We start from the raw sequence: 272,673 nt of genomic DNA, 5'->3' as shown, positions 1-272,673 counted from the left end.
CTGATATTGTGAATGGCTGAAAGCGAGGGGAAAATACAGCCATAATTTTTTCCGAGGGCATGCAGCTTTACTGTATGGTTTAATGATGATGGCATCCTCTTGGGTAAAATATTCCAGAGGTAAAATAGTCTCCCATTTGGATCTCTGGGCGGGGACTACTCAGGAGGACATTGTTATCAGGAGAACGAAAACTGACGTTCTATGGATCGGAGTGTGGAATGTCAAATCCCTTAATCGGGCAGGTAGGTTAGAAAATTTAAAAAGGGAAATGGATAGGTTAAAGTTAGATATAGTGGGAATTAGTAAAGTTCGGTGGCAGGAGGAACAAGACTTCTGGTCAGGTGACTACAGGGTTATAAACACAAAATCAAATAGTGGTAATGCAGGAGTAGGTTTAATAATGAATAGAAAAATAGGAATGTGGGTAAACAACTACAATCAGCATAGTGAAGGTATTATTGTGGCCAAGATAGATATGAAGCCCACGCCTACCACAGTGGTACAAGTTTATATGCCAACTAGCTCCGCAGATGACGAAGAAATTGATTAAATATATAATGAGATAAAAGAAATTATTCAGATAGTGAAGGGAGACGAAAATTTAATTATCATGGGTGACTGGAACTCGATAGTAGGAAAAGAAAGAGAAGGAAAAGTAGTAGGTGAATATGGAGTGGGATTAAGGAATGAAAGAGGAAGCCACCCGGTAGAATTTTGCACAGACCATAACTTAATCATAACTAACACTTGATTCAAGAATCGTAAATGGAAAGTTGTATACATGGAAGAAGCCTGGAGATACTAGAAGGTCTCAGATAGATTATATAATGGTAAGACAGAGATCCAGGAACCAGGTTTTAAACTGTAAGACATTTACAGGAGCAGATGTGGACTCTGACCACAATCTATTGGTTGTGAACTGTAGATTAAAACTGAATAAAATGCAAAAAGGTGGGAATTTAAGGAGATGTGACCTGAATTAACTGAAAGAACCAGAGGTTGTACAGAGCTTCATGGAGAGCATTATGGAACGAATGACAAGAATGGGGGATAGAAATACAGTAGAAGAAGAATGGGTAGTAGCTTTGAGAGATGAAATAGTGAAGGTAGCAGAGGATCGAGTAGGTAAAAAGACGAGGTCTAGTAGAAATCCTTAGGTTGCGAGGTGCCGGGGCTAGTAGTGTATTTAACACTAAATTCTACTAGAATCCACATGTGTAAATCATGCTCTAAGCCCCCCCTATTCTAACTCCGACTTTTGCTGTTGCACAAGGATAAAACAAATACGCGAACTGACTCTAATCAACCCTGCTAGTGGAGTAGAAGAGAGTTTGGCACCTGCAATAATTTAATTTGATAAATAAGTTAAATAAACAAAGGTTTCATTAGCATAGTGAGGAATGATAGGGTTGCTCTATTGATTAACAGAAAGAAAGTTCTGTCCAAAATAACAATATGATTTATTAAGATTAAACGCAGAATAGTAAAAGAGACACAGGAAATATAAAACATCAAATTGGCTAAAATTGGAGATTCATACAAACACAGTAAAGGTGAAGTTGTCCCTAACTTAGATCGTGAGGTTTAAGACGAAGTGGTATGTGGAGCCAATTCCTTTCCACTCAAATCTCAAGAGAGACACACAGCTAACCCAATAGTAATTGCTGCTACTCGAAACTGAACAAAGTTAGAAAAAAGGATGAACAGGCGCGCTCTGCTGAGCTCTGATTATCACCTAGGAAAATCCCTATCTGCCGGTGCTGCGGACGTACATTACCAACAGTCTTCTTATCTCCCAGAACACGATCTGGCGTACCGCAGGCGAGGGCTGATTGCTCCGACGTCCTCGACCGAAAGGCGACTGCCGACTACCCAGAGCACCCGCACAGGCCGAACACCGAACATTCCCGCCCCCACGACAGTGGCCGTGGTTACGTTCCAATCAGCAACTCGAAAACCGGCGGAAATTCCACTCCATTGCCGGAGCACTACCTTTCCACCAATGGAGATACTTGGCGCCAATTTCTGTGCTGATTTTGCAGAAAGTGCGGGAATTTTCCCGCCGCAACTGCGTGGGTACACAAGTCATTCCCACGCCTCGCTGGTAGCCCGCCAGAAAGTGTTTTCGCAAAGTTTCTCTGAAGTAACGGAACCTCTAGCCCAGCCGCTACTTCACACCCCAGCGGGCGTGTCTCTTGACAATGTCGGCGTCTGAAAAGCATTCACTCGACTGCCTCACACACGTCGGCTTAACTCTCTCCCGTTCCACAGAGCCCGCCTGTCACCGGCCCACCCGGGTGACGAGAGACGCTGCGTGGGAAGTACGCGTGTTAAGGAAAAGCAACCCTCCACCGCATGCAACTAGAGAGGAGAATCGTAAGATAGAAATATGAGAGGGGGCTCATGCCACCTCTCATTGCCCCTACGCCATTTTAGATTGTAATTGGTGAGCGGTTGGCTCACTTAGGAGCAAGGTAGTGAGTCAATCGCCCAAGAACAATCTTACAAAGTGACTCCACATACCGCACTCTATAAAAAAGATCATTGCAACTGAAAAATGCAACTCATAGAGGGAGGATTATTTATGATGTAGCCAACTTCACCTTCTTAATATGGAACACTAACACTCACATCACACATCCATACCCAGGGAGCCCCTTCCAAACACCGATTCACGCAGACATTCACGCTCTAAACATGGCCCGGGCATCTGAGCCAAATATGGAGCAGTTTATTCTTTACAATCAGAGTTGGAGTGCTCCGCAATTAAATGCCCAAGATGTTACAACAATTTTAATCATTAAACTAACCTGACCTCACTCACACATGATAATATTTAAGTTAACAATCTCTTTGTGAGTTTTCAGAATCTAGTTACAACCTCCGATTCATTCTGTCTCCCTGCAGCAAGAATAACCTTTACAAAATGTTCCCTGAACTGATGGTCCATTCACAATGACAGTGGTGGTATCTGCTTCAGTTTATGGGGACTTCAGGCACACTGTTAGCATACACACAACAATAAACACAAAATACAAAAAAAAACATGATGTGGAGAACAATACAGTAATCTGTAATAAGAATTACAGTGTAAAACACAAACGCATACAAGGTATAACATACATTACAGAAACAACATAAGAGAAAGAAATTTAAGAAAAACAAAAAAAACAAGGTTCATGGGGCATCAAATTGTGCGTGCACATTGCACAAAGTTCACGACTGTGCTGAGAATGAGGCACTAAATCACATTGTTAGAAATATCCGTGGCACTTCACTGATTCCACTGTACTGACATCACATAAGGCTAAACGTCGGTTGTAGTTGCTACGTTGTGGCAACAGCAATAGGGAGTTCTGGAGTGTCTGCAGTACGCTGTTGAGATTGTAGTCAGACCCACGCATATGATCACGGCCGTATGGTAGGAAGACACAGTGATAGGCTCTCCTCACGTCGATTAATTGTCTCTGAGGTCTACTCGTTGGGATACATCACTAGTCTAGGTCTCTTCTCTCGCTGGACAGAACTTTACGTTTCCCAATATTGCAGTTCGACGAGGGATGATGGCACGTGGAGTGACTCCACAAGTGTGTGAGGTCATCCATACAGGATCGAACTAGGAGCGACTATTGTTAAAAACTGCTCTCTAATAGAGAGGAGAAGTAAGACATGAGACCATACATTTGTTAGTGTGGCACGATACTGCTTTGTGTATGCAGATCGGCCAATGCTAGTGAGTTGTAAAAACCCAAACAGGTGAGTATAGAGCTCCCTTTCTGTCCTGAGGCACATGAGGCGCAGGTTCTGACACGATATGTGATGTTCTTCGTGTACTCACGACAACGTGGTCTGCCGCAGGGAATCCCTCCAAGCGGCTGCCGCGTCCGGAGAGCTAGCAGGCTGTCGCGTGTCAGGGTCAACGGCCAGCCCCACTTTCGCTTGTGGCGGGGCGAGGGTCCCGTGTAATCCCTCAGGTAGGCAGCCGGGTGACTGTCAGCGTGTAGGACGGGACGCTCGCCCTCTAGCAGGTAGCCGAAGACCTCTTGTTTTTGCGCTGGCTGGCCTCTGCATTGCCACGTTCCTCGTCATCTGTACAATTCTTACAAAAGTCTTATGCCTAACTTTTTCCCATGACCTTCTATGTTATAATAAATTTACATAATGAAACATTGATGGTCTGTCATTTCAGACACTCTTATTTTACTTTTATAGTTATTAATCTATGGCAATCATTATAACATCTAATCTAGACATGGAAATAATTTATTTTGATATATGTGTAGAGACCGATCTCAGTATGTACATGGTGTGTGATAACTGATGCTTTGTAATGGATGAACAACTAAATGTGCGGGCCCGCACTAATATTACTATTAATTATATAGATCGACAGTAGACATGCTTCAAGAATTAACTACCATATCCCAACGATCTACATTCTACGTCTTTTAATTAAATTATGTTGTTATGCAGGTCTAAGTTTTACTGTGCTATAAAGAACATGCAACTACGCTACTTTCGCTCGCCCGTCGTCCCTCCATCTCGGGTCTGTGGTTTGGTGACCTGAAAAATAGCAACTCAACAGGCGCGCGCCACACTTGTGGTAGAAAACCCCCACAATATTAATCTAGTTATTGTTAAATCCTACAGTTTAACTTATCCTAGTATCGTACTTTCCCTTTTATTTATTTATTTATTTATTTTATTTTATTTATTTATTTATTTATTTATTTTTTTTTTATTTACCTTATACAATACCCTTACATAGTTCCTGTTACGCTGAGGTGTCTTGCTGCTCGCCGCTATTGACGACAGTGATGTGCGCGCCGTACGACATGACCTCCGAGTTTTCATTACGCCTCACTGAAACTCCAGAGACTGGGTTAGCCATGGCTATACACGACAATAAATTTATAGTTGCAACTTCCTTCTCTATGTGAAGCGGTTTTCGCGATCAAAGTACACCTTTCCAGAAGCAATGTAATATGACCAAGCCAGGACTGGTTCCTGTTGAGGATTCAGACACCCAACACCCGCCAGCTACACAGTATGTCACGAATATCCAAGTACAATTCCTTGGTGATTCATCTGTGACAAAAACGAGCAGCACGCTAAATCCCCAACCAGCACATTAGCATGGTAGGCTTTTATGCCCTCATTTCTCTCGTCTAGGGCACCATTAGAGTCAAATGCTCACAGGTTCACCCCGACTTGCAAGACAACGATACCGGCGCAGCTCTGCAAAAACTATACTGCCCATATTCACCCTCGAAATCGCGCAATATACCACAATCGTGCAGTGCACTGACGCGTGCCTGCAAGCATTGGTATGAACGTCTCACGAACTGGTTGTGGCCGCTATGGAGCGTATCACGACCTCTCAGAACGCTTCTAAGAGCACGTTCTTGTATGCGCCCGTTTGTGCGACGTCTCGTCACTCATCCTTATCCCTTAACATGGACACCAGATAGGAAAGGACAAAAACATTGCTCATGAAAAGGTAGTGTCTCCTACTCCATCGACATTGGAGATCGCAAACATAAACAAAAAGAGGATAGCAGCAGTAAATTCTTATGCAAGACAACGCAGCGTGTTAATACTTTAGCAATCTTAATCTATTAATGTAACAATTATTGTTCCCCACAGAAAGGTTCATATATTTGCTTATTCTACTATGTACACCACTTAAACTACTATTATTCCACGAACTTCTTTGTGTGAGAGATGTGGTGGAATCCTATGGACTAGCGCCAATCCCTTGTTAGACTCCCCCTCCTCTGACGTGCATTAGGATTTGCAGGTCTAATTTCAATCTCCTGGTTCTCCTGTTGTCCTTGATTTCGCTCTCTCCAATTACGGTCGCTTTGCCGTACGTTATTTCTCCTGTCCCAGATTCCTTGTCTAGATTGACCCTGTTTCCTGACGTTCTGGTTTCCGTGTCTCTGGTTTCCATAACCTTGAGTAGCGTAACCTTGATTTCCGTAACCCTGGTTTCCTAACTGACGAGTGCGATTTTGCGATCTGTTGTCGTCTTCCCTTGCTGGCCCGTGGTATTTGTTATTTTGCGCCTTCTTCCTGTCCTTTGCGTCTTGTTTATCGAAGACTACTTCGAGTTCGCGCAATAGACTCTTGAATGCTTCTATGTCCGATCCACACTTCCCGACAAGTGTCTGTTGATACCTAATAGGCAATTTGGAAAAGCAAAATTTAATGATTTCTCCGTTGCTATATGGACTATCTAAAAACTGATTCTTCTTGAGTAAATCATCAAAAAATTTGGTTGCGTTCTTATGCCCGGACACTTCCAGTTCAGGACAAAATATTATTTCCTCTTTAATCCTGTCTTGCGTTTCCTTTGACCAGTAGGTCCGCAGGAATGCATCAACAAATTCCTGATAGGTCCGACACGTCGCTGCCACACCCCGCATCTTTTCCGCGGCTTGGCCCTCGATGTGTCCACACATGAATTCTAATTTTGCGTGGGTTGGCCATGATGACGGTAATGAATTAGTAAACTGCGTCACCCAGCTCTTCGGATGCATCGACCCTCCATTATCTCTGAACTTTTGGAATTTTAGTATCGACAGGAAGTGATTGTGATCAAAATCCTGTCCGATCCTCGCACTGGTGTTGTCACTCGTTTCCGATACTTGCACGTCTGCTGAGTGTCCTGATCTATCTTGCTGATAACTGTGATGTGCTACCTCTGTATCACAGTGGCGGTGACACTCAGAATTCACTCTCCTAAGTGGGCTACAATTATTGGAGCTATTACTAGGTGTTTCTGCGTGTGCATTGTTAGTTCCGCCCTCTGTCACTGGGCTAGAGCACGGCGGGCTTTTCCTCGGAGACACACTTCTGTGTACTCCATCATTGGTATCCGAACGCGCAGTGCTCGTGTGCCCGTTTCGCTCTAGTTTCGCTATCCGACTCTCTACTTCTTTCATTCGTTTCGTGATGTTGGTAACCGCAATATTACCTTGGGTTTTTAAGAACGCTAGGGATTTTGAGTGGGCTTGTGTCGCACGTCGCAAGCGACCTACAAGTTTAGAAGTTGCTTCCGCGACTTTCATTGCCCCTATTGCTGCCGTTTTGGCCAGGCCTGCTACTTTTTGTGCAGCTATTGACATTTGTTTTGCTTCTCCACATTCTTTCTTTATTGTTAGTAATTCCCCACGAATTTCCCCTATATGCGAAATTATAGTCTGAGTGTCCTTCTTACGCTGTTTCTCATCTTCTTCTTTCATGGATCGTAGGAAGCTCAGTATTGGGTTTACGTCATCTTTTTGATCCTCTTCAAACGTGGGAGATGTAACTCTGGACACCTGGGCGCTAGAGCTCTGACGTGGCCGAGCTAGCCCCTGTCTGCTCTCGTTCGTTTGATCATAAATTTCTGCTACCGTCTCGACCTGTGTGCCTGTCTCTGTTTCATCCTCTACTTCACTATCATAATCACGGCCGCAACGCTGCTCTGAGATCGCGTCCAAATCACCTTTCTCATCAATGACCCTGGCGTCCTGCCCTGCTAAAAATGTGCCCATCTCATCTCCGAACCTATTCCCGTCAGTAAACTGCCCCTTATCCATTATGCTATCCTCTTTTGTTTTAGCTTCGCCCGATAATAGTCGTGCCTTACTTCTCGTTATCATTCATAAAAACAAATTCATCTAAAATGCACAATAAAATTAATCTACTCCATATATTTTTTTTACACATAAACATAAAATTTCAACAACGCCGCTCCAACGCTGTAATTATACGCACGATTTGTTGTGGTACAGAAACCGCACACAAATTCGACAAAGTGTGAAGTGGTACGGACACCACATCAAAGAAACATATAAAACAATGAACAAACAAACAAATATATACGCTGAAAACAAAAACAGTAAACATGCGCCGCTACTTAAAAACTAAATGCGGAACTACCAGAAAAAACTTGCGTATTAATCAATAAAAATTAAGCAAAAAAAATTCTGAGTGTCCCTACTAATATTACTGCTTGCTTATCAGAAGATTCGCAGGAAAGATCCGAGGCTAAGGGTCGCCATATTATGCGAGGTGCCGGGGCTAGTAGTGTATTTAACACTAAATTCTACTAGAATCCACATGTGTAAATCATGCTCTAAGCCCCCCCTATTCTAACTCCGACTTTTGCTGTTGCACAAGGATAAAACAAATACGCGAACTGACTCTAATCAACCCTGCTAGTGGAGTAGAAGAGAGTTTGGCACCTGCAATAATTTAATTTGATAAATAAGTTAAATAAACAAAGGTTTCATTAGCATAGTGAGGAATGATAGGGTTGCTCTATTGATTAACAGAAAGAAAGTTCTGTCCAAAATAACAATATGATTTATTAAGATTAAACGCAGAATAGTAAAAGAGACACAGGAAATATAAAACATCAAATTGGCTAAAATTGGAGATTCATACAAACACAGTAAAGGTGAAGTTGTCCCTAACTTAGATCGTGAGGTTTAAGACGAAGTGGTATGTGGAGCCAATTCCTTTCCACTCAAATCTCAAGAGAGACACACAGCTAACCCAATAGTAATTGCTGCTACTCGAAACTGAACAAAGTTAGAAAAAAGGATGAACAGGCGCGCTCTGCTGAGCTCTGATTATCACCTAGGAAAATCCCTATCTGCCGGTGCTGCGGACGTACATTACCAACAGTCTTCTTATCTCCCAGAACACGATCTGGCGTACCGCAGGCGAGGGCTGATTGCTCCGACGTCCTCGACCGAAAGGCGACTGCCGACTACCCAGAGCACCCGCACAGGCCGAACACCGAACATTCCCGCCCCCACGACAGTGGCCGTGGTTACGTTCCAATCAGCAACTCGAAAACCGGCGGAAATTCCACTCCATTGCCGGAGCACTACCTTTCCACCAATGGAGATACTTGGCGCCAATTTCTGTGCTGATTTTGCAGAAAGTGCGGGAATTTTCCCGCCGCAACTGCGTGGGTACACAAGTCATTCCCACGCCTCGCTGGTAGCCCGCCAGAAAGTGTTTTCGCAAAGTTTCTCTGAAGTAACGGAACCTCTAGCCCAGCCGCTACTTCACACCCCAGCGGGCGTGTCTCTTGACAATGTCGGCGTCTGAAAAGCATTCACTCGACTGCCTCACACACGTCGGCTTAACTCTCTCCCGTTCCACAGAGCCCGCCTGTCACCGGCCCACCCGGGTGACGAGAGACGCTGCGTGGGAAGTACGCGTGTTAAGGAAAAGCAACCCTCCACCGCATGCAACTAGAGAGGAGAATCGTAAGATAGAAATATGAGAGGGGGCTCATGCCACCTCTCAAGGTAACGAAAGAAATATTGAATTTAATTGATGAAAGGAGAAAATATAAAAATGTAGTAAATGGAGCAGGCAAAAAGGAATACAAACGTTGCAAAAATGAGATCGACAGGAAGTGCAAAATGTCTAAGCAGGGATGGCTAGAGGACAAATGTAAGGATGTAAAGGCTTATCTCACGAGGGGTAAGATAGATACTGCCTACAGGAAAATTAAAGAGACTTTGGAGAAAAGAGAACCACTTGCATGAATATCAAGAGCTCAGATGGAAACCCAGTTCTAAGCAAAGAAGGGAAAGCAGAAAGGTGGAAGGAGTACATAAAGAGTCTATACAAGGGCGATGCTCTTGAGGACAATATTGTAGAAATGGAAGAGAATGTAGAGGAAGATGAAATAGGAGATACGATATTGCGTGAAGAGTTTGACAGAGCACTGAAAGATCTAAGTCGAAGCAAGGCCCCGGGAGTAGACAACATTCCATTAGAACTACTGACAGCCTTGGGAGAGTCAGGCCTAACAAAACTCTACCATCTAGTGGCCAAGATGTATGATACAGGCGAAATACCTTCAGACTTCAAGAAGAATATAATAATCCCAACCCCAAAGAAAGCAGGTGTTGACATATGTGAAAATTACCGAACTATCAGTTTAATAAGCCATGGCTGCAAAATACTAACATGAATTCTTTACAACCGAATGGAAAAACTGCTAGAAGCCGACATTGGGGAAGATCAGTTTGGATTCTGTAGAAATGTTGGAGCATGTGAGGCAATACTGACCCTAAAACTTATCTGAGAAAATAGATTAAGGAAAGGCAAACCTACGTCTCTAGAATTTGTAGACTTAGAGAAAGCATTTGACAACGTTGACTGGAATACTTTCTTTCGAATTCTGAAGGTGGCAGGGGTAAAATACAGGGAGCAAAAGGCTATTCACAATTTGTACGGAAACCAGATGGCAGTTATAAGAGTTGAGGGACATGAAAGGGAAGCAGTGGTTGGGAAGGGAGTGAGACAGGGCTGTAGCCTATCCCCAATGTTATTCAATCTGCATATTGAGCAAGCAGTAAAGGAAACAAAAGAAAAATTCGGAGTAGGAATTAAAATCCATGGAGGATAAATAAAAGCTTTGAGGTTCGCCGATGACATTGTAATTCTGTCAGGGACTGCAAAGGACCTAGAAGAGCAGCTGAACGGAATGGACAGTCTCTTGAAAGGAGGATGTAAGATGAACATCAACAGAAGCAAAACGAGGATAATGGAATGTAGCCGAATTAAATCGGGTGATGCTGAGGGAATTAGATTAGGAAATGAGAGGCTTAAAGTAGTAAATGAGTTTTGCTATTTGGGGAGCAAAATAACTAAAGATGGTCGAAGTAGAGAGGATATAAAATGTAGACTGTCAATGGCCAGGAAAGCGTTTCTGAAGAAGAGAAATTTGTTAACATCGAGTATAGATTTAAGTGTCAGCAAGTCGTTTCTAAAAGTATTTGTATGGAGTGTAGCCATGTATGGAAGTGAAACATGGACGGTAAATAGTTTGGACAAGAAGAGAATAGAAGCTTTCGAAATGTGGAGCTACAGAAGAATGCTGAAGATTAGATGGGTAGATCACATAACTAATGAGGAGGTACTGAGTAGGATTGGGGAGAAGAGGAGTTTGTGGCACAACTTGACCAGAAGATGGGATCAGTAAGTAGGACATGTTCTGAGGCATCAAGGGATCACCAATTTAGTATTGGGGGGCAGTGTGGAGGGTAAAAATCGTAGAGGGAGGCCAAGAGATGAATACACCAAACAGATTCAGAAGGATGTAGGTTGCAGTAGGTACTGGGAGATGAAGAAGCTTGCATAGGATAGAGTAGCATGGAGAGCTGCATCAAACCAGTCTCAGGACTGAAGACCACAACAACAAAAGGCTGTTAGACCCAATTAAAACCTGCTGTTTGCATACTTTTTACTGAAAGTATTAGGCATTCTGTATTAACTTTATTAACTGTATTAAAACATTAACATTGAGATATTGTTTTTATTTAATGAACCCTGAGCCTTATTCAAAGTAAGCTTAAATTAGCTGTTTCACTTATTAATCAAAATGTTATTACTGTGTGACAGCAATATTTTATGTTTCATTCTTTTAATGATAGTTTAGGATTTGTTTATATATAATTTTAGTCTTTTCAGAGCTATGTATTCACTGTAATAGTTCATAAGCATGATTATTACTGCAAATTAAATTAGCGTTTTACGAAAATACCATGCATGTTTATATTTTTTTTTCAATTTTAAAAGCCAAAGAATGTGTCAGGCTTGTCGAGTTTCCGAGAGTGTTGAGTTATCGAGAGTCCAGTTTTCAGGGTTCTAATGTTGATCATATGACTCTAAAATGCTTAAAAAAACTTTAGAACTCACTATTTTTCATCTAAAATTTAGAAAATTTCCCTGTGTAAGACCCCCAGTATAGGCCCCCCAATATTTTTGTAAGTCGGCACCCCTGCGTACGTCACATAGGCTTCATTTTATTTAGCGTCTGTTGTCTATCTCTGTAGCAAGCAGCAATATATTTTCAGGGTTCGCCATCATCTATAAGGGGAGATTGAATGTTCAGCATAACATGGCTTGTGGAGTATACAGGATGTTACAGAAAGGTATGGCCAAACTTTCAGGAAACATTCCTCACACACAAATAAAGAAAAAATGTTATGTGGACATGTGTCTGGAAACGCTTAATTTCCATGTTAGAGCTCATTTTAGTTTCGTCCACCTACGCTCAATGGAGCACGTTATGATTTCATACGGGATACTCTACCCGTGCTGCTAGAACATGTGCCTTTACAAGTACGACACAACATGTGGTTCATGTGCGATGGAGCTCCTGCACATTTCAGTCAAAGTGTTCGTACGCTTCTCAACAACAGATTCGGTGACTGATGGATTGGTAGAGGCGGACCAATTCCATGGCCTCCACGCTCTCCTGACCTCAACTCATTGGCTTTCATTTATGGTTGCATTTGAAAGTTCTTGTCTACGCAACCCTGGTACCAAATGTAGAGACTCTTCGTGCTCGTATTCTGGACGGCTGTGATACAATACGCCATTCTCCAGGGCTGCATTAGCACATCAGGGATTCCATGTGACGGACGGTGGATGCATGTATCCTCTCTAACAGAGGACATTTTGAACATTTCTTGTAACAAAGTGTTTGAAGTCACGCTGGTACGTTCTGTTGCTGTATGTTTCCGTTCCATGATTAATGTGATTTGAGGAGAAGTAATAAAATGAGCTCTAACATGGAAAGTAAGCGTTTCCGGACACATGTCCACATAACATATTTTCTTTCTTTGTGTGTGAGGAATGCTTCCTGAAAGTTTGGCCGTACCTTTTTGTAACACCTTGTAGATGTAAATGCATAAATGCATAGAATATCTTTCACAACTCGAACTAGCGTCAGGACATTATGTTTCGAAATAAGTACCAGAAATTAAAAGATTGTTCATCCCAAAGAAACGAATATTAGTTTCCCTTTTTCACCAAAACTTTGTAGCAATATTTCTCTTTAGTGAACGCTGCAATAAAACAGTCGCACTTCCCTACTATGTGCGCTATGCTCACCATACCAACAGCTCGCATTTCCAGGGATGACCAGCCTTCACTGCAATCGCCAAACCAGAAAAACAGCCATTTTCATGATTTTGTTCAGGCGACTTCCAGTTCCTTTTTCACTGTTAACTAAGACAAGGAAAAAATCAATGCATGTTTCGGCATGGCAAGTCTAAGCACTCGCTTGTGAGTGTCATGACCGTTAACGTTAGGGCTAGCGCATATGAGTGACTCTTGTCAACGCGTGAACCTTGTCAGCATGATTGTTTTATCACCCTGGCCGCTCTGTGGATGTATACGTAGATCTGCACATGTTATGACATGACAGTGGGGTGACACTTTTGTCCGACGACCGACGAACAAGCCTGTGACAGTGACAAAAGAGTTATGGCGTCAGTAAGCTCTCACTGCTGCACCCACACAGGTGACATAATTGTCACTCTGCATGCGTTCTCCGCTCATTTATTTTCCTACATGCAATCATGGCATCGACTTCTTCAAACAATGTGGCTGTGCATGAAGACAATATAGATAATTATATTCTTATAGAAGAATCGGAAAAAAGACCAGCACTTTCCAACAGAAATGTGAAGGATTATTCAGACATAAATTTGAAAATTAAAAGATGGGTAGAAATCAGTAGAATAATATTTTTAAGTGCTTGGGACAACTTGTGTTCATTCGTGAAGAAACACTTGTGAGGCTCGACAGAACTGCAGCTTACCATGCAGATATCAAAGGAATACAAACACACAGATTCACACGTAAGAAGCACATACATCTTTATGTGCAAAAGGGATCGACGCCTCATTTCTCGTTCCTTATGTCTACTGTGTTTTAGTCATTGTCGCCTGTTGCCACAAGTACTATCTTCATCTTTATATGATGGCCGCATGTGTAGATATCCGCGATTTTACTCCAAAAATAAGTTATAGTGAAGCCGTTAAAAATTCGTGTGTAAAGTGCAAAAGTGAATTCTTAAAGTATAGTGAACGTATTGCTAGTTTACAATGTGTAATCAGCAGTCTAAGGGTAGAAATCGACAGCCTGAAGTCCGAAAATATGGAGCTGAAATCGAAGCAAAACATGGTTCCATTGCTTCAAGACAGACAGAAGAACAAAAACTTTCGCCAGAACATAAATACATTGCCTCAAAAGGACGCTGATAAATCATTAAAATGGAACGTAGTACACAACAAGCGTCAAACATTCGGCGCTAACGCGTCGTCTACAGCAAATGTTTCGAGGTTCGAGAATGTAAACAATTTTGATGTACTTTGTTCTAGTAAGAGTCTCACAGAAAGTGAAAACAATCGTAAGAAGAGTGCACCGGTAAACTATCGGAAAAAAGTTAGGTTTGATCTTTCAAAGCCACAACGTTCAATTAATAGCAGTGAAAGTGGCAGTGGCGTGATCCAGTCTGCTGTGAGTGAAACATCAACAAATCGTCTTCACATAGTCATGGTAGAAGCATGACTGATGTATGGAAAAGCAGTTTTAATGGTGCCGATGTTTATGGAATCGTGAAACAAGGTGCTAAACGTCAAGGATTTGTAACGTGGTGTGATCCTGAAAAGTAAAAAATGAGTGTGTGATGTTAATAGGTGGCTCAAACAACGTTGCCTGCAACGAAGAGAATGATGTCACACAGTCGCTCAGGAAGAAAATACCGGCTCTTCATCATTCAAAGGTATTTTTTGTGAACATTCCAAAGAGATATGACTTAATCCCACAGTCCTGTGTAAATGAGGCTATCTCACAAACGAACTCTACCTTAGCAAAGTTGTGTAAGCATTTCAACAATACTTGTGTTGTAGATATAAGCAGTTCTGGACGAGAATTATTTACAAGACACGGTATGCACCTGAACAGACCAGGAAGAAAAGTATTACGCACCCTTTTAAAAACAAAAATATTGTAAGAAGTCCACAAATGTTCCCCAAAACTGGAACCAATCGCACTTAAATGGCTCCAGCCATCAAGTCAGACTCCGTTTCAAACTCAAATATTTCAGGAAATTGTTAGTAATGAACGTACTGCTTCTGTAGCTTCAGATAATTTTTTAGGCTGAAGTTTACATCTGCATCTAATTACAAAGTAATGACAATTTTTCACCAAAATGTGGGCGGACTTAGTAATAAAGTAAATGACATAACTGTTCTGTTAGAGGAACCACAAGGAATAAAAGATAGTGATGTATTATGTTTTAGTGAGCATCATGTGAAAGATATTGAAAGGTTGCAGCTAAGTGGTTATTGTCAGGCAGCGCATTACTCTAGAACCATCACGGGAAAAGGTGGAGTGGTCACTTATGTAAAGAACAACATATCTTACAATGCATTAGATTTAAAGAGCCATTGTATAGAGCAACAAATTGAAGTATGTGGCACTGAGATTACTGTAAATGACTTCACGGTACTAGTGTTAGCACTGTATAGATCTCCCTCAGGGAATTTTAATGTATTTCTTAAGCACTTAGATTCTTTTTTATTCTTACTGCACTCAAAGTCCAAGAACTTGACAATTACTGGTGACTTTAATGTTGATTTCCTAAGAAAGAGCAATAGTAAAGCTGATTTAGTACATTTAATGGAGTCTTATAATCTGATGGCAATAGTAGATTTCCCAACTAGGGTTACTGTTAACAGTAAAAGTCTGATAGATAATATATTTATAGATAAGTCTAAATGCAATGAGATCACTGTACATCCAATCCTTGGCCTTTCTGATCATGGTGGTCAATTGCTTAGTCTCTATTACATCAGTGTGTGCAACAGTCCGGATCATTCTTGGAAATCTTTTAGGATAATAAATGAAGAGGGCCTTAAAAAATTCAATGACAGCCTAAAAGAGATAGAGTGGAGTCCAGTTTATAGGGAAACAGATGTAAGCAAAAAGTACAATTCATTTTTAAATGAATTCATGTCTTTATTTGGGTCCATCTTTCCCAAAAAAAGTAGTTGGAAGTAGTCATATAGGCAATGCCAAGATGTCTTGGATCACTACAGGGATAATAACATCTTGTGGAACAAAGAGGATGTTATACAGTTCTCTCAGGACTTGTAATGATCCGAAGAAACGTCAACACTACAAACTTTACTGTAGCATTCCCAAGAAAGTTATAAATAAATCTAAAGGTATGTGCATAAAACCAGAAATTGAAAGCTCAGAAAATAAAATTAAAACTATATGGAATGTAATAATGAGGGGAACTGGGAGGAAAATAGGGAACTTGTCTCAGGTAGAGTTTAAAACAGGGGACCGTATCATAAAGAAACCTGAGTTGGTTGCAGAAATATTTAATAACCACTTTTTGAGAGCAGCAGAGAAGACAGACTGTAATGGTTCTATGGAAGAATCATTTTCCCTCCTACAGAAAGCTATTAGCACCAGAATCCTCCAGTTACTGTAAGCAAAGTCATAAGAGTAATTAAATCATTAAAAAATAAAGATTCTCCTGGTGTGGACAATATTTCTAGTAAAATAATGAACCACTGTTATAAATTTATTAGTCCCATCTTATACAACATGTACAATACATCCCTACAAGAGGGGATTGTCCCTGACAGACTAGAATTGGCTGTAGTGATTCCTCTCTTTAAAACAGGTGATAAAAACAACATTACAAACTATCGCCCAATATCCCTATTAACTACCTTCTTGAAAATTCTTTAAAGACTCGTGCATGAGGGTTGAAGAGCATCTCAACTTCCACAGTATCTTAAGCAAAAATCAGTTTGGTTTTCGTGCTGGTCTTTGTACTGAACAGGCAATATTCTCTTTCAGCAACCAAGTTTTGGAAACCATTAACAAAAAAATGTCCCCAGTGGATATTTTTTGTGATCTTACGAAAGCCTTGGACTGTGTAAACCTCAAAATTCAACTGAAAAAGGTGGAATACTGTAGTTTAGGTGGTACTGTTGGCTTGTGGCTACAATCATATCTAAAGGATCGGAAGCAGACTGTAATGCTAAATGGCTCTTCTGGAGAACCTGCCTCGTCTGAGTGGGGCATGATAACGTGTGGTGTGCCTCAAGGCTCCGTTTTGGGCCCACTGCTATTCCTCATCTTCATTAATGATCTTCCACTTTGTTCTGAGACAAACGGCAAATTTACCCTGTTCACTGATTATAGCACAATTCTAATTGACGATTTGATAGATCACAATCTCGAACAAACTACAAATACTGTTTTTAATGACATCTTAAGTTGGTTCTCCTCAAATAGTCTCTCACTCATTGCAAATACAACTCATTATATGAGGTTCCATACATCACAAAGTAATCTCGATGCAATTAACATAAAATGTAGAGATCAACCAATACTGAATGTTGAAGATAAAAAATTCCTGGGTGCTTATACACTCCTGGAAATTGAAATAAGAACACCGTGAATTCATTGTCCCAGGAAGGGGAAACTTTATTGACACATTCCTGGGGTCGGATACATTACATGATCACACTGACAGAACCACAGGCACGTAGACACAGGCAACAGAGCATGCACAATGTCGGCACTAGTACAGTGTATATCCACCTTTCGCAGCAATGCAGGCTGCTATTCTCCCATGAAGACGATCGTAGAGATGCTGGATGTAGTCCTGTGGAACGGCTTGCCATGCCATTTCCACCTGGCGCCTCAGTTGGACCAGCGTGCGTGCTGGACGTGCAGACCGCGTGAGACGACGCTTCATCCAGTCCCAAACATGCTCAATGGGGGACAGATCCGGAGATCTTGCTGGCCAGGGTAGTTGACTTACACCTTCTAGAGCACGTTGGGTGGCACGGGATACATGCGGATGTGCATTGTCCTGTTGGAACAGCAAGTTCCCTTGCCGGTCTAGGAATGGTAGAACGATGGGTTCGATGACGGTTTGGATGTACTGTGCACTATTCAATGTCCCCTCGACGATCACCAGTGGTGTACGGCCAGTGTAGGAGATCGCTCCCCACACCATGATGCTGGGTGTTGGCCCTGTGTGCCTCGGTCGTATGCAGTCCTGATTGTGGCGCTCACCTGCACGGCGCCAAACACGCATACGACCATCATTGGCACCAAGGCAGAAGCGACTCTCATCGCTGAAGACGACACGTCTCCATTCGTCCCTCCATTCACGCCTGTCGCGACACCACTGGAGGCGGGCTGCACGATGTTGGGGCGTGAGCGGAAGACGGCCTAACGGTGTGCGGGACCGTAGCCCAGCTTCATGGAGACGGTTGCGAATGGTCCTCGCCGATACCCCAGGAGCAACAGTGTCCCTAATTTGCTGGGAAGTGGCGGTGCGGTCCCCTACGGCACTGCGTAGGATCCTACGGTCTTGGCGTGCATCCGTGCATCGCTGCGGTCCGGTCCCAGGTCGACGGGCACGTGCACCTTCCGCCGACCACTGGCGACAACATCGATGTACTGTGGAGACCTCACGCCCCACGTGTTGAGCAATTCGGCGGTACGTCCATGCGGCCTGTCGCATGCCCACTATACGCCCTCGCTCAAAGTCCGTCAACTGCACATACGGTTCACATCCACGCTGTCGCGGCATGCTACCCGTGTTGGAGACTGCGATGGAGCTCCGTATGCCACGGCAAACTGGCTGACACTGACGGCGGCGGTGCACAAATGCTGCGCAGCTAGCGCCATTCGACGGCCAACACCGCGGTTCCTGGTGTGTCCGCTGTGCCGTGCGTGTGATCATTGCTTGTACAGCCCTCTCGCAGTGTCCGGAGCAAGTATGGTGGGTCTGACACACCAGTGTCAATGTGTTCTTTTTTCCATTTCCAGGAGTGTATATACAGCAAATGTAATTGGTCAGTTCACATTATTCATCTACGTAAAAAACTTAGCTCAGCAACATTTGAATTATGGGTAATTTCTTCAGTGGCTGAAGTTGACGCCATTAAGGCCCGTCCACACGTTACGATCTGTCTGCGCAAATGTCTGCACACATCACATCTGCGCAGACAGATCGTTGCGTGTGGACAGAAGATTTGCACCAACCTGAGGTGTGTGCAAACCTGGAAGTTGGAGTTGGAGGTTTGAGCGAAACCTCTCAAATCTGTGGGTTCAAACCACATCTGCGCAGACAAGTTGGAGCGTGTGGACAGGAGATCGCCGCAAATCTGGCGCGAAACAGCTGTTTGCTCAGTCTAGTGTTTGTATTTGTGCGCACAGGGCATTAAATTGGCTGATACTCGTCAGTGTTCTCGAGAGTTTGTAAGTGAATTCATTAAATTTGTAGAAACCACCCATGTTTGTGGAAGATTAAAAGTAAAGAATATAGTGACCGAGACAAAAAGATTGCAGCATACAATGCTCTAATTGAGTTATCCAAAGTTCAGAAATCTAGATCTGGTGTAGGAGTAGATCAAGTATACCAGCCAACGTTATGGTATTTTGATCTGCTTGGCTTTCTTAGTGATCAAGAAACACCAAGACCAAGCAGGAGTACAATTGAAGATGAAATTGGAGTGTCAATGTTACCGCCAGCCGTTCATGAGGAGAAATTGCCCTTCTCATACAAGTATTTTTCCTCATAATATGAAGGGTTACAAGCTTTAAGAGATAATTATAAGTTCCGACATCCATCCGCAAATAATTTCGCCAGTCGTTAGGTTCGTCCAGCAACTCTCTCAGTAAATTTACGTGAGAAAACTGCTTTCGCTTTAGCAGCCACTGTCTACACCATTTTGCCCGCTTTCTCTGTTTCCTGCGGTTGGTCGGAATGTTTTTTGCAACACAAGTTGCGAACACAGACCACAACAGAACTTCCTCCATTTCTATATTTCAAAATAACTGAATTAAATGTTTGACGTTTACGGGGAGCGTATTCGCTTGCCACTGATATTTCTTTTCTACACCGACAGATGGCGAGCGAGTAGTAGATTGGGGTATGTGTCGTGTGAACACACCACATTTGCAGCGATCTTTTGCATGTACAGACATCTGCACCGATGTCTGCGCAGACAGATCGTTGCGTGTGGACCGGGCTTTAAGGTTGCCTACTTTGGCTACTTCCACTCATTGATGTCATATGCTATCATATTCTGGGGGAACCAACCACTTGCAAAAAAAGTTTTCACCGTCCAAAAAAAGCAATCAGAATAATGTGTGGGGTCCATCAAAGACACTCTTGCAGCCACTTGTTTCGAAAGATAGGTATCATAACAACTGCCTCACAGTATATTTTTTACTTGCTGACCTTTGTGTGCAAAAATTATTCTATCTACCAAGACAACCGTAAATCCCATGGCTATAACACCTGAAACAAAAACAATGTCCATGTCGAAATGAAACGTCTCACTCTGGTAAAAAAAGTTTACTACTCCAGCATTAAGCTGTTCAATTCTCTCCCACTACATATCAAATGTGTTCACACAGAACTGCCAAAATTTAAACAAGTTTTCATAGATTACCTGACAGAGAAATCTTTTTACACCGTGGATGAATATCTGAAAGGAAATGTATACCATCACTAAACTTATTGTGTCTAGAACTAGTTCAGTTGATTTTATTGAGCATTATCACACTTTTTGTAACAACTGATTGGCTGTACCTGTATTTACTCTTGTAGGCCTAATATCTGTTTCACCTTTCTGCTCTTATTTATAACCTTTATTTGAAACTCCTATTTCTGTTAAATGGTTGTTATGTTATCTAGCTGACATTGTATCTATTACTGTATTTATAGAATGTCTTACTTAAACTATGTACAATTTGCCATTGAATTGCCCTTGTATTTATTGTAACTTTAAATTGAAACCTGTACAATTTGGCACGTTCCATTTCCTTGTGATTGACTCACTAACTGGATCTATGGAACATGAAATAAATAAATAATTTTAAGTGGGACAAGCAACTGCCAGATAGTGGGACAAATATGCTGTGTGTGTAAACCCAAACTCCTAAAAGCCAACACCTCTGTAATGTACTCACTGAAGGAAACATCAGTGAGTACATTGACAAAATCTGTATGCCTGAGTGCTGTAATATAACGAATTATGAGCAGATAGCTGATTTTCGTCTTTCCATCTTGCAGCACATTTCTCCTTCAATAGCATGCTAATCTGGCTTAACAACAGGTCAAGAGCATCTTTTGTTTTTAAACATCATTATCCTATAGTATTCGAAATTTGTTTATCATTCTTCACTTGATCCTTCTAATACAGTTTCTGTTGCTGTCTCTACTTAAAATGATATGTACTTTTCTTGTCTCATAATAGTTTTGCACGAAGTCTAGCGATCTGCACATTCTGACATTTCACCTGCTTTTCGAAGATATGAATAACTGCACTTCATCATAAAAGCAGGTCTCTGTTAACGATTCAGATAAACCTGGCACTGATACATGAAGAATTGTAGTGGCTGCTTATGTGCCACATGAGTGTTTTACAGCTTTAGATGAAGTGCCGAACCCTTGTGGCTGTTTCCTCTTCATCGTCAGTTGAGGTGGCTTATTAGGGATGCCAAACAGTGTGGGTACTGCATTCCACATGAGTTTATTACTGTCTGCATTCATGACCTGGTTTTGTTAGAAGTGTAGCGAACTAAACTTAACAAGGTCTTTTTTCGTAAGATCTTTTCGAATGCTATTCACTAGTCATTTTCTGTTCCTAAAACGAAAATTAATCATTAATACACTTGCAGTTTGCAAGCGAATCCTGACGATACACTGTAGTAACATGATGGTATATAGCTCTCATGGTCCTCAGGAAACCTAAAAAAAATGACAGATTTGGTCTCTTCTTCTTAGTGTTGCAGCAATTTGTTGTGCTACAGACGCTCCTGTTTGTAAAAAACCATTGTACAAACCAAAATAAACAACTACTATTCGCTGTCGCTTTCACGATCGCGCCGAACTCAGTAGATTTACTTATTGGCCGCTTGGGGCGCTGATGGCGCAGTAGGCAACAAAATCGAGGCGAAGTGTCGCGACTGTTTTGTTTGACTGTGATGATGCTAAGGCCCTCCACGCATGCAGCGACTCAAATGCAACCCGTTGCCGACGCCAGTTGGCAGCTGAACTATTTTCTATATTGTTAAACGGGGCTCCGCTGACGGCACGACTTGACTCACCGGTACATCGCTCGCAGCGCGTTGTCAACCAATTGTATGCAACTCGGTGCCTGCGTTGCAAGCGATCCAAGATGCGTCGTGTCCTCGACATCAGCTTTGTTTTAGGTGATTTTAAAGATGAACGAGCAATTTTTAAATAAATTTAAATTTGTGGTAAGGTCTTATGGTAGCAAACTGCTGAGGTCATCGGTCCCTAAGCTTATATTCCACCCTGTCTAAATTAAGCTAAGGACAACATACCCACCCATGTCCGAGAGAGGACTCGAACCTCCAATGGGGGAGCCACGCGGATCCTGACAAGACGTCTCGGACCCCGCGGCGCAAGTTTGAAACATTACTTATAGTCCAGGAAGTAGAAAAACATCCCATTTTATATAATTACAAGCTTCCAAGGTTGCTGCAGGAGAGACTTGACAGACAAGGCGTGGAATGAAGTTGGAAAAGGAGTTCATATGACAGGTATGTTGTGTTGTTGTGGTCTTCAGTCTTGAGACTGGTTTGATGCAGCTCTCCATGCTACTCTAACCTGTGCAAGCTTCTTCATCTCCCAGTTCCTACTGCAACCTACATCCTTCTGAATGTGTTTAGTGTATTCATCTCTTGGCCTCCCTCTACGATTTTTACCCTCCACACTGCCCTCCAATACTAAATTGGTGATCCCTTGATGCCTCAGAGTATGCCCCACCAACCGATCCCTTCTCCTAGTCAAGTTGTGCCACAAATTTCTCTTCTGTCGAATTCTATTCAATACCTCCTCATTAGTTATGTGATCTACCCACCTTACCTTCAGCATTCTTCTGTAGCACCACATTTCGAAAGCTTCTATTCTCTTCTTGTCCAAACTATTTATCGTCCATGTTTCACTTCCATAGATGGCTACACTCCATACAAATACTTTCAGAAACGACTTCCTGACACTTAAATCTATACTCGATGTTAACAAATTTCTCTTCTTCAGAAACGCTTTCCTGGCCATTGACAGTCTACATTTTATATCCTCTCTACTTCGACCATCTTTAGTTATTTTGCTCCCCAAATAGCAAAACTCATTTACTACTTTAAGCCTCTCATTTCCTAATCCAATTCCCGCAGCGTTACCCGATTTAATTCGGCTACATTCCATTATCCTCGTTTTGCTTTTGTTGATGTTCATCTTACGTCCTCATTTCAAGAGACTGTCCATTCCGTTCAGCTGCTCTTCCAGGTCCTTTGCAGTCCCTAACAGAATTACAATGTCATCGGCGAACCTCAAAGCTTTTATTTATCCTCCATGGATTTTAATTCCTACTCCGAATTTTTCTTTTGTTTCTTTTACTGCTTTCTCAATATGCAGATTGAATAACATTGGGGATAGGCTACAACCCTGTCTCACTCCCTTTCCAACCACTGCTTCCCTTTCATGTCCCTCGACTCTTATAACTGCAATCTGCTTTCTGTACAAATTGTAAATAGCCTTTCGCTCTCTGTATTTTACCCCTGCCACCTTCAGAATTCGAAAGAGAGTATTCCAATCAACATTGTCAAAAGCTTTCTCTAAGTCTACAAATGCTAGAAACGTTGGTTTTGCCTTTCCTTAATCTTTCTTCTAGGATAAGTCGTAGGGTCAGTATTGCCTCACGTGTTCCAACATTTCTACAGAATCCAAACTGATCTTCCCCGAGGTCGGCTTCTATCAGTCTTTCCATTACAAAATTGTTGAGGCTTTCGTGGCCACTTGTTGACAAACTGCCTATTGGCTTCTGTCTTGGGTTCTTCGGCCGACGTTCATCTAATGATTTTTCTCACGTTTCGCCAGCACGAGTGGCTGGCATTGTCAAAGCTTCACCCTCCATTGCCGGTGGTGAACTGGAGCCGAGCTCGTGGGCGCAGACTATATGTACCTGGCGCGCCAACGTCCGAGGGCTTCTCCGCGGTCATTTCCGGTGCGGTTCTCCTCTTGCTACCTGCGACGGTCGTTCGCTGCAGTACGGGAAGCCAGGATCCGTTGACCTTAAGGCTTTCCTCTTTCTTGTTCAAACTGTTCGCGTGTTTTTGTATTTCTACAGCTTCTCTGAACAAGCGCGTGTGATAGTGGTTCTCTACAGCCAGAACTTCCGTGTCGGCGAATTTTATTACGTGGTCAGTCTCATTCAGTGCGTGTTCTGCCACGGCCGATTTCTCCACCTGCCCCAACCTGCAATGTCGCTTATGCTCCTTGATCCTGGTGTTAATGGATCGTCCAGTCATCCCGACATAAACTTTTCCGCATGTGCATGGTATGCGGTATATTCCCGACATTGAAAGTGGGTCTCTTTTCTCCTTCGCCGATCTAAGACACTCTTTGATCTTCCTTGTCGGTTTGAAGATCGTCTTTACGCCATGTTTGCGCAATATACGGCCGATTCTGTCCGTCACTCTGGGAATGTATGGCAGAAAGGCCGTACCCGACATTTCTTTTTCTGGTTCCTTACTTCGCCGAGTGTTTGGCTCAGTTACACTTCTAATATAATTTGTGGAGTACCCATTGCTCCTCAGGACTGTTTCCAGGTGTTGCATTTCCCGTTTGAGGTGTTACGGCTCACATATTCGTCCTGCTCTCGTTGCGAGCGTACTAATCATGCCCCTTTTCTGGCTCGGGTGGTGGTTTGACAGTTTGTGCAGGTATCGGTCCGTGTGAGTCGGTTTTCGATACACGCTGTGTCCCAGGTTTTCGCCGTCCCTTGTGACCAGCACATCTAGAAATGGCAGTTTCTTGTCCTTTTCTACTTCCATGGTAAATGTTATGTTGGCATGGAGGCTGTTCAAGTGTCTTAGGAAGTCACCGAGCTGTTCTTCACCATGGCTCCACACCACGAAAGTATCATCGACGTACCTGTACCACACCTTAGGTTTGCAAGTGGCCGAGTCCAGTGCCTGTGCTTCGAATTGTTCCATGAAGAAGTTGGCCACCACTGGACTGAGAGGACTACCCATGGCGACGCCTTCCAGCTGTTCGTAGAAGTCGCCATTCCACGTGAAATAGCTCGTGGTGAGACATGCATGGAAGAGCTTTCTGATGTCTAGCGGGAAAATGGAACCGATGTGCTCCAGAGCGTCACTGAGTGGCACTTTCGTAAATAACGAAACAACATCAAAGCTGACCAGGATGTCGTTTGGTGCAAGTTTCAGTTTCTTCAGCTTCTCAATGAAATGTCCTGAGTCCTTAATGTATGTGTCGGTCTTCCCCACGTGTGGTTGGAGCAGAGAGGCCAAGTGTTTTGCCAGCTTATATGTCGGTGATCCAGGAGCGCTAACGATCCACTGAGACCGATCGTTAGCGCTCCTGGATCACCGACATATAAATAGAAATACAAAAACACGCGAACAGTTTGAACAAGAAAGAGGAAAGCCTTAAGGTCAACGGATCCTGGCTTCCCGTACTGCAGCGAACGACCGTCGCAGGTAGCAAGAGGAGAACCGCACCGGAAATGACCGCGGAGAAGCCCTCGGACGTTGGCGCGCCAGGTACATATAGTCTGCGCCCGCGAGCTCGGCTCCAGTTCACCACCGGCAATGGAGGGTGAAGCTTTGACAATGCCAGCCACTCGTGCTGGCGAAACGTCAGAAAAATCATTAGATGAACGTCGGCCGAAGAACCCGAGACAGAAGCCAATAGGCAGTTTGTCAGTCTTTCCATTCATCTGTAAAGAGTTCACATTAGTATTTTGCAGCTGTGACTTATTAAACTGATAGTTCGGTAATTTTCACATATGTCAACACCTGCTTTCTTTGGGGTTGGGATTATTATATTCTTCTTGAAGTCTGAGGGTATTTCGGCTGTCTCATACATCTTGCTCACCAGATGGTAGAGTTTTGTCAGGACTGGCTCTCCCAAGGTTGTCAGTAGTTCTAATGGAATGTTGTCTACTCCGGGGCCCTTGTTTCGACTCAGGTCTTTCAGTGCTCTGTCAAACTCTTCACGCAATATCATATCTCCCATTTCATCTTCATCTACATCCTCTTCCATTTCCATAATAATGTCCTCAAGTACATCGCCCTTGTATAGGCCCTCTATATACTCCTTCCACCTTTCTGCTTTCCCTTCTTTGCTTAGAACTGGGTTTCCATCTGAGCTCTTGATATTCATGCAAGTGGTTCTCTTTTCGCCAAATGTCTCTTTAATTTTCCTGTAGGCAGTATCTATCTTACCCCTTGTGAGATAAGCCTCTACATCCTTACATTTGTCCTCTAGCCATCCCTGCTTAGCCATTTTGCACTTCTTGTCGATATCATTTTTGAGACATTTGTATTCCTTTTTGCCTGCTTCATTTACTGCATTTTTATATTTTCTCCTTTCATCAATTAAATTCAATATTTCTTCTATTACCCAAGGGGTTCTACTAGCCCTCGTCTTTTTACCTATTTGATCCTCTGCTGCCTTCACTATTTCATCCCTCAAAGCTACCTATTGTTCTTCTACTGTATTTCTTTCCCCCATTCCTGTCAATTGTTCCCTTATGCTCTCCCTGAAACTCTGTACAATCTCTGGTTCTTTCAGTTTATCCAGGTCCCATCTCCTTAAACTCCCACCTTTTTGCAGTTTCTTCATTTTTAATCTACAGTTCATAACCAATAGATTGTGGTCAGAGTCCACATCTGCCCCTGTAAATGTCTTACAATTTAAAACCTGGTTCCTAAATCTCTGTCTTACCATTATATAATCTATCTGATACCTTTTAGTATCTCCAGGGTTCTTCCATGTATACAACCTTCTTTTATGATTCTTAAACCAAGTATTAGCTATGATTAAGTTATGCTCTGTGCAAAATTCTACCAGGCGGCTTCCTCTTTCATTTCTTAGCCCCAATCCATATTCACCTACTATGTTTCCTTCTCTCCCTTTTCCTTCTGTCGAATTCCAGTCACCTATGACTATTAAATTTTCGTCTCCCTTCACTACCTGAATAATTTCTTTTATCTCATCATACATTTCATCAATTTCTTCGTCATCTGCAGAGCTAGTTGGCATATAAACTTGTACTACTGTAGTAGGTGTGGGCTTCATGTCTATCTTGGCCACAATAATGCGTTCACTATGCTGTTTGTAGTAGCTTACCTGCATTCCTATTTTTTTATTCATTTTTAAACCTACTCCTGCATTACCCCTATTTGATTTTGTATTTATAACCCTGTATTCACCTGACCAGAAGTCTTGTTCCTCCTGCCACCGAACTTCACTAATTCCCACTATATCTAACTTTAACCTATCCATTTCCCTTTTTAAATTATCTAACCTACCTGCCCGATTAAGGGATCTGACATTCCACACTCCGATCCGTAGAACGCCAGTTTTCTTTCTCCTGATAACAATGTACGCAATGTTCAGGTATGTGATGTTCTGTATATCTATTGTTTAAAATTAAATTACCAATATATCAGTGGGAACACATGTACAAAAACTATATAAATCATACCTGGAGTATTCTTTGAGTGACAATGCTATTCTTTAAAATTGCATTGTTGCATGTCAACAATCCTGAAAACGGCGGGAAAGGACAGAGATGCCATAAATCAAGGATGTGTATTAAGTACAGTGTGGCTCAAATACAAATGGTTTAAAGAGCATAAAGCACTGTCACCACGTTCCGTGTGTATACATGTAATCACATCCAGGTTTTCAAAATGAAAGTAATCGACAACACTTTAAAATGTAGAATGTAGGTTTTAGTCATTCACAGAATTTAACTACAGTCAACATGGAATGAACATTCAAATACAGCAATTACATTTCCATGGAGGAGAGGCACATGGGGTTAAAAAGTAATTTGTTACATAATTTCTTAATGCAATTGTTGATGAAATAGCACAATTTGAAATGTTATGGTTTGCTTGAAATATTGCGGCATCATCAGTGGATTCATGATTTTCTTGCAAATGTGTAGGTGCATATTCTACACTTTCACATTTTCGTATTTAATTGTGGAGAATGCAAACAGCTTTGATAACATCATTCACTCTGACAGGATTCTTGCAACGTATTGGTCCATTTAAAAAGTGAAATTTTTCTGAAGCCATTCCAGATGCATATTCAATCGTTTTCCTTCCTCTGCTTAAGCGGTAGTTGGAAATTCTTTTCACATTACCGAGACACTTTTTAGAGAATGGTCTCATTAAGTAGCATGATAAGCGGAACACATCATCTGCTATAAAATAATGGGGAAATGGGTTATCATTCTCATACCTGTAAATGAAAAACCATGTATAAGTTTAGTTTATTAATTTATTTCGCGAATCTCTACATTTTATTACCTATTTGATCTTAAGAGAAACGCCTTTTTTTTTGTTTCAGAGCTCGAATGCAAAGAGAAATGGAGTAATTTAGGAACAGTTTTTGTTTGGAACCTCAAACCTCCTCCAAGTGGGGTCAAAGACAAAGAAGCTTCATTACTTGATGCAAGCAGTGCAGTTTGCATTACCGTTTGTGAAACCCTTAACATCTGCTGCCACTGGAAATTTACCATATACCCCCATGTCGAAGAAAATGTACTTATGCTGCAAACAGTGAGGAAACCTCTTCTCAAGATCTCACATGTTCACCACCACCCTCCTCGTCCACGCCAACAGCTCCGCCAGACACACCGTTGCCATCCTTATCAAACACTGCGACTAATGAGCTGAATGAGGACAGCCTCAAAGAGAACACTCTCAAAGTTGTCAAGCTGACAGGAATTTCCATGTGGCATCTGATTCTCGTCCGCAAATATGATGAAATTAACAGTTGTTTCATCGAGTTTATTAAAGCCAAGATGGCTAAACTGACTCACAGCAGTCCAAACCCCACAACCAGAGGAGAGAAGATACGAAACTTTCTTCTTAGCTTATTGTCTGAGTTGGACGAAAAGAATGAGCAACAAAAAATATTCAGCCGTAGAGTATTACAGCTAATCGACTAAATCATGAACCAGGCACCTACTCCATCACTATTTGTCCCTATAGCTGTTACGCGGTCATTGGATCCCAATCAATAAATGTCACTATTGAATCAGGCGGAGATACAGAGAACAATAACCAAGACAATAGCGCTGCCAGTTAGTTTTACGAATTAGTTTGCCAAGCGGCTGATCAACAATGATTGGAAGATTCTACTGACAATGTAGCTTGAAAGTTAGTTAAGAAAATGACAGTAGACTGTATGTACTTTCAATGAAATGTTATTATTTGTGTATAAAATAAATCAGAACTCTCTTACCTCAAAGTGGTTAATATCCGTTCTTCTGCACTGATACGTTCCCTCATTTGCATATTTCGCTGTGTTATGGCGGGAGAAATCAGTTGTACCAAATCACTGTATCAATGTTTACTCATTCTATAAAAACCAATGAGTGTCGAATCTGTTTGTTGTAGCTCCTTTGCTGCTACAAACAGCCTGCAGTTTATGTTTCTGTGAATGTATGGATGAACCCAGAATTTCCTTCTTTTTTTCATTCGTAAGTAATAATAATAGAGGACTACATCTCCTTGTGTGCTCGAATCTGTACTTGACATGTACTGTGTAATCAAAAGATGTTCAGGTACAACAAACAATACTCCTCCTCCACGCTCACAAATGGCAACAGCAGTTTCTCATTGCAGAGTTGCGCTGTGTGCGGAGCTGCGTTGCTAACCAGTCTACAACCAGACATCGCCGACCCATTTCTTTTCAGTCGCTGCATGTGCAGAAGGCCTAACTAGAATTTGCATTTGGTCTGAGATATTACATAGTGTGTTGCTCGTTAATCTTTGCAAACTGTTTGACAGCTGTCACATCGTAAGTTGTGACAACTGACCAGGAGTTTTGTGGTGCTGCTCGTTTATCACCTATACGAACTTGTCACAAATCCTTATTACTGTTGCTAATTAAGACAGCAGAACGCTTTGCAAAGTTTATCCTACGCCGGGCACAGCTAGATGTGTCTGGGGCGTACCTAATGCTCATTCGTGCAACATGGTAGCGGAACATAATACGACAACAGTAGCAGGAGAGAAAGACAGTAACATATTGTGTGGTTCAGACAATGCAGAATTCCATACAGGACATACATCGAAATCAATATTTGATGTTGTAAGATCTGGGTGAGTATATAAGCAAGTGTAATGATGTTTCGTGAATCCGAAAGTTGACAGAGTTATCTCTGCACCATGTTTCATTGCACATTCGGTAGTAATGTTCAGTATATACCGCCATGAAGAAGACTCTTGCGGAACAAGTCGAACTATACTTTTACAAAAAATAATAAAGTGGTAGTCTTTTTAACCGCCCGTAGATCATTAATAAAACCAGACAATTAGCACTCTAGACACGGATTCGGGAGAAAGACGGCTCAAATCCCCGTCCGGCCTTCTATATTCAGGTGATATCCCCAAATCGTTCCAGACAAATGCCAGAATGGTTCCGTTGGAAAGGGTACAGTCTATTTCCTTCCCCGTAATTTCGTATTCCGAGCAAACTTCTCCAATGACCGGGCTGTCGGCAGGACTTTAAACAGTTATACAATCTTCCTTCGGACATTGCTTATATTGAAAAAGGAAGTGGCTTAGAGAGTTCTGATCATTTTGCAATGTTGCGTACAGAGTTTGTTTTATTGTAAAAGAGGTCCACAATCTATAAAAAGTACTTGTAAAGTGTTAGATTGTATAATATCTTGCTTTCACATTTAAGTGCATTCTAAAATCAATGAGTCAAGAGACACATTACAAAAACTAGGATGGAAAGAAGATAAAAGTAGTTAGGAAAGAAATTAGGTTTGATTTATTGTGTATTATATTGTGATAGTGTTCAATAATCGTTGACATTTGGTCTCAAAGCACTGCATTTATTTCCTGTTTTGCTTGCATTTCCTTACTATTATGAATGCATTTATAATTGAAAGAAATAAATATGAAATTATTTATTTATTTTTTTCAGTGATGTCAGTGATATAGAGTCCTTAGTTGAGAAGCTGGGTCCAGAGGCACTGAGTACGCGAGATGAATGGGGATACACACCTGCTCACTGGGCTGCTCTGGATGGCAATGTTGAAGTCATGCGTTATCTTGTTGAGCGATCAGCTCCTGTAGATCTGTCATGCCTTGGGACACAAGGCCCCAGACCAATTCATTGGGCCTGCAGAAAGGGTCATGCTGCTGTCGTGCAAGTACTCCTGCAAGTGAGTAATATGTGCCCACCACTTTAAAGTCCAGCTGCAATTTCAGTTGATATCCTTCTCAGTGGAGATACGTAATACCAAATGAGTTGGTACAATGATGAAAACTCTTAAATAAGAGGAGCAATGTCTTAACACCTGTGTGGAAATTCTGTCATGTGGTTTCTGTACAAGTTGGAAATAGCCATTTGCTCTGTATATTTTCCCCCAGCTACCTTCAGAATTTCAAAGAATATGTTCCAGATAACACTGTCAAAAGCTTTCTTAGCCTGCGAATGTTATATATGTGGAATAGTTTTGTCATATCTAGCTCTCCCAAGAATATCAGTATTTCTGATGAAATGTCTTGTCCTCCAGGTTCTTGTCTCGACTTAGCACTTTTAGTGCTTTGTCAATTCTTCTTGCAGTATTATATCTCCCACCTCAACTTACCTACATCCTCCTAGCTTTCTACAATACTACCTTCAAGTTTGTTTCCCTTGTATAGACCCTCTACATACTTCCTCCCCCTTCCGGCTTTCCTTCCTTTGCTTAATACTGGTTTTCCATCTGAGCCCTTAATATTCATACAGTTGCTTCTCTTTTCTCCAAAGGCCTCTTTAATTTTCCTGTAGGTGGTATCCATCTTTCTTCTAGTGAAATATGCTTCTTAATACTTACATTTGTTCTATAGCTGTTTGTGCTTAGACATTTTACACTTCCTGTCACTCTAATTTTTTAGACATTTGTATTCCCTTTCATCTTCTTCATTTGTTGCATTTTTATATTTTTTTCTATCAATAAATTCAATACCGCCTATAGTATTCATGGACTTCTACTAGGGCTTGTCTTTGTGCCCATTTGATCCTCTGGTGCGTTCACTTTGTCATCTCTCAGAGCTATACGAGGTCTTACTAAAAAGTATCCGACCTTTCATTTTCCCATGCAAAAAAGAGACGATACCGTGGCGCCACTGTACGCAGTAAAGGAAGAGACTTTTATGCGCATGTGTGAATTTTGTCCCCGCCTTCCAATGCGTCAGTCACTGCCTGTCGGTCGCTGAGTGAAGTGCTACACAATGTGTTCGTCGGTTACAGATTCTCTCAAGATGACTGAACGTGTTGAGCAAAGACACTGCATCAAATTTTGTCAAAAGCTTGGTGATTTTGAAAGCGAAACAATTCGTAAGAGTCAGCTGGTATTTGGAGAACGATGGATGTAACACAAATTAAGGGGTGGTTCAACCGATTCAAAAATGGCGACATCAATGGAGAGTGACCAGCGTTCTGGCAGGCCCCAAACTGCCTGGAGTGCAGTTGTTGAGAAAGTGCAAAATTTGGTGATGGCAGATTGTCGTTTGATCGCGTGGGAGATTACCCAAGAGGTTAGAGTACATAAAGATTCTGTTCATGCAATTTTGCATGATGATTTGAACATGCATCAAGTGGCTGCGAAATTCATGCCCAACTTGTTGTCACTGGAACAAAAAGACATCCGTTATGACGTTGCACAGGACTTCTGGACACCACCAAGACTGATCCTGGGTTTCTGAACACTGTGATAACTGGAGATGAGTCATGGGTGTACAGGTATGACCCAGAAACAAAAAACGTGTAATCGCAACGGAAGCATCCCGAGTCTCCAAGGCCGAAGGAAGTGTGGCAGGTGTGAAGCAAAATCAAGGTGATGCTGACTGTCTTCTTTGATGTCCATGGAATTGTGTATCACGACGGCAAAAAACTGGCAACTGAATCACAATGCCCCCCACACATTCATCCCACTTGATCCAAAATTTCTTGGCCAGACATGGAATTACAGTCCCCTACTCTCCAGACATGGCTCCTTGTGAATTCTGGTTGTTTTCAGAATTGAAGGCGCCACTGAAAGGATCCTGTTTTGAGAACAGAGAAAAGATAATGTGGAACACGATGACGGAGCTGAAAATCGTTATACAAGGAGACTTCCAGAGGTTTTTTCAGGAGTGGAAGGATTGGTGGGCTAAGTGTGTGCCAGCACAATGGGCCTACTTAGAAGAGGATTAGGATCCCAACCCTGTCATGTATTAGAAATATTTTTTCTGGCCGAGGTCGGATACTTTTTAGACAGGCCTAGTACATTTGTCTTCTACTGTATTCCTTTCACTGTTTGTCAGTTGCTGCCTAATGCTACCTCCAAAACTCTAGACAGCCTCTGGTTCTTTCAACTCATACAGACCCCATCTTAATTTCTAACGTTTTGCAATTTCTTCAGTTTTTATCTACAGTTCGTTACCAGTAAACTGTGATCAGACTCCATATTTGCTTATATAATCAGTCTGAAACCTTGTCTCCATGTCTCTTCCATGTATGTACATCCTTCTTTTTATGATTCTTAAAGCAAGTGTTAGTGAGGAATTAATCCCCATCTGTGCAGAAGTCTGCCGGGTGGTTTATTCTTTCATTTCTTTCTCCCAGTTCATATCTTACTACTGTTTTTCCTTCTCTTCGAATGTCACCCAGGTTCCCTGGAACTGCAGCTACATGATGTTGGAGAGAAGGTAATGGAAGAGATTGTTAATAGTGTTTTTGAGATAATTATTAAGTAGTTCTATAAAAATGGACACTCCTTATGTATTGAGAAAACGTATTAGGCCTATATTCAGTTCTGTGCAACAAATAGTCATACCAACAACTGATGTAGCACGTGAACAGGAATCAGTAAATGGGATAGAATGCTCACAGTGTTTGGGTATAAATATTGATGAGGTACTGTTTATTACTGATCTACAGATGATACAAACATTGCAATAAATAGTAAATAAGTGTAGTCTTAGAAAGATCGGTTAATGAAATTTTCAGGGTCATTAATAAATGGTTCTTTGCCAGTTTCGTGTAACTAAACTATGAAAAAACACATTAACTGTAATTCAGAACTTGTAAGTTGTGTTCTGCCAGTATACACCTAAAGTATGATGACCAACAGGTAAAAGAAGTGGACATTGTTAAATTCTTGAGATTAGGCCTAGAGCTTGATAATATATTCAACTGCTGAAGCACCTAAACAGATCGTTATTTGCAATTCGAATGTTGTCAGATATAGGGGAAATAAAAATGAGAAAGCTGACATACTGTGCTTACCTTCATTACATAATTCATATGGGATTATTTCGTAGCGTAACTCAACAAGTATCCCAGGTACAAAAGTGTGTAATAAGAATTATTTGTGGTGTGAACTCGAACATCTCACAGAGGCCTGTTTAGGGAACTAGGGATACTGACTACTGCTTCCCAATATCTTTATTCCATAATGAAATTTGTCATTAAAATATATATCTCTTTTTCAAATCAACAGATCATGGAATCAATACTAAAATGTAGCTCTTTTTCAAACCAGCAGCTCATGGAATCAATATTAGAAATAAGAAAAATGAAACTTCCTGGCAGATTAAAACTGTGTGCCGAACCGAGACGCTAACTCGGGACCTTTGCCTTTTGCAGACAAGTGCCCTACCGACTGAGCTACCCAAGCACGACTCGTGCCCCGTCCTCACAGCTTTAATTCCGTCAGTACCTCGTCTCCTACCTTCCAAACTTCACAGAAGCTCTGCTGCGAACCTTGCAGATCTTCAAAGCGATTTACTTTTGTTCAAAAAGGTGTCCATTATTCAGGAACATACATTTTCAGTAGCTTGCCAGTGGCTTCATTCTATTTGGGATCTGTGGAAGGTGCACTAGCATATTTGTTTTTCATTGTAAATATTTATTGTGCATTCTTGTTCTTCTGTAATGTTCCACATCCTGGAGGATGTCCTCACTATGGATCAAATGGAACGAAAAGTACATCTAATGTAATCTAATCATCTTATCTAAATTGAGCAGTTCAAACAAATAGGTTCAACTACTTTTGTTCATTGTAGAATTGATAGCCTTGGAAACAAATCAGCCTTGTAATATATTTTACATATTTCCACCCAGTGATGTCGTATGGAATTAATTTTCTGGGATAGCTCATCATGTAGAAATAATGATCTTCGTTACCCATTATTAAAGCTGTCAGTGTTGCAGAAAGGAATTCAATATGTAACAACAAAAATTTGCTCAGTGACATAAAATGTCTGATAGGTAGCAAAGTGAGTTTTAAATATAACATAAAATCATCTCTTTGGGACAACTCTTTCCATTCCATATCCAGACTTTAAGAACTGGCTGCCTGTTAAAAACATTTAGCTTGTAAGTGTAGTTGCCTGAGTAGGACTGAAAGCTATGTTCATCAGTAAAGCTTACTTTTTAGACAGGCCTATGATCTATGAAACATATAATTAACTCCGTGAGAGGCCCACATTGCAGCCATTCAGAAGCACCGTGTCTCTGGAAGTCTTCACACAGTTTCTTGTTTTGGTGTTGCTATGTTACGTCAGTTCTGTTAGTTCTGTTGGTATTGAATTTTTTCACTTCTCATGCTCTTGTTCACTTTACTTAAACCAGCTTGTTAAAGTGGTTGCTTGGGTTTATGGTATGTATGTTCCAACTCATCTTTCCTCCTGGTGGATTTCATCCCTCAGTATTATAGAGACTGTTTTAGTTTGGAAGAATTTATATCTTCAGAACAACTTAGACTTTATGAAATTAGATTAGTCTTCAGTGCTTGTAATTTGTTTATTGTGTAACAAACAAAATCATCAAGTACTGGAACCCAACTTTTCAGAATGAGAGGGGGGAAAAAAACACATACACACAACTTTTCTAGTCAATGAAATGTTTATGGTGCGCAAGAAACTGCCAAGCAGGAGCAGGGTGATTCACTAACAGGCCCTTCCTTTTTCCCCCTTGATCAAGAGTTCAACTTCTGTTAGTTTCATTCTATGAGGTACTTTGCTTTGCTACATACTCGGAAAGAAATAATACATGTAGATGATTAACCATTTTAAAGGCTTTTAGTTTTTGCTATTGGTGTAATTTTTCAGGTTTCTGACATTGGTAACTGAATGTTTTTTGTTAAGTGAATTGTGGTCCAAAATTTTTCCTGTTTCAGGCGGGAGTTGCTGTTAATGCAGCAGACTTCAAAGGTCTCACTCCTCTGATGACGGCGTGTATGTTTGGTCGCTCAGCAACAGCAACTTATTTACTTGGGATGGGTGCACTGAATCACCTGACAGACATTAACGGTGACACTGCTTTGCATTGGGCAGCTTATAAAGGTATTCATTTATAATAAGATTCTCACAGACAGCTGTATTCTGCAATTAATTAAATGCTAAGACAAGTCCCACTGGTTTTCAGGTCATGCTGATCTCATACGTCTGTTGATGCACTCAGGTGTTGATCTACAAAAACCTGACAATTTTGGTTCAACTCCTCTTCATTTAGCTTGTTTATCAGGAAGTGTAACATGTGTGAAACTTCTCTGTGAAAAGGTATGTTAGATCCTTTCATTGCAAAGGTTACAGGATGTGTTCAGGTGTTTAATGGATAGACATTAAATGTTGTTTGGCAAGTCACTCATTTTATTTCATAGTAATGGTGGGGCAGATCACTAATCACATTAAAGACAAAAAATGTGAATCGCTGATCAAACTAAAATATAAAATAAAAAAATCAATATCCAGAGGTCAGGAAATGTGGAGGAGCAAGGGAATGGAAAGGGCCAAGGTAGGACAGGAGATAAATTTTAAATCCTGGATAATGGAAAGATGATAGGATTTGATGGAGGGGCAGTTGCCATTTGTGCACTTAAAGGGGCAGAGCATAGTTTTTACTATTCCTTTTACATTTGAGAAGCTATACATGCTCATTGGGTCCTACTAAATGATTTGATCTGGCAGTATTGGCTGTCTGTGTGTTATGGCAGGGATCATGATTGATTTGTATCAGCAGTCCTCTAAATTTTGTAAATTCTGGGTCTACTTCACCATTAACTGTATGATACTACAGTGGGTCATGGTGTTCCACATATAATGTAGAGCTGAGTTCAAACATCTCGATGACAGGGCTTGTACAATCCTTAATTTAAAAAAAACTCTGCATCTAGATGTGTATTGCATACTAATCCAGTGTGTTTCTGTTGTAGCTAAACAGTAATTCGCAAGAAACGCATGGGGCACCTGCTGTACCTAAGGTCTAGCAAACTTACCCGTGCAAAGGGATAGTGTCTGCCTGAGCTGCATAGGTCACTAGCCTTAAAAGTTAACAAAACAATTCTCAATTTGCAAATAAAAACAACTGGGATGGGTGTTCTACCAGGGGATAATAACACCCAAACTCAGACACATAGTCAACTTGATCAAGCTTCCAAGAGTGATGGTAACAAACTGTGTCTAATAATTCAGAAAGTATAAAAAGTTATAACATATAGAAAAGGATGTCTTGAAATTTAAATTCATGTGGGATAGATTTACTGTTTTCTATCTTCTGTGACAAATGTCACCAGAACTTATTTCCTGCATCTTTGGCTTGGAGGAGTGGCTGTCACTGGGTTGTTAAGATCTTTGTCTTCTCCTAAAATAGCAAGAGACTTTATGTAAGTAAACTATTTTGGTGTAATTCAAATGTGTGTATTATCAATTTATATACTAATATCCAGAGATTCCAACAAGATTTGAGTTTACAAGCTTTTCTTACTTGCTGGCTAAAACATCCCTTGCAGTGAACCTTCTATTACTATTGTTGAAATGTGAGAAATGTAGAGGATAAGTGGTGGACAGACAAGAGTTGAAAGTTGTAGGGGAATAGATTAAAACCCAAGGGGGTATTCAGATTTAACTGTACTGCAATTTCCTTAAATCATTCCATTTGAGTATCAGGACTGTTCCCTCTGTGTGGCTACAACTAGTACTTTCCATCAACATTGTCAGAACTGAACTAATATGCCAGTAGTATCTGGAACCCCCTTGAGGTGAGGGGTTGCTACATTGATACTGCACTTGTGTTAATAAGAAATGGGGTTTAGATCTCAGACCATTCTGGTGTGTGTGTGCGCGCGCGCACACACACACACACGCGCACACGCGCACACACACACACACGCGCACACGCGCGCACACACACACACGCGCGCACACACACACACACACACACACACACACACACACACACACACACACACACACACACACAGCTGTTGTTGAAGTGTCTACTTTATAAATTTCTCTTCAAATATTGATTCAAACAGTGTCCAGAATTTAAAGAACTTAGTATCTACATTGCCTTCCTTACACTCATCATCTCATGTTTGATTTACCAATTTTTTTTTTTTTTCTTTCCGATATTAGTGATCAGAAAAGTCAGTATCTCTTGTAAATACTTTACAGTTTCCGCTGAAAATATGTGGAAATACTTGGCCTAAGTTATTAATTTCATCTTCAATGCCTGTGTATTTATTCATGTCTCCACATACTGTTACATTAGTTTTGGGAACCAAGACTCGATTTAATTTGTTGAAAAGTGTTCAAGTTACCAGTAGGTGAGCAATACATGCACAGAATGATTAACGTTTTTTTAATGCATAACTTTGTTAGTTCAGTGGCTGTCATTTCAAAATGTTTATCTACACTCATTGTCATAAGATTTTCTTAAGCTTTAAAATCTGTGCCACTTCTGCATAATTATATGGTCCCTTACCATTTAGGGAAGTTCTGCAATAGCAACTTGAACATTAATATAATGATTGCACTATATCCTGTATTTGTGTCCACACCAGTGCTCTGAAATGAACACACTGTAATTAAACTTTAAGTTGGTGTACTTTATTTTTAATAAACTGCATACTTAATAAAGAATAGATAGTTCTGAGTAGATTTTTGTTCTGTGACTCTTATGTTTTCTCTGCACATTACTGGTTCCCTGAAATTATGAGAAATCAGCCATAACCAAATTTTATCTGCTGCTAATATTTCAGCTGTAAATTCTTCAACCATCTAAGGAATTCTGAACAGACTGATAGTAAAGTGCTCCTCATGAAATGTAATAAAGCATCTCAACTTCCACAGTATCTTAAGCAAAAATCAGTTTAGTTTTCGTGCTGGTCTTTGTACTGAACAGGCAATATTCTCTTTCAGCAACCAAGTTTTGGAAACCATTAACAAAAAAAAATGTCTCCAGTGGATATTTTTTGTGATCTTACAAAAGCCTTGGACTGTGTAAACCTCAAAATTCAACTGAAAAAGGTGGAATACTGTAGTTTAGGTGGTACTGTTGGCTTGTGGCTACAATCATATCTAAAGGATCGGAAGCAGACTGTAATGCTAAATGGCTCTTCTGGAGAACCTGCCTCATCTGAGTGGGGCATGATAACGTGTGGTGTGCCTCAAGGCTCCGTTTTGGGCCCACTGCTATTCCTCATCTTCATTAATGATCTTCCACTTTGATCTGAGACAAACAGCAAATTTACCCTGTTCGCTGATTATAGCACAATTCTAATTGACGATTTGATAGATCACAATCTCGAACAAACTACAAATACTGTTTTTAATGACATCTTAAGTTGGTTCTCCTCAAATAGTCTCTCACTCATTGCAAATAAAACTCATTATATGAGGTTCCATACATCACAAAGTAATCTCGATGCAATTAACATAAAATGTAGAGATCAACCAATACTGAATGTTGAAGATAAAAAATTCCTGGGTGCTTATATAGACAGCAAATGTAATTGGTCAGTTCACATTATTCATCTATGTAAAAAACTTAGCTCAGCAACATTTGCATTACGGGTAATTTCGTCAGTGGCTGAAGTTGACGCCATCGAGGTTGCCTACTTCCACTCATTGATGTCACATGCTATCATATTCTGGGGAACCAACCACTTGCAAAAAAAGTTTTCATCGTCCAAAAAAAAGCAATCAGAATAATGTGTGGGGTCCATCAAAGACATTCTTGCAGGCACTTGTTTCGAAAGATAGGTAGCCTAACAACTGCTTCACAGTATATTTTTTACTTGCTGACCTTTGTGTGCAAAAATTATTCTATCTACCAAGACAACCGTAAATCCCATGGCTATAACACCTGAAACAAAAACAATGTCCGTGTCGAAATGAAACATCTCACTCTGGTAAAAAAAGTTTACTACTCCAGCATTAAGCTGTTCAATTCTCTCCCACTACAAATCAAATGTGTTCACACAGAACTGCCAAAATTTAAACAAGTTCTCAAAGATTACCTGACAGAAATTTTTTTATACTGTGGATGGATATTTGAAAGAAAATGTATACCATCACTAAACTTATTGTGTCTAGAACTAGTTCAGTTGATTTTATTGAGCATTTGAGCATTATCACACTTTTTGTAACAACAGATTGGCTATACCTGTATTTATTCAGAATAGATAATTCTTTATTAAGTATGCATTTTATTAAAAATAAAGTACACCAACTTAAAGTTTAATTACAGTGTGTTCATTTCAGAGCACCGGTGTGGACACTGAAATACAGTATATAGTGCAATCCTTATATTAATGTTCAAGTAGGCCTAATATCTGATTTAACATTGTGCTCTTATTTATAACCTTTATTTGAAACTCCTTTTTCTGTTAAATGGTTGTTACGTTATCTAGCTGACATTGTGTCTGTTACTGTATTTATCAGGCAATCACCATTGACAGTTGCACTGAACATTTATACAAGACAAATAACAAATGAAACCATCAACACATTTTTAAAATTACCACGCATCTTTAAAATTACTGTTTAGATGAGAGCAAGTTACTTTAAAATTTAAACATTCATAAACCACGGCACTTATGGCCTATTACACATTTAGTGAATTACTCAAAAACTATGATCAACCTGAAGAACAATTTACTGAACTTTAATGAGAAAAGTAGTCTTTTTTTACTGCAGTGATTGGTATTATCAAAGTCATTCAGAGTACAGGGCAGCAACAAATCAGATACCATGGCACACAACCACGTTACCTAAATGGTAGGCACCCTACAATGTAGGATATAAAACATAAAATTTCATGTGACCAAGCAAACTCATGGGATTCAACAAACTACGCCCAGAAGTAGACAACAGCTCACTCAGCTGTTTCCAATACAGGCTCGGCATGGACCCCCAAATGGGAGCAGCAAGTCACGAATAGGCACGAAAAATCCCAGAACTAGTGGGTATGTACAACAGACTGACATATGCCTTAAGTAACTAGAAACACAATAATTCATTACAGCACTTCATCTGTAGAATTAATCAACCTATTAATGAATGTCAGCTAAGCAGTACAAATCTATTATTTTATGTGCGTAAGGCCAATTATACATTAAGCTGTGAGCGAACTAGATACATGGCCAGCTGGCACGCACAGGCAAAGGGGGCAGAAAATACACAACCCACGACCCTGCATCTGGTACCAAGACAAATGGCAGAAGTCCCAATAAAATGCAATCAAAATGCAAGAAACTAGCGTGCAGGTGCAAAACACAAAGCAACTTAAAGCAATCAGAATTAATTACAATATCCACATACTGTCATTGAAGGAATTCTTGTACTTTCATTAATAGAATCAGTTTCAAACTATTTAAACACACAATAACAAGTGGCCTCTCAGTAACTTGTAAGAGTCTATGAAACCACTCATTTAGAATTAGATATGTCTCTCACACACTGTTACTTCAGATAGAAACTTAACAGTAATGTTATTGCAATTCACGGCAAAATATACCCAGGGAAAATTTTATCCATGTAATCCATAACAATTGGCCAGCTTAACTTCGGCACGTGATATAAATACAATAACCAGGCGGCACTTGGACAAGAACCAGCCAAACTGTTTTCAATGATGGTTAAACACTGACACAGTAGCAATATACAAACAGAATGTATCAGCACTCCAGGCCCTAGTGATTCTTAATCATTACGTCACATACAGCTCTCACTAGGACATTGCGTACTAAGCAAGTTGAAATTAAACACATTCGAGGGCAGACTCAGTAGGAGGAGCAACGGCCGGCCAAGAAAATGAAGTCAACAGCACAGAACCCAGTAGTCTATTCCGGCCACAATTTACAGCACAAGCAAGGCCCTTATTCTCTTGCTTGTTCGACGAAGCCAGCTGCTGCAGATCCCGGTGCCAGGAGACATGTAGCGAGCGAAATACACCACTGGCTTCCCAGTAACGTGACTGCTTTCACGCCGGCAATATTTCCTACGGCACTGTCACCCGGGTAACATTTAGATGTGCTCTTCCTGCTGCCTCGCACGGCACCTGTACTGTCTGCCAGACTTGGCAAACAACATTACTGCAAGGCATCCGAAAGCAAAATCCTTGGTACTTGCTAAAGCTTACCGCTCGCTCCCGATTGGCCCGGCAGGTGGCCACCGTGGACACCACCAGAAAGATGACCCGTACCAGCAGTGGGAATATCGCTGATTGAGCCACATGGCTCACTTACAGTTGAATTCCAGCAATTTTATGGGTCAAATTTCTGTATTGTTTGTCATTATGATCACCTTTTTCTCTCTGGTAACTGGTGAGTACGCACTGGGGGGGGATTGTACTTTCTATCTTCTGTATACATGTGGAAGAAATACCTATAACAGGTTGAGACCCTTTAAGAGACAGGAGCCCGGTGTCATCATTCATCCTAAAAGGGTTCTATCCCAATTCTGTTGAGATGCGTGCCACACCTAGTTTAAACTATCTCTTAATAGGCCCCACTGGCAGAGAGTGTTTCCTTAACATTTTGGAGACTGGCCACTTAGAAGAATATTGAGCCTAGGAAATAAGCTGTTAATGCCATTTTTTAAAAGTAGTACTGGTACATATGTAATTGGTGTATCCTGGAGTAATTAATACATACTAAAAAAGGGCCAAGCTTCACGATCTATTTTTCATATTTACTTTAGTTCTTTGATAGCTTCCTTATTTTAAAATAAAGATGACAGAGGTATAATTCTCCTCCCAATAAAAAGTACAAGGTGAGTTGTTTAGTACTCTGTCTTGGTCTCCAAAGTGTTAAACATTCTGTGGCAAATTCACTACATTGGTGAAAATTCAGTACATTGGCATATGGTTCTCTCTATTATTCCTTGTGGGGGGGATAACATTACAGACTGTATTTTAAACACTTCAATATCTGTTGCATCAAATAATCTGAACCTAGACCCAAACTTACTCACAGCTGTTACAGCAAGCCTTGTCCCTTGTCATTTTTGTAAAGCTAGTGCCTCAAGCACAAAACGGCACCTGAAGGGAGAATGAAATAGAACTATGTCATTGCAAGAATGTTTTGCACGCAATTATTCCTGTTGCTTTGCTTAATCACACAAATATTGTAGAATTTATAGCTTATATACAATTTGTATACAGACATAAAAGTAATACTCATTAACAAAAAGTTTAATTCCTATTACTAAGCATTTTGCCATTAGTTAGTGAGATAATAGCAAACTCAGTATATGCAGCAAAATATCTTGAATGATGTGTGCAAGATAGGTCACAGTACAAAGTGACGTATTAGATACAAGACCTTCCTCTCCAGTTTGTAAAACTAAGTAATAAAAGCTGTTGTTACCCATATTGGGTAATTCAAATGAAGTGCATGTTGGTCATTTTGTGAAGCTTTGTGGTTCATTTGTGGCACCAATCTGAGAAGAAACAAATATATTCCACAGAAGGAAATTTGCAGTTGTATATGACTTGTTTTTAGTTTTAATATCAAATTAATATATTCGTAAAATAAGGGAAAGGAATGATGTACGGACAACAGAAACATGTAAGAGAAAACGGCATTCACACTAGCATTCGAGCACTAGCTCTTTGTCCAGCAGAAGTACAGACAACCACACAGGCACCCAAATGGCCACTCCTGTGGCCACAGCAAGATTCATTAACTAAATAATTAATGTATTCTGATTACTTGTTCACATAAGGCATTCCTGTAATTCATGTAACAGACAGCTGGCTACCAGCTAACAGGTCAATATTCATTTGTTTCAGAGCAAAATTGAACTAGACCCAAAAGACAAGAATGGAAAAACACCACTCCAGTTGGCAAAGAGCCACAGACATAATGATATTGTTCAGATTCTGTTAGCTGAACAGAAAAGAAGGGCCAATTGGATGCCACCAATTTCAGAGATATGGTAAGCAGTATACATTTTGTGCTTAAGATGTTGTAATATTTAAATCCTTTCCCATTAAGCTAGATACTGAGTTGGAGATTTTGCTGTTGCCACCTGACAATTAATATGCAACATCCTGATTGTTATTTCTGCACAGTAATAAAGTAGTTGACTTCTATTTGAATCCTCCATTTGTATCGTATGTTGCTCAGAGAAGCAATAAAATTTGCTGCAGCTAGACAGAATTTTTTTTATGACTTTCCATCCTTGATGCGTCCCAGAGATATGAGATTTGAGCACAATTCTGCATTTCACATTGGACGTCTTAGCTGGAGCAATTAATTTCCTTCTGAATAATAACAGCTGTGTTATATCTCCAGAGGTGTTGGTATGTTGCACAATCACACATTTTCAGTCAGAGGCTAGTAAGTGGTATTGTCATACATAGGTCCAAATTCATTATTGTAAGTTCGCATAAGAAGGAGAAAAGTAGATTTTGGTTTCATTCATTGACAAAAGTTATTCTTGATGGTGCTTATGATGTAGGAAAGTAGAACACAACACATGCTGATACCTTAAATGTCAGAGTAAGGATAATCCCCAATATCCACTTCTTTTTGCTGCCTTAGTTGTTATCTGACACACCAAAATTTGTGACGTAATGGTATTTTCCTTCTTTTTTTTTTGTGTACTAGGTTCAGTGGATGAGACTTCTAGCCAAACTCATTAAGTTCTTGTTGATGGTTCTTTGTTTTAAATTGCTGCTCTCCTATGGACATGGTCTAGTGAGGTCACTTTACACTTTATGTATGCCAACAAATACAAAGTTCTGTTCCAGTAAAGCTAATTAACCAGATGCCTACTAATTATTTAAATAATTGGTGATTGATAGATGGTAGCTGCAAGATACTTAAATTGTTGCAGCTATGTGGTACTGCACCGGCCTATTTAGTAACAGGCACATACATCAACACAGCTGCAGCTGTAAGAAGTGTTTGTACTGATGGGATAAAGGCTAATGAAGTGTGATTTCGTTAACTCTCACTCTTACTGCACTTTTGTGTAAAGGTATCTGAGGGAGATGTACATGAATCAAATACTCATGTGTTCATCTTCATTTACGTGTGGTTTGCTCAGAAAGTGGAGAATGTTACAAAGACTAGACAAATTGCCCAAGTCAGTCATCACTGGTTTCAAAAAGAAAAGGGCAAACGTAAAATACTAGGAAACTAAATTACAAATCATACAAACAATATCATCTAAAAACAAAAATAATCAATTATTCATTGAGTGAGTAGATTTTTTTATCTGTCCATTTATATTGTTGTTGTTGTTGTTGTTGTTATCTTCAGTCCAGTAACTGGTTTGATGCAACTGTCCATGCTACTCTATCCTGTGCAAGCTTCTTCATTTCCAGGTAACTACTGCACCCTACATCCTTCTGAATCTGCTTAGTGTATTCATCTGTTGATCTCCCTCTACAATTTTTACCCTCCACACTGCCCTCCAATACTAAATTAGTGATCCCTTTATGCCTCAGAACATGTCCCCTTCTTCTAGACAAGTTGTGCCACAAACTCCTCTTCTCCTCAATTCTATTCAGTACCTCCTCATTAGTTACATGATATACCCATCTAATTTTCAACTCTTCTGTAGCACCACATTTTGAAAGCTTCTATTCTCTTCTTGTCTGAACTATTTATCGTCCATGTTTCACAACCATAGATGCCTACACTGCATATGAATACTTTGAGAAAAGACTATATAAACAATAGCCAAGTGGTGGCAGGAGGAGACACACAAAAAATGGTTTTACTTATGCAAGCCTTTGGAGCCAGTGGCTCCTTCATCCAGCAGAAGGGTTGAAAGGGAAGGAAGAGGGCTTGAAGGGAAAGGAATCAGAGAGGTTAAAAAAAGGGGTAGAGTTCGGAAAAGTCACCCAAAAACCCAGGTCAGGTGAGACTTATTGGAGGGGATGAGTCTTTCCTTCTCCTCATGTCCGGTAAGTATCCCCTGACCTGGGGTTCTTGGCGACTTTTACAAACACTACCCCTTTTCCTAAACCTCTCCATTTTTTTCCTTCATCCCTCTTCCTTCCCCTTCAACCCTTCTGCTAGAAGAAAGAGCCACTGGCTCTGAAAGCTTGCATAAATAAAATGTTTTCTTTATTTGTGTTCTCATGCTGTCACTTGGTGAGTAGATTTTTTTGTTTATCCAATTACATGATATTATCAAAAATTATTACTTTTATTGTTAAATCAAACAAACATCTATACAAAACTATACACTCTTGAATCCATTATGCAGTAACTCAACTGAAGAGGCTAAGAGAGGTGCTCGCAATGGGAACAATTGGTGTCCTTATTGATGGTAACTCTTAAATCAAAAACATTCACAGTGTAAAACTGATTGTGAGAGAAAGCCTTTTCAAAGTGAAAACTACTTTTTCCTGCTCATTCTGACTTTAGTGTGTGCTTGTGACTGCATCTCCAGGTGGGTGTCATCTATCTTGCTTCTAATGTATGTCTGTCTACGGTACCTGCACCAGTAGTTATATAATTTTTCAATTGATTGTGCTTTAATAAGGCTTCCATTCTTTTTTGTTGTAAATAGTTTTAACCTTACATTTGTGATTTGGGTTCCCAACTTTATTTTACAAAAATAGATAGTTCTGACAAAATGTAAATAGTTTAGGACTGAAGGTAACAACTCACAATATACTCTTACATTCACCTCAGCGATGTGGCAGCCTATTTTGAAGGTAAGAAATGATTGCAAAAAACCATTAGTTGGACCTCCAACTGCAAAACAGTACTACTGAGTAAATATAAACTTACGGGCAATGGTTATGGACTTATTGAGATGACTACACATTCCCAGCAGGCAGGCAAATAAAAGGTAAACCGGTGTGTATCATGGTTAAGTTTCAATGTTGTTTTCATCTGAATAGAAATACTTCCTGACTTGTCAGATGAAGACCACCATACTGACAAGGAGAACCCAACCCAACCCTCCTTAGGTTGCTTTCCTACACAGTTGAAACTTCGCAGGATGAAAGGAAGGTTAAAATATAGGCACCTATTCTGGCATAGGAGTTGACAGTAGTTTCGAAGAAAATGGTAAGTTTCAATGCCACTTCATCATGCTGCGGTCAAACCGGGCAAGTCAGTAGGACAGTGGCTAAGAGCACAGCTTTGAATTTTTTCCCCCATTTTCAAATACAATCTTACGTCTTTTTTTTCTTTTGTTGTCACGGATGTATGTGACCTCAATATTTTTTGAGACAGATATGTAATTGAATTAGTGACAAAATAAATAAGCATTTCAAATCTTATGGATTATTTTATACTTACAAATTTTACTTAACCTTATGTATTAACAGTAATGGAAAATAAGACATATCAATTCCAGTATTTGAACTTTTCAGCGAGTTTTACTTTTATGCTTCCAGAGAACCAGTGCATTCCACAGGGTGATATCTTGTCATAAAATGTTCAAAGCATAACAGTTGAGAGCACCATGAGCAAAATGCAAGGCATATATACCACAGAATTTTTAGTGTGAATATCATAAAGAAAAGCAACATCATTAATGTTGCTGAATCCCTCATGATCTGGCAATTTCACAGAAAACCTAACATATTGAAGCATTTTCTCAAAAGCTGGAGCCTGAAATTGGATCAAGAAACGTATTTTAATGCAAGTGGCTCAAGGCATGCATTTTAATCACATAACTGGACGCTGTGCTCTTAGATTGGCACCTAAGCCAAAATAGTGTCCCTTTTATTTTCACTCTGTGAAGTTTTGACAGTGTTGGAGAGTCACATATGATTGGCTTCCACTATGAGACTGTATAGGCTATCAAAGGAGAACAGCAAGCCCTTTGGTTTATTCTTGGATTGACTTACTTATCACCTTGGTAGAAAAGCAAGGGAAAAGAAGGGTATAATTATTTTCATGAGATATCTCTGACAGTTGCTGGGAAATAACCGAATTTAGATGCATGCTGAGCAACTGACTTAACTCAAGGAAAACGCTTGTTTGTATCATAATCACTCACATTTGATTCTCGTGATGTCCTAGTTATAGTCAATTGTAGCCTTTACACAGAAGGGACAAAAGTCATGGGATAGTGATATACACATATACAGATGGTGGTAGTACTGTGTACACGAGATATAAAAGGGTTGTGCATTGGCGGAGCTCTCATTTGTACTCAGGTGATTTGTACATGAGTACGGAATGGGGAAGGAGGTTGTTGCATATGGCTTACGACAACAGTGTACAGGTCGAGCGGTCAGGATTTGTAAGTGGGCATCTAGGGCTGCCATTAAATGACACAGCAGAATATTAATTATCTCAAAATATCTAAACTTTTCACATAATACCAATAGGCATGCATCTGGGTCATCCTTCTCACACAGAATATTAACTTTACTTACAGCCACTTAATATTTATACTCTCTATAACACTTTCAGTAAACTGTCACACAAAACCTATGCAATAAATGACTTAAAAATCGAATGAAAGTTAGGTTTAATTATGGCAGACAGGAAGAAGAGGGCTGGGTGGCTTATCGCAAGGAGACAGCTGTGCCAGTCCACGTGTTTGCACCATGCGGTCTCTGCTTATGGTAAGCATTCACAGCTATTTAAATGACCACAAAAAAATTGTCTCAACTGGAAACTCACTACCTTGGTAAAATGAATCACAGTTAAGGGTTTTGCTGTGACCTCTGGGGTGACACCATAAAAAAGACCATTCACCATCACTGATCATCTTCCCTCATACATTTAGCAACATAATTAGCATTCATTGTATCCTCTTCATCTTCCACAACAAAACATTATCTGTACAGCAGAAATAACATCATTTAAAACAACTGACACAAGAACTGTTTCCTGAACAAAATTATCTTCAATCACGCGAACAACAGGACCTCTTGTCTGCCCACGAATAACCTCAATAAATCAACCTATCTTGATATCAACATAACTTTGCTGCCCTCTGGGGGATAACAGCCAAAAGTCATCATATCCTCACTTAACAACTTACAGGGTACAACAGATTAATTCTCTTTCATCATTATAACTTATTACGATACATCACTCAATACATCATAGATCCTTGCATTCAGTTAACCAGTTAAGCAACTACCACAAAAAACAGAAAGCATGGACAGAAAAAGAATAAAAGGTTGGGAAAGAGAATGTAGAGAAATGAGTAAGAAGAAAACGAGAAGGCAGAAAAAGTTCATTTCTTTCGTTCTGTAATCAGACATGTCAAACAGCGTACTATCAGTTTCAGCAACACAAGCGCTAATCATGTAATTACGACTGTGTATGCACGTGAGGCTTCAAGTCACCTATTACCAATATTAAACTATAGACAATACCAGGATCGTCAGGATGCATCACTTGTTGTTTTTATTACAAGATCTAGACGCTGACTTCACATCTCTGCCAGGTTTTGCAATTTAAAAAAAAAAAAAACACTTATCAAGCTCAAGCTAAAAGATTTAGTGCGCCAACAATTTTAGAAACCTTGCAGACACGGTATGGAGAGACAGGGGGCTATAGAGCTCTTAAAGCACTCAAGTCTGTGGAGCAAGGAGTAGGAACCTACTTTCTTCATAGGGTGCAGAAATGATGCTTCACGCTGCACATCACTGGAGATTAATCGAAAACTGTCAAAAATATACGTTAAAGAACCTTAACTATCCAATCAACAAACATGTGAAGTGCTTATCTAGCAACAAATACACATTTAACATACGTCATAGTAATTCGACTTTAAATTTTTTTAAGTTTAAATCGTCCAACTTAGAGGTAGTGGGCAGCGACCAAAAACCTGGGCTAGATGCGACCGTCAAATGGGACCGGAGTGCATGCAAGTAAGCACATGCGCTGTGAGGCATGGCTCACTGTACTCAGCATGCACATGTTGGTGTGGTGCGCTGCGACAGGCAGGCAGTAGACTTTGCCCTGAGTGCTGTTATGTGCGGACGTGGCGTCTGGCGCAGCATAGTAGCTGACATGCTGGCAACACCCAGGCTCAGCTCATAGTGAAATAACAGCGGCAAGTTCTGACCAACCACACAACATTGAACATGAAATAAAACTAAAGGGTCAGCTGATGGACCAAACGGTAGAAACAAATCCCACTTCTGACACCAATGTACATGAGCAGGGAAGGAGGAGAGGTTGTTACATATGGCTTATGACAACAGTGTACAGGAAGCCGAGCAGTCAGGACTTGTAAGTGGGCATGGATGGCCCTGTTAAATGAGACAACAGAAAATCAGGTAAAATAAAGAGAGTATATTTCAGTGTACGGTATACAAGGGGTGCACCTAGGGTCTGAAGTTACCAGGTTTAGGCCAGTCTAGGAGGTCCAACAAGTAACTGAAATAGGTCAACAGAAGGGAGGGTGGTTCATGTTAATTGATGTTGCTGGCCAATCTTGCAATGCATAGCCAGAGGCTTTGCCTCCCACGAAATACGTTTGTTCCGCTCGACTTCTGGATTACAAGAGAGAGAAGCAACTGTGTTCTGCACTGAAGAGTGACCTGTATCAAACACACGCTATTAGCTAAAATCCATGGTGTGAATTTGTTAGCAGTTTCAGCAGAGGGCTTAAGTAATATCTTGTCAGCAGCTTTACTTTAACTGGACAGAACTGCCTTGTGTCACATAGGCTCAGCTGAAGTTGCTCTGGGAGAAAGTTTGTAGAGCTCTGACTGGGGCCTTTGAAATAAAAATTTTTAAACCAATTCCCTAAAATATTCCTTGAGTGGCTGCCACCATGTACAGATCCATGTTTAAAGGTTTCTGATGTGATTATGGCTGCATGGCAGGAGTTAACAGACTTTGAAGCAGAATGGTAGTTGGAGGTATACACATGGGACATTCCATTTCAGAAATCATTAGGGAATTCAATATTCCAAGATCCCCAGTGTGCTGAGAATATGAAATTACCTCTCACCACAGATAATTCAGTTGCTGACACCCTTCACTTAACGACCTAGAGAAGCGGCATTTGCGTAGAGTTGTCAGTGCCAACAGACATGTAACACTGCATGAAATAGCTGCAGAGATCAATGTGTGACTTACGATGAATGTATTTATTAGGGCAGTGTGGCGAATTTGGTGTTAATGGTTTGTGGCAGCAGACAACCAACATGAGTGCCTTTGCTATAACAGCATGACATTGCCTACAGCGCCTCTCCTTGGCTTGCGACCATAATGGTCCTAGATGACTGGAAAGCCATGGCCTTATCTGATGAGTCCCGATTTCAGCAAGTAAAAGCTGATGGTAGGGTTTGAGTGTGACGCTGACCCCATGAAGGCATGGACCCAGGTTGTGTCAAGTTACTGTGCACGCTGGTGGTGGCTCCATCATGGTGTGGGCTGGATCCTTTGATCCAACTGAACTGGTAGTTGACTGGAAATGGTTACATTTGGCAATCTGGAGGTCATTTTCAGCCATTCATGGATGGAATTTTTATGAATGACAATGCATAATGTCACCAAGCCACACTGGTTCAGGATTCATTTGAAGATCATTCTGGACAATTCAGATGAATGATTAGGCCACCCAGATCACGCAGCATGAATCTGTCGAAAATTTATGGGACATAATCAAGAGATCAGTTCACATACAAAATCCTGTATTGGTAACACTTTTGCAATTGTGGATGGCTATAGATGCAGCAAGGGTCAACATTTCAGCAGGGGGGGCTTCCAATGAGTTGTTGAGTCTATGCCACATCGAGTTGCTGCATTTCACCTGACAAAAGGAGGCCCAACACAATTTTAGGAGCTATCCCACAAGTTTTGTCACCTCAGTGTATGGGAAAGCAAGCCTCAGTGGGAAGAGAGCAGACAACAGTGTTGGTATCTTCATTATCCATAACAGTATTAGACATTTCCAGTCAAACTACACAAATAAAATAAAGTTGCTGGTACAGTGCACTTTATGGGGTAATACTAATTTATCGATTTCATTCATTGTTGAGCTCCATGGGTATGGATTATATCATTTAGGAATATGTCATCCATCCACTTTTTTATATATTTTTATTGCTGCCAGTAAGTGTTTTTGAGCTTTCACCGATCTTTAATTGGCGTTATACCTGTTTAATCTCCAGTTAGTACATTGTTAAAAACATTGACTGCAGTTTGGATGCAGCAGCTGACTTTCTATTCTGCTTGTTGTCACTCAAGATTTCACATTTATATTAATGCCACAAACACTTTTTCTTTGCATGTAGTATGAAACATTCTCCTGTCAGGATTATATGTGCGAAAAATTGGAGCAACAAGTGGAACAGGAGAAGGCCAGCATCAGAATTCAAATTGCAGTCGATGTTTTTTAAAGTACCAACATATGTATTACTCCAGGTGAAGACGGGCAAAAGCACGACATGTGTATTGACCTATATCAAAATAAATTAAGTGGCTGGGTACTGTATTTATTAAAGTAATATTGTGTTTCCATTACCTGAAACCACATACAGCTCTAAAAGTAAAGCTCTCAGTTACCTTGTCACACACTTTTTCCAACCATTACTCACTAACATAGGTATCATTGTAAAGAATGTCGGTGTCAGTACTAGACGACTGAGGGTTTGAATTGAGACATGATACTATCAATACATCAGTATCTTCTGAACTTTAAAGTGTGAGGCAGAACAGTTTCTCAAAGGAAACGCTCCATATAGGTGTCCAGCGAAGAGAAGTGGACATCATAAAGTCTGATGGCTGTATTGAAATATGAAGAAAGCCCCTAGGAATGGATGGATCATATTACCAGCATGATTCATTACATTACTCACATGTCTTTGCCAAAACCTTCATGCTCTTACAGAAGACACCTTGCAGCCTAATCACAGAAAAAATCCCCCCACCCCCCAAACCACAACCATCACTACCTCCTGCTCCTGCCAGGTCAGGAACCTGGGCAGGACACACCATGGCTGATGAGAACTAAGGATCACTGTAACACTGAATTATTAAGGTAGTCTTGTTCGGAGGAAGAATCCAAATTCATCCACATGATGAAGTGGGAATAAGGGTAAAGTCGATTATATAGCGGAGTGTGCTTCACAAAATTTGGTGTAAAGTTTGATGAATATGATTTTCATGCTTTTAACATAAAGGGGGTGCACTTTCTAGACTGGACAATTTTTGTCATACAAGTAAAATTTCCTGTTGAAAAATTCAATCATTCTTTCAAAATCTGGTAAATCATGTTATGTATTACAAGTAACATGAAGAAAACTGTTTTCGGGTGCAATTTGTAAAGTAGACTTTGAATCAGCTTATAAAATATCATTAAATTGAAAAGATGCAGTTGTAAGCAGGTATATAAAACAGCATTTATTTGCACAGGAACTCTGCAATGGATAGGGTATAAACAGACTGTCTTTATCTTGTATCAATATGGTGCATGATCTACAATTTATTAATACATATCCTCCTACTATTTGGAAGTCACGTTTGTTCCCATTTATTGCAGGGCTCTTCTGTTTGGAGGAGCAGGGAATTCTAAAGGCCCTTTGCTACTTTTCATGGGATCTGTTCTTCTGTGGGGTTATCCTATGTATCTACTGCGGGTAAATACTTCCTCCTGCTACTTTTTGCTTCTGCACTGCATGAACTTAGTTTTCACAGTAAGAGCTACTATACTATATGAAGCAGGAAGAGAAGAAATTTTGTGTATAAGTCCAATTGCACATGTTTGCCACACACACACGCTATATGCATGTTGCATTCTCAGTACTATTATTTATGAAAAGGTTACTGGGCAGCCTAATAGAAATACTCATAAAGCAACATACTAGTTCTAGATTGTGTTATATGATCCAGAATGTACGAGATGTAGAGATGTTTTTAAAACAGAATGCAAGAAACACTACATAATATCTTCAAGTATGTGGAACAATTCTGTATTTGTATACTTGTACGGTAGCAGCCTGTATTACCAAAATTTAATTCACGCATAAAACATGACAATACAAACTATACATTGGCACACAGCATAAATGCTTAACCTAGTGCGGGAAACTTTGTGGATGGCATGCACAGTCCAGGTAGTAGGGCAGCTTATGTTATCGGCAAACATTTCTAATCACATGTTCAACTTTCCATATCTGTGGATGGAATATATGACTAGCTCCTAATTGCACAGTAATGCCAGTACATTCCATTGCTGCCATGCATCTTGAGAAGGTCTGCCACGTTAACTTCTCCATGCTGTTATATTTTGAGTCTGATATGGATTTTTTTGTAGTTACATTAAACAATTGAGGCTAAAGTGTGATCGAATCCAACATATGTAGAAATTCAAATTGGTTTGTGTGACATCTTCTGGTAACACATGTTTAACAATAATGGAAATTCGTGGTTGGAACAATACGTAAAATGAGGGAAAGGCAAAGTTTTCATTTCTTTTACAGTACACAGTGTGGTAAGTATACTTCGTAGTTATGTAAATTTTCTTACAGAACTGTAGTATCTGCTGCTAGTCAGCAGTTCTGAGCATCTTTTCCATGATTCTTCCATTTCCTAAAACTCGCCAGGCCTTTTTCTTTCCTTCCCTTAACCCTCGTGCCAGGATGATGAGCCATTGGCTCCAAAAGCTCATGCATTTCCAGATCTTGTGTGTGTTTTCACCTGCCTTATTTCAGTGCATTATTGGCATGACTGGTTTAGATTAATGACTACTTGTAATCAGGTTTCCAAGAAGTGTTCTAACTGGATCATTCCATGTCAAGTCACCTGGACCATGACACTCATTATCTAGTTGTGAACTGAGATTTTGTGTACTGCTTTTTTATCTATCATGAACTTTTGCCAATTTTTATTGATTTATTTACATTCTGTTGGTAGCAATTGCTGGAAGTGTGATGCAATGTTCTCTGCCTCGTGATGACTGGGTGTGTGTGTGTTGTCCTTAGGTTAGTTAGGTTTAAGTAGTTCTAAGTTCTAAGGGACTGATGACCATAGCAGTTAAGTCCCATAGTGCTCAGAGCCATTTTGTGATGCAATGTGCTACTTCAAAGCAAACTAAGAATTTGAAAATTGGCTGCAGCTTTTAAACAAAAAATGGTATGCTGACAGTTTTTTCCCTGAATATCCTTTCAGGCATGTCATTTCTGAAAACATGTTATAATTGTCCAATTAAATTTTTATAAATTAATGTTTTCTAATTTTATTGTTAAATTAGAAAAAATATTTTGGACAATTGCCGCCGCCCCCCCCCCCCTCTCTCTCTCTCTCTCTCTCTCTCTCTCTCTCTCTCTCTCTCTCTCTCTCTCTCTCTGGAAAAAAACTGAAAAGTTAGAAAGTGATCTACAAATAATAATGTTTCATCACACATAAAACCTGTTTTGAGAAACGAATGGCACTATAGGGCAACTTGGACATTACATGAGATATGAACACTTTCTTACCTCTGCCATAACCAAATTAACTCAATGTAAAAATACATAGCATTTTGTTAAAAACTAATATTGTCAAGACTGCACAAAATGCTGGTGCCACAATCTGCATTAAAGTTGATTTGGAACGACACGTGATGAGACACTTTGATGCTTAGGTTTTTTTTTTTATCTCCCCCCCCCCCCCCCTCCCCCATGAGAACCACTTTTCTTCCACCAACTTTGAGGACTCATTGCTCAGGGAATAAGTATGGCCTATTGCTGTGGAGATATCAACTTCACACAGGATATGAGAGAAAGAAACATCATAAACGTGATTATTAGGCCAATAGAATGACGGGGATAGTCCTTGAGAATGCATGAACCTTACTGTAACATCTCCTTCTTAATTCACCTTCTCAACAATTCTCAAATACCAAGAACAGTCATATGCACATGCAAAATAGCAGTTGGACTGCACACTATGTTCTGGCATTAGTGGTGGAAGTGCATCTGAGAAATCCTGTACGATACTAAAATCCGTGTCACAGCTCAGCCTTTTTGCTTCAATCATGGTTGGTGATATTTGTACAATGTGATGCATAGATCGTGTTCCAGGAATTGTTTTTGCACTTGTGAAGTGCTGAGAAAGATAATGTCTGACTTGTACCATTTCATCTTTTGAAACAAAGAGAACTGAAATGCCTTGCAGGTTCTCACGACAAAATTCAAATACCTGTGAAGCTGTAAGTATTTGATCTCTATAAACTCTTTGTAAACTTGGTTTTGTGACAAGTCTTTTAACAGTACCACCAGTACCATCACGGTGAGATTTGCCACGGCTGGTAGCAAAAAAGGACCAGCTGCACTTTATGTTCATGGTAGCAGATATTTCTGAAATTCTTACAAGTTTTATATTGTGCAGCACAACTATCAGTGAAATATTCAACATACGCAAGATGGATGTCTCGAAATTCACACTTTAAAAAAATTCAGTAGAGTCTTCAGAGTCTGGTACACAAAGGCAACCTCATGTTTTACATCATCACAAACAATACAAATACTTTTTGCATGCCACTGTTTGTGCTTTTTGTAATATATATCGACAGTGTGAAAAGTGCAGCTGCCATTGTTCCAATGGTACCCCTGCACTTCATCTTGAACAACAAAATTGAGATTTTTCACTTAAATCCGTTAAAATTAACACTGATCCTTCATCAAGCATTTCCTCCTTCATTTTCAGATAATCAGATTGTGACTGAGAAAGTGTGTGGAGTGAGTTTTTCAATTTTCTTAATAAGTGTCACAGAATTCTGGTAGAGAAGTGATTTGAACACTTAAAGTCATTCTATCAGTTGATTCCCATTGACTGTACTGAGCCATCTCATCAGGTTCATAGTCTTGTATTTCATTTTCTAAGTGGGTTTGAAGCAATGAACTGGTGGGGAATTTTTCACGAAGATGAAGCATACAGGCTCAGTTATTTATATCACATGTTGTTATTTTAATTATATCTACACACACACACACACACACACACACGTGGTCGAAGAGAAGCAAATTTTGAGAATCCTACTTTGTCTTCAGGATACTTTCTTTATAGAGAGAGAATACAGTTCGGTTGAATTACTTAAGATGCTTTCGTTCATTAGGTATTTTTGCTGGTTCTCACTTTGTTTCTTTCCCAGGTATTATTCTTGTGTTATCATCATCCAAATAAAAACTCTCTACTTTTTGCACTGTATCATGTGGCAATGTCTTTCCTCTTTTCCGCTCAGCCATCAATAAAACACCCTTTTCCATTAAAAGAGCTCTTGCTTGTCATACCAAATATTCAGAAACCTGATTATTGGAACTGACTTTCTGTCGAGACTAAGTTAGCGGCACAAGAGCAAGTAACAGAACTTTTTCATGATTATTTGCATATTTAATTTTCTGTTTGATTTTGTCCATGAGGTCATCATGTTTTGCCTTTTCTTCCAGTTCTGTTAAATCATTGTCAGGGATAGTGCTTGCATCAGCAGCCAGCTCAACTTGACATGTATGTGAAATCTTAGTTTTCAGAGCCCCAGCTGCTGCATACCGACTATGCCGAGAAACTGAATGTAGCTTTGCAGGAGATCCTCCTAAGGTAGTTAAACTAGTATTGATAACAGATTTTTCAGGAATCTGCACCTTCACGTTACTGTCATTTATATAGTCTGGTGGTGATCATCACTTGCTTGTTTTTCATTAATAAGTTTGATACAGGTTGGGCACATTTCCTCCCCAGGAATAACACCAAAGCCTCTCAATTTGAAGGTTTTTGCCTTTTCTAAACTAATTTCACGTAATCCAGATGAAACAGATCCTTTACGGCGCTTGAAGGGATCACAGCAAATTTTCTTATGTAGAGAGAATCTGTGCAGGTACCTGTATTTGTGTTTAACACACACACATGAAACATGTAAATCATGGTATGGATGACTGTTGCTTCACCATAATAAAAGTTCTTGTTCTTCACTTGTCAGTTCATTCACACAAGTCGGGGCATTATCACATATATCTTGCACATACTGTCCAAGAAAACTCTGCACACTGCCTATTTGTACTTTGCATACTGCTTCAGTCATAAAACCAATATTTGTCGTAAATAACTCAAAAGATGATTGGTGTAACATAAAAAGTAATTAAATAATGAAAAATCTATCTATTCCATTGTCTAATTACAAAAGCATTTCACATTATTATTGTAACATTAGGGGACTTACTTTTGTTTTGTAATTAATAGTTAAAAACTGTGACAGTTGAATTTTTAACCAATAATTGACCCTGAGTGCAACTCAGAACTGCATGCTCAGTGAACACGACTCGAAACAAAGGAACTGGATGATTCAATACATGTAATGGCAATAAAAACAGTGTTCTCAGATATGATTTGTTCCTAGGTGAAATCCAGTATAGCCAACTCGAGCAATTTAGCAGTGACGTGGTAGCCATGAATTAGCAACTTCAATATTTCTTCTACAATAATGTTTTTTTCACACTTCCTAGTATTTCTACGAACTGATTACTTCTGTGTGACATAATGGAATATTTATAATAATATTGTAAATATTTTTAAGGTATCTATGAGGGGGCAATACCTTTAAAAAATTATAATATCCATACATGGATTTTGTTTAAAAGAAATTATTTACAATTTTTTCTGCAATGTAGATGATGGATATTCACTACAAGAAGCATGACTATAAAAATATAAACTTTGCTCTTTAATTAAAAAGGAAAAATAAAGCTTCCATCGCAAAAACTGTAGGAATTATTGCATTTTTAAATTATAAAGGAGCTCGTCTGTGAAAGCTTGAATTCCTGAATCTATACAACTTCTTTGTATCGTAAGTGAAAAAGTAATTGACATGCAACATTTACATTTTGGAAATGTGAATATATCTAGGTAAACTTCCACTACCCAAAATTTCTGGATGATTTGGCGTGGAAAGACCCAACTGCATTAATATTGCAGTGGTCATAAAAAACATTTGAGTTTCCTCTCCTGTAGCAATTTCATCATCTCTGGGCAGTACTTATTAATAAAGCAAACTAAGCATTAGACCAGGGCTTCACAACATACATGCTCGCGGAGCAAGCTGTGAGCAGCAAGGCGCGAGCAGGGAGCAGCGCGAGCATGCTACCCCCACTACCAGACCAGAGCGGAGAGTGGGGAGAGTCACGTGGGGTACACAAAAGCTGCCGCCAGTCAATGTAAATCCGCGGCCACCTGCAGGGATATCACTCACGAATTATTACTGCGACAAATGAAACAAATAAAGGAGAATGTACACGTGCCACATAATTTTATTAGCTTAGTGTATGCCTCTACCATCTGTAGACACTGAAACTAAAGAATTCCACAACAATCCTATATTTTCAACACTTTCTTCAACACTACTTAAAATATCACCTCCGGTTGTAGTGTTCTTCATGGCTACTACATCGAGGAGCTCCTCCCTCACCTGAAGATCTCTGTTAACACCTCTAATAAATATGGCAAGCTGCACTGTTCCAGTGATATCAACACTTTCGTCCAGAGCTAGAGAATACGCCATAAAATCTTAACAGATATTTGCAAGCTGGCTCTGGACGTCGTCTGCCGTGTCCTGTATGCGACGCATAATGGTCATGTTAGATAATGGCACAATCCGAAACTGTTCAACTTGAGATGGACACAAATGTTTCGCTGCAACTACCAAACATTCTTTTATTAAATCGCCATCAGTTAAGGGGCGCAGGGATTTTGCTAAAAGCAAAGCAATTTTGTAACCCACTCTGAGAGCTGCCTCAGTTGATTTTTCTTCGTCGTCCAGATCTTCTTCGGATAGCTTCCTTTTAAGTTTAATAACTTCCTGTGCACGATCTGGTCAATCACATTTTCCACGTCCGTAGTCTTTCGCGTGGTACGACATATAATGTCGCTGCAAATTAAATTTCGTAAAAGAATTCAGCATTTTGTGACATACTAAACATTTTGCAACACCATCTTTTTCAGTAAACAGATACCATTCCTCCCAATGGGGGTTGAACTGCGAAAGCATGGTTGGGGTTACACAACGGCGACTTCACATGATTCTTAACCAGCGAAGTGACTGTTAAGAGCTGATCGCAGTACTTTAAACATTACACAGTCGGCGCGAATTCAATAGGCACGCTGCGGCCCTATTCAAACGTGCACGCGCATTTCCCCTCCCTCCCCACTCCGCGACCTTGCAGCTGCTCGCGAGCACGTCCCTGAGCAGACGCGAGTACTCGCGCTCAAAACCGGCCAGTTGTTAAGCCCTGCATTAGACTCTGACTGTGTATACCAATTTATATGTCTGAAAACTGAGTCAGTATCCCATCATGATGAATGCACGTAAGATTTTACGGGAAGTTGATAACATTATGAAAGTATGTAGTGCAATCACAATGCTAATTTGTGTATCGCAGTAATAATTGATGATGATGCTTGTCTTAGTTTAGTGGTATGCTGACTCTGCTCTTTTAAATAATGTAGGTTGGTTTTGTTTCCATACTCCCCATCTTGGCCTGGTTAATTTGTTATACAATATTATTCAGCAGGCACAACTTAGTTTGCTTTAATTTTTTTCATGTTTATTGCTCTTAGATGGGGCTGTTGCAGTGGTAATTTTTTGCCCCTCCATGAATCAGGCACCTTCTTATATTTGTGTGTCTCAACAGTACGGGTAGTCAACACCATATGTCCAACCACGTCAGGAAGGTATCGGCAGAGAGGACCACATTAATATATGATTCTGAGGGAGGGGGCAGCAGCCTTTCAAGTAAATGCAGGGGCAACAGTCTGGATAATGGGCTCTTCTGACCTTGCGACATTAGGCAACATGGTTTTGCTATGTTGGTACTGTGAATGGCTGAAAGTAGGTGCACCCTTTATTTTCCAGAGAAAATGCAGCTCTGCTGCAGCTTCAGTGTAATGGTGGGGGAATTCTCTTGGGTAAAATATTCCAGAGGGAGAAATTCCCCATTCAGATCCTCAGGCTGCAGCTTTCAGGAGGATCTTATCATAAGCATCAACAAATATCTGTACTGGTCTAAGCATGAAATGGTAGATCTCTTAGTTGGGTAGGTAGGCTAGAGAATTTGAAGATAGATACAGATAGATTGAAGTTATAGTGGGAACTAGTGAAGTGCGGTGACAGGATGAACAGAATTTCTAGTCAGGTGTGTAAAGGTTTACTGACAATCAAATAAGGGTGACATTGGAAAAAGTGGATGAAGAATATTAAAGTACTGTGCTGTACATGTTAGCCCTGTAATTAGCCATATTTGTAATTTTTTCTTAGGAATGGTCAGTTTCCTGAACGATTAAAGTTCTCAGTAGTAAAGCAGCTTTATAAAAAGGGAGAAAGGGATAATGTAGATAATTTTAGACCTATTTCTATGCCATCAGTGTTTGCTAAAGTTATTGAAAAGGCTGTGTATGTAAGGATAATTGAACATTTTATATCACACAATTTGCTATCAAATGTAGTTCGGCTGTAGAAGTCGTTTAACAACTGAGAAGGCTGTATTCTCCTTTCTCTGTGAGGTAATGGATGGGTTAAACAAAAGGTTTCGGCACTAGGCATATTTTTGATTTAACTAAGGCATCTGATTGTGTTGATCACAAAATATTGCTCCAGAAGTTGGACCATTACGGAATGTGGGGAGTTGCTCACGATTGGTTCACCTCTTACTTTAGCAACAGACAGCAAAAGGTCATTATTCACAGTGTTGAGAGTGGCTGTGATGTGGGGTACAGTCAAGTGGAGGGTGCCCCAGGAATCAGTGTTGGGGCCACTCCTGTTCCTTATTATATAAATGATGTGCCCTCTAGTATTACGAGTAACTCTAAAATATTTCTATTTGCTGATGACACTAGCTTGGTAGTAAAGGATGTTGCAATGCAACATTGGCTCTGTTTCAAATAGTGCAGTTCATGACCTAAGTTCATGGCTTGTAGAAAATAAACTAACACTAAATCACAGTAAGACTCAGTTATTACAGTTTCTAACACACAATTCAACAAAACCTGACATTTTAATTTCACAGGATGGGCATATGATTAGTGAAACTGAACAGTTCAAAGATTTAATGCTACCATTTTTACTATTCAAACAGTATCTGAATTGGGCGATCATTCGACACGAAAACTAGTCTACAAGGCATGTTTTTTAAGTAAGTACCGTTTTGAAATTAAAACAAGACATGCTAACATATCTCAATAATGCTATTTTTACATGAAAGCCTGTACCTTAATCTACTTTTCTACATAATTTCCGTCAATATTGAGTCACTTGTCATGATGTTGTGCCAGTTTTTGAATACCCTCCTCATAGAAGTCTGCCCCCTGTCTTGTTAACCAGTGCATCACCACTGTTTTGACTTGGTCATCGTCTTGAAGACGCTGACCACCCAGGTGTTTCTTCAAGTGCAGGAACAGATGGTAGTCACTGGGCACAAGATTGGGGCTGTACAGAGGATGATCTAGAGTTTCCCATCGAAAAGATGTGATGAGATTTTTGGTCTGATTCGCCACATGTGGACGGGCATTGTCTTGCAGCAAAACGATGCCCTTGCTCAACTTCCATGGACAGTTGCTTTGATTCTGGTGTGACATAGGCCACACATGTTTCATAACCCGTAGCAATTTGGCTTAAGAAATCATCACCATCGTTGTGGTACCGCTCAAGGAAAGTCAATGCACTGTCTAAACATTTGGTTTTGTACACATCCGTCAATATTTTCGGTACCCAATGTGCGCACAATTTTCGGTAATTCAAGTGCTCGGTTACAATGGCATACAAAACACTACGAGAAACATTAGGAAAGCCATCCCGCAAGGAGGAAATCATAAAGCATTTGTTTTCTCTCACCTTATTGTCCACTTCCTACACCAAACTTTCATTAACAACCGAAGGACGCCCACTCCGTTGTTCATCACGCACATTTGTGCGGCCATCTTTAAATGCTCTCACCCACTTTCTTAACATTCCATCATTCTTAATGTTTCCTCCATAAACCGCACAGATCCCACGATGAATATCGATTGCTTTTAGGCCTTTAGCACTAATAAATCTTATAACAGTCCGTACTTCACAGTTGGCGGGACTCACGATTATCAGAGGCATTTTAAACACTCAGTACACAACGTAAACAAGGAAGAATCAGACTGTAATGGCGTCAGTGTGTAGATTAAGGTACAGGCTTTCATGTAAAAATAAAATTATTGAGATATCTTAACACTTTTTTTTTTAAATTTCAAAACGGTACTTACTTAAAAAACACACCTCGTACTGTACTGATTTTCATTCGCTTATGTCGTATGGTATTATATTTTTGAGTAACTCTTCCCATTCTAAAAGTATATTTTTGGTTCAGAAATGGGCGGTTTGGGCATAAGTGGTGTAAATTCATGAACCTCTTGTCGACTCCTGTTCACGAGTCTGGGTATTTTGACATTGGTCTCTCAATATGCATATTCCTTACTGTCATTTCTTGTTAACAATATTAGCTTATCCCCAAGAATAAGCAGCTTTCACTCAGTTACGCAGAAATCAATCCTGCATTTGGATTGGACTTCCTTAACTCTTGTGCAGAAAGTTGTGCAGTATACTGCTGCATCAATTTTCAATAAGCTACCATTCAAATTAAAAGTCTTAGTAGTAATCCACGCGCTTTCAAATCGAAACCGAAGAGTTTCCTCATGGGTCACTCATATTCTGTTGAGGAGTTCCTTGAAAAATTAAGCTGATTCTTGTTGTATTGTTGATTGTGTTTTCTTAAACGCATGGCTTGACTTTTTTCAGGTTCATGAACATTTTATTTTTGTCTGTTATTACTTTTATGTTGTAATTTCATGTACCGACATGTTCCATGACCTTTGAGATTAGCCCCTCAATTTGGTCCTACGGAACTCAACAAGTAAATAAAAAAAAAAAAAATAGGCCTGTTCATAGCATTTCTTCAAAATTCCTGTGAACTCATTATCATAGTAGAAAGAGGAGCAAAGTCAAAACACACCATAGTAGTAAAAGTATATTTGCCTACTACCTCTGCACATAATTAAGATTGAGAACCTCAGTCAACAGACTACATTTGATTTGGCAAGGAAATGAAACTTAAATTGAGATTTAATTCTTCAATAGGTGAAAGAAGGAAAGGAAGAATAGTAGGAGAACATAGACTGGGGAAAATGAGTGAATGAGTAAGCCACCTAGTACAGTTTTGCACAGAGCGCAATTTAATCTTTTCTGAAATTTGCTGTAAGAACCCTGAGAAAAGAATTATATGTGAAAGAGATATGGAAACACCATAAGGTTTTGGTTAGATTAAATAATGGTAAAACATAGACTTAGAAAACAAATTTTAAATTGCAAAAGATTTCCAGTAGCAGATGTGAATTCTGACTGTTATTTATTGGTAATAAACTGCAGAGTAAAAATGATGCAATTATAGAGAGATGGGCTAATAAGCAGATGAGACCTGGATAAATTGAAACAATCAGAAGTTGTTGGGGATTTCAAAGCAAACATTATACTGCATAAAACAGGAGAAAGGAACACATTATAAGACATTGGGTACCTCTGCAAGATGAAATAGTGAAGACAGCAAAGGATCAAATTTAAAAAAAAAGACAAAGTCCAGCAGAAATCCTTGGATATGACAGAAGAATGCTGAAGATTAGATCGAACAGATAATGAAGATGTATGGAACGGAATTGAGGAGAAAAGAAATTTATGACAACATGTTGTAAAAGAAGGGAATGGGTGATAGGACACATCCTGAGCCATTGCAGAATATCAGTTTGGTAATAGAGGGAAATGTAGGGCATAAAAAACTGTAGAGAATTGAGTACAGTAAGTGAAGGTCGAGTGGAGGCAGTTTATAGTAGTTACGCAGAGATGAAGAAACTTGCACAGGATAAACAAGTAGGGAGAGCTGCATTAAACCTGTCTTTGGACTGAAGACCACAGTAACATCATAAAGTTACAATATGTTGATGGAATCCCTTAATTTTCCATTGTTAATTAGCATTGGAACATTAGAGGCCCCTGTTTTTGTTTCTTATTTTGTTAGTTTTTAATTTTGATAAAACAATTATATGCTTTTTTTCTACACACAAAAAATTACACCAGTTAGATACACCTAAACATTAATCTACACTTAATACTGGTGTCTCCATGGTCTCCTCCTTTCTCTGTTCTATGCTATGCCCCTCATCCCTACCCCAAACCTCTAATTTTATTGTGTTTTCTCCTTTTGGTTTGCTTCTTTCATTTCCTCTTTCAGTGTGGCTCCAGATTTCACACCTTTTTACTTTCCCAGACTCCTTTTGGGGATGGTTTTACCCCAAGACCTGTTTCCATGAGGAAAAAAGTGACTGACCATGTAGCTTGGTCCGTTTACTCCCCAACCCAAACAACCATCCAAACTAATTTTATCAATTTTATCATGTACCACATAAAATTTGCACTGGTGCGAACTGGCCAGAGTCACATCTCTATCTGTCTCTACCTCCTCCAATCATCCCTTTTCCTTCCCTTCCCCCATTCACAAACTACACCTGAAAACTCCACACCCAGTCATGGTGTGCTGCACACGTGTGTGTGTGTGTGTGTGTGTGTGTGTGTGTGTGTGTGAGAGAGAGAGAGAGAGAGAGAGAGAGAGAGAGAGAGAGAGAGAGAGAGAGGGATGGTGGGATTTGGGGGGGGGGGGGGGGGGGGGCGAAGCGGCATTTGAAAAGGTAACTAATCGGAAAATTCTTTTCATAACAACGAAAGAGTTAATAGGGGATATCACACCCTTAGTTGCAACACACGCTTTTCTGTGATTTTGTGTACTCTTTGTGAGGTGGTGGAAGAGCGCTATTTACAGTTATTGAAAAAAGGCTGTGTGGAGACCTGGACTAGTTCTTGATAGCAACTGATGGCCAGCAGTTTGTCTACACTCTATGAACCATGTTACTGTCAAAGTTGGAGGGTACGTCGTGTGCCACTGTCACTTCTTCTCTGTCATGTTACAGTCACAAACGGTGTGCAGAAACAAAGACTGTTGGTAATCCTCCATATGAGTTTTAACCTCTTTGGTTTTACCTTCATAGTCTTTTTTGCAAGGTATGTCTAGGACAAATCAATATATTGATTTACTCTTCTAGGAATGTCCATCTCAAAAAATAATACGAAAATATTGCATCTGACAACGAGAATAAATTCTTGAAACATGTTTTGCTCAGGGGGAGGGGGGAAGCGTTGTGTTTAAACTAAAAACATTTGAGCAACACAAAGTGAATGACTGTGCAAACTAATGCTGCAAGAGGCCAAATGCCGAAACACACTAAATATGGATCGAACTAACCTAGTTACTCCCATCAGCCATCACGCCAAGTAGTGCATGGCAGCGGTGGGAGATACGGCACAAATTGTTCCAACTTTTACATGTTAACCGGTTCAGATCTGCTGAGTAGAGTGCCCTGGTGTCAAGAAACTGAACCACGTAATATTTGAAAACACTACTGGACGGCCAACATCATGCCACCGTAATGATTAAATCACAGGAAAATTATAAATATGCTGACACAAAATTGGGTGCAAATTAATATTGTGGACATAGGAAGTTTGACGCGAATGATAAAAAATGTTGTAAACCATGGGAAAACGTTAATTCCAGGAGCGTACAAGTGGGGTTATACTGTATATCTCAAATACATCCCAGATATGTAGCATAGGATTGAGGTTTGGTGACTTCACTGGCTAGTATGCGTGGCTGATGCCTTTGTTTGTAAGAAATTAATCCATTAGAGTAGTTTCAGTCAACTGCATTTATGAAAAAGCTTCATATGATTGAAGAACCTCGTCCCTGTACAAGTGGGTGTGAATAGTAGTCCCCTATCCACCAATGAAAGTGTTCTATTCCATATGCTCAAAATATTTGGCTGCCATCACCTAATGGGAATGCAGGAATCGGCAAAAAGTTGGATGGTATTGACTTGTTCCAGGTCAGTGCCAACCATTGTTAGCAAATAATGTTTGTGGTAGCTTATAATAATATTTCAGTTTCACTTGTACAAAACATTTAAGCAATAGTTATCTATGCATGTACTTCTGCCTTTGTAAAAGTGTGGACATGTGTATATACTCATTTCTTCTACATGCTGCTTATCCTGTGTCACTAATCTTGGTGTGAGAACAGGTATCAAATAAAATTCACAGTGCCCAGCGTGCATGTGCTATTGTTCTAGATTACAATTTTGCCAGAAGGTTGCACGACAGGGTTCTTCAAGAGGGATTCCAGTTTTTTGACCAGTGTTGGACTGAGAGGAACAACACCAGGAAAACTCAAACCATATTGCCTACTATGACTATTCAAAGTGAAATACTTTGTTAACATGAGATGCCTTCACGATAAAATACCAAAACTAAAGAAGAGACAGTGACAATTATATCACTGTTCAACTAACCTAAAGTCCTGAATCTGAGTGTCCAATGAAAGACACTGAAATCAGTTAAGACCCTTACAGATGCTACAGTCAGTAGCAGTAAATGCCTCCCAAAATAAACGGGTAAAAATTGTTTCTGTTGTTTTATGTTTGGATGGTTGGACTGTTTCATACAGAGAATATGTGCTCATTGTATTAGGGATTGATTTCTTTTTACACTTCGTAATTCTCTTCAGATGTCAAAGCACAGAGTATACATAATGAATATTACAGAACTGCTTTTGTATGCATAACACATACATGCACACTTGCATTTTTGACGCAAATATGGCAGTCATTCTTTAAATATAGATAGTTCATAACAAAAATGTAACAGTCTAATTGTAAAAACTACCAAAGACAGTACTGCCAGTGGTATGGAGCAAGTGATGTGATCAATCACTTAGGCACTTGGTATTACATTCAATAGAATTTATGAAATTGGGTGGACCTCAGTCACCAAACATTATCTGTGTTCAGCAGTAATGTAAGTCCACCTCTGTAGCTGAGTGGTCACTGTGGCTGACTGCCAGGATTTTTACTTAGTGGTAGGACTGGAACAATGGTCCACTCAACTACATGAGCCCACTGAGGCTCTACTTGATAGAGAAGTAGCAACTCCAAGGTCTGGAAAGCTGACAATGTCCAGAAGAGCAGTGTGATAATTTCACACATGTCCAGTCAGTTCCAGTTGGCTCATGTGAGACCAGAACGGTGGACATCTTTTTTTTCCTTAGTTTATAATATGACTGAATTTTGTGGCCATTGCATGTATTCCACGAATCCACATCTGTGCATAACCATAGGAACACCCAATGACTGTGAGAATAATCATCAAAACAACAACAGCTACTACTACTAGTACTAAATCATAATGACATGGAAGTATTTGAATTTCTACACAAAACTTTGACATACATTCTGCAAGGGAAAAACAGTTTTCTGACACCTTACATTAATATTGCAGGCATGCAGGCAGGTAACTTGATTAAAAATTTTATCCTCAGAAGAATGAAAAACAGTGTGACAGAATTATGCTGAATCACCATAACATATTCTGTGGAACAAAGAAAATACTGTGAGAAGTAAAATGTTTAACAAATGAGATCTGGTGAATTTGTTCTGGCCATTTGCATATTTATCGCATTGTCATGGCTTTTTTATATGCAGAACAGAGGTGTAGTAACTATATTTAACTATTAGTTGCTATTTTTGTCAGCATGATACTTGGAAGTTAAATACATATGTTCAGTTACAGTAAAGAGACAATGATGGTGATATGAGATAAAGGATGGAAAACATGATTTGTAGTGAATACCACTTACTCAGCTTAACTTGAAATGAGTAGGTTGCACCCAATGAAGTATTTTTCGATCTTTGAAATTGTCCTTTTTATTCTTCGTAAGTTTGAACAGTGTAATATTCCATAGATTGCCTTCACATTTTCTGGTATTTCTCAATAGAAGTTAATATCTCTTCACCTTTAAATTTTCATTACGCACAACCATTTTCTGACTGTTTCTGGAATGGTCAATAGTTGTTGAATTTATGATGTATGCATACAGCATGAAATAGAGCTTTCACAACAAAACAAGTTGCTTGTATGTGTTTTGATTACTTTTGTCACTAACAAAATCTGTCAAGTCTACATTAACAGTTTCACTATATTAATTTTCCCTGCAATAATAATTTTTTTCTGTTTTCAGTGTGTTCCTATCACATGGAATAAACTTCGGGGCTCCCACTATCTTTTTATTTACTGGAACATAGTGATGTGGATGAGCTGGGTTATAGCCAATCGTCGAGACCCAGGATACGTTCCATGCAACACGGATGCCTACCACCGTGCAATACAACAGATAGCTTACTTGGATAAATGGCGTAAACGAGCTGTGGCATCGGTTAGTGCATAAGATTATTTGATGTGTGTCTTATTTTGCATAATAAATTTAATGGAACTGTGTTTCTGCCAGCTGTTAATCTGTGTCAATAAGACAGTGATAGAAGTTTTTTTTTAAATATTTTTTAAGGGTTGTTTTCCACTGGAACTAAAATTTTAAAATTAGAAGGATAAGATAGACATTATTAATGAAATAACAGAATTAAATTTAGATACCAGTGTAGTTAAAATAATTTCTGCTGATCAATGATTGCCAGAAATAATTAGTGAAACTCTCAAGGACAGTGTCAGTTTCATGAAGAGTGAAATGATAAAACCAAATAAAACAATACATATTTTAGAGTACCAACTATCTTTTGCAATTATGCCAGTGCAAATTTTTTGTTCATTAATTATTTTTATATATTCTTGTTTTCTCATATTCCACTTTTCTGAATATTTTTATTGTGATGTGTAGGCAACGAGAATGCCTATGTAGCATATCCACATGGGTAAGTTTCTTTTTTAAGTTATGCACGCTGTTTATGTACTCAGAAGGTGACACAAATTCATTCTTCGCAGGATGCGTTAACCCTCAGTTTTCAAAAATGCAAAGTAGATATAAAAATGAAGAGCATTATTACACAAGTAAATTAAAAACAGTTGGACATAATTACATTTTTGTAGGTAATCTATAGAGATAAGCAGAATCACCTGTTATTATAGACCCATTTCACTCTTATGGTCCTTCATTTCAGAAAGTGGTCTATAATAGAATACTGGCTATTTTTTTCTGCTGGCCAATATTTCTTGAGTGCCTCTCAGTGTAGCTTTTGTTAATGGAACCGTGCCATGCCCTTTGAATATGTGGACCACAAAACTCTACTTGATAAACTAAAATGTTATGCAACTAACTGCATTCATTTTAATTGGTCCGACTTATACATAACAGTAAGCCAAAGGATACATTGACAGATGACATCACAGCAGTAAAGTATAACATGTAATAATCTTTGAGACAGCATGACGATCAGACAGTGAACTCTCACTCGTGGGGACTAGTTATCTCGGTTTAGGTTTCCCTGAAATGCTAAGAGATAACAGATTTTTTACCCCATCCCTGTGTAATCCAGCTTGTAGTCTCTTTGCCTGTGTACAATTCAAAATAAAGTGTGGATCCTCAGAGGGTTTAGTACTGTATCCCTCTTTCACTCTAGTTGTTGTTGTTGTTGTTGTTGTTGTTGTTGTGGTCTTTAGCCGAGGGACTGGTTTGATGCAGCTCTCCATGCTAATCTATCCTGTGCAAGCCTCTTCACCTCCATATAACTACTGCAACCTACATCCTTCTGAATCTGCTTAATGTATTCATCTCTTGGTCTCCCTCTACAATTTCTACCCTCCAGTACTAAATTGGTGATTCCTTGATGGCTCAGAACATGTCCTACCAACTGATCCCTTCTTCTAATCAAGTTGTGCCATACAAATTCCTCTGCTCCCCCAGTTCTATTCAGTACCGTCTCATTAGTTATGTAATCTACCCATCTAATCTTCAGCATTCTTCTGCAGGACCACTTTTCGAAAGCTTCTATTCTCTTCTTGTCTAAACTATTTATCGTCCATGTTTCACTTCCATACATGGCTACACTCCATACAAATAATTTCAGTAAAGACTTCCTGACAATCTGTACTCGATGTTAACAAATTTCTCTTCTTCAAAAATGCTTTCCTTGCCATTACTAGTCTACATTTTATATCCTCTAACTTTGACCATCATCAGTTATTTTGTCCCCCAAATAGCAAAACTCATCTACTACTTTAAGTGTCTCATTTCCTAATCTAATTCCCTCAGCATTACCTGATTTAATTCGACTATATTCAATTCTCCTCATTTTGCTTTTGTTGATGTTCATCTTATATAATCCTTTCAAGACACTGTCCATTCCGTTCAACTGATCTAAGTTCTTTGCTCTGTCTGACAGAATTACAATTTCATCGGCAAACCTCAAAGTTTTTATTTCTTCTCCATGGACTTTAATTCTTACTCCAAATTTTTCTTTTGTTTACTTTACTGCTTAAGGATTGGGGATAGAATACAATCCTGTCTCACTCCCTTCTCAACCACTGCTCCCCTTTTTGTGCCCCTCAACTCTTGTAATTGCCATCTGGTTTCTGTACAAATTGTAAATAGCCTTTCGCTTCCTGTAGTTTACGTCTGCCAGCTTCAGAATCTAAAAGAGTATTCCAGTCAACTTTGTCAAAAGCTTTCTCTACGTCTACAAATGCTAGGAATGTAGGTTTGCCTTTCCTTAATCTACCTTCTAAGATAAGTCTTACAGTCAGTATTGCCTCATATGTTCCAACATTTCTATGGAATCCAAAATGATCTTCCCCAAGGTGGCTCTTTCAGTTTATCCAGGTCCCATCTCCTTAAATTCCCACCTTTTTGCAGTTTCTTTAGTTTTAATCTGCAGTTCATAACCAATAGATTGTGGTCACAGTCCACATCTGCCCCTGGATGTGTCTTACAATTTAAAACCTGGTTCCTAACTCTCTGTCTTATCATTGTATAATCTGTGTGAAACCTTCCAGTGTCTCCAGGCCTCTTCCATGTATACAACCTTCTTTCATGATTCTCAAATCAAGTGTAAGTTATGATTAAGTTATGCTATGTGCAAAATTCTACCAGGCAGCTTCCTCTCATTCCTTACCTCCATTCAATATTCGCCAACTACTTTTCCTTCTCTTCCTTTTCCTACTATCGTATTCCAACCACCCATGACTATTAAATTTTCCTCTCCCATCACTATCTGAATAATTTTTTTTATCTGATCATACATTTCTTCAATTTCTTCGTCATCTGTGGAGCCAGTTGGCCTATATAAACTTTTACTACTGTAGTAAATGTGGGCTTCATGTCTATCTTTACTACAATAATGTGTTCACTATGCAGTTTGTAGTAGCTTACCCGCACTTCTATTTTTTATTAATTATCAAACCTACTCCTGCATTATCCCTATTTGATTTTATATTTATAAACCTGTAGTCACCTTACCAGAGGCCTTGTTCCTCCTGCCACCGAACTTCAATAATTCCCACTATATCTAGCTTTAGTTATCCATTTCCCTTTTTAAATTTTCCAACCTACCTGCCTGATTAAGGGATCTGACATTCCACACTCCGATCCATAGAACACCAGTTTTCTTTCTCCTGATAACGACATCAGTAGTCTCCCTCCTGTGTAGATACATCCTTCCTGCTTGTTTTCAAACTTAGTTCAACTTGTTCCTGTGAGTGGCGCTGTCACAGCATGTCTTCAAGATGGCTGCTACATTTGACGTTTGTCAGAAGCAACGTGCTGTCATAGAATTCCTGTGCTGTGAAAACGAGACAGTGGGAAACATCCGCAAGAGATTGAAAAAGGTGTATGGAGATGCTGCTGTCGATCGCAGTACAGTTAGTCGGTGGGCAAGCAGGTTACGTGATGAAAGCGGGCATGGCAATATTGAGGATTGTTCTTGCAACAGCAGGCCTCGTACTGCACACACTCCACACAATGTGCAGAGAGTTAACGAATTGGTGACTGCTGACAGACGCATCACAGTGAACAAATTGTCATGCTACGTTGGGATAGGGGAAGGAAGTGTTTGCAGAATACTGAAAGTGTTGGCGTTAAAAAAGGTTTGTGCCAGGTGGGTTCCCAGGACATGGACAGTGGCTCACAAAGAAACAAGAAAAACAGTATGCAGCAAAATTTTGGAACAGTACGAGACCGGTGGAGATGAATTTCTTGGAAGAATTGTGACAGGTGATGAAACATGGCTCCATCATTTTTCAACAGAGACGAAGAGGCAATCAATGGAGTGGCATCATGCAAATTCACCCAAGGAAAAAAAAATTTCAAAACCACTTCTTCTTCTGGAAAAGTTATGGCTACGGTGTTTTCGATTCCGAAGGACTCTTGCTTGTGGCCATCATGCCAAGTGGAACCACCATAAATTCTGATGCATATGTAACGACACTGAAGAAACTTCAAGCTCGACTAAGTCATGTTTGACCACATTGGCAAAAGCAGGATGTTTTGCTGCTGCACGACAATGCATGGCCATATGTCAGTTAAAAAACCATGGAAGCAATCACAAAACTTGCTGGACAACACTGAAGCACCCGCCTTACAGTTCTGACCTGGCTCCATGTGACTATCATCTCTTTGGGAAACTGAAAAGACTCTTTGTGGAACAAGGTTTGAGATGATGACTCCTTTGTGCACGCTGCCAAACAGTGGCTCCAACAGGTTGGTCCAGAATTTTACCATGTGGTTATACAGGCGCTGGTTCCAAGATGGCGTAAGGCAGTTGAGAGGGATGGAAATTATGTGGAGAAATGAAAATATTGTCCCTAAACGATGTATCTACACACTGTAAAACTTTCAAACATGTAGATTAAAGATGGATTTAAAAAAAAAATAGAGTGCATTTCTTTTGCAGTGACCCTCATATACTGGTGCTTCAATTCTGCCACCCGTTTTCTTCTGAATCACTGTAATTCCTAATCGTGCAGATGCATTCTTCTTTTCTTCCACTAAACCAACAAAATTAACCTCCAATTCATCATCCCCATCACAAATAGTTAAACATCCTCTTCCATAATCAACCATACATCATCTCTCTGCCAGCCAATCACCACCAAATATCCAGCCCACTGTTGAAGAATCAATACCGACATGTTTAAATGTCTGTCTAAAATCTTGTTTCTAATGAGACCTGTCCAGTAACAGCACAACTCCTGCACCCAGTTGCTCGAATGATATGCATGCTATTGACAAAACAGGTACCTCTTCTGTTTCACAAAGTTGTTCATACTAACTTTTAGAGATCGCTGTAGTATAACTACCAGAATCGAAAATTGCTGTAATTTTATGACCACTTACACTAAGTTCAATCACTGGATCCAACACTTCAACTACATCGTGAATATCTTCTGTCAGTAGTTCAGCCCTAATATCTTTTCAGACATTCCAGAGAGGGTCTCATCCAAAACTACTACTAGTTTGCTGGAGATCGCGCGTGTTCTCGAGGTCTGTCATCCGCGTCTCTGAGTGGCGAACAATCCAGAACTCTTCCATCATCTACTGTCTGCTTGCTAGTTACACCTATCAAAATCATTTTCTCTCCTCTCCTTGTTTTGGATTTGGTCATCATTACGCCAGTAATTTCTCAAATGTTTGTCTTCTCACGTATCTTGTGTTGCAGTTGAATTGTCATGTTGTTGGTCCCATGATTGAGATCCATAATTCTTATTCTGCAGAGCATCATTTCATTGAAAACGTTGATTACAATGAGTCATATTTCGCTCTGATCCCCTCAGCATTCTTTCACAATCTGTTTCTTCTAAATGATCAACAACTCGTAATAATTCATCAAAATCGTCAAGTGTTTGCGACGCTGTTTCCTTACTTTCCATGGTAAATGATTTATCAAAATTACCATCAAATCATCACCACTAGTAGGACTGTCCTGATAATTATTGTGTTTACCGTGTTTTTGAAGAACGTCACGTATCAGTACCTCGTGCCCATTGTAGTTATGCATAACAAAAATTTCTCTTTTATACTTTGTTGTTTCTCGCATGACCAGTATTTGCGGAGAAATGCACTTTCAAATTCTGCAAATGTAATGTACTGGTCGGGTACACAGTTTCCCCATGTCCTAGCACCTGCATTCATGTGTAACACAATAATCTATTTTTTCTGATTCATTTTGAATCCATGCAAATACAACTTTAAATTGTTTTTTGAAATCCATGCGATGTAACAGTTTATATGGGCCAAATTCTTTAAACTGTCCTTGACCAAGCACACTGTTAATGAGGTTTTTAAAGCAATCTTGCATTAATATTTCTATTTCTTGTTGGGTAATGTTTGTATCTACTGGGGTATGGGGTATTCTTACATTCTTCATTGTGTCTTCCATTGCCTGTATTTTTGATTCTAGATTGGAACATTGTTGCTGCACACCTGATACTACTTTAGTAACTTATTTTTTATTTTCCTCACATGCAGTTGGAGCTCGAACTATCTCATTATTTGTAACAGTGCTGTTCAGTAAAGCTTGTTTTACTACTTCCGTTTGTGAGTTGACTTTGTTTCTGTAACTCAGTTAGTCTGCTTCGATCTCTTGACACTATGCTGTAGCCATGTACATAAACTTTGATTGTTTCTCATGAAGTGATTTCCTACATTCCTGGGCAAAATTATTAAACTGACAAATTCATTACAAAAATTCACTGTCTTTAGATCTAACATTTTGTCCAATTTTTTTACTTTGTTGTCTGAATTTTTGTGCAGAGTTTTTTGTCCAAACCAGCATTCATTTTTTGTAAAAACTGCATCAGTATGTCCTCTCTCCCTACAACCTCAACCCTATTGTTACTGTTACTGCCTCAAGTGTTTACATTTAAGTTTGTATTTTCACTTTCCAGGGCATCTATGTTTTGAATTCTACCACATAGTTGTGGTGCACTTTCACCAGTTTTGACTCTGGTTCTAATGATGGATCCAGGCTTCATCAACAGAGACACATCAGCACAAAAAGTGTTTTGCATTGTGATTAATCACCAAACATAATGTTGAAATGTTCTGCCGGCTGCACTTTTTGTTGACTGTGAGCAATCGCCGACACCCAGCTTCTTTGTAGCCAATTCTCAGTGTAGGATATTATGCACTCACTCAGTTGAGCAGCGTACCATGTCAGCACTCTCATAAATTTTTATTTGGCTGTCTTGCATTACCATGTCGTGGATTTTGTCAGTGGTTTCCTTTGTGGTGACCTCAATTGGATGGTCAGAGTGTGCTTTGTCTTCAGTAGTTGTCCGGCTGTGTTCAAATTCATTAATACAAAAGTAAACAGTCTTCAGTAACGGTGCAGAGCTCACATGAACTTCACTGATTTTGTTTCAATGTGTGCAGCACTCCAATCCTTCAAATGAAAATGTTTGGTAACAGCACAAAACTCTTTCTCCAATTTTGATCGCAGTTGACACACTGACCAATTCAGACTGATGTCAACAATGAACTGTACACTGTGCATTATCGAAATTCTTTATACAATGCTTAGAATAATCAAGCTTACCAGCCATTAAGGCACCACAAAAATGTTCTATTCTTTCATCGAAATTTAAGAGACTTATCAAACCACCCTCGTAAATTAACTGCAACTCAGTGGGTAGTAGTCAAAACTATAAATACCATCAGTCCTACCTGTTGTTTCTGTCACAGATTGCTTCCTTCATTTTTAGCAATGATATATTAGTGTGGAAAATATGAAGTTGCGTCCCAGGTCTGAGTCTGTATTAAACAAAAAACTCTCTGTAACTGATATGGTAATTAAGTTCAGTGGTTGAAGGAAGGCAAGGGACTGTGAGTAGTAATGAGATGATGTAGACAATTACATGCCAATAGTTCTGCTACAAGTGTTTACATTTTTTTTTGTAAAAAAAGGTGTTAATGTACACTAATGAACCAAAACATTCCTCACCGTGAGATTGAATGCCACTTGGTGGTATTCTGGCACGTGATGTGGTAAGGAAACTATATAAGCAGAGCAGAGGTGACCAGAAATTATTTTAGAAATTATACTCACCACAAATGAGGAAATCTGCTGAAATGAGCACTTTAACATTGGACAGATTGTAATGGTGCACTGCCTGAGTAGGAGCATCTCAAAAATTATGAAGCTCGTCAGTTGTTAATGTGCCATCATGAGCACCTATGAGACAACTAGTTGAGGGGCAGTGAAACTGCAAGTAGGTGACGAGATGTTGGCTGTCCACACTTTATCACAGAAAGTGAAGCTGACCAATATTGGTGGAGTAATCAGACAGAACAGTGATCAGTATGTAAAGAATGGATGTCATGTGTAGAACGTGCTAATTTGAACCACAGAAAGAAATACCTCTGCAAAGATTGTTGGAAGAATCCAAGCCATTTGAAATGGTGTGGATGGATATTTTAGGTCCATTTAACCAACCTCCAGTAGGTAACCACTACTTGCTAAGTTCATATTATGTTCCGATAACTGCCATTCCGAATCGGCAATCGATTACAGTGGCACAAGATATGGTGAATAACTAGTTTGGCCTCCCTAATGTGATAATTACATATCAGGGCACCAATTTCACATCTGAACTAATCAAGCAACTATGTCATCTATTGCAAATCCACAAATATATTACTAGTTCCCTGCATCCACAAGTGGATGCAGAGGATGGAGCACATTCACAGTACCGTTGGTAAAATGTTGAGTTGTTATGTAAATAGTCACCACCACTAGTGGGATGTTTACTGAACCTACGTCGTGGCTGCATATAATTCAAAAGTACATGATAGCATTGGGCTTTTGCTGCACAATGTGGTATACAGCAGGGAAACATCATCACCTTTCAAAGTTATTAAGCCATATTTAGGAAGAATGGAGAGACGATGAGAAATTTTGAGAAAAAATTCAGACATTTGGAATCAAGTGTAGAGGGCAAATACAAAAGCACATGAATGGGAAGAAAAGAAGGGACAATTTACCATCAAGTTGACAGTATGTAGATTTGGTCAAAGGGTCATATTAGGCGAGGCCCAATATACTGAAGGGCAAAATAAACAAATTCCTTACGCATTGTCAAGGGCTGTACCAAGCCAGAGAGGCAAGACTCGCCTGTAAATGTCCAATTATAGTTGCCGGTGTAGGCCACCACTGCCTTTTAATGATGTTCCAGATGCTTTACCATAGATGCCAGAGCCACTACCTCCGAAGAAGGTGAAGGGAGAAGGAAAGCAGAATCTTGCACACAAGTTGCTACACACGTGCTGCCTTATGCACGTATGTAATGCCAGTGAAAGACAGGTTTTCAGGGATGTAAACAGGAGTTTCCTTTTTTTGTAAGTTATGTATGCTCATTATGTTTCTTGAGGTTATTACATTTTATTAAGTTAGGGAGATTTGTGTTATAGTTTGTTGATATATTTTGGTAGTGGAGTTGGCAGGTAGTATAATGATGATGTACTACATGCATCTAGTCTTTTTGAGAGAGGGGGGGGGGGGGGCGAGTGATGTTGATACCTTTGCACAACTGACATTACCACAGAGGGCGCCACAGTGTGTGCGTCAGTTCTAGTGGTACTACACCTCTTCAGTGGAGAAGTGGCGGGTGCACTACAGATCAGTGAATCAAAGCAGCGATACTGTTCTTCAATCAGTATTATGTCTTACTCACCAGCCACCATAGGAGAATGGGGGAGAAGTGAGAAATTAAGTACCATTCACCAGACTGCAACTCAAAACTGAAAGGAAGGGAGATTGGAAGAGATGTGAGGAGAGTACCACATACATTGCGGTTCTGAAAAAGGATTGGCCAGATGCAGGGGGGAATTATTGTAAACAGTATTTCGTACAGCAGTACTAAAACACGCAGTGCAATAAAATTCTGACTGTAAGTGTCTCGGTTGTTGGTACCATTGTGGTACCTGTATCTACTTCAAACACAAAACATGTCAACCCACTGAGCTTCCAGTGCATCAGCTCCCCAAGGGTTAACCTTAAGAAGTAAAAATAGAGTAATGGACAGCCAATGAACCACATGGGTTATGCTACATTAGAGTAAGGGTAAGAGAAGAATCTTGCATTTTCTTTTTATTTATGCCAACCAATAAAAGGTGTTAAGTTATGTTCTGTCCACAAATGTGAATAAGCACAAATCTTGAGATGGATTTTCTTCAAAGGAGGAGGAATGTTGCATCACCATGTAGTCTGCATTAGTGAACTGCTCCAGCATAAATGCAGCAAAATGATGTCATAAGAGGGATGCTGTCATCCTAATGACTGAGCACTTTGGTGTAAGAAGGCACATTCAGAGAGTAAGAACACCCATTCAGTACACTGACACTGCAAATTATGTCCATCACTGTTTCTGAGAGGCAAAGTTAGGACTTCTTGCAGCAGTGTAAGAGCGTCCAGAAAAGCTGAGTGGACAAGGAAACCAGGATAAATGAAGTCACCATTGTCTCACAGAGACAGCTGAGCATTCCAGCATGTTTTGGTTTCTGGGCTGAAGCAATGCCATATGGCAAACACTAGCCAGCCTGGCTCATATAAATACCACTCCAGTCAGACCCTCTCTCAGCTGTTCTTAGACAATATCCAGACTTCGACTGCAGTAGCTGTAGGCATTAGCCTGAGCTAAAGTACTAGGTCCGTTCAAAAAATTCTAGCACTTTGTCCACAAATTTTTTTATGTTTACATTTTAGTAGTACCATGGAATAAGTTTGTCCCAATGGTACGAATTCATGATGAACTAATCCTTCAAAGTGAAAGAAAACCATCAGCATGAGTTTGACATTTGACCTGACCTGATTAGTCTTGGAGATCATTTCCAGGCCCATTGTATAGGTTGAACAACCTTGGTCTCAACATCATAATGATAGACTCGGGTCTCATCATGTTATCATCATCTTACGGAACATCTCTTTCACATTTGCACAATCCAAAAGCTATTCACAGATTGCAAAGCGAAGGTCTATCTCATCTTGACTCACGAGCAATGGGACGAACTTTGAGGCAACACGATTCATTCCAAGGTGTTGTGTCAGGATTTCATGACATGATCTATCTGAAATGTTACATTTTTCTGCAATCTCTCTAACAGTCTGTCTTCGATTGGCATGCACAATTTCATTGACTTTCCTGACATCGGTAAATATCGAAAGTTGTCCTGAATGAGGGTCACCTTTAACTTCCGTCTGGCCATTTGAACCACTTGTAACACAGTTTATAGGCTTCCTGCATCAGGTTTTCTTGAGTTTCATGCAAAATTTAACGCCGACATGTTGCTCCCTTAACTCTGCCATCTTGAAATTTGCAAACTGTGTGACACAATGTTCTACTCAATACAGCACTGAAATAAGAACAAACAGACATACAACAATGAAACCGCTGCCTGTTACACATTAAACACAGGTGTGTGCAGGAATGCAAACTGCATTTCGTTCCAGCACACCACTGGTGCAAAATTATGAATATTCCATAATTTTTTTAACTGACTTTGTATGCATGCAATTAACTTGATGCATTAGCCCCACTGGGTCACCTGCTGTGTGACTTTCTTCTGCTGCCAACCACCTCCCCGATGGGTTGCATTTTCAAGCCAGACCAGTATCTGCCGATTTGCCACCAGTGTAGGGATCATGGCTTGATCCCTACAGTTTCTTCACAAAGGAAAACCCAAAACATTGCCACAATTTAATCCTTGTACCATTGAAAAGATGAATGATGTGGGCATCAGTGTCAGGGGTGCTGGAAAATTATTAAAGTAGTTGAAACCGGTAATGTGTAACAATTGTTGTTGCACTGGAAAATTAAAAAAAAAAAAAAAATACCTTTTGGATCTTTCATACAAATAATTTATAGCGCACCTCTTTCATGTGAACTTATTGTCTTATTAAAAGTGTATTTTGCAGTTAAATATCTTAAACACTTTGTAACAATCAATTCAGTATTGAACAATTCCAGCTTTGGTTGTGTTCTAAAATTGAGGATGAGAGCAACCTCATGTCAGAGATCATCTAGCCTCCTTCCGAGTAATGGACACATCATCACTTTTATATTTGTCTCTCACCAGCTAACAAGTGTAATCCCACGTGAACACTTGTATAAGCAACAGATGTACTCTTTTTCATAGTTTTTTCCTTCATCACTTAACGAGCCTAATGTGTTTCACCAAATACTTCACTGCTAACTAATATTTTAATGGACACTGTTAAGTTGAAATAACAGGTACATATAATAGCTTTCAGATTAAGAGATTTCCTTATTATAAAGTAATGTTAAAATAGAAAATACCAAGTGAAGAGTGATGAATAGCAAGAATCACATGTCGACTGTCATTGGTCATATTTAGTTTTCCCTAAGAATCTATTGACTTCAAGCATGATTATTCACTTGTAAGCAGAAAACAGTATATCACACTACTTAATGTGGGTAAAGACTAAACTCTACAAATATGCTCCTCTTAACTCACTTCAATACCAACGTCGTGCTGCTCTGAACAAACTATGTAAACTATGTTGTTTCATGATGTATAGAAATTAATGCTTGTGTTTGCATTTACAGGTACTGCAGCGTCTTTGCCACACATGCCGTTGTCTGCGACCATTACGTGCAAAACATTGCAGGGTTTGTGGTCGTTGTGTTGAATATTTCGACCACCATTGCCCATTCATCTACAACTGTGTTGGGTTACGCAACAGGTATGATGCAGTAAATCTTCAAAATACTATATTGGAGCAAGTACAAAATACTGATCCTTGCACTGTGCCACATTCCACTTATGTAGCAGAGCTAATATAAATGGTGAATTCTATCACAGAATGTCATTGATAGAGTAACAAGTCAGTCCTAAGATTTCAGACATTGAATTGGAATTTGAAGTCATAAGCTGGAAAAAAGGTGGCATAACAGTAAAAAATACCCGAATATAACAATAATAATACTGTGAAAAGGCTAGATTGCTAGTTACCATATAGTGGAGATGTTGAGAGTTGCAGACAGGGATAACAAAAAGACTACTAAACAAGTAATCTTTCAGCTAAAAGGCCTCTTTTTTGGATTTGTGTGTGTGTGTGTGTGTGTGTGTGTGTGTGTGTGGGAGGGGGGTTGTCTTAATTCAAGAGGAGGCCTTTGGGCCGAAGGCTTACTTGCTTATCAGTCTTTTTTTGTGCTTGTCTGCAAGTTAACATCTCCACTGCACGTGGAGTAGCAATCTTTTCACAATATTGTGAATAGTGGAACACTTAGTATAGTAAATCATAGTTCAGTGGCATAGTCGACAGACCAGTCGTCAAGGACACAACAGCAGGATTTAAATTGAATCCCACCATTAGCAATTAATTTTTGTGTTAATGCATTAATTTATTTATTCTATCCACTCCAGTGATCATCTGCATCGTGCAAGAAAAGTAGCCTACAAGGTGAATAATAAATCTGTCATTTTCTGCTACATCTATCAATGCAGCTAGAGTGATGTTACAAAGATCTCTGCAGGTTTCTGGAATGAGCTTAGGTCAATATTCTGATGTGGTCTGTTTTGTCTCTGTCCATATGTTTTAAATGGAGATGAGGTCTGTTGCAGGAGGCAGCCAGTTACAAAGAGAAATGGTTGTGTTCTGCAAACTGTTCCTGCACTATACCTGACATTGACAGGGGTGGACAGAAATATGGTAAAATCAAAAAAACAACACCACATTACCATGCCTAATACATGAGGTGTAACATACCACATGGTGTAGGGAAACATGTTTGCATGGAAAACAACTTCCATTGATTTTGGAATGGACAATGGCAGCTCCTGCATAGATTTCAAGGATTCTTATACCATTATTCTTAAAAAATAGTGGCAAGTTCAGGTAACAATGGTGGAGGTGTGTAGCAATCATGCACCATTCTCTCAAAAGTAGACCACAAAACCTTAATGATACTGAGTTCTAGTGACTGTGGTGGCCAGGGGAGATTTTGACAATTCATTGTGGCCAATTTGGGCTGTGTGAACAGGGGCCCTGTCATCTTGAAACACAGCACCACCGGTGGGGGTTGGACCTGATCAGCCAAACTGGTTACAAAATCCTTGGAAGTAATGCAGCCTTAAAAGGTAACTGTGCCCCCCCCCCCCCCCCTCCCCAATGGAGTACCACAATATGGCTGCCCAAATCATCATCAGACCCCCCACCATGGGCAGCAAGCAGTCTGTGTTGTTGGTTTGGGAAGGCATATACCACATGGCTCTAGCACCATGTTTTCCTGTTACGGACGTTTGTATCACCGACAGTGGTTTTGGAATTGCAATTCCCAGCTTATGTACCTCCCTTCGTGTGTCAGTGTTGACAGCATTCGTGAGACACTCAGTTCTGCAGTGACTTTTGCAGCTGTTGTCCTCTTATTTTTTGTCACAATTCTCTTCAGTGACTGTCATAATCACTCCACACACACTTTCGTCCAAATTGTAACTTTGTGGATGATGTGTTTCCTCTTTCCATATGTGTAGTATATATCTACGACACCATGTGACTCTTTAAACACCAAACACTTTGGCTACCTTGGGTTACGGAAGCACCCATCACACAAACACCAACAATTTTCCCACATTCAAATTCACTTAGCTTCCATGTAATGTACCTACATCTACAAAGAAAACTGTTCTGACCACAACTGACACTTGCAAAATGTTGCGTGCTCTCAATAGGTGCCATTCATGGTCAAATACAACAGCACCATGTGTGGGCTTGGCTAGTGTCTGGATTTATGGTCTGGAATGCATTTCTCACAGTGTTTTCATACTTTTGTCAAACACCTGTATAGTAGAGACTGATACAGTTGTTGCACTGATGGGATCATCATTGCCCATAATAAGTATACTGGACAAGAAGTCAGCCATCTGATCTTATGTGGCAGCCCAAGTCTATTGGAACACATCCAGCCCCAAATTGTCACTGGCACACGGTCATTGTGAGGTGACTCATGGATTACAGTTGGGGTTCAAAACAGACACCATGTGGCTTATATACTCATCCTGGACCATAATTCACTGTGGGAAATACCAGTTTGTCAAAAAATATTACATTCTGGTAGTGACAATATGTATTTTCCTCACTAAACGCTAATCAGTGGAGCGGACAATCATTGTGTTTTATGTATCATTGCGCAATGTGCTCAGGCATGCTATGCTGGTCCCAAGTCTCAAAAGACATCGTATTTGCTCCATAACAGTAGTAATGTGACCACAAACAGCCAGTTAATGATGAGACACGACTTGTGAATAAAGTGTATGGACTCAAAGCAAAATGGTTCAAGTATCTGATTTTGAATCATGAGCTCTCATTACCGGTTATAGAATTTGTGATGACAGACAATTTGCTACATTAGAATGTTCAGTGCAGAAGAAGACGTACCACATACGGTGAAAATGTCTAACTTGATAAATTATTGCAGAATGAAGTTCACATGTGTGAATGAAATTAAGCAGTTCAGCCTCTGTACCTGTATCCAGATAATTCCATGAAAAGTGAAGGTCTCGTTACACCTGTAACACTGCCTTTGTTTGGTGGCACATCAGCACAGCTTGCATCATCAAACCTTCACCGTACATCATTGGTATTTAGGTCTTTTTTTATGTTAATACTTCAGTGTAATTTGTCTGAAGGTTATGACTGTAACCATAAAATCACAGGACATTTTTTCAAAAAAAAGTTTAGAAAGTGAATGCAATACTGAATGATACACATTACAATCCCCCTCCCCCCTCAAAACTATAGCTTAGTCTCCTGGCCTCTTTTTATAAAAGGTACATTTGAGTTGTGTAGCCTGTTTTTAATTCGGTAATATCATTCTAAGTATACCTACTGCTGCTGCTGTTTAGACAGAATAAGGAGCATTAATCACCTTTGCCCTTGTACTGTAACATCATGGAATTAATTTATAATTAACTATACTATTATTTAAATTTTTTGTCGAAGTCAGCCACATCATATGTGGCGTTAACAGCAGTTGTTGCCACCATAAGTGACCCTCATTGGCTTATAGCCATATCTGTGGAAAATTAACAACAAACCCTCTATTCTGCTGTTTCCATGTAGACGTGTCTCCTAGGGCAAGAAAGAAAATGAACAAAACCTTATGCACATTAATTTGGAATCAAACCTCTGCCCTTTTACACAGAAATCCTACAGGTTTTGTGTGTGTGTGTGTGTGTGTGTGTGTGTGTGTGTGGGCGCGCGCGCGCATCTAGCTAATAATAATGTATATATCTAAAAACAAAGATGATGTGACTTACCAAACGAAAGCGCTGGCAGGTCGATACACACACAAACTAACACAAACATACACACAAAATTCTAGCTTTCGCAACCCATGGTTGCTTCGTCAGGAAAGAGGGAAGGAGAGGGAAAGACGAAAGGATGAGGGCAAGGAGTCATTCCAATCCCGGGAGTGGAAAGACTTACCCTAGGGGGAAAAAAGGACGGGTATACACTCGCGCGCACACACACATATCCATCCACACATATACAGACACAAGCAGACACACACACACACACACACACACACACACACACACACACATATATATATATATATATATATATATATATATATATATATATATATAACCTCCGGAAAGGCAACTCACTCACCCTTCACAACCTTTCCAGCAAACCTCAACCTCCTCTCATTGCACACAGACCCAGTCTCTCCCATCTACTCAATCTCCCACTTCCAGCTCCACTCCCCCCAAAATCTCAAAATTCCAATCAACACAATCTGGAACCACAACACCCTAATTCAGTAGTTAACCTTTCCTCCAAACCTCTCTCCCAATCCGAAACCTCTGTCCTATCCAAACGCCTCACCTTCAGCCCCACTCCCAGATTCAACCAAACAGCCCTTGTCAAAGATTTACTGTCCTACACTCATACTCTCTGCTGGAAGTATCACTTTGCCACGAAGAAAAATGATCCTAATCCTACTCCTAATGGTCCAACTCCCCAAGACACTATCCAAATTGAACCCCGCCTGGAACAGTTCCGTCCTCCGTCACAGCGGGACCCACCTCCTCTTCCTCAAAATCACCCTCTCCAAACTTTCCAGGAATTTCTGACTTCCAGCCTTGCCTCTCAATCCTCCTTAAAAAACCGTAATCCTACTCCCAACATCACCACTGCTGAAGCCCAGGCTATCCGTGATCTGAAGGCTGACCGGTCCATTGTCATTCTTCCGGCGGACAAGGGTTCCACGACCGTGGTACTTGATCGTCGGGAGTATGTGGCTGAGGGACTGCGTCAGCTTTCAGACAACACCACATACAAAGTTTGCCAAGGTAATCCCATTCCTGATGTCCAGGCGGAGCTTCAAGGAATCCTCAGAACCTTAGGCCCCCTACAAAACCTTTCACCTGACTCCATCAACCTCCTGACCCCACCGACACCCCGTACCCCTACCTTCTACCTTCTACCTAAAATTCACAAACCCAATCATCCCGGCCGCCCCATTGTAGCTGGTTACCAAGCCCCCACAGAACGTATCTCTGCCTACGTAGATCAACACCTTCAACCCATTACATGCAGTCTCTCATCCTTCATCAAAGACACCAACCACTTTCTCAAACGCCTGGAATCCTTACCCAATCCGTTACCCCCAGAAACCATCCTTGTAACCATTGATGCCACTTCCTTATACACAAATATCCCGCACGTCCAGGGCCTCGCTGCAATGGAGCACTTCCTTTCACGCCGATCACCTGCCACCCTACCTAAAACCTCTTTCCTCATTACCTTAGCCAGCTTCATCCTGACCCACAACTTCTTCACTTTTGAAGACCAGACATACCAACAATTAAAGGGAACAGCCATGGGTACCAGGATGGCCCCTTCATATGCCAACCTATTCATGGGTCGCTTAGAGGAAGCCTTCTTGGTTACCCAGGCCTGCCAACCCAAAGTTTGGTACAGATTTATTGATGACATCTTCATGATCTGGACTCACAGTGAAGAAGAACTCCAGAATTTCCTCTCCAACCTCAACTCCTTTGGTTCCATCAGATTCACCTGGTCCTACTCCAAATCCCATGCCACTTTCCTTGATGTTGACCTCCACCTGTCCAATGGCCAGCTTCACACGTCCGTCCACATCAAACCCACCAACAAGCAACAGTACCTCCATTACGACAGCTGCCACCCATTCCGCATCAAACGGTCCCTTCCCTACAGCCTAGGTCTTCGTGGCAAACGAATCTGCTCCAGTCCGGAATCCCTGAAGCATTACACCAACAACCTGACAACAGCTTTCGCATCCCGCAACTACCCTCCCGACCTGGTACAGAAGCAAATAACCAGAGCCACTTCCTCATCCTCTCAAACCCAGAACCTCCCACAGAAGAACCACAAAAGTGCCCCACTTGTGACAGGATACTTTCCGGGACTGGATCAGATTCTGAATGTGGCTCTCCAGCAGGGATACGACTTCCTCAAATCCTGCCCTGAAATGAGATCCATCCTTCATGAAATCCTCCCCACTCCACCAAGAGTGTCTTTCCGCCGTCCACCTAACCTTCGTAACCTGTTAGTTCATCCCTATGAAATCCCCAAACCACCTTCCCTACCCTCTGGCTCCTACCCTTGTAACTGCCCCCGGTGTAAAACCTGTCCCATGCACACTCCCACCACCACCTACTCCAGTCCTGTAACCCGGAAGGTGTACACGATCAAAGGCAGAGCCACGTGTGAAAGCACCCACGTGATCTACCAACTGACCTGCCTACAATGTGACACATTCTATGTGGGAATGACCAGCAACAAACTGTCCATTCGCATGAATGGACACAGGCAGACAGTGTTTGTTGGTAATGAGGATCACCCTGTGGCTAAACATGCCTTGGTGCACGGCCAGCACATCTTGGCACAGTGTTATACCGTCCGGGTTATCTGGATACTTCCCACTAACACCAACCTATCCAAACTCCGGATATGGGAACTTGCTCTTCAATATATCCTCTCTTCCCGTTATCCACCAGGCCTCAATCTCCGCTAATTTCAAGTTGCCGCCACTCATACCTCACCTATCATTCAACAACATCTTTGCCTCTGCACTTCTGCCCCGACTGACATCTCTGCCCAAACTCTTTGTCTTTAAATATGTCTGCTTGTGTCTGTATATGTGTGGATGGATATGTGTGTGTGTGTGTGTGTGTGTGTGAGTCTATACCCGTCCTTTTTTTCCCCTAAGGTAAGTCTTTCCGCTCCCGGGATTGGAATGACTCCTTACCCTCTCCCTTAAAACCCACATCCTTTCATCTTTCCCTCTCCTTCCCTCTTTCCTGACGAAGCAACCGTGGGTTGCGAAAGCTAGAATTTTGTGTGTATGTTTGTGTGTCTATCGACCTGCCAGCGCTTTCGTTTGGTAAGTCACATCATCTTTGTTTTTAGGTATATATTTTTCCCACGTGGAATGTTTCCCTCTATTATATTTATATTAATAATAATGTATCTTATTCTCAAAAAAGCTTGGAATAGGACTAGAATACAGACAGGACCATTTCTGCATAATATTTGAAGTAACTGTTGTTCTTCCTTATGTCTGCAACGTAATCTGAAAAAATTACAGGCTACACCTCTCCATTTCAGTCCTGTACCGTACTTTGACTCTGGTTGTTATTTTCCAATACAATTTTGTGTGCTGTCAAATGTAAATATGGGCTGACCTTCATTGCTTTTGTAGTCACAAATGCTCTGTGTATTGTAGTACCTACAAACCTGTTCTGGCTGTTACATGAAATAGACTTTCTTTGAGTTATTTTTTCCTTTGAAGGTTGTGTGGTTGAGCCTCCAAACTACGCTCTGATCCATAAGAGACAATGCTATGCTTTGTACATCCAAAGCAGGTGAGAGTTAAATATCTTCTGCACAGAGGGACTTGTTTTGAGAATAAAATTTCACACCTTGGTGCAAAGCTGAATGGATTTTCCAGATAGTCCCACTATAGCATATTTGCTGTGTAACCCTGTAGCTACAGAATTTTTGCAACACCACACACCATATAAAATATTCCCAGCATTTAGCTGTAATGGTGATGTCATCTAATGAATAGTGTTCTCTATACAGGGTGGTCCCGAATTCATGGTACAAACTTTAATGGTAGGTACAGGACATTGTAACAAGGATTTATTGTATAGGAATGTATAGTCGCAGGTGACGCGGTGAGGTGTAAACAGGGGAAAGAGAAATGGAGTGATCGGTTGGTGTCACTGCCGGTAGAGGGCAGTAGATGAACATGATGTATCGCAGTAGGGACAAGCGCCATTCACAATTGTGCTGCCGTAGACGATGGGTGACTTTACGTATGCAGAAAAAGCAGACATGCATTACATGTACGGCCGTGCAAATGGTAACGCCAGAGCTGCGTTACGAATGTATCGCGCGGAGTATCCTAATCGACGAATGCCGGATCATAGAATTTTTCAACGGTTACATCGTCAACTTTGTGAAACAGGTACGTTCGACGTCAACAGACATGACGCTGGTCGATTAAGAGCTGTACGCACTCCACGACTGGAAGAACGCATCTTGAACATAGTGGCTGATAGACCCGAGTCAAGCAAAAAAATGGTTCAAATGGCTCTGAGCACTATGGGACTCAACTGCTGAGGTCATTAGTCCCCTAGAACTTAGAACTAGTTAAACCTAACTAACCTAAGGACATCACAAACATCCATGCCCGAGGCAGGATTCGAACCTGCGACCGTAGCGGTCTTGCGGTTCCAGACTGCAGCGCCTTTAACCGCACGGCCACTTCGGCCGGCCCCGAGTCAAGCACAAGAACTGTTGCGCGTGACGTACATGTGAGTCATCAGACTGTATGCAGAGTGTTAAATGAAAATCGCTTACACCCCTTCCATTTTCAAAAAGTACAAGCATTGAATCCGGCAGATTATCCTCTTCGCGTGAACTTCTGCCAGTGGTTGTTGCAGCAATGTGCGTTGCAGCCGGATTTCGTAGGTCATGTGCTATTTACAGATGAAGCGACATTTTCACGCGAGGGTGTCTTTAATGCGCACAATTCCCATGTGTGGGCAACAGATAATCCACATGCAACGCGTCCACATGCGTATCAACAACGTTTCGGTATTAATGTGTGGGCTGGTATTGTGAACGACTTTTTGATTGGGCCATACTTACTACCCACGCGACTCTGTGGCGAAAGCTATCTTATTTTTCTGCAAGAAGTGTTACCAGAACTGCTGCAAGATGTTCCGCTCGCCATTCGTAACCGCATGTGGTTTCAGCACGATGGAGCGCCAGCACACTTCAGCACTGCTGTACGGAATTACCTGAATGCCACGTTTGGTGCTAGATGGATTGGGCGTGGTGGACCAGTCCCTTGGCCAGCCCGATCTCCTGATTTCTCTTGCCTCGATTACTTTTTATGGGGACATCTTAAGAGCCTTGTTTATGAGACTCCAGTTGACTCAGATGAGGATCTCGTTGCTCGCATATCTGTAGCTGCTGCAGGTGTGCGTGAAATACCAGGCATCTTTGAACGTGTACGCCAATCGCTGCACCGACGCTGTCAAGCATGTATCGCTCATGGTGGACGCAATTTTGAACACTTACTGTAAACATGACACTTGTCAACAACGATTTCAATAAAATCTTTCGTTTTCCTTTCGGCCGTTATTTCCCCTGTTTACGCCTCACCGCGTCACCTGGGACTATACATTCCTATACAATATATCCTTGTTACAATGTCCTGCACCTACCATTAAAGTTTGTACCATGAATTCGGGACCACCCTGTATTAAATGTAATAGAGGAAAGGGATAACTCTTTTATAAGCCAAATGCTTAGGCCTCGTATCAGAAACAGTTGTATCAAATTTTAGATGGTTTCAGTGACTGATCACCAATCATATTGGCAAACAATATCAGTTTTCTTGCATTTATTTAATTACACTTATTGATGTAAAGTCTACTAATCTTTACACTAGGAACTGATTATCTGCATTTCACAACAATTGCAGCTCCCTGTACACAAATGTATTCTCTAAACAGCATCCTAAGGTTACAGACTTCATCCATCTGTTCATAAATATAATTTTATTAACAGCATTAGCTCCACCTGATTAACTTGAGCCACACAACACTACTTTTGCTTCTGAGGTTGCCTCTATACTAACTACGGCATTCTGAGTTTTGTTTAAGAAAGCCTACAATCTAGTTGCACATTTATTTGTATGTACATAAAATGTTTAGTAGGTAACAGTGCAGAATTGGCTTTCTTACACAGTGTCAATGCAAGGTATGTTACCTATAGTCTTCTGAATCTCAGTAATATAAAACATAAGAGGCTGAATACAGAAGAATGCCACAAATTTGTGCTAATGTAAGCCGGCTGATGAAGCAGAAGAAATTATATCCATTTTCAACCAAGCACCATGATGGTTTTGTTTTCTGTACTTTTGAAGCAGCATATATATTTTTTTAATGTGATTATTTGTAAGGGGCAGCAATGGGCTATTGGAAGAAAGAAGTGTTTCTTTTTAGGTGCTAAATTCATTCAGTAAATTTTCAGCAAACTGGTTTTAAACTAATGAATTTTTTCTGTGGCAGTAGTTCTTCCCACAGGAGAACCTGTCGTTGCTTGTTGGTTGCAAAACTCAGGAAAACGAATAAGTCGTCCAACACTGGAGAATTAGAAAAGTGTTCATCTGAATAAGTTACCATCCTCTGTTGTTCTCCTGTTTCACCCAATACAACCCACCTCCATAGTTAAGGCTGCTAAAACATATTTTTTTCTGGCACTACACTTTAAGGTAGCCATTTTCAATCCTGGTGATGAAAATAAAATTTCACCATGATTGCAGAAAGATAAGACTTGTTAGTATTACACTACTCCAACCTCTCCACATTAAGCAAATGGGACAATTTTGATGGTATTCTGCACATTCATTAAGCTCAATCTGCCTTGCTGTTGTTGAGAGGAGAAGAGCATGTGCTCTCACTGGGTTTCCGCCATAAACAACAACACTACTCTGGTAAACAACGTCATAAAAAGTAAACAATCATTTAAGCTAAATCACTAACCTTCTGAAAAGAAATGATGCTTAATGGATTAAATGAAGGAAGCATTGCTACTCTAGGGGAAATTTGCAGAAAATTACATTTCTGTTAGATGACTTATCTGGTATAGAACGAGCACATGGATGACTGTTTGTTTCCCTTTTGAGAGAAAACTAACGTTTACCTTTTTTTAGAACCGTAAATAATGCACAGTGAAAAAGTAAATAATGAGGTATCGCTGCGAAAGAGACATGGTGTCTTGAACGTAGTTAACAGTTACTTGAATGCACTATTGCACTGAAGGAGCTTAGTCGACTTGGATAACTTTTGCCACTAAATTGAATTTGCCACGAACATCCAGTTTTGTTGTTTAAAAAAATTATGGATATGCATAAACATATCATGGAAGTGGCACTATTTAATGGAGAATAGTGATTAGGTTTGTCTCAGTTTTTGAACTTAGAAGTTACAGAAAAAACCATTATCAGCCACTTGAAACGTCACAGTGTATTATGATGTCGTGATGTGACTCGGATAAACTATCTAGGTATCTTAAAGAAGGAATCTCCCTCTAAAGATGAATTTTTATGTGCCTTCACTCTCAGGAAACACCAAGAGGCAGCACTACTGTCTACAGTCATTATCCAATGTTTCAAGAGTTCAGAAACTACAGTAAAAATAAATCACATTCGTATCATGAGATTAAGGTAAAACAGTCTATAGATCACTGCTTTATGTTCCCTGTATCATTAGACCGTACATTTCCCTTTTTTTCTGCTATGTAAAGTGTTTCAGGGAGAACATTAGGGAACGATTGACAAAAATCGGGGAAAGAAATACAGTAGAAGAAGAATGGGTAGCTTTGAGAGATGAAATAGTGAAGGCAGCAGAGGATCAAGTAAGTAAAAAGACGAGGGCTAGTAGAAATCCTTGGGTAACAGAAGAAATATTGAATTTAATTGATGAAAGGAGAAAATACAAAAATGCGGTAAATGAAGCAAGCAAAAAGGAATACAAACGCCTCAAAAATGAGATCGACAGGAAATAAAAATGGCTAAGCAGGGATGGCTAGAGGACAAATTTAAGGGTGTAGAGGTGCATATCACTAGGGGTAAGACAGATACTGCCTACAGGAAAATTAAAGAGACCTTCGGAGAAAAGAGAATCACTTGCATGACAGCTGGAAACCCAGTTCTAAGCAAAGAAGGGGAAGCAGAAAGGTGTAAGGAGTATATAGAGGGTCTATACAAGGGCGATGTTATTGAGGACAATATTATGGAAATGGAAGGGAATGTAGATGAAGATGAAATGGGAGATATGATACCGCGTGAAGAGTTTGACAGAGCACTGAAAGACCCAAGTCAGAACAAGGCCCCGGGAGTAGACAACATTCCATTAGAACTACTGACAGCCAGGCCTAACAAAACTGTACCATATGGTGAACAAGATGTGAGAGACAGGTGAAATACCCTCAGACTTCAAGAAGTATATAATAATTCCAATCCCAAAGAAAGCAGGTGTTGACAGATGTGAAAATTACCGAACTATCAGTTTAATAAGCCATGGCTGCAAAATACTAACGCGAATTCTTTACAGACGAATGGAAAAACTGGTAGAAGCCGACCTTGAGGAAGATCAGTTTGGATTCCGTAGAAATGTTGGAACACGTGAGGCAATACTGACCCTACGACTTATCTTAGAAGATAGATTAAGGAAAGGCAAACCTATGTTTCCAGCATTTGTAGACTTAGTGAAAGCTTTTGACAGTATTGACTGGAATGCTCTCTTTCAAATTCTGAAGGTGGCAGGGGTAAAATACAGGGATCGAAAGGCTATTTACAATTTGTACAGAAACCAGATGGCAGTTATAAGAGTTGAGGGGCATGAAAGAGAAGCAGTGGTCAGGGAGGGAGTGAGACAGGGTTATGTTATTCAATCTGTATATTGAGCAAGCAGTAAAGAAAACAAAAGAAAAATTCGGAGTAGGAATTAAAATCCATAGAAATAAATAAAAACTTTGAGATTCACCGATGACATTGTAATTATGTCAGAGACAGCAAAGGACTTGGAAGAGCAGCTGATCGGAATGGACAGTGTCTTGAAAGAAGGATATAAGATGAACATCAACAAAAGCAAAACGAGGATAATGGAAAGTAGTCAAATTAAATCAGGTGATGCTGAGGGAATTAGATTAGGAAATGAGACACTTAAAGTAGTAAAGGAGTTTTGCTATTTGGGGAGCAAAATAACTGATGATGGTCGAAGTCGAGAGGATATAAAATGTAGACTGGCAATGGCAAAGAAAGCGTTTCTGAATAAGAGAAATTTGTTAACATCGAGTATAGATTTAAGTGTCAGGAAGTCATTTCTGAAAGTATTTGTATGGATTGTAGCCATGTATGGAAGTGAAACTTGGACGATAAATAGTTTAGAGAAAAAGAGAATAGAAGCTTGGTAGATCACATAACTAATGAGGAGGTATTGAATAGAATGGGAGAGAAGAGGAAATTTGTGGCACAACGTGACTAGAAGAAGGGATGGGATGGGATGGGATGGTAGGGCATATTCTGAGGCATCAAGGGATCACAAATTTAGTATTGGAGGGCAGCATGGAGGGTAAAAATCGTAGAGGGAGATGAATATACTAAACAGATTCAGAAGGATGTAGGTTCCAGTAGGTACTGGGAGATGAAGATGCCTGCACAGGGATAGAGTAGCATGGAGAGCTGCATCAAACCAGTCTCTGGACTGAAGACCAAGACCACCACCACCACCACCACCAACAACAACAACAACAACAACAACAACAACAACAACAACCACCTAAGTGTTGAATTATAAAATTTATATTGTACACAACCTGACAAAAAAAGCTGAAGCATTCAGAAGAAATGGTCGATTGCCCACGTTACTTCATTCTCATACACACCATCGGCGAGTTTCTAAATCTTTCGATTTGCAATTTGTGTCACAGGTGAAATGATCACCACAGTGCATTATTACCATACCTGTTACAGTATATAAAGGGTGTGACCAGTATCAACAGTGATCACTGTGAACAACACGGAGCTCCACAAACTCATGAGAGATAGTATTCTCAGTACCTACAGGGTTTGAATGAGCCCTATTGTGGGTCTCCATTTGACCGTCTGATCAAATTGTACAATATCTAAATTTGTGAGGCATTCAGATATGACAGTAGCCCGATGACGGGCTGCATGGGAATGTGAAGGCAGGCATACTTGTTGTCGAGGTTCTGCTCAACCATGTCTGACGACCACAAGGGAGGACCACCATATCGTGCACCAAGCATCAACCCCTTCACATCTGCATCTGCCAATGGATAAAACGTAATGGAATCCCCGTAACATTCTTTGTCATTCTGCACCATGGTTTGGAGACTAGTGACCACTTGACTAGTGAATTTCAGTCTCTTGCTTAGGCTACTGTTAATACAACAGAAATGGCTGCATTTGGGGTGGTGCCATGACCAGGAAGTATGGACTCCTATGAATGGCATCACATTGTGTTCAGCAAAGAATCACACTTGTGCACTATCCTGGATGAATATTGTTGGTGGTACAGCTTCAACACAGGGAGAGTTCCCATTCTTCTGATGTTTTGGAGAGGCACAGCAGTAGTACTTCTAGCACAATGGTATGGGAAGCAGTCTGTTTTGACCTCAGGGGGTGGACTGGTAATGGTGGAGTGAACTCTGACGGCACAAAAGGACATCCTGCATCCTGAAGTGTTGCTCCTCATGCGACAGTATCACGTTATTTTCTGACAGGACAGTGCTTGTCCACAGATGACATTGGTATGTTCACATGTACAGCCATACTCTGCAAGCCATTGTACAGTGCATGATGGAGAGTACCCTGTACCATCTACTAGTCTTTACCTTTCTTGTTTCACTTCAAAATAGAGTGAAGAAAAAACTGTGTGGATGTTTCCGTAGGAGCCCTATTTTCTCTTATCTTCATGGTCCTTACACTAAACACACAATGGTGACAGTAGAAACATTCTGCAGTCAGCTTCAAATGCCGGTTCTGTAAGTTTACTTAACAGTGTTCTTCCAGGGATTACCACGTGAGTTTTCGAAGCATCTATGTAATACTTGCATGTTGTCTGAACCTACCGGTAACAAATATAGCAGCCTGCCTCTGAATGGCTTCGATGTGTTCCTTTAATCCGACCTGGTGCGGATCCTAAATACTGAAGCGGTACTCGAGAACAGGTCGCACCTCTGTCCTATATGTGATTTTCTTTACAGATGAATCACACTTAACCTAAAAGTCTCCCAGTAAAGTGAAGTCGACAGTTCGCTTTCCATATTGCAATCCTCACATGCTTGTTTCATTTCAATATTACTTTGCACTGTTACATGTAGATATTTAATCTAATGCTGTGTTCGAACACTGTGAGTTTGTTTTTCCTATTCGTCTGCGTTAAATTAAACTTTTCTGCATTTAGAGCTAGCTGCCATTCATCACCCGACAAGAAGAGGTCCCCAGTGGTGTTATTGACTTTTTGAAGTAATCATCGCGATTGTGTTGGTATCACACCCTGCAGCCATTCACTCTGGTGGGTCCCCATAGCATTCCCCACATGCAGAAGGTTGTGGATTCAAATCCCCTCAGATGCTTTATCTTTATCGGAATGATTTTGATTAGTATTTTTATTCAATTAATTGGTTTAAATGTAGTTTTTATTATTTCTAATCCATATTCATGTCATTTTAACTTTTTGATTTGCTCTCAATTTTTTTCTTCCTTTCTTTTAGGATTTTGTTAATATGATTTTAATTGTTAATCCATATTAACTTCGATTTAATTTCCTCCACTTCATCATATTATAATTTTGCCTACGTTGGCTTGAATTTCATTTTACTTCTTTCTTGTAAATCTACATCTGCATTGTTTTGTCGATAGTGCAACAAGAATTTATGTTTTAAATGTTAGTTTAACAGTCAACAACCGAAAAATTCATTTTCGACACCACTGCACAGTCAATATAAATAGATTATTTCATCTTTTGTTTTGAACAGATGTATCAGCATTTTCAAATATTTAAATATTATGACATTAATATAATAGAGGGAAACATTCCACGTGGGAAAAATATATCTAAAAACAAAGATGATGTGACTTACCAAACGAAAGCCCTGGCAAGTCGATAGACACACAAACAAACACAAACATACACACAAAATTCAAGCTTTCGCAACAAACTGTTGCCTCATCAGGAAAGAGGGAAGGAGAGGGAAAGACGAAAGGATGTGGGTTTTAAGGGAGAGGGTAAGGAGTCATTCCAATCCCGGGAGCGGAAAGACTTACCTTAGGGGGAAAAAAGGACGGGTATACACTCGCACACACACACACATCCATCCACACATATACAGACACAAGCAGACATATTTAGGTCTTTAAATATGTCTGCTTGTGTCTGTATATGTGTGGATGGATATGTGTGTGTGTGCGCGAGTGTATACCCGTCCTTTTTTCCCCCTAAGGTAAGTCTTTCCGCTCCCGGGATTGGAATGACTCCTTACCCTCTCCCTTAAAACCCACATTTTTTCGTCTTTCCCTCTCCTTCCCTCTTTCCTGATGAGGCAACAGTTTGTTGCGAAAGCTTGAATTTTGTGTGTGTGTGTGTTTGTTTGTGTGTCTATCGACCTGCCAGCACTTTCGTTTGGTAAGTCACATCACCTTTGTTTTTAGATATATAAATATTATGACAGGTAGATAAAAATAATGCACATAAATTCCAAATGGAAAGACTGAAAGGAAGAAAAGTGAGAGGAAAACAAAGTTAAAACATTGATTAAAATCACCTGAGAAAGGATTAGAAATAAATAAAAAAGTCACATCTAAACCAATTAATTGAACAAAAATAATGATCAAAATTATTTTGATGACTTAAAAATTTCAAATCACCTGATGAGACTTCAGCCCATCAGCAGACAGCTGCAGATTGCTGTTTACCTTGTGCATCCACCAGATCATTTACGCATATAAAAAAATAAAAGCTGTTCTATCACATTTAACTGGGCAATTCTGATGAACACTAATCACGGAGAACAACACACTGGGGCGAACTGACTGTGTATGATGTTTAGGTACTCCTGTGGCCAGCAAAATCTGCACATTTGGCGTAACAGAACACGTGTAGGACAAGCTCAAACAAACTTCTTCCCAGTGCCAGTAACCAGTTTATCAATGACCAGTTACAACAGTTGGGGCAGCTTGCCTTAGGAGAGGCTACAACAGCTTTATGATAATTTTCCCAATCAAAGCAGCAGGGCTTGCATCTAGGCCTGAAGGGGTGCAGTGTCTTATTGTTAAGTGGACTTGTACTGCCAAGTTCTTTTTCATGCCACCCAACCCAGTCAAGCCAAAGAATTGCAGTCTCGTCACAGCATATTTAGCTGTACAGGTGTAGCCTGAAAGCTAGCGAATGTCTTGGTTCTGTGTCTCTACTCCTCCACTGTTTGGTGAGTTCTTATCCTTGCTTCTAAATTATTTAAAATATAGATGTTTAATTCTTGTGAGAGCTAATAATCATATTATGGGCATCAGTCAACTTATAATACTGCAACATTTAGGTGCCAGCTATCTTATTAACCTTTTAAATGAGGGAGCACTCTTGGTTTGAAGCTGAATTTTCTCACTATCCCCACCTGTGAAAGTTATGTGATTCACAGAAGGTAAAGTTCAACTTCCCTTCATTTTTAAGAAACGAAATTGAAGTTAAATGTGTCAAAAGTTAATTGTAAAATAACATGTCTTGAAATGTCATTTTGAAAAAGCTAATATTAATTGTCCCCTTTTTTGTTTTTTTCAGAATGTGGTTCTTCTTGTTTGTTATGAGCATTGCTATCAACTGCTCATTTACAATATACTTTGCTTGCTATTGCATTGCTGTTGAAGGTTTTGGTATTTTATATGCCTTGGGATTGGTTGAAGCCCTTGTATTTTGTGGCCTAGGATGGATTCTGACCTGTACTTCTGTGAGTATGCTGAAGTTAAGTAGTGCTGGTGTTAATACTTTGTGGAATACTGAATATATGATCGATGTATCCTAACACTCTTCATTGTTTTCAGGTACTTCATGCCTGCATGAACCTAACAACAAATGAAATGTTCAACTACAAACGGTACTCTTACCTACGAGACAAGAGGGGCCGCTATCGTAATCCATTTTCTCGTGGCCCTTTGCTGAACCTTTTGGAATTCTTTGTTTGTACACCACATCATAGTTGTGATCATGAACTACTTGAAGAAGAAGCTATCTAAATGTTAATTTACTTTTAAACAGAGGACTTAAGTTTTATGGTCAGTGTAATGATACCAAAGAAATTACTAGGTGTGTCATTCCAGGGTGAAGGCTATCGCCTAATGTTTAGGCCAGTTAAATAATTATATTTTTCATGTGTTACCTTACGTAGTTTCCAAGTAAATTGTCTTAAGGAACAATAAGGAAGGTTAAATTTCATGAGCATAGTGACCATTGCTTCAAAATGTAGAAACAAACGAAGGAAATAGTCTTTTTTTTTTTTTACTCTTTCTACTCTATGAAAACACAAGTTTATGTCAGTATATTGGTATTTGCCTAAATTTTTGAACCCAGTGAGTGATATAGTAAAACAAGATGTTAAAAGTCTGACACTGAAAACTCTTCAGAATGCCAAATTACAAACAAGTCATCTTTTTGTTTCGTGCTTAATATTATCAATAAGCAACAAAACACAATTCAAGACTGCACTGAAAATACTCTCCATTGTAATTATTGTCAACTTTTGACAGACATTTATTGCTTGACAATTTAGTTCTTTTTTTTTTAGATCCTTTGACAAATGGTGATAAATAAAATTAAGTCCAAATATTAACAAAATGTTATTTTTGATCATGTATAAACACACAACTTCCAGACAAATTAAAATGTATAGTAAGTTACTCCCTTCAAACGAACCTCAGATACCTTCTTAACACGTCTAAGGAGAGGTATTGCATACTTTGTCACGTAAATCAGTTTGTTTTGAGCAATGTTCTTTTTCAAGTCATCATCAGTAATAAAATATGACCCTGTAAGAAAAGTTGTTACGTAAGTTTTATATCATAATGTAAACAATCACAATATACAAACTTCAAAGACCTTAGTTTCATGGGTCAATTTACAGAATATTAACATAATTTCTATTTAAATGTTGCTACATGCTGACCATGTGCACATGATTTCACATAACACACAACAAAATTTAGTTTAATAACTGAAGTAAGTATGCATTAATGAAGCTATTAAATAAAAACATTTCTATGCAATAGGAGTTTCTGAGAAAGAATTTTTTTAAGCTAACTCAAATTTAGCTTTGCTGTCCGTCAAGCATTTTAATACCATTGGGAAAGTACTCAAAAGGTTTGGTTGTGTAATATTCACTGATTTCTGAGGTTACGTTGTTTTAAATGAAGAGTAATGACAGTCATTTTTTTCCCTAGTACTGTAATCGTTTCTAAACTCTAATGTATTATTTACATCCTGAGAGAAATTATGTATTCTTAAAACACCTATCTTCTTGAACAGTTGCCGGCAAGATGAATCAGGGCCAGCATCTCTCATATTCTCAGCATACACTTTTGTGCAATGAGGACTTTCTTTAAGATGAGTTACTGCATATGACATTACAGTTTTGAACACGGCTGTTATTCAGCAACCATATACTAGATTGAGGCTGTATAAAAATGCAAAGACATAAGAAGAAAGTAATGAAAATTGTCATCTTGGTTAATGTGTTTTTTACCATACGTGATTTCTGTGTATTATTTATTAGGATTTAGCAACTGTTCATTCTGATGAAGAGACACCTAATAGGTGTCAAAACCTTGGTGGAAAGTGCCTCAGCTGTGAAGATCTCTCAGCACTCTCTCTAACAACAGAAGGTAGCTTGCTAAATTCATTGGTGATGGTGATTCCAGTTCATTCAGATCAATAATTAGTAGCAGGCCCTATAATGACATAAAACTGCATTAGAAAGAATACCAACAACCTGGAAGGAATGAGGAAAGCAGAGTGGGCAACATTTTTCCCCAAGATATCAAATGTTGAGAACACCATAAAAACACCATCCCTGAATCTGTTGGAGCAGTAATAAAGCCAGTATATAGACATCTAGCATATCCAGATCTTCGGAAGAAATGCCTCAAAGGAAAAACTCAAAATGTAAATGAGTCTTTCAACAATGCTGTATGGACCACAGTGCCCAAAAATGTATTTGTTGGCTTGAAAACACTGAAGATGGGGGTCAATGACGCTGTGATCACCTTCAATGATTTAAGTGCAGGCAGAATAAAGCTTATGAAGTTCTGAAGCAATTTGGAATTAAGTCAGGCCATAATACAGCAGCAATCTTACAACAGAGGGATAGACAGTGAGTCTCCAAGGCAGAAATTGTGGTCGAAAACACAACAGAAGCAGCAAGATCTAGTGATGTATTTCATAATTTAAGTTTCTGCATTACTTTTATTATGTACGTCCTGTGTACTCTTAAATAAACTATCAATTCTGTAACAAATTAGCTTTCTTAACATAATGTGATTCACACAGTCTAATGACTTGGTCATAGAAAATACTGACTGCTGCTGTTTTGTTACGTAATCCTCGGACAATCCTGGTGAGTCAGTGTGTCAAATGAATAAAAAAGAGAATATTCTCCAGAGAACATTTTCAGAGCAAAAGAATGTTCTCTGAGAAAGTTCTCAATTACATATGAATAAAACATCGGAAACATACTCTCTGACGAGGGACTTCTTTCTCACTGCTGCCCCTCCTTGAGAAGTTCTTTGTGTATGCCGTGTGCCACATCCAAGACAGGACACACGTGTAATGTTACATTTCACTCAGCTCACCCTTAAGAGGCAAATTATTCAATGTATGCGTATGGAACTGGTGTCAATGTGTTCTGGAAGAGGCGCATTATGTTTCGATTTGTGTTGTGTGTGTAGCAACAAATTAACCAGTTATTAATTTTGCTGATCCGCATATTTATTTCTAACACAATAAAAAAAATAAACTTATACTGTGAGAACATGTTCTTAAGAGGGGAGGGGGAGGGGTGATGTAAGAAAAGTTCAATAATCACCACCACCAAATAGTTGTGTAGCATGTTAGAAATATTATCTCCAATTTTCAGAGTTTAATTTTTGCTTCAAATGAATTTACAAGCCATCTTGTTTCAAACATTGTGCAGTGCCACGTCCCTTTTCGTAGATGACTCTGTCCTTGTTTGTGATATTTTATTATTTCCTGCCATCAGAGAAGATACCATCGGTGACCAAGCAGCTCCGTTACAATGAAATTACAATGAAATGAACACCCTTAGCTGCTTACAGGCATTGACATACATCAACGGGGACTCGAACCCGGGACCTCCTGCTTACATGGCAGACGCTCTATCCATCTGAGCCACCGAGGGGACAGAGGATAGCGCGAATGCAGGGGTTTATCTCTGGCATGCCTCCCGCGAAACCCACATTCTCAACGTATTGTCCCGCACTACATTCTGGAGTGTAGAAGGCTGCAAGTCTACTTACGATGTGATTAATTACAATTTATTGAAAAAAAATTTACACATGGTAGAAAGCAAAACCCAAACAAAAGCTTTAATATCCTCTCATAGAAGAGATGCCCCAAGGCAACATTTTGCTCTTCCACTACTGTTACAATTTCCTCAAGTGATGCTCGTCTGGTGTTCAATAATGGTAAAACTGGAAGAATAAGGACACTTATGAGACTAGGATTTGACACAGGTTGTTTCACTGAAAATCTATAGAAGAATATTGATGATGTGTGTGATACTGGTTCTGAGATGTCACTGAATATTGCCAAAAGGGCAAGCCAGAATGATCAAACTAAAAGAAAAACACCAGATGTACGGTTATGGCAGACATTAACATCCTGTATTTGTTTCTGGCATAAATGCTAATAAAATCTTTTTACTGCATTTCCTGCAGCTTTCATTTTTCAGTGTGTAAGAAATATTTCCTGCTCACCCACCGCAGATAAAAAGGTGAAATGTGCTTCAGACTTTGTAAATACTATAACACAACTTACTGTGGTACAAACATTTTCGAAGCTCATTACGATCGAATTTATTTAATTTTTTGTGAAATAGAAATTGCTGAGTTAAGTCTGATATTAAAAAGCTGGTATACAAATTTGTTTATCTAACTACTAAGAACAACCTACCACATTTTGAAAGTGATAAGTACATTAACATTTGAAAAATGTTCTTCGTATGATAGTATGTGTTCTGAAAGTATCTGGCAATGTCCTGATCAAATTATCAGATGAAAAAACAAAAAAAATTGAAAGGAAAAAATCCAGATGGAAGCTAACAACATAAACTCAACATGTGTAAGATTTGGTTCAATTATCTCTCAAGCAGTAAAAGTTACACTAGTTTACATGTGCAATTAATTTTCTCAAAAATGCCCCCCTAAACAGGACAACCAGTTTTGGGAGAAAGAGCAAAAGAAATACAGGAAGTGGTACCTCAGTATTGCAGCAATATTTTTATTGTGCGATATACTGAATTCCTGAGATGGACTTCACCTGGAATTAATTACTGATAAGGCTTCTTACTAAAATTTCCAAAACTTATGACAATATAATTTTGTTATGTAGCTACTTACAAATGCACTCCTAACATACAGCAGAAACTGCCCATGCTTCATTTTTATGGTGATACAGCAGGTTTCATGATTTGTATCTACATGCAATCAAGGGCCCCCACCACACACTGAAACTTAAAGCCTTGACTGCCACTAAAATTTTACTTTTTCTGGGAAATTGTACCACAACGGCGCTTTTTGGGTGACATGGACATCTGAAAATATCAGTGATACAGTTGTCTGGTGTATACCTATGTCTTCTACAGCAGTCTGAAAACATGGGTTTACTAAATAGCACAAAAATGTTTTCATTTTCACACAGTTTGAAAGATTGCCCTCTCTTCTTTCACAATTTTCAGGAAGGAAGTGATTTGCCAGTCAATGTTTTTATTCTAAAACCTGTATAAACTTCTACAGTTTCTCTCGTCACTATTTCTTCGGGCTAATTATAATTTTTTGTTTTACTTGCAAGCTGCATAAATTCTACCTTTTTACTAAAAAGAACTTGGTAAAACTTAACATCGACAGAACTAACTAGACTTGCAGTACGCTACAGAGCTCGCTTCAAAAATTGAGAAAGTTCTCCACTTGTGAGAAACTTCTCTAGTTTTATTCATATGAAATTGGAGAATGTTCTTTGTGTTGAGCAACTTCCCTCACTCTTTTACTCAACATGACAGCATTCTCGGGTGCAGTACATTCTCAGAGTCATTTTATTCATGCAAACCTGAGAATATTCTCCGAAATTTCAAGCACAAAGCACATCCTCCATTTTACACATACAACCCAATGTACTATTGAATAAGCAATCATTCTGAAATGCAAACTGTGAGTTTTTAAGTATACTAAGATGCAAGACTACCCTTGAGCACATTTTCTCACCTTTAACTTCATTCACTTCTTCTAATTTATACTTCCTCCAGAGCTCTTGCTCAGATCTCTTTAGTGTCTTCAGCTGTTGCGTGACTATGCTATATTTTTTTGCAATAATCTGGTTAATCTCCTGAACAATATAATTGAGATCGTCATACTTCATGCGCCCTCTCAGGTACCTGAAAAGCCATAGTATCTATTGTGAAAAGCTTACATTTATTTTTTTAAGCATTTTCTGTTAACAAATGCTTCATTCACATAGTTTCACAATATTTTCTCAAGAAATACACAGCCTGACAAAAAAGTGAAGCACCCAAAATGAGAAAAGGAAGCAAAATGAGACTTCACTGGTCGAGAGAGTATGTGATGTTACTTTAGTGACTACAACATTGGGCCAAATTTACAAAGATCTTGGAAATATAAACTCACTTAAGAGTACAACATTGTATTTCCGCTGGCTTGGATGCATGCACTGATTCAGTCAAGGATGTCAAAGCCATTGTATTCTTGCCTGAGGATAGGTGACCCAAAACCGTTGTAAATGGACCTTGATATCCTACATACTGAGAATGGGACAGAGTTAATGTCCAAGCTAATCCCATATATGTTCTACTGGGGACAGACCTGGGGGATGTTGCTGGCCATTGGGAGTACCTCAACATCACGCAGAGTCCATAGACGCATGTGTCAAGTGTGTAGATGCAGTGCACTGTTGAAAACTGGCAGCACAATATTGTCACATCAGTCGTAAAATGTGAGCATACAGGATGTTCACGGCATACCATTGTGCTGTCAGAGTATCCTCAACAACTAACAGCTGTACCAGTTGTACTTGATGGCTCCTCACATGACAGGAGGAGCAACATTGCTATACCTCTCCAAAACATTGGAAGAATAAGACCTCTCCCCAGGTGGCCATTATACTTGCCATCCTGGATAGTGCAGAACCACAATCAATCACTGAACACAATGTGATGCCATTCATCGGAAGTTCATGCTTCCCGGTCATAGAACCACTCCAAACGCAATCTTTTGTATTGTGGTGTCAATGATAGCCTAAGCATGGGACTGTAATTCCCTAGTCCGGGTGCTGTTAGTCTCAGGCCAATGGTATGGTATGACACAATGTTACAGGGAACCCATTACTTGTTCTCAGCTTGAAAGGGGTTATGATGTCCCTTGTGGCAGTCAGACATGGATGACTGGAACCTTGGTAAGTAAGTTTGTTCTCTTGTTCCCATGCAGTCCACTAACACATCTGAATGCCACCCAAGTCTGAATATTGCACAGTTCGGCCAGCCAGATAAATAGAGGTCCACAATGAGCTCCTTTCAATCTGTCAGATGCTGATAAAGCTGTCTCACACAAGTATGTGGCATCTCCAAATGTCCTTCACAGTGATCACTTAACATCTGACACTGTCCGCACCCCTTATATACCCTACCAGGACTGGTAACAACACTGAACACAATCAACACTAATGCACTCTTATGTCCATTCTACTTATCACAGAGAACTGCAACTGTAGTCATTTAAATACCTACCACAATGTGTGCATATATGAAGTTACATACACAATACCTGCTATGACTTTACTTACGTTGGTGTCTCTTTAAACTCATCAAATTGTACAAGGTTGATTCTGGGAACAAGCTGCCGTGGTTTTTTTGGCTCCTTTGAAGATACTGCATTTGACTGATTAGGTACTGCAGTTTTTGACTGACCAGGTACTGGCTCGCGCTAGAGGTAGGGCAGAAAATGATTTATTGCAACATGAATAGTGGCTATTTTGTGAAGAAAAGCAGCTACTCTTTCTAAAATCAAAAAGGAAAAAGCCCCTTGATTCTTGGTCTAATTGCTGTATGTTAACTTAATTGGTTGTACATATAAGGATTACAAGTACATCAGTTTATTTGAAATAACACATTTTACAATCAACAAGAATAGTGTTTGAACAGTCTTCAAAACTGCAGGAAATTTCTTCTGCAGCACCACTTGGTTAATAATTTAAATGAACAATAAAGAGGCTGACTCACCTTCATACAAGAAATTAAAAATTCCAGGCTCATATTAGAAAGGGACTAGAATATGATGTGTAAGGGTCTACCGGTTTGCACATAGCCGTACAGTACATAACACGCACTCACCAGACGACATATCTTGGAATGCTGACAATTTGCTAGGTCAGTAGACGTGCGACCGCCCGCAGTGCACCACAGAGGAGTAAGCCACTGGCCACCGTCCGCAGCGCACCATGTGGCTAGCGTGGCCTCAGGAAGTCAGACACAGTCATGATGGGTGCGCGTAGCATGCATGTTTTATAATCAGTCTTTTGTTAATAAACTGTTCTCATTGTTTGCATATTCTGTACCTCCAGAACCCACTGGTTACAAATCCTGCCAAATACTTCATGTAATTATCATCCGGGGGTAAAAACGCAAACAACCTCCTTATAGAAGTGGTGTCAGCATGGGAATAATTATGGAAAACCTACAGTCCTGAAGAGGTGCAGCACAATGTGAACTTCGAGCAGCAGCAACAGCAGCATGAACATCTTCCAACTATGCGGGGACATCCAACACTGGGATTCAGGTTGGTCTACTCCAGTTTGGCTAGAATACGAAAGGCAGTGGTGGATTTTTATTTTACACTTGAGTGACTCATTGGCGTTAAATTATATGAAATGCTGCAATCCAGTCAGAGTAGCGTTGTCAATCTACAAACTGTTAGTAATGAACTGCAAGAAGAGATTCGGCAGTTAAAAGCAGAAAGAAGCGAGCGTAACATTCCGAAAGACTTATCAAATGATAGATCATGAAGTACAAGTACAACGACAATAAAGAATTTTTCATTATTGCCATCAGTACCAGCGTTTAGCGGGAAACCCGAAGATGATGTAAAAGTGTTTTTTCATAAGCTTGAAGGTGCCGCCCTGTTAGGATCATGGACAGATTCCAATAAGCTAGTGGTTGCCAAATTAAGAATTCAGGGAGCAGCATAAGATTTCATTAAAGCGGAGCCTATTTGTGTGAAAACAGAAGATTACAATGAGTTTAGAACATTTGCTGTTCAGAGATTTAAATGTAAAAACGCAATCAGATTTTATAGGAGCAACTTTACGGTTTGCGAACACGCAGGACAAATCTAAGGAGCAGTTTGCCGACAGAATTCAAGACATCAATGCTACGAGTTAGTAGAAGATAAAAATTAAAATCCCATTCAGTTGTTTGAAGCCGACCAGAGACCCTTGGACACATTTATTCATGGGTTGTGCAGAGAGGAATTAAGCAAAGCTGTTAGACTGAAATGATGTAAAACGTTTCAGGAAGCAGTAGAATCAGCTGTTGGTTTCGTTGAAGCACTAAGACGACTGAATGAGATGCAGAAAGAAGAACACGGAGTTTTCAACACAGCAGTACAATGCTACAGATGCAATAAGCTGGGTCAGAAGTGTAAGGATTGTAAAGAGAATCGAATCTGCTGTCACTGCGGGATGCAGGATCATGTTTCGAGAGATAGTCAACAACAAGAAGAAAGATAATGCAAACAACAGACAATCTGCCACATCTTTAAATGAGTACGGGGACATACAGGACAACACTCTGTCCGTCCTTTGCCAGAGACAGCAATTCCTGTTAGCGAAAATCACTTCGTGATAGTTGCTGTATATCGTGGGAGAAACATCAAGCTACTTATTGACACAGGAGCACAGACCTCAATGTGGTGTTGTACAGATAAACGGGATAAATTGAAACTGCCTCTATTAAAAGTGCGAGGGTTAAACGGAGGAAAACTTCGTAACCATGGAGAAGTTGACGTAGAATTAATTCTTGGCCAAGGCCAAGATGAAGGTGAAAATAAAGATAAAGATAAATACACAGCAAGGGTGTAAGGAGTTTCAAATAACGAAACGCGTTATGACGGTGTACTTGGATTTGATTTCTTGTCCACTAACGAGGCAGAGATATTTGTCGCAGAAAGAAAGATCAGACTAGGCCGTAGCAACTACAACCTAGGAAATCATTCTTCAGATCGTACTCGAAGGAGCAGCAATACTGACGTAGTGGGAATGAACCGCCCAAATGATGCATCAGTTCAAACCGTCTGAGTCGATGTTCAAATTGATCAGCCTCAGCAAATACCCAAGGGGGTAGGAAAGAAAGTCTACATGGAAGTTAAGTCACCCTGATTCAAGGAAGGAACTTTGTTATTAATTGAGCGAACCAAGAAAAGTGAGTTACTGGATACAATGCATTGTTATGTTGCTAGAAGCGTTGGTGTTGCCACAATGGTGATACAGAATGTCGCGAAAGTCCCGGTTACAATAACGAATATGAGCTATGAGGATGCTGTTTTGTCATGAGGAACGAAATTTGCTGAAGTGTTGAGTGTAAGTAAAAGTGATGTAGTACAGAGCCCAGATGAGGTAACAAATGCTGCAGTTATAAACACTGATTTTGGTAACAGTAATGCAAAATTGCAACGAGGAGATGAAGTTAATAATGAACTGATGTGCAAAATTTGGAAGAAGATAGAACATTTGACAGCTGATGAACAGAAGATTTTAGCGCCTGTTTTGTTGGGGTATGCAGATTTATTCAGAGAACGTGCAAATTTACCTGTCACTCATTTAGTTCAGCATCGTATTCATACAGGGAATGCAGCCCCAATAACACAGAAACCTTACCGAATACCATTCAGTCAAAGAGAGTTGGTAGAAGACATGGTTAAAGAACAATTAGAAGCCAGAATTATAAAACCAAGAGATCCTTCAGACCCACCGTGGTATTTGCCTGTTGTAATTGCAAAGAAGAAATCAATTTCTGGAGAGCTGCAGTTCCATTTTGGTGTTGATTACCAATCTCTGAATGCTGTGACCACATCTGACATTTACCCCTTACCAAATTTAGTGGAAACCTTGGATTACTTGGGCAGATGTCGAATTTTTTTTCAGTATGTGATTTAACATGTGGTTATCACCAGTTAACAATGCATCCAGATGATCAAGCAAAAACTTCATTTGTAACAGCAACAGGAGTATACAAGTATCTTCGTACGCCGTTTGGACTTCGTAATGCTCCAGCTACATTTCAAAGTCTGATGGATTCAGTTTTACGAGGGCTCAGCCCAACAAAAGCACTTGTTTACCTTGATGATGTAATAATTTTTGGTGAAAACATGAAACAGCATACTGAGAGACTACAAGCTGTTTTTGAGCATATAAGAAGCACAAACCTGTCTTTATCAATAGATAAATGTCATTTTGCACAAAGTAAAGTTAACCATTATACTGTACCCAGTGAAATACTAAGAAAAGACTTAAAAACAATATTTATAAAGAAGAGACATTTAAACATTGAATAATAAGTGGACACTAGCTGCTCAGGCGAACATACATTTCTCTCATGTATCCGTATTATAATAATTTCTCTGTGTAAGTTTCGAGGACAAAGAAATATAACAAAATGATCTAAAGAGACGACAAGATAGGCTCTTTTGTTAATTTTTTTAGTCAACTTCACCTCTTGTCTTGGTTGCGTGTAAACGAACATCTTGCGAGTGCCGGCAAATGTAAGCATATTTGTACTAAGTAAGCAGATAATATACTGATTTAATATTATTGTTCACTTTTAATTTGTAAGAGGTGATCCCGATTTCATGTCCGCCTTCCTTGAATTAACCTGCATTCGAGTAATTTACAGTGCAACAATCACAGAGGCCGATGCAGCCAACGATGCTATTACTTGGCAATATTAACTTATAAAAATTAGCGGAAGCGAAAAACTCGCCCGCTATTAACATAATATACATTTTTCCCCACAGCCGCCTGACGTTGCAGAAAATACATAGCTTTCAGATTCTTATTTTCAGTACAACAGCCGAGAGCCAGAGCCAGGACTCCGAATACAATGCAATGGTTAACGGAGGTAAGAAAAAACACTCTCGCGCGTGCATGGGCTGCAATTGTAATTAATAACTAAAGATTATTTTTTGCTTTAAAGTGAACTGACTAGCCGAGGAAATTAATATATTGTAAATCAAAATTGAATGAAATATCATTTTGATTGAGGCCCCCCACGTAAGTCGGCAACAATCACCACTACCAATCAATTTCTGTAGCGGACTATCTTGGTGATGTTATAACCAGTGCAGGTGTTCGACCTGATGCAAAATTAATTGAAGATGTAAAGAATTTTCCTGAACCACAGAATTTGAAAGAACTACAATCATTTTTGGGATTATCAAATTTCTACAGATGATTTATAGCCGGTTATGTGAATATAGCAGGTCCAATGACACAGCTACTGAAGAAAGGAGCCACATTTAATTGGTCAACAAAATGCAAAAGGGCAATGGAAGAACTTAAAACCGCTCTAACCACAGCCCCAGTGTTAGCCTATCCGGATTTCAGTAAACCTTTTATTCTTTCAACAGATGCATCCAATTTTGCCATAGGTGCAATCTTGACTCAAGAAGTTGACGATCATGAACATTCAGTCTCATTTCCTTCAAGACAATTAAACAAAACAAAATGCAATTATACTACTAACGAGAAGGAGTTTTGTGCTTTCGTTTTTGGTATAATACATAACAGATGTTTCTTAACAGGAAGAGAATTTACAGTTATTACAGATCATGCCGCACTTAAATGGTTATTGAGCTTAAAGGATCCAAGTTCCATGTTAACAAGATGGGCATTAAGACTGAGTGAGTACCAATTTAAGGCTATTCACCGACCTGGTAAACAACATGTGAATGCTGATGCAATGAGTCGAAAAGTCAATGTTTGTGTTGCAACAAGTCAAGAAGAAGAGTTAAAGGCAGCTCAAGAAGAAGATCCATAATGCAAATTATGGAAAAATGATCAACGTTTTGTCGAAATAAGATGGATTATTGTACAAAATTACTAGCAAGGGAAACCGCCTAGTTAGCATGAAAGAGCAAATCACGAGAGAACAACACGATTCTTTATCATCAGGACATTGTGGTAAAAAAAGCAACAAACATTCAAATAGCTCGAATGTTTTGGTGGCCAAACCGCAAAGCGGTCAATTTCGAGTTTGTTTCACAATGTGATTTCTGTAACAGATGGAATAATGTAGGAAAAAGTAGAGCATCACTGCAAGAACTGCCAGAAGCAAGTGAACCATTTGAAAGAGTAGGGCTAGATGTTGTAGGACCGTTGCCTAAGACTAAAGATGGAAACAAATACATAATGACAATGTTAGATCATTTCTCTAGATACCTTCTCATGATACCAATACCTGATCATTGTGCTGAGACTATAGCCAAAGTTTCTGTAAAAGAATGGATTCTTAAGTTTGGATCACTATTAAGTATAATTAGTGATCAAGGAACGAATTTCGTGAGTGAATTATTTAAACAGACTTGTAAGCTCATGCAAGTAACTCATTTAAGGACTACACCAGCACACCCTGAAGGAAATGGAAGAGTCGAGCGAGTCCACAGAACAGTTATTAAAATGGTTAGCCATTCATTATGTGAGCAGCAAACACAACAATTGGGATGTCTGATTACCGTACTTGATAAGTTGTTACAACCTCAAAATGCACAGCTCAAGTGGCCTAAGTCCATATGAGATCGTCTCCGGAAGAAGAATACTTTCACCCTTGGACTTTGCACAATCAAGTGCCGGAATCAGCAATGAACACTTAAGGGATCTAGCACGCAAACTAAAGGAAGCATGGAGGGTAGTGAAACAGCGTAATCATCAATCCTTCCTTCAGCAAGCAAGACAACACAACTGCCAGCAGCAGTGTCACAGTATCAAGTTGGAGATCTTGTGTATCTGAGCAACGTGGTGTTAAAAAAAGAGTCAAGTCAAAAAGTTTAAGAAGTTTCGGAAAGGACCATATCCAATCTTGGAGGTGTTGTTGCCAGTCACTCTTAAGCTCCAACTGCCCTTTCGTTCAATTGTCGTTCACGTCAATCGTGTAAAGCCATTTCTGGGTAGATTTCCTATAGCATCGCAAGACGATGAGGACCGACCGAGAGGCAGACCTGCTGTTCTCAAACCCAGGAAGCGGCAATCATGAGGAAGCAAGAATCGTGAGGTTGCAGTCCAGACTTCGAGGTCGAGGCATCGCCACGTTCCGAGCGATCCTGTTTCAGACACCCCTACAATCTGCGTAACATGTGTGATGTGTGAGATTGCAATAAGAGTGTTTATTTCAGCCATGTGCTTATGTGGATGTGTTGCGAAAATTTAATATTGAAGCTATTACACGAGTGCGCAAGTGAAACTAAACCTTTTATTCCACAGGTTACCACAAGAAACTCATTTATTTTATGTTCATTGTTAATTCTAGTATTTAGAACTAATTAACCATGTTCATTTTTATTCTAATGCTTGCTATGATAGTGTATTCTACTAATGCTGTAGTAATAGTACCACAGAGTACAGGTGTTTTGTTCGAACCACGATCAGACATAGTAGTTTCAACAAGTAATACAAAACTTGTCCTCAAGTACAATCTGAGTGAAATCCAGCAACAGTTCGATTCTGTAAAGAAGCAAATTGATCTATTTCGTTCTGTTAATGGCAACAATACAATTTTGAAAATTGGTACATCTTGGTATAATAACTGGATCACAGCCAAAATTCAGGTAGAGTCTACATTTGCTAATTATGAACAAGAGATTTACTGTTTTTTAAAGCTTCTGTCACACAAAACTTTAATTAGGCATAAACATGCCTGGTTTGATTTTGGAGGGAGTATCCTTTGTACTGTATTTGGTACTTTAACTAGTCAAGATCTACTGGAAGTTAAAGACAAAATATTAGCTCTTGAACAACAGTCCAGTACAGATTCAACTAACCTCTCTAATGAAATTATCATATTAAAGAATATGCAAAGAACCATTACTAACCACACAGTTTTCATTGAACAGATTGTGAAGCAATTTATCTTGTGTTTCCACATAATTCGTAATGAAATGAACACAAATATCCAAGAACTATTCCAGGAATTAAATGCTGTGAGTGCACACTTAGATTTAAGCACACTTTTGTTAAGGATTACTGATAGTTTATCAAATGCTAGAATTGATGCCCTTAACTTAAGAAGAGCCTTAGAAAGTAGCTCAAATAATCATTTGAGCAGTTTACTACTACATCCAGAAAAATTTTTACAGATCTTATTGCCAACTGAACGAAAGCTAGGTGCAATCATGTACTATGATTATGCACAAAGCCGTACAGTATGTAACACGCACTTGCCAGCCATCCTAACTTGAAATGCTGACAGTTTTCTTGGTCAGTAGATGTGTGTCCGGATGCAGCGCGCCACAGGGGAGTAAGCCACTGGCCGCCGTCCGCAGCATGCCGTATAGCTGGCGCGGCCTTGGCACGAATATCTCTCTTTTTCTTAGCTCACCATGGAGCCTTTCGATATGACCGTAATCAGCCAGTGTTAGGATTTCAGACACAGTGATGATTGGTGTGCGTATTTTATAATCAGTCTTTTGTTAATGAACTGTTTAAACTTACTTCACAGTGTTCACGTATTCTGTACCTCAAGGACCCACTGCTTACGACTCCTGACAAATATTTCGTGTAATTATCATCCGGAGTAAGGACACAAACAACCTCCTTATAGACAACAAAAAGAGTATCTTCTCCAATTATGTGTGGACAGATTAACGTCCAATCAGAACACACACACACACACACACACACACACACACACACACACCTGATCAATAACAAAGACAATGATCTGGCCACAAAGTGCTAGTTTGCAAATACAGGGTGGAGCATATAAAAGTGGCCCAGAGAACAGAGTTCTGGGGGCAAAGGGACAGAGCTGAGGAAAGGAAATGCAGTACTAACATGACTATAGCAGATGTATAAAGTGACCACCATTCATCTCTTGGCACTTTTGGACCCTGGTCAGCAAGTTTCTGAAGGACTGCTGGAATTCCGGCAATCTCATCAAACTGTTCTGCTGCAGTTCTTGAAGACTTAGGGTTGTTGCATACACCAGCAGACTTACAGATCAGGTGACCTCGGTACTACTTGTGGTCATGACCAGAATGACCTCTGCTAACAACTCTGTTGGCGTGAAAATTGGGTGAACATACTCCAAGGTTCAATCGGCTGTATGGGCAGTTGTTCCATCCTGTGGGAAGTAACTGTAGGTCTTTTACTCCTCCATTAATGCTGCCACAAATGGTTTCAAAATGTTGGCAATGTAACGTGCCAAAGTCAGCATCTGATGAAAGAAGATGGGACCAATAATGTGGCTTGCAGACACTGCACACCAAACCTCAAACTTCTGATCATGCAATGGTGTTTTGTGGAAGTTATACAGATTCTCGAACACCCAGAACCTGTGATTCTGTGAGTTGACATAACTCAAATGATACCAGGTTTCATCAGACATAAAGAACTGATCCATGTCCCAGCCAAACATTGTTATCTCAGTGACCAGCAGCTCACAAAACTGGAGGCACTGAGGAGCATCCGCTGGTTTTAATGCATAAATAATAGAAGCTCGACACTACATGTGCAGGTCAAGGTGGAATTTTCGTCCACATGATCAAGATATGCCAGTCTCATGCGACAGGCATTGGGTTGAATTGGTAGGATTCTGAAGCATTTTTTGGTGAACTTGTAGCCCCATTTTCTGGTGTGTGGGCACATTTCAAAATGTTTTTCAACTTGTTCAAAATAGATCCTGCTTCATGTAATTTTTGGAGCGAGCATTGAGCGGCACTCTTCACTGGCTCTTTGATGCCATTAACCTTCTCAGCAAACAACTGACCACACCTTTTTCATGACTTTGTTGTCACCAACTTTCCACAATGAACGCCTGCTGCTCCACTGTAAGTACCGTCATCTCCTTTGCACTGCTCCACTCACATTGACACAGCCTGCACTACATTCTGAACTGGTACTGATCATGAGGCAGGTGTAGAGGTAGTGTGCATGTCACGGGGTCTGTTTATATGCATACATTCATGTCCAATCATATCCATTCATGTGGGCCACTTATTTGCCCCAACCCGTATGTGTTTCCAGTCTTAGAACACAGAACATCTACAGAATAGATAGCTATATTTTTGTTTTCGAAGGACAATCAGATTATAATGGGCCAGCATCTCAATGATACTTCTTAACTCGATGAACTGCAAGAAGGAGCTGCTGTTCATACTAATGGTGTAGTCAATCCTGTGCGGCTGTATGACACCCTTATCCTTTGTGAAATGAACTGGACCTTCTGCCTCAACCTCCATGCATCTTGTATTAAACAACAGAATGATGTGACAAACCAATGCCTGCTTGACCAGCACAGCTGCTGCACTTCCACAACAAAGAAAGACGAGCAGCCGAAGTGTGTAAACTGCAGCAGCCCATGTCTCCTTTGGCACTCGTGCAAGATGTTCATCGGCTTGCGCGGGGGGTGATCAAAGTGGTTAAAAGATTTAAGGTTAAAGTGTATACACCCAACCTTCTTATTCTGGTGATGTAGATCAATCAGCAGCTCTTATAGAACTATCGCAACCTGAACTGGGATAAGGATAAGTTACAACACAGAGAAGGCTGAAATACTGAATCCTTCCTCTCAATCATGAAACAAATATCAAAGTGGCAGATACTGAGGAACTGACCTCAGAGCAGAAAAGCAACCACAATTGCTTAGTTGTGGAAAGGCATCACGACCAGATGAAACCTCTGTAAGATACTGTAACGATTATGTGAAAGACCTTGCTCCCCTTCTAGCAGCAGTTTAACTTAATTGCTGGAAGCAACAGTTTATACTAATCACTCGAGCAATGAAGGAAACCCAGCAACTTGAAAAAAGTGCAGATCATTCTCATTTTCAAAAAGGATCATAGAGCAGATTTACGTAATTGCAGCCTGTATCACTGACATCAATCTGTTTTAGATTTATGGAACATGTTTCACATTGAAGAATTATTATGTTTTTGAAGAGCAAAAATCTCCACTGTAAAAATCAATATGGATTCCACAGGGATCTTGCGAAAAGCTCACTCTGTTCCTCCATGAGATTCATAGCACTGTAGACAAGGGCACTCAGGTTGATGCTATTTTCCCTGACTTCAGGAAGGCATCCGACAACTGTCCTGTGCTGCCGTTTAGTAAAAGAAGAAACAAGTTTACTAAGTATCGGACCATATTTGCAACAGGATTCAAGACTTCCTTGCCGGTAGAACTCAACATGTCACTCTTAACAGAACAAAATCGACAGATGTAAAGGTAATTTTCGGATAACCCCAAGGAAATCTGATGGAAGCATTACTGTTTACAGCATATAGAATAATGAAGTAGAAAGCATAGAAAGCTCTTTAAGACTACCTGCAGATGATGCCGTTGTCTATAAGAAAGCAGGAATGCCAGTAGACAGTGTCGATTTATAGAATGATCTGCAGAGGGCTGATGAATGGTGCAGGCTCTGGCATTTGACCCTGAATTTAAATAAATGTGTCATACTGCACATACATACAAAAAGAAATCCACTGCTGTACAATGTACTATTTATGACAGATATCTGGAAACAGTATCTACTGTAAAATATCCAGGAATAAGTAGCCAGTCAATCTTAACTGGAATGACCACATAAACAAAAAGTAAGAAACGCAGATGCTAGACACATTTATGGGAAGAATCTTAAAGAAATATATGTCATCCAAAAAAGAAGTGGCTTGCAAGGCATTTGTTTGACTGATTTTTGAGTACTATTCATTGATCTAGGACCCTTACCAGGTAGGGCTGATAGAAATGACACAGAATATCCAATGAAGAGTGGTGCATTTTGTCACAGGATCATTTAGCCAGTGCGAGAGCTTTACAGAGATGTTCAAGAAACTCTAGTGCCAGATGCTACAAGAGAGGCAACGTCCATCATGGAGAGGTTTACTACTAACACATTGAGAGAGTAATTTCTGGGAAGAGTCAGACAACATATTAATTCCTCCAATATGCATCTCATGAAATGACCATGATGAGAAAATTTTAGAAATTAGAGTTAATACAGAGGCTTAGTGACAATAATTCTTCTCACATGCCATTTGCCAGTGGAACAGAGAAGGGAGATCAGTTAGTGCTACCAGAAGTATCCTCCATCACATACTGTTAGGTGGCTTTTAGAGTACAAAGTAGATGTAGGTGAAGGTAAAACATCTGTGAGGTCTGTTCAAAACATTCGGAAACTTTATCCACAAAATTTTTGCTAGGCTTACCTTTTCCTTCGAAATACTCTCCTCCACAATTAATACATCGCTCCTTATGCCGTTTCCACTTCTGCAAGTAGTCTTGGTAACCTCTTGCTGGATTGCGCGAAGTGCCGTCTGCACATTTTCTCTTATCTTGTCTATTGTTGCAAATCTTTGTCCTTTCAACGGGGTTTTCAACTTTGAAAATAAAAAAAAAAAGTCGACAGGGCCAGGTCTGGTGAGTATGGAGGATGAGGCAGCACACTAATTTCATTTTTTGTGCAATAGTCAAGCACCAACAGGGATGAATGTGTGGGCACATTATCGTGGTACAAGAGCCACGAATTGTCTCGCTACATTTCAGGCCATTTCCTTCTCACAATTTCTCGCACGCATTGCAACACGTCCCAATTGTAGCATCGAATAACAGTTCGTCCTGGGACACGAATTCATGGTGAACTAATGTTTCAAAGTCAGAGAAAACTATCAGCATGGCTTTGACATTTGACCTGACCTGACGAACTTTTTCTGGTCTCTGATAACCTCTCCTGACCCACTGTGTAGACTCAACCATGGTCTCTACACCGTAACTGCATACCCACGTCTCATCACCAGTTATGATTCTCTTAAGGAACATCTAGTTCTCATTTGCATGATCCATAAGCTCTTCACAGATTGCGAAGCGAAGATCTCTTCTTTACAGAGACACACCAAATGATGCTGGTCCAGACTAATGAGCCATGGGATGAACTTGGTAGCAAACAATGCATTCCACAATTCTGTATCATGATTTGATGACACAATCCAACTGAAACGTTACATTCTTCTGTAATCTCTCTGAGAGTCAGTCTTCAATTTGCATGTACAATTTCATTGACTTCTTGACATGAGTGTTGTTTGTAAACATTGAAGGGCGTACTGAAGGAGGGTATTCTTTAACTTTGTTCCAGCCATTTTTAATCGGTGTGAATTATTCATACACTGAGTACAGCTTAAGCACTCGTCATCGTAGGCTTCCTACATCATTTGCTGTGTCTCTGTAAACGTTTTCTTGAGTTTCATGCAAAATTTAATTCAGGTGCAATTGCTTCTCTAACTCTGTCATCTCTAAATTTGCAAACTATGCAACACAATGTTCTACTCAATACAGCACTGAACAATAACTAACAGATCTACAACAATAAAACTTCCGGCAGTCACACATTAAATAAATACTGACTTGTGCAGAGATCCCAACCAAAGTTTGCTCCAATGCAACATTGGCATGAAATTATGAATGTTCTGGTAGTTTTTGAACAGACCTTGTAATGCTTATTGCTGCTATTCACACGAAACTGTCTCTGGTGACTGTGATATGAAATAATTATGCCCACCAGTAGTCTTTGGTAGTTCCACAAATGACATCTTTCAGAATAAACCTGCCAGGTCATCAGTCCCTTGTTCCCTGTAAAATAATTACACAAAGGAGAGAGGAAAAGAAAGGAGACATACAGCACAACAACAGGAGAATGGAAGAACCAGAAGAACGACAGAAAGATGACCAACACTACTATGGACAAAACAGGAAAAGAAAACCACAGAGAAAAGCAAGAAACAGGTAGAAGGGATAAACACAAGAGAACAGATACTTGTGGTTGGCCGAGCATGAGAATAAAAAGGAAAAGCCAGCTACTCTGTGACACATTAAGACATCCAGCCTAAAGGCATTAGAGTGGAGAACACAAAGGGACAAAGGACATGCGCAAAAACTCATAAAGAATGATAAAACCCACCATCACATATAAAACGTAAAACTAAATTAGCCGATGAGGCGCTGTCAGCTAAAATTAATGGCAACGAGTCCGGTAACTGAGGAGTCCGTTACAGGGCAGCCAAAGAAGTACAGTTCACCAAGATATGGGCCACTGTCAGCGGGGCGCAGCACTGACACAAGGCTGGGTCATCACGGCGCAGGAGGTAGCTGTGTGTCACCCCAAGTGTGGCCAATGCGGAGCCGACAGAGAACCACAGAGTCCCTGTGAGAGACCCACGTGGAGGTCTTCCACACATTCGTAGTCTCTTTCATGGCACGCAGTTTATTGTGCGTACTGAGGTTATGCCATTCTGTCTCACAAAGCCGCAAAACTTTGCGGCGTAGTACTGAACGCAGGTCAGTTTCAGAGAATCCAATCTCCATAAGTCGTTTTCGTGTAGCCTGCTTGGCCAGTCTGTCGACAAGTTCATTCCCTGAGATTACGACGTGACCTGGGGTCCAGACAAACACCACTGAACGACTGGACCGTTCCAGGGAGCAGATGGATTCCCGGATGGTCGCTACCAAAGGACGACGAGGGTAGCACTGGTCGACAGCTTGTAGGCTGCTCAAGGAGTCGTCAGTATACAGAAGAAACGAGTCCCCAGGGCGTAAACGGATGTGCTCAAGAGCACAAGATATAGCCACCAGCTCGGCAGTGAAAACACTGCAGCCATCGGGCAAGGAATACTGTTCAATATGTCTTCCATGGACATATGCGAAGCTGACGTGATCATCAGATCATCAGCCATCGAACCATCGGTGTAAACCACTTCATGGCCTTGGTACATGTCAAGAATCTAGAGTTAGTGGCAGCAGAGAGCCGCGGGGTTAACTGAGTCTTTAGGGCCATGCGAAAGGTTCAGATGAAGCCTGCGCCTGGGTGTACACCATGGAGGTGTACGTGAATGGACCTCAAATACAGGTGGTAAAGGCAAGGACTCCAGTTTGGAAGGAAGGGATCGAACATGAACTGCAATTGGAAGTCCTGATCTGGACCGCAAATGCAGGAGATGAACTGCCATGGGTGGGAAAAGGAGACTAACTGGGATGCACAGGAGAACTACGAACATGTGCAACGTAATTGGCCAGCAGTTGTGCAGGCCTAACCTGCAATGGAGGGACTCGGGCCTCCACCAGAATGCTGGTCACAAGACTTGTCCTAAAAGCTCCTGTCGCTAGGTGAACACCACAGTGGTGCACTGAATCGAGTAAACTTAACGCTGAGGGCGCCTCCGAACCATAAATCAGACCCCCATAGTCAAGGCAGGATTGAACAAGGGCTATGTAGAGCTGCAGCAGCAAAGAGCGACCTGCACCCCAGTTGGTGTCGCTAAGGCAGCGGAGGGCATTGAGGGGATGCCAGCACTTCCACATAAGCTGACAAAGGTGAGGAAGCCAAGTCAATCAGAGTCGAAAACCAGTCCTAAGGATCGATATGTCTCCAATACAGTGAGTGGATCATCATCAAGGTAAAATTCTGGTTCTGGATGAACAGTACGATACCGACCGAAGTGCATAACACAATACTTTAAAGCTGAAAACTGTAAGCTGTGGGCTAGAGCCCATGACTGCGCCTTGTGGATGGCTCCCGGTAGGCGCCGCTCAGCAACACCAGTACTGGTGGAGAAGTACGAAATGCAGAAGTAATCTGCATACAGAGACAGTGAGATGGACGGCCCTACAACTGCTGCTAGACTGTTAATGGCCACAAAAACAGAGATACACTGAATACAGACCCCTGTGGGCCCACTCTCCTGGATATGGTGGGAGGGGGGGGGGGGGGGACTATGGGAGCCCCCAACTTTGACACAGAAAATACAGAGCGACAGAAAATTCTGGATAGAAATCAGGAGCAGACTTCTGAGACCCCACTTGTATAATGTAGCAAGGATATGATGTCGCTGGGTGGTGTCATAAACTTTTCGTAAATCAAAAAAGAAAGGCGACAAGTTGTTGACGTCTGGAAAAGGCTGTTCAGATGGCACATTCGAGGGACACATTATCAGTAGCAGAGCAACAGTGGTGGAAGCTGCCCTGATATGGAGCCAGTAGGCCATGTGACTCCAGGACCCAACCCAACCCAACCACCAACACACCATACGTTACAGCAGCTTACAAAGAACGTTGGTGAGGCTGATGGGCTAATAGCTATCCACATCAAGCGGATTTTTAACAGGTTTGAGCACTGGAATGATGGTGCTCTCCCGCCAATGTAATGGAAAGGTGCCGTCGCACCAGATCCAGTTGAAGATCATGAGGAGATGTTGCTTATAGTTTAATCATCTGACTGTGGACCCGATCTGGCCCAGGAGTTGTGTTGGGGCAATGTGCAAGGGCACTGAGGAGCTCCCACTCTGTAAAAGGGGTGTTATAGGATTCACTGTGGCATGTAGTGAATGACAGTACTTTCTCTTCCAGCTGCCGTTTGAGAGTGTGATAGGCTGGGGGTTAATTCTCTGTCGCAGAAGCTTGAGCATAGAGCTCGGCAATCGCGTTTGTGTCGGTAGACAACACGCCATTCATGTCAACACTGGGAACACCTGTTGGGGTCTAGTACTCAAAAACATGTTTGATCTTTGCCCAGATTTGGGGAGGTTATGTATAGCACCCAATGGTCAAGATGTATCTCTCCTAACACTCCTGCTTCTGTCGTTTGATAAGTTGGCGAACGCAGGCACAGAGCCGTTTAAAGGCTATGAGGTGCTCCAGGGAAGGGTGCCGCTGTAGAGCTCGCCAATGCTCCTTAATTGCTTCAGTGACTTCTGCCTTTCACCGGGGGGCACCCTAAAGAGCGAGGGATCTTGTTTTCTGCTGCGGTAAGGATTGTTGTTGTCACCCGCTCAACCATCACATCGATGTTCCTGTGTGGAGGAGATTCAATGGTGTCAGCAGAGGCGAAGGCTTCCCAGTCTGCCTTGTTTAAAGCCCATCTGGGCAGGCGTCCCTGTGCCTGATGCCGAGGCAGTGACAGGAAGATGGGGAAGTGGTCACTACCACACAGGTCATCATGTGCTCTCCAGTGGATAGATGGGAGAAGTCCTGGGCTGCAAATTGATAAATCAATGGCCGAGTAACTACCTTGAGCCACACTGAAATGTGCAGTGGCCCCAGTATTTAAGAGGCAGAGGTCGAACTGAGACAGTAAAGTTTAGACATTTCGGCCTCGGCTAGTAAGCATGGTGCTATCCCACAAAGGGTTACGAGCATTAAAATTTCCCAAAAGTAGGAAAGGTTTAGGGAGTTGATCAATCAGGGCAGCTACTTCATTCAGGGGTACTGCATCATCTAGAGGAAGATATACATTGCAGACAGTTATTTCCTGCATCGTCCATATTCTGACAGCCACGGCTTCAAGAGGGACTTGAAGGGGCAATTTCACTACAGACTGAGTTTAGGACATAAATGAAAACTCCACCTGACACTCAATTATAGTCAGTACAGTTCCTGTAGTACCCCTTATAGCCAGAGAGGGCAGGGGTCCACAATTGCCGGTAACCAGGTTTCCTGGAGGGCAATGCAGAAAGCAGATGTAAAGCTTAACAGTTACTGTAGCTCAGCCAGGCGGTGGAAAAAACCACCGCAATTCCACTGGAGGATGACATCATCGTGAGACTGAGAAGGCATGGGTCATTCAATGAGGCAGTTTACACCTCAGAGTCACCTGCTGCCATTGACATTTTGCCTGAGCAGTCTATATCCATTGTGTCTGAGAGTCGCGATATCTAGGTCTTCAGAGGACACCAGAATCTCCACCTCATCTGCAGACACAGAGCTTGTAGGTAGCAGTGGTGTGGGTGCCATTGCAATTCCCTTGGTCTTGTGGCTCTTCTTTTTGGGTTTCCCTGGCTGGGAGGACTTCACTGATCCAGTCTCCGGGATTAAGGATGAGTGTGAAGCCTTAAGACCAGGTGCTTTTGGGCTCTTCAGCCACTGGCAGGAGTCATCTTTCCCATTAACAGAAACCTGGGAAGGAAGTGACCCAAGGGACCCCTTCCTAGTGAGAGGAGCCGAAGAAGCCTTACGCTTCTCTGGCTCAGAAGTGGAGACTGAAATCCCCAATGGTTGGGGATGGGGGGGTTGCTCCCGAAACAGGTGGTGCGGGAGCAACAGGGAGGGAAGTGCCCCCCACCATCAAGGGGCCAGGTGTAGTCCTCCAGCTCTGAGAGGTGACTGGGGTTGGTGGAGCCGATGAGGCTAGAACTGTTGTAGCGACGGCATGTGTACAGTATGTGTTCAAATTACCTCAGCCTCAGTGTAGGTCAGTCAGTCCAGGATCTTTTACTCCATGATTTTCCTTTCTTTCTGGAGAATCCTGCAGTCAGGCGAGTATAGTGAATGGTGCTCTCTGCAATTGACACAGATGGGAGGCGGGGCACATGGAGTATTGGGATGTGGTGAGCATCCACAATCTCAACATGTGACACTGGAAGTACAAGGGAAGAGATACGGCTGAACTTCCAGTTCCAGAGCGAGCCAATTGTGGAAGGGCGCCTTACATGGTGCATCGTGTCCAACATGCGCTGAGACCTATCGCATCCTTCGTCAATGTGGATCTGTACTTCTGCTCATTCTCAGGCTGTTGGATGAGGTCACCCTCTTGGGTGCGTACTTTTCCATCAACTATTTAAAGCACCACATTGGGCGAGGGATATAGGGCTTTACATCACAGCAGTAGACCATCACCTTTACCTTCTCGGGTCATGTATCACCCTCAAAGGCCAAGATGAAGGCACTGGTGGCAAACTGATAATCCCTTGGACCCCGGTGGACCCGCCGAATGAAATGTGCACCTCGCTGCTCGAAATTGGCGTGCAGCACATTGTCAAACAGCAAAAGAAGATCCCTGTGAAATAAGATACCCTGGACCATATTTCAGATCTTATGTAGTGCGATGGTTACAGAAACATCCCCCAGCTTGTCACAAGCGAGTAACGCCCTTGACTGGGCAGAGGATGCTGTTTCAATCAAGACTGACCCAGATCTCATGTTGGGCAAGCCCTCTACCTCCCCAAACTTGTCCTCTAAATGCTCAGCATAAAACTGGGGCTTCATCGTCATGAAAGATTCCCTATCAGCTCTCGAACATACCTGACAAGGTACCGGGGTGAATAAGAGCTGCTGCCATCCTTAGCCTGACTTTCCCCCCATGGTGTGGCCAGCAGGGGAACGATTTGGAGTCGTATTTCTTAGCAATGAAGTTAGAAATTGACCCCTTAGAGACTGCTGGTGTTTGACCACCAGCAAGCGATGATGTACTATGCTTCTTAGCGTGTCACCTGCCCTGATGCCACCCAATCCAAATAGGGGCACTCCCCACGGGCCCACCCAGCCGCAACAAAGGCCACCTGGCAGGATGGCCATTGCTGGGAGTCCTGATGCCCCAGGGTGACGGGCATCTACTCCTCGGCATACATGGGGAGTTAACGGCGCAGGCATCAGCAGAGCAATCCCTGTATGGTCAGGGGCCTACAACCAACAGTGTACATGGAGGCCCCACCACAACGGACTGGCTACCGTGCAACCAAGTAAACAAGTCCATTATCATCGTCAGCGTAGAAAACGATACTGCACAGTTGATGGAAAAGTACGCACCCAAGAGGGTGACCTCATCCAACAGTTTGAGAATGAGCAGAAGTTCAGATCCACATTGACGTAGGATGCGATAGGTCTCAGCGCATATTGGACACGATGCACCATGTAAGGCGCCCTTCCCCAATTGGCTTACTCTTCGGTGAAATTTTGAAAAAATGGAGGTCAAACCCTACAGGGGAACATCACATAAAGGCCGAAACGCGTGAGACTCCTTTTAGTCGTCTTACGACACGTAAGAATACCTCGGGCCTATTCTAACCCCTGGACCCGCAGGGGGTGGGGAGGGGGCGGGGGGCGTTATGAAGTGTTCGGAGCAGCAATACACTAAGGTGACAAAAACCATGGGATACCTCCTAATATCATGTCGGACCTCCTTTTGCCTGGAGTTGTGCAGCAACTCAACGTGACATGGAGTCAAGTCAATGAAAGTCCCCTGCACAAATATTGAGCCATGCTGCCTCTATAGCCGACCATAACTGCAAAAGTGTTGCCATTGCAGGATTTTGTGCACAAACCGACTTCTTGATTACAGGGTGTATACGTGGACAAAGAAAAAAAATTCCTGGGTTTTTCCCGGATCTCCCGGTTAAAAATACACTTTCTCCAGAGTGGGAAACACTTTCTCCTGGGTGAAAATACACTTTTTTCGTGTTAAGTGACAGTATACGTTCCCTCTGAACTGTAAAATTTATCAATCATTTGAATGGTTATGGTTTTATACAGTGGCTGAGAATTTCCCGGCACTTCAGAAAACGAAACTCAGGGGGAAAAACCATGTTTTGGAAAGTTCTTTGATGTGCAGCAACATATATGCTGCATATTTTTGTATTACGAAAGTATAAATTCGAATTGCACCAAAAACCCCATGTTACTTTCTGAAGCTTTGAAATCGAGATTGTGATGCACTTTTGTAAGATAGCTCTTGTCACGTGATCTCGCCAGCCGATGACAGTGGATATTCATAGCATAAGACACATGATTTAGTCAGCCAATAGCAACATCACTATTAAGTAGCGCAAACACACAAACAGGAAAAGTTAATGGTTTAAATTAATATACATAGTGTTGCTATAAGAAAAGCAAACTTTTCATATATAATATTTGTAGCGAAGATTAATAAGCTACAAGAGAAACTAAGCTTTCACATATAATGTTGATCTTTTTTGCGCATTTTACACTTTAAGACACATCACACAAATGTGCCAGTAAAATGTTTAGTACCAACATAAATCTCTGATCATCTGGGCTCGAAATTCTTCTAAATGGCTTGTCATCAAAGAGTTGATTTTTAAATGAGAGTCAAATGCTCTGTGATTTAAGAAATTCATCGTAAATTCTTGCACATAGTTCATCTTGCGCAAAAGGAAATTTACTTTGAAAATAATGCTTTTCAAACCACAATTTTCCCAAGATCTGTTACAAAGAGATTTGTTCCAGCAGTTGCCACAAAGTGCCACATAAGAGGCATCCCTGCACTTGCAGAGCTACGATGACGTAGGAAGCCCGTATGTTTGTATGTGTAAAACATTAAAAAATCTTACATTACGTCATAAAAGAAACAAGACATCAGAGGATACTCCAAGAGAGTCAGAATTTCTTGAACCATACTGAAATGAATAATTCGTGTTAAAGTGCACATTCGTATGTCCAGATTCGCAATGAAGTAGATCTCGACCTGATATTAAGCTTTTCAGAGTGGTTTTCGGAGAGTAAATTTTCTTGGAGTACCACTACTGTATTATCTCATGTTTGGTTCTTTCTTATGGCATAATACCATACATGCTAGAAGATGAAAACGTGCACTTGAAATGCAGTGAACAATTGAAACTAGCCAATAGTGTGGAAGTAAACACTTCGTTTGAAACAAACTGGCTGCCTCAGGGGAAAAGATAAATAAAAGGCGAATTTCTTTAGCAAAGCGACAAAAAAACTTCATTGTTCTGCAAGGTGATTAATGCTTGACTGTCAAAAAGGTGGAAATAAAATAAAATCTGGAACTAACAACATAACGTAGCCTTCCATAATTACGTGAATGTATTTTAATTCACTTGATAGATCCCAGCCACAGAAATCACTTTTTTTTTTCCTTTGACGTGATAGCAGCCCCCCTCCCTCGAGCATTTGAGATAGAACATAAAAAATTTAAAAAAAAAAGACTTTTCAAAAATATTTTCATTTTGTAGCGCACATCTTTCTGAACAGTCTGATGCATAAAACATTTAACTTCGAGGAAACGTAAGAAGTGTTATTTGGTGTTAAGTGTGCCAAAGTGCAGTAACACGCCTCTTCATACAGCATTCTTCTACCGCACGTCACTGTACTTCGCACTGTGGAACTCAAATGTGTATATTTTGTAATGGGTGCCATCAAACTATATTCAGGATAGCGGAAATTAAAATGTCCTGTGGTGCCTCTCCTGCTCCCGGCTGAGCAAGACAGTACACATTTCTTCAATCCTTAAGTCCTAGTGGTTTTCTTTTTTCTTCTCTCTAATCTTGCTACAGCTTTACATGGTGTGATTTCCTTTCTGCGAAAGAATCTATTATCTCAACAAAGTTCGTCAAACGTTTTGCTACATGAAAAATCTAAATGTCGTTGTCTAATACTGAAAAAGCTGTTAATACAAATAGTACCCAAGACTGGTGTGGTTCCTTGATCTGATTTAAGTCTATTTTGTCACTGCTAGACAAAAGAAAACAGGCCTTTCTAATATTGCAGCAACTGTAACACACACCAAATAAGCGAGACTGTTTTGGTAATAATGGTCATTTTTATAATATGTGACAGGATATAATTCACGAAGTACCAATATGAAATGCCTATTTGGGCTACTACAAGCAAAAAACTTTCGAAAAGTAGTAGTACACAATTTTTGTATAAATTTGGAATCGTCATATTATTCTATAATTTGTGTGATGTCCGGGTTTCTTCTCCTTCCTCGTTCTAACAAACTACCTTCTCATCACTAATTCTGTAACTATTCCTATCACTGTCAATGCTCATTCTCCGGTTGACTCTACTAACCCTGCCAGTATCACCAGTTTAGTTATCTAGCGATTATTCTCCGGTTAGGAGTTATTATGTGTTCGTATAGCGCTTTTTCTGCACTACTCCCAGAATAGGACTTAAGCGCCTTCTAGCCGGGAAATGTTCAACATGCCCTTTACTGTAGCGATCTGGCTAAAAATTTTCTGTCAAAATTTCATTTTCTTGGATACACCGAGAAGATAATACGTAATCTTTCTTACCTCTTATTCCTGTTAGTCGTTTATTTCCACTCTGGTAGTCTGAATCTATGCACTTAGCTAGTAATTATAACAATCATTTGCAAACCCAATCAATCACATAAACAGATGGCATTCACCCATTCGGCTTTATTCCGCTTAGCTCGCATAGCCCCATCCCCTTTTTATGCAGGAAAGTTTATTTCTAGATGCGACGAGGATTCCCCTGGCATGGACATCACGTACACTATGCACACATTCAAAAATCAACTTATGATTCATTCAGAAATCAACTTAGAATGTGTTCAAAAAGCAACAGGGATGTGTTTCAAAATCATTTGAATAACCGATAGGCTAACGTGCACTAGATGCTAGGCGCTTTGTGAAACAAGTTTCCCCCCCCCCCCCCCCCCCCCTCAAGAATACGTATTTGCCCCCCTCACCGCCGAAATAGCTGCCCGGTTCAGATACCCCGGTTTGCTGCGTACACAACCAACAGCGACATTTCTGTAGCCAGAAGCGACTCATACGCGACCCAACTGCACATGCGTAGTATTCCGCTCGTAACTGCTTACATGAAACTAATGTAAACAGTTATGACGTCACGCTCATCGGAGGTAATATGTAATCACGGAGCATTGCATAGTCTTCCTAAACCCTTCGACACATTTTGCTGTTGGCAAACGCTTGTATGAGCACTGTGTGTTTTTTATGTGGCGCATTTCCTTTGCAGTTTACGTTTTATTCTCTCGTTCACATTTTGTTGCTGTCGTATTATTCTGCAGTAGCAGGATACAGCAATATCCTTTGTTAGAGTATCAGTTATTACCAGTCAAAATTACACAAAATTAACTGAAAACTAAAACAATGAAAAATTCCAGGAATTCTAAAAAAATCCCGGGTTTTTCCGTGTTTTCTCCCGGATGAAAAAAATTCCCGGGTATTTCCCGGATGTCCCGGTTGTCCCGGGTCATATACACCCTGGATTATGTCCTATAAATGTTCGATGGGATTCATGTCAGGCAATCTGGGTGGCCAAATCATTTGCTTTACTTGTCCCGAACATTCTTCCAACCAATCACAAACAATTGTGGCCCAGTGACATGGTGCACTGTGATCCATAAAAATTCCATCGTTTTTTGGGAACGAAGTCCGTGAACTGCTGCAGCTGGTCTCCAAGTAGCTGAACATAACCATTTCCAGTCAATGATTTCTTCATTCCATATAAACACTCAGCCCGCACCATTTTCGAGCCACTTCCAGCTTGCACAGTGGCTTGTTGACAACTTGCATCCATGTCTGCATGCAGGGTGCACCACACTTGAGCCCTACCATCAGCTCTTACCAACGGAAATAGGGATTCATCTGACGAAGCCACAAATTTCCAGGATCCAGTCGATATGGTCATGAGCCTAGGAGAGTTGCTGCAGGTGATGTCATGGTGTTAGCAAAGGCACTCATGTCGGTGATCTGCTGCCACAGCCCATTAATGCCCAATTTCACCGCACTTTCCTAACAGATACATTTGACGTATGTCCCTCATTGATTTCTGCAGTTTTTTTTCACACAGTGTTGCATGTCTGTTAGCACTGTCAACCCAAGCTGTTAGCACTGACAACTGTTAAGTGAAGCCTGTTGGCCACTGCATCATTTGTGGTGAGAGCTAATGCCTGAAATTTGGTATTCTCAGCACACTCTTGATGTTGTGGATCTCAGAATACTGAATTCCCTAACAATTTTCGAAATGGAAGGTCCCATGCATCTAGCTCCACTACCATTCTACATGCAAATTATGTTAACTGCCGTCGTGCAGCCATAATTACGTCCGAAACCTTTCCAGGAGAATCACCTGAGTACAAACAACAGCTCAGCCAATGCACAGCCATGTTATACCTTGTGCAGATGATATTACTGCCATCTGTATAGTGTGTATCACTGTCCCATGACTTTTGTTGCCTCAATGTAAATTATTTGAGCATGTGGTCCGACAGAGGGGGTGCTCTTCACAGGCCTAGTCTTGCCCCTAATGAGAAAAAATGAAAGTAATAGTAATACAAAGGCAACTGACGTCATAAAACAGCTTTGTAAAATGCCAGAATAAGCCAATAATCATAGAGAAACGAATCATTCACATCTGTAACTTCTGCTGCACATTGTCTATTTCTACTTTATTCACTCTCAAGTCATTCACTGATATTATAGTCAACAACAAATGAGGAAACGGTAAGAGCAAAGTATTTATAGTCAACGTGAGAAATCAGTTACAGAAGTAGTACTCAAGAATGCAGTACTAGAACTTATCAAGTTTTACAAATCTCTACTAACTGTGTATGCTGAATAAGATCCAGTGATTATCTTCTATTAATTGCTATCACTGATTCAGCAAGTGTCCCACTACAATGAAACAAAAGTTTCTGATAGGCATAATCTGTCTCTGATGTTATTGAATTTAGCGTATGTTAAAATTCAGGAGTAAATAAGAAAGAAGTATTTTTTTGTAGCTCTCCGAGATACAGGCCTCCAAAGATGACTCTGCAAGCATTATTTTGAAAATGTGAATTTCTGAAATTTTTTTTAAAATGTTGTATCTCTGTAACAGTTCTAGAGTTTTGTTAGAGCTTGTTTTATTTGAAAGGTAATTGTTTTATGATTACAATGGTATCCTCTTTTTGGACATATGCGTCAAAGTTCTTTTACTGTCACCTTTTGAAATTTACAGAAAAATTTTATTTTTCACTTAAACCTAACTAACCTAAGGGCATCACACACATTCCAGACTGTAGCGCCTAGAACCGCTCAGCCACTCCGGCCAGCTATGTATGTGTTCAGTGAAGTTGTTTCTTACTAATTTATTTGTTACAATGTTTATTTCTATTGTCTTTGTTGAAGTTATTTGCCAGTTGACGCAGTTGCAGTTGTAGTGCATTTTGTGAAAATGACTCAAATGTCTTCCGACAGGGGCCACAGGAGAGTGAAGTGTGCTGACTAATTTGCATATCCATACAAGAGTAATATATAAGACGAAAAACCAGACTTTGTTCAGTTTGGGTATAAATGTTGTCATTTGAAGACTGTTTCAAAGTGAAGATGTTTCCAATAGCAACTTTTTGTATTCTAAATGTTTTGACATAATAATAACAATGATAGTATCTGAACAAGGTGAAGCCTCCCATGGTGCAAATGATGCATATTTTGCATCAACAGAGGAAAAATTAAACACCCTGAATCAGTCAACTACAGAGGTACGTGATAGTCCTGTTAAGAAACTGTGGTCAGTGACGTCGATTCATAAGCTCTATGCATCAAGAAAGTGCAGAGAAATTACTAAAGCTATGGATGAATACAATACAGCAAAACTGACCACACTCTTCAAAGTAGAAATTCCATCTTCAGAAGGAAATGAACCAAAGCACTCTTGCACCTCTTGCCAGGTATTTTTTACAAACATCAATTCAGCTGTTGGATATTGTGCATCCTACAGTGAAAAGCTGAAAGTTTTAACTATTATTCCTGAGACATTTGCAAAGAAAACAATTTTGAACCATGTTCAATCAAGTACAAGTATCAAAGTACATGGTAGACAAATCAAGAAATGTGGGGTCTGTAGAAGTAGTCTTTGGAAGACCAGATCCCTATTATGGTCATCCTGTAGAAGCAGCTCAAGTTAAAACAGTGCAGTCATTTTGTCTGGAAGATTAATGGGACTGTTCTCGTCATCATGCCAACAAAGACACTATAACTGTAACAGTTGAAGTTCAAAAAGTTGCGAAAGTGAAGAGGTACATGACTCACAGTATTAAAGAAAGTTTTGCAATTTATAAGAACAACTATACAACTTACATATTGGAAGATCAAAATTTTATGTACTACGACCTAAGTACGTAGTTCCACACCCACATAGAGATGCCTGTTTGTGTGAGTACTGCACTAATTTTAAACTTTGTGGAATGAGATTTTCACTCTGCAGCAGAGTCTGCACTGATATGAAACTCCCTGGCAGATTAAAACTGTGTGCCGGACCGAGATTCAAACTCGGGACCTTTGCCTTTCGTGGGCAAGTGCTCTACCGTCTGAGCTACCCATGTCGTGCTGGGGTAGCTCATATGGTAGAGCACTTTCCCACGAAAGGCAAAGGTCCCGAGTTCGAGTCTCGGTCTGGCACACAGTTTTAATCTTCCAGGAAGTTTGAACTTTGTGTGGTAACTTGGAAGAACTTAGTGGAGCATGTGTCATATGACACCTTTGTTGGGTGTGTGAAGTCATTAGTAGCCTGTGACGTAAAGCCAGAAACTTGTTTGTTTCAAGAATGTGGTGACTGCCCTGGAAAGGGAGGGCTGTCTTAAGACACTTCGCCTGGAAGACATAGCACATAACTCTGCAGAGATTACATATCCGACAGGGGAGAAAAATAACTAATTAAGAAAACTATTGACTTTGACAGTTCCATTGATGAGCTTGGTAAATGGTCAGTGAAAGCAGTAACACACCAGCATCTGAAGAAATTGCACCCCCACCACCTTGCAGAAGTGAAATGGTGTGTACAGGCTGAAGAACTATGTTTAGTGCTTCACTGTGACTTTGCTGAGAACTGGTCTGTAATTCTCCCATAAGAAGTACAAGGGTATCATTGGAGTAATGATCAGGTTTCAATTTTTGCAGGAGTGACATATTTTCAAAACAAGACCACAATTGTTGCAGTTATAAGTGATGACACAGGACATGACTCAGCACATGCTTTGCTGGCAATGTGCAAAATTCTTCAAGTGCAAACAGGGGCAGAGAAGATCATGATTATTTCTAATGGTGCTCCTAGTCATTTTAAAAAGATCATTATTATTTCTAATGGTGCTCCTAGTCATTTTAAAAATCGTTACCTGTTGTTTGAATTGAGTAAGTCGCTTGTGCCAACGGACTGGGTATACAGTGCTACTGGTCACGGGAAGGGGCCTTATGACGGTGTAGGCAGCCTGCTGAAGCACCATGCTACAAAACAATCTTTCCAAACCCAATATAGCTGCTATTCAGAATGCTGAGGATTTTACAAGAATGACGAAATCTTACACATCCACAGCCCTCAATCTTTTGTCCAAAGAGGAGATAGAAGAATTCCGTGCGCAGAAAAAAAAAAAAGAAGGGTCCAAACAAACTACTCCTGTGAAAGGAATTCATGAGACACATTTTTGGACTAAGTGATGGGTGAACTCATATCGCACGTACTTTAAAGAGCAAGAAAGAAGAAATTTCGTTCGTTCAGCCAACACCTCAGAAACAGCAGGATAAAATTCAGATTCACAACCTGCGAAAGGGAATGTTTGTGGCATGTGTGTATGACTGTGACAGCCAATTGCAGAGATTACAGACACCAGTTATGAGTTAAATGAAATTTTAGTTAGCTTTATGCTACCACATGCACCAGCTGCTGGATATAGGTTTCCAGCTGACTGACAGCAACAATGCCATCAGTGCTCACTTCCTGTTCACAATGTTTTGAAGATTGTAAGTGCTCCAGTTCCTATTGCTTCAACAGAAAGGCATCACTCTATATCAAAGGAAGGTACTGAAGCAGTGGAACACATTTTTAGTTCATTGGCTGGCTAATTTAAATACAAAACAGTGTGCACAGAAGTTGTATGAATTGAAACCTTTGGGTCTTTGGACCTTTCACATACATTTTGAAACCATTTAAAATGCTTGAAGAATGAGTGAGTCTCTTACTCATCTTTCAAAATTAAAATTATGTTAAATAAGGCTAGTTTTGATTTTTATGAGCCTGTTATGTGGTAATGAAACAGGTTTTATGTATGGCAAAAATTTCAGTTGTTTATAAAACCTGTTCAACCTAAAAGTGGAAGCTCTCCTTTTCAGGGAATGTAGAAATATTTGGTACTAATCAACAGGGGAAAGAAAAAAATATTGATTGGCCTTTTTGAAAATTATTTTTTTTTCTATAAATTATAAAAAGTTCAGAACACTATAGTAAAAGAACTTTGCCAGATAAGTCCAAATGGAGGATTTCTTTGTAATCATAAAGCTATTATCTTTCAAATAAGAAAAATGTTATAACCTTTAATCACCAATAATTGCGTGGATATTCAAACACACTCACTTAGAAACAATAGCTGGTAACATGATAACAACTCAGTATCTCTCATTCGACTGCCGTGCCGTGACATGCGGCCGGCGCCGTTCGTAGCTAGGTGGCGCTCCCGCGCTCAGCCGAGTTGCGGAGCGCCTCTATCGCCGTTTGCGCGTACTGTCGTGGCGGCACTGTTAAATGTCGTGGCACTGTCACAACACTTTTCCCCCCTTGAAAAAAAAAAAAAAAAAAAACACTCACTTCCTTGGAGACATGGACAGTGCGGAGACATCCATGGCCTCTTGTGAGGCCTCGAGAAGAACCCACGGAGAGACACGAGAGTATGGTCGAAAATGTCCAGGACGGAAGCTCGTGCGTGGAACGTGCCTCCTGGACGAGATGATGGGTGAAAACTCTGGAGCAGCATCCATAGGTGTCGTGGACCTGGGGGTGTGCTCCAGCGAGATGGGTCCCGGAGAAGGCGGCGTCGCGACTGAGGCTGGTTCCGACGTACTCAGAAGCGGTAGCAACGTCGGCTGCATCAACACGTACGGTAGATCGGCAGCAGCGACAGGACTGGCTTCTCGGGCTGGTGGAGGCGAAGGAAGGGGCGGTGGCACCGGCGTGGCCACCACTCGTGGGCGCATCTGGTCGTAATGGTGAACAACCGTGCCGTCGTCTGTACATATTTCACAAAGTCGGCGGCCGCGAAGAGCCTTGACCACCCCTGGAATCCATTTAGGGCGAGATCCATACCCTCGTGCCCACACGTCGGCGGCCACCAAGTATTTTCCCGCACTAGGGGACACAGCACAAGGCCTGACAGGGTGAAGCAGGTGCAGTAGAGTGCGCGGTCGGCGGCCATGCAAGAGTTCAGCAGGGCTGCGATCACCCAGAGGCATGAAGCGATAAGAACTCAGAAATTGCAGCAGAGCGTCATCTATGGAAAAATCACTAAGGAAATTTTTCATCTGGCTTTTGAAAGTGCGGACAAGGCGCTCGACCTCCCCATCCGATTGCGGATGGAAAGCCGGTGCTGTAACATGATGAATCCCTTGTCCAGTACAAAAATCACAGAAGGCCTGCGAAGGGAATTGAGGGCCATTGTCCGTGACGATCGTGGATGGAAGACCTTCTAGCGCAAAGATTTTGGACAAAGCCAGCATCGTCACCGCAGAGGTGGGCAACCGGCATCGAACAACAAACGGAAACTTCGAGAAGGCGTCAATCAACAGTAGCCAATAAGTACCGAGGAAGGGGCCGGCAAAGTCAGTGTGCACCCGTTCCCATGGCTGCGCCGGATAAGGCCACGGAGAGGGCATTGTACGAGGTGCAGCCAGTTGTTGAGCACACTGACCACACGCAGCAACCATGTGGGCGATGTCCGAATCAATACCGGGCCAATAAACGTGCCTGCGGGCCAGGGACTTAGTCCGAGAAATCCCCCAATGGCCTTCATGCAACAGTTTGAGAACATCTTTGCGAAGAGAGGCTGGCACCACGACCCGTGGAGATGCACCATCCGTGGCCAGAAGAACAACACCATCACGAACAGACAGACGAAGGCGCAAGGCATGGTAGTTGCGAAGGGGATCCGATGCCCGGCCCTTGGTCCTGTCCGGCCAACCCCGTTGAAAAAAACCGATCACCTGACGCAGGACCGGGTCCCGCGCAGTAGCCGACGCGACCTGCGAACCTGTAAGTGGAAAACCTTCGACCGCACACGTTCTTCCTCATCAATGTGGAAACAGAGTAGTTCATCACGATCGAAAACTGGGTCGGGGCCCATCGGCAATCGCGACAATGCGTCAGCATTGGCGTGCTGGGCCATGGGGCGATAGTGAATCTCATAGTGAAAACGAGACTAGTATCAGGCCCAACGTTGCAGGCGGTGAGCTGTCTTATCCGGAAGCGACGCTGATGGGCTGAACAGAGAGACCAGCGGCTTGTGGTCGGTGATGAGGTGAAACTTAGAACCATACAAAAAACGCTGAACTTTTTTAGAGCATAAATGATAGCGAGCGCCTCCTTTTCGATTTGAGAGTAACGCCGTTGCGCATCGTTGAGGGTCTTGGAAGCATAGGCGATGGGTCGTTCCGAACCATCCTCATACCAATGGGCGAGAACAGCCCCGAGGCCACACTGTGACGCGTCAGTCGCCAGAACCAAGTGCTGACCCGGACAGAATGTGGCAAGACAAGGCGCTGACTGCAAATGAGCCTTCAGGCGGACAAAAGCCTGCTCACACTCATCGGACCAACGAAAAGGGACGTTTTTGCGTAACAGATGATGCAGAGGATGAGCTACCGCCGCCGCGGATGGAATGAATTTGTGATAATAAGCAATCTTGCCTAAAAACGCCTGAAGTTCTTTGACCGTAGACGGCCAGGGTAGAGCGTTAATGGCTGCAACGTGCTGACGTAGAAGACGTATACCCTCACGGGACAAGTGGAAACCAAGATACACAATGGAGGGTTGGAAGAACTGTGACTTGTCCAGGTTGCACTTCAACACAGCTGAATGCAAAACCCGAAACAGTGAACACAAATTGCGAAGGTGCTCCTCAGTGGAGGCCCCTGTGACAACAATGTCATCCAGATAGTTGATGCAGCCGGGAACGGAAGCCGTGAGCTGTTCCAAAAACCGCTGAAAAATGGCCGGCGCGCTAGCGACGCCAAATGGTAACCGCTGGTACTGATACAACCCACAAGGAGTGTTGATGACGAGAAATTCCTTAGAAGAAGCATCCAATGGCAACTGATGGTACGCCTCCGATAAGTCAAGTTTGGAAAAGAACTGGCCCCCAGCGAGCTTGGTAAATAACTCCTCAGGACGGGGAAGAGGATAAGTGTCAATGAGGCTCTGAGTGTTGATGGTGGCTTTAAAATCACCACACAATCGCAGACTCCCATTTGGTTTAGAAACCACCACGATTGGCGATGCCCATTCGCTCGAGGTAACAGGAAGGAGAATCCCTGAAGCTGTTAACCTGTCTATCTCAGCCTTGACAGGTGCATGCAACGCCACCGGAATAGGGCGTGCCCGGAAAAACTTAGGGCGAGCTGTAGGTTTAAGAGTAATGTGGGCTTCAAAATCCTTGGCACGACCCAGATCAGCAGAGAACATGGACGAAAATTCAGAACACAATCCATCCAGCTGTTGATACGGAATATCCTCAGATATGAGGTGCACATCATCATCAATGGAGAACACGAACAACTGGAAAGCATCATAATCGAACAGGTTTTCAGTGCCCGCATGATCCACCCATAAAACGTGAGGGGCCTAACAACAGACTTGTAGGCAGTGGAAGCATCAAACTGGCCAATGATAGGAATTTTCTGTTTATTATAAGTTCTCAGATTTCGCGTAACTGGAGACAAGGGAAGGGAGCCCAACTCCAAATACGTGCGAGAATTAATGAGAGTTACTGCAGAGCCAGTGTCCACTTGCATGCGAATGTCTTTATCCAGAACACGAACAGTAACAAACAACTTACTTGTTTGAGAAAGCACTCAGTTAACATCCATGTCCGATGCCTCGTTGACAAGAACTTTAGGGGACTGACACACAGAAGCAATGTGGCCTTTTTTCCTACATGAATTACACGTGGCCCAATGTTTTGGACACGACGGGTTTGGCAGTTGTAGGGCACGTTGCCGAACTTCTTTATCAGGAGCAAGCCGTAGAATAGCATCCCTAACCATTGAATCAGCATAAGGCTCATGATGAGTGTCCGTGACAAACTGACATTTCCTACTCAGACCGTGTAGTTCCGCCGCCCAAGCCCGGTAAGATTGATGGGGCTGTTTACGACACCAGTAGAACGCCACGCGGGCGGCAATGACGTGGGTGTTTTTTCGGTAATAGTTAGACAATAAGTCACACATTTCTTGGAAGGACAGGGAGGCAGGTTCCCGGAGGGGGGCTAACTGAGGTATCAGCTGATAGATCCGTGGGGAAATCCAAGATAGAAATAACGACTTACACATAGGTGCGTCGACAACGCCGAAAGCCAAGAAGTGTTGCCGCAAACGCTTCTCATAATCCTCCCAGTCTTCAGCGGCCTCGTCGTAAGGAGGGAATGGAGGCGGAGAAGAGGAAGACAGACGATGAGTAGGCGACGTCGACAACGCCTGAATAGCAGCCGTCAGCTGTTTGTTGTGCCTGAATAGCAGCCGTCAGCTGTGTTTGTTGTGCCTGAATAGCAGCCGTCAGCTGTGTTTGTTGTTCAATGAGCGCTTGCATAAGCTGTTCTATGTCTGCCCCGTCACGAACACACAAATCCACAACGTAGTGAAAATATCCGACCTTGTCGCCAATAAGTGTTATAACCTTTAATCACCAATAATTGTGTGGATATTCAAACACACTCACTTAGAAACAATAGCTGGTTACATGACAACAACTCAGTATCTCTCATTCGACTGCCGTGCCGTGACATGTGGCCGGCGCCGTTCGTAGCTAGGTGGCGCTCCCGCGCTGAGCTGTGTTGCGGAGCGCCTCTATCGCCGTTTGCGCGTACTGTCGTGGCGGCACTGTTAAATGTCGTGGCACTGTCACAACAAAATATCTATGACTGTTCCAAAGATACAGCATTTTAAATATTTTTTACAAAATTCGCATCTTCAAAATGGTATGTGCATTGTCATCTTTAGAGGGCTGTATCTCTGAGCACAAATTTTTTTGGAGAAGACAAATAATGTAAGTGTTCCTTACTTAGTCCATTTTAACATATGCTAAATTCAATAACATCCGAGACTATGAAGCTAAGATTTTTCCTAGCCTGCCTGAACTGATATGGACTATGCTAATACGATTTATGGATTTAATGTAACAGTTATTATGGATTTAACATAACAGTTATTATGCTTATTGCAGCACAGGAAATTGTTAATGAAGGAGGGAATGCAATAAATCAAGAATACAATGAAACCAGGGAACCCATCCAATACTTTGCCACTTTTACGGTTTTAAATAATGAAATTATTTGGGACAAGTGTAGTTGTTGGGACATGGTAGCTGTGGGAATCTGGGACAGGGTAGCTGTATCAAGAAGAAACATCTTTAAAAATGACCCGAATGATATGAAATAATCATCATGAATTTATGATACATCCTTGTATATAGATTTCCTTGCGTTATTGCTTCTAATTTCTAAGTGTAATAATTACATTTACTTGTTGTTGAAGAGAAGTTTAATGACAAATATGAACATAAAATACAAAGAAGTACATAAATGAGAAATGTATCGGTAAATACTTAGTGCTTGCTTCTTACCTGGTATGTCACCAAGGCCACAATAAGCTCTAACTGTATTTTGAGATTCTAATGGCACTTCGTACTTTATGTAATTATGTTAGGTCACAGTCTAGCAATAGGTAAATCACAATTCAAGGTGACAATGACAAATCTGTCTGTCGTTGGAAAGTGTATTCATACGGAAAAATCAACTTGTACGATGGGCACAAATAGTACGTTTTAGGGCAATAATCAGAGTGCAATGTCAGAAGTCAATTAAAAACCTTTCTAATGATATCTCATTCACCCTGGTACTATTAGTATGTGTTGACAAAAAGGACTACTAGACAACTTGTGCCATGGCACTAATGTTATGTTGGTAATCAGAGTTATCGGATCTACACACAGACAGTCTTTCATTCTCACCTGCACAGAAAACATTTTCTTAGAACCACAATAATTGTTTTTGCCAATTAGCAGGTATTAAAGACAGAATCCCATGATATGATTACCAATTAAATATGACACTTTCAAAGTTATGAATATTGTGAATATTTCGCACTATTATGTTAGGAGTCCGTTACCCTAGCACAAGACCTCCTACAATACAATATACTATGACCTATTAATCCAGTAGTTTCGTACCATGTAAAATTTGTCAAGTGATGGTATTGTTATGCCTGTCGTATCTCACTGCCTTTCGATTTATAGAATAGAAAGGTTCTCAACAGAATAATGTGAAAATAATGACATAGTTCTGCACAGCATCACTGTCCACATTATAATCTTATGCATTATTGGTAATTGGACTGGTAAGTGATATGCTGCACTGTCCCTTGTCTAAGAGTTACTGTAATAAATAATAAGTAGTAAACAGAGGCCTCTGTGATCAATTTTTCCACAACTGAATGTGACAGCAATGGTTCTACCTTAAATGAGATACTGTAGATCCTGTTACACACTGCCTTCTGTAATGGAAGAGTTTCATCATTGGATCAGTTTATTTCCTATTTATAAGTTCTATCTTTGTTGTGTGAAGTTAAAAATACAAAGTTGTTCTTTATTTGTGTGTTTTGTGACTTCATTTATCATCATACATTCTCTATATTATTTTTGTTATAAGGAGTTCTTGCCATTAGATGTACTAGCTCTTGAAACCTGTTATTTTCAATTATTTTACCATTAATTAGTGTAATGAAAATTTTCTTCATCTTGATGGTGACTGTGTTCTTAATTTTTTTTCTGCTCGGCAGACTGTGTATTATCAAGTGATCACAACCTGCCCAGCTCAAGAAAAATCAATATGTGATGCAGAAAATTACTGAATTGACATTAATGATACACCTTTTATGAGGTAAATTACTTTAAAGTGAGATATTTCTGTCATTATCAGAGTAGTTTACTTTTTATTGCATGTAGACAACAGTAACAAAAATAAAAAAAACTGAATAAGATTTCATAGTACATACATGAATGATAATGATTACACTGAAGAAATGAATTAAAATTTGTGCCACAAATAGGACTTTAACAAGGGTCTCCTACTTGCTAGGCAGATATGCTAGTCATAAGCAGGAAACATGGTTTCAAGTCCCAGCTGTGGCACAAATTTTAATTCATTTCTTCAGCTTCTACCATTATCAAAGATGAAGTTGAGACTCGTATGCCTTAAGGAAAATTTAATTTCTTACATTAATTTCTTACAAGCTTGACTTAAAGAACATATCATTAACCACTTCACTTATTATCTGTTATATTAGAGTGAAAGAATGAAATATTTTACCTTAAAAATTGGAGGTATGTTATTACTGACATTGTCTACAATTTCATCAAGAGTGCAAAAATCAATCTGAAGTTTCTGTAAAAGAAAAAACATTTTTTAAATAAAAAATATGTATTCAAAAATGGGGGGGGGGGGGCAAGAATTTTTGCATAGTGGTCAAAAGTTACATACATAATGTACTTAGGGTTTGAAGATGACAGGAACAAAATAGGAGTTTCTGATGTATTTCTTTGTGATGAAATATTCTTGCATTAACAAATTGCAACTCACACTATGGAAAAATGGGAGGAGGGTGGAGGGAGGGGTAATGGCACTCCTAACATTCTGAGCGACATGTCCTTTCTTACAGGAGGAATGAGGGACAGGTTGGCTAAAAGGCATCCAAGTTGTGAAAGGGACACGGGTGGATAAATTACACACATACAAAAGAAAATGTGATAACAGGACTGCCTGGTGGGTAGCTTACACTACTTGTGTGTGCCCATGAGCGAGCTGACAGGATAATTGAGATTGTCACTGAGGGTAACAGGATAAGGAGATACACGGAGAATTAGTTCCATGTCCAGAGTTCACATAAACTAGTGACAAATCATAAGATGTAAATGGCTGTTGTGGTGTTGAGGGCACTCAGATCTCTAGTCACAATGCAGATCATGCTCAGCAGCTGGGTAATGAACTTGCCCATAGTGAACAGTTTGTGCGCATTTATACATTCTGTTTATTTCATGGCAGTTATCCTTACAGTGACACACCAGATAATAAATAATTGATTAGTTTCACATTTGCCCTACCTTTAAATAATGTTTTATATGTTCCCACTGGTAGGGCTGGAGAAGATGGTTGTCAGTGGATGCATGAGGCAGGTTTGAAAACAGGAGCAATTGCTGAAGGAGGAACACTGAGTTAGGGAAAGTTGTGTGTGAATGTTACAGGTTAACAAGGCTGTAATTATACCATTTTTACTGACTTGGCATTTAGCAGCTTGCCTACTTATGCAGTTCTTGCTGTATGAATCATGAGTACAACATTCCAGTGTTTCTTGGTTGATTTCAATTACCTACAAGTACCTCCAACACTTTCTATATGTAGAAGGGTGCCAGTCTAATCTATCTTCTGCATGTTTAATTACAATGAATACATTGTTTAAACTATATTATCAGTTAATTATGACAGACTTAGGTGAACTAGGCCTCTTAGTTATAAGGGTGTGACTACTACTCAACATACCACCCCAACTGCAGAGTGTTTGTAGTTTTTGTACGATCCATACGCAAATTATAAACTGCAGAAGAAATAAGGGTACACCTAGCAGAGTCCCACTTGCCTGGTTAAATCCGATACAAGTGAAATACGGCTCATTACCCTGAGATCGCCCACTAACAGCTGTTTCACTGTGACAGCCACCCAACCCATTGGTATGTAGTACACCTGAAAACTGAGGTCTGTATAATCCCCAGGATGTGAGAATTTGAGCCCTATGACATACAACATTCCACCACCTTGCCATATGGTGGTTATTGAAGCATGCAGTTACAGAGAACTGGTGGTGTCTACCAGTATCAAGCCCACAAACACCTGTTCGCCAAACATATTCCAAGACAATGAAGACTGAGCTCCCTGAAGTTATCACTGCACATGTGGCTTAACTGCTACAGACATGGTGAGCATTACCCTCTAATAAACTGAAGAAAAATGTGAAGTTGAACTTAAGAGTAATTCATTCAGTTACCACTGCACATAGAGGCATGCAAAACAAATACTGATTTTTAAGAAAGAAGTGTGCTGTAATATTACTCAATGCAGTGAGACACTGTGTATTCCTATGTTTGTGGTAAATACAAATACAGTTACAAAGCACTGGGTAGCTCTAAATCTCTATCTTGATCTTGAAAAGAGGAGTTATAAGGTCCCTTAGCTGTCTCTTTACTATAACGACTTTCCTTGCATGAACTTCAACTTAGTACTGATTTTCTACATTTAACATTACACAGTGATATATGTAAACAATTTACCATTATGTGCTTTTAATTACAATCAATTACATAATTTCTGTCACTTTGTTGGTAATAGGGAGAACATCTTTACCTTCTACTGTATTAGTGGAGTATGTGAATCTGCTGCTGAAAACTACACACATATTTTCATTACCCACAAGTAACCTTAGTCTCTTACTTCATGAACTATAAAAAAATATATAAGGAAATAATTGTCTCTATAGACGAAACAATCAGCTGCTGTGTTGCAAATGTGACCCTATCGAATATTTTCATCACAAACAGGATGATATTCATTTCAGGCCACTCAAAGGCAACTAGCAGCACTTTTGCAGAACCAAAGATTTTCCTCATTAGCAGTTTTCTTGTAAAAATGCCACACAGTCAAATATCAGACACTTTAAAGACTGACTGACAATGACAACACAGACCACATTTGCTTATCAACATATTAAAGTCGATAACAACATCATACATTGGAGTGGGTATGTTCACGTGCATGTTCACGGCCTTTCCTCACACTTAAATACACCTACAATATAGTCAGGATGTACGATATCAAATAAAATGAGAATCATCTGAAGAAACCGCTAAAACTTATTTCCTAGTACATGTGGCTGGCTGACCAATTTAAAAAAAAAGGGACAGTGTGAGCTACTGTGAGAATAAGTAAAATTTGGGTAACAGAAATACATAAATCTTAAAAGTACTTCAATAAAAACCAGTCACAGTTCACAATATGTATTGAAATAGAAATGGACATGCAGCCAAAACTTTGAAACTGATTCAGATAATCTTGTCAGAGTTGATCACTGATTAAAAATAGATGAATCACCCACTCTGAGATACATTAAAATAATCTACCCATTAATTTGGGCAGGAATCCGGTTCGACATGGCAAAACTGTAGGCTTCATCAGTCTGAATTTGTTATTTTCAATCTCTAGTCTCTCATTCTCCCACTGAGTCATAACTCCCAATCAGTGATGAGGTAAGACCCCTCAAGGGATTTTTCACAAACAGTTCTTGTGAACCAAATACAAGGTGGTATCCAGAAGTTGTCAAAATATATTACTTAAAATTATGTTTTACCCGGATCTTATTCTGCATACTAAAATAGTTCCTTAGTGAGTGAATACACTGATTCCAATGTTTCTACCATTTTCAAAAAGGGTCCTGGAATGGTTACTTTGTTAAGGTGTTAAGTACCCGGTGCATTTCAGCTTAAATGTCTCCTACTGTATATCTTAGCTCCTTCTACTTGATTTTCACCGTGGGTAGAGGAAGAAGTCACATAGAGCTAAGTCCTGTAAGTATGGCAGGTGTAGAATAATTCTCATCTTATTTTTAACCAACGAAAAGATAGATTACTACCTACATGTTAAGGTGCAGGCAGGCAAAATTAAAAGACACTTCAGCCATTCATATGATTTTTCTATGGATATTTATCATCCATGTCCTCCAGTCAAGAAGAAGAAGAAATAAAAAAATAAAACAGAGCAACAGAGATTCAATGTTAGTGTTGACTTGTCAAGCTTTTTCTGGCCAAAATGAATAAGAAACCTTCCACTGAGACAATTGCTGCTTAGCTTCAGCCCAACTTTTGTCACCAATGTTAAGACTTCAAAGAAAATTCAAAAGCAGCCTTTAAGTTCCGTTAAGACTTCCAAGTGATGCTATTTCTAATCATCTTGAAGCAGTTGTGGCACATACTTCAGTGCAGTACTTCTAACTCTTCTAACAAAATACATTCAAATGTACTATGACCTGTTCTTAGATTGCCCATCTATGATCTTTCAGAATTAGATACCTCTGTTTCTGAATGTTTTCTCTTTGTGATGCCAGTCAAAGACCGACCAGAACAGTTGGTATCATCAGTCTGTAACACTATTGTTGATGCTACCTATGATGGTCTTATCTAACTTCCTTGTCTGTTTTTATAAGGTGTACAACTTTGCTTCCGCCGTCTGCCAATAGGTGCTTACAACTGTAAGTAGTGGTTGAAAGAAACAGATCGCAGACATCAGGCAGTTAGCTTGGACCTCAGTCAACATAACCTCACTCAAACGTTAGTCAATTTGTATGCATCATAAAGTTGTTCTTGATTGAAAATGTCAGTTTACGGACCAAATTCTCGTCATTTGCAGGAGGTGTTACTGTTTTATTTCAATATGAAGGAAACAGCGGCCGAGTCTCACCGAATGCTCTCTAATATGTATGGTAAGGACGCTATTAGTGCAAGAATGTTTCTTGAGTGGTTTCAACACTTCAAGAATGGTGATTTTAACGTTGTAGACCAGCATAGTGGTGGAAGAGAGAAGGTTTTTGAAGATGCAGAATTGGAGACATTGCTGAGTGAAGACTCGCATCAAACTCAAGAAGAATTGGCACGATTAGTGGGAGTGACACAGCAAGCCATTTCAAAACGTCTCAAGGCTATGGGCATAATTAAGAAAGAACGGACTTGAGTTCTGTGTGAGCTGGAACCAAGAGACGTTGAACGGCATTTGTGTGTTTGTGAACAGTTGCTTCAGAGGCAAAAACGGAGGGGATTTCTGCATCGCATTGTGACCATGGACACAAAATGGGTTCAATGGGGACAACACTAAACGCAAAAAATCATAGGGATATCCCGGCCTTGATTCCATGTCGACGGCCAAACCGAATATTCACAGCTCCAAGATCATGTCTGCATTTGACGGGACCAGCTCGGCGTCATGTACTATGTGTTAAAACCAAGTGAAACAATCACAGGCACTCATTATCCAATGCAATTAATGTGTCTGAGCAGAGCATTTAAAGACAGATGGCCGCAATACAGCGAGAGGCATGATAAAGTGATTTTGCAGTACAACACCACTTGACCCGACGTTGCAAAAGAGGTGAAAATGTACTTGGAAACGTTAAAATGGGAAGTCTTACCCCACCCGCAGTATTCTCCAGACATTACTCCCTCTGACTATCACCTGTTTAGATCAATGGCGCATGGCCTGGCTAACCCACACTTCCGATCTCATGAAGAAGTCAAGAATTGGATCGATTCGTGGATCACTTCAAAAGATGAATAATTTTTGCAACTCGGGATTTGTCCACTGCCCGAAAGATGGGAGAAAGTAGTGGTCAGCGATGGAAAATACTTTGAATGATACATGTTGTAAATGGACCGCCAAAAGTCGTCATTGGATATCTTTTGCTAATTGCTGATAAACGCACTATTTCACTCCCATTTACGGAGCTTGTTAGCACTTGATATTAGGTTGGCGCCATTACAAAATATTGTATTGTAGTAATCGCTGCTGCTTGCTGGATCGCTGCGGTGTCTCGTTGCTGATGCTGGCTCTAAATTTGGTTGTCTAGGGTAAACACATGAGGTTCCGTGTTTTTCATGTGCTTTTGATGATAAAGAACGAGCGAAACCAACACATATGTAAACATCAAACATTTATTCCTTTAGTGGCCATATTAATACACTGTCCACCAAAGACCATAACACAACACAAAGTAGTACTTCCTTTACATGTTCTTTGACTTGTTTTGCCAAACAATAACACAGAAACACACTTCACCAAAGTGACATTCCGACTGCCCTACTGCCTCCGACTGCTCTGTATTTATAACATTGTCAAAGAACTACTAAAAAGAGATATAGTTTATAAGTCACATATACATCTGTTATCATAATTTGTGCAGAAAAGTTATTAATTTGCATCGAGTGACATAATTTAACATGTTATTAAAATGACAGACAGATTTGTTGACTTGACAGAATAATTCTTTGTTACAAAAAGGTCGTTTTTTAGAAGTTTGTCAATTGACTTCTCTAATTTGCATAAATAAGTAAGTAACGTGAATTATGAAGAATTACATTGGTTTTCGTCTAAAATAGGATTGATTACGTGAATACTGAGTGAAAACGCTCCTAGTGAACAAATAGGTTTCACTGGGTGATTTTTATTTAAGGAGATCCAAAATACCTAAGTTGGCCACTATTTTTCGTACTTCATATTAATTATTTAAGATAAACTTAGTGTTTTTCATGATGACATTTGCTGTATCAGTGATCAAGTGATATAAACTTTTGTGTGGGTCAGTTATTCAGTATAATTTAATGGGTTGACTGTTTATGGAGACATGTTGTGCAATCATTGTTAACATACACAATAACTTTTCTATAATCATAAATACTCGTTAAACTGGTTGAATTTGGAAGGGATCGCATACTTCATTAAAGTAAAGCCTTTAATATGTTCCGTTACAATACCCCCCTCGGGTAATATCATTTACAGAATGTTAATGATATTAGCCGACTAGGACAAATGTGTCAATTACTATGCATAATGTGTATGTATACAACAACCGTTACACCGTTTCAAAATGACTTTTTCCTGAAAATATTTTAGTTGTGTTGTTTCAAATGCACTTTGTGTTATGTCAATCAGTATGACAGCATAATAAAAATATTTAGCAATACATGAAAGTAAAAAAAAATGTTAATCTTTGCTCCCAGTGAGCCACATGGAAAATGATCAAAAAACAGACACAAATATATCACATGCGATTTTAAGATATATAAAAAATATATATATGTAAATTATTTCAAAGTCAGCTCTCATTGAGTCACAGATTAGTCAAGATAATAGAAGGAACATAAATATATTACATAGATGGACAGGTCATATGTCCATAAGAAAATATTGCCACTGTCTGTTCCTTTTGAGCCACATAAAAGAAATGAAAACCAAGAACATAATTATAAGTATGGACATGATATATAAATACACACACTAGTGAAGTCACATGTATGGATATAATATGCATTTAAAAAAGAAACGAAATATTTAAAAAACTTGTCTCCCATTGAGACACATAGTCAAGACAGTACAAGAACATATGAATACTAAAATTGGACACTTAAATTGGTCACAACATAACACAAACATCAAACTTGGTGAACATCTGATTAGCTGTAGAAAATTGTCCACAAATCTTATGTCTAAGAAAACAATAGTAACACAATGATGGGTCTTGCACCACAATTTTTACATTGTCTTTTATTTGGTGCAATCATGTCCCATATTCAACAATACAAAAAGAAAATGTTTGTCACCTCTTTGGGTGCATGGTTAAACTTGCCCCTTGCAAGTAAAGAAGATGTCTCCAAATTTAATATTCAATAGTGACAATAAAAATATAAAAACATTCTCTCAGAAATCTGGAACTTTTCCAGGGTCTGTAGTATGAGTGGTAGTTGCTACTTGACACATCCAGTAAAAATCTTTGCTGATCACATGCTTTATGGAAAATGGGTAAGTAACTGTATTTAAACAGGGAAATGTGCTTAATCATGTTTATATGGTTTCAATTCAGTGATGTTTCTTAGTCCAAATAACCTTCTTGATCTGGGGAAGATAAGTCTATACGCATTAGGATGTGGGCTTTCTTTTATTTCAAATGGACAAATGTCAATGTTTACTTTAACATATGGACAACCTAGCTCAACATCTTTGTCTACTTCAGTATTTTCAAACAATAGATGATTTTCAATTCCTTTAGTTCCTAAGTCTAATTCCTCTTTCCTACACTTAGACACATCCCTCTCTGTTTGCAAAGCATTGACATTTAAACATAAACCTTTGTTTTCATCTGTTCCTTTTAACACTGTGTTGTCACTTAACAACCTACTGTTTTCACCCCCTTTTTTATAAAGTCCACTACGGATTTTTATCCACCATATAGGACACAAGGTTGCACTTACCTTTGCTAATTCTTTCCAAAAGGCATCTTTGTTTATACAGTTTCCATAGTTGTTCCACAAAACTTCTAAAAACTTTTCCCCTTTTTCTTGAAAACACCCATTTACATTCAATCCCTTTATATTTTCTTTAATATTATTATTATTACCATTCTCATAGTTTAATGTTTCATAGTTCCCAATAGGCAATAGCTTGTCCTCAGATACACATTCCCTAGTCTGCATTTCACTTAAATTAACCTCATTATTACCCATGTTCATCACATCACTTACCTTTATCTCATCATCACTTTTCAATTCTACAAATACTTTTATTTCTTCCTCTACACTCTCATCAATAACATCACTTGATTTAGGATCATTATTTAAATGTCCCTCTATTACTTCCTCCTCCTCCTCCACAACAATCTCATCTTCAGTTTCCCCCCTATGTATCTGAATCTCAGCAATTGAGTCTTTGGCTCCATTAAACACTTCGTCATCCCCCTTCATATCAAATAAACCCCCCAAAATAGATTCTACTTGTGGTGTGTCTGACTTGTTATTCACACCAGTATCTTTTTCAGCCCAACTATGGAACTCTGCAATACCTTCAACTTCTGCACTTTCGCCAACTACCTGTGCTTGAACACAGTTTTTATTACCTGTATCACTTTTACTCATAGTATCCCAAAACCTTTTATTAAATTCTAATTTATTCATTCTAACAACTTCAGTATTTTCATGGTAATTACTCTTTACATTGTATCCTCTCCTTTTCCAGTTTCGGTTATATGTTGTCCTGTCATAATATTGTCTAGCCCCAAAACTACGGACATCTAGTGGGACTGTCCACCGTTTCCCGGCTGGTTTCCTCGGTCTGTCCGTTTGTAGCTGTCGTTTTGTTCACTAGTTTCAACAAACCCCCTTCTCTCTTGTTCTCTTCCCCAATACCTATTTCTATCATTCCTGTTATCTCTCCTCCATCCTCCCTCCTGTGTATTGTTTCTGAAATTATTTTCATATCTCCTATCTCCCCTATTTGGAGCATTATTTCCAGAATTTTCAAAGTCTCTCCTCCCATAATAATCTCTATTTACATTTCTGTTCCACCCCCCATACTGGTTGTTGCCAGAGCCAAAACTTTGGTTACTTTCTCTTTCCAAGGCCCTATCTAATCTATCTACAAATTTCAGGAACTCTTCCATTGAATCGTCTGGTCCATGGACCAATTCCCACTGCAGTCTCTCTGGTAATCTTCTTTTTAAAACATCAATTTGTGTCATAATATCAAAAGAGTTATTCAAATGAGCAAGTTTTTTCAATTGATCTCTGCAAAATTTTTGCATTCCCCCTACTTTCCCTCTATACACTGGTCCATTTAGAAATTCTGACTTTAATCTGGCTTGTATGGACTGTGACCAAAATTTACAAATAAATTTGGCTTCAAACTCTTCAAACGTATTCCAAGAATCATTATTCTCATTTGCCCAGGATAGGGCCTCCCCTTCTAGAAACCGTTTTACTAACTTAATTTTTATGTTGTCTGACATTCCTACAACAAACATATCCTTACATTGGTGAATAAAGTCAATAGGGTGCAGATTTTCACCAGGAAAGCATTTCACTTGGATGTGCCCATACATTGTATTTTGATTGTAAAACATTTGTTTGGACATCACTGCATCTTCCAATTGTGAATATTTAGTGTGCATATTTTCTACTTTTGTATCTACATTAGTGGTGTACAGATTGTATTCTTGCTTAAGGTTTTCTGATGTTTTGTCTATTCTCTGATCTAATCTTTTAGTTTCAGTATCTACTCTGTTGTAGATGACAGCAATGCTGTCTGTGTTCGCTTGTATGTTTTCATTTAAACTTTCAACTTTAACTTGAAATTCTTTTCTGAAGTGTATCAACTGTTCGCTAGTGTTCTTGCTGAGGGTAGTTTTAATTTCCTCACACTTCTCATTGAGATGAGTACTTAATAGATCAAAATCCAAACTTAACTTATTCAGTCTATCTGTGTTTTCTTCAAGTTTCAAACTTACTTGTTCACTTGATTGTTTAGAATCCAAACTTAACTTATTCAGTCTATCTGTGTTTTCTTCATGTTTCAAACTTACTTGTTCACTTAATTGTTTAAGTTGCGAGTTTATTTGCGTTGCAAACCCTGCTAGCCACTCTGTTAAGTTTAATTGTTCACCATCCCCTGGTTCAATTTTTACATTTCCTACGCTCTCATCCCTCTCAGGTAGAGACATTTTCACTAATAATTATTTTAAATGACAACAACAAAATACCTTGCTTTATGCTATGATGTCGTGATCGGTGTTCTTGTTGGCTTTCTTCACTTCTATTCGGTTTTATTGAAGCTGAAGTCTTGATTGATGAAATCCATTGACATAATCCAGACGTTAATCTTCCGAGCGGTGTGATGATAGTTCTTCGTAGTCGCACAAACACACTTTATTTATTTATTTTTGACATATTTTCACTGTTGCCACAATGCACAAATAAAATTTTTTGGAATGCTAAGCACTTACGAAATTTATCGCTGCACTATTATCATCGATGCACTTAAAGATCCCGGACGAGCCCCCACTTTTGTAAATGGACCGCCAAAAGTCGTCGTTGGATATCTTTTGCTAATTGCTGATAAACGCACTATTTCACTCCCATTTACGGAGCTTGTTAGCACTTGATATTAGGTTGGCGCCATTACAAAATATTGTATTGTAGTAATCGCTGCTGCTTGCTGGATCGCTGCGGTGTCTCGTTGCTGATGCTGGCTCTAAATTTGGTTGTCTAGGGTAAACACATGAGGTTCCGTGTTTTTCATGTGCTTTTGATGATAAAGAACGAGCGAAACCAACACATATGTAAACATCAAACATTTATTCCTTTAGTGGCCATATTAATACACTGTCCACCAAAGACCATAACACAACACAAAGTAGTACTTCCTTTACATGTTCTTTGACTTGTTTTGCCAAACAATAACACAGAAACACACTTCACCAAAGTGACATTCCGACTGCCCTACTGCCTCCGACTGCTCTGTATTTATAACATTGTCAAAGAACTACTAAAAAGAGATATAGTTTATAAGTCACATATACATCTGTTATCATAATTTGTGCAGAAAAGTTATTAATTTGCATCGAGTGACATAATTTAACATGTTATTAAAATGACAGACAGATTTGTTGACTTGACAGAATAATTCTTTGTTACAAAAAGGTCGTTTTTTAGAAGTTTGTCAATTGACTTCTCTAATTTGCATAAATAAGTAAGTAACGTGAATTATGAAGAATTACATTGGTTTTCGTCTAAAATAGGATTGATTACGTGAATACTGAGTGAAAACGCTCCTAGTGAACAAATAGGTTTCACTGGGTGATTTTTATTTAAGGAGATCCAAAATACCTAAGTTGGCCACTATTTTTCGTACTTCATATTAATTATTTAAGATAAACTTAGTGTTTTTCATGATGACATTTGCTGTATCAGTGATCAAGTGATATAAACTTTTGTGTGGGTCAGTTATTCAGTATAATTTAATGGGTTGACTGTTTATGGAGACATGTTGTGCAATCATTGTTAACATACACAATAACTTTTCTATAATCATAAATACTCGTTAAACTGGTTGAATTTGGAAGGGATCGCATACTTCATTAAAGTAAAGCCTTTAATATGTTCCGTTACAATGTGTAACCAATTTGTTTTATTAAAGCCTCAAATGTAGGGGAAAAAACGTCGGAAGCAAAGTTGTACACCTTGTACTTTATGTGGCTTTTGTATAACCAAGCTCCCTGATGTAACATCCATGTAAATGTTTTATTCATTGTTTATGACAATTTATATAACTGTAATTAATCTATGGATGTAATTTCAAAAATAATGTGCTGCAAGAGAATGAGAAAGTTAAAACTTTAATTGTAATACTGGTTCACGCATAGGGAAAGGTTTGTAATCATGTAAAACTTTGAGGGAAGTCCCTCCGCAATGGAACTGGCTTGGCAGGAATAGAAAAGGTGGATCTGGCGGTCAAACTGCAAAGCTCCTTTTAGAGAAGAGTCAGTCGGTGGCTAGCAGGCAAAGAGTGCACACCTTGTGAACTGAAAGAGGCAAGAAGAACTGCAAGATTACATAATACAGCCTTGGATGCGGAAGTAATCCGGCTTATTATTCATTGCATATCTTGGTTAGATCTGTATTATGAAAAACGCGCTAAGACGATAATTCTCTCTCTCTCTCTCTCTCTCTCTCTCTCTCTCTCTCTCTCTCTCATGTAGCACAGGAGATTGATGCTGCCACCACCTTCACCTTCAGTATTTTATCATTGCAGCTGAGTATTGTATCATTACATGGACCAGTTATGTGGTTTCATTTTCAAAATAATTTTGTGTTCTGTAAACTTTGTGTCGAGCCACCGTATTTTATCCTTAGGTATTTACCTAGACAAGGCCCTATCCCAAGTGTTACAATAAATCCAAGCATCCTAATTTAAACTTTGTGGAGTTGTAAACTACATAATTATTTAGTGAGTATAAGTTTTGAAATACTACACATAGTTTTCATAAACGGACAATTAAAGTTTCATCATAGTACAATTACTAAGAGAAGATTTTTAAGTTTCTTGACACTAGGGCACTCTACTCAGCTGATTTGAACTGATAAATGCGTAAAAGTTGGAACAATTCGTGCCGTATCTCCCACCGTTGCCAAGCTCTACTTGGCATGTTGGCTGATGTGAGTAACTAGGTTCGTTCGAATGAAGATATCATGACCAATCACAACCATTTCCAAACTGTCTCTACTGCGCAAACACAGTTTTGGATTGTTGTGATCATCGTGACACCTTTGTCCAACTGTATTTAGCATGTTCTAGTGTCAGGCCATGTGGAGCGCTAGGTGACACCATCATTCACTTTGTGTTGCTCAAATGTTTTTAGTTTAAACACAGCGCTGGTTACATGTTCTATTCATGCTGAGCAAAACGTGTTTCGAGAATTTATTCTCGTTGTCAAGTGCAGTATTTATGTACAAATTTTTTGTGATGTTACACAAGCAAACAATGTGAGTGATAGTTGGCACGTGTGTGGTTTTCCACATACCTGGTGTGGCACAGTACCTGACAACCTCAAAAACATGACTACAATGCAAGAAAGGCAGAAGAACACATATTCAAACACCATAAAAAATATTTATTTACATCTTTGCACTTGAAAACGAGAAAAAATTCTCAAAACGTGTTGTGCTAAGCATGAAAAAATACATAACTAGTGCCGTATTTCATAATTTAAACAATGAATGACAGCTGCAGGCTTTAAAAAACATCAATTATGACACATGAAATTGAGTCAATCGTTCCTACTTCCCAGACAGTTATTAGTTCCAGTTAAATCAGCTGTTTTTATTAGATAATAAACCTTCATTAGATAATAAACAAGTTCCTGACAAGTCTTTTGATGCCTGTTATGTACACATATCATACATAAAGTGCAAGAGGGTATCATACACATAAATTTTACATATTTCCCACAATTTACATTTTCCCATGTTTTACACCATTTGTTTGAAGTCCCTTGAATAGTTTAAAAGTGGGGTTTCACTGTAGTTCAAGTGTTTCCCATATTGTGTAGTGACTAAATTGTTCAGCCTCAATTTCAGTCTGTGGATAGATTGATTTCTGGGCCCCATGCTAATAGCTCCACCAGATTTGTGTGTCATTAGAGCAATCACGTACAAACAACTTGCTACAAATATTCCCACTATACTTGATCCAGCAATCACATGTTCCACTTGAGCAAAATAATATAAGGAAGTGAATATTCCACAAGACTGCAAATAACAATCAGTAAAAAGACACAATTACTTCATATCTATTTCAATAGCAGTAATTTCCTATATATAATTAAACCAACAAAAACCTCTTGTACAAGTCAGTAATGCTCCATCATTAGTAATCATTTAACAATAAGTATTATCTTCCTATTGTAGTGCACAGATAGAGTTATTGACAGCCAGTTGTTGCTTAAATGCATTAATACTACTCCTGTGTAGTTCAAGTCAAAACACTGGTACATTTGCTACCAAATTGTGCTAATGGCTTTTATCTTATCTGCAAAACAGTAGTTCAGTATCAAGTAAAGTCAATCCCAACAGTTACCTTACTTTATGAATCATGTTAGTACTGGGCACAACTGTCTAATTAGGCTGGCACCCATTTTCTTGTACGTAACTACAGCTAGCTTGTTCATTAATAGAACCTTGGTTCAATTCCTGTTTGTTTTGCTGCTGTTTCCTTTCAATAGCAATCTTTCCTGAGTGATACCTTTCCATTGCACACCATCATGATTACAAAACAAAAATCCTTTACATACATAACATTATCAGTATATTACTAATTTAATAGTAGCCAGTAGTGTTTTAAGTCACTGTTTGCTCATTTTTGAAATGCTTATACTAGTCAAAAAGCTGTATACGATGCCTCATCATCCACTGACAATTATTCAATTACTTGTGACTAAGCAAGCTGAGATCTTTTTACTTCCCCTCGTTTTGCCATCTGTCTTCTTAAATTCATTTTTTTTTTCCATTTCTGACTAATTACCATTAACATATGCGAGTATAATCTGCATTTTCATAGAAGAAAAAGGTTGGCCCTCAGTTTAAAAAAATGTAACACCAGATCTAATTTTGTGCTTAGTTTTATGTATGTAATTGATTTTCTCATTTATTTCAACTATTCCTGGTTAATACTTTCATTATAGGGTGAAATCAGTAATTGTCTCATAACTTAAATTCTATTGCACACTTATAAACAAATATAAATTGTGTACTAATTATAAACATTTGGAGGAACAACTAAAAGTGTTCTTAAAACATCTATTTGGTTCTATTCGAAAACATGTGAGCAAAGTTAATTAGTTAATTAATTCCAGAGTAATTACCAGTTTTGTAAAAAGTATTGTTTACATAATTATACCTGTTAATTTCATGACTTAAACAAATAATTAAGCCTAACACTTATAGTAGAAGAAACTGTTAAAAAGACGGAATTTTTCTAAATATACAGTTAACTGAATGAGTTAAGTTGCAATTGTAATTTTTGTAAATTAAACATCACACAATGTATAGTTTCAGTGCCTATTATTGTGAAGATATGTAAGGGCCTGATTTTTGGGCTCGAGTCAGTCTATTGCCGAGTTTCAGACAAGAAACTTAAGTTGGTTACAACAACAACAATGCATCAACTCAATTGTGAAATAAATGTAACACAATTAGGCCGTATGTTAAAACAACTGTTCAATACGTACTGTAGTATTCTACAAGAACTGTGAAATGTGTGGTCAGGTTTTTACTGCTTGTAGGTGTTCAACAGTAAATTATTGTAGCAGTATGTTGATGTTTGCCTGCACACTATTAATGAGGCTTACCTAAAGTTAAACAATAGCGCACTTGCCATATAACTGTGTGTTACTGGGTGGTTGTGAACAGTGAAAGTAAATAACTGTGAAACGGTAGACACATCCAAACAAGACACCTCGCCAAGAGAATTACAACTTGTAGCAACTGAGCAGACGACGGATTGAGATGAAAACTGCAGCAGCAGCACTAGCAGCAGACAAGTGAATTAGAACAAGGTAATTTCATAGCAAAAGCAGTTTTATATTAAGTGATATATAATGAGTGGCCTTAATGAACAAGACAGTGTTAAGGGACAACAAGGGACTGATTCTGTAGACGATAGTGGTTATAAATCAGTCATGAATGTAACTTTGAATGAAGGAAATGAAAGTCCTATCGTAGATGAAATACTAAAAGTGTCGTCTACAGTGTATGGTGAGGTGAGCGAAATGGATGAAAACAATACTGAAGTGGATGAAATCAAGGAAGAACCTTGTAGCGAAATCAGCAAGGGCAAAAGTTTACGGCACACAAAAAACTGGAAGAACTGGAAGCGATGTTAAGGTAAACTATGAGTAGTATGTGTACAAAGGAAGACATTAATAGGGTGGAAAATAGTATGAAAGAAGACAATAATAGAATGGAAAAGAAAACTGATAGTATTAGAACTAACATGGCTAGCTTAAAGGACGAACTGAAGAAAGAAATTAAAAAGGAGATTCAGGTAGTCAGAATTAAATAACAAGGTTGAGGAAGTAGCTAAAGATAGTGATGGAAAGATAAAGAAAGTAATACGTAACACTAATGAGAAATTAACATTAATGAGTAGTAAATGTGTAGAATAGAGAAAGAAACTTTGCGATCACTGTAGTTGGAAGGTGGAGGCTTCTGAAAAACAGTGTAAGACAAAGCAAAGCTGCCAGTCATTTTTGTGCTGAAAACAGGTTAAACTTGAGAACCAAATTGATCAGATTAAAAATGATTTTGAAATGGAGGTAGAAACCAAGTATGTAGAAATGATAGAGGAAAAACTGGTAAAAGTAAAAAAAATGTAGATTCAAAATTGGCTGAAAAGGGGAAAAAGATGGAAGTGGTATAAATCTAAAGTGTAGAGTATGTAGTGTCCCAAACAGTTAGTTGTAGGAAATTTAATAATTTTGAATCGTTTGGGGAAGTGCATCCACTGGATTTCATTAGGGAGTTTAATTATTTGCCTGAAACATGGAATGACAAAAAGACAATGTCATTTGTGGGAAGTTTTTGGAAAGGAGATGCTTATGGATGGGCAGCTCAGGTAGCTGTTAGCTGTACTTCATGGCAAAGCTTTAAGAAAGCATTTTTAGATAAATATTGGTCCAAAGAGAAGCAGCACAGAATTTTGGAGAGGCCTCTAGGAAGGGCACTGTGAAAGGTTTCTGTCAGCTTTGGACAAACAAACTGAAATATTTGGACAAGACCTACGTAGTGAATCAATAACTGTGGGTTTAGAAACTAAGTTGCCTCAGAAAGCTAGAGAATTGCTTGTACCTGCCCCTAGGGGTAATATTAGTGATTTCTTGAATTATGTTGATAAAGTGGAAAGGGTGAAGCCCTCAGTAGAAGATTGCAGGCGGAATTTTGATGCCAATAATCAACCAGGAAGTGAATTTCAGGTAAATTGTATGAACAGGACTAATTACAGAAGAAATTCAAGGAATGGTTGGATGTAGGATAGCCAGAATGGGCACAGACATGGTAGGAGAAATTCAAGTAAAAGAAATGGAGCAGATTATTTTAATTCTGGATCAAACAATTTAAACTACAAAATGCTCCAGTTTTGGTTTGCACTCGAGCAGGTCGTGATGAAGAGCCACTTGCATATAAATGTGCTGTAATGACAGGTAAGAGTAATGTAAATGATAGTAGTAAGATGAGTGTAATTTCTAATTCTAGTGAGATGTTGGATGATGGTGTGGGTAGCAATGTTTATCCCATAAAAGGAAAGGATGAACTTGCTATAATAAATTTAAGTAATGAAACATAGTGTGTTGACGTCACTCAGGATAGCCAAAGTGTCAAAATGGATGTAAACTTTTTAAGAGAACATAAAGAAGTCAGGTGTTTTGCTTAGTGGTCTCATACTGGAAACAAGGATCAACTAATTAGCCAAGTATTTGAGGGCAATGAAAGTGACAGTGGGTCTGATTCTGACAGTAGTTGTAATAATGATAACAGTGACAAATCAAGTAGTGATGAGGACAAGGTATTTGAATTTATAGTTGGTAATGATGGCAATGTGTTAAGTAAAGAAAGAACAAAGGAGGATAATATTAGGCCTAATGAAGAGTTAGAGTTTGAGAGAGGTAATGAGGAAGAGGACCATGCAATCGGGCATTTGACTGTGTCTAATAATCATTTTAGTAAGCAAGATGATATATTTTCCAGGGAAAGGATTAATGAGGATTTGTTGTAAGAAGAAGATCACATGGTAACTAAAAAGGAAGTGTGGCATCCTGTAATAAAAGCAAGGGTACAAGGGATAAATGTTAAGTGTTTACTGGACAGTAGGAATGATCTGAATGGAATTTCATAGGCATTTTTTGAATCTATTAAGAACACAGAGGGTATAGTAGTGATTCAAGTTCCTGGTACAAAAATTATTGGCGTTACTAGTACGCTCTCTAAGAGGGTGAAACAAGAGGTACTATTAACTGTGGAATTGGCAGGACAGCTGTTGCAGTGCAATTTCTTGGTGATTCAAAATCTCGGCATTGATGTAATACTTGGAACTAATTTCTTGTGAAAATGGTGTGTAAATATTGATTTTGCTAGTGGTAAGTTTAGTTTTTAAGTACAACGGAAGTAGGTATGAAGTATTATTTTTGGAAGATATGGACAAGTGTGTGCAAACAATTAGATTTGTCATTAAGAGTTTTAACCACTGAGCAGGTTACTAAGGAAAAAGAGGAGGAGAGAGTAAGGTTGGAAATAATAAAGCGAGTTGAGGATATTGAAGGTATTACAAATAGTCCGAGGGAAGAATTAAAAGGTATTCTCCTGAGGCATTTTCAGACAGGCAAGGTTTGGTAAAAGATTTTGAATGCAAATTAAAGTTTAAGGATCATGAACCATTTTTCAAGAAACCTTATATTACTTCATTTTTAAAAAAAGGAAGCAGTGAGAAAAGAAATCCAAAAGATTGTCTCGTGGGGGATTATTGAAAGGTCAACCAGCAGTTATAATAACCCACTTGTGGTTGTAAAGAAGAAGAACAGTGGTGTCAGATTGGTTCTGGATGCCAAGAAGTTGAATGAAACTGTAATAGGGGAGAGTAACAGACCAGCTAACATAGATGAAATTTTGCAAAAGTTCCATGGATGTAAATTTCTGACTTCTTTTAATGTGACTTGTGGCTATTGGAATATCAGTTTGGCCAAGGAATCTAGGCCATGTACAGCATTTTTACGTGAAGATAAGTGTTACCAATGCTGTGTTGTGCCATTTGGTCTAAATGTGTGTGTGTGTGTGTGTGTGTGTGTGTGTGTGTGTGTGCGCGCGCTCTTTTTTTTTTTTTTTTTTTTTTATCAGAGCTATTGACAAGCTGCTAGTTGAGATATTAAACAACAAAATAACGGTCTACGTAGATAATGTCCTAGTAGTGAATGCAGAATGGTTCAAACCCTAAGATTCTGAATGAAGTATTGATAGCTATGTATAGGGGAGGCACGAAACTGAAATTAAATACATCTGAATTTGTAAAGAAGGAAATTTCACTTTTGGGTCACAGGATTAACGAGGAAGGTGATACAGAAAAGCTCACTGCTATTGTGGATTTCCCACCCCCAAAGAACAAGAAGGACCTTAAAGCTAAGTCTGGCTTGTTTGGCTTCTACCGAAAGTTCATATCAGATCAGTCATTTAACTGTTCTTGACTTGGTAATTTGTTGAAAAATAACGTAGTGTGGAATTGGACCAAGGTGTGTGAATAGGTATTTCAGAGTTTGAAAAAAGAATTAGTAAATAGTAAGATGTTAGGACATCCAAATTTTTCACTGCCTTTCTGTATGAGTACTGATGCAAGTTTTTGTGGTTTGGGGGTAGAAATTTTCCAATTAGTACCTACTGAGATGGAGGTTGAACACAAAACTATTGCTTTTCCTAGTAGAACATTACAGCCACATGAAAAGAACTATTACATTTCAGAATTAGAGGCTTTGGCAATTATTTTTGGATTTCAAAAGTTTGAGTGCTATTTGCTTGGACATAAGACTGTAATGTATACAGATCATAAGGCTTTGAGTTACCTTCGTAAGTGCAGGCTTAAACACAACAGGTTAACTAGGTGGGCACTGTATGTGCAAGAATTTGATTTGGAGGTAAGGTATGAAAAAGAAAAAGACAATATTGTGGCGGATGCGTTATCTAGGATGCCAGCAGGGAAGAAGGATATTGGCAATAGTGAGAACCATGAAGAAGAAGTGCGGTTGCTTTGTTTGCAGGGAGTGAAGGATGAGAAGCTTATTAGGAAAATTTGCATGCAAATGAGAACGAAGCAGAATGAGGAGCCAAATTTAAGGTTGGTTAAGCAGTATTACAATTCAGACAACATACCAAAGGTGAAGCAGTACTATACTATGCATAAAGGGGTGTGGTGTTGTTTAGGAGAAAAAATTTGAATGATCAGGACTGGAAGTTATGCTTTCCTGACCAACATGTTCATAAATTTATTGACTACTTGTATGAGAGTTATGGACATTATGGGACCAGGAAAATAGTAGCTAAGATATAGGAGACAGTAATATTTAACAACTTGTGGAGAAGGGTTAAGCAGAGACTAGAAAGGTGTGATAAATGTCAGAGAGTAAAGACAACTGGTGTGTCATCAAAAGTCTTAATGCATTCTGTCCTTCCTAGTGAACCTAAACAGCTTATAACAGTTGACCATATAGAAGCATTGCCTGCATCTACAGGAGGTTGTAAATATATTTTCGTTGTTTTGGACACATTCTCAAAATATGTAAAACTGTATCCAATTAAGAAGGCAAATACTAGTACTATAATTGAGAAGTTGATATCTGATTACTTTTGAATTGCAGGTGTACCAAAATCACTTTTTTATGACAATGGTCCACAATTCGTTTCAGAGAGGTTTGAACACTGTACGGCAATACACAAGACAAAACACACAAAGATTTCTATCTATTTCCCACAAGGCAACATGAGCAAAAGGGTTATGAAGGAGTTTAATAGACTCTTCAGGACTTATTGTAGTAGAAAAAACACTGCTTGGGCGGGTCATATTAGACATTTTGAAAACATTATCAACAACTTACGGAACAAATTAACAGGAGCTTATGTTCAACAAGAGACCCGGCAACATCAACAGAGAAAAGGCCTTTACATATGTCTGCTTGTGTCTGTTATGTGCGGATGGATGTGTGTGTGTGTGTGTGTGTGTGTGTGTGTGTGTGTGTGAGAGAGAGAGAGAGAGAGAGAGAGAGAGAGAGAGAGAGAGAGAGAGAGAGAGAGAGCGAGAGCGAGCACGTGCGCATACCTGTCCCTTTTTCCCCCCAAGGTAAGTCTTTCCGCTCCCGGGATTGGAATACCCTCTCCCTTAAAACCCACATCCTTTCGTCTTTCCCTCTCCTTCCCTCTTTCCTGATGAAGCAACCGTGGGTTGCGAAAGCTTGAAATTTGTGTGTGCGTTTGTGTTTGTCATTGTTTCTATCAACGTACCAATGCTTTCGTTTGGTAAGTTATATATATTAGAGGGAAACATTCCACATGGGAAAAATATATCTAAAAACAAAGATGATGTGACTTACCAAACGAAACTGCTGGCAGGTCAATAGACACACAAACAAACACAAACATACACACAAAATTCAAGCTTTCGCAACCAACAGTTGCTTCATCAGTTCATCCCTATGAAATCCCCAAACCACCTTCCCTACCCTTTGGCTCCCACCCTTGTAACCGCCCCCGGTGTAAAACATGTCCCATGCACCCTCCCACCACCACCTACTCCAGTCCTGTAACCCGGAAGGTGTACACAATCAAAGGCAGAGCCACATGTGAAAGCACCCACGTGATTTACCAACTGACCTGCCTACACTGTGAAGCTTTCTATGTGGGAATGACCAGCAACAAACTGTCCATTCGCATGAATGGACACAGGCAGGCAGTGTTTGTTGGTAATGAGGATCACCCTGTGATGCCTTGGTGCACAGCCAGCACATCTTGGCACAGTGTTACACCGTCCGGGTTATCTTGATACTTCCCACTAACACCAACCTGTCAGAACTCCGGAGATGGGAACTTGCTTGCCCTTCAATATATCCTCTCTTCTTGTTATCCGCCAGGCCTCAATCTCCGCTAATTTCAATTTGCCGCCGGTCATACCTCACCTGTCTTTCAACAACATCTTTGCCTCTGTACTTCCGCCTCGACTGACATCTCTGCCCAAACTCTTTGCCTTTACAAAGGTCTGCTTGTGTCTGTATGTGCGGATGGATATGTGTGTGTGTGTGTGTGTGTGTGTGTGTGTGTGTGTGTGTGTGTGTGTGTGTGTGCGCGCGCGAGCGCGCGAGTGTATACCTGTCCTTTTTTCCCCCTAAGGTAAGTCTTTCCGCTCCCGGGATTGGAATGACTCCTTACCCTCTCCCTTAAAACCCACATCCTTTCGTCTTTCCCTCTCCTTCCCTCTTTCCTGATGAAGCAACCGTTGGTTGCGAAAGCTTGAATTTTGTGTGTATGTTTGTGTGTCTATCGACCTGCCAGCACTTTCGTTTGGTAAGTCACATCATCTTTGTTTTTATATATATATGTTGTGAAAAGAGGTATCATAAACTGAAAATTAAAGGTATCAGCATATGTGGAGGATAATTAACATCTGAAGTAATCAGCTTATGGGTGTAACAGCAGTGGCAACATGCAGTATAAACCATCTTGAATACTAGGTATTAATATTAATTGTGGCATAATAAAAGTGTTTGTGTTCAATGCAGTCAATATATGGAGATGACTATCTACCCACAGAAGTGTGTCATGGTACAGCCTTTTCTAACATTAAGGAATTACAACTTTAAACATAGTTGCCTGGAGTAATGTGTTGAATGTATAAGCAAGATTTGTATTTCAGGCTACAATCTCAAGAAATTTGATAACTACAGTGAAATAATAGTTTTTCTAAGTGATAAGGATGTTAGTGTGGAGTGTTTTTCAGTAGAATCAATTTTGCATTGGAGAAGCAGAGCAGGTGTGTATTAGTTAATGAAGTAATAATAAAATAATGAATAATGTTAGGGTCTTAATGGTTAGGGAGCCTGTCTCTGCAGTAGGGATATTTTTTTGAGAATCCACTCCACTAGCTAATAACGAGGTAAGAAAGGTAAGTAAAATAATGGAGCTGACAGACATGATTAATGAAAAAGATAACTGTATACAAACAAATGTGGTGTAACTGTATTGATGATCTATTTCTGTACTAGGCAACAATGGGTACTGTATATATTGTGCAATTCATGACACTGCAGCTGGGAATGAGAGCTTAACAGAAAGAGCAATATTTGAGTGACGTAAAAGTCATATAATGCTGCATTACTGGCTCTATAGGTGATCTGAAAACTATTTGTGTTCTGAGGAATTAACAGCTTAAAGTGGTAATACTGGAATGAAGAAAAGTAATTTTGCTGATTAATTGATAACTGTGGTGCTAGAGTGATGTGAATATTTTGACAGGTCAACTATTTGGTAACTTTTTGTGAGGATTTAATTTTCTGGTTGAAAGAGTAGTGCTCAGAGTTGAGTAGAGAAGTGGGGCTTGATTCGAGTAGTAATTAAGTTATATAATAGTGACATTCTTCCTTTTTTCATAATGTAATGATCAGTAAATCTATGCTACTGCACATCTTGAGATTTTACTAGAGGTAATGTACATATTTTAGACACTAAGGTGATATTTTGCAAATGAGAAAGAAAGTCTTTCAAGTTGAACCTGTTTCAGACAGCATTATGATTTAGAGTAATGTTTTGTAGTGTAATGTGCACTTGATTTAAAGTTTTACTTGTCCACACCTTTCATACTATATTCAATTTTAGTGCTAATTAATGTTATGAGAACTATGTAACGTATTTTTTTGAAAAGTAATGACTATCATTTTTAGTGCAAAACAATTTTTTTCCTTATATTTAGAAGTAAAAGTGAGTGTATTAAAGTAGGGTATTATGTCTTATTTTTTCATGTACCGTGGCGGAGGAGAACCACCTCCAAGGGAACTGATAGCAGTGCATTTCCTTACTAACTGCCACATGGACCTGTTGAAGATGTGGACAACTTGGTGAGAAAATGTGTAAAATCTCATTAAAAGTGTGGAAGTGCTTGTGAAAAATACTGAACATCGAACAAGTGAAATTTTCTGTCTAAAAAGTGAACTGCAATGGGCAGTGTAATTTAACTTTTTGCAAACCACGAGGATTTTTTTTTTTTTTAAGCAAGAAAGGACTTGCCTAAAGTGATATGTACCTTACAATGTAATTCTCGTTTACCCAAGAAGGAAATCACTTACGATGAAGATACCTAAATTTTATTAAAAGTGTAGCTTGAAGATATTTTGTGCCATTGTACAATACACTTTATGTAAATATTTTGTATGATTTTTGTATGGCCAGTTCAAATAAGTAGAAATTTGAAAACGAATCTGTACTGTAGTTTTGATAATATTTCGATATGTAATACTTTTTTTTGTGTGTAGATAGTTAAACCCACTGCCTGAAGTCACTTGTGATCATTGAATTGCCCAGGTAGCTATTTGCAGTATCTATCTCGTCAATCCAATGAGGGGGTGATGTAACAAAGCAAGCTGGGATCTTTTTACTTCCCCTCTTGTTTTGCCATCTGCCTCCTTAAATTATTTTTTTCCCCCATTTCTGACTAACTACCATTAACATATATCTGCATTTCCATAAAAGAAAAAGGCTGGCCCTCAGTTTTAAAACATGTAACATCAGATCTAATTTTGTGCTTAGATTTATGTATGTAATTTATTTTCTAATTTATTTCAACTATTCCTAGTTAATACTTTCATTATAGGGTGAAATCGGTAATTGTCTCATAAGTTAAATTCTATTGCCCACTTATAAACAAATATAAATTGTGTACTAATTATAAACATTTGGAGGAACAACTAATAGTATTCTTAAAACATCTATTTGATTCTATTCGAAAACATGTGAGCAAAGCCAGCTCTTAATTCCAAAGTAATTACCCATTTTGTAAAAAGTATTGTTTGCATAATTATATCTGTTAAATTCATGATTAAACAAATAATAGGCCTAACACATAGTAGAAGAAACGGTTAAAAGGACAGAATTTTTCTATATATGCAGTTAACTGAATGAGTTAAGTTGCAATTGTAATTTTTGTAAATTAAACATCACACAATGTATAGTTTCAGTGCCTATTATTGTGAAGATATGTAAGGGCCTGATTTTTGTGCTCGAGTCAGTCCACGGAAGAGTTTCAGACAAGAAACCTGTGTTGGTTATAACAACAACAACAACAATGCATCAACTCAACTGTGAAAAAAGTTTAACACAATTAGGCAATGTGTTAAAACAATGACAGTGTCTGTTCAATATGTACCGTAGTATTCTACAAGAATTGTGAAGTGTGTGGTTAGGTTTTTACTGCTCCTAGATGTTCAATAGTAAACTATTGTACTATTGTAAAAGTATGTTAATGTTTGCCTGCAAGCTATTAATGAGGCTTATCTAAAGTTAAACAATAGCGCACTGGCCATATAGCTGTGTGTTACTAGGGGGGAGGGGGGGGGGGTTGTGAACAGTGAAAGTAAATAACTGTGAAACGCAAATGTGCACCTGTCGGTTACATAATCTAAAGTAGTCAGTTAACTTCCACCCCCTCCATTTTTCAGCCATTATCACAACGCAGAAAGTCGACACCACAGACAATCAATGATGAAATAAAGCAGGTGAACATCACATACCAAAGCATCTATGGTTTTACCAGCAACAGCTGAATTAATCTCCAGATCACTTTAAATTTGCCACCTACAAAACTTTCTTTAATTTCTTTTAGTTTTTTAAGGAATGTAACTAACATTGATTGTGCAAGTCCATACTTCCTCACCATGTCTACTTGTTTCATTCCTTTATCAATGCCTTTGAAAACCTCCATTTTTGTCTCCAACCGTATTTGTTTTAGAGTTCTAGCCATTATCCAAATCTTAGCTTAGTCCAAAGCAATTACATCAACTAAAAACATTCACATACTCCAAAAATAATGGACACAACCTGTGTATGAGCCCAACGAAACACTTCTGTCTGCTACTGGAGATCAACAATGGACAAACTAAACACCTGTTCACACAAAGGAGCTGTTTGATGTTTGCCACTCAGCACACCTCATCCGTGGCTGTAAGCTATTCTCTTTACCACTACAATGAATGCAGTACTGCAATATGTAGCGAAGCTTCTGGAAATAAAGCGCCAAAAATTTAGGCGATAAATAAACAATACCTACTGGTAGAGTGAGCTGCTTAGAAGTATGGAATGGTAAATTTCTCGAAATTGTGTCTTGGTTATAACAGGGTGTTGCTAAATTTACTTCATCGTTGTAATGAGAAGTAATTAACATAGTACATATAGGAAATCAGTTGGGGCTATATAAAATTATTGCTGTACCCAGGTTTATCATTGTATTGGTAATTGTTATATGGAGGTTTGACTGTATATTGCAATGTGTAGCAAAAGTTTTTATTAGCACCTTAGAAACAAAGTAATATAATTAATTTTTTTTTAATGTTTGTAGGCACACGTCTGCAGCTTATAGTACTACAGTAAACCAATGGAGTATTAAAGAAAAAAAAGAAAAAAAATGGTGCAACCCATTGATTAGCTGGAGTATTGTGGAGCAATTCATTTTCAGCAGCAGCAGAAACATTGCAGCTGTGTCAGGTAATTCAGATGCTTTCTTCGCCCATGTGGGTAACCTGCAACACTGCTGCTGCTGCTGCTGCTGCTGCCGCCGTAAACTAATCACAGCACAATATTTCATTTTATCAATGAGTTGCCCCATTTTGTTTTGCCTCCTCTCGTGGCATGCTGTAGTACTGTGGTGCAGCGATTTCAGTTTGTAGCAGAACTGCAGATGTGTACCTACAATGAAACAAAATGTTACAAAGCTTTATTTGCTCAAGGTAATAATTAAAACATTATGACTATCCCTTGTAGTAGTCTAATATCTTACTCTGTTTTCTGTACATGTATTTTGTTCATACATACCTCGGTTTTCTCAATTTCTGATGAGTACTTAAACAGAAGTGTATGTAATTCTTCCACATATTTCTGACATAAATTTAGTTCAGAGCTCAAAACACCACAACGTTTTACCACGTTATCATTTACACCACCTAAAATTTCCACCATTCCCAAACATCTGTCTATTCTTTCCTCCAAATAAGAGAGTTCAGATAATAATAGAGCAGACATTGGTGCTGCACCTTAAATGAAAAAAACATTGTAAACCTACAAGGCAAATATAGGTAGAGTAGTTAGCAATTAAGTGTTAGCAAATAGATTGTAATAACTGCCACTAGCATATTGGAGTATTAAAAACAGAGATTAACTACAAAACATTTGGAGCAAAATAATTATATGTATACTTCCAACATAGAAACACCTGTTTCAGCACAGAGAATCTTCCTATTTAGATAAATTTACACAATATAAATTCTGTAGATAAAAATGAATAATTTTCAAATTATCTTGACCAAATGTCACTGGCAAGCATCACATAGCAAGGTATCACTGCCTATAATGCAGTCAGTGTGTTCTCCTGTGCTTTAAAAGGGAATCTGGGTCAAGAAATACATGTTTCCGACATATTTACTGATATTCTACAAAAAAGCAGTTGAAGGGATGAGCAAGGGTCTTGTTGGGTAATCACAAAGTCAGCTCAATCATAATAAATTTCTGGAAGTATTGTAAATGGAAGCTGTCATCCTACATTCTAGAACAAATAATTTTCTATGTGGTAATCATCTTGCTTTATGGCTCAATGGAAAAGTGCCAACCACAGATCCACAGGCCTCAGGTTGTTCCCTGATTAGGGGTAGATTTTTATCTGTCTCTTTTCACTCCTTTCACCTCCGGGAAAGTGAAAAATGCTGAGTTCAGAACTCACATTAAACTGTTTGGTTGCTCCAAAATTAACTGCAAACAATAAGTGAAGTTTGTTCTGAAAGCACTTCCAAGAGAATGACTTTGGTCACACTGAAAATGTCGTGACTGTTCCTTTAGAGTACCAAAGAACTTGTTAATGCTGAAAGATATAAACAAGTCATCAATAACGTCACGAGACACTGCTGAACATGTACAAGTATTCTTTATCACGACAATGCTACGTGTCGTGCAGCATGTCAGAGGACTGATTATTTGACAGGGAGGAAAAAAAAATTAGTCTCATTGCCCGTACTCGCCTGTTTTTAAAAGTTCAAGAATAAATGATGAGTAACACTACTGAAATCTGAAGATCGTCAGGCCAGTGCAACAGATCTTTTCATGCTCCTCACACTGTGAGAAACCTACATCACAGTAAAAATGAGCTGTTGCAAACTTTGGCACAATTCCTGGATGCAAGCTCCTTTAACATTTACAACATCCTCGCTGCTAACTTACCAAATAAATGACTTCCCCATGGACTGTTTTAGGGTTTCTAAGAATGAGAAATTTAAGTCTCTCTCATTTGCAAAAACTGAAGAACTTAGCTGTTGAGTGTCTTGAGTACTGCTATAATTAGGTATCAATGTACCAACCAGTTAATATTCTGCATGAATATGAAGTCGAAAAACCTAAATTTTTACAATTCACACCATATATCAGTTTCATTAATTAATTAAATACTATACATAAGCAGCTAGTAGAAGACAACTGTTATTATCAAAGTCATACTGCGCACGCTGCTAATGGAGAATTATCACCACCACCCTTGTCCATGCTCAACTGTCAATGACTTTCTCATGCAGGTATACTAAAAATAAAATAAAATAAATCCAACTTCATGGATCTGGTGGCACCACAGGAAGCATCAGATATTATTAAGAGTTTCCCACTCCGTCACTCAAGAGATTATATAAATCCATTTAGCAATATTTTCTAAGTACAAAATAATATCATCTCATCAAAACTACTTTCTAATGACAAGAAGACACTGATTGGCTTCATGTGCTCAGTTACTATTAGTCATGCTGTATCAAAGCACCAGATGGACTGTCCTCTTACAATCTTCACAGAGTAGGTATTAATACTAGCAACTTGCCCAACTACATCACTGTGTTTTTGTTAAAACTGATTAAGTATTCATCCTTACCCAGTTTAGATAATGAAGCACTTTCCACTCAGGCAGAGCTCCACATATGCCTGAAGAAGCTGAAGAGATTTGAATGTATGACTGTCCCAGGGACTGAAATTTAATGAGAGTTATTTATTCCACTATTGTCCGCGGCTCGTGATCTTGTGGTAGCGTTCTCGCTTCCCGCACATGGGGTCCCGGGTTCGATTCCCGGTGGGCTCGGGGATTTTCTCTGCCTCGAGATGACTGGGTGTTGTGTGTCTTTCATCATCATTTCATCCTCATTCACTGGCAAGTGGCCGCAGCGGCGTTAAACAACTTGTGGAACAGCGGCCGAACCACCCCCACGAGGGGTCTCCCGGCCACCAATGCCATACGCTCATTATTATTATTTTTTCTTTACTTTCTCAGACTTTTTAGAAGTCTGGTTAAGAATGGAGTGACGCGGACCTTTATCAAGCGTCACTTCCTTTTTGCTGTACGGTACATGTTATATTGCATTTAGGAACTTTCGGGTAATTGAACATGTATCAATAATTACGGATTTCTGTAATTGTATATATATGTTTGGATGTAGCTGTATTGCATTGATGTATTGGTGGATATTGTGTGGTATGACTCCTGTAGTTGATAGTATAATTGGTATGATGTCAACTTTATCCTGATGCCACATGTCTTTGACTTCCTCAGCCAGTTGGATGTATTTTTCAATTTTTTCTCCAGTTTTCTTTTGTATATTTGTTGTATTGGGTATGGATATTTCGATTAATTGTGTTAATTTCTTCTTTTTATTGGTGAGTATGATGTCAGGTTTGTTATGTGGCGTTGTTTTATCTGTTATAATGGTTCTGTTCCAGTATAATTTGTATTCATCATTCTCCAGTACATTTTGTGGTGCATACTTGTATGTAGGAACGTGTTGTTTTATAAGTTTATGTTGTAAGGCAAGCTGTTGATGTATTGTTTTTGCGACATTGTCATGTCTTCTGGGGTATTCTGTATTTGCTAGTATTGTACATCCGCTTGTGATGTGATCTACTGTTTCTATTTGTTGTTTACAAAGTCTGCATTTATCTGTTGTGGTATTGGGATCTTTAATAATATGCTTGCTGTAATACCTGGTGTTTATTGTTTGATCCTGTATTGCAATCATGAATCCTTCTGTCTCACTGTATATATTGCCTTTTCTTAGCCATGTGTTGGATGCGTCTTGATCGATGTGTGGCTGTGTTAGATGATACGGGTGCTTGCCATGTAGTGTTTTCTTTTTCCAATTTACTTTCTTCGTATTTGTTGATGTTATGTGATCTAAAGGGTTGTAGAAGTGGTTATGAAGTTGCAGTGGTGTAGCCGATGTATTTATATGAGTGATTGCCTTGTGTATTTTGCTAGTTTCTGCTCGTTCTAGAAAGAATTTTCTTAAATTGTCTACCTGTCCATAGTGTAGGTTTTTTATGTCGATAAATCCCCTTCCTCCTTCCTTTCTGCTTAATGTGAATCTTTCTGTTGCTGAATGTATGTGATGTATTCTATATTTGTGGCATTGTGATCGTGTAAGTGTATTGAGTGCTTCTAGGTCTGTGTTACTCCATTTCACTACTCGAAATGAGTAGGTCAATATTGGTATGGCATAAGTATTTATAGCTTTTGTCTTGTTTCTTGCTGTCAATTCTGTTTTCAGTATTTTTGTTAGTCTTTGTCTATATTTTTCTTTTAGTTCTTCTTTAATATTTGTATTATCTATTCCTATTTTTTGTCTGTATCCTAGATATTTATAGACATCTGTTTTTTCCATCGCTTCTATGCAGTCGCTGTGGTTAACCAATATGTAATCTTCTTGTTTAGTGTGTTTTCCCTTGACTATGCTATTTTTCTTACATTTGTCTGTTCCAAACGCCATACTTATATCATTGCTGAATACTTCTGTTATCTTTAGTAATTGGTTGAGTTGTTGATTTGTTGCTGCCAGTAGTTTTAGATCATCCATGTATAGCAAATGTGTGATTTTGTGTGGGTATGTTCCAGTAATATTGTATCCATAATTTGTATTATTTAGCATGTTGGATAGTGGGTTCAGAGCAAGGCAGAACCAGAAAGGACTTAATAAGTCTCCTTGGTATATTCCACGCTTAATCTGTATTGGCTGTGATGTGATATTATCTGAATTTGTTTGGATATTAAGTGTGGTTTTCCAGTTTTTCATTACTATGTTTAGGAACTGTATCAATTTAGGATCTACTTTGTATATTTCCAATATTTGTAGTAACCATGAGTGGGGTACACTATCAAAAGCTTTTTGGTAATCAATGTATGCGTAGTGTAGAGACCTTTGTTTAGTTTTAGCTTGATATGTCACCTCTGCATCTATTATCAGTTGCTCTTTACATCCTCGTGCTCCTTTGCAGCAGCCTTTTTGTTCTTCATTTATAATTTTGTTCTGTGTTGTATGTGTCATTAATTTCTGTGTAATGACTGAAGTTAATATTTTGTATATTGTTGGTAGGCATGTTATGGGGCGATATTTAGCTGGGTTTGCTGTGTCTGCTTGATCTTTAGGTTTCAGATAAGTTATTCCATGTGTAAGTGTATCAGGGAATATGTATGGGTCTGCAATGTAACTGTTAAATAATTTAGTTAGATGTGAATGTGTTGAGGTGAACTTCTTTAGCCAGAAATTTGCTATTTTATCATTTCCAGGGGCTTTCCAATTGTGCGTAGAATTAATTGCTCGGGTGACTTCATGTTGCAAAATTATCACTTCAGGCATTTGTGGTATCATCTTGTATGTATCTGTTTCTGCTTGTATCCACCGTGCATGCCTATTATGTTGTACCGGGTTTGACCATATGCTGCTCCAGAAGTGTTCCATGTCTCTTATGTTTGGTGGATTGTCTATTTTTATGTGTGTGTTATCTATTGTTTGGTAAAATTTCTTTTGGTTTGTGTTGAATGTTTGGTTTTGTTTCCTTCTATTTTCACTTTTTTTGTATCTTCTAAGTCGTTTCGCCAAAGCTTGTAATTTTTGCTTCTTTTCATCTAATTGCTCTATTGCTTCTTGTTGTGAGATTTTACCTAACCTTTTTCGTTTTTTGTCTGATATTTCATTTCTTATAAATTGTGTTAACTGTCCGATGTCTTTTCTCAGTTTTTCTATTCTGATCTGTAGCCTGTGTTGCCATGCTGGTTTTGTGGGTTTCTTCTGTGTGTTGGTTGGTTCTGATCTCTGCCTAGTGTGTATATTTAGTGTAGTGAGTGCTCCTACATAAACCAGTAGTTGTAACTCTTCCATAGTTGTGTATTCATTTATTTTGTTGTGTATGATTGTGTTGATAGTTTTTATTGTTGTTTCGACTTGTGGGCTATTTGGTGGTCTATATTATTATTATTATTATTATTATTATTATTATTATCATCTTTCCTTTCTCAGACATTATGTCTGGTTAAAAACGGAAAGTGATGCGGACCTTGATCAAGTGTGACTTCCTTTTAACTGTACGGTATACGTTATATTGCACTTAGGAACTTTCGGGTAACTGAACATGTATCAATAATTACGGATTTCTGTAGTTGTATACATACGTTTGGATGTAGCTGTATTGCGTTGATGTACTGGTGGATACTCCTGTAGTTGATAGTATAATTGGTATAATGTCAACTTTATCCTGATGCCACATGTCCTTGACTTCCTCAACCAGTTGGATGTAGTTTTCAACTTTTTCTCCTGTTTTCTTCTGTATATTTGTTGTGTTGGGTATGGATATTTCGATTAGTTGTGTTAATTTCTTCTTTTTATTGGTGAGTATGATGTCAGGTTTGTTATGTGGTGTTGTTTTATCTGTTATAATGGTTCTGTTCCAGTATAATTTGTATTCATCATTCTCCAGTACATTTTGTGTGAGTATGTTCCAGTAATATTATATCCATAATTTGTATTATTTAGCATGTTGGATAGTGGGTTCAGAGCAAGGCAGAACCAGAAAGGACTTAATGAGTCTTCTTGATATATTCCACACTTAATCTGTATTGGCTGTGATGTGATATTATTTGAATTTGTTTGGAGATTAAGTGTGGTTTTCCAATTTTTCATTACTATGTTTAGGAACTGTATTAATTTAGGACCTACTTTGTGTATTTCCAATATCTGTAGTAACCATGAGTGGGGTACACTATCAAAAGCTTTTTGGTAATCAATGTACGCATAGTGCAGCGACCTTTGTTTAGTTTTATCTTGATATGTCACCTCTGCATCTATTATCAGTTGCTCTTTACATCCTCGTGCTCCTTTGCAGTAGCCTTTTTGTTCTTCATTCATAATTTTGTTCTGTGTTGTATGTGTCATTAATTTCTGTGTAATGACTGAAGTTAATATTTTGTATATTGTTGGTAGGCATGTTATGGGGCGACATTTTGCTGGGTTTGCTGTGTCTGCTTGATCTTTAGGTTTCAGATAAGTTATTCCTTGTGTAAGTGCATCAGGGAATGTGTGTGGGTCTGCAATGTAACTGTTAAATAATTTATATCTAAAAACAAAGATGGTTTGACTTACCATACGAAAGCGCTGGCAGGTCAATAGACACACAAACAAACACAAACATACACACAAAATTCAAGCTTTCGCAACCAACGGTTGCTTCATCAGGAAAGAGGGAAGGAGAGGGAAAGACGAAAGGATGTGGGTTTTAAGGGAGAGGGTAAGGAGTCATTCCAATCCCGGGAGCGGAAATACTTACCTTAGGGGGAAAAAAGGACAGGTATACACGCGCTCGCGCACACACACACACACACACACACACACACACACACACACACACACACACACACACACACACACAAGCAGACATTTGTAAAGGCAAAGAGTTTGGGCAGAGATCTATTGTCTGGTAACATTTCTTTTGGTTTGTGTTGAATGTTTGGCTTTGTTTCCTTCTATTTTCACTTTTTTTTGTATCTTCTAAGTCGTTTGGTCAATGCTTGTAATTTCTGCTTCTTTTCATCTAATTGCTCTATCGCTTCTTGTTGTGAGATGTTACCTAACCTTTTTCGTTTTTTGTCTGAAATTTCATTACTTATAAATTGTGTTAGCTGTCCTATGTCTTTTCTCAGTTTTTCTATTCTGATCTGTAGCCTGTGTTGCCATGCTGGTTTTGTGGGTTTCTTCTGTGTGTTGGTTGGTTCTGATCTCTGCCTAGTGTGTATATTTAGTGTAGTGAGTGGTCCTATATAAACCAGTAGTTGTAACTCTTCCATAGTTGTGTTTTCATTTATTTTGTTGTGTATGATTGTGTTGATAGTTTTTATTGTTGTTTCGACTTGTGGGTTATTTGGCGGTCTATGCAAGAATGGTCTAATGTCTGTATTTGTGTCTTTGTATTCTATATATGTCAGCTGAAATTTTTCTTCTATATCTAACATGTGTGTCACTTTGTGTTCTATTTGTGCTTGTTCTGTTATTATTATTATTATTCCACTATTACTGATCTCCTCAGCACATTTATTACTTCAGGATTTGTTTTTACAACAGCATCTTGCGTCTCCATGTGAAGCAAGGATAGCAACAATATAAAATAGGATAGATTGCTACTTACCACATAGGGTAAGCAGTGAGTGGAAGGCAGGTATATTGTGAGGAGGAGGAGATTAGTGTGTAACGTCCCAAGACAACGAGGTCATTAGAGACTGACTACAAGCTCAGTTTAGGGAAGGAAGCAGAAGGAAACCAGCCATGCCCTTTCAAAGCAAACATCTGGGCATTTGCCTTAAGCAATTTAGGGAAATCGTGGAAAACCTAAATCAGTACGGCAGGATGCAGGTTTGAACTATCGCCGACCTGAATGCAAGTCCAGTGTGCTAACTACTGCACTACATCACTCAGTTAACACACTGAAAGAAGTCTGTGGAGGCCATGTGTGCGAGCTGTGCATGTACGCACATGTGAGTTTATTTTTCTACATCTGAAGGAGGATAACTTATAATATCTAACATACGATTTTTAATATGCCTGTGTGGGACTCAAAACATCCCCTGTGGTAAGCAGCATTCTATCTAATTTCATACTGTTACTTCATTCCAAATTTTTTATGGTTTGCTACTAAACTAAGAAAACGTCAGATGCCAGTGATGGACGCATATTTATTGTTGTAAAGAATTTAATGATATCTATTGAGGTTATTAGTGGTCCTGAATGTGAAATCATCTGGGTCAAACATGATAATCACATGCTGTTATAGGCCATCTGCCTCAGGAGGTGTAGTGACTGAGCGCAGAACTTGCAGAATGTGGTGAGTAAATTTCCTGGTCCTCTTGTGATAATAGAGGGAGACTTCAATTTGACAGCTATAGAGTCTTGTTTATCTGTCAGACACCCTTACCAAGTGTGACTAATAGAAGAGATCAAAAAGATGCAATGAAGAGCAGTGTGTTTCATCACAAGATCATTTAGTCAAGATAAGAGTCTCGTGGGGATGCTACAAGTGAGGAATTTTTGCATCACAGAGAGGTTTACTGTTGATATTCCAAGAGTGTACCTTCCAAGGAGGCTAGCAACATTATTTTCTCCCGTAGTTGTCTTATCAAATAACTACAATGAGAAAATCAGAGAAATTAGAGCTCATACGGAAGTTTACCGACTATCACCTTCCACACACATTTCATGGGTGAACAAGGTTTGGAGCACAAAGACAACGTATCAGAAGTACCTTCCACCACATACCTATGGCAACTTGCTGAGTACAGATTTCAACTTAGAGAAAGGCTGTTGAATCAACAGAATGAATTTAGGAGCTTGCAATATGACAAATTCATGTTTGATGAACACACACTGTCTAAAATGGGTATTCAGGAATTATCAAAAATTAAACAGAATAACTGATGCATTAAAAGGTAATATTCGTTATGCCAGTGCCCAAGTACTGGGTTCTCTTAATTATTTACACCCTATTCCAAATTAAGCTATAAAAACACCTATAAATTAATAGCATATTAGTTCACTCAGTTTATGAATATTGCTACATAATTCCTGACACTTATTGAAAAAAATACTGTTATAAAATGGGTGGTACAACTTGTTCATAAATGTTATCAGACTGCACACTGCTAAATTTATCTTTCTCTCAAATTTTGACTGAATCAATATAAAAGGTTCAGAGCCGAAAAGACCAACCATAGTTTAATAACAAGATTTGGAAAATGGTGAGAGCCAGAGGCTGTTGCACTCTCGGTTCAAAAGAGAACGCACAAATGACAACAAGCAAAGATTAGTAGAGATTGAGCGACAGGAAGTTTTGAATAAAAAATCGGGAGCGGGCCCCAGAGGCCTCACTCATACTATGTGACAACGATTGAGGTCATCAGGTCGTGTTGTATGCTTTACCTAAGTCAAAACGACAGCAACCAGATGCTGGCATCTGGAAAGGCTGTTCGGATGGCAGACTCGAGGGACCCTGGCGGAAGCCACCCTGAGATGGAGCCCGTAGGGCACGTGACCAGGACCCGACCCGACCCAACCGCCAACACACCATACGTTCCAGAAGCTTACAAACAATGTTGGTGAGGCTGATGGGCCAATAGCTATTCACATCAAGCGGATTTTGACCAGGTATGAACACCAGAATGATGGCGCTCTCCCTCCACTGTGATGGAAAGACACCATCGCACCCGATCCAGTTGATGACGAGGAGATGGCGCTTGTAGTCAGATGAGAGATGTTTAATCATCTGACTGTGAATTTGATCCGGCCCAGGAGCTAAGTTGGGGCAATGTGCAAGGGCGCTGAGGAGCTCCCACTCTGTAAATGGGGCGTTATAGGGTTCACTGTGGCCTGTAGTGAAGGAGAGGACTTTCCTTTCCTTCCGCTGTTTGAGGGTGCGAAAGGCTGGGAGGTAGTTCTCCAAGACAGAGGCTCGAGCATAGTGCTCAGCGAAGTGCTTGGAAATCGTGATCACGTTGGTAGATAACACACCATTGATGTTAAAGACAGAGACACCTGTAGGGCTCTGGTGCCCAAAAAGTTGTCTGATTTTCATCCAGACTTGGCAAGATGATTTATGGCAACCCAATGTCGAGACTTATTTCTCCCAACACTCCTGTTTAAGTCGTTTTATAAGCTGGCGAATGTGGGCACGGAACCAGTTAAAGGCCATTAGGTGCTATAGGAAAGATTGCCACCTATGTCGCTGCAGAGCTCACCGACGGTCTTTAATTGCCTCAGCGACTTCCGGCAACCACCAAGAGACTGTCTTTCGCCAGTGGCACCCTAAAGAACGAGGAATCACGTTTTCAGTCGCAGGAGCGATCGTTGTAGTGACCTGCTCAACAGGATATAGACACAAACTCCACCTGACACACTATTATAGTCGTTACGGTTCCTGTAATATCCCTTACAGCTGCGGAGGGCAGGGGTTTGCATTGCCAGGAACCAGGTTTCCTGGAGGGCAATGCTGAAAGCAGGTGTAAAGCTTAATAGTTGCCATAGCTCAGCCAGGTGGTGGAAAAACCACTGCAATTCCACTGGAAAATTACGTGATAGTGAGACTGGGAAGGTATGAAACACTAAATGAGGCAGTGTACGCCTCAGGGTCACCTGCTGCCACCAGATGAGTACCTGTGCGATTGACATGCATTGTATCTGAAGGCCCAGAGAAATCTATGACCTCAGCGGACGGCACAATCTCCACCTCATCCTCAGACACAGAGCCCGTAGGTAGTGGTGGTGTAGGTGCCACCACAGTGCCTTGGCTCTTGGGGGTCTTTTTCTTTTTAGTTTTCTCTCGCTGCTCCTTAGGTTTGTCCAGCTGGGAGGGCTTCACTGATTCAGTCTCAGGGACAGAGGAGGACCATGAAGCCCTATGAGCAGCTACCTATGGTTGCTTCAGCCACTGGCAGGTGTCAGCTTTGCTACTGGTAGGAACCTGGGAAGGGAGTGACCCAAGAGATCCCTTCCTGGTGAGAAGAGCCGAAGAAGACTTTCACTTCTCCGGCTAGTTGGGGGGGGGGGAGGGGGGTTGCTCCTGAAGTAGGTAGTGCAGGAGCAACAGGGATGGAAGTGCCCCCACCCTCAAGTGGGCAAGTGTGGAGTCCTGAGAGCCAACTGTACGCAGCAGAATTGAAGATGGTAGAACCATTGTCATAGTGGCGGCGAAGGTTAACGACATATGCACAGGATGTGCATATCTCTCTTAGCCTCAATGTAGGTCAGTCGGTCCAGAGTCTTGTATTCCATTATTTTTCTTTCTTTCTGGAGAATCTTGCAGTCTGGCAAGCAAGGCGAATGGTGCTCTCCGCAGTTGACACAAATGGGAGGTGGGGCACAGGGGTTATTAGGATGTGACGGACGTCCACAATTATGACATGTGATGCTGGAAGCACAGTGGGAAGACATATAGCCGAACTTCCAGGACTTAAGGCACAGCATCGGAGGAGGGATATATGGCTTTACGTCACAGTGGTAGACCATCACCTTGACTTTCTCAGGTAATGTGTCACCCTCAAACGCCAAGATGAAGGCATCGGTGGCAACCTGGTTATCCCTCCAACCTCTGTCGGCACGCCGGACGAAATGGACAACTTGCCACTCTAAATTGGCACGCAGCTCATCATCAGACTGCAAAAGAAGGTCTCTGTGAAGTATGATACCCTGGACCATGTTGAAGCTCTTATTGGGTGTGATGGAAACAGAAACATCCCTCAGTTCGTCAGAGGAGAGTAGTGCCCGTGACTGGGCAGAGGATGCTGTTTTGATCAAGACTGACCCTGATCGCATTTTGGACAAGCCCTCCACGTTCTTAAACTTGTCCTCTAAATGTTCCACAATAAACTGAGGTTTCATTGATAAGAAAGATTTCCCATCAGCTCTCGTACACACAAGGTGCCAGGGTGAATAATCTTCACTGCCATCCTTAGCCTGGCGTTCCTCCCATGGTGTGGCCAGCAGGGGAACAATTTGGAGTCGTATTTCTTAGCAATGAAGTTAGACCTTGACCGCTTAGAGACTGCTGATGTTTGACCACCAGCAAGAGATAACGTACTACGCTTCATGGCGTGTCATCTGTCCTAATGCCACCCACTCCAGCCAGGAGCCCTCCCCATGGGCACCACCCAGCCACAGCAAAGGCCACCTGGCAGGATGGCTATTGCAGGAGTCTCAATGCCCCAGGGTGTCAGGCATCTACCTCTTGGCATACGTTGGGAGTTAACGGCACAGGCATCAGCAGAGCGATCCCTGTGTGGTCAGGGGGCTACAACCAACAGGGTACATGGCGGCCCCACCACGATGGACTGGCTACCATGCTGGATATCAGGCGCAAACAGGCTAAGAAGTACATTATCGTCGGCAGTGCAGAAAGCGATACTTCACAGAGAATGGAGGAAAATGTACCCAGGAGGGTGATCAAGCCCAACAGCTAGAGAATGAGCAGAAGTGCAGATCCATGTCAACGAAGGATGCACGAGGTCTCAGCACATGATGGACACTATGCACCATGTAAGGTGTCCTTCCCCAATTGGCTCGCACTTCAGGAAAATTTTGAAAAATGGAGGTCAAACCCTACAGGGGACCACCACATAAATGCCGAAATGTGAGAGACTCCTTTTAGTTGCCTCTTACAACAGGCAGGATTACCTCGGGCCTATACTAACCCCCGGACCAATAGGGGCAAGCCCTGCGGGCTGGTGTATATACTGAAGGGATGAAAATGTGTTCCAATATGGAATGGACACTAACCACCTACACCAACATGTTGTCTTTCCCTTGGTATTTCTGTGTCTCAGGTTCAAGTGGGACAGTAAAGTCATTTAGGGCACTTGTTAAAATCTTGTTCCTGTTTTGGTAGGAACAGTAATCACAAATGAGATTTATCTTCTGGCTTGATGTTGCATAAAATTAGCAATACAGGATATAAATGAATTTGCAGTCAGACTTCCTTCAAGTCTGTACCACTCAGAGGTGGGTGCCTTTGTTGTTATACACAGAAAAAAGTGAAGTTATGCACTTCTGCCTTGTTACTATAATACTACTTGGAAGTTTTAGGTACAGAACACACACTGTATTAATTACTGCTAGTAGAGTAATTTCAGAAGCAAGATACACAACAGCTTTCTTCGTCACATATGCTTCTTCTTCTTCTTCTTCTTCTTCAGGATATGCAAGCTATATCTCTCTCACCTTACAAATTCACTTCCTTCAAGTGATGTAGACATCACAGTGATCTTTCAGGGCTTGAATATACATACTTTAAAACTCTTAAAAATTTATTTTTTGGCATAGTTGTTCCCCAGCTGTCCCTTATACAGCTCATGCTTGAAATTTAATGATCTACATTCTGTTTCAACATAAACCCAAAAAAAAATGTTGCCCTGTTATTATAACAGGGCAATCCAGAGATCAGCTTAAGTAACAGTAAAAGTCTAATATAACTTTTTTCTTTATCAGTGAACCACCTTCTTCCCTCCTCCCCCCCACCTCAGATTCTTCCTTGGAGCTACCTTGATTATCAATGTCAGTTTCACACCTCACAATGTAAAATGGAAATGTTTTATCCACAATATTTAAGTGTCGTCTTGAAACTTGTTTCGTTTTAGGGTGCAAAAACAACTAGGGTCATATGCACACACGTCCAAACGGTAGAACACAAAGACAGAGAGGAGTTAAAAATGCTTACACTTCAATCTCAATCAAAGGAAGGAAAGACAGCTAAAAACAGAAATGTGGGGAAAGGTCTATAAAATACGTCCTGGAGCAACAGAGGTCCAGAACTAAAAATTAAATGGCCTTCACCATACTGCTGCATCAGATAAAAAAGTAAACCGCGGTTGACAGCCCGCGTGCAGTTCCCTAAAACAGCAGATAACTCAGACGGCAAACACAAGAATGTAAGCGGTTAAAAAAAAAGACATTCCGTCAAGAAATGGCGGGACCGTCAAAAGTTGAGCGCAATGTGCACAAAGTGGTGGGGGAGCACCATTTAAGAAATGGCAATAGCTATAAAGCCTGTGCAATACGCAACCTAGTTAAGATGATATTCTCACAGCGAGAGGGACAAGAGCAGGCTGTTCAAGCTGGGAGATGCTAAATAACCCAAAGTTTCTTCCCAGGAACACTGGTGATGCCAAAACGACACCACCTGCTGGGAGACAACAACACAGAGATCATCGAAGGGAATGTAGGAACTAGCGGGATGAGGTACGAGAACTGCAGCCTTGGAAGCAGCATTAGCTGCCTCATTTCTGTCAGACCTACATGACCAGGAACTCACATAAATGTCACTGTGGCTCCATCAAGAGTGAGCACATGACAGCTTTCCTGCCCTACAGGAAATATCGACGTCGTCGTCGCACAACAGTTTACAAAAATATAGAAAACATTGAACTTACAACAACATCAGGCGACAAGAAGAATCGCATTCAAGTGAAGAGTGTTGCAGCCCACGCCCTCATCGATGGACCTTCTGTGTTTCTTGGATGTTCTCTTAATTTTAGCTTGGATATTAACGACACATTCTCACATGGAAATGGATGGTTCACTGTCGCCATTGTGAGAGGTGGTAGCGGAGTTTATAGTGTACCTGGACTTGAAAGTTTTGATGATAGAGATGTAATTGCCTATCGTACCTACCGTATGTTTGAAATAAGCTAATAAAGACTTTGGTAAATATACTTATGACTCTACTTCTCCGCTTGTATTGTATACACGTAACAAGAGGAAATTGAATCCTAATGAATGTTGTACTAAGGGATGGGTGGTGCACAGCACACAGAGGCTCTGAAGAGCACTGAGGGAGTCTGAGCAGATGACTGTGTGGCCTGATACAAGGCGAAGAGCTCTGCTGTAAATACTAAGCAGTGTTCCAGAAGCCTATACTGAAAAATGTCAGCGCCAATGACGATGACACACCTGACACCACAGTCAGTCCTAGAGCCATCAGAGTACACAAAAGCACCATCGCAAAGTTCCTGCGAAGGTCGTGAAACTGAAGGTGATAGAGCGAGGCTGGAATAGTGTCCTCAGGAAGCGAATGAAGGCCAAGGGGTGAACACGGGCTGCTTCACAAGGCCATGGTGGTGTAGGGTTCACACCCATAGGGAAAGTTACAGGTAGCGTGAAGTTTAGCTGCCGGAGCAAGAGCCAAAAGCGAACTCCAGCACGTAACAGACAAAAGGGACATGCCCTCTACTGGTGATCAAAGGGATCTTCGAAGGAGGAATAGGATGGATGACCATGCATGGCAGACAAACAGCATGTGCATCTGCTGAGGAGAAAGTCATGGTGGTAGGACAGCAGTAGTTTGGCAGCTTCTGCATACAGACTCAACTGGGCTAGTGTAAAAGGCACCAGAGGCCAAACGGATGCCACGATGGTGAACAGTATTGAGACAGTGTAAGGCGGATGAACATGTAGATGCGTAAACAAAACACCCATAGTCTAGTTTCAAACAGACAAGGGACTGGTACAAACTGAGGATGGTGGTTCAATCTGCTTCCCAGGAAGTACCATTGAGGACACGTAGGACACTGAGGAACCGCATACATGGGCTGCCAGGTAAGACATGTAGGAGAACCAAAAACAGTGTTTCCTATAGAGCAGGAGCCTCAGGAATTTCACAATTTCAACAAACGTGAAAGAACAACAGGCCCAAGATGTAAAGACGGTAGAAGAAACCAACTGTGCCGCCAGAAATTCATACAAATGGTTTTGTCAGGGGAGAAATGAAAGCCATTGTCGATGCTCCACAAGTAAAGACGATCGAGACATCACAGAAGACGTCGCTCAATGAGATAAGTCCATGGAGAACTCAAACAGATGACAAAATTGTGAAAGGAAAGGGAGCAGGAGATGCCTGGCGAGACACATGCCATTATAGGGTTAAGGGCAACTGCAAAGAGGATGACGCTAATGAAGGAACCCTGAGGCACATCATTTTTCTGGATAAAGGTGCCCGACAAGGCAGAACCTAAAGTACCTTGAAAACTGAGTCTCTTAAAAATTCCTGAAGGAAATGAGGCATGCGGCCTCAGAAGCCACACGTGTAGAAAGCACAGAGGATACCAGTCCTCCAGTAAGTGTCTTAGGCTTTCTCTAAATCGAAAAACATGATCACAGTCTCGAATTTCCGCAGAAAAACCATTCACGAGATGGGTGGATAAAGTGACAAGATGGTCAACTGGAGAATGGTGCGCTCGAAAGCCACACTGCACAGTAGTTAGTAAACTGTGAGACTTGAGCCACCCATACCAGCCTGACATGAATCGTACATTCCACCACCATGCAAACACAGCTGGTGAGAGAAATGGGGCAGTAGCTAGAAGGACGGTGTTTGTCCTTACCGGGCTTAGGTATGGGTATGACAGTGGCTTCATGCCAGTGTCTGGGAAACATGCCCTCTGCCCAGATGCAGTTGTACATATGAAGCAGAAGGTGCTTGTCCACAAGAGAAAGGTGCTGCAAAACCTGAATGTTAACATCATCTTGCCCTGGGGCCATTCAGAATCAGGATGAAGTGGGAGCATGTCTAGTTCCCTAATAGTAAAGGTGGAATAATTGGTTGGTTGGATTAAAAGAGGGGAAAAGGGACCAAACTACGAGGTCATCAGTCCCTTGTTCCAAATAAAACAATGCCACGAGTGTGAGAATAAAACGAACGAGACTTACAACTCAAAACGGAATGAAAGGAAAAATCACAAGAACGATGAAGGGCAACAAACATGTAAATGCACAAAAGGGGGCAAGAAAACCATAGAAATGCAAGAAATGAGATGAAGAGATTAAAACAACAAAGCAGATTACCATGGCTGGCTGACCATGAGACTAAAAAGGGAAAAGCCAGCCACTCTGCAACACTTTAAAACCTCCACCCTAGAAGCACTAGGGTGGAGGACACAAAGGGACAAAGGACATGCCCTAAAACTTAGATCAAATGATAAAACCCACCACCATGAATAATACTTAAATCAGCAGATGAGGCGTAGTCAGATAAAATTAGCGGCAACAAGTCCGGTAACCCAAGATTTTGTTGCTGGGCAGTCAAAGTGGGACAGTGCACCAAAATATGGGCCACTGCCAACTGGGCGGCGCACCGACACTCATGCGGGTCTTTACGGTGCAGGAGGTAACTGTGGGTTGTCCAAACATGGCCAATGCAGTGCCAGCAGAGGACAACTGATTCCCGGCGAGAGGCCCGCATGGAATACATCCACACATTTGTAGTCTCCTTAATGACATGCAGTTTGTTGTGCGTACTTTTATGCCATACCGTCTCCCAAAGCCGAAAAACCCTAAAGCGTAAGTCAGAACGTAGGTCAGGTTCAGAGATGCCCAACTCCAGAAGCGGTTTCAGCGTAGCCTGTTTGGCCAGCCTGTCAACAAGTTCGTTGCCTGGTATGCCAACGTGTCCTGGGGTCCACACAAACACCACTGGTCTCCTGGATGGATGCTACCAAAGGATAGTGAGGGTAGCACTTGTTGATAGCTTGTAGACTGCTCAAGGAGTCAGTACACAGAAGAAACAATTCCTCAGGGCATGAACAGATATACTGAACTGCACGAGAGATGGACACCAGCTCTGCAGTGAATACACTGTAGGGCAAGGAATGCTGTTCAAAATAGCCTCTGTGGATGTAGGCGAAGCCAGCATGACAATCAGCCATCGAGTCGTTGGTGTAAACCACTTCAGAGCCCCGGAACACGTCAAGAATCGAGAGAACTTAGGGTCCTGCGAAAGTTCCAGATGAAGTTGCGGCCTACGTGTACACCATGGAGGTATATGCGGATGGATCTGGATGGGAGATGGTAAAGGGAAGGACTCCAGTTCACACAGAAGGGATCACATGCGAACAGCAATCGTTAACCCTGACCTGGGCCGCCGGTGCGGGAGACGAACTGCCACAGGTGGAGAAAGGAGACAGTAATTCGGATGCTCAGGAGAACTATGAATGTGTGCAACGTAACTGGCCAGCAGTTGTGCATGTCGGATCTGCAATGGAGGGACACCGACCTCCACCAGGACACTGGTCACTGGACTCGTTCTAAAAGCTGCCATCGCTAGGTAAACACTACAGTGGTCCACTGGGTCAACTACATGCAACACCGAGGGTGCTGACGAACCAGAAATCAGGCTCCCATACTCAAGGCATGATTGAACAATGGCTTTGTACAGCTGCAGCAGAGTATAGCGATCTGCACACCAGTTGTTGCTCAGGCAGCAGAGTGCACTGAGGTGCTGCCAGCACTTCCGCTTAAGCTGACGAAGGTGAGGTAGTCAAGTCAATCGGGCATTGAAAACCAGTCCTTGTCTCCACTACAGTGAGTGGATCGCCATTAAGGTAAAGTTCTGGTTCCAGATGAACGGTACGACGCCGACAGAAGTGCAAGACACGATTCAGCGGCCAAAAATTGGAAGCTGTGGGCTAGAGCCCATGACTGCGCCTTGTGAATGGCTCCCTGTAGGCACCACTCAGCAACATTAGTACTGGTGGAGCAGTACGAAATGCAGAAGTTATCTGCATACAGAGAGGGTGAGACAGATGGCCCTACAGCTGCTCCTAGACCATTAATGGCCACTAAAAATAGTGATACACTCAATACAGCACCCTGCAGAACCCTATTCTCCTGGATATGAGGGAACTATTGGAGGCACCAACTTGGACACGGGACGTACGGAGCAACAGGAAATTCTGGATAAAAATCAGGAGCGGGCCTCGGAGACCCCACCATTATAATGTGGCAAGGATATGATGTCATCAGGTGGTGTCATACGCTTTGTGTAGATCAAAAGAGACAGCAACAAGGTGTTGCCATCTCGAAAAGGCTGTTCGGATATCAGACTCGAGGGACACAAGATTATCAATGGTAGAGCGCCCCTGGCGGAAGCCGCCTTGACATGGATCCAGTAGGCCATGACTCCAGGACCCAACTCAACCGCCATCACACCATACGTTCCAGCAGCTTACAAACAACGTTGGTAACGCTGAAGGACCGATAGCTATCCACATCAAGCGGGTTTTTGCCGGGTTTGAGCACCGGAACAATGGTGCTCTCCCGTCATTGCGATGGAAAGACACCATCGTACCAGATACAGTTGAAGATGACGAGGAGATGGCACTTGTAGTCAGATGAGAGATGTTTAATCATCTGACTGTGGATCCGATCTGGCACAAGGAGTTGTGTCGGGGCAATGTGCAAGTGCGTAGAGGAGCTCCCACTCTGTAAATGGGGTGTTATAGTGTTCACTGTGGCGTGTAGTGAACAAAAGGACTTTCCTTCCCATCCACAGTTTGAGGGCGTGAAAGGCTGGGGGGTAATTCTCCGACACAGAGGCTCAAGCATAGTGCTCAGCAAAGTGCTTGTCAATCGCGTTTGGGTCGGTACATAGCACGCCATTGATGGTAATGCCAGAGACATGTGTTGGGGTATGGTACCCAAAAAGACATCTAATCTTCGTCCAGACTTGGGAAGGTGACGTATGGCACACAATTTTCGACACGTACCTCTCCCAACACTCCTGTTTTGGTTGTTGTACAAGCTGTTGTACACAGGCCCATAGCCACTTAAAGGTTATCAGATGCTCTAGGGAAGCGTGTCACTTATGTCACTGTAGAGCTCGCCGACACACAGTAATTGCCTCAGCGACTTCTGGCGACAACCAAGGGACTGTCGTTCGATTGGGGCACCCTAAAGAGTGAGGTATCGGAGGTATCGCGTTTTCTGCCACAGAAAGGATTGTTGTAGTCACCTGCTCAACCATCACATTGTTGTTACCATGTGGGGGAGAGTCAACAGTGATATCAAAGGTGAAAGTTTCCCAGTCTACCTTATTTAAAGCCCATCTGGGCAGGTGTCCATGGGCCTAACACCAGGGCAGTGACAGTAAGATGAGGAAGTGGTCACTACCACACAGGTCGTCATGCGCTCTCCAGTGGATAGAGGGGAGAAGTCCTGGGCTGCAAATTGATAAATCAATGGCCGAGTAACTACCTCGAGCTACACTGAAATGTGTGGAGGCCCCAGTATTTAAGAGGCAGAGTTCAAACTGAGACAGTAAAGTTTCGAAATTTCTGCCTCGGCTAGTAAGCAAGGTGCCACCCCACAAAGGGTTAGGAGCGTTAAAATCTCCCAAAAGTAGGAAAGGTTTAGGGAGTTGATCAATCAGTGCAGCTAATACATTCAGGGGTACTGCACCATCTGGAGGGAGATATACATTGCACGCGGTTATTTCCTGTGTCGGCCGTATTCTGACAGCCACGCCTTCAAGAGGGGTTTGAGGGGCACAGTTTCACTACAGACTGAGTTTAGGACATAAACGCAAACTTCACCTGACACTCGATTATAGTCACTACAGTTCCTGTAGTATCCAGTATAGCCGCAGAGGGCAGGGGTCCGCATTGCCAGGAACCAGGTGTAAATTTTAACAGTTGCCGTAGCTCAGCCAGGTGGTGCAATTCCACTGGAGGATGACATCATCATGAGACTGTGAAGGCATGGAACATTCAATGAGGCAGTTTATGCCTCAGGGTCACCTGCTGCCACCGACATTTTGCCTGAGCAGTCTATATCCTTTGTGTCTGAGGGTCTGCGAAATCCAGGTCCTCAGCAGACTCCAGAATCTCCACTCCATCCTCAGACACAGAGCTTGTAGGTAGCAGTGGTGTGAGTGCCACTGCAAGTTCCTTGTTCTTAGGGGTCGTCTTTTACGATTTCTTGCACTGTTCCTTGGGTTTCCCTAGCTGGAAAGACTTCACTGATTCTCCGGGACTGAGGATCTGCATGAAGCCCTACGACCAGCTGCTGGCGGGTGTCATCTTTCCCACTAGCAGAAACCTCAGAAGGGAGTGACCCAAGGGACCCCTCCCGATGGTTGAGTGGGGGGGGAGTGTTGCTGCCAAAGGAGGTGGTGTGGGAGCAACAGGGAGGGGAATGGCCCCCACCACCAAGGGGGCAGGTGTAGTCTCCCAGTTCTGAGAGGCGAACAGGAATTCGAGGAACTGATGAAACGACAACTGTTCTCGTAGTGGCAGATTATGAGGAAGTCATAGCCACAGGATGTAGGTGCACAAATTTCCTCTCAGCATCAGTGTAGGTCAGTCGGTCCAAGGACTTATATTTCACGATTTTCCTCTCTTTCTGTAAAATCCTGCAGTCTGGCGATCAAGGTGAATGATCCTCACCATAGTTGACACAGATGGGAGGCGGGGCACACGGAGTATCGGGATGCAATGGACGTCCACAATCTCGACAGGTGGGGCTGGAAGTACAGCAGGAAGACATATGTCTGAATTTCCAGCACTTAAAGCACAGCATCGGGGGAGGGATATACGGCTTTCCGTCGTAGCAGTAGACCACCACCTTGACCTTCTCGGGCAATGTTTCACCCACGAAGGCCAAGATGAAGGCACCGGTGGCAGCCTGGTTATCCCTCGGACCCCGATGGACGCGCATTATGAAATGAACACCTCACTGTTCTAAATTGGCACGCAGTTCGTCGTCAGACTGCAAAAGAAGACCCCTGTGGAATATAATACCCTGGACCATATTTAAGCTCTTATGAGGCGTGATGGTAACAGAAATATTTCCCAACTTGCCACAAGCGAGTAATGCCTGTGATTGCGCAGAGGATGCTGTTTTGATCAAAACTGACCCAGAGTGCATTTTGGACATGCCCTCCACCTCCCAAAACTTGACCTCCAATTACTCTACAAAAAACTGAGGCTTCATAGACATGAAAGATTTCTCATCAACTCTCGTACATATGAGGTACCGAGGCGAATAAGGTTCACTGTCATCCTTATACTGGCATTCCTCCAATGGTGTGGCCAGGGAGGGGAACGACTTGGGGTCATATTTCTTAGCATTAAAGTTAGACTTTGCCCGCTTGGAGACTGCTGGCAGTGGACCACCAGCAAGAGATGTACTACGCTTCATGGCGTGTCATCCGCCCTGATGTCACCCATTCCGACCAGGGAACCTTCCCACAGGCACCACCCAGCCACAGCAAGGCCACCTGGCAGGATGGCCATTGCCAGGAGCCCCAATGCCCCTAGGTAACGGGCATCTACTCCTTGGCATATGTGGGGAGTTAACAGAGCAATCCCTGTGTTGTCAGGGGGCTACAACCAACAGAGTACATGGTGGCCCCACGACAACGGACTGTCTACCGGGCTGGAATGAAGTGCAAAGAAGTCCATGGTCATTGTCGGCACAGAAAGTGAGTCTGCATAGTGCATGGTGGAAAACGCACCCAGGAAGGTGTTCTCGCCCTAGAGAAGGAGAATGTGCAGGACTGCAATGCGACGATGAGAAAGTGGGCTAAAGATCTCAATGCATGATGGACACAATGCACCATGTAAAGAGCCCTTCCCCAATTGGCTCATTCTTCGGGAAAATTTTGAATAATGGAGGTCAAATCCCACAGGGGACCATTACATCAAGGCTGAAATGTGTGAGACTCCTTTTAGACACCTCTTACGACAAGTAGGAATACCTCGGCCTTTTCTAACCCCCGGACCCGCAGGGGGTGGCAGCATAGCAGCACTCGTGATTCGGAGAAGGGGAGGGAATTTCCCAAGACTCCTCTGCTCATTCCCAACAGAGGAAGATAGGGTGGTAGTAAGAGAAGCTTGAAATGTCTTCATTCAGGCTACTTTCAGGCCAGAAATTGGGGAATGACTCTTGGTATGAGAGAGCTGTCGGAGGTTGGCCCACGCAATGGAACTGTTAAAAGAACTAGTGAAGGAAATCCAGATAGCTTTTTTTGCTATCCCTAAGAACACGACATGCATGCAAATGTCTATAATGATTGCTGTTTTCCATTGCAGGATGACGGTTAAAAATGTGGAGAGCATGTGTCTGCGTGCGAATTGTGTTGCGGCACGCCTCAGTCCACCAAGGGACCAGGAGACAACGTAGTAAAGAGGAAGTGTGAGGAATGGAATGTTATGCGGCAGTAAGGATAACACTTAAGATATTCTACCTGGTCAGCACAACTTGGGAAATGTTTGTCGAAGGTCGCCAGGGAGGAGTAAAGCCTCCAGTCGGCCTTAGCAAGCTGCCATTTGTGTGTGTACGTAGGCAGGGTAGGAGTCAGCAAACTGATAACACACAGGAAGTGATCACTCAAGTATGTGTCAGAGAGAATGGGCTACTCGTGACGATGGGCAAGCTAGGCAGTACAGAAGGATAGGTCCACCTGGGAGTAGGTGTGCGTGGAGTTTGAAAGGAATATGAGTGCTCCTGTGACAAGGCACAGGAGGTTAAGCTGATTCAGAAGGTCAGCCAAGAGGGCACCTCTCTGACAGGTTCTGGGAGAACACCAAAGGGCTGGTGCACATTAAGCCACCAAGCAGTAGAGAGGGGTGAGGCAGCTGCCCAGTAAGCTGGAGGATGTCTGCCCTAGTGACATCGAATGATGGGGGATGCAAACAGCACAAAGGGAAAAGGTCAAGTGAGGAAGGAAAAGGCGAACTGCAACAGCAGTCAGGGAGATGGGGTTACTACGAATGTCACCCCGTATGAGCAGCATGACTCCCCACGAGATGGAATGCCATTCTCTGGAGAGGGGGGGAGGGGTGAGGGGTAGGTCAAAATGGACCGGGAAGAAATGCGAGAGATCAGAGCTCAAAGCAGTCATGAGGACCCAATTTTGTTTCCTGGAGGCAGAGAACAAGTGGACGCTGCGATTCTAAAAAGACTGCTACAGGGCGCAGAGGCTGGAGGATCCTGCTCCATCAGGTCTACAGAGGCGTAAGCATTCTCCCTCTGTCGATCTGCGGAGTCCAGGACAGAAAAATGATTGGCAGTGCACACTGGTGAAACTGATGTCAGCCGAGTGATGGAATCAAGTGGCGAAAGCGTCTAAGATGATCTCCGAGTGAGTGAATGAGAAGACCGTTTGCTTTGTTTGTCTTCTTGGAGCCTTTCCGGTTGGCAGAGGAAGACTCAGATGTTTGTTGGCTGGAAGGATGTCTGAAGTCTTCGCCGGTTGTGTAGCAGCTGACTTCGCCCTGGGAGGTGAAGGTTTGGTGGCTTGTTGCACAACTGGATGAGGAGACGGTGATGCTACTGTGACACTGGGTCATTTCAGAACCGCAGCGATGAATTTGAGGTCACAAGCCTGCGTGGCCACGTCCTTCGTGGAGCAAGATACAGCATGGACAGTACTGTATGTGTCAGATGGTAGAACACAGGTTTTGTTACTAGCCAGTAACTTACAAGCTACTGGGTAAGGCACCCTGATCTAATGGACAGCCTGCTCACTGAGATGCATGGGGCAACCTCGAGAGGAGGCTGCATGGTCACCATTGCAGTTGATACAAGGGGGAGAAGGAGGCAGGCAAGTGCCCTTATGTGCGTCCCTGCCACAGGTTACGAATTTGGCCAAACATCGACAAAACATTCAAGAATGGTTGAAACGATGGCACTTGTAGCAGCGCATCATGTTCGGAATGTGATAACTTCATAGGCTGCTTTGATCTTGGACAGAAGCACCATTCTATCAAAGGAAGGAGAAAAAGAGTGTGTGTGGGCACTAAGGGTGCATCTACCTTTTTCATCAATTGATGACTTCGTTCATTCATCAAGATTTGAAAATTCATTACCACCAGCATCATTTAATCCTCTACCCTGTCACTGAAAAAGCGCCATTCATGTACTGTGTCCAACAATAAAATATTTCAAGAGTAAGGAAGAAAATTAAGTGGAACAAGAAAACAAACAAAACCGGTAATCCAAATGAAACTGAGCCCCCCAGAAAAAGGTTGTCAGAAAATCACTGGCTACCAAATTCAATGATTACTTCCTTACAGCGACTGTAAACATAACATCCATTAATAAAAAATCAAATATAGATGCATTACATTTACTCATGCATCCACCCCCAACGGACATCAATTTTAAAACTGCAGGCCCTAAGCAGATTACAGTATTCATCAGGTCACTAAGAAGTATTATTTCTGCTGCCTATGTGAGTGGTTCTAGGAGACTATTACAATCCTGTGCCGACTTGATAAGAATACCCTTAACCTATCTTTATAATCACTGACTTGGCACATATTTCCTGACAGGCTTAAACATGCTGTAGTAACAACCACCTGCAGAACTCAAGATAAGCAACGTATCTCTAATTAGAGACCAACATTTCTTCCGGTGTTTTCAAAAGTATTTTACAAAGTGGCATATGAGAGTATATTGACGCCTGTAATGGGCCAGAAGTTGTTAACCATTTTTTAATTTGGCTTTCATAACAGAGTCTCCACTCAGAAAGCAATAAAAGACTTCACAAATGAATGGCTAATAGAGTTAAACAAGAAAAATTACCCTATTGGTACATTCTGTGACATCTTTGATTATGTGGATCACAAAATTATATTCCAGAAAAAAGTATTATGACTACTGGTATTTCTCTTTCATGGAGGAAGTCTCATATCCATAACAGAAAGCAAAGTGTCACATTAACACATTGTATCTTGGGCATGAAAATAACTTCAGAATGGGTAAATGACATGTAGAGTGCTACGCGGATTGGGGTCAAACAAAGGCTGCAGTACCATCCATCAGGTTGGAGCGATGACTTAACTGTGTTGTGTGACATCATTGAGGTGCAGCATCTTTGAAATGGATCTCGTTTTGCAGAAGGCGTGCTGGAGTAAGCAGTAGCGCATTCTAGTGTGCAATGTTTATGTTCCTAAATTGTTCACGATTGACGTTAGTGCAACACTGGACTTACTGCTGTGTTACTCAGCGTTTTGGGAGTTTGTTTTTGTTGGCTTGTCAGTGAGATATTTTAATGCCATTAGTTTTTGCTTACTGATTTATTTTTGGAATTGGATTGTTAATTCACCATGTTGTTAATGGTTTGAAGTTTAATTTTTTTGTTTCACAGCTGGTACCAGGTATGGATCTTATCAAGAAATTTACTATTTATTTGTTAGTTGGTAATAAATTCAATAAATTCCCCCATGAACCATGGACCTTGCCGTTGGTGGGGAGGCTTGCGTGCCTCAGCGATACAGATGGCCGTGCAGCCACAACGGAGGGGTATCTGTTGAGAGGCCAGACAAACATGTGGTTCCTGAAGAGGGGCAGCAGCCTTTTCAGTAGTTGCAGGGGCAACAGTCTGGATGATTGACTGATCTGGCCTTGTAACATTAACCAAAACGGCCTTGCTGTGCTGGTACTGCGAACGGCTGAAAGCAAGGGGAAACTACAGCCGTAATTTTTCCCGAGGACATGCAGCTTTACTGTATGATTAAATGATGATGGCGTCCTCTTGGGTAAAATATTCCGGAGGTAAAATAGTCCCCCATTCGGATCTCCGGGCGGGGACTACTCAAGAGGATGTCGTTATCAGGAGAAAGAAAACTGGCATTCTACGGATCGGAGCGTGGAATGTCAGATCCCTTAATCGGGCAGGTAGGTTAGAAAATTTAATAAGGGAAATGGATAGGTTAAAGATAGATATAGTGGGAATTAGTGAAGTTCGGTGGCAGGAGGAACAAGACTTTTAGTCAGATGATTACAGGGTTATAAATACAAAATCAAATAGGGGTAATGCAGGAGTAGGTTTAAAAATGAATAAAAAAAATAGGAGTGCGGGTTAGCTACTACAAACAGCATAGTGAACGCATTATTGTGGCCAAGACAGACACAAAGCCCATGCTTACTACAGTAGTACAAGTTTATATGCCAACTAGCTCTGCAGATGATGAAGAAATTGATGAAATGTATGACGAGATAAAAGAAATTATTCAGGTAGTGAAGGGAGACGAAAATTTAATAGTCATGGGTGACTGGAATTCGTCAGTAGGAAAAGGGAGAGAAGGAAACATAGTAGGTGAATATGGATTGGGGGGAAGAAATGAAAGAGGAAGCCGCCTTGTAGAATTTTGCACAGAGCATAACTTAATCATAGCTAACACTTGGTTCAAGAATCATAAAAGAAGGTTGTATACCTGGAAAAATCCTGGAGATACTAATAGGTATCAGATAGATTATATAATGGTAAGACAGAGATTTAGGAACCAGGTTTTAAATTGTAAGACATTTCCAGGGGCAGATGTGGATTCTGACCACAATCTATTGGTTATGAACTGCAGATTGAAACTGAAGAAACTGCAAAAAGGTGGGAATTTAAGGAGATGGGACCTGGATAAACTGAAAGAACCAGAGGTTGTAGAGAGTTTCAGGGAGAGCATAAGGGAACAATTGACAGGAATGGGGGAAAGAAATACAGTAGAAGAAGAATGGGTAGCTCTGAGGGATGAAGTAGTGAAGGCAGCAGAGGATCAACTAGGTAAAAAGATGAGGGCTAATAGAAATCCTTGGGTAACAGAAGAAATATTGAATTTAATTGATGAAAGGAGAAAATATAAAAATGCAGTAAATGAAGCAGGCGAAAGGGAATACAAACGTCTCAAAAATGAGATCGACAGAAAGTGCAAAATGGCTAAGCAGGGATGGCTAGAGGACAAATGTAAGGATGTAGAGGCTTGTCTCACTAGGGGTAAGATAGATACTGCCTACAGGAAAATTAAAGAGACCTTTGGAGAGAAGAGAACCATTTGTATGAATATCAAGAGCTCAGATGGCAACCCAGTTCTAAGCAAAGAAGGGAAGGCAGAAAGGTGGAAGGAGTATATAGAGGGTTTATACAAGGGCGATGTACTTGAGGACAGTATAATGGAAATGGAAGAGGATGTAGATGAAGATGAAATGGGAGATAAGATACTGCGTGAAGAGTTTGACAGAGCACTGAAAGACCTGAGTCGAAACAAGGCCCCGGGAGTAGACAGCATTCCATTAGAACTACTGATGGCCTTGGGAGAGCCAGTCATGACAAAACTCTACCATCTGGTGAGCAAGATGTATGAGACAGGCGAAATACCCTCAGACTTCAAGAAGAATATAATAATTCCAATACCAAAGAAAGCAGGTGTTGACAGATGTGAAAATTACCGAACTATCAGTTTAGTAAGTCACAGCTGCAAAATACTAACACGAATTCTTTACAGACGAATGGAAAAACTGGTAGAAGCGGACCTCGGGGAAGATCAGTTTGGATTCCGTAGAAATGTCGGAACACGTGAGGCAATACTAACCTTACGACTTATCTTAGAAGAAAGATTAAGAAAAGGCAAACCTACGTTTCTAGCGTTTGTAGACTTGGAGAAAGCTTTTGACAACGTTAACTGGAATACTCTCTTCCAAATTCTGAAGGTGGCAGGGGTAAAATACAGGGAGCGAAAGGCTATTTACAATTTGTACAGAAACCAGATGGCAGTTATAAGAGGCGAGGGGCATGAAAGGGAAGCAGTGGTTGGGAAAGGAGTGAGACAGGGTTGCAGCCTCTCCCCGATGTTATTCAATCTGTATATTGAGCAAGCAGTAAAGGAAACAAAAGAAAAATTCGGAGTAGGTATTAAAATTCATGGAGAAGAAGTAAAAACTTTGAGGTTTGCCGATGACATTGTAATTCTGTCAGAGACAGCAAAGGACTTGGAAGAGCAGTTGAACGGAATGGACAGTATCTTGAAAGGAGGATATAAGATGAACATCAACAAAAGCAAAACGAGGATAATGGAATGTAGTCAAATTAAATCGGGTGATGCTGAGGGGATTAGATTAGGAAATGAGACACTTAAAGTAGTAAAGGAGTTTTGCTATTTAGGGAGTAAAATAACTGATGATGGTCGAAGTAGAGAGGATATAAAATGTAGACTGGCAATGGCAAGGAAATCGTTTCTGAAGAAGAGAAATTTGTTAACATCGAGTATAGATTTAAGTGTCAGGAAGTCGTTTCTGAAAGTATTTGTATGGAGTGTAGCCATGTATGGAAGTGAAACATGGACGATAACCAGTTTGGACAAGAAGAGAATAGAAGCTTTCGAAATGTGGTGCTACAGAAGAATGCTGAAGATAAGGTGGGTAGATCACGTAACTAATGAGGAGGTATTGAATAGGATTGGGGAGAAGAGAAGTTTGTGGCACAACTTGACTAGAAGAAGGGATCGGTTGGTAGGACATGTTTTGAGGCATCAAGGTATCACAAATTTAGCATTGGAGGGCAGCGTGGAGGGTAAAAATCGTAGAGGGAGACCAAGAGATCAATACACTAAGCAGATTCAGGAGGATGTAGGTTGCAGTAGGTACTGGGAGATGAAGAAGCTTGCACAGGATAGAGTAGCATGGAGAGCTGCATCAAACCAGTCTCAGGACTGAAGACCACAACAACAACAACAACAATAAATTCAAGTAAAGACAGTGGCACTAAATTTCTATAATGTGAAAAACGATGAGTAAACTGTTCAGATTTATGTACCTGATAAGGAACGTCAGAGTGTAGACAACAAAGTTCTCACATTTATGGCTCCAAAGTAATTTTAAATGGGGGACACAAATTTAAAAATTGTAAGAAATTAAGCATTGCACACTACTTGATCAGAATAATAGATTGATGTTATTATAAAGATTGTCTGAAAACTGTATACTTTGCCTATACACACTCACAACTGAAATATGGTATAATTTTCTGGGTTAATTCTTCTCAGCCTAAAGTTATTTCGCCTACAAAATAGGATTATAAGAATAATAGGTGTAAAATGGAACAAAACCTGCAGACAATTTTCTAAAAAGCTGAAAATCCTCCCACTTCCATGTGCCTATGTGTATGAGGTAGCTGTTTTTGTGAAAAAATATACATGAAAAACCCCACTTTCTTCAAAATAAGATTCACTGCCATAACACAAGGCACAATGGCCTAAATAAGAAAGGAACCCTGCATTAAGGAAAAGTTATTTATGACGACTTTACAAAAGTCAAGAAAGCTTCCAAGGCATATTTGACTCACCACTGCTTCTATCGCCAGCACAAGTTCTTTCAGGAAGTATACTAAATATCTGTGTGTATGCCTTAGATATGAACTATATAAGCCATTAAGTACCTTGATCTGTCATTTAGATGTTACTATAATACAAGGTGGGGCAAATAAAATTGGCCCTGATGAGTGGATACGAATGGACGCGAATATATGCATATAACCACACCCCGTGATGCGCACACCATGTGGTCCACACTGGTTCACAGTGTAGTGAGGGCTGTGTCAGTGAGTGCAGCAGTGCAAAGGGGACGACAGTATGCAAAGTGAAACAACGCATTTTTGTTGTGGAAAGTTATGTGACAACAAAGTCTTGGGAAGAGTGTGCTCAGTTGTTTTCCAAGACGTTTAATGGTGACAAAAATGTCAGTAAAGAGAGCCATGCAATGCTTAGTCCGAAAACTGTATCAGACAGGATCTGTTTTGAATAAGTCAAAAAATCAAACAGTCCACGGGTATACTGCCGGTTCATAGCGTCCAAAGGGCACAATATTTCGGCAATCAGCCATGTCGCCATTGTCAGGTGCACTGACGAACTGAGCTCCTGAGGGTGGGCGGCCGATTTAAATCCCCTCCCCCCGCAGGCCGCTCTCTGCGCCATCCACACCCGTGCACCGGTGGTCGCGAAGACGCGGGCGTTGGAATTTGTCGTAGCGTTGATGTGCTTGCTACGTCTGCCCTGGTTGCCAGTTCGTACTTCTCGCGGAGAGTATTCTTAATTACATTCAATGCCAGGTCCAAAGCCTTGCTGAGATTGTAGCCGCAATCTCGGTTGATAAGATCTTCCCTGGTGCAAATTTCAATAGCCTCCCTTATAACGCTGTCCCAATATTTAGAGGTCTGAGCCAGGATCTTGGTACGCTCATAATCCATCTCGTGTTTCTCGGACAAACAGTGCTCTGCTACTGCCGACTTATTTGGATATTTCAGTCGAGTGTGCCTTTGATGTTCTCAGCAATGATCTTTGATGGTGCGTACTGTTTGTCCAATATAAGTCTTCCCACACTCACAGGGAATTTGGTATATGCCGGTCTTCCTCAAACCGAGGTCATCTTTCACACTTCCCAGTAATGCCCATGTTTTATTGGGCAGGCAGAAGACGGTTTTAACTCGGTGTTTCTTTAATATACGGCCGATTTTCCCTGATAGTGCGCCATTGTACAGAATAAAGGCAGCAGGTACCTCTTCTTCCATGACTTCATCCGTCTCCACAGGTTGTGCTGTGGTGGTGGGACGGAGAGCGTGTCTATCCTGCCATTCCGAGTACCCGTTTTTTCGGAACACAGTTTTGAGGTGTTCCAATTCCTGGGGCAGATTCTCTGGGTCTGAGATGCTGCACGCCCTGTGCACTAGTGTTTTTTAGTACTCCCTTCCTCTGAGAAGGGTCGTGGCAGCTGTCTGCATGCAGGTACAGATAAGTGTGCGTTTTCTTCTTGTACACACCATGGCTCAGGGTACCATCAGCTCTTCTCTTGACCATGATGTCCAGGAATGGTGATCTTCCTTCTGCTTCGGTCTCCATAGTGAATTTGATGTTTGGATGTATGGAGTTTAGGTGTGTAAGGAAATCCAGGAGCTTGTCCCTACCATGGGGCCAGATGACGAACGTGTCATTGACATAACGGAAGAAACAAGTAGGTTTCCAATTGGATGACGCCAAGGCTTCCTCCTCAAAGTGCTCCATGTACAAATTCGTGACCACCGGCGAGAGTAGGCTGCCCATTGCGACTCCATCCGTTTGCTCGTAGTATTCCCCATTAAACAGAACACACGTTGAGGTCAAGACATGCCTAAAGAGTTCGGAGGTCTTCTCGTCAAATTTCTGCCCAGTAAGCTCGACTGACTCCCGTAGAGGCACCCTGGTGAATAGTGAAACCACGTTGAAGCTCACTAGGATATCAGCGTCTTTCAGTCTGAAGTTGTCGAGACGCTTCACAAAATCCACGGAATTACGGATATGGTGAGGGCATTTACCTGCATAGGGGCTAAGTAATTCAGCCAGATATTTTGCCAGCAAGTAAGTATGTGCCCTAAAGTTGCTGACAATCGGGCGCATAGGTACCCCCTCTTTGTGGACCTTAGGCAGTCCATAAAGTCTTGGTGGTACAGGTCCTTGAGGTGACAATTTCTTGGCGTCCCCCTCTGGTAGATCTGCGTCCTTGAGTAGAGCCCTGGTCTTGTTTTCCACCTTCTTCGTGGGGTCAGTGTTGATCTTCCTATAGGAGCGTACCAAGATCCTGGCTCAGACCTCTAAATATTCTGACAGAGTTATAAGGGAGGCTATCGAAATTCGCTCCAGGAAAGATCTTATCAGCCAAGATTGCGGCTACAATCTCAGCAAGGCTTGGGACCCGGCATTGAATGTAATTAAGACTCTCAGCAAGAAATACGAACTGGCGACCAGGGCAGACGTAGCAAGCACATCGACGCTACGACAAATTCCGACGCCCACATCTTCGCGACCACCGGCGCGGATGGCGAAGAGAGCAGCCCGCGGGGGGAGGGGATTTAAATCGGCCGCCTGCCCTCAGGAGTTCAGTTCGTCAGCGCACCTGACAATGGCAACAGTCAGAAATCAACTTGAAACGTGTTAAAAATGTTCAAAAACCAAGAGGGAATCATTTCAAAATCATATGAATAATCGATAGACAAATGTGCGCTGGATGCTAGGCGCTTTGTGAAACAAGTTTCTTGCCTCAAGAATATTAATTTGGCGCCCCCGTTTCCCAGTAGCATCTAGCTGCTTGCTGCGACTGCTTACACAGCCAACAGCTACGTTCCTGTAGTCAGAAGCGGGAGAATCTACTACTCAAAGGTGACTCAACTGCGCATGCGCATGAGCCCGCTCGTAACTGCTAAAATGAATCTAATGTAAACAGTTGTGACTTCACGCTCATCGGAGGCAATTTGTTGTTATGAAGCATTGTATAGTCTTCCTAAAGCCTCTGGCACACTTTGCAGTTGGCAAACGTTTGCATGAGCACTGTGTGTCGTATATGGCACATTTCCTTTGCAATTCAAGTTATTTTCGTTTTTTCTCTCGTTTATGTTTTATTGCTGAAGTATTATTCTGCAGTAGCAGGGTACAGTAATATCCTTTGTTAGAGCATCAGTTCTTACCAGTCAAAATTACAAAAATTTAAATGAAAACTAAAACAATGAAAAATTCCCAGAATTCTAAAAAATCACAGGTTTTTCTTGGTTTTCTCCTGGATGAAAAAATTCCCGGGTTTTTCCTGGATCTCCAGGGTCGTATACACCCTGACTAACGTGGCATGTGTCCACAGTCATCACTCCAATGAATAACACGTAAACAACTTGTTGCTCTAGTGCTGACCTCTCGTGGTGATTCCAAGAACTTTTCAAACCACCCTCGTATATCGATCTGTACAGTATATGCTCTTTTAGCTTTTACAACATATTCTCTTCCACTTGCACAATATATATACTTTGAACATTATTACTTAATGTACATTTAAAGTAAAAATACCGTAATTAATGTAATTTTAAATCATGTGATGATAAATTGTTACACAGTGACTTGTCCTACATCAGAACGTACCATTTGTGTTCTACATGACTTCCTGTACTAGTAATGATGTATTCAAATATCTGTTATCATGGGTGAGAGAACTAGGCTTTTTTTTAGGATAAACATGGAAATAGTATCCTTTCTTATAAAAACATCTCAATCAGCTTAGATACTTCTGTACCATGTATCATAATAACATGTGGAGACATATATTAACACAGGTGTTGAGGGTGAAATTAGTAATAATGTTTTCAGCACTTTTGGTGTGGCACATATGGTAAAAACTGCTGCAAAGATTTCAAAAAGTTCAGCTTCAATTTGAGACCATATACTTACAGAAGTTATAGGGGGAATTGTAAAATTTCAGATCTTTACTGTCAGATAATAAAGCTAGACAGGCTCAGTGAAACCTGCAAAACTGTAGGCCTAGTAAATGATTTTATCAGATCCATACCAGCCAAATTTCAGAAACAGAAAATTCCAAATGTCAAAAATTTAACGCGCGCAGGTGTCACAAGGTGTTCCAACAGAGAGAAAAGACTACACAGAAAGAGATTACAAAAAATGTTAACACATATAATGTTATACTTATTTACAAAATTTTCTCAAGTTCACAGAACACTGGCTATATTCCATCACAGGTTGCAGAGGAGAGATGAAGATGAGTAGCTTTCTTCAGAAATTCTGAAGGAAAACTATCTATGTAACATGGACCACTGCTTCTTGTTATCAAAACAGATATGGATCCTAGTGTTTCATTCGACACGGAGGACCTAAACTGATTGTGATTCTTCTTCACCAAACTGAACACACACTCACACTCAGCATTACTGTGCGGTAGGGTCAAAATAGAAAGCTTTAGCCTGGATAACCCATCGTACTTAGGAACACCATCAGCTCCATGAATGCTCATCAAGCGAGCCCATTTGGTATCATCTGTCAAGTTCTTGCTCTCAACAGTAGCAGAGTCATCAACCCGCAGGGCCACAAATTGGTTCTGAAGCACATTCATTGGTCCTCAGCTGACTCACTTCCCTTCCTCGGCAGGAATGCTGAAAACCTTTCTACAAGAAATTCTACAGAAGAAAACTTGGCGTCATCAATTTTGGAAGCTTCTGCAACCTCTGCATGCTTCAGTACTTCATCACTGAGGGGAAACTTGTTTATGATACAGGGTGTTTATAAATGAATATCAGGGTTTTAACGCTTTATAATATTGATTATATTAAACTTAAGAGTTATAAATGATATGTCAAATGAAAGAGCAACTCAAACAGTTTTACCAAGAACCTTATAAATGTTCAATGTGAGCACCATTTGTCACACAGTACACACAAAGTCTATAGCCGAGTTTTTCCCAAACGTAGATAAGTGTGTCTTCAGTGGTTGTAGCAACAGCTGCTTCACTCCGGTTTCTTAATTCAGGGAGGTCTGCTGGTAGCGGAGGTACGTACACACGATCCTTGATGAAGCCCCAAAGGAAAAAATCGCACGGTGTTAGGTCGAGTGAACGTGGAGGCCTTGACATTGGGCCCCTTGCGGCCTATCCAGCGCTCAACTACAGACTTTATGTGTGCCGTGTGACAAATGGTGCTCGCATTGACATTTATAAGGTTCTTGGTAAAACTGTTTGAGTTTCTCTTTCGTTTGACATTAAAAACTGTAAGTTTAATGTAATAAATATTATAAAGTGATAAAATCCCGATATTCATTTATAAACACCCTGTATAATCACATGCAGAGCAGAAGTAAACTGACAGACAAAAAGAATGTTTGTTTATCTTTATCATTAAGTTTCTTCACAAATTCATTTTCTGAACTCCAACAACTAGATCTCTCTGATTCTCATTAAGATGGTACTGAACATTCTGTAACAGGGAACTCCTTATAACTTTAGGTTTAACAAACCGGAAAGAAGCTGCTGTAATAGGTTCATCATTAGTTCTAACAGTTTATGAATTTGATGGGAAGCACTCTGCAGAACTGAGATTCTCAAATACAGGAATGGCAGCACAGTATGCCTTGTTTAAGCATTAAGGGAGAAACAGTTTTTTCTTCATGGGTTTGAATAATGTCATCGTCCTTCAGCACAGGAGTGTCAGATGCAAATCTCTTCGGGGGGGGGGGGGGGGGGGGGGGCAACCAATCCTGTTGACTTGACAGCCTTCCTCTTTCTATGGTCTTTAGAACCACGTAGCTCAGCTTTTGGGATTGTAAACGATTTTCAGCTACTTGGTGCACACTGAGCACACCAACGCGTGCCTCATCTGAAAGAACCCAACTAAAGGATTCCACTGCTCCAACAGTCCTTGCATATACTTTCCTAAAGATAGCCATCTTGTGCAATAATGTTTTAATATCTTCTTAGTTTCCTTGTGTGAAGCTCTTGGAACTTCTTGCAACTCTCTTCTAAATAATAGAAAATGTCGACTAAAAGTTAATCAATCTTAACAGGCAAACTGCTTGCACATTTCTCAGCAGCCAAGTTAATCAAATGACAGAGCACCCAAGCACAAAGACATATGGCTGTGCTTCCTTTAAAACAGCAGCAACTCCATTATTCTTTCCAATCATGACTGGAGCATTGTCTGAACAGAACACTACACAATTTTCAACTGGTATTTTGTAATACTCCAACTGTGAAATTAACAGATTTCCAATATCATGCCCCGTTGAATCACCCACCAAGGCTGGGACAGACAGCACCAAAGTAACTATCTTTTCCTGAAACAGGTGACGACTAAGGGATAAAGCTTAGCATCACTGTCATTGTTCCCATCTGTAGCCAAAGTAAACGGTTCACATTGCATGCAGGTAATGAGTTCATTTCTTGAATCTGTAGCCATTTCTTTCAAAGTATATCTGTAGCCATTTCTTTCAAAGTATGTGAAGTCTATGTATGACCAAAACTGTATCTTTTTGCAATTTCCAAACCAAAGAACATTTTCCTAAAAAGGGCACCAGCATGATCAGCAGCAGCTAATGGAATATTATGTTCAATTAAAAATTAAGTGAACAAACATTCTGCTCTTATTACATCAAGGTCAGCTCCAGGGGTGGTAAAAATTTAATCAATTTTCTTACTGCTAGCCTTAATTTTCATATTGGAGATGTGTTTAACGGATTTAATATGATTTATTAATTCAGTTCTTCCTCCGTAAGCAATGTTTGTATCACATGAACACGTGGAACAGAATGCAAATATTTCACCTTTCCACAATTGTATAATACACAGAAATTCAGCAGACTAGGCATCCCTGAAAGACTGATGACATCGTTTCTTCACTAAACTCATCTCGAAAACACTAAATCACACAAAAATTCATCGCACAACTGCACGAATACCAGAACCAAAGCAAACACTGCATAAAACCAACCATAAACAAAGCTTTCCTGCTAACATGCAGTCGAAACACAAAGAGTATGCAGTGATAATCTACGCGATGTGATTATTGATAGAACATTCAATCTACTTTCGCTGGCGGTGTTTCAAACACACATAGCTAATGACAAAAGCACAGGGATATTGTGCAAGAAGGGATTATGGATAATATTATTGGTCGACTTTCAGTCGAACTTCAAACACTCACATATCAGAATAGCAGCTGTTATCGAAAGCCAAAACTTAAATGCGATATGAATGCAGAGGGCAAGAACAAGCCCTGGAGTTGAAAATCCAGGAAAAAATTATGTTCATCTGGAAAACCAGAAGATTACCCCAAAATCTGGAAATCTTCTGGGAAAACCAGAAAGCTTGGCAGGTATGCAGATCATAAGCTACCTACTTTTTCTAGAGCAGGGCTTCCCAACCTTTCCAGCTGGTGGACCCCTTCTTCAGTCGAAAATCCATGGCGGAACCCTAGTCAGTCAGGAGCACAGTAACTTTAAATTTCAGAGCGAAACCCATGGGAACTGAAAGCTTCTTAATACAAGTTCCATGTTCCAGATGACACCCCCCCCCCCCCTACCCTGAAGTATCAATAGTCTTTGGTTTAGAGAAGAATGAAAACAACTTGTAGGTCAAAAATCGACTTATGTAATAAGTAGTGCACTGACAAAGGAAGTTTAACATTTAATGATGCCTGGGACCGCATACGTGCCAGCGAGCGCTGTGATTGGTCGACAAAGCTCGCTCCACACATGCGTAAAAGGTTTCAGCACATCTAGCGCCGTGAGCGGGCGCACAAACGACCCCCGTATTGTTGCGAAAAAGTCGATCAGAGAAGCCGCATTCTCCGGCACTAAACTGTGTATGCGTTCTCACTTAGGAACCACAAAGGCTGCTTGGAAATACGACCTGAATTAAAAGTACAAATGTTTTTCACACGAAAAAAAAATTGTGATGAATTTTATTTTCACATTTTTATTCAATAATTTTATTAATTATTTTACACGATTTGGTGAAGGGTGGCCGCGGACCTCCTAGAAAAAGCCGGCGGACCCCTAAGGGGTCCGCGGACCACACGTTGGGAAGCCCTGTTCTAGAGCATTGGCAAATCAAACCTGGAATGAAGTGTATATGTGAAGCAATGCAGATGTTAACACCCAAACCTCCAGTGTCAGACACTCAGATCAGTACCAAATGTTATATGTCGATAGTGTGTCATAGCGGCCCCTTATCAGTTAGAGGACCCGCACAACAGACAAGCAAGGTGGGCTGCCGACCTACCTTCAAGAGCTCAAATCGAAACATTGCTTGAGGATGTGAGCAATAACAGGCTTTCCGCATAAACACAGAACTCCTTCATGAAAAGACATATGACAGTGATCCACCAATTAGAACTCATGTGACTACACGAAGCACTCCGCTGAATCAGCATTATAAGCACACTAGGAGAGTCAGACCAGGAGTGTATACCTACACTTAGGACACCTCCGGCCAATACCTACGCCGTCTCTAGCATAGTACACCTTCACCGTAGTCTTCAGTAGCATGTTTTACCTTTGTAATTGGTAGAGTAGTATTCTGGTCATTATTTTCTTTCATTGTCTTGTATTCTTATCTGGTTTTGCCACCACAGGAATTGTGTTTCTTGTAGTTCTTGCTTTTGGAAATTAGTGCATGCCAAGAAGGCATTTTTTTAAATTATAATAAAGTGTGTTCAAACTTGATTGTTAGTTCTTTCCTGCCAACCGCAGGACACTACAGTAAATTGGCGACAAAGATAAAACTTCCATTTTCGAATGAAATGGCCTCCTCAGAGGAACTACTTCAGTCCTTGATGGAAAAACAATAGCAGATTCAGGCAGCACTCATACGGTCAGAACTTCACTAGCTCACAGAGTTGATTCCATCGTGAGTAAATTGAACACTTTGCATGTGGCTCCACCAACGTTTCCTGCTTTTGACAGGTCTGTCGAAGCATGGTCAAATTATCTGAAACTGCTGGAACAACATTTACTGGCACATGGGATCCACGATGAAAATCAAAGTCAGTTTCCCCCCCCCAACAGTCGGTCGACAGGTGTATTGTTTAATTCAACAACTGAATCCTGAGCAATCCCCTCCCGATCTCTCCTTTACCCATATTAAGGGCTGCCTTTTTGAGTACTTTGACGCAAAAATACATGTCAGCTCCATCCGTCAGACTTTCTTTTCTTGTAGAAACTCCCCAGGTCAGACATATCGGGAATGGATTATGACGCTCCAGTGTCTCCCCCATGATTGTAAATTCCGGTGTGCCAACGTTGCCTGCAAGCAGTCTTATGCCTCTTTGTTGATACGCGATATGGTGGTGTTTCACGCACCAGATGAGGGTCTTCGGGCTGATATTTTGAAGTTACAGGACCCTTCCCTCGACACCTGTCTGCTGATCATTCGTGCGTTTGAACAGTCTCACCGGTACAACTGCTGCGTCTTGATCCGGCTATTTTCATGGTTCGCCATTTGCCTAGCGCAGAGCAAGAGTCTCGTCAATCCGTCGGTCCATCCAGTGACAGAGAATCTTTCGCTTGTTTTCCATCCTGTTTGGACTGTTTCTAGACTCACCAATGGTCGGAGTGCCCCCACCGGCAAGCAAGGTGCATGGCTTGCAGCCGAGCGGGCCATATCACCGTGGTAAGTCAGGCTTCACAGAAACATCGCGTAGATGCCACGCTCCCTGCGGACGCACAGGCTTGTCACGAATCTTCACCTCCAGACCTGGAAGCCTTGCATTCCATTGACAGACAAGTATTCTCCATCATTCCTCAGTCAGAGGCCCGTTTTCTCCTTACCTTGGAGGTAGCACATGTTCCGGTGATCTTCCAAATCGACACATCATCCATTTCTATTGTGGATGGTGCCACACACCACCAACACTTGGGTTCGCTGGCTTTATCCCTATACACTCGTGCCTTGCATAGTTTCAGTAATCACCCAATATCAGTCGACGGCATTTTTTCCATACACAGATCTCTTACAATGGTTGTTCCTTCACCGCTCAGTTTTTGATGGTCAGCTCTCCCAGTACTACTAACCTTTTGGGTGTGGACATTTTTGGTCCTCTGGGTTTGTCAGTGCAGGACAAGGTACAGGCAGTTTAGATCCCCTCCTTGTCCCATTCCTCAGCAAATGCGAAACGTTGTTCTCATCCTCCACACCAGGGATGAATGGTTTCACAGCGCATGATCAGATTCTTCCCTCTGCTGTCCCTCATTTTTTTAAGGCCCGACCAGTCTCTCCAAGACTTCGCCGTTTACAAGACGAAGGCATCCTTTCTCCCATCGTGCACAGTCGCTTGGCAACACCTATTGTAACAGTTGAGAAGCCAAACGGTGCTTTACCCATCTGTGGCGATTTTAAGGTCACAGTCAATTCTCAGTCCGTCATCAATGCATAACCTATCCCATAGGTGGACGATATACTCACACGTCTTGTGGGCTCAACCATTTTCACCAAAACTGATTTGCCCGATGCTTATTTGCAGCTGCCGCTGGACGATGAATCACAGCAGATCCTAGTCATCAACACCCTGTGTTGCCTTTTCTGGTACAACCACCTCCCAATTGGCATTTCCAGCAGCCCTGCCATTTTCCAATGTTATTTGGAATGCCTCACAAGTCAGGTGCTTAGGGTGGCAAATTATCTGCATGATGTCACTGTCGGTGGCACGTCCGCAGTGGACCTCGCAGACAAGTTGGATAGGCCATTTCAGGTTTTTTTTTTTTTTTATGCTAACCTGCATTGCCAGAAAGAAAGGTGTGAATTTTTTGCGCAAGAGGTCAGTTATCTCGGGTTCATGATTGATGCCTGCAGCCTACATGAAGTATGTCGAAGTGATTCGAAACCTGCCTCCTCCCACCAACGTGAAGCAACTGCAATCCATCCTCTGTCAAATCAACTATTATTGGCGTTTTATACCCCACACCGCCGAGATTTCAGCACACCTGACCAGGTTATTGTGCAAGGGTGCGCATTGGGCTTGGAACACGGCGTGTGAACAGGCTTTCACACGTCTCAAGTCAGCTCTCTTCTGCCCTCCTGGCCACTTACAATCCTCCCCTGCCCTTAATCGTCGCCGCCAATGCATCAGACATGGGTGCGGTTCTCTCACAAGCGGTCGACAGCATTGAGATGCCAGTAGCTTTCGCATCCAAAAAACTGACCTATGCTCAAACCAAATATAGTCAAATTGAAAAGGAAGCTTTGGCACTGGTTTTTGGCCTAACAAAATTCTACAATTTTATGTACGGTCATCTTTTCATTCTGCAGACTGACCACAAACCTTTTGGTTTATTTGTTTCTCCGGGGCGCCGCAGTGCCTACCTGGACAGTGCACTGCCTCCTGCATTGGGCGTTCTTCCTGGTGACGTTCAACCAATGCTGTCTATCACACCTCTGGACGGGCTTCCGTTGGATGCTGATGCAGTCCGGCAGGTCACGGCTCAGGATCAGATGCTGCAAGATCTCTACCACCACATGCATTGCACCTCTACCTCCTCCACGCTGGCCATTGGGGCATCATCCTCACCAAACAGCTGGTCCACCGACACATTTACTGGTGCGGTTTGGATTAAGACATTGCCTCCCTTGTGTCAGCCTGCGCCAAGTGCCAAACACGTCAGGCAGCACCCCAGCATCAGTAATTTTCATGGCTGGATGCAGCTGCTCCGTGGGAAAGTCTCCATTTGGATTTCTCAGTTCCAAGTGGCTCATACTGATAGACTCTGGGTCGGGATACCCTTATGTCTTCCGCATGATGATCAGCACTTCTGCTAAGACTATCAAAATTCCCTGGCACCTCTTTGCTATCAAGGGACTCCCCAAAACTATCATTACGGATAATGGTCCACAGTTTACTTCGACCAAGTTTAAGCAATTCTGTACTACCAATGGAATTTCCCTCGTCCATACTGCCCCATTTCACCCTGCATCAAATGGTCGGGCAGAATGTTTTGTGCGGACGTTCAAGACCCAGCTCGGTAAGCTGCTGAGCCATCACCCTCTGGAGGACGCCATGCTTCTTTTTTTGGCTACATACCGCACCACCCACTATGCCGGTAAAAGTCTAGTGGAGATACTTTATGGTTGACCATTCTGCTCTCCCTTATCAGTTCCCAAGGCTTCTAACCCTCCCGCCCGCATTCTGGCACACTCCTTCTGCATCAAGCAGGAGGTCTGGGTGCGTATCTTGTCTCATCCACGGGCAAGCTGGGTGCCTGAAATCATCACCAAGCTCTGCGTCCAGGCAATGGCGTTTCTCCAGTGGGCTGACAGTTTTGCCGGCACCTCAACCAGCTCCGCCCCCATCTACTGGACCACGACACCCCAGGGGAGCTGCCAGTGCATATCGCCAGCCGCCCTGTGACGGAACCTCCACTTCAACCCCAGCCAGTGTGTCTGCTGCCAGCAGCTCCTGCTGCGTCACCACCTCCCGACCCTGCCGGCCACTAATCCATGGATGTCAACTAGGACGCCCCTACTCCAATGGACGTTTGTGGTGCTGTGCATTCTTTTTCCAGGGGGAGAAATGTCGTAGCAGCCCCTTATCAGTTAGAGGGCCTGCACAACAGATAAATGAGGTGCGCTGCTGACCTCCCTTCAAGAGCTCAGATCGAAACATCGCCAGTGGATGTAAATAATAACAGGCTTTCTGCATAAACACAGAACTGCTTCACGAAAAGACATGTGACAATGATCCACCAATTGGAACTCATGTGCCTACGTGCTGCACTCTGCCAAATTGGCATTATAAGCATGCCAGCAGAGTCAGACCGGCAGCATGCACCTAGAGTTAGGACAGCTCCACCCAATACTTACACCGGCTCTAGCATACTAGACACTCGCCATAGCATTCAGTAGCAGTTGGTAGAGCAGTATTTTGGTCATTATTTTCTTTATTGTCTTGTGCTCTTATCTGGTTTTGCCACCACATGAACTGTTGTGTTTCTTGTTCTTGCATTTGGAAATTAGTGCATGCCAAGAAGGCTTTTTATTACAATAAAGTGTGTCCAAACTTGGTTGTTAGTTCTTTCCTGCCAACCGCAGGACACTACAGTGACTATCAAACTTAACTCCGATTTAGTCTGTACTATGTGCTGTTGTTCAGCATAACAGGAATAAGTCTTAATTAAATGTAACACCACAACTATGGAGTACAGGAAAAGCATGATTGTGAGTAACTAATATGCACAGCTTCCATGGGGAAGTTAGTAAAGCGTTAGATTGCTGTACCAAAGGTCCTGATTTCATTCCCCAATTACGACTTTTTTTCCTTCTGAAAGTGTTGTATGGGACTATCAATACTGCCAAACGTGTGATGCAATTGTTTCTTTATTCTACTCTTCCGATTGTTTATGTTTATTCTGTGAAAACTACAAATGCACTATCAACTTCATCACCTGTTGTGTCCGTTCTGTCATACATGTCTGATAGAATACCACACCTACATATACCAATTTACTCTATATGTTTGCTACCTTCAACAAAGAAAGGAAAAGCAGACTGCCAAGACAACATTGTTACAAACTCCAAAAAGTCCTTTTACATGACAGAAAATGTTCTTCCCTATAACAGTTTCACTTGAAAACAGTTAAAACAAATTGTCACCAATGTGGTTTGAATACGAGACTCTTGGTACAACAACCTTACACTCTACGATCTCACCCACAAGAGATCTACAAAACTGTCACTCACAGATATGCCTCTCATGTGCTCCGTAGTTGTGGTGTTACTTTTGATTGGCGTTTGTGCATGTTCTAGCTGGCAGCACATAGCACTCAGTAAATCGGTGTTTTGCTTGATACTCTATCCACATACAACATTTGGTACCGATCTGAGTGCCTGACATCTGGAGGTTTAGGTGCCAGTTCACTAAATTCTGCACATTGTTTAAATTAACTTTTGAGGCTCCGTTTCCAAAAGTAGCTATTTCTACTGTAGCAGCTAAGGAAAACAGGTGCATAACTGCGGGTATTAGAAATTCCTCAGTTCTTTGCGAAAGCACTGCACTAATCCAGTTCCAAAAGCACTACACTAATCCAGTTCCTTGAGGTATTCACAGTTATAAAAATATATATAGGAGGATACTGCTTGCAAAAAAAAAAAAAAAAAAAAAAAAAAAAAAAAAAATTATAATAATAATAATTCAATGACAAATTAATATATAATGCAGGAAACAAGAGCAAAGTGGTGTGGGATATTATACAACAAAAAACTGAAAAAGGTAGACAAGTATAAGAAACTGCAGTAGGCTAGTTCAAAAGAAAAACATCTTTTGCATGCTGCACATTAAGGTTTTTTAATTTAAATGCAAGTATTCTTTTTTTTTTCCGTGGGGTTTAAGGGCACTCAACTACTGAGGTCATTTGCGCCCAGTCACAATTGTTAGAGGACATAGAATCTAGTAAAACTCAAGGGGAGGGGGGGGGGGGGGGACACCAGGAAGTCCTTACAAAGATGCACATAAAATAAGTAAAAGAGTTAGATGTCGTTGGACAAGCCAGTCAAAGTTATAAAACGAGCAGCTGCTCAAGCGTCATCAGCTAAAATATCCGGTAAAGTACATGGCAGGGACAGGACAACACGAGATTGACTAAAGCGGGGACACGACAATAAAACATGGCGCACTGTTAATGCTTGACCACAAGGGCACTGCGGGGCTGGGTCACCGGAGAGCAGGTAGCGGTGGCTAAACCGGCAATGCCCAATCCGCAACCTGGTCAGAAGGACCTCTTCTCGCCGAGATGGTCGGGAGGAGGTTGTCCAAGCAGTTGGGAGCGGTTTTACTGCCCGGAGCTTGTTTCCGTGAAGGGATGACCAAGCATCCCACCACAACGACACAAGCCTCTTACAAACAACCCCACGAACGTCAGATGACGGGACACAATGGGAGGCTGGCCGAGGCAGGAGGACTGCAGCCTTGGCTGCAGCATCAGCAGCCTCATTCCCAGGCACTCCTACAAGTCCGGGAACCCACAGAAAGCTGACAGGAGAACCATTATCAGCGAAAGAATGGAGGGACTGCTGGATCTGTTGCACCAAGGGATGGACCGGATATGGAGCTCCAAGGCTCTGAAGAGCACTGAGTGAATCAGAGCAGAGTACATACGATGAATGACGGTGGCGGTGGGCATACTGAATGGCCTGATGGAGAGCAAAAAGCTCGGCCGTAAAGTTGGAACATTGGTCGAGGAGTCGGTATTTAAAGGTGACGGCCTCGACGACAAAGGCACAGCCGACACCATCGTCAGTTTTGGAGCCATCGGTGTAAAGAAAGGTGTGACCGGCAAGTCGAGCACGAAGTTCGACAAACCGTGAGCAATACACTGCAGCCGGAGTACCCTCCTTCGGGAGTGAGCTGAGGTCGAGACAAATATGAACCGGAGCCTAGAGCCAAGGTGGTGTCGGGCTCTCACCCTCTCTGAAGTTGGTAGGGAGGGCAAAATCCAATTGTCCAAGCAGGCGACGGAAGCGGACTCCAGGGGGCAACAGGGCAGACACATATAACCCGTACTGACGGTCAAGAGAATCGGCGAAGAAGGACTGATAAGAGGGGTGGTCGGGCATTGACAACAGCCGGCAGGCATACCGACACAGCAGTACGTCGCGCCGGTAGGTCAATGGTAATTCGGCAGCTTCAGCATAAAGACTCTCGACGGGACTAGTGTAGAAGGCTCTGGTCGCAAGACGTAACCCTCGATGGTGGATGGAGTTGAGACGGCGTAAGAGGGATGGCCGAGCAGACGAGTAGACGAAGGTCCCATAATCCAGCTTCGATCGGACTATGGACCGATACAAGCGAAGCAGGACAGTGCGATCCGCTCCCCAAGATGAACCACTAAGAACTCTGAGGACATTAAGGGAACGTGTACAACGGGCCGCCAAATAAGAGACGTGCGGAGACCAACAAAGTTTCCTGTCCAATGTGAGCCCTACGAACTTAGTTGTTTCCACGAACGGGAGAACAACGGGACCGAGATGTAAGGATGGCGGAAGGAACGCTTTATATCGCCAAAAGTTGATACAAACTGCCTTCTCTTCAGAGAACCGGAAGCCATTTGCCACGCTCGCTGCTCCAGGAGGCATGTTCTCTGGGCACTGCAGTAGATCGCGAAGTCATCGACAAAGAGAGAGCCTGAGACATTAGGTGGAATGCAATCCATAATTGGATTGATCGCGATGGCAAAAAGGGCTACGATCAAGACGGAGCCCTGAGGCACTCCGTTCTCCTGGAGGAAGACGTCGGACAATACAGAACCCATACGTACCCTAAACTTTCGATCCGTTAAAAAGGAATAAATAAAAAGGGGCAGGCGACCGTGTAGGCCCCACCTGTGCATAGTGCGGAGGATACCTCCTCTCCAACAGGTATCATAAGCCTTCTCCAAATCGAAGAACACGGCTACCGTTTGGCGCCTTCGCAAAAAGTTGTTCATGATGAATGTCGACAAGGTCACAAGGTGGTCAACAGCGGAACGGCGGCGACGAAAGCCGCATTGGACATTGGTAAGTAGCCGTCGAGATTCAAGAATCCAGACTAACCGAGCATTAACCATGCGCTCCATCACCTTACAGACACAGCTTGTAAAAGAGAAATGGGGCGGTAACTAGAAGGAAGGTGTCGATCCTTCCCGGGTTTGGGTATAGGAACAACGACGGCGTCACGCCAACGCATGGGGACCTCACCTTTGGTCCAGACACGATTGTAGGTACGAAGAAGGAAGCTTTTCCCCGCCGGAGAAAGGTGTGCCAGCATCTGAACGTGAATGGCATCTGGCCCCGGAGCAGAGGACCGGGACAGTGCAAGCGCACATTCGAGTTCCCGCATAGTAAAGGGGGCATTATAAGTTTCCAGATTCGGCGAGTGGAAGGAAGGTCGCCGAGCCTCTTCTGCCTCTTTCCTGGGAAGGAAGGCAGGGTGGTAATGGGCGGAGCTTGAAACCTCCGCGAAAAAGCGGCCGAAGGCGTTGGAGACAGCCACAGGATCAACAAGGACCTCATTGGTTGGTTGGTTTGTGGGATTAAAGGGACCAGACTGCGACGGTCATCGGTCCCTTTTTCCAAAAAAAAATTAAAACCACCCAAAGAGAATAAAAACGAACAGGAAAGACGTCAGACGACACAGGACAAGAAATACTCCGACAGAGATCAGACAAAATAAATTAAAATCACACAGAGTGTGACGGTGGTTGGCCGACCATAGAAATAAAAAAGGAAAAGCCAACCAGTTAAAACACATTAAAAAATCAGTTTAAAACCGGAGGCCAAAGGCCAGAATCCACACAAAACAATAAGATAAAACAGAAACACTTAGATTAAATGATAAAAAACCCCTGCCTGAATAAAACGTAAAACTAAGCCAGCCATAGCAGGTTCATCAGATAAAAGGGCAGGGAGCGTGTCAGGCAGTGCAAACGTCTGCCTGAGCACAGCTAAAAGCGGACACTCCAATAAAATGTGCACCACAGAGAAAACGGAGCCGCAGCGACACAGAGGTTGGTCCTCACGGCGCAATAAGTGGCCGTGTGTGAGCCGATTGCACCCAATGCGCAGCCGGCAGAGGACAACAGACTCCTGGCGAGAGACCCGAATGGACGACCGCCACACAGTCGTCGACGCCTTGATACGACGGAGTTTGTTTGGTACGGGCAGGTTGCGCCATTCAGCGTCCCAGAAATCGAAAATTTTGCAGCGTAATAAGGCCCGCAAATCAGTCGCCGGGAGGCCAATGTCCAGGGTGGGTTCACTAGTGGCCTGTTTGGCCAGGCGGTCAACACGTTCATTGCCCGGGATACCGACGTGACCGGGGGTCCACACAAAGACCACAGAGCGGCCGCGACGTGCAAGAGTATGCAGGGACTCATGGATAGCCATCACCAGACGGGAACGAGGGAAACACTGGTCGAGAGCTCGTAAACCGCTCAGGGAATCGCTACAGATAACGAAGGACTCACCTGAGCAGGAGCGGATATACTCTAGGGCACAAAAGATGGCGACTAGCTCAGCAGTGTAAACGCTGCAGCCAGCCGGCAAGGAACGTTGTTCGGAATGGTCCCCTAGAGTTAGCGCATACCCGACACGACCAGCAACCATCGAACCGTCAGTGTAAACAATTCCAGAGCCCTGATACGTGGCCAGGATGGAATAAAAGCGGCGGCGGAAGGCCTTCAAGCCCTGTGCCAAGTCGAGCCGAAGGCAAGGGCGAGGAACACATCACGGGGGTGTACGCAGAGGTGCCCGGAAAGGAGGCGGAACAGGGAAAAACCCAAGCCCGGAGAGAAGCTCCTTGACATGTACAGCGATCAGACAACCCGACTGGGGCCGACGGTCTGGCAGATGGACGACTGACTGCGGGAACAGGACACGGTAATTTGGATGCCCGGGCAAGCTAAAAACATGGGCAGCACAAGCAGCCAGTAATTGTTGGCGTCGTAACCGCAGTGGAGGGACACCTGCCTCCACTAGTATGCTGTCCACCGGGCTGGTGCGGAAGGCACCAGTGGCAAGGCGTATCCCGCTGTGGAGGATTAGGTCCAGCACCCGCAACGCAGATGGGGAAGCTGAGCCATAAGCCAGGCTCCCAGAATCCAGACGAGACTGGATTAACGCCTGGTAGAGCCGGAACAGGGTGGAGCGGTCGGCGCCCCAGCGGGTGTGGCTCAAACATCGCAGAGCATTGAGATGCCGCCAACACGCCTGTTTGAGCTGCCGGATATGAGGCAGCCAAGTCAACCGGGCATCGAAAACCACCCCCAAAAACCTGTGTGATTCCACCACTGAAAGAAGTTCGCCGTTAAGAGAAAGCTGCGGCTCCGGGTGGACAGTACGTCGCCGGCAGAAATGCATAACGCAGGTCTTAGTTGCCGAAAACTGGAACCCATGAGCTACAGCCCAAGATTGCGCCTTGCGGATTGTGCCCTGTAGCTGACGTTCAGCAGCTGCAATGCCAATAGAGCTGTAGTAAAGGCAGAAGTCGTCAGCATACAGGGAAGCGGAGACAGAACTTCCCACGGCCGCAGCGAGCCCGTTAATGGCTATTAAAAACACGCAGACACTTAAAACAGAACCCTGCGGCACGCCGTTCTCCTGGACGTGGGAGGAACTATATGAGGCTGCGACTTGCACGCGGAAGGTACGATACGACAGGAAATTGCGGATAAAGATCGGCAGAGAGCCCCGAAGACCCCATCCATGAAGCGTAGAAAGGATGTGATGACGCCATGTCGTATCGTATGCCTTCCGCATGTCGAAAAAGACAGCGACCAGCTGCTGACGGCGGGCAAAGGCAGTACGGATGGCCGACTCCAGGCTCACCAGATTGTCGGCGGCGGAGCGGCCTTTACAGAACCCACCCTGAGACAGAGCCAGAAGGCCCCGAGACTCCAGTACCCAATTCAAGCGCCGGCTCACCATCCGTTCGAGAAGCTTGCAAAGAACGTTGGTGAGGCTAATGGGGCGGTAGCTGTCCACCTCCAAAGGGCTCTTGCCTGGTTTCAAAAAGGGGATGACAATGCTTTCCCACCATTGCGACGGAAACTCACCCTCGACCCAGAGACGGTTGTAAAGGTCGAGGAGGCGTCGCTTGCAGTCCACCGAAAGGTGTTTCAGCATCTGACAGTGGATGCGATCGGGCCCGGGAGCGGTATCAGGGCAAGCGGCAAGGGCACTGTGAAATTCCCACTCACTGAATGGAGCATTGTAGGATTCAGAAGTGTGGGTGCGAAACGAAAGGCTCCGACGTTCCATCCGCTCTTTAATGGAGCGGAAGGCCTGGGGGTAATTCGCAGAAGCGGAACTCGTAGCAAAATGCTCTGCTAAGCGGTTTGCAATGACGTCGGAGTCAGTACAAACTGCTCCATTCAGTGAGAGCGCAGGGACGCTGACAGGGGTCCGATAGCCGTAGACGCGTCGAATCTTGGCCCAGACCTGCGATGGAGTGACATGGAGGCCAATGGTGGACACATACCGCTCCCAGCACTCCTTCTTGCCTTGGCGGATAAGGAGGCGGGCCCGCGCACGCAGCCGTTTGAAGGCGATAAGGTGGTCTATGGAGGGATGTCGTTTGTGACACTGGAGCGCCCGCCAGCGATCTTTAATCACTTCAGCGATCTCAGGCGACCACCAAGGCACAGCCCTCCGCCGAGGAGACCCAGAAGAACGGGGAATGGCTGATTTGGCGGCAGTAACGATGCCGGTAGTGACCGATTGAACCACCGCATCAATGTCATCAGTAGAGAGAGGCTCAATAGCGGCAGTGGAGGAGAACAAGTCCCAGTCAGCCTTATTCATAGCCCATCTACTAGGGCGCCCAGAAGAGTGACGCTGTGGTAGTGACAGAAAGATCGGAAAGTGGTCACTACCACACAGGTCGTCATGCACACTCCATTGGACAGACGGCAAGAGGCTAGGGCTACAGATTGAAAGGTCAATGGCGGAGTATGTGCCATGCGCCACACTGAAGTGTGTGAAGGCACCATTATTTAACAGCGAGAGATCGAGCTGCGACAATAAATGCTCAACGATGGCGCCTCGACCTGCTGCCACTGACCCACCCCAAAGAGGGTTGTGGGCGTTGAAGTCGCCCAATAGCAAGAAAGGTGGCGGCAATTGGGCTACCAGTGCAGCCAGGACATGCTGCGAGACATCACCATCCGGTGGAAGGTAAAGATTGCAGACGGTAACAGCCTGTGGCGTCCACACCCGAACAGCGACAGCCTCTAAAGGTGTTTGGAGAGGGACAGACTCGCTGTGCAGAGTGTGAAGGACATATAGGCAGATGCCACCAGACACCCTTTCATAAGCTGCTCGGTTCTTATAATAACCCCGATAGCCACGGAGGGCGGGGGTTCGCATTGCTGGGAACCAAGTTTCCTGAAGAGCAATGCAGAAGAAGGGGTGAAGGCTGATAAGTTGGCGGAGCTCAGCTAGATGGTGGAAGAAACCGCTGCAGTTCCACTGGAGGATGGTATTGTCCATGGCGGAGAAAGGCGTGACGGGACTGGGAAGGCAGATTACGCCACTGGGTCACCTGCTGCCTCCGACTGAGCACCTGTGCTAGTGCTATCCATGGCGTCTGAGGGACCGGCGAGATCGAGGTCCTCAGCGGACGCCAGAATCTTCACCTCGTCCTCAGACGCAGAGCTGGAAGGTTGCGGTGGGGTGGCTGCCACCACGAATTCCTTGGGCTTAGAGCTCTTCTTCTTTGATTTCTCACACTGCTCCTTGGGTTTAACTGGCTGGGAGGGCTTCACCGATTCAGTCTCTGGGACTGAGGAGGATCGTGAAGCCCTTCGACCAGCTGATTGCGGGCACTTACGCCACTGTCGGTCGTCAGCCTTCCCACTGGTGGAAACCTGGGAAGGGAGGGACCCAAGGGACCCCTTGCGAGCGTGAGAAGCCGAAGAAGTTGGACACTTCTCCGGCTTAGAAGCAGGGACGGACGTCCCTGATGGGGGGGGGGGGGGGATGCTGTTGCCCCTGAGGTAGGTGGCGTAGGAGCAACCCGGTGGGTAGAGCCCCCCACTGGCAAGGGGGCAGGAGGAGTTGTACCAATCAGCGATCCGTCAGGAAGTCGCGAAACTGATGGGGCGAGCACAGGTGTTGTAGCAGCGGCGTAGGATGATGTCATTCTCACGGGATGTAATCGGTCGTATTTCCTTTTGGCCTCAGTATAAGTCAGTCGGTCCAGGGTCTTATATTCCATGCTTTTGTGTTCTATCTGGAAGATTCTGCAGTCTGGCGAGCAAGGTGAATGGTGCTCCCCACAGTTGACACAGATGGGAGGCGGGGCACATTGAGTATTGGGATGAGACGGGCGTCCGCAATCTCGACATGTGAGGCTGGAAGTGCAGCGGGAAGACATATGGCCGAACTTCCAGCACTTGAAGCACCGCATCGGGGGAGGAGTATAGGGCCTGACATCACATCGGTAGACCATCACCTTGACCTTTTCCGGTAACGTATCACCCGCGAAGGCCAAGATGAAGGCACCGGTAGCTATCTGATTTTCCTTCGGACCCCGATGAACGCGCCGGACGAAATGTACACCTCTGCGCTCTAAGTTGGCGCGCAGCTCGTCATCAGACTGCAAAAGAAGGTCCTTATGGTAAATAACTCCCTGGACCATATTTAAACTCTTATGCGGTGTGATCGTAACAGCAACATCCCCCAACTTGTCACAAGCAAGTAACCGCCGTGACTGGGCAGAGGATGCCGTTTGTATCAGGACCGATCCAGAGCGCATTTTTGACAAACCCTCCACCTCCCCAAACTTGTCCTCTAAATGCTCGACGAAGAACTGAGGCTTTGTGGAGAGAAAAGACTCCCCATCAGCTCTCGTACAAACTAAGAATCGGGGCGAATATTTGCCACTGCCATCCTGAGATTTACGTTCCTCCCACGGCGTGGCCAGAGAGGGGAACGTTTTGGGATTGTATTTTTCAGCATTAAATTGAGCCCGAGAACGCTTAGAGACTGCTGGCGGCTGGCCGCCAGCGAGAGATGATGTACCACGCTTCATTGCGGGTCATCCGCCCTGATGCCACCTACTCCGACCAAGGGCCCTCCCCACGGGCGCCACCCAGCCGCAGCAATAGCCACCTGGCAGGACGGCCATTGCCGGGAGTCCTGATGCCCCAAGGAGATGGGCATCTACTCCTTGGCATACGTGGGGAGTTAACGGCGCAGGCATCAGTAGAGCGATCCCTGTGTTGTCAGGGGGCTACAACCAAGAGGGTACATGGCGGCCCCACCACAACGGGCTGGCTACCGTGCTGGATCTTAGGTGCAAAACTGTTTAAGGTCGTCGTCGCAGGTAAAAGAAACACTGCAGAGTGCAGCGTGGTAATCGCCCAAGAGATCGAAAACGAGCGGGACACCATTGCAACGACGAGAAAGCCGGCTAAAGGTCTAATTGCACGACGGATACAGTGCACCATGTAAGGCGCCCTTCCCCAATTGGCTCGCTCTTCGGAAGAATTTAGAAAGATGGAGGTCAAACCCGAGAGGGGACCATCACATAAGGCCGAAACATTTGAGACTCCTTTTAGTCGCCTCTTACGACAGGCAGGAATACCGCGGGCCTATTCTTACCCCCGAACCCGCAGGGGGGACCGATCAGGCGTTTAGGCCCAATTTGAGGAATAGTGGGTGTGGTTACAACGCCTTTACAATGCTGAGTGCCAATGTCTTAGTGCACTGAGGACCAGTGATACACACCACGTAAGGCGTCCTTCCCCAAAAGGCTCGTACTTCTGTAGAATTTTGAAAAATGGAGGTCAAACCCCAAGGGGGACCATTACATGGAAGGCCGAAACGGTTGAAACTCCTTTTAGTCGCCTCTTACGACAGGCAGGAATACCTCGGGCCTATTCTTACCCCGGACCCGCAGGGGGGTAAATGCAAGTATAACAACATACAAATCAAAGATGGGAATCGGGTAATAGAAAGTTGTCGGGCATTAGCAAATTCTGCAAATGATTATTTCTCTGCTATTGCAGAGAAGCTGCAGTAAAATCTTCCTGAAACACATGTAGCACTAGCAGTGACTTATCCAGAAAGCACAACGATGTTAATTTCCACATCAGAGCTGGAACTTTAGAAAAGAGAAGAACAATTAAGAAATAAGAAATCAGCAGACATAGTTGAGGTTCCTGTCTTTGTTTTGGAGGTGTGCATACATAGCCCACAAGCCCCTTTAACAGAGATAATAAGTGGATCAATTAAGTTCATGTGTCTCCCCAGAGTACCTGAAAATGTTCAAATGTGTGAATTATAAGGGACCAAACTGCCTAGGTCATTGGTCCCTAGACTTACAATCTACTTAAACTAACTTATACTAAGAACAACACACACACACACACACATTCCCGAGGGAGGACTCAAACCTCCGGCGGGAGGGGCCGCGCAGTCCGTGACATGACGCCTCAAACCGCGCAGCCACTCCGCGCGGCAGAGTACCTGAAACATGCATAAGTGGTACCCTTACTAAAGAAAGGTAATGTGGAAATAATTTAAAGGCCAGATTCACTGCTGTGCTCACTCTCAAAAACAACTGAAGAAATCATAAAAGAGAAACTCCTGAGTTACATGAATAAATGCAACCTCTTTAACGAAGCAGTTTGATTTCCAATGTGGAAGAAGTAAAATATCAGTAACTGTAGAGGTCACGAAAACGATACTTGAAGTCCTCAATAGGGATCATTATGTTACAGGCATTTTGTTAGAATTGTGTAGGGCTTTTCATACTTGGCCATAAAATACTATAGACAAGCTAGAAGTGCCAAGTGTAAGAGGAACTGTGAATGAGTGGTTTCTGTCTTAGAAAACAGGGTGCAAAAGGTGTAGATTGTCCACACATGCTGCTACTGATAATTTTTTTGTAAATTGTCAGACAAAAAATATATGAACATTGGTGTTTGTCAGGGTAGTGTATTGGGTCATATACTGTTCTTAATACACATCAATAACTTTCCAAGACAGTGTAAAACATGGAGAGAAAGTTCTCTTTGCCAACGACAGCACATCACAGCCACTGACAAAACATCCGATCTTCTATTAGGGAAAGCGAATGAAACCCTCAAGGGTGTTTACAGTTGGGCAGTGTGTAATAAATTAACAACAAACACAAATAAAACTAACAGTAGTATGCACTTGTTATCCTCTGGCGAGCTAGAGTAATTAACATAACCATCCCCCACCCTCCCAAACACACACACACACACACACACACACACACACACACACACACACACACACACACACACACGCACACACACACGCGCGCCTATGCCTCTATATGGTGCTGGCTACACCTAATTGCCAATACTATTTTTTGGCTAGTGGCCTGGTTTTGCTGGGAGTAGTGTCAGCCAGGTGTATAGAAAGAGAGGGAGGAGGCAGGCAGGCAGGCAGGCAGGCAGGCAGGCAGAGGGACAGGGAGTTAGTGGCTTGTGGCTCAGAATGAGGTGGCCAATTTGCTGACCAGAAAAGCGGGAGGAAGGGATGGCAGGTCTTTGGGCTGGCACATCCCACCAGGAACGCGGCACATGCTGAAGGCAACATGAATAGGAAAGGGGTGACAGAATGGAGGAAGGGGAAACTGTTGGGTTGAGGGTGTGGGGACAGTGGGTTACCTGAGATAGAGGCCCAGATGATTCCGTGAAAGAAGGATGTGTTGTAAGGCCAACTTCTAACTGTTTAGTCCGAGAAGCTGTTGGTGAAGGGAAAGATCCATACGGCTGTTTGTGAAGCAGCCATTGAAACTGAGCGTGTTTCTGCATGTTGTGCCACTGGGTGGCCAACTTCATTCTTGACAACAGTTTGGAAGCAGCCATTCATCTTCCTGGACAGCTGGTTGGTTATACCAACATAAAAAGTTGAGCACTGTTTGCAGCAGAGTTGATATATGACATGGCTGCTCCCGCTCAGCCTCTGATGGTGAAGGATAAGCCCGTGACAGGACTGGAATAGGAGGTGCTGGGTGGGTGGAATGGATAGGTCTTGCACCTTGGTCTGCCACAGGGAGAGGGAGTGGCATGAGGATAGACTAGGCTGTTGTGTAGGTTGGTGGGCAATGGAACAAAATTTTAGGAAGGGTGGGAAGAATCCTGAGTAGGATGTGTCATTGTAGGGCACGATGAGAGAGTCAAAGCCCTGGCGAAGGACCTGGTTCAGTTGTTCCAGTTCAGGGTGATGATATTTGATGACTGGGGGGGGGGGGGGGACCTCCTTTGTAGCTGAGCCGTGGTGGTGGTGGTGGGTTGGAGGTGTGTGAGGATACAGCACGGGAAATCTGTTTGTGGTCCAGGTTTGGAGGGTATTGCCCATATGAGACCTCTGTGAGGCCTTCAGTATATTAAGGAGGGGAGTTCTCATAACTGCAGTTATGTTGTCTGCAGATGGCTAGGCTATGATGATGATGATGATGATGATTGGTTTGTGGGGCACTCAACTTTGTGGTCGTCAGTGCCCATACAAAGTCCCAATGTTTACACAGTCCTATATTTTTACACAGTCCAATCTAGGACCGTCATGAATGAAGAGAATGAAATGACGGAGGACAACACAAATACTCAGTCCCCAGGCAAAGAAAATCCCCAACCCAGCCGGGAACAGAGGAAAAAGTAAGGGAAAGAATGGCTTCCTAAAGACAAGTGGAGGGAATTAAAAGAGAAAACTGTCTCAGATTGAAGAGGATACGCAGACCCCACAATGTCGAAGACAGGCAGCAAAAGGATAATGGAAGAATCCAAGACTCCCTCCTCCCTGGATAAGGGAGTCCAGAAAAAACCAAGGCAAGAAATAGGGAAACAGACCTATAGTACTGCAGTCTCGGTTTCTAAGATGACAGTTATCCAGGAAGGCAATCCACTGGTGGCCATCATCTCGCAGCAGGAGGAATATGTACAGATGGTCCTCTTTGAAAATGGGGGAGAGACTGATCCAGGACCCAACTTCAGGAAGGTTTATCTAGATCGTGGTGCCCTAATTTTTGTTTGTGAGAGGGTGCACATGATGGAATGGCTTAAGGGCAAGGTGCCCATGATATCCCTGTGGGAAGATGCGGAGCTGCTGCTGAAGACGGTAGCGGAACTTCTTAAGATCGCAAAGGTATCGATATGGGTACCAAAAATCCTTAAGGATGTCTTCCTGAAGACTCTGTTCAAGAAAATAGGCGCTCAGAACCCAAAAGTCTCGACAGAAGACTGGAGAGTGATCAACCAGAAGGATGTACCGGAAGGAGGAACCATGGTGGTGGAGGTCAGTGAAGTCCCTGAAGGCAATGCGGGAGTAGGACCTGAAATTGTTTTAGGGTTCTCGCAGGTCACCGTCAGGGTTCCCAAAGACCTCAAAGGCAATGATGGCAGCAAGACGGAGACTGGAGGTGCTGCAGATTAATCTGCAGCACAGTAAAGGGGCCTCTGCTGCTCTGAGCCCCTACCTGGGGAGGCAGGAAGTGGACGTGGCCGTGATACAAGAACCCTACTTATATAAAGGGGGCATATCGGACCTCGATGGCACTGGAGGTAAGCTGGTTTATGCTAGAAACCTAAGAAACTCCAGAAATGCATCTATGTAAGAAATGGAATTTCTTTCATGTTAATAATAGATTTCTGCACCAGGGACCTAGTTACCATTAAAATGCAGCAATGTCAGGAAGGTATCACGAGGGAAATTATTTTGGCCTCAGCATTCATTCCTTACAAAGACAGCTCTCCTCCTCCTTTGGCGGTGAGAAGACTGGTAGAGGCTTGCCATCGGCAAGGTGACCAACTGCTGGTGGGATGCGACGCCAATGCCCACAACCTAGTGTGGGGCAAAAAGGACACCAACAGTAGAGGTGAGTACCTTCTTGAATTTCTTTTAGCTAACAACTTGGAGATCCTAAATAGGGGCAATAAACCTACATTCAGGAATAGCAGAAGGGAAGAAGTAATTCACATAACTTTTGGTTCCATGATGATGGGCAGCTATGTCAAACAATGGCATGTCATGTTACAGCCATCCTCACCAGAACACATGTACATTAAATTCAAGGTTGAAATGGCAATTAGACAGACCATGACCTATAGGAATCCCAGGAAAACAGACTGGGAGACATATAGGAGGGACCTTTACTTAGGCTTATCAGAAAGTAAAACCTCGATAAGGAATCCAGTAGAGTTTGTGGAAGTAGCACAGGCTGTTACCTCTGCCATAGTGACCTCATATCAGGACAACTGCACAATCACCAGGAAGTGCACAAATAGGAGTGTGCCTTGGTGGAATAATAACTTGGAAATTCAAAGAAAATGGGTACAAAGACTGTTTAACATTGCGAGACGTAAAGGACAATGGTCTAAATATCGTGAGGCCCTTGTCAACTACAACCTTGCAATAAGACAAGCAAAGAAGACATCCTTGGAAGGCATTCTGCGAGGAAGTGGAGAACACGGCTGCTCAAGCCAGACTTCACAGAATCCTCACTACAGTACCAATCAATCCAGGACGTACGTTGAGGAAGGAGGATGGAGAATATACAAAGACAGCACATTAGACACTGTAAATGCTCCTCAAAACTCACTTTCCTCTATATGCTCTGCCTGACAACACAGACCAGAATGTGATCCCGCAAAGACAATGGTTCTCAGGCACTCTAACACTCTAAGAGAGGACTGGGAATCGGCCAAGGAGTGTGTGGACTTTAATAAAATCCAAAGGGTGGTGGGAACATTCCAACCGTTCAAGTCACCTGGCCTGGATGGAATTTTTCCAGCTCTCCTGCAACAGGCAGGTGAGACTCTAATAAGAGTGCTATGCAGGTTATTCAGGTTTAGCCTAGCAATAGGAATTATTCCCAATGCTTGGAAGGTAGTGAAGGTTGTCTTCATTCCAAAGCCAGGGAGAACTGATCATACCAAGGCCAAGGATATGAGACCAATCAGTCTGTCCTCCATTCTCAAAACTGGTAAATGTATATGTTGGGGAGAGGAGGCTAATTAGGGACCCCCTCCACATTCAAACCAACATGCATATCAACCAGTTTCCACCAACTCATTGGGAGGGTGGAGAAAGCACCTCATTTCCAAGAAATAGCCCTCCGCATCTTCCTGGATATTGAGACGGCCTTCAATAACATGACCTTCGATTCCACGCAGAGGTGCATGACCTAAGGGACCACTGTAAGTAGGTGGACCAGGGTCATGCTTAGTGGAAGGAAGGTAGAGGCTACCATGATGAATGAAAAGATGGTAATTAACACCACTAGAGGCTGACCACAAGGAGTAGTTTTGTCCCCTTTATTGTGGAATCTAGTGGTGAACAAACTCATTGAGGAACTAAATTCCAAACAATGCTTCTGCCAAGGATACACAGATGACCTTGTCATAGTAATACTTGGCAAATAACTAACCCAGTTAGAAATACGGCACAAGGAGGATTGGACATTGTGCAAAATTGGTGCATTAAACAGGATCTGCGGGTTAATCCAAAGAAGACTGTTGTGGTGCCATTTACGAAGAGGCATATCCAACACTCCAGTTGGAATCCAAAGCTCTTTGCTGAAACTCTGCCTGTGAAGGGGATAGTGAAATATCTAGGGGTAACCTTAGATGAGAAACTAACGTGGACCCTCACATTAACAGTATCTGTTCCAAGGCAAAAAGTACTCTGTGGAATACCATAAGGGCTTGTTGTAAAAACTGGGGCCTAAGCCCCAGAGGTATGCACACCACAGTGGTTAGACCTAGGATTTCTTAAGGGGCCAAGTGTGGTGGAAGAAAGAAGAACAGCAAGTTGCAGCTAAGGACCTTGCTAAGGTGCAGAGACTGGCCTGCTTAGCCATAACAGGTGGAATTAGCAGCACACCAACTGCTGGGATGGGAACCATGCTGGACATGCCTCCACTACACCTTTGGGTCAAGATAAAGGCAGCAGCTGGGGCATACAAACTTAAAACTGGCAAAAACTGGATCTCAATGGGATATCCAGAACAACACACTAACATAGTGAGTGAGGTAAACATAGGAATGGCTGGGGAAATGCATGCCGGCTATATAATAACTTCCAACAGCTTCAACAAGCCTTACAATATAATAATTGGAAGCAGGGAGCAATGCGAAAAAACAGTTCGACACTGTACAGGGGACATTGTTTGGTTCACTGATGGGTCAAAATCGGACTGAGGTATTGAGGCAGGGGTGTACGGGGTTCAACCAAGACCGGAGGGCATCATCTCTTTAAGAAAATTGGCCTCTGTATTGCAAGCTGAAATTACTGTAATCAGGGCATGTGTGAAGGAGAATATGCGTAGGTGCTACAATGACCATAGCATCTACATCTATCCAGACAGCCCTGAAATCACAGGTGGACTGTAGCACATAGTTTAATATGGAATCTGGAACTAAGTCAAGGGGCACAGCAGCATTTCTCAGACCTGAAATTATTGGTGGGTGTAAATGTGTGAGCAGTGAAGAAGGAAACAATATTTTATGTTGCAAGTTACATGAAACATTTTATGTGCAAATGAAGAAACATTAATCATTAGAGACTTACCAAATGAAGCAATGCAGCCGTTGGGACACTGACCTAATATTCAGGAGGATGGAGCTGCTCTGTACAGCCATTCTGGTTTGGGGTTTCGTGGATCACTAAACAGTTTGCCAGGATGGTATCTCAATCAAGGGCATGGCCAATCACCAGTCTTATCCCCATAGCCTACCTGTCCTATCCTCTTAAAGCATGATGTGTATGCTGTGTGTTCTATTTTGCCTTGATAAATCATTTCATTGCAAGATGATCCTTAGATGATTAAATAAATAATTTTTTATTCTAGTTGCTGCTATGAGCAACTGCATGGCTGCAACAATTAAATTTCTCCAGTTGCTGAATGTGTGTGGTGTCAGTGGTGCAGAGAATTTATGAAATTGACAAAACTCGGATTAGGGAAGGAGGGGAAGAAGTAGGCCGTGCCCTTTCAAAAGAATCATCCCGGCGTTTGCCTCAAGCGATTTGGGGAAATCACGGAAAACCTAAATCAGGATGGCTGGACGCAGGATTGAACCGTCGTCCTCCTCAATGAGAGTCCAGTGGGCTAACCACTGCGCCACTCGCTCAGTGAGGTAGGGAGGGGGAGAGGGAGGGGGGAGAGAGGGGGGAGGGCGAGAGAGAGAGAAAAGGGAGGTAGAGAGAGGGGGGGAGAGAGGGGGAAGGGCGGGAGAGAGGGGGAGGACTTAGATTTAGTTGTTAGCTGATTTTTTTTTTTTTTTCTGTATTATTCGACCACAATACTAGAGCACCTGAGACTCACTGTATTTCACAAGGGCACACCGAAACACTTACTAGCATATGCACAACCGTTCTGAGATCATTCGCAGTGTGATACATTTTCCTTAGTCACCACTGTACTTGTTTACCAACACGTCATCACGTTTTTCCAACAACAGTCGTGGGAAACCACGTGCAATAACATTGTGGTCCAATAGTACAAAATGTGGTGTGTTTACTTATGTACGTAATTTTCTTTCAGCTGCTGATATCGGAATTCATGTAGTAGTTTTTTTATGATTTTGTGGTATGGGTTGCTAGCTGAAGTTTATGTTTGGTAGTCTATGGTGATGGGTATCGTCAAGTGTATTGTCATTTTGGTCCGGTTAGGTTTCGACAATGTTTAATTCTGTTACTTGCGGTTTATTTGCATCATGGGTTTCGTATGAGATATACAGGTAATCAATTATTCAAAATTACAGTCACAATTGCATTATTTATTTTACCACCAACCAGTTTCAATCCCTGATAGGGTCATCTTCAGGGCAATTTACACCATTTGGTCGCTCGCTGGAGTTGTCAGCTTGCCTGTGCATCGTTGGTAAACTATGAAAATCCCCAATACGACGTTTTGGAGTCATGTGGGTTCGTGGTATTGGGGACCGACTTTGAGCTGTGCAAGTCAACTGAAATTTCCAGTAATTCTTTTTTTATCCCCCAGATGTTTTGATATTATGGTTTTGTTGATTGGCAAGTTTCGATGATGTCGCAGGTAAAAGCAGACATGTGTTACCACAATCTCGGACTGGTACTGGAACCATTCTTGTTTCTAAGCTAAATAAATGATCTTCCAATGACTAAGGGACAGTTCTCTTTCTTGATTTGCCTGTCTGCTTTAAGAGCTTTATAAGCTATCATTCAGTGTCCAAGAATACCATTTCCAGAATTATTAAAATATCATTCCAAAGCATCTTTGTGGGTTCTTGTAACTAAACTTGTATTTAAATACATTTAGATTATTATCTGTATGGTTTGAGTGGTATTTTTGTAGAATGCCTGTTTCTCTGAAATAGCTAATTTAATTTCTGGTGTCAAAACCTTTAGTACTATTTTCTTCTGGCATTTATTTTGATTCACTTGCTGCGTTTTTCATTGTTCTCTCACTGTCTGACCATTCCTCTTCAATGTAGTCCTAATTATTTAGGTGTTCCAGCTCTTTCGTTGAATTGCTTTGGTAAAGGCACAACATATTTTCCTCTTCTAGAAAATAAACTTTATTGCCACTTATCCTCTTTGTTTCAGCAAATGCAACTATTTGAGATATTACAAAGTAATGGTAAGAACCTGCCAGGTCAACGGAGGCGTCCGATCCCACTCGTCGGCTTTGACCTGTGTGTGACGTAATTACAGTGCGGAGCTTAGTTTATGAGTGTGTTGTGTTTGTAAGATGTCTTGTCGCGGTTGGTGGTGTATTGGGTTCATTTGCGTGTCGGTGCTTGAACTGTGCATTTATCAGTCGTGACTGTTATAGAAGAACAGAAATTAGTTTCAGTGAGTTAAGAATTAAGTTTCTGTTGTTTTATTGCGGTGTCATTTGATATTATTGGTTTGCTGTTTGTCACTGGCTAAGTCGTTTAATTCAATTTGTGGTTTCTTTTGTTAGGCATGGATTTGACTAAGTTTAATAGTGCGCGTCTGTGGGCTGAAATGGGGGACAACATGTTGTCCATCATTAAGTTTCTGCAACATTTTGGGCTTGTGACGGAGATAGTGAAATGCGGCATATGCAAACAGAATATGCGAGCTGGGGGTTAGTGTGTAGCACCGGAACTTTTTTATGGTAAGTAGTCTTTTTTTTTTGGGTCTATTGTTCGTGTGTTATGATCCTCAGTGGGGTTTTTATGTGTTGTTGGGTCGGTGTTATTTACTGCATGTGTTGGTGGTTGATGTTTTGGTATCGGCACTTGCGGTTGATTTAGGTATCTTAGGGGGAAGTACTCTATTTCAATTTTTTTGGTATTGTCAGTTGTATTTGAGCTGCATAGGTCATTGGAAGTGATTGATTCCAATGTGTCGTCTTAGCTGTGTGTGTTTTGGTATCATGAGTTGTTGTTGACCTATATAGGTCAAGAGAAGGGTCCAATTTCAATGTGTCGTCGTAGCTATGTGTGTTTTGGTATTGTGAGCTGCTGTTGACCTATATGGGTCAAGGGAAGTGCCCGATTCCAATTTTTGTTATTTTAGGTGTTGGTTTTGTGGTATCGATAGTTGCGGTGTTATTACAATTTCTGGATTAGTTGGTTTTTATTTTGTGGTATCGACAATTGTGGTTGAGGTATCTGGGTGAAAGGCAGTGACCGATTCCTGTTGATATTGTAAGTGTAGCGGAATTGGGAAATTTGTGGTGTTTTTATCTCGTCGTCCTGTGTGGTGTGTGTGTGTGTGTTTATATTTGTTTGTCCCCACCCAAAAACCCCCAATTTCCCGCGCTGGTCCCGTTAGTTTGATTATATTTTTGGAGAGAGATTTGTGTGTTGGTTTTATATGTATTTTCATGTTTGTTGTCGTTTATGTAATGACGTAATAGGCGCCATATTGGAGACATTGAGAATGGTCACAGCAGACGAGTGGAATCGGACACTTCTGTATCCCAGAACCTGCCATATCTTCAACAGGGAGAAGGGAGATCCACTGAAACTTTCATAGGTGGGACCAAAACAAGGAAAACATGTCCAGTAAACATAAGCTCTAAAATGCATACCCTAAGAGCTATGAACATTTGTTCATCTTCGTTATGTTGAAATACATCTCCTCTATTGAACAAGTGCCCTTAGCTCTTAAGGTATGCATTTCTGAGCCTATGTTTACAGCACATTTTTTGTTGTTTTGATCTATACTACCAACACAGAAAGTTTGTCAATGTATTTCTGGTTCTCTAGTATATATCCCTGTATTTCTTATTTGTTCTTGTGCCTTATCATTTACTCTAAGGTAATCTGTTACTGACTTACATAGACTTTCTGTGACTAAATTAAGTCACAAATAGAAGAACTCTTGCAAAGCTCAGTTCATTTCTGTACCCACCAACAGACACTATTAAAGAAACTATATTTGCGTCCAGAATGTGAATTAAAACAGTACCTCATGCATTATCCATTAAGATATTCAGTGTGCTCTTGAGAATGGACTGACAATATCTCAAGAAACATTACAATACTCTCCACATAAGGCATATTTGCCATTGATTTGCATTGCCTAACCCAGCAACAGAACACTCATTAATTGGTAGGGTATAGACAGCTGCTCAGTTGATTGATTTGGAGAGATCACAAGCATTACTCCGAACACAGAAACGAAGGAAAAATCTTGTATCTGTATCTTCAGTTACACTCATCTGACAACAATGAAGACAGTGCTTAATGTATTATACACACAATACAACTTAATCCCTTTGAAGGGGATGAATGTAATGCAAACATTCCACCAATGAATAGTTTTTAGGCTGTTGTGGAGGTAGGAGACATTTAGGGGAAACAACCGCTTGTTGTATTGTTTAGAAGCTAACACTGGCAATAGGCAGAAACATTTCATACTAGCCCTGAGTTGTCTTGCTTCTATAGATTTTTTTGTTCCCAGAAAAAGGCCAAGTTATGTTGTGCATACAGTAACCAAATGAATTGTTTACATTTTCTATTCTTCAGCTGACCAGATCGTTAATATCACACTTTAAGAGGATTCAACAGTAACTACATGCTGATTGACTAGAGCATGCCTTTTATTGAGGCAGCATCAAATGTCAGCCTCTGTGGCACATGTTTCTGATAATGTATCTGCTGGCAGTTATCTATAGTACTAATTACTGAAGCCATTGCCGATCCATATTTACAAGCTATAAATCATTATGCTTAAGTCACAAATATGGTGACTATTCATGCACAAAGAAAAAGATATAATAAAATAAAAATGTCTCTCAAAATCTGGGACTGTAAATGAGAGAACAGTTTGCATTGCAAGGGTAGTGTCAATCAGATCATCTGGCACATTAATGTAAAAGGCAAAATAAATATGGTATGATTATAGTCTGGAGAAATGCTGTGGAGGTTTCCACGAAAGTAAAATGTTCAGCCTTACCTACATCCATACCACAAAGGTGTATATGACTCTGTACTAGATCAGAGGCACATTCTGTAATGAAACTAAGAAACTCACATCTACATAAATTGAAGAAAAAGACATTCTGCTTTCCACGTGTGTACTAATTATTTTGTAAGATTCCCTTTTTATGGTATGAGAATTGTTAATCAAAGTAAAACTCATTTCACTCAAGTTCAATATAAAGTTTTGTATCTCCAGTTACCTGAAAACTCTGCTTCTCACGTGCCACCAGTAGCACATTCTCAGCTCTCTTCCCTAAATTACTAAAAACAAAATATTAATCAAGAGGAAACTGACATGATTCAGGTGGTATTCATCTGAACTTCAAGATTTTTTCCCTATTTTCAACACTGAGCATTAACTTCACTGCATTAGTACTTTACTGTTACCTTTAGGTATTTCCCAGCTAACTAGCGTATCTCAGAATAGATAATTTCATATATCAACTTGGGCTGCTGCACACAACAGACAGATTTACAAAAAAAGGTTGTCTCGCAATCAATCACTTTGCCATCACCGACAAAGAACTCTCTACATGTGATGCTGAAGAAGGGAGTTTAAGAACCCATACGAGTTCCACTTACCGGTATATACAGACTGTAAAGCATTATTTTACGCTACACAAATTCTTCTACAACACTCCAAAACACATTTAAACTGACTTAGTATCCATGAGATGGAATTCAACTGATGCAACGCATTAAAGATATCTCCCAAACCCCTTATTTTTGGTACGCTAGGTTGCGAAGTGTCTGAAAATGTAACGTCACAAGACGAACTAACTGAAAAACAACAGTCAATTGTTAATGAAATGCTTAATAACTTCCGTACACGACCTACCTCTCTCAAACACTACGACTGTACGACAACACTACAAGGCCACTTCCCGCCTCGAAAATCAAAACAGGTGTCACCGAAATATTGACTGTCGATATTGTCCGTTATCGAATGCATATTAATCGACTCTGCTGACTAGATCTGGATTTGGAAATACGAGGTGCATTCAAGTTCTAAGGCCTCCGATTGTTTTTCTAATTAACTACTCACCCGAAATCGATGAAACTGGCGTAACTTCTCGACGTAATCGCCCTGCAGACGTACAAATTTTTCACAACGCTGACGCCATGATTCCATGGCAGCGGCGAAGGCTTCTTTAGGAGTCTGTTTTGACCACTGGAAAATCGCTGAGGCAATAGCAGCACGGCTGGTGAATGTGCGGCCACGGAGACTGTCTTTCATTGTTGGAAAAAGCCAACAGTCACTAGGAGCCAGGTCAGGTGAGTAGGGAGCATGAGGAATCACTTCAAAGTTGTTATCACGAAGAAACTGTTGCGTAACGTTAGCTCGATGTGCGGGTGCATTGTCTTGGTGAAACTGCACACGCGCAGCCCTTCCCGGACGTTTTTGTTGCAGTGCAGGAAGGAATTTGTTCTTCAAAACATTTTCGCAGGATGCACCTGTTACTGTAGTGCCCTTTGGAACGCAATGGGTAAGGTTTACACCCTCGCTGTCCCAGAACATGGACACCATCATTTTTTCAGCACTGGCGGTTACCCGAAATTTTTTTGGTGGCGGTGAATCTGTGTGCTTCCATTGAGCTGACTGGCGCTTTGTTTCTGGATTGAAAAATGGCATCCACGTCACATCCATTGTCACAACCGACGAAAAGAAAGTCCCATTCATGCTGTCGCTGCGCGTCAACATTGCTTGGCAACATGCCACACAGGCAGCCATGTGGTCGTCCGTCAGCATTCGTGGCACCCACCTGGATGACACTTTTCGCATTTTCAGGTCGTCATGCAGGATTGTGTGCACAGAACCCACAGAAATGCCAACTCTGGAGGCGATCTGTTCAACAGTCATTCGGCGATCCCCCAAACAATGGTCTTTCTGATCATGGTGCACAGCTAGTTACAATATATGACATAGCTCTATTCAGCAATACTAAACAGTACTCCAAAGTAGTGCGTTCAATCAACGATTTAACAATTGCAAATTTCAGGGAAAGCCTACAGCAGTTAGACTGGGATGAGGTGTACCGTGAACCTGATGCCAATTTAAAATATAATTTATTTCATGACATTTTTGTAAATGCATTTGAAAACTGCTTCCCCAAGAAAATAGTTAAATATACTCGTAAGAAACCTTGTAACAAACCATGGCTTACTAAGGGTATAAAAATATCTTGTAACCGGAAAAGCGAAATGTATCTGACAGCAAGAAAGAGTAGTGACCCAGAAACTATCAAACATTATAAAACTACTGTGTTATATTAAGAAAAGTTATTAAAAAATCCAGAAGTATGTGTATCATGTCTGAAATCAGCAACTCTGATAATAAAATTAAAACAATTTGGAATATTATTAAAAGAGAAACAGGTCAACCAAGAGCACAGGAAGACAGTATTACCATCAAATTGAATGAAAACTTTATGAACAAAAAGTCAGAAGTTGAAAATATTTTTAATAATCATTTTTTGAATGTTGTGGATATAGTAGGATCCAGGTGTTCATTAGAAGATACTAGGCTGTTAATGGAAGAGGCCATACCTATGCAATTTGATACAATTGAAATCTCACCCACTTCTCCCTCTGAAATTAGGAAAATAATAAACTTGCTTAAAAGCAAAAACTCACATGGAATTGATGGCATTTCCAGCAAAATACTAAAAGCTTGTTCTTAACAGATAAGTAAGATTCTCAGCCACCTGTGTAATAGCTCTCTGGAACATGGCATTTTCCCTGATAGACTGCATAAAAAGGGGGATAGATCTGATGTCAACAATTACCGTCCAATCTCCCTTCTAACAGCTTTATCCTAAATTTTTGAGAAAGTAATGTATTCAAGAGTAGCTTCACATATCTGTAAAAATGAAGTACTAACAAAATGTCAGTTTGGTTTCCAGATAGGTTTTTCAACAGAAAATGCCATATATGCCTTCACCAATCAAATTTTGAATGATCTGAACACCACCCATTGGGATTTTTTGTGATCTCTCAAAGGCTTTTGATTGTGTAAATCATGAAATTCTGCTAGACAAGCTCAAATATTGTGGTATGAGTGGGACAGTGCACAAATGGTTCAGTTCGTACCTAACTGAAAGAGTGCAGAAAGTTGAAATAAGTAGTTCTCATAATATGCAAAGATCAGCACATTTCTCAAACTGGGGAACTATCAAGAATGGGGTTCCACAAGGGTCAGTCTTGGGTCCTTTGTTGTTCTTAATATATATTAATGACTTGCCATTCTATATTCATGAAGAGGCAAAGTTAGTTCTCTTTGCTGATGATACAAGTATAGTAATCACACCTGACAAACAAGAATTAACTGATGAAATTGTCAATACTGTCTTTGAGAAAATTACTAAGTGGTTCCTTGTAAATGGACTCTCACTGAATTTTGATAAGACACAGTACATACAGTTCCGTACAGTGAATGGTATGACGCCATTAATAAATATATACCTTAATCAGAAGCATATAGCTAAGGTAGAATATTCCAAATTTTTAGGTGTGTCCATTGATGAGAGATTAAATTGGAAGAAACACATTGATGATCTGCTGAAACGTTTGAGTTCAGCTACTTATGCAATAAGGGTCATTGCAAATTTTGGTGATAAACATCTTAGTAAATAGCTTACTACGCCTATTTTCATTCATTGCTTTCATATGGTATCATATTTTGAGGTAATTCATCACTGAGGAATAAAGTATTTATTGCACAAAAGCGTGTAATCAGAATAATAGCTGGAGTCCACCCAAGATCATCCTGCAGACATTTATTTAAGGATCTTGGGATATTCACAGTAGCTTCTCAGTATATATACTCTCTTATGAAATTTGTTATTAACAACCAAACCCAATTCAAAAGTAATAGCAGTGTGCATAACTACAATACTAGGAGAAAGGATGATCTTCACTATTCAAGATTAAATCTAACTTTGGCACAGAAAGGGGTGAATTATACTGCCACTAAAGTCTTTGGTCACTTACCAAATGGTATCAAAAGTCTGGCAGATAACCAACAAGTATTTAAGAAGAAATTAAAAGAATTTCTGAATGACAACCCCTTCTACTCCATGGAGGAATTTTTAGATATAAAATAGGAAAAAAAATTATAAGATTTTTTTAAAAAAACACAAAAAAATAAAAGAAGTTGTTATACTAACTTAAGTATGTTGTTAAATTAACTTAATTATGTCATGTATTGGAAAATTTGACTCGTTCCACATCATTACGAAATATCGTATTCATGATCCATGGAACTAGTATTAATCTAATCTAATCTAATCTAATCAAAACAATTCTCTCCACTTTCTCTATCATGTCGTCAGACCGGCTTGTGCGATCCTGAGGTTGTTTCGGTTTTGTTGTCACACGATGTTCTGCCTTCATTAAACTGTCGCACTCACGAACGCACTTTCGACACATCCATAACTCCATCACCACATGTCTCCTTCAACTGTCGATGAATTTCAATTGGTATCACACTACGCAAATTCAGAAAACGAATGATTGCACGCTGTTCAAGTAAGGAAAACGTCGCCATTTTCAGTATTTAAAACAGTTCTCATTCTCGCCGCTGGCGGTAAAATTCCATCTGCCATACAGTGCTGCCATCTCTGGGACGTATTGACAATGAACGCGGTCTCATTTCAAAACAATGCGCATTTTTCTATCTCTTTCCAGTCCGGAGAAAAAAAATCGGAGGCCTTAGAACTTGAATGCACCTCATACATTGTTTCCAATAAATGAAATGAAATGTCGTGTGACGAGGGCCTCCCGTCGGTTGACCAGTCGCCTGGTGCAAGTCTTTCGATTTGACACCACTTCGGCGACTTGCGCGTCGATGGGGATGATATGATGATGATTAGGACAACACAACACCCAGTCCCTGAGCGGAGAAAATCTCCAACCCAGCCGGGAATCGAACCCGGGCCCTTAGGATTGACAGTCCGTCACGCTGACCACTCAGCTACCGGGAGCGGACATTGTTTCCAATTAAAGTGTGTGATAAAAGCCAGAGAAAAATGTCTATGGAAATTGTTACCAGATTCTGTTTCTGGAAACGATGTTTAATACGTAAAAACAAATGTATCTGTACACAACAATTATACGCTTGATGAGGGAGTGTCTCACGCCAGGGCTCGGATGTGGTGCATATTACAACGTTACTGTATGATCTTCCCATCACTAATTTGGATCCTATTAACAGGATGTTTAAGGCACGACTAGGACTTCAAAATATGCAAATAGCAAGGTGCAACTCTCAAATATTTTCGAGAATACGGAGTTTGAACATTTTACGCGTGCTTACATACTTTGAATGGTGATTAGTAATCAAGGATTCCAGACCAAGCGAGTAGGTGCTTAGTTTATAAGCATAATATCTGTGAATCGAAATCGCTTCTGGTACTCCATTTTATTTTATTTCTACGTAATTCTAATGATAGATATGCGTGTTACTTTGCGATATTGTGTGATGACCGAGCACTGCTTAAGAATGTAACCCAACTTTTGTTTTGAATTAGACACATCCAGAAAACCATGCACATGCAAACATTCGGCGTTCACTACATGTGCTGTATGTCGCAATAATTACAGTTTCCCCTTTTTTTTCTATGACCAGTGTCATACCAATTCGTACAGTGCTCCAACAACAGGTTCACCTCCCTAAAGAATATTTCCAGCACTTTAAAAAATACTGAAACAATCACTCACAAGACAGATTTTAACACTCCAAATATCACACACACCGTATGTCACAAAGAAAAACAAACAATTGGAAAGAGTAGCACGGGAATTTTCACAGACTTAACAATCCTCCATCAAAACATGCAATCAATAAAAAATAAAATGCAACCATTAGAAGTTGAGCTCCAATCTTTGAACTGCACAGTACTTTGTGTTACTGAGCACTGGTGTAGAGACACAGAAATCCAATGTGTAGTATTATCATCATATGAAAGGGCAAACTCTTACTGCAGAACTGCTTCAAGGGGTAGATGATCATGCATTTATATCACAAAAGGAACACAGTTCAAATCAAGACATGACCTCAGTATGGCAAGTGAAGAAAAACACTTTGAAATATCAGCTATTGAATTAACAAGGCTTAATCTCGCCAAGAAATTAATCATTTTATGTATGTATAGGTCTCCCAGTGGTAGTGAAGACACTTTTTTCAATAACTTAACAGAAGTTCTATATTAAGTCTCAAGTACAGAGGCCAACAGAATTCTGTGTGGGGATATTAATGTCAACACTAACATCGTAAATGAATCTACCAGCACCCTTACAAACATCCTTCAACGTTTTGGCATGTCCCTATTGGTCAATAGTGCAACAAGGGTTACTACAATGACTGCATCAGTAATTGACCATGAGGCCACAAATATGGACGGGGAAAACTGTGATGTAGCTGTAAAAGATCTCGGACTAGCAGACCATCTCTGTCAAATAACAACAGTAAAATCAGGTATCGAATCATTCCCAAACTACAAGCCTACAAACGACATCTATCAGAAATCAAAATAAAAGATTTTTCAAGCAAAACAAAGTTGGGATGAAGTGTATAAGGAAACCAATGTGAATACGAAATTCTCTAATTTCTCCACACTATTTAAAGTAAACTTTGAAAAGACATTTCCAAAAGTATGCATGTATATATCTACATCTCAAAAAAAAAACAGATGAATAACAGCAGGTATTAAGGGGAGACATTGATGAAAAACACACACTATTTCAAAAATGCACTAAATCCACAGTTTTGGAAATATGACAATGAAATTTTGCACCACACTTTACATGGAAGTAACACATTTACATATAAAACTCTTTGATTATATATATTCAACTTTTTTAAATGAAATTCTAAGTTTTATTTTCAAAAAAATAATGGATGTTCCTTTTTCTCAGAAAGTATACAAGAGATTTCTACAAAAATTTCTCTGTTTCATCTCTTTATATGTTGTAAGCTTCTCTCATGAGGTTTTTGGAATAGGTCAAATAGCAGAATCTTCATAATTTTTTAATTATAATTCCACAAGTACAATTTTAAATTCATGAGAAATTCCTAGCACTTTGCACTATGCCATATCTCAGCTCGCAATCTGAAATTCAAAATTTGCTCTTGAGGCAACGTTTATTAGAAGTATGTGTACAAAATTTTATAGTTCTAGCATTCATAAAATCTGAAGAAAAGGTACATAAACTTTAAAAAACAAACTTTTCAGGAAACGCAATTTAATGTTCAACCTATCTTTTTTCCTTGTGTCACTTCTTCAGAAGGCGCCACATTTGTACTCTGGATCGTCTTTCCCTACAAGGCTTCTCTTCTGTTTTCTTCTTGTCTTTCTTCTTTCCTTTACCAGGCCTTCAACTGACTTTTCAGCTGCAGAGACGCACTGTAAATATATTTTTCTCAGGATGTATCGAGTAAAATTTCCTATCTTGAACCCCATTCTTTCTAATACCTTCATCCTCCCGACGTTCCCATCATTATGTACAATAACTGCATCATAAGTAGCAATTCTGACAACTGAAGCAGATGCAAATGTGTTTTTAGGGCATTGTTTCCATATGATTGAATTTAGAGACTCATTTGGATTTTGGGTTTTGCCATGAACACACTTTTTGAGAAGTGCAGGATCGGCCAGAAACCTGTAAGTGGGCTTGACAAGATCCAGGATACAATTTGGAGGAAGCCTCTCCTTGTGAATGTAGGGGTTGTTATCCCTCTGAGCTTGTAGATATTTACACCAGCTAATGTGGGACAGATTATGAATAGGGTGTTCATCTGTTGACAACATGTGGAAGTATGTAGCCCAACTGCACTTTTCATGTCATGTACACTGGATAGGTTGTGTCTGATAGTCTTGCCATAATACACTTGAAGAGAGTCTATCATCTTCTTTGCGAGTCTGTTGTGTCCACCAATGCCCTTTCCATCTCCTAACTTTTTGCCCTTCATGTCACTGACAAGTTTCCTCAATCCTGAGTCAATTCTCTTCTAGATGTGACCTATGAATTCAAGTTTCTCAATTGAAAATCGTAAGGTTTACTCTCATTCGCAGACTTTAATGCACTGGAGTCACCATCCCCAAGATATTTCACAAATCTGACACCATGTTCCGTGACAGATCTCTTAAAAATAATTTGCGTACCAGCTCCTTCCATTCCACCACTAGAACCAGAAAAGGTTTTGCTGCAGTTATGTTCTTTTACATCTTCTTCACATTCTCCACTAAGTGCACAGTTATGACAGAATTTACTTGTAACTTGAACATCTACTACCTTCCCTGTGTCAATACTTATGACACTTGACACACCATATAAAGACGTATGCCCTCTTTTCATGAATGTAGCATCATATGACACAACAAAATATGTTTTAACATGAACAGATTCGTTCTCATCTAACGGGTCATTGTCTGCAATAGCTTCTAGTGTAGCTGCTATCGTGCTGTCCTCACACATGTCAGAAATTCTGTTTTCCGGTACACATTGTATTTCTGTAAATCTCAGACATGATGCTGTCATATTCATTATTCCACACAATAAATTTCCCCCTTCTCTCCCAACTCCAATGGACCTCAATTCATAGGTAAACCTCATATTAGCTTCATAGTACCAGTTTTAACATGTAGAAGTTTTGAAGGAGCTATCAGCATCGCAGTTCTGCACACACCATGCAGACTGGCTGCCAAGCCTACTCCCTTGCCATCATCTATAATCTGAATGCGGTCTAGTGAAGCAGGGGATACAGCTCGTCAGCTTTGACCAATGACGTCAGAATTTGCCAGAGAGCATTTATTACACAGATGAAAGAGCTGACAAGACTGTTCAGAAACAAAGGAATATGAGAGACGAAAAATATAGTTGACATATATCAAGGCAAGTAGTATTTTCACATTAAGTATATCGCGTGTTTGTACTGGTTTATTGCTGTGGAAAATGAAGGGGAAAAATGTATTGAAATATTCGTAGCATAGAATACCTCACGTCACATATATACGGGTAGTATCTCGAACCTCATTCGAACTGTATTGGTTAACTGCAGTACGGGATACAAGTTTAGCATACTTCGATTTCTTCGTTTTCATTAGCATTTATATCATGTCGTTCAGTTGAACTATATAGGTCAACTGAAGCGCAGGATACAAATTTTAGTTGTGTTGTTTCTTTCGCCTCCACTACCAGTAATAGTCTGTTCTTCCACAGATAGTAGTACTACCGATGGCAGAAGGAGCTACGTACATAATATTTGTATCCCACACTTCCGTTGACCTATATATATATATATATATATATATATATATATATATATATATATATATATATATATGGTGTTACAAAAAGCTACAGCCAAACTTTCAGGAAACATTCCTCACACACAAATAAAGAAAAGATGTTATGTGGACATGTGTCCGGAAACGCTTAATTTCCATGTTGGGGCTCATTTTAGTTTCGTCAGTATGTACTGTACTTCCTCGATTCACCGCCAGTTGGCCCAATTGAAGGAAAGTAATGTTGACTTAGGTGCTTGTGTTAACATGCGACTCATTGCTCTACAGTACTAGCATCAAGCACATCAGTACGTAGCATCAACAGGTTAGTCTTCATCACGAGCGTGGTTTTGCAGTCAGTGCAATGTTTACAAATGCGGAGTTGGCAGATGATCATTTGATGTATGGATTAGCACGGGGCAATAGCCGTGGCGCGGTACGTTTGTATCGAGATAGATTTCCAGAACGAATGTGTCCCGACAGGAAGACGTTCGAAGTAATTGATCGGCGTCTTAGGGAGCACGGAACATTCCAGCCTATGACTCGCGACTGGGGAAGACCTAGAACGACGAGGACACCTGCAATGGACAAGGAAATTCTTCGTGCAGTTGACGATAACCCTAATGTCAGCGTCAGAGAAGTTGCTGCTGTACAAGGTAACGTTGCCCACGTCACTATATGGAGAGTGCTACGGGAGAACCAGTTGCTTCCGTACCATGTACAGCGTGTGCAGGCACTATCAGCAGCTGTTTGGCCTCCTCGGGTACACTTCTGCGAATGGTTCATCCAACTATGTGTCAATCCTCATTTCAGTGCAAATGTACTCTTTACAGATGAGACTTCATTCCAACGTGATCAAATTGTAAATTTTCACAATCAGCATGTGTGGGCTGACGAGAATCCGCACGCAATAGTGCAATCACGTCATCAACACAGATTTTCTGTGAACGTTTGAGCAGGCATTGCTGGTGATGTCTGGATTGGGCCCCATGTTCTTCAACCTACGCTCAATGGAGCACCTTATCATGATTTCATACGGGATACTCTACCTGTGCTGCTAGAACATGTGCCTTTATAAGTACGACACAACATGTGGTTCATGCACGATGGAGCTCCTGCACATTTCAGTCGAAGTGTTCGTACACTTCTCAACAACAGATTCGGTGACCGATGGATTGGTAGAGGCGGACCAATTCCATGGCCTCCACGCTCTCCTGACCTCAACCCTCTGGACTTTCATTTATGGGGTCATTTGAAAGCTGTTGTCTACGCAACCCCGGTACCAAATGTAGAGACTCTTCGTGCTCGTATTGTGGACGGCTGTGATACAATACGCCATTCTCCAAGGCTGCATCAGCGCATCAGCGATTCCATGCGACTGAGGGTGGATACATGTATCCTCGCTAACAGAGGACATTTTGAACATTTCCTGTAACAAAGTGTTTGAAGTCACGCTGGTACGTTCTGTTGCTGTGTGTTTCCATTCCATGATTAACGTACATTAGAAGTATATATATATATATATATATATATATATATATATATATATATATATATATACACTTCTAATGAAAACGTAGAAATGGATGTATGTTACATTTGCAACTTGTACCTCAGTTAAGCTACGCAAAGAGGCAGTAAGACGACACATATACAATTTGTATTCTGTACTTCACTATAGGCCATAATTTTTTTCCATCTTCGATGCAAATAGTATCGACTGAAAGTTATAGTTTTGATCACAGCAGTGACAATAGAATCCCATTCTTTAGTTGAGCTATATAGCTGTACACAGCATTTCTATCCTGCTCTCCAGTTGACATATATAGGTAAATCTCATCAGTGTTACATATGTCGTTCTTTTCGAATACGTAGTGTCAGTGTAAAGGGCAACTCAAGGACGGGATACAAATCTTAGTTGTGTCGCGCGTTTCGCCTTTAATATTGCTAGTATAGATTCGAAAAAAATCGTACTGATACTAGTGCTGGGAAACGAAAGAACGACAGCTCCTAAATTTCTGTTACAAATAGGAGTACACGAGAACATACGTAGTGGTGTAATACAAGAATGAAATACGTCAAAATAGTCAAACGCAATAAAAGAAAAAAATATAAAACTGAAGTTACCAGATGGGAACTTCTTAAAAGAACCGAAGCTCGCCTAGAAAGACATCAACAAAAATCACATACCCACATACACAACAAACAAAACTTTACGAAAACACACACACGCACACACACACTCACTCACTCACACACACACATACATACAGACACACATACATGCACAGATACACACGGTCACCCCCCCACCCCCCCCATTAGCTAACATATTTCGGACGGTACATTTGCCCAACCCATTTAACAAAACATTTAAATGGGCAATATGTTTGGAGAATACTACGCCTCCATGAATATTCGTCTAAGTGAAGGCGTTTCCCCTTCCCTACAAGAGATTTCACGGCTGACCAATAACTAGCTATGTTAATTGTGCAAGCCCCTGTGGATAATGATCTGAACTTAATATTGTGATTAACTACGAGAGATTGATATCCCCTTTCCCCTAAATCCCTGTATGAAGAAAAACCATCTGAAATTACAATGGTACCTTCTGCAACACGATCTTCAATTAAGCTGACCAAAATTTCCTTTCTTTGATTGGGTACTACTTTAAACACTACATCATCACACTCTTGGCCTGAAACTACAGCGCCCCCCTAACCCATAATCCTACCATAGGCTCTCCCCTGTGGGTCTAGTGAAGCACGGAATACAACCTGTCGGCTTTGACCAATGACGTCATACATTACTCATATATAATAATGTTTTCACTTTCAGCCATAGATAATAAAACAGTTCTGTGTTCTGAATAAGCGCTGTCATTGTACATTAAAATAATTGAATGTGGTTTTAAAAGAGATCGCTACATATTGCTCAAAACATTCTTTGTGTGCATTTATTTAATAATTGGTTGTTTGCAATTCATTCGGTACTTAATTTCATTCTTAGTAATATTGAGGTTATTTGGACTATTAGGACCATTTTTAGTAGGATTTATCTGTTCCAATGAACCTGAATGATTTGAGAGAGGCTATGGGTGTAGGCATGTTGGCCACGCCATACTCACGACTTATTCGTATGGTGCTACAGCAAAGATCGGTTGTGGCGGTCCATTAGACAACGGAAGTGGTTAGAAAAATCTAAGCTCGCCTTGAGAGACATTATGAACATCACGTGCTGATGGTGTTTGAGATATCCTGTGTGGCTGTGTCCATGAATGTCGTGTGTGTTAGCGTACAGTTGTGGATTGGTACTCTTTTTGTAGGGAAGTTTGTGGGGAATACATGAAATATAGGGGGCCATTGGGCGGGCCAGGTGTTATGGTCGAAATTGACGAGTCGCATTTTGGCAAAAGGAAGGACAACAGGGGGGAACCTCCGGTGGTATTATAGGTTTGGGGTCTGTAGTTTCAAGTCAAGAGTGTGACGATGTAGTGTTTGAAGTAGTACCCAATCGAAGGAAGGAAGTTTTGGTCAGCTTAATTGAAGTCCCGTAGCAGAGCATTCCATTGTAATTTCAGATGGTTTTTCTTCATATAGGGATTTAGGGGAAAGGGGTTATCAGCATCTCGTAGGTAATAACAATACTGAGTTCAAATCATTATCCACAGGGGCTTGCACAAATAGCAGAGGATTATTGGTCAGCTGTGAAATCTCTTGTAGGGAAGGGGAACCGCCGGATTTCCACACTTCAAAGTAACTTAGACGAATATTCACGGAGGCGTAGTGTTCCCCAAACATATTGTTAAAAGTGTTGAACAAATGTACCGTCCGAAATATGGTAGCTAATTTCACATTAGAATGGGGGGCGGGGGTGAATGTGTGTGCCTGTACGTCTGCGTGTGTGTGTGTGTTTGTGTATGTGGGTATGTGATTTTTGTTGATGTCTTTCTAGGCGAGCTTCGGTTCTTTTAAGAAGTTCCCATGTGGTAACTTCAGTTTTATATATTTTTTTCTTTTATTGCGTTTGACTATTTTGACGTATTTCATTGTTGTATTACACCACTACGTACGTTCTCGTGTACTCCTGTATGTAACAAATTTCGGAGCTGTCGTTCTTTCGTTTCCCGGCACTAGTATCAGTATGATTTTTTCGAATCTATACTAGCAATATTAAAGGCAAAACGCGTGACACAACAAAGATTTATATCCCGTCCTTCAGTTGCCCTTTACACTGACACTACCTATTCGAAAAGAACGACATATGTAACACTGATGAGATTTACCTATATATGTCAACTGGAGAGCAGGATACAAATGTTGTGTACAGTTATATAGCTCAACTAAAGAATGGGATTCTATTGTCACTGCTGTGATCAAAACTATAACTTTCAGTCGATAGTATTTGCATCGAAGACGGAAAAAAAATATGGCCTATAGTGAAGTACAGAATACAAATTGTATATGTGTTGTCTTATTGCCTCTTTGCGCAGCTTAACTGAGGTACAAGTTGCAAATGTAACGTACGTCCATTCCTAAGTTTTCATTAACAGTGTACATATATATAAAGGTCAACGGAAGTATGAGATACAAATATTATGTACGTAGCTCCTTCTGCCATCGGTAGTGCTACTGTCTGTGGAAGAACAGACTATTAGTGGTAGTGGAAGCGAAAGAAACAACACAACTAAAATTTGTATCCCGTGCTTCAGTTGACCTATACAGGGTGTTACAAAAAGGTACAGCCAAACTTTCAGGAAACATTCCTCACACACAAAGAAAGAAAATATGTTATGTGGACATGTGTCCGGAAACGCTTACTTTCCATGTTAGAGCTCATTTTATTACTTTTTTTCAAATCACATTAATCGTAGAATGGAAACACACAGCAGCAGAACGTACCAGCGTGACTTCAAACACTTTGTTACAGGAAATGTTCAAAATGTCCTCCGTTAGCAAGGATATATGCATCCACCCTCTGTCGCATGGAATCCCTGATGCGCTGATGCAGCCCTGGAGAATGGCGTATTGTATCACAGTCGTCCAAAATACGAGCATGAAGAGTCTCTACATTTGGTACCGGGGTTGCGTAGATAAGAGCTTTCAAATGCCCCCATAAATGAAAGTCAAGAGGGTTGAGGTCAGGAGAGTGTGGAGGTCATGGAATTGGTCTGCTTCTACCAATCCATCGGTCACCGAATCTGTTGTTGAGAACTGTACGAACACTTCGACTGAAATGTGCAGGAGCTCCATCGCGCATGAACCACATGTTGTGTCGTACTTGTAAAGGCATATGTTCTAGCAGCACAGGTAGAGTATCCCGTACAAAATCATGAAAACGTGCTCTATTGAGCATAGGTGGACGAAACTAAAATGAGCTCTAACATGGAAATTAAGTGTTTCCGGACACATGTCCACATAACATCATTTCTTTATTTGTGTGTGATGAATGTTTCCTGAAAGTTTGGCCATACCTTTTTGTAACACCCTGTGTAGTTCACCTGAATGACAGGGTATTAATGCTAATGACACCAAGGAATTCGACATACGCTAAATTTGTATCCTGTACTGCAGTTAACCAATACAGTTCGAATGAGGTTCGAGATACAAACCATTTATACGTGACGTGAGGTATTCTATGCTGTCAACATTTCTATCCATTTTTTCCCCTTCATATTCCACAGAAATAATACGGTAGGAACACGCAATATCCTTAATGAGAAAATACTACTTGCCTTGATATATGCCAACTATATTTTTCGTCTCTCGTACCCCTTTGTTTCTGAACAGTCTTGTCAGCTCTTTCATCTGTGTAATAAATGCTCTCTGGCTAATTCTGACGTCATTGGTCAAAGCCGACGGGTTGTATCACCTGCTTCACTAGACCCCCCAATTGTGGTACTTCCTTTTGCCAAAATGTGACTCGTCAATTTCGACCATGACCACCCCCCACCCCCACCCCCAATGGCCCCCAATATTTCATGTATTCCCCACAAACTTCCCTTCAAAAAGAGTACCAATCCACAACTGTACACTTACTCACATGACATTCATCGACACACAGCTACAGAAAATAACTCAAACACCAACAGTATGTGATTTTTATAATGACTCTCAAGGCGAGCTTAAATTTTTCGAACCACATCCCTCATCTAATGGACCACCACAACCGATCTCCGGTGCAGCACCATACGAATAAGTCTGACTACGGTGATCAGGCTTAGTTGTGAGGTGCATATGTTCGCTGCACTCACGACATTGAACAGACTCGGCAACGAAACCACACATTTGTAAAAAACAAATCGTGGCCAACATGTCTACGCCCATAGCCTCTCTCAAATCATCCAAGTTCATCTGAACAGATAAATCCATAGCTACAAACGAAAATGAGATACTAAAAATTGTCATAAAATAAGAAACTAATAGTCCAAATTACCTCAATATCACTAAGAATGAAATTAAGTACTGAATGAATTGCAAACAAGCAATTATTTATATAAATGCACACGAAGAATATTTTGAGCAATATGTAGTGATCTCTTTTAAAATCACATTCAATTACTTTAATGTACAATGATAGCGCTTATCCAGAACACAGAACTGTTTTATTATCTGTGGCCGAAAGTGAAGACGTAATTATCTATGAGTAATGTATGATGTTATTGGTCAAAGCTGACGGGTTGTATCCCTTGCTTCACTAGACCCAGAGGGCCCCAAACATTTAAATATCTCAGTTCCATGAAAAAGAGTAGAAATGCTCCAGAATTCTTAAATTTTTGTCATAGATACAAAAAGATCTACATGAAGGTGCTGACTGCTGTAAAATAGTCATTTAATGACAAAATAATATGTAATGCAGAGAATAAAAGCAAAGCGGGATGGGATGTTATAAAAAAGGAAATGGGGAGAGGCAAAGAAAAGCAAAATAACGTACTGCTAAGGGAGGGGAATAAGGTAATAAATGATCCACAATACTTAGCAAACTATGTAAATCAGCATTTTTTCAAGTATTGCTGAGCAAAAATTCCCCAAAACAAATATGACACCCATAAATAATGTCGCACTAAATACAATGATGTTACTTCCAACCACGGAGAATGAAGTCAATAAAAGTGTTCAAAAATTAAAAAATAAAAGGTCAGTAGGCTTAGATGAAATACCAATGTGTGTGCTGGAACAATGTACGGAGATTATACAAGGCCCCTTTACAAATACGATAAATAAATCCTTCACATCAGGAACATTTTCAGAGCAGTTAAAAGAGGCAAGAGCTGTACCTAAGTAATGCAGAAGACATACAAAATTACTGGCCATTTCCCTGCTGTCACCATTCCCAAAAATAATAGAAGCAATTATGAAAGACAGATTAATGAATTGCCTGATTAAATACAATCCTTTAAGCGAAATACAGGTTGGTTTCTGAAGTGGCAAAAATATGGAGTCAGCCATAGTAGTACTCACAAACGTTGTACTTGATGCTCTTGACAAAGATGAGTGTGTCACAGCCATATTTTTGGATCTTTCTAAGGCCTGTGATACAGTTAACCATACGATTCAATTAAGTGAATTTGAAGCATTAGGAATAAGAGAGGTAGCTAATGACTGTTCTCGATCATACCTAGCAGGTAAGGTACAAAGTTTAGACATAACACATACTTCAAATACACCTAAACTTATCAAAACCAAAATACATGAATACAGGGGATCCATAAGGTAGCATATTAGGACCAATTCTCTTCCTGATAAACATCAGTTACTTTCCCAGTAGTGTTACTCATGGTGAAAAAAATCTCTTCGCTGATGACAGCAATATTACAGTCACTGAGAAAACAAGAGAACTCCTTGTAGAGGAAGCAAATGAAGCTCTTAAGAAAGTTTACAATTGGTCAATAAGCAATAAAGTGACATTGAACATAAAGAAAAGTAATGCCCTGAATTTCAGTTTGAAGAGGGAAAATCGCAATGTTAAATTATATGTAGATGGCATCTCTATAGACTGTATCACAAACGCAAAATTTCTAGGAATGAATATTGACTCTCATACTATTCATATGTACGCTCAATTCTTAGCTATAACATTCTTTTTTGGGGAACAAATGCACAAAATATGAACACAATTTTCAAACTCCAGAATGGAGCCATACGAATCATAGCCAAAAATGGTAGTTGAGCTCATTCTAATGATCTGTTCAAAACACTGGGGATTTTAACTGCTCCATGTGAATACATTTACCTGTCAGTTGTACACATAAAAAATAACATTGGTAATTACCGCACAAACAGTTCTGTCCATGACCATGGAACAAGAGCTAGACTCAACTTACATTTACCAAGAAAATATAAACATAAAACTGAAAACAGCGTTTTTTACCAAGGAATAAATCTTTACAATAAATTACTAAATGAGATTAAAGAAATTACAAAAATATACTTACTTAAAACGGCAGCTAAAAAGTACCTGTTATGCAATACATTTTATACATTGAAGGGTTACTTAGACAAAACAGAGTAGGGGTTTGCTAAAAAATGTTATACAAATAAATAATAATAGTAATTATAAAACACTCAGTATTCCACATAATACCTTTAGACTAGACTTTTTCCTTATTTTTTTCATTTTCTAGAAATATTACCCACAACCTATGCATTGCACAATAATAACACCTCTTCCTCTTTCTGAGCTCAGCATCTCACTCATTATAGAGAGATGCTGACTTAGTTTTTCAGGATAGCAAATGGGAAGTGGTACAGAAAATGGCCCAGAGATCACCAGTATGTGTGGGTTTGTGTGTGTAGTGAGTGAAGTGTTATAAAACAATGTGAGTATAGTGTGTGCAGTGACTGATAGTGAGATATGAGTGAACAGTGTGGCATTACATTACTTAATGAGTTATTTGTAAAAAAAGTATTCTATACCAGGAGTAAATCTAATGATTGTCTCTAACTAGAAGTCTGTAAATGCATGTGTATACGAATTAGCTTATTTTCAATTGGTCTAGACGTGTAAATACTTTGACATGTCCTATATTCTTGTAAAAAGAGATCTATCGGTGAATAAAGCTACTACTACTACTACTATATTATACCTGCCACACATACAAATAAAATAAAACTGAATATACAGATTTGACTGAAAGTTCTTGTTTATCTGTCATTGTAGTAGTCTTCAGTCCAAAAACTGGTTAGATGCAGCTCTCCATACTACTCTATCCAATGCAAACTTCTTCATCTGCGAGTGACTACTGCAACCTACGTCCCTCTGAATCTGCTTACTATATTCATCTCTTGGTCTCCCTCTACAATTTTTACCCCACACACTTCCCTCCAGTTCTAAACTGGTGATGCTTTCATGCCTCAGAATGTGTCCTACCAACCGATCCCTTCTTTTTGTCAGGTTGTACCACAAATCTCTCCTCTCCCAAATTTTATTCAGTACCTCTTCATTAGTTTTGTGGTCTACCCATCTAATCTTCAGCATTCTTCTGTAGCACCACATTTCGAAAGCTTCTATTGTCTTCTTGCTTAACTATCTATCGTCCATGTTTCACTTGCATGCATGGCTACACTCCATACAAATACTTTTAGAAACGACTTCCTGACACTTAAATCTATACTCGATGTTAACAAATTTCTCTTCTTCAGAAACGCTTTCCTTGCCATTGCCAGTCTACGTTTTATATCCTCCCTACTTCAACCATCATCAGTCATTTTGCTTTCCAAATAACCAAATTCATTTACTACTTTAAGTGTCTCATTTCCTAATCTAATTGCCTCAGCATCACTTGGTTTAATTCGACTACATTCCATTGTCCTCGTTTTGCTTTTCTTGATGTTTGTCTTATATCGCCCCTTCAAGATGCTGTTCATTCCGTTCAATTCATTCCGTTCAACTGCTCTTCCAGATCCTTTGCTGTCTCTGACAAAATTGCAATGTCATTGGCAAACATCAAACCTTTTATTTCTTCTCCCTGGACTTTAAATCCTACCCCAAATTTTTTTTTGTTTTCTTACTTTTTGCTCAGTATACAGATTGAATAGTATTGAGGACAGGCTACAACCTTTTCTGACTCTTTCCTCAACCACTGCTTCCCTTTCGTGTCTCTCAATTCTTATAACTGCCATCTGGTTTCGGTACAAATTGTACATAGACTCTCGCTCCCTGTATTTTACCCCTGCCACTTTTAGAATTTGAAAGAGAGTATTCCAGTCAACATTGTCAAAAGCTTTCTCTAAGTCTACAAATGCTATAAACGTAGGTTTGCCTTTCCTTAACCTATCTTCTATAAGAAGTTGTAGGTTCACTATTGCCTCGCGTATTCCCAGATTTCTCCAGAATCCTAACTGATATTCCCCGAGGTCGGCTTCTACGAGTTTTATCTATTTTTTCCAATTCCATTACGAAAGCCTTTTTCTGTTTTTTAAGAATAAATATCATGAAAATAATAAATGAATCATTCAATGACAGTTTGCACAGACAAAATACTTATGTGAGAATGAAGTCATTTCACGTTGGCCATCACAGCACCGTCACGTCACGGAACCGGAACGTGAAGGTGTATTCACACTCTCCGTTACGTCAAGGTACGTCAAGTCAATTCAAGTCTCATGATCTCAACTCGCATGGCTGTCCTCTCTGTTTGTTTTGCAGTCTTCGCTAGACGATTTTCAATTGTTTTTACGCTCAAAGTGCACATACACAACATGGTAGCTTATATAAGTGGATGCTAGAGTCCACTTTTGCACGAAAATGACATTTGTTGGACTCAAATGATTTGCATCCTGCAAGGGTAGCTTGTATATTAGAGAAGGAAGACAGAAGTGAAAAACAACAGCGAAACCAGAGAGGGGTCCGAAAAATGTCATTACGTGGCACAGAGGAGGATTTTCACTCACTATACTCTGTTCATCATAAGAATAAACCTGATGTATACATTACATCACGTGTTCTTCCATGTTTGCTTGAATCTCATTGCCTTTCGTTTCACGTTCAGCAGAAGCCAATTTGGGTCCAGTACAGTCAAGTACGATCATAAGGATGCGTTTTATGCTGTGTTACACGCACATACAGTAGATTGAGCGATAATGCGGGACAGCAGCTTAACCGGCGCATTAAACTTGTACAGCACTGGCCAGCCAGCTGGTCCAAATATTCTGGAGTGATGTTATGCAGTTGCAGTTCAGACGTTAAAAAAGACAAGCAAAGAAACAATATAGCTTCGAATGTCATTTATTTTTTCAAGAGAATTGAATAATGTCATTCTTCAATTTCTCCAGGCGTATTTTATGACGAAATAAATCTCGCGTGAACAGCCTGGTATGAGTGTTCATAGGACACAATTTCGGCAATCGACCACGTTGCCATCATCAGGTGCCCTGATGATCAGGTGCCCTGATGATGGCAACGTGGTCGATTGCCGAAATACTGCATCCTATGCATACTCGTACCAGGCTGTTCACCTGAGATATATTTCGTCGAATTAAATAATATTTGGCAAAACTCCAACACTACTACATGCTTCTTAGGTGACCAGACGGAAAGCACAAAATGCTCTCGTCCTCACCTAACTCAGTCTTCTACTTACAAAAAGGAGTGATCAAAATTCCTAACCTAAACACAGGGTAATATTTCTGAACTGAATTTTTTGAACTATGTGTGATGTGAAAGTATACTACAGTGATTTCAACTTATATTTGAATATGGAAACTACTGAATGTATTAATCACAGTCAGTCATCTGGTAATTTCTTAGCTCCTTCCTTATCTGAATCCAATAAATATATAACAAGGAGCTAGAGGAAGAGGAGTCTTCATTTCATATTTTAGATAGCAACAGTTTTTTCATTTGTTAATCAAACTGCAACTAAAATTACTAAGGAACAGTGTTAGGAGCTACCATCACATCCCGCGAAAAAGTGGTTTGCGCAGTGGTTAGCACACTGGACTCGCATTCGGAAGGACGACGGTTCAATCCCGTCTCCGGCCATCTTGATTTAGGTTTTCCGTGATTTCCCTAAATCGTTTCAGGCAAATGCCGGGATGGTTCATTTGAAAAGGGCACGGCCGATTTCCTTCCCAATCCTTCCCTAACCCGAGCTTGCGCTCCGTCTCTAATGACCTCGTTGTCGACGGGACGTGACACACTAACCACCAACTAACTAAAAAAGTGGTTTGTTTAAGGTTAAGTTTCCCTGCTAGTCCAGTGCAATTTTCTTGCAATAGTCAAATCTCCCTCAATGCCTTTCCCTTCAAGATTTATAGGTTTGCTTTAAGTTATGTATTTGGCTTTTAATAGTTGAAGTGCCTTACTTGTACTGGGTTAGCTGGTGAACCACATAAATATTGACCACTTATGTCTTTTAAACTGTTTTACAGACATCCAGAGAGCTACTTAACAATAAATAAGCATGCCACAGACACATATTTAACACACAACTTGCAGTGTCAGACGGTTTCTGTGCATTTCCTTATGAAACAAAACAAATGCCTATCAACATACAAATAACTTCCATCTGCTAATCAGATTCTACACCCAGTACTTTGTTCACTTCAAGTTGTAGTCATATTGCAATGCAGTTCATTGTAAAATATCAACAACCATACCGCTATGTATAAATGTCCACTATATAAATGTAGTAGAGGGCAAGTAATTTAGTATGCTCATGTCATGTTATTCAGTCTCCTGCCTCACTGCTTCAATTAATCTTTCATCATTTAATATGAATTTTAACGAAAGGAGTAACGAAATGAAATAAGTTACAACAAATAATGAACAAGAAACAACTGATACTAACCACGAAAACTACAACGAAACAAAATGTGGAGATCTACATATGAGCAAGTATCGGGTGCAAATGAGCTTGGAGGTCACGTGATGAACAACAAATGGATGACATCAGCCATCAAATCTTTTTTCGTGGTAAACCTTAACGGGGCCATGACGTGATGTGACATGACGTGATGGCCAGTGTGCATGCCCCCATCTAATATGCATTGCAGAATGTTTTGACGGGTTGTGATGTGACATGACATGGCAACCAGTGTGGTTTGGCCTTAAGAAGAAGGAAAAAAGTGCACACAGGTTTAACTCCTTAACACACATGGTTGCGAACTTCTTGAGTACTAGCAGCCATACAAAATATACAAATATGAGAAAAATTTTTACACTCGATTTTCTCGGAAATGGTTCTGAATTGTGTCTTCCTGTTTATATATGTTGAACTCGCAATCGTGCCCTACACATCCTGTCAGTATGAATGAAATCGTTGGGGAAAAGTTTGTACAGTCAGCTTGTTAGTAAATGGATGTTATATTACCATGTGTCTTGTTAACAGACACAACACTGTGTGGTTCATTTCTATAGGCATTCTTTGTTGCTGTTTATCTTTGTTATTATTTCGTCATTGCTGTTTATTTTTCTTGATATTTCGTCTCGAGTAGTATTGGACCTAACATCATTCCCTGAGGAACTCCTATATTAATGTATTTTTTTGTTCTGAGAAATGTTTCACTTAAGTTTTACAACTGAGCAGCGCCACCACATGGCGTTAGCAGTCAGTGTAGGACAGGGCTGTGATGTCACTTCTGGTGTAGCGCCTGCCAGTTATTCTTCACGTTTTACTGTGCATCATAAAACGAATACTGTACTATGGAATAGGCACATAAAGTACCGCATAAAAATCATTTTCTTTGTAATGGGAAACAAAACAACATTTTCCGTCGATCTGGTCATCCCATGACAGACATGACAAGCAGTATTTCTTTCAGCTGGCCTCAGCAACACATTCCAAAAACGAAGTTGCAAATAGCTGCCAAACCACCAGAGAAAATACTCCTGACGACATTTAGTAGGGACACTCTCTGTGTTTCCTCATTGAGAATAAACACAGACGAAGAGTGGTAAGAGAGATTGAATATGAGAGGTTAGGTCAACTGGCCTCCATGTGCTCATCCGCAGAGTAGAATCTATTTGGGAGAAATAAGATCACGACACTTATCCTAAAGGAGCCGTTTTCATTTTCTGTTAAATTTAACAGCTGATTATAAAGCAAGCTCGCCATTCATCTCAAACTATTCAGACCTTTCCCAAACCTATTTCCTGTTAGGTGTATGTTGGGGCTCAAGTACGAAGGCAACGATTCTCATTCTTCAATTGCAAGAAACGCATATTCTTTTTCACTAACATGATTGTCTAAAAAACAGAAAGACAAGAGACAGGTAAAAAATTTAATGCCTTGAACATTGGTTGTGCAGTAGTATGAGGTGGTCGTTATCCCATAATCATTAACGTACTTTTCTGCATTGCAAAATTCCTTGTTTGCGAGAACCCCAGGAACCTATACCATAATATATAATTGAAAAACTGACCTACAGGTAAATGAGTCACAGTTTTGATAGGGTATGCCCTACTCTTACAGCACAGCAAAAAACGGTTCTTTCTGTGGCTTATAACATTCCACTGTAGAGAGCTTGTATCTGTAACACAAGGAATTTTTCTACCATGTATGGGTGGTTCATCTACTAAGTATTGGAATAGATATGGGACAAATACAGAACTCTACATCTACTTCTACATCTTCACTCTGCAAATCATGTGAAGTGCGTGGCAAAGGGTACATTCCATTGTACCAGCTGTTTCTTGTAGGGTCTCTTCCCATTCCATTGTCTTATGGAGTATGCAAAGAATGATCATTAAAATGCCTCTGAACATGTTGTACTTAATCTAATCTTGTGTTCACAATCCCTACATGAACTACACATAGGGGTTTGTGGTATATTTCCAGAGTCATCAGTTAAAGCTGGTTACTGAAACATTGTAAGAACAATTTCTTGGGATAGTTTACATCTATCTGTAAGTCTTCCAGTTCAGTTTCTTCAACATCTCTGTGACACTATCCTATAGGTTAAATAAACCTGTTGTCACTGTTGTTGCCGCCCGCATCTCGTGGTCGTGCGGTAGCGTTCTCGCTTCCCACGCCCGGGTTCCCGGGTTCGATTCCCAGCGGGGTCAGGGATTTTCTCTGCCTCGTGATGGCTGGGTGTTGTGTGCTGTCCTCAGGTTAGTTAGGTTTAAGTAGTTCTAAGTTCTAGGGGACTTATGACCACAGCAGTTTAGTCCCATAGTGCTCAGAGCCATTTGAACCATTTGAACTGTTGTTGCCCTTTCTGTATATGTTCAACATTCCCTGTTATTCCTCTTTGGTATGGGTCCCACGGTATTCTAGAATGAGTCACACAAGTGACTGTAAGCAATCTCATTTGTGGACTAATTGCATTTACCCAGTATTCTACTAATAACCCAAAGTCTACCACCTACTTTACCTGTCACTGAGCTTAAGTCACCATTCCTTTCCATGTCCCCACAAGGTATTACATCAAGGTATTTGTATGAGTTGGCTGATTCCAGCTGTGACTCACTGACATACAGTCATGGAATTCTGTGTTTTTTCGTGTTATGAAGTGCACGGTTTTACATTTCTGAACATTTAAAACAAATTACCAATCTTAGCACCAGTTCAAAATCTTATCAAGACCTGACTGAATATTTATGTAGCTTCTATGAGACAGTACTTCATTACAGATAACTGCATCATCTGCAATAAGTCTGAGTTTACTCTCAACATTATCAACAAGATCACTAACATACGACACAAACAGCAGAGGTCCCAAAACATTTCCCTGGAGCATACCTGAAGGTACTTCTATATCCTTCCAAGATAATATGCCGTGTACTCCCTACGAAAAAATCCTCATTCCAGTCACAGACTTAATTTGATATGTCATATGATCTTACTTTTGAAAATAAGCATAAATGTGGTACTGGCATGTGAGTCATATGCTTCTCTGAAATCAAGAAATACTTCCTCTGCCTGACTGGCATGCTAAAAAGCTTTCATTATGTCATGTGAAAAAAGTGTGAGTTCGGTTTCACATGACTGAAGTGTAACTTCTCTTCAGTTCTCTTCACTGTTGTTAATTATTTTTTTATTTAATATTGTATCATATCATTAACTCCATACCCCTGTTGTTAACATGTAAGTAACAACAGATCCACAGAACCAACTAACTTGTAAGGTCACATAATATTTATTGGAGTTTCTCATCATTAGGTAATTAAATGTGAATTTTATGCAGATATTTTCATAGAAGACTTATGGTGTGGTTTGTATCCTCTGGTAATCAAATACGCTGTGGCAGTTCAACTGCAGGTTTGCATTGCCTCTTCTCCATCAGCTCCCTGGCAGCACCTGAGTCTATAGTCGTGAAGCTGAAAAACTTAACGAATACTGGATGGAGTTAGCGCAGTAATGTACGAAAGACAACAATTGTGCTTTCACTTTTCAACACATTTATTATCCTCAGTGTCCTATTACTGCAATCAATGACCTGTTTCTCAGCTTTGTAAGATTAATACGTCCAAACTGGATCAGCTCTCACAAACAAACAAGAGTCCAGTGGCAGGATTTATCGAATAAATTATAATCCTAATGCAGCAAATTTTTTAGAAACTCTTTCCAAGACTTATTAGCAGCTGTAACAAGTCACTAAGAATCAATTATGTGTATTCAAAATGCAGTCCCTATTTACTCTATGCATCACACTTTATATGCTATCTTGTAGTAATTTATAAGATAAATGAGCGCAGCAATATTTCACTTAATCAAATTCTTAACAAAAGTTACTATATGCAACAGTCAATTGCTCCAACAACAATGGTTGTCTAACCTTCCTATCAGTCACAACACAATTCAGTAAAAATATTACCAAACTTGAATTTAAAAAATGATCTTAGGCTGTTGAGTTTTCGCTGTTGCTGGCACATGTACTTTCACAGACTGGTTCCACATAGCTGTTACATGAGTAATAACTGGGAACATACTGAACATAGATGTTGCTCATTTATTCACTCGACTGGGACTGTCATTTTCAGTGATATCCAACTACTTAAAGAACGGTGTGCTAACAAATAATTATTTCGGAAAATACACAATCATTTAAAAAACTGTTAAGTTGGATTTTGCTACTCCTGATGGACTATAAGTATGGATAAAAATTTGGTTTGTGAAATGTGCAGTTGTCTAATAATTTAGAAAAGCTCGTGGAGCCATTTTATTTACCTGTTTTAGGAATACTCTGTTTATGGGTACAAGCACCATGTTGAAAGGTACACTAAATTATGCAATAACCTTTGTTTGTGGCTTAATCACTCACTGAAGTATGCAACCATGTGCATAAAAATCAGGTCAACGAAAATATAATGACAAAGGTGGGAATCTAACAAGCAGTGGTGTTTCCTCTGCAATAGAAAATGCAACTGCTTCTGAAATTTACTGTTAATTCTTTTGTAAGTTAATTAGTTTCACAGATATTGAACTCCATTACTGAAAAGTCAGTATACCAGTCCTTATAATGAGTGGTGTCATTAAGCCCATAAATATGTATTAGCTCATACAATATCTGCTGAATTGCACTGCAGTAAAAATTTAATTATCCACATCTTTTGATCAGCTGTTTTGTACAGCCCATAACTCCTCTTAGAAATTTCATTTCTTTCACTTGTATCATATTTTCTTGCTTTTAGCAGTTGTCCACGTTTTGCTTGCAAATAGCAATGTTGGTTGGACATTACCTTATAAAACTTATTTTTTGTCATTTCTCACTTTATTTCTCAGTATTCCATTGATTGTTCCACATATTATGTCATGTTTCTGCAGTTTGTTGTCAGTGTCAATTTCCAAGATAACTGAAATGATTAACATGTTCAATGATTTTATTTCATATTATGATCTTAGTTCTCAGAGGTTTTGTCCCTTTGAGAGTCATCGCTTTTGTTTTGGGAATGGATTATTTCATATTATATTCGTTAGAAATTTGGTTCACTCCACAGATGGATCTTTGTAGCGAAGTCTTGTTATCCTGTACAATAGCAATGTCACCTGTGAAAAGCATCCTATTAAAAATTATGTGATAGTTCTAGTCCAAGTAAAGTTTTTCTTTTCATGCTTCAGTCATATCACCAATGAATACATTAAAAATTTGGTGATAAGCTACACCCTTATCAAACACCTTGGTTTTCTACTGATATAGCATGATTAGTCTGTATTCTTATTTTTGTACCTTTATATAGGCTTTCTATCACTTTTAGAATTTGCTAAGGAATCCATTCCTGTGTGTAATGTTCCATAACATTTTCCTGTTTACATGATCGAAGGATTTCTCTAATCCTATAAATGTATTGTGTGTTTCCCTATGGCACCCTCCTTGTTTTTCTATAATTTGATTATGGGTGAAAACATTATCAGTACAGTATGTTGCTTTCCTAAAACAATTTTGTTCTTCAGATAACAGGTTTTTGGCAATAATTTGTAGACATTGATTTATTATATTGGCGTAAATCTTATGTGCTGTATATACTAATTACACCATGATAATTATTTTGTTTACCTTTTTGAAAGGTTGAAAAGACATCTGCAACTGTCCGTGGTTTTGGAATTAGGTGCCTCTGCCAGCACACTGTAAAAATGAAGAACACAAAGTTTTAAAAACAGTCTTCAATATTTAAGTAACTCGATGCTTACATCACAAGGGCCTATTGCTTTCCAGTTTTCTATTTTATTCAGGGCCTCGTTTACTTCTTGGATCGTTATGAGAATGTTATCATATGGTTCATCCATTTCAGGGGAGTAGTTTGATTTTCAATTTGCAGTCCATTTATATTCTAGCATTATATTTAGGTTTGTTGTCTATTTTTCAGTTTTATTTAAACACTTCAAACGCCAAAACATGTGATTTTCATTTCTGACTTAGAAACTAAATACCAATTGTTGTAGTTCTAGCTGCAAAAATTCCTTAATAGCGACATATATTCAAAATCCTTTCATTTCCTATTTCATTTCCTTTGCGGTTTAATTTTGAAAAATGTACTCTTAAACTGTGTGTGCAGTATAAAATCAACACCCACTCAAACTTTCAAGTTTCTATCCTTATCAGCTTAGGCTGGGTGAAAATGAATCAGCCAGGCCCTGTTTCAAACCGTTAGGGGTTGAGTTTACAGAAACAGTGAAACATAACATTTTTTTATTTCTATCTGAGAAGCCAACTATCAATTTTCGTAGGTTTAGTTTAAGAATATTTTCATCATGAAATATTTCACAAAACATTTTATCCTCTTTTCACAGCTTTAGGGACTGAGTTTCCAAAAATACTGAAACACTTTCTTTTATTTCTAACTGAGAAGAAAAATACCAGTTTTCATAAATGTAGCTTTAAAAGCGCTTTAGTAGTTTTTTAACAATTATTTATTTAAACCTCTCACCCACCATTCCAATCCCTAGGAGCTAAATTTCCAAAAACGCTGAAACATATATTTCTTGACTTCTGACTAAGAGGCAAAATTCCAATTTTTGTAGGTCTTGCTTCAAAATTGCGTCAATAGCAACACTTTTTTTAAAAAATTCCGTCCCCGCCCTTAGGGGTGGGGGTTATGACAACATGTGTTGATCTATAATAAATTCATCTCTTATATCAATTTCTTCACTATACCTTAACAGGTTAATGTGATTATCTTGATTGCCTCCATTCAGTGAAATCACCATAATCAGAGGTCCTAATGAGGTCAGAATTACTTTTTTGAATCTTGTCAGTTGTGACTCATATGCCACTTTCATAGTATTTACTGACAGGCCTTGATTCTGCTACCTGGTATCAGGTGGATCATGGGGCATTTGATTATTACTAGGACGAGCATTGTTCATATCTCGTTGGTTCTGGTCTAGATTATGTGCATTCCCATAACTCATGTTGTTACCTCTACTGAATTGTAGAGTCCCATTTCCCTGCCAAAGAGGATGATACTGGTTTTTGTACCTTGTTCTCTTCATATTATTATCGTTTGGTGGGTGCTTATCAGTATGCCATGCATCAAATTTGGGTGATGTGAGAGGTAACTCACTTGGGCTGTGTGAAAGTCATTTGACCAACATGGATTGCGATTCTGCGTTATAACTCAAGTATTTCATTCCAGCATAAAGACCTGGAATTGTTTACAGTTAATTTAACTTCCTTCAAGTAAGATAGAGGATAATAATGGCGCTATCCCTACTTCATGTGGTACTCGGTTTTGCAATAAATCAGTAGAATTCATTTTTTTATCATATATCACGTGATACGCAGAAGAACTGTTGCACCTATCATATAGTTTATCAGCAGATGATTGGGTGCCTTGAACTATGCCCCTTATTATACACAATTCCTGTTGCACTGTCATAAATTGTAAAGTAACTTGGTCATTGGTCATCCCATTCTGGCAAATCTTTGACTTTTATCTTCGCTAATTAGGATTTTACTAATTCGCCAGAATTGTCTTGCTTAGGCACAGTGGCTTTGACTGTTTCACTTATAGCACCTTCAGACTCTGAATTTAGTTTGTCATTTAAATACCCTTTTGTGACAGCCATTGTGAACAGTTATGAACAATGTGCTTGCAGTGGTCATTAAATCGCTTTTGTACTTTTGTGCTCCACAAAAGTATCGTAATTCCCTAATTTCAGTTTAGTTGCTTTTAATCGTTTTTGTTCTTTAGACAAAGTTTGTATGACTTCTGGAAGGCCAAAAAAACATTTTTAATTGTGAAACATCATCTGTTAAAGTATTAAACTGCACTGACAAAGTATTAAAATAAGCAATCAATTCTGCTAAATCACTGGATTGTTTTTCTAAGTCCCTGAAATTTTTGTTGTTGCGCCAATTGCTTCTGTAATTGTTTTGATATGTTGTCTTCCATTGCATTAAAATTTTGTAACAATAGTGTAATTCGATCAACTGGCTGATCACTTATTTGCATATTCGTTTTATGTGAAGTATCATCCATTGCAACATTTATTTCACATGAAACATCATCCTGTTGAAAAATTTCATTACATGAATGATTGTCTAAGTCAGCATCAGCTTCACATAAAAGATTATCGGTTAAAGTGTTTACACCACTTTCAGAGCACAACTCGAGGTTGTACTCTGAAATACATGAATTTTCAGTTTCCCTATTACCAAATTTACTTTGTTACATGTCAAGTTTTATTTTACTATTTTCTTCCACAGCTGTTTTTCAGTTATTTCCTATTTTGACCATAACACAGAATTCAGACAAAAAGCTTTTACAAGAATTTTGAATAACTAGAGATCTGCAAAAATACCTACTTGGTAATAGTGCTTCAGATTCAGAATTATCAGAGTCAAGGATTAAACAACAAGTATACAATAACATGGCGTAATTTTACCATTACATAAAGTATGTTGCTGGAATGGCCATCTCATGAACAGAAAAAATCGTTACATAATGAAATTTATCTTATATACAGATAAAAGTTTTACTTGTAATGGGTTAAGATCTTAACGACAAAAGCAAGATTTTAAACATGGCTGCTGCAGCAACTGTTAAAATTCTTCACAATAAAAGGATGACAGCCAGAACCATCCTTTTATTGTGAATGACAAAAGCTTTACGCACTTTAAATGTAAAAAAAATAAGCCTGTTTCCTTTACCTTATGCAGTGATGTCTTGCTAATTTTGGAAGAACAGTTCCCTTATTTTTCCTTCCTTTTGGCTTTATTTTGTAATTTAGTATCACTCTATCTTTTTGTTCATTTTCCCATCTGAGATTAGTGCAGTACTTTTTCTCATAATACTGGTTCTTCATAGGGTAAAGGGTATATCAAACTTGAAAGGTAAAACAGACAATGTGAGATATCTAAAAGTCCATTCATGATCTCATCATTATAATTCCACCTCCTCTTTGATGAATAATCAAATGTTCTTACAAGTTTAGCAAAAAGAGAAAGCAGAATTACCTTAATGATGCGAGCAGCTGTAAAATCGGCACAATCAATGGTTGTTGGTCTGTTGTTAACAGAGTGATATGTGGCCTTGAAAGAAATATGAATATTTCAATCCCAGTATGTGGACTGTGTAGTAATGCTTCTTTCTGAAACGAATTTTGAATAAATGTAGGTTCTTTTATTGATCAAGCAATGTCCATTTGAGGCAGCAGCAATGATGGCCAATAAATTCCATCACCATATTTGTAACAACCAACTTCATTAGGTGTTCACCATAATACGGCTGTAAGACATTTGAAACTATGGTATGGCAGGAAATATTAGTAATACTAAATGTGGTGTCACCGCCAGACACCACACATGCCTTTAAATCGGCCGCGGTCCGTTAGTATACGTCGGACCCGCGTGTCGCCACTATCAGTGATTGCAGACCGAGCGCCGCCACACGGCAGGTCTAGAGAAACTTCCTAGCACTTGTCCCCAGTTGTACAGCCGACTTTGCTAGCGATGGTTCACTGACAAATTACGCTCTCATTTGCCGAGACGATAGTTAGCATAGCCTTCAGCTACGTCACTTGCTACGACCTAGCAAGGCGCCATTATCATTTGCTATTTATCTTGCGATGCATGTACCATCAAGAGCGATGTTCACCAATTATGGATTAAAGTTAAGTATTCCAGAAGCTACGTACCTTTTTTACTAGTCTCATTTCCGTGTCCTGTTCCAGACCTCACGCCAGCCTGCGTGAGCTTAACGCGTGCCTTTCGGCTACCGGTCATAGTGGATTGGCTGTCTGGCCAGTCCACAACACTAAACATATGTAATAGATATTTGGATTGTATGTAATTAATTTTAGTTGTACCACGTCGTCACCTTCTGCTTTCTGTGCAGGCGGAAATAAGTGAAGAAGATAAGACAAGTAAGTGATACAAAAAGAACTGAGCCTAATCTAACCATTGTTTAACAGACAAAAACGTAACGAAAATATTACGCAGAAATTATAATTTCTGCATCATCTCAGCTCTAAGGAAGCTGCGGATTTTTGTTTCATAATGTTCAGTTACTGTGCAATGTCATATGCTACAGTATACTGTCATATTGGATAGGACGATGTACTATAAGCATGGTCAACGAACTGATTATGTGCCATCATGTCTTTCTTTCCAGAAAATATTACACTTTTCCATCATCAAACATATCTAATACGTCTATCAATTAAACTATGTTATTCTACAGTGGGACTATAATTCAGTAATGACACAAATGTTAATGTAGACAACTTTCCAAATAAGTCTGCAGATCAAGTACCACAAATGAATTTTATAATTGAGTGGATAAGTTACCAAGCACATATTCCATTTATACTGTATCTGTTCCATGTTCACATGCAATTTAAATTTTAAACAGCAATATTTATATGATAATAGAATGTTATTTACCTAGACTACGTTTACCTCAAATCTCATTTCTTGAATAACCAGGGGGTATGAGTTAAAGTATTGTATCAGCTCTGTTTAATCTATGGAGCACACAACATAACTTCACTCACAAGTGAAACAGCTTTTAACTGTAAACAGACTTTAGATTATGTTGCAATTTTCACTGGTCAAGCTAATCTATGAAATGTAAGACTTATCCATTTATAAGAAATTATCTTTTCTGAGTGCAGTCAGTGAACTGACTGGTAATAACCAGGTACAAGTGCTCCAAAACAGTACGAAATGTGACCTTTAGATTGGCAATCATATTCGTTGTATAAGCTACACGCAGATGTGTACAAAGTGATATCTCCCATTTACAAAGCAACATAACGCCTGATTCTGGCAAGTACACTTTAAACGTGAGATAACAAATGTGAATCATGTTTCAGTCACCAAAACAATTACTCCACAATGGTTCTGGTGTGGTTTAGTTTTTAAAAAAATTGTATAACAATTCATTTAATATAAATGCATGTGAGTATGCTAATGCTGACATGAGGATCATGAAGGTTCGCAGAAACTTTCAAAAATCGGGTCACCTACTATTCTCTTTCTACACACAATCAATTAGGTGAGTGGTACATATGTCATCATTCTGACTATAAGAAAACGTTTTCTAACCATTAATATTTGACAACAAGCTTGTTTCAAAATCAGGAATTGTTAGTAAGTGCAGGCAGAATCACAACATGGAAAGATCATACAGTAAACATTAAGAAAGCTACATGTTATATCTTGACATAATGTAATGTTGTCAAAATATGAAATATTTGCAATGTGACATGAAATATTGCACAATGGTCAGTTATGTTTTCACCTGTAATATATCATAGCTAAATTTGATGTCATATGGGTGTTCCAAGAAGTTTGCTAGACACTAATGCAGAGTTCTGTTTCCTAATAGATAATTGGTGCTGTAAGAATTGTCCTAAACATTTATTTGTGTGTTACTTTCAGTACTCTTGCTGTTTTTAAACTATTCCAAGTGACTAATTACCACAGGGTGTGTATTTGTCCCGTTTTTTTTCCAGGATGGCACCATTTTCTTCCAAAATGTCCCACAATCCAGAAAGTTTTTTGGGAATCCTCAAATGTCCTGTTTTTTGCTGATTCAGCTTGACTAAAGTATTTTTCTCTATCGAATGTGATTTGCAATTAATTGTACAATTATACACGCTACGAAGTGCCACCTGTAGCACTTGTCCTTAAACTTTATTTATTTACTATTCTGGGTACTACATTCCACAATTAATTAAAGCTGCGTCGACTTTTAGCACATTACTTCCCTGTTAACACGAAAATACTCAGAGAGAACAATCCAGCACCCAAAACAACTACAAAAAAATAAGTTACAAATAACAACAGAGATTATCCTCTTGTAGTCCATCTTTTTTATGCAGAGATATTTTACACCACAGCTACTTGCTTTCGTCACAAAACTGTTACCGTTTTGCACTGTTGGTAGTACCGATTTATGTTGTATTTTCGATTGGTTGTTGCAAGCAGTCTGAAGGTATTACAATGGATATACGACAGTTTTAAATCTACACAATCACTACTGCTTCATCATATCAAAATGAAAGTGGAGCTTTAAAAGCACTATAAAAAGTGAGTTTTCTGATATCATTGATAGTGGAGAACATGTAGAAAAAAAATTTGCTATTGGACATGATGGAAGGACTGGCATGTTGAATCATATTAAAACAAAGAAACACTGCATCATAGTCCAAACGAAATGTGCAAATTTGTGTGTGACTACTATGTAAATTTAAAAACAGTAACTGAGATAGATAGGCAGTTGGCAGTGCAAGGAGCTACATTTTCCACAGCACAGTGCATAACCATAGCTTTAAGTCAATGGGTTGTACTACATCATTTGTTAAAAGACATTACAGTCCTAAATTCGCATGTGGACACTCAAAATGTAATGCAATCATATAAATCTTACGGCGTCATATACAGCTCAACAGGTTTTTAATGAAACGAAAAGTGCTCGATTCATTTCTGTAATGATTGATACATCAGATCATCTGGATTTGAAGTTAGTTAGTTTCCTTGTTAGATCTTTTCACCCTGAAAATGGAATCATGATGGTGCTTGAATTGGTGGATTCGTCTGTAGAAGCTTCAGATTTACTTAATAATTATGTGCTGGAGGGTTTAAAAAGATATGAACTCGAGGGAAAAGTCGTTGCAGTTTTGCATACAACACTAACAACAATATTAGTGGTAAATAGAGGAAAGGAAAAAAATCTTATGTTCTATAAACTGCAACAGAAGACAGTGAATAATAGTACAGGTGTTGGCTGCCCAGTACATGTGGTGCACCATTCTTTAGAAATTAGCTCACATTGTTAACCAATGGACTGCTAATTAATTGTAAACAAAGTCTATCAGCATTTTCACATATATACAGTGAGGGCTGAGTCTCTCAAGTCATCCTGTAAGTTAACTGAAACCAAATACAAAACTGTACTCAGGCACAGCAAGACAAGCTACCAGCATTGGAAAGGATCATAGAGATACTTCCTGATTTAAAATCGTATTTTATTTCCCTTGGAACGTATCCTGTTATCCTTAAACAATCCTTTGAAAATCGTGTCTGTTTCTCCTATGTACAGGGTGATAATAAAGTTAGACTTTCAAAACGCTGTAGAAATAACACCACTGGTCAGAATGACGTCAAATTGCAGCGGAATATTATCGGAGAAGCGGGAAAACACAGGGCAGAAGAAAAAATAGTGTAAAAATTGATCAATAGATGGTGTTGTGTGTTTCAGAATACGTAAATGAAAACATCTGTCATGTGCACGACCCACTGTAGTTGGTATAAACACGCCAGTTACATGGTTTTTCCTCTCTCGCGTCTGCAACGTTCGTCATGACTGCCTCAATGCAGGAACATGCACTGCTTGTAAAACTTTATTACAAGAACGTAGATTGTGCACACGTCGCTCTGCAAAAGTTCCAGACACACAAGGCTTTGGTCCGATGACTGGTGTGGGTCACGGGAAATTCATACGGAAATTCCAAAAGTCGGGTTCTTTTGGGGTGTAACCTGGTTGTGGTAGGAAATGCATTGATTCGACATCAGTGGAAGTAGTGGCCACAGCATTGCAGGAGGAGACGAGCAGTGGTGTACAAACGTGTATTGTACAGAGAATTGCCCGAACATTGGACATATCCATGAGCACCATCCGTAAAATCCTACAAAACAGCCTTCTTTGCTATCCATTCAAAATTACCCATGTGCACGAATTACTTCCTGTTGACCTGCCAGCAAGAGAGACCTTTGATTTAGATATTCTTGCTCTCATGGAAGTGGACAATGATTGGCCGTGGAAGATTTGGTGGACAGCTGAGTCCACTTCCATCTGACAGGATATGACAGTACACAGAATTGTCAAATACGGGCAATAGAAAATTCACACGCAAATCAACCAGCGCCACTTCATCCTGAAAATGTCACTGTGTGGTGCGTGTTTATGGCATTACTTATCATAGGGTCCTGTTACCCATACCGTCACTGGTAAGTGCTGTGAGTGTCTTTTGCGCAACCACGTCATTCCAGCTCTCCAATAGCGTGGATGTATAGATGAGATCATTTTTATGCAAGATGGTGTATCTCCAAACATTGCAAATCCAGTTAAGCAGCTGCTGAAGCGCCATTTCGGAAATGTTAGAATTATCAGCCGCTATTTCCCTACAGTCTGGCGTCCCAATCATCTGATCTTAATCTGTGTGACTCCTGGCTATGTGGTTATCTAAAAGATGTTGTGTACAGAGTTCCGATTGCAAACTTAGCTGTATTGAAAGCACGCATTGTCCAACACATTCTGAACGTGACCCTGGAAACACTTCGATCAGTTGTGGAACATAGTGTTTCTCAGTTTCAACTTGTTGCAGAAAATGGTGGACAGCATATTAAGCATGTCTGCGCCAGTCACACAGACATTAATAATCCGATTTGATTTTGATTTATACCTTTTATACGCTTTTTGGCCTCAGGACAATTAGAAACCGAGTTGATTGATGTTTTTTATGCTGTTTTTGGCCTCAGGCAATTAAAAACTGATGTAATTGATGCTTTTTATGTGATTTTTGGCCTTCCAACCCAATGTGACATGACATAGCCGTTGTGGCTGGGTTTACGTAACTAACAGTATCACACTTGTACACCCATGCACACTGAGTAGTATAGTTTGTTTAATGTCAAACGTACACCTTAGGCATTGATTCATTTGTCATTTGTAGTTGACCACCATTAAATTACGATGCTTACAGTGCCATCTATTGCTACATTTTGTAACTATCTCTCTTCTGCCATACGTTTCCCCCCTTCTCTGACAATATCCCATTGCAATTTGACATCATTCTGACCAGTGGTGTTATTTCTACAGCGGTTTGAAAGTTTAACTCTAATTCTGTTCACCCAGTATTTCCTTGTCAGCCAGCTAAAGCCTTTCTCCACAACAATTAAATGTATTGAGAAACGAGAAATCACAGTTGTGGAAGTATAACAAGAAATAAACAAATTATTAGACAAATTACAGCGTAGAAAATCTGAAAGATTTGTTACTCCATTTGTACATGAGCAGCTAAGAAACCTGGAAGAAGAGGGCGAAATTACTGCTAAAAAATTTCATAGTTATGCTGATACCTTCTATGACTCTTGCAGTGAGTATATTAATGAACGGTGTTTATCATTCCTCACACCTTTTATAACATTTGATTGGGTGATCACTGAAAAGGAGCAGCTACAGTAGAAGGATATTCAGGACTGTTGTGTTTCTGTCACAAGTATTGTACCATTTTTTTCTATTGGCAAAGACAAATTCTTCGATGAATTTACGTGACAGAACCTTATAAAAAATAAAAGGAGAAAACAATGAAAGTGTTAGTGCAATGTGGCATAAAATGTCTGCCTATTCCAACAGCAAAAACATTAACATGAAGAACATGATTCATTTGGTGGAACTTTGACTGGCATTCCTGGATCAAATATTGCTGTGGAATGTATGATTTCTTTAGTGAATTCTTTGTGGTCAGAGGGAAGAAAAGAAAAGAGAATGGAGTTGGATCAGTGAAGGTCTTGCTCATTGCCAAAAACACTTTAATGGTATATCATATGCTGACTTTTATTGCACAATATCAAAAGAAAATTCACATAAAAGTGACAATTACGCTAACAGTGCAGCAGAATAACTGTAAAAAATTATTTGGAACCTCTGAGTGTATAATATAAAGGTAAACTATACCCACTGAAATTTATCAGTACAATCTGTGTCACATTTTTTCCATATTTGTCCCAGATCTTCCCCTAAAATTTTTAAATGTCCCCTTTTTTTTGATAAAAATAAACCCCTAATTACCAGTACGGTCACTGTAACTACTCCATGAGTGTGAACAACATTTAAGTGATATAAATTCATATCAATAATTCCTGGGAGTAACGTTGTGGACTGAGGAAAAATATTTCATTCTCAACTTTCTCAAGTTATTCAGGTATTGTTTTAGCCCACTTAGTACTCCTAGTAATTTGTGCAAATACGAACATACAATACAGATAGATTCATTAAGCTGAAGAAGTTGCATAATGTAGATACAGAGATCAGTATGAGAAAACGTGACATCAGAAAAGTGAAAGGAGGAAGAAAATTTCACATGGGTGGGGCTATTGCATTGCCAAACACGTAATGCACAATTCAGAGTGCAGCTGCCGAGAGAACTTTCATCAACTGTAGTTCCCTTTCGACGATTTTCCTTTTGCAAATTGGTACTCCATAATGCTTCATAAAGAACGGATTGTGTTATCTCAACATTAGGTTACTCTGATAATTTCTCACTCTCCCTGGTTTTTCATCAAAAATGTCACATAAATTCTACAAAAATTTATTTAGCCCCTCTTTTTCCTTTAAGATCCATTTCCAAGCTTCCCCACCTTTTGAGCTATTAATTTACTGTGTGGTTCATTTACCATATCATCATCGCAAAAATCCACATAATAACCCCTTTCATCCAAATGTTCCATCCCCTGATTTGGTTATTACTGTGACTATTGTTTATCATTACTATATTAGTTTCAGAGCAAGTTCCATTTTCTGGATCTGTGAATAATAATTTCATGTAACCCCAATTTAAAACCAACTTTTGCTTCTACAATCCAGTTCATTCCTAAAATTGAAATTTCATTCAGGTCTTTTATAACCAAACTACCTTCCACAAAAGAAAAATGGTTCGTATTGAATAGTAATAAAAATTGTCTTTTGACCATCTTAATGTACTTCACTGTGGCCCCTTTGAGTCTAAAGCCAGTTATTAAAAATTCAGTAACATTTTCTCTGCTCTCTATCCTACCCCTTAATTCTCCTGATATTCCACTTATAGGATCTCCAGTATCAACCAGACAGTTCCCTACAATTTTCTGTCTGTACTCAAATCTATGGGCTCCATTCCACATCACACTGACACCTACAGGTATGAGCAGATTTTCATGTACCTCCCTAACACTGTCCTCCTCTTCACTGCTACATGTAATTGTGTTTCTGCCATTTCTTCCTCCTTCACTTCTACATAAATAGTCCCATCTAATTCTTCACAAAATAAAACATCTTCCCATTCTTCATTTTCAGAAACATTACTACTAACATTACCATGTGTAACATAACTATCTGTCTATGTTTCTTCTTTGTCCTTGGTAGAAACATCACTAATAATCGACGCACAAGTCGCTGAAGTGGCGTCAAATCGAAAGACTTGCATGCGGCGAACCGTCTACCCGATGGGAGGCCCCAGTCACACGACATTTTATTTTATCACTAATAATCATATTTTCCTCAGAACTACTATTTATCCTATTTTATTCCCCACCTAGTACATGATTCTCAGTTACATCACTCCCAACCTCAGCAATACCACATTCACAACCCCCCGAACATTTTCATTTTCTATTAATCCCACAATCCCATTTTCATCATAACACTTATTCTCTTTCTCTTCTACAGATAACGTTTGGCTACTTGATGCATCAAAAAGGTATGAAAAATATCTTCACTCACTTCTAGTTCCCTATTCTGGTACCTATCTTCCTCATCTCTCATTTCACTTAACATGTTTCCCCAAAATTCCTCATCTACATTAACTCTATTAAGCTGGAATGTCCTCCTGTTATTCTTTTGGTGGAATCTAGTTTGTGAATCGTCTCTTCCCTACTTTTTCTATACCTATTAGCCTGATTTCGATGAATTCTTCTCACCAAAAAGTGACTGGCTCCCACTGGGACGTCCCTCAGTTTACCTAACCATTACTCCTATTTTCTATCCTCCTGTCACCAAACTGTCTCCTGTTTCCT

At 40.7% G+C, this 272,673-nt stretch overlaps 2 protein-coding genes across 2 annotated transcripts; one reads left to right on the top strand and one right to left on the bottom strand.

Moving 5' to 3' along the window:
• The first annotated feature begins 29,691 nt into the window (after positions 1-29,691).
• Positions 29,692-99,930, top strand: LOC126236448 (uncharacterized). Its single transcript, XM_049945767.1, has 10 exons — positions 29,692-30,045; positions 30,878-31,118; positions 36,105-36,270; positions 36,353-36,486; positions 44,003-44,148; positions 53,647-53,743; positions 69,266-69,460; positions 81,592-81,728; positions 98,921-99,086; positions 99,181-99,930. The coding sequence occupies exons 1-10, from the start codon at positions 29,918-29,920 to the stop codon at positions 99,370-99,372; spliced, it is 1,602 nt and encodes a 533-aa protein (XP_049801724.1). The 5' UTR covers positions 29,692-29,917; the 3' UTR covers positions 99,373-99,930.
• Positions 99,931-99,953: 23 nt separating this feature from the next.
• LOC126236449 (spindle and kinetochore-associated protein 1-like) lies at positions 99,954-221,775 on the bottom strand. Its single transcript, XM_049945768.1, has 6 exons — positions 221,712-221,775; positions 167,954-168,171; positions 141,528-141,602; positions 106,217-106,356; positions 104,626-104,795; positions 99,954-100,161 (listed from the first exon to the last, which is right to left on the bottom strand). The coding sequence occupies exons 2-6, from the start codon at positions 168,158-168,160 to the stop codon at positions 100,013-100,015; spliced, it is 741 nt and encodes a 246-aa protein (XP_049801725.1). The 5' UTR covers positions 168,161-168,171; positions 221,712-221,775; the 3' UTR covers positions 99,954-100,012.
• Between the last annotated feature and the right edge of the window lie 50,898 nt (positions 221,776-272,673).

Source organism: Schistocerca nitens, chromosome 2 (genome assembly GCF_023898315.1).
Source record: "Schistocerca nitens isolate TAMUIC-IGC-003100 chromosome 2, iqSchNite1.1, whole genome shotgun sequence".
Taxonomy (NCBI): Eukaryota; Metazoa; Arthropoda; class Insecta; order Orthoptera; family Acrididae; genus Schistocerca; species Schistocerca nitens.
The sequence above is the reverse complement of the archived record's forward strand: the minus strand, read 5'-3'. Positions and strand labels throughout refer to the sequence as shown.

What these genes read in the sequence shown, in the direction of transcription:
- LOC126236449 (XM_049945768.1), bottom strand. Translation starts at nt 168,160, where the DNA reads ATGTCTGCTCTATTATTATCTGAACTCTCTTATTTGGAGGAAAGAATA. An exon ending in CAGAAATTGAGAAAACCGAG is followed by an intron (nt 141,603 to 167,953) that starts GTATGTATGAAC and finishes TTTCTTTTACAG; the next exon opens with AAACTTCAGATTGATTTTTG. An exon ending in GAGTTTAAAGAGACACCAAC is followed by an intron (nt 104,796 to 106,216) that starts GTAAGTAAAGTC and finishes ATGGCTTTTCAG; the next exon opens with GTACCTGAGAGGGCGCATGA.
- LOC126236448 (XM_049945767.1), top strand. Translation starts at nt 29,918, where the DNA reads ATGGTAGCGGAACATAATACGACAACAGTAGCAGGAGAGAAAGACAGT. An exon ending in TTTGATGTTGTAAGATCTGG is followed by an intron (nt 30,046 to 30,877) that starts GTGAGTATATAA and finishes TATTTTTTTCAG; the next exon opens with TGATGTCAGTGATATAGAGT. An exon ending in TGTGTTGGGTTACGCAACAG is followed by an intron (nt 81,729 to 98,920) that starts GTATGATGCAGT and finishes TGTTTTTTTCAG; the next exon opens with AATGTGGTTCTTCTTGTTTG.